We start from the raw sequence: 236,559 nt of genomic DNA on the forward strand, positions 1-236,559 counted from the left end.
GTAAAATAAATAATCTTCAGTAAGTTAAAAGGATCTCAAGAAATAATTATGATAATAATAATTCATTTGTGCATGGTTCAGTGAATGTAGGGGGTTTGCGAATTGATTTACATTCAACAGAAAGTCAAAATAGACCATTTTTGGATTACCTTTTAAATAGTCGTTCTAATCTGGTACTGCTGCAAAAGTGAAGTATGTGTGTAAAACAGCCCCTATGGCTAATTGTTTAAAAAGAAATCGAATGCCCGTCAGAAAATTCAAGGTTGTTTGGGACAAGTTAACACTCTGTACTGGAACACAGCTGAGGACACCAAGCTCTTTAACAAGTGATAGCTCAAATCCAATTCAAGAATAGCATGATACTATGTCTAATGATGACTCAGAGGGGAGAGTTCAGCAAACTGCAGACGAGCTGCAAGGCACTGTAAGGCCAAATGCATTTTGAATCTGCTTTTGTGTTACTTGCAAGTGTTTGTTTGGTAAAGTCATTTATTTGCACAGCTCTTTTCTTCGGTGTCATAACCCTATAGAGCTTTATTAGATGCATGTTTTGTTACTGTTTTACCAGTGGTCTTACCATTTTGCAATGTTAAAAGTTTTCCCAAGACCTGTTTAAGGCCATTTCCTCCAAAACTTGTATAGCAGCACCTCTTGCGTCATCTCCAGGTCAACCACAAGCTTCAATTGCACGTGTAGAAAACAATACAAATGAACAGTGCTGTTTCATCAAAGCTCATTTTTGATAATAGAACTCACATAGTTTTGCCATTGTTTTAGATCATCTAGGTTGACAAGGATTTTTAAGGGAAGGTAAAATCATATCTTTTTTTTTTTTTTTTTTTAGCCAGAAGACACAAGTCTCGTTTATATGAGATTTATAACTAGAATGTCCTTCCCAAAGTGGTGGTAAAAAAAAGTGAAGTGTTTACACAGGTTTCAACCAAGTGGAGAGAGGGAGAAAGAGAGAGTTCGAACAAGGAATCTGTTTCTGGTGAGAACGGACCTTTGCAAACTTCCCTTTTGTTTGCACATTCATCTCACAGTAGGTACATTTTTTTATTTATTTTGGAAACAGGGATTAAGTAACAATGTGCCATTCTTAAATAATCTCACCCAGCATGTGACTCGGAGAAGCCTGGGCTTTCTTGATGTTCTGATTGTTTAGTTTTTAAAAGGGGCAGTTATATGGCGCAACATGAATAAGAATACAAAGGGACACATTGTACAGTTTACTTAAAAGTTTGTTTTATCAGCAAGCCGACCATAAATTGTACATAATACTTCTCATTAGCACAGGAACTTCAGTCTGTTATCAATATGGTGTTGGGGGTTTAGTCAGGCTTTTCCTGTTGCAACACTGTACTTTTCCACTTCATGGGACAGTCCTACACGGTTAGTGAAGGGGGGTGGAATGGTCTTAATACATGCTGCACAGGAAGTGACAAGGGTGTAGCCAGCACTAACGACGTGCAGCTGCTCACCAGGGAGTCCCCTGATGTGGATTGAGAGGTATAACAGGACACCTAAAACCATTTACCACAATTAACATCTTACATTAATGGAAACCCTAATTGGGTTATTTGTCAGTCAAATACAATAGGACATTGCTGAAAAACAAGATGCTACATCTCAATGAATCGATCAGGTGCATTACCACATGTAACCTCATGTCACCGCATGTTACCGCATGTTACAGAATGTGGAATTTCCACTTCCAGCATTAAAGTAACTGTGTAGTCAGTCATGTGACAATGTTAACAAGTTCCACTTTTCCGCACTTGATACTTGCAGCTTAATGATTGATGCTTGCAATTTGAATGGCATGTTCCAGCATGTTTTACGAAGATGTTATCCAGTCACAGTTTTTGAATGGAATCAAGTGGTCAGTGAATGAAGTAGCCAGTTTTCAGTACAGAATTTCTTGCATACACACACACACACACACACCGTAGGGCTGGCTGGCAGCCTATGCCAAATTAATCACGTGCAGTTTTATCTGAGCTGATCCAGCCTTGAACATTGACATCTGTTCCAAGACATCTGCTTGGTAAGGAAAACAATAAATTATAAGCCTAACATAATGGGTTTATTATTGTGTGTGTGTGTGTGTGTGTGTGTGTGTGTGTGTTATAGTCCAAGTTACTTTATACCTACTCTTTTTGTGAAACGTTTAACTTAAAATATTTAGTTTATCCGTAACATTTTTGAAATGTGGTGATCCAAGACCAGGTGAATTTTTTAAATAGTAAATCTAAACCAATCAATCGCTAGAAGATATGGGCTGAAAAATATGTGTGTGTGGGTGTGTGTGGGCATGTTTAACACCCATGCTGTGGTCTCCAGGATCTCTGTCTCATAGTAACGGAGTAACCAAAATAGCCTGTTGCAGAATTTTGGTTAAAGATCGACAATTGCATTGTTGTGACAGATAATCCTTTAATTTTGCAAGAAAAGTGGTTTACTTTTACAATGTCAGGCACTGGTCACAGGCAGTTGGAAGAATGAGTTGCACTGTTTTTAAACTGGTCATGCTAGTTCATGAGTCTGTAACACTGGCAGAGGAGCTGAATGTGCTGTTCAAGAAAAGACAATGAAATGCTCCTCCCTTTTACTGCAACTCTGTAAGTTCAGTCAGCTGCTGTCTAAACTTAAATTAATCTATTTGTTGTAACCCTGTATTGGGGTTGTGTACACCAGCTACATACCCAGTAAATAAGTGTTCAAATTCCCAACTCCAGCTCTCAGGCTAATTCAAAGACGATTTTATCTTTAAGTATACATAACTAACCTGCAATAGATATGCACACACATTCTCTCTCTCTCTCTCTCTCTCTCTCGCTCTCTCTATTTATTTCTGACAAGTCAGTTAAATCTCCACAGTGTAGCACAGTCGTTTTGGGGGAATGGGCTGGGTTAGGTCACCTCATTGCATTTCTATGACCCCTGCTAGTCAAGCGCCCAACAAGTCCAGATGGAGGTTTCTAAGGCTGGGACCTTGCCTCTGGGGTTCACTAGCTTTTTATATTCCGTTCTCTTTTGGTCTGGTAAGTTAAAGTAATTCTGCACAAAAATGCCATTTTCCTCTTTGGCTCCAGATCACACTTTTTACAACATGGTACAGCCTTCGACTTGACATTTTGCAGCATTTCATGGAATTACTGTATCACACATCACAAACATCATACTATATTCATGGAATTACTGTATCACACATCACAAACATCATACTATATTCATGGAATTACTGTATCACACATCACAAACATCATACTATATATCACTGTACTACTAATTTTATATTATAATATTGCAAGGGAGAGGACCAGATAAATACCAGTACACTAGTTTAAAAACTGTAAATAGCAGCAATTACATTGGCTACTCCAATTACAAGTATGTGGCTGTTGGCACTAAGCAGAATTCATCAAAACAAACACAGGTGGTATGAACAGCCCCTGCATTGTTTTCCCTAAGGATCTTGCTCCATGATTATAAATCATTGTCATACTTGTCCAGCTAAGTATCTGAAGTATCGGTTTAATGCATTTTTAGATAATTATATTAACTGTGTAGAAAAGTTAGGCAGAAGTACACTATTGCACAAGTACTTGGAATACATCAAGGACATTTTGGACTCATCAATTTAAATAATGACTTATGATTAATGCATGCTAGGCCAACACATGATAAAGAACAACAACTACTTTGAAAAAGAGATTTAAAGATGTACAGTATTTGGTCAAACTTAGGTTTTAGATTTAGAAGCTTTAGATTTGGCACATTATTTCTGATTGAGTCTGATTGAGCAATAATGGTATTCTTTTATCTCATCACTGTTTTGTCACTCAGTGTAAACTGTGTGGTTGCAATGCTAATATTTAGGTTATGGGATGGAAGTGCACTGCTGGTAATTCTGTGCTGTCCATACGTCAAGTTTATTAAGGAATGGTTTAGTCTAGTGTTTACAGCCTAACCCTAAAGTTACTGCTAAAAACAAAATGAGAATAATTTGATATTTTACAGTAGTGGCTTCAACTAACTGTATGCCACAGTCATTTTTCAGTTTACTCTTCTTTTATTTCAGTTTCAAATTAAAATAAGTTACTATGCATTCATACATCTTAAAAGTAACACAAGAGTTGAGGAAGCCAATCAGCATTCTCTGTGATTAGAATGGGGTGCTCTTCCAGTTAAACAGAACAAAACACTATTTATTTATTTATTTATTTTTACAAACAATATACTGATCCACATTAAAACGTAATTTATTTTCAAGTATGCTATAGACATATTGCAGTGACAGTAAGATCTTTCAACGTAATTTAGTAATAAATACATTAAAATAACTATTTAAAAAGTACTATTAATTAAATACAACACATTTAACTCAATATAACCTTGACTACTGCAACTTTGAAACTGATCTTACACAATATAGCTTTATATTTAATTATTTAGTATCACGTATATAAAAAGGCAATATCATAAGAATACATACAGTATATCATTTAAAATCAATACAATGCATTTATGTCTATATACAGTGCCTATAGAAAGTCTACATACCTTTGAGCTTTTTTCACATTTGGTTGTGTCAGTGCCTCAGAGTTTCATGCATTTAAATGAGGATTTTTTCCACTTATCTATACATCATACTCCACACTGTTAAGGGGAAAAAAAGGTTTTATTGAGAAAAAAATAATATATTAAAATTACAAAACTGAAAGATCATAATTGGATAAATCTCCACCCCCCTGAATTAATACTTGGTGGAATTGACAACAGAACTGATAGAAGGCACAGGTGTCGTTGTCCATCCATCAACAGTCCAAAGCACCTTTGACCACTGTTCCATAGTCCAATATCTGTGTTCTTGTACATATTTTAGCCTTTTAGTCTTATTTTTTACTTTACTTCTTAACAGAAGTATTCTTACTGCAACACATCCTTTAAGTCCTGATTTCAAGAGTGACCTTCATACTGTTGATTTGATGGACAACGACACCCGTGCCTTCTGCCAGTTCTGTTGTCAATTCAATGCTTGTCTTCTTTCTATCCCTTAAGGATATTATCTTCAAGTATTGCTCATCCTTGTTAGACAGCTTTTTGGCTGGACTGCAAATTATTAGACCAGACTAAATAAAGGACGTTGAAGTATTATGTTACCCAGGGAGGGAGATTGTCACTTTGATGTCGGATAATTGATACGGCGAGGGTGCTCTGAGATTATGATAAAAAAAAAAAAACTAAAATAATCTCAGAGTTTTATTTGTAATGTGCATTTTCCTTACATTACAGATAACACAACAACAGTGAAGGTGTGCTTTTGTATTAGTTTGTTCTTTTCCCTTCATGGGGGGTATGATACAAATCTGTAAAGACATTTCAAATATTCATATTAGGTTTTAAATATGTACGCCTGGAGAAAAATAAATCAGTCTAATAATGATAGCTAAAACCAGCATAAAACACCAAACTGGAGACGGACAATTTGGTAGGTAAAAGCAGCATTCAAAATAAGTACCAGGAATAATAAATTCAATATTAACCTTACTGACACAAAAGGTTCTAACAGGTGAGACAGTTGAATTTGCACATCCACTCCAATGCAATTCAGTACAAGAACAGGTTAAAACATATTATTACACAGCAACGCAATCTTCATAATATGACATTGCCTTCTCCGTCTTGGACAGAAACTCAACTCTCCAATTCCAGTCCTTCTGTAGCGAGTGTCCTTAAAGAGAGCCACAGACGGTTATGTTTCTGTAGCATCCCAGGGGCTGATGCTTAAACTGTTTTCATAGAGTCTTACTTCCAGGGCTCATGCAGTACCCTTTTAACATGCTGACTGAAGCCTGCAGTAGTACGGTCACTGTGGAGTACAGTACAGAGTGCAAGCAGAAATAAATACATACCTTAAATCTACAGAGTCACACAATTATAATAAAATGAATAAAGGAATAAATAGGATCTAGTGGTGACTGCTGTTTACTACATCTTCCATAGTTTAGCCGTATGTGCTCCCTACTTCATCAAAATACAGATTGCTGGCTGTCCAGTTTGTTTACATTTCCTAAAGGCATTTTAAGTTGCAGGGACAAAATCGCCTTCCCACCTTCAGACCTGTCACTTTGTTGCTCTGTGTACTTAATAACTACCTGTAGATTATATATATATATATATATATATATATATATATATATATATATATATATATATATATATATATATATATATATATATATATATATATATATATATAGACACACACACACACACCTGAGAGCAGCATTTAACACGGAGTGATTACATTACGTTAATTGGGTTTGCATACACATACCCATAACAATGCATTACTTCATATTTACGTTTTTAGACATTTTTGACAGCATGATTTTGCTCATCTTTATGACACACCTACCGCGCCAAAAGTGAAAAAAGAGATATGACCGGAGAAATTAATTCAGTCTCTACTCTCACTGTACTAGGTACTATTGATCTGTGAGGTGCTGAAGGATCAAACACAATTTCTAGCGGCTTGCTATGCGAGGCGATGGAAGAGAGAGAGCTACAGCTGCCAGTATATTCACTCGGACTGTCGCAAAGTCCAGTGAAGTAGCATCCAATTCAAGATTTCTGTACTTTGTTAACTGATACATACATGCTGCGGGTCTGGAGTTACATCAACGCACATTGTCCAAGCGACTTGGCACCACAGTGGGAGGTCGTGAGCAAATGACAAAGGAGATCACATCACCCATGTACATTTAGGGAACATCATCCAGCAGGGGGTCTTGGTTATTAGAGCAACTGAGGCTGAAAGGCAAAACGTGCTGCTGTCCCCTTGACTGTAAGAGCCAATGCAGCACTAATGAGCGAATATGGAGAAACAGGCTCTAATAACGGCAATCAGCTTGTCAATGAGCCTCTGTTCTTTGATATTGCTGAGTACCTCTATATTCACTGACCACTGGTATGAGACCGACACCAGGAAGCACAAGGAGAACTGTCAGCACCACGGGAGCGAATCCAACGATCAAAAGAGCCGGGTGATGCCCATGTATCACCTGCCTCTCAGGGACAGCAATAACCCGCAGAGGAATGTGGGCTTCCTAAACCCACTGCCCGCAGGGAGCATGGAGGACGATCTGCTGGAAAACTGGAGGTCACTGTTAGGACTGGGAGTTCTGGAATCTGAATGTGGACGTCCATTGTTCTCAACCTATGCTGGACTGTGGAGGAAATGTTATTATCTTGGCATTGACCGTGATATCGATAATCTAATTTCGAAAGGTAAGAAGGCTATTCATTTGTATTCGGCTGTACATGGGGAGAAAAATAAAATAAACTCTACTGGCAACAGATCTGTATGTGTAGGTATGTTTCAGTTTGAGAATACTGATGGAGTAACTCCATATCTCGAGTTTGTCGGTATAGGCTATAAATCTCAATAATATTAATTCACGGATTGAGGTTTCCGATTCAGACTTTATCACGGAGGGGTCTTAATCAAAAATGCCTGATCAATCTCGGTTTTTCTAGCATTTTATGTTGTCAGAATTGCACTGCTCATTTATTTGAACTAAAACTACTGGACTCTAACATATTACACCCGATTGACAATTTGTGTTAGTTTTGTTTATTAGAACCAGAGCTGTTTCACACATGCGATGCTGTAAACAGCAATTTGCTGTGTTAGCTACCGATTTGTAAAATGTTCCCTTCCAACACTGTTATCGCCTGCCGGTTATATGAAATCAGCTAGTTCTGTATGACAGCAAATTAGAAAAGCATACCACACTTACCATCATATATCTGGATTCTTACACGTATGTAATGTCAAGAATTATTGCACTTCGTGATGTCATTGTGTATTTGCTTATACAGTAAACGAAACAATCCTGCTTTTTTTTTTCAGGTGCAACAACTATCCGTCATCATTCATTTTTATTATTCTAATGACTGATCAATAAAGCAACTCAAAAACGGTCCTTTCTTTTAAAGTTAACCTCTTGCAGGAGGAAGTTAGATATTGAAATGAAAGGACAGCGACTCTTTTGCTACTGCACAGTGTTCTAATAGGTAAACTGTACTTTACTGATTGGTCACTAATTAGATAAATATTATACTTTAAATATAGGTTTGCATGAAACAAACAAGAATATACTATATTATATATTTTCGATACATTAACACCTTAAGTTAAATGTCACCTTAACTTTTCTCTTAAGTGTTTAAGGATGTTGCAGAAAGCAACTTATCACATTTATTGCCCTATATAAGACCATGGATACCACTCTGGGATCCATAGACAGTGATACTAGGAATTGGTCAGTTTCATTTTTTGCCATTTCAGCCCCATTCATGTATTATAGTAGCCGTCGTGGCCACAAAGTGGAGTCAGAATTGTATTACCTTAGATCTGTGAAATGTGGATTAAGCAAAACTTCTACTTAAAACAAGAAAACATTTCACAATGCCAAAATTGCTTTGCTGTCTTTTCAGCTCAGCTTTAAGACTATGTGAATCTTTGATTCAAGATGACGCAGCGCCCACATCTTGCTGTACAGTGGCAGCATCGATCAGACATTGACACAGCTGCCGTCGCACTCCATACCTTATTAATGGAACTCAGTGGTTTTCTATTGAACTTGACAAATGAAAGGAGTGATAACCAAGGTTTTAAAATAATTTTTCTTCTCTCTTATTTGTTCAATAGAAATTGTATATTAAATTACAAATATTTTGTACAAGATGGGATGACACAGGCAGTGAAAGAGTGCTCATACATATTGCTCTTCTTCTAGAAGCAACATCACCACATCGTATAAGGTTAAGCTTCTGTTAATCGTTTAGACCTGCCCCCCCACCTCCCCCCCCCCCCAAAAAATATATTTCCCTAGATACGTGTTCCACAAGAAATCTAGATTAAAGTATTTGATTGTAACTGTCTGAATGTGTGCCATCTTGTGGCCATTTGTTATACTGCAGTTGTTGGAATAAATTTAGATACTGTATTACAACAGTAAAGAAAACAATTCCCGGATTTAGATGTCAGAAACCCTGCGTGATATTAAGCCTTTTGTTTCCCCATAATACTAATTTATGAATGTCTTTTGGGGAATTAAGAAATTGCATCACTATGTTTCCTCATTTTACCTAGGTACTGCGCAGCAATGCACATCCGTGAAGTACCATTTCTCACAACCTCTTCGCTTAAGAAACATTCCCTTTAATTTGACCAGAATTATTCAACAGGATGAGTGGCACCTCTTGCGTAAGTACATTCTAAAACCAGTTCTATGATATCTGTATAATGTTTATCTATGTATTGTATTTATACACAGTACTAGCAGCAAGTTTAATAATGATCCAGTACAGTGGTTCCCAAGCCGGTCCCGAGGATCCACTGTATCTGCTGGTTTTCATTCCAACTGAGCTCTTAATTTCTTAAGGACCCTTAATTGAACTGATAATTTGCGTAATTAGACATTTATAATTATTTTGAGCGCTTAACAGTTGCATATTTCAAGTTAGATATACCATTTTATAAGTAAAATTTTGCAACTGTTTAAGGTGTTTAAACAAACTTCCATTTCAATTAAAAGCTATGTCGGAATAAGACAACAGACACACAGTGTTCACGAAGACCAGACTGTAAATCACTAGCGTAATCCATCATAATTTGCTCAGCTCTCGTTACACATTTCACACAGAACAACAAATCGAAAGAATAAACACACCTTACACAAAACAACTGCTTTTAAATCTATTTTCACAAGCATAGGAAGCCCCGCGTTACACAGGGAATCAAAAAATTAGTTGAAACTCATAAATGTTCCTCTCCACGGAAATCTTTAGTAAAAGGCGAAAGATTTATACGATTTGAAGAGAAACCAGAGTATACCCTCCACGCCGCTCAACTGCGATCCCTATGCCACTAGTCACTTACAAAAGTTGTGGTGACTAAGAAAAACACATCAAAAGCAGTTCACCCTGCGTACGATTTTCTTTGTCGATTTTCATTTACACGGTACTGCATTCAGTAAAAACAACTTTCTGATTTAAACTGTCGTATTTGGTAAAGAACTACGACCATGTTTTGCAGAGCATTGTGGGTATGCAAATTTCGTAGGGCGCATGTATCCAGGAAGTTGAACTTTGTGACAGGAATGACGCGGAAAGCTTTGGGGTAGTGAAGTGCGTTTGAGCAGATTTTTGGAATCGGTTCCGAACCGGGTATTTCGATTCCGATTCCGATTCCGGACGGAGTGTCGGTACATATAAAATATAAAATCGTCCTGTATAATTAAAGTTAACAAAATAATCAATACTCTCCAATTTGCACAATGACAGTCTTAACAGTGAACCATTGTGTGCTTTTATATGAGCTGCCTTTATTGCAAATTCCACAAAACTTACAATTAAAACATATTTAAAGACATAGTATGTTGAAACAGGTCAGTGTTCATGTTAGCATCCCAAACAGAAAGACCACATCGGCTTGGGGTTAAATTACATTACATAGACGAAATCTTGTTGTTTGGCTGGTGTTGTTTTGCGAATGATCCCATCCAGGTGCAGAGAATTCACTTTACCCGATCTGAAGATCTGATTATCCCTTCATGTCAAAGAGAGACTAGTTTGAATTACCTGTCTGAGTGTTCATCCCTTCATATACAAGAGAGACTGAACTATTCTCAAGGGAAATAATAATAATAATAATAAAATAATAATAATAATAATAATAATAATAATAAGTAAATATTCCTTAAAAAACTTTGAAATTACGACAATATTATGTAACGCTCCTTTTCTGGGCGAAAGTGTCAATTACAGTTATTAAATTTAGTTTTTTGACAGAAATGTATTTTTTTTTTAATAATCAGTTTTATTAAAAACATAAGAGTACACATTGGAACCAGATCCCTGATTTGTATCCGGTTCCTCAGTTCCAAAGCAGGAACCGGTTTGCACATCTTAACTTTAGTGCAAGATCTCTCATTGACCCCATCCTAGAAGTCATAGATTTGTTTGTTTTAGTTTTTTTTTTTCACTCTGGAAAGCATCTAACCCTGTATGTGCTATTTATTTATTTTTGGCCAAAGGCATCTATTCCAAGATTAATACAAATTAAAAACACATGTTTACACAACTAAATACATAATGAGCAGCCCTGAAACATTTGCCGCACACAACAATGTGATGCAACCCAAAACCATGTAGAATGCGAAGATCAGGAAACCCTGTGTGCTCCTTCGAGTCCCCAGACATAGCTGTCTACTGTTCATTCTACCTTTAAACACTCCCACAACTTTACAAGTTAGGAATCAAATTGATTGAAACCCAAACGTTCTTCTGCATGCAAATCTTTAAGAAAATGCAATAGATTTTTATGAATTTAAGAAAAAAATATAACATCATGTCTTTAAAAAAATGCCTAAGCATACAAATCCGTTGATCTTTGAAGTAAACCCTACATATGCAGGACACACAAAAAAATGAGTGAAAACACTGGAATGGACCCAGATAAATAAACAAACCAAAACATTTTGAACGATGCAGACTATTTTTAACACTCACAAAATTACTAGAATGACATTATTTTACACAGCAATCCCCTCTTTAGACAGCATGTTATTTCCCATGGTTCAAAGGTGGCATCTTTTAAATTCTCTGTGTGGAAATATTGCAAAGACAGCCAGGGACCTAATGCTCTACATTGCAGTTTACACCAGAATGTTATACTACTGACATTGTTCAATTTAATCAGACACTTGTACATTAGGTTTTCAATGAAGCATGAATTCCTCAGCAGGCGTCATTACTAAAGTAAAATATTCAACATTATTTTAAAATGCCTTATACATTTAACCCTTAAGTGGCTATCCTTTTTAATATGTCGTTGCCATTAATATGACGTCCACTGCTGCACCACATTTAGATTAATAATGAAAAATAAATGTTTTAAAATGACTTCCGTAACGGCATGCAGTACAGGATATAAATGAATTCTCCTGTTGTGAAATGGGGAATGACTGTGGATCCCGTAAACAGAAAGACTATAAATAGATACCTTATACTACATCTCATTCTTATACAGATGAAGTGATCACTGATCTAGACTTATTCACCTGCAAACAAGGGCAAGTCATCACTCATAATAGCATTTGAAAGTCATAAATAATGGCAGTTGATAACTATGCAATAACACGTTAAAGGAATTCCCACTACAGTGTCAGTACAGTATTTCCATGTTGCGCCCCAGATCTGCGAAGAATCACTGCTGGGTTTCTTGGCATGGCTGCTGCTGTATTGCTCTGCGGGTGCATCGTGGCAATTGTCAGCTTCTTCTGGGAAGAAAGCCTCACCCAGCACGTGTCTGGGCTCCTCTTCCTCATGGCAGGTTGGTACCTTTGATGTGCTACTACAGGAACTAGCAGACCTACTCTCATATTCTAGAGCAGGGCTACTCAACCCCGGTCCTGGAGGGCTGCTGTCCCTTCTGGTTTTTGTTCTAACTGTACACTAAATTGATTAATTGGACCAATTACGCTTCTACGAAGCATTTAATTGGTCCAGTTAAGTAATTTAGGGTACAGTTGGAATAAAAGCCAAGACTGACAGCGGTCCTCCGGGACCAGGTTTGAGTAGTCTTGTTCTAGGGCAGGGCTTCTCAAACTCGATCCTGGGGACCCCCTGTGGCTGCTGGTTTTCGTTTCAACCAAGTTCTCAATTACTTAACTATATCCTTAATTGAACTGATAATTTGCTTAATTAGACCTTTTTACTTGTTTCCAGCTCTTAACAGTTGCAGTTCAAGTTACTTATCAAATGTTATAGCTACCATGAAATATGCAATTGTTCAAGTGCTGAAAACAAGTAAAAAGGTCTAATGAAGCAAATTATCAGTTCAATTAAGGGTATAGTTAAGCAATTGAGAGCTCGGTTGGAACGAAAAGCAGCAGCCACAGGGGGTCCCCAGGACCAAGTTTGAGAAGCCCTGTTCTAGGGGGAACATTTGTGATTTATAAAATGGGTCTTTTAAATACTCTATCCTGATTGATCAAAACAGGTCACAGGGGTGTGTGAATATTACAGCATATTTACATGGGTTGAAACATTTTTTTCAAAAAGGGGTGGATCACTTTTAAGATATCCATACGCCACATCAATTTTGAAAACAAAAAACGTAGCCATGTTTAAATTCACAATAAAGATGACTGACGAGTGAGGAATATCAATTTTGATCTTTCGGGAAACCAAACTCTAGATGAGATTTTGGATGAGTCTGTGAATCAGACACCAACACTTGTTAAAGTACAAGCTACTGTACATAATCAGATATTAAAAATCCACCAAGGAGTTCCGTGACATCACAGGATGAGACCACACGCCGAGTCCTCATGTCACAGAACTTTGAGACAGGATGGCGAGATCGGAGATGGTTTTCCTTATAGTGTTGGTATTTTGCTGCTGTGCTACAAAGTTCTACCTTTCTGACACAATGGTAAATCGTATTTATTTATTTTTTAAAAAAAACAAAAAAGCTTTCTATTTGAAAGTTGCCTACTTGAACTTTCAAAGCACTTTGAAACTGTTAGATAATTTAAAAAAGTTTTTAAAAAATGTTCATTCCATTTACGTCAGATATGTCGCCATAATAAGGATTACAGGATACTACTGACAAGCTTGTAATCAGAGAATTGAGAATAGGGTTTTATAGGGAAATATCAGTTACACTTGTATAATAAGAATCTTCCCCGACTCTGTCACCTGACACTACCGCAGGTCATGTGAGAGAGGTTTGTTTTGATGGGCAACTAAATATGACCAAAGGTGACAAAGAAGGTCTGCGTGATTGTCCAGCTGCACTTCCTCAGAAAACGACAGCAATGAATGAATGAAATGTTGCTCGAAATCGCTTGCTGCAGCGCCACCTACTGTTCAGAATGAACATCTAAGAAAAGGGCATGTAAATCTTCAAAGCTGCAATTTCAATGGCAGTGTTCAATTTAACATATATTAAACAGTGCTTCTTGTTTTTAATAAGTTCAATGTTTATTACAAGAAAATTATAATAATATATTTTTTTTAATGAATACTATTTTTTAGGTTAGAGGTGGAAGGATATTTAATAAAAATATTTTAATTTTTTAAGTATTATTATTTATTTAGTTACCCCATTTTATAAGCGCAATAAGGCACTTCAGGGTGTGAGATATACTCTAATATCCACACACCCCGGGCGGTTAAAACCACTTGGCTTCACCTCGTGATTTATCACATCTTTCTGACAAGCAGTGTCAGGTGACAGTGTTGGGGAAGATTAGTATTATTAATTTTTTGTAATCGTCCTGTGTTCCAGGAGTAGTGACTGGAGGTATCCATGCCAGATATGCGGTACCTTTTCCAGTGGCATCAAAGATTTTGTTTGTATTTTGAAATAGTCGGACAGTGCCATAAAAAGGACACCTGATGCCCAGGCAATGGATTCTGTATATTTTTGTCCTTTTCTTTTTCTATGTCTAGAAGCTGTGCTTTGAAAGCCATGCTTTGGTAAGTTCGACGCCCTATTTGCAATATTTTTTGGTTAATCTCTCTGGGTTCCAGGGAAGTAGTGAATAAGTAGAGCTTGTTTGCTGTCACAATTCAGACTCATCCAAAATCCCATCTAGAGTTTGGTTTCCCAAAATCATCAAAATGGACCCTTTTCTAATTTTAACAGTCAAACAGTCATTGCGAATTTAAAACGTTGCAAAATAGTCTAATGTTTATTTTTCTTTCAAAATGATATATTAAATGTGGTTAGCGCCCAGTCATGCTTATTCAACTAACAGAAGCTGTCTGTGGGTTACGAGCTACAGGGCTTAGTCAGTTTTTCTTCCAAATTCTAGTGGTGTATGGATATCTACAAGCAATTCACCCCTTTTTGAAAAAAGTTTCAACCCGTGGGAATATGCTGTAATAGTCACACCCCCATGTGACCTGTTTAGACCAATCAGGATAGAATATTTAAAAGACCAATTTTATAATAGAGTATACGTCTCATTACATACAAACCACATGACTTGTCAGACAGACTAACAGTATTAGTTTATCTTGAACATAACTGGTAATTATGCAGGTTTTAAAGGTGTCATGCATGTTCAACAGACTCCAATTGTTGGATAAACGCCGTCAATGTATTAATGATATTTGTAAGAAAACCAGCTAGGTATCCCATAACAAAGGCATTAAAAGCACCAGACTCCAATCCATAGGGGATGTCGGTTCCGTAAATTTCGTGGCAATTAGGTTTCAGGAGACAATGTATTATACATCACACCCCCATGTGACCTTTGTCCGATCAGGAGAGTATTAGTTGTATCGTTGAACAGACAATTTTCAATATCAGAAGTATAACGTCTCAGTATCCACATTACAAAGAGTCCAATTATTTGATGACTCAATGCAATGACTTGTCGATGCACAGGATTAGGTATCCCATAACAAAGTGCCATTTTTAAAAGCACCTAATCCATTTATATATATATAATATCATATATTATATATATATATAAAATATATATATATCCGTATATATTTTCCTCAGGTATATTTAGCACAATTTCGTTGTGCACCTACGCAGCAAGCATCTCATACAACCTGTCCAGAAGCCCTTCTTTTATCTACGGTCTTCCCAGCAACGTGAAGCACGGCTACAGCTGGTCAATGTTCAGCGCCTGGTGCAGCCTGGGCCTGACTGTGACCTCGGGGTGCCTTTGTACCACGTACCCCTTCATCAGCAGGACCAAGCTTATACACTTGAAGACTGCCAGGGACTCTTCTGTGTGAAGGTTTATCAGGAGGACGGAATACAACAATATTCTGTTGTTTTTTTTAAGCAGTTATTTTCCAAAGCTATTTTTCTTTTTTTATGCTTTACCTAATGGACTTAAGTTCTACTTGAGCAGTCATCCCTGGGTCTGTTTTCAGCTTTATTTTTTCCAGGTATTCCATACTGCCATCTGTTGGTAAGAAGGAGTATTGTAAGTGCAACGGAAATGCATTGAATGGAAGATCCTCAAGGTTGGGCAGTTCTCAGTTGTACCTCCAGGTGGCACTCGATTGTGACCTTATTACTGTGTGTGACTAACAGACAACAAAACTGGCAGGCAGGCCTTACAAGTGACTGGGAATTACAGTTATGTTTCTCTAATTTTGGAGTTGAGCATAACAACCCTCCAGACTCCTGTTGGAGTATTATTTAACATTGTACTGAATAAAACAGAACAGAAATCTAAATGTGTTATTATCTAAGCAAATGTAATAAAAAATGTATTGTATTTCCTATTGGAAACAATGAAGACATACCCTACTGCTGTACAGCTTGTGTGGAAAGTGTGATATGTGTCTGATCTCTTGAATGCCTTATTGTTCTTGTGATCTGATCCAGTATTCCTTCAGTATGTGTACAGAATGAAACCTGTTGACGTTATGTTACTAAATAAAGTAACGTGACAAAATTGACATTTGTTTCTTGTACTTTATTCTACATTCCAGATGGGCTCAAGTAAACTAGTAATGTAGTATAACATATTAATGCAAACGTACTTACATGTATGTAATGGATTTAATTGGAAATAATCCAAGATGTTCTTTTTTATAAACATATAATAAACTTTACAGGACAATAGCTCAAACGGGTACAGTACATTCCTTCAGATTTGTTTTTGTTGAAGACACAAGGATATAAAATGCATCAAATGAGCACAGTGATTGGTGTTCACTTGTGCATAATGAAACCAAATATAATTGTATACTATATGTAATGCACCCTTTGGCATTAGCTGGGGCGAGCTACAGTATGATAATGGTTATAAGGGCAAAAGGACATTTCAATTGAAAAAGAAGCCCAGCAGTTCAATTTGGACCATATTTGCCTTTTTACATTTTAATACCGAGGTTTTCAATGTACAAGCGTTTGGTATTGATCTAAATACCCCGGTGCTTTAATGTGCTCTGTAGTTACTTCCTTTATCTGAATGAAAGGATCCTTCTGGGTTTTCCTTTTTTACCTCGAGATTCCAAACCAAGGTTTTAAAATACTTTTTTACCTTTTATTTGCACTTGTAATATTCTTATATTTTCCTATTTTACGAAGAATAATGAAACACTATGCATACAGAACCATTGTATTATCTATTTTTGACAAATAATATTCAATTTAAAACTATTGCATTTATTAAAAAAAAGGCTTTGTTTGAAAAATGTATAATATTTGGTAAAAATAACCATGTTTTGCACAAATACAGTAAGCGAGTAAAATACTGTAAAAAAAAATTACAAAAAACATAAATTGATAGTAAAATACTATAAAAAAAACACACATGATTAATAAAGTTTAGCAAATTAACTCTTAACAAAAATAGTTGATATGCATTTTAGCGGTGCTGCTCTTAGAGCAAGTTTCAACCGTCAATAATCGCGCCTCGTATTTACCGGATGGGCACTACCAGCCTTTAAATCAACAAACAATAGCGATGCGAAAAGAGAGGTAGCCCACTCCAAGATCTCATCTACCACAAGATGATAACCACACAATGAGCATAACATAAAATTGTGAGGGAATACAAAGGACATGTAAATTTACATATAATTGTGCAGCCGCACAACACATTTAACACACAATAACACAAATAACACACTTAAAACAATACTGTTTTCAATCAGCCCTGCAATGGATTCTGGGATTCCATTTTTAACGTAATTAGATGTAATTATCTACAGTATTTAACCGTCAAAAGATGTGGTCTGTTAAAACAACGGAAAATGTCTATTTTTTAACGAAATGTTTTTAGTATGAAGGTAAATTGTCATTTTATAAGAGAAGGCAATTAACCTTCACTGTTTACTGTAATTTTACTGTTGAATTTACGGACATTGTAACCTGGAAGTTGAACTTTTGCGACAGGCATGTGAACGCAATGCTTTGGTGTAAAGATCTCCCATTGACTCCAATCTAGAAGTTCGACAGCAAACTGTTTAAGGTCTGATTAAACAATTTTGCATTTCAATTAATAGCTCTGTTAGAATGAAAGCCACCAGGCACAGCTATTTCGTAAACCAGACGGCAAATCAGTTGCGTAATCCATTACATTAAACATAACAAAACAACTACCCATTTAATACTCCGTACATACTACACTATATTTAAATCTATTTTCACTAGCATAGGAAGCCCCGCGTTACACAGGGCATCAAAAAATTAGTTGAAACTCATAAATGTTCCTCTCCACGGAAATCTTTAGTAAAAGGCGAAAGATTTATACGATTTGAAGAGAAACCAGAGTATACCTTTCACGCCGCTCAACTGCGATCCCTATGCCACTAGTCACTTACACAAGTTGTGGTGACTAAGAAAAACACATCAAAAGCAGTTCACCCTGCGTACGATTTTCTTTGTCGATTTTCATTTACACGGTACTGCATTCAGTAAAAACAACTTTCTGATTTAAACTGTCGTATTTGGTAAAGAATTACGACCATGTTTTCAGAGCATTGTGGGTATGCAAATTTCGTAGGGCGCATGTATCCAGGAAGTTGAACTTTGTGATGGGAATGACGCGGAAAGCTCTGGGGTAGTGAAGTGCGTTTGAGCAGATTTTTTGAATCGGTTCCGAACCGGGTATCTGTCATTGGATCCGGATATTTCGATTCCGATTCCGGTTCGAAAACTATTTTAAAAAACCAAAAAAAAAAAAAGCGGGCGGTAAATAATAGTCTGCGAAAACTGGAGGAGGCAGGAAAGATGTTATGCAAAGGAAAGATGTTTGACAAAAACTGTACACATAAGATATGATACATAAGCGATGCAGACTGTTGTCACTACAGCAGTGTTAATAGCACTCTCACCCGTTGTATTTCCCATCACTTGAGTAGTTAATTTTACAATAAAGGAGTTAGTTATACACTGAAATACACGTAACTTTAACTCTCATAGTGTTACATGGTTTCTTTGTTTGTTGAAAAAGATACACTGGCCAATTTGCTGTGAATGATGGTAAGTAAGCCCCACATAAGCAGGATATTAAAAAAAAAAAAAAAAAAAAAAATGAAACTCGTTGCCGACGTATAATAATAATGTAAAGGCAAAACATTTATACGATCTGAAACAAGTCTGAATATTCCTATCATCAATGATAGGAATATACTAGAAACTTGATACTTGTTTGTGTCTGTTTTTCACAAGTATTTGGAGGTCCCGCTAACACTAGGGCATGAAAACAATTGTTAAAACTCATAAATAATGGATTATTTGTTTAATCATTCTTATGTGTTTGTCCTATGCTGTGGTAATAATAATAGCTGATCTCTTTAAAAAAGGCTTTTTGTACATTTAATATGTTTTGAGATAACAAGACACCTTGATGTCTTCAGTATCTTCCACGACAGCAGGTATTTTGACAAGCGTTTTCTTTGATTTAAGTGGCCCAGTGATAGGTGGTTAGCACAGGTGCAATGATTTGCCTTTGTTCCTAAGTAGTTCCTAATTGTGACATTGTGCTGGATAGTGTAACGGCTTGGAACCCCTATAGACCAATCAGCATGCAGCATCCTGTCAATTTTATAATGTTATTTTTGACGCCTTCAGAGTTGGTACGGGCGTCAGTGACTTGAAGAAAAAAATATATATATATATATATATATATATATAATATATATATATATATAGTATCTTTGGTCAGGGCTGCAAACAAACCCGATACCTGATTAAATATTGGATTTTTTCTTTATGTTTTTTTTCTTTATGGCTATCAATTTTGTTCTATAAGACAAAAATGTCTTAATTCATTGGTCTGTAGTTTTGTTAATGACTTTGAGTCTTTACAAGGACAGGGGTATTTAGATATTGTTTGCTTTGTATACATTTGCTAGACTAGCTTTGGATGCTATTCCTGTATTCTTTCAAAATTTACTTTCTTCCGGTCAGCCAGGTAGAACGAGCAAAAGCAACAATCATCGAATTAACTAAAGGTGTGTAACCCTATACCGTTTAGAGAGAGAGGAGAGAGAGACAGAGCAAACAAAAGTGTAATGGAGTTGCAAGTGTATTGCACACAGAACATACAGGAAAACTAAACAACTTTACTCCATGCTGTTTTACAAAGAGAAATGATCGACTTTCCATAAATTGGCTAAACACGTAACTGGGAAGAAAAGTATGCTATATATATATATATATATATATATATATATATATATATATATATATATATATATATTACACTAAGAAGCCACATTTTTCTAATCGGTAACAGCTTGACGTCGTCAGCGCCAGTTCTGCTCTGTTGCATTGAATCACAGACAACTGCGCATGTGTCTATTCGGGAAGTTTTTGGGAACCCAAATACAGATAAAAAGGATTACGTGGGGGAAGAAATCGAGTTAAACCCGAAAATCAAACGCCCTACCACTAATACTAAATATCAAGCACATCCTGCTGAATACTATACAGAACAAGCAATTGATACGAATGTATATCCATTCTTTCACAAATATTAGGAAGCCGCGCTTACACAGGGCATCAAAACATTAGTTAAAACTCATAAATGTTCCTCTCCCCGGAAATCTTTAGTAAAATGCCGCCCAACGTGGGGCTCGAACCCACGACCCTGAGATTAAGAGTCTCATGCTCTACCGACTGAGCTAGCCGGGCTGAGTGGGGGCTGGTCTTTCACTCTAACCAAATGGGCTATGCGCTTGACTGCAGCAGGTTTGGCGCAGTACAGTGGTTCCCAAGCCGGTTCTGAGGATCCACTGTATCTACTGTTTTTCGTTCCAACTAAGCTCTTAATTTCTTATGGACCCTTAATTGAACTAATAATTTGCGTAATTAGACCTTTATAATTATTTTGAGTGCCCAACATGTGCATATTTCAAGTTAGATAGACCATTTTATAAGTGAATTGAACACTGCAACAGTTTAAGGTCTGATTAAACAATTTTTCGTTCCAATTAAAGATCCTGTTGGAATGAAAGCCAGCAGACACAACTGTTCCGGAAAACAGACTAAAAATAAGTGGTGTTTATACTTTACATTTAATGTAACTAACAACTAATTATTTAATATATTGAACATATAATAACACAACGATATAACACAAACAACCTCACCATGCACACAGATATTTATCTATTTTCACAAGCATAGGAAGCCCCGCGTTACACAGGGCATCAAAAAATTAGTTGAAACTCATAAATGTTCCTCTCCACGGAAATCTTTAGTAAAAGGCGAAAGATTTATACGATTTGAAGAGAAACCAGAGTATACCCTCCACGCCGCTCAACTGCGATCCCTATGCCACTAGTCACTTACACAGATTGTGGTGACTAAGAAAACCACATCAAAAGCAGTTCACCCTGCATACGATTTTATTTCTCGATTTTCATTTACACGGTACTGCATTCAGTAAAAACAACTTTCTGATAAAAAATATCGTATTTGGTAAAGAACTACGTCCATTTTTGCAGAGCACTGTGGGTATGCAAATTTCGTAGGGTAAACAACGCATGACCAGATGTTGTTGCTGAATGTATCCAGGAAGTTGAACTTTGTGACAGGAATGTCTATGGAGTAAGAGCGGTAAAAAAGTCAAGTTTTTCACTTTACAAATCTGGTAACCCTAATTACATGGACAGTGCGAAAAACTAAAGCTCTCATATAAATTTGAGGCGTGAACAATTATACAGTACCTGTAAGAAATGAAAGTTACTTTCACCTGTGTTCCTACTGCTAGACCTAGCCATGGGGGTGGCCTACATATTTGTTGTTGAGTATTGTTTATCTAAATTCTGCGTGCTTTTCCTGTTCACCAGGTTTTATGACTTTCACGTGAGCACCAACAAGACTCCATTTGGTAGTTTTGTCTACAAAGCCAGGAAATGTGAGACCCCCTGTCCCACATAGCCATTAGCAGTAAGATCTCAGACAAGATTGATGTTTCTTGTTTGATTTAGTAGGACTTAGCTATCTGGCTTTATTATCATTTAGATCTCTGGAACTCCCCTGCAAAATAAAAAAAAGACACACAAGTCAATAGTGCATTCCTAGGAGAAATAAAAATAACTTCATAATGTATGTATCAACCAAGCAAAGGTAAGAATGCTGAGGCACTAATCTTGACACACTATACTGTATATATGTCCATTTTATTAGGACTGGTCTACCCAATTGGATTTGGCCTTGCTCTAGTGTGGGGCCTGCTCTACAGGTATACCCTGGTTCCATTGATTACAGTGGAAGACCAAATGATTGAAATACTTAAGCATTGTTGCAGTTGCAGATCAGGTACATTCAACAATTCTGCATTTGTATCTTAATGGCGATGGCTACTTTTAAGATGATAAAGGCACCCATCCACCTACGCCTGTTGTGTTACATGGGCAAGCTTCCAGAAAAACTAGACAAAGCTAGTAAAGTGTAAAACAACAACATCCTAGGCTGTACCTACCTTTATGGGTGCTGAATGTATACATGATTACATGATACACTTTTCCATTTACTGATTTAAAAAGGTTGGCATCACTATAGCTGTATTGCTGTACTGTATAATAAATACACACTGCATTTGAAATTCTGGTATAGTCTCTGTGTGTGTGTGTGTGTGTGTATATATATATATATATATATATATATATATATATATATATATATATACACACACACACACACACACACACACACACACACACACACAGTACACTGGATCACAGGGAACGATACCATAGCTATAGAAGTAGTTATAGTGACCTCATCAGTTTATCAGGCTATTTCTACAATGGCATCTGAAGAAGCCGCAGCATTGTAGCTAATTATTAAAATATTAAGTTTTCAGTTTATTTTTCTTCTTCATTAAGTATTTCTAGTGATTGATTAGTATCTGTTAGATCCTGCTGTTTTTGAATTCATTCATATTAATTCATTCATTCTCATTCTCATTCTCTCATTCTCTCTCTCTCTCTCTCTCTCTCTCTCTCTCTCTCTCTCTCTCTCTGTATATAGTTGTCCATATAACCCCCAGGCATTATGTGTGGTGATATTTTTGCCGGTTTGCTCCCTGCCGCTGTACTGTTACAGCTGCACATAGGAAAGGCCTCAACCAAGTTTAGTGTGAACTTTGTTTAAAAAAAATGACTACACATACAGTGCATGTCCTCATGTATTGACACTTGCAATTTGTTATTGTCCCATATATATTTCTTTTAAAGAAAATGTAAGATTCATTTTCTTCTCAAAAATAATAAACCAGCCTTCTTCAGGTAGTTTCAATCAAAATAGTTTTATTCAGCAAATCAGAGGTAATACAACCGTGATCACAGGTCTCAGTTGATGGTATTCTGAGCTGCCCTGGTACAGAGATGGTATTCTGAGGTGCCCTGGTACAGAGATGGTATTCTGAGGTGCCCTGGTACAGAGATGGTATTCTGAGCTGCCCTGGTACAGAGATGGTATGTCTGAGCTGGTGTCAGTGTAGATGTTAGTTGAGCTTTCATGGCATCAGAGATGTTAATTTTCTTTTTCTAAGCCAGCAGCACAGAGATGCATGTTGTGAGACAAAGCATATTAACATTTAACATCTGCATTTCTTCTTCACTTCACCATGGTCAGCAGAAACCCAGATAACAAGAAGTTCCATTTAAGAACAATGCTATGAGTTTCAATTCTCACAGGCAGCAAAGAGCTATACCCATGCATCACAAGGTTGAACAACAGGGCTGGTGATTGCAAACTGCTGATGTACACCAGCTATGCAAAGCTTAATTTTAAGAGTTTATTAACACTGCATTGATTCAGACAGTCAGACAGTTACAATGATTTCTTTACCATTTAAAGGGGCAACATAAGCAAAGGGTTGCATTTTAACTGGAACAGAACAATATGTACATTGCCCCATACAGGGTGCTTGTTTATCAGAAAAAAATCTACATGTTCCATTTGTATAATGCGTTATTAGACATTCTGTAATGCTTACCTAAATATACAGCATGCTACGTTTAACAAAGGTAAGTGGTTTTAGAACCAGTTTTAATTGGTTTGATTATGGTTTGTACACAAGCTCAAAACAGCAGAAACAATTTATGTGAAAACAAAAGCATTATCGTCCTTCCAGAGGTCACAGCTGCACAGCTGGGTGTATTTTGGACCACGTGCCAAGCTACAGAGCTACAAAGTCAGGGCAATACATATGCAGGAGTTTCAAATGAATGTTCTGGATTAATTTGGTTTTGTTTTGGTCACCATACATTATTTGAATAAAAACATGGTACTGTTTCACCCTAATTGTTTATAAAAAGTTCTCACCACCTTTTTGCACCTATTTTCTGTCATCTGAACTAATAACAGCACTTTTTCACTTTGACATGTCATGAAGGTGGTGCCAGCAGTAGCTCCTGGGCAGACCCACTTTATCCACGTCTCTGAAAAGTCATTCTGTCTAAATAGGTCACGTTTGATATTCATCTTCGCTTGGCGTCTGCTGTGTTGTTTGGCAAGCTTCCATTAACAGAAAAAAGTAGACAAATGTATTAAAGTGTCAAAAAAAATCACGCCAGGCTGTAATTCTCTTTATGTGGGCAGAACTTTATCATGCTAAACAGCCTTTTAGTCTCTATTTACTGATTTAAAAAGGCTGGCATCACTATGGTTGCACTGCTGGTATGTTTTATTTATTTATCACTTTCAATGTACAAGCAATCCCTAACACCTTCAGATTACAGAACAGTCATGGCTACTTGCAGTACAGTTATAGTACTGTAATTTAGCTAAACATTTTAAGAACGTGACAACCAAAACATTTTGCCAGACATTACCAGCAATGGCAACACAATGGATTTGCTAGAAATATTATAGAGCCTTGATGCTGTAGCACATTGGCACTGAAATGTGTATTAGTTGTAGCACTGGAATATTAAAATATGAAGCTGCTCTTGTGCTACCCTGAGTACAACACCACTTATTTTCCAGGGTGAGTGCATTGCCATTGAAGATGATTTTCTAAAGAACATTGCACTGCATTATAAGACAGTACTGAAGCTTTACACTTATAGATATCTTCAAATATACTGCAACCAATATTTTCCCATATCGGATCTATTACTTGTTGATGCACATAGGGCTTGATTTATGCTGGATTTTAGAAGCATGCTACATTTTTTAAGGATTTTATTTTTTTTGCAACTAGACCAAATGGTGACTATATCTGAATATATCTCTTGATTAAAGATGCATGTCTTATCTGCTTTGCAGCAAAGTACTGCACTGCATGGATTGCTTTCACCCTCCATATTAGGTAAGTATGCAAGCTGAAGCTGTCAAGGTTTACGATGACAATTAAGGATTATACGCCTTGAAGCAGACAATGGAAGCCTCTTGCTCTTTGTCTATAGAGCCAAGTTGTTTTCATATTATTAATATGGATGGAACATATTGGTAAAGATCTGGCTCAATCCCTGAAGCTCTATTTAGATAATATGTAAAAGGGACTGAAAAAAGAGTTTCCCTGTAACCTCAGACCAAAATGTGAATAACAATATCATGGTCAAAATGTTCTTATTCATCTAAATGCAATCTTTGCTAATTGTTTCAGAACAGTGTGTTTTGCCACTTCTCCGATGTTCTAACCATTAGAACCTGCACTCTATGACACAAGGCACATACCAGTGTCATTATAAAAACATAACGTTGTTGTGGTGATTCACAACCACTATAAATGCTATAATACAAAACACAGCTAAAATGAATCATTGTTGCTGTATTTTTCAAGCTGTAATTCCAGCCAGAGCCTAAGTGACAAATGCCATTAGACTTAATTTCCATTCTTAGAATGTACATGTTGTTGTTTTTTCAAACATACAAGTTATTAGTTGGTATAGTTCAATTTTTCATATTGCTCTATATACCCACAGGCTTTCTTTTTGAATGCTAATCACCTTGATTCAATTCATCCGCCTGTAATATTGAATGTGTCCATGCAGAAACCGAACACCAATACACCTATGAGATCTGCCATTTGAAATGATAATCTGGTAGCATGAGACGGAACGTGCCTTTGTTTAAGAATAACTCGTTACCAATAAGGCAAGGCCTATTGATTTTTTTTTTCGTTTGCATTCAGAGAAGTACAATGTGCGGTAGTAAGGGTTGAAAGATAAAACCCCTTGAAGCATTTCTGTAATAACTATGAAAAGAAACAGTTTCCTCATTTGTAACCTGCTGACTGAAAACACTGCTCTTAATAGCCAGAAATACTTTAAATTATATGTAGTCATTTCTGCCTTTACCAGGCAAACCACTCGGACCTCTATTGGCTCTTTTAAACATGTAAACAGTCTATATAGGACCTCAGAATAATGACCAAAAGCAGCCCTGTGTTTCCACAAAAACATGCTCTTACAGTGTACCAGTTTCTGAACCCCTATAATATGTTACTGACTATTTATGCTTTTTTTAAATCATTCTTGTTCCATTAGAGGGCAGTAATTTCACACAGAAGCATCTGTTTGCAGCACTCTGACAAGCAGTGCATTCTGATTTAAATACTTGCACAGTTCAAATCCCCTTTCTTCATGATATATTCAGGAAGCTGCCGTGCAATGCACTTGGTAAGCTAGGATGCCATGTGGGAAGCAAGTTTGTCATCCACATATGGGAAAAAATACAGGGCTTAAGTTACATTATTGCAATGCAGTGCCTTTTTAAAGCATCCTTTCCTTACTTTCCGTCTGCTTTATAATGATAATAATGTTTAAGTTCATGATGTTTTATTCACCGTAATGATATACAGGGCTTGGGAAAAAAAGTAAAAACATCTATAATACTGTTAAGACCTGTATACTGGCCAAGGAAAAGTGGCTTTAATAAGATCCACAACTGTTTAGATAATTAAATTAGACCCAAAATGCATTACATATTCGCCTGAAATGACCTGGGATAAATTTAATAGCTCAGAGACCTCGGCAGTTGGCTTGTTTTGTGAATGGTTACCAGCACAGCTTTGTCTTTGCAATGAACAGGATGCAGCTTTTTAAAGAAGTGTAAAACCCTCTTAAAGAAGAAGAAGAAGAAGAAGAAGAAGAAGAAGAAGAAGAAGAAGAAGAAGAAGAAGAAGAAGAAGAAGAAGAAGAGCAAACTCTGGACATGATGAGTTATAGGAAAACAAAAATCCAATTCTGTGTGTGTGTGTGTTGGCTCGAAATATATTCAAATATGTATTGCGCATTCACGATAGTGTGAAATGTTTTACATTTGTGCACTCATCAGTGTGTTTTCTTTCTTGAAATGGTGTTAGTCTTGGTTCTGTGGCAAAATTTATCTGACTGCTCTTTTGTTACTTTTGACAGCAGCTTTTTTAATTATCAAAACATTTGAGCAGTTGAGTTTACAGAACTGTTTAGAAACCGACTTGAGCTGTTGCATAATGCATTCAGAAATGTGAAAATAAAAAGAGAAACCAAAGATCTGACACATTGGTTTTGAATCTTATTTTTGTTGTAATATACTAGCAATATATCTTTATGAATGCAGTGGAGATGCAATTCTACAAATACCTAATATTCGTGGTGCTTCATTATTGGCATGCTGATCGCCTAGCAAATCCTTGTTTCTCTTTGCCAGTCACCCCTGACCAAAAAAGTATTTTAAAGAACAATGTAATTTTGTATAATGACATTTTTTAATCATACAGTAATTGCTATTGTTCTTCTACACTTTTCCTGTGGGATTAGAGAGGCTTAACCTGCAGGGAGTGCTTCTCCTCTTCGCACTTAAGTTCAGCTGACCCTACTGGCCAGGCTTTGTGAGCTCAAGAGGAAGCCTACCCCACTCTTATGATCTGACCCGTCAACCAAACACACCACTTAAAACCAGAAACAGGGATCCTGGCTACTTTAAAAGACAGAAGATGCTATGCGATGCTGGAAATGTTACCAGTTAAACACATCTACCCTCCTGGCTTATTTTTATTATTACTCCTTATGCAAAAGATTTAGGCCCAGATATTCAAAACGATGCGCAATACCCTCACAAAATGTGTGCCTTGCAAAAATTAGTGTTTTTACACAAAAATGTATATTTTCCAACACGGCACAAAACAGTTGCACGAAGTAAACATGCACACATTTGAATCTAATGTTTATCATTATCACAGGAATTAGCATGGCTAATAAGCTAAATATTTAAAGGGCCATCACAGATTCTATGGAATTTAAACAGATGTACAGTGTCTATGCTGTACTGTTTGCAGGGAAGTGAGTTTATGATTTCTCTACTTCTGTCTCCATAACTTTGAGAGGTGCCACACAAATATGAGTGCATGTTATCTATTCTAATTAATTTACATTTTTTGACTTTCTTGTTTTCTGTTACAGTAGTGTCGTCGTCCTCCCCACACAGTTTTAGCCGCTATTGCTCCGTGTCTGGACTGATTGCATTTTTGTAATGTGTTTTTCTATAAGAACTGTTAAAGTTGCCCTGTTATAAAAAATACATACATTAACAACAACAACAACAACAACAACAACAACAAACAACAATAATTAATAATATTAATAATCCAGCTGGAATCATCTGTTTTGTTTTATAGCCATAAATCCAGATCTGGATCATATGTTTTGTTATCTACATAGCCTAGATATATATATATATATATATATATATATAACTTGCTTGACAAAGTTGGGGGCGCAATTAATTCAACTTAAATAAAACAGGCTAAACAGGCACTGGAATAAGGAAGGAGCACCTTTTGTAATTTTACATTATAAACGCCAACAACATTTACCAATACAGTAATCAGAAGCCTAACATACTACTGTATATGTCTTTGATATTGAAATCTATGCATAATTTCGAACATGGCAGAATCTCGCAAATTGTCGGCCACTTACACCAAATTGTGCTCTGCATGCTTTATATTTGTGCATAGGGCAAAACGAATTGTGGCACGCAAAAAGAAGTTTCGAACATGGTACATTTTGTGCATTCGCGCATAACGGCCATTTTCGATGTGCATAATCCTCTACGCAAACCTTTCAAATATCTAGTCCTTAGACTTTTTATTACAGTATTATGTTTTTATGACTTAGGCCCTAGGGGGTCTGCTGTACTCAGTGTTGCTAGGTCCGCAGTTTTCCTGCAGAATTGGGCTACTTTAAAAACACAGGCGCGGGAAATATTAAGGAACCACGGGTTGATAATGTAATTAGATTGGTGGTATAACTTGAAATAAAATGAAACTGTTTTCATGTTTGCAATATTGTTTGGGATACAGTACCAGCATTAGTATTTCAATAAAGGGATCATGCTGTAATTCGGTTGCTGGTCTGGTATGAATGATGATGTTGATTTGTCCCTTCAGAGCATCCGTACAAATTTGTTGATAGTGACGTGTGGATGAACTGTACTGGGGCTTGTAGTATTTATCAAATTTATACTAGGTATCTTTTCTTACAAAAGCTTTTGATTGTTTTTTTTTTTTTTTTATGCATAGGCCTGCGTGTTAATAATAAGCTTGCTTTTAGTTCAAACAAATAATTGGGCTATTTTTGGGCTATTTTAAAGTGACTTTTGGCTATAAACCCATGAGAAATCTGGCAACCCTGACTGTACTTTAATTACCAAATAAATGTTTTTTATTGAATGTAATTTTGAGCAGGTGGTCTATTATTTTTCAAGCTTGAATGCTTGCTAAGAAACATTAATTCTCCTTGATATGAGTATTTTCCTTTGGGTTTGCCATTCAGCATATGTTTTCACTGGGGGGTTGCACTTGTACTGATACCATGGCAAGCCAGACAAGAGATAGGAGAACTACATGAAAGGGTGGTGTATACATCTCTTGTAAATACAGCATATACTGTATTATTACTAACGTTGCCAAAATTAACATGTCATATCCCAAAAGTAAAATGAGTTTGTTGGTCTCCGCTTCCCTTGCAGGCATTACTCAACATCACAAAAGCACTACGTAGTTCAGAAAACAACAATGCAATTGTGTGTCTCTGTTAGGCCAAGGACTGGCTGGCAGAGATCAAGCAGCTACAGGGGGAAGGTCTAAGGAGGCTGCTACAGTGTTATGGTGCTCAATTTCCATAGAAACAGTACGTTACCACTTTTATAAAGTGCACTGATGATTCTATATGACTACTGTTTTATCCCTGTGGAGGATTGCTCCTGTATGGAATAAGACTTAGTAGGGAGCCCAGTCAAATGCAATCAAGGTCTGAGCGATGATAGCTGTTACTGATTTGTTGATTGTTTTTTCAGCATATAACAAACAAACAAACAAACAAAAAACTATCCCAAATTGTTGTCTTTTAACTTGTATCAACTGTTTATTAATGGATAATGATATTTCCTGAGCAAAGATGCTAATATATACTGTAGTGATGCACAGCAAGAGCCATTGCCCTGACAGAATATAGCATAATAATGTATGTCTCTCAGAGAAATTATTTAGACAGGTACTTACAGACTAGCAATTATCCGATTCTATTAAAAACAAAAGTCTACAGAAGTTGCAAGAGACAAGGTACTAAGCATGTTTTTTGGCATACAAACGCTTTATTAATGCAAGGTTTCTAATAAGTGTAAATAAGCAATTGTTAACAGGAATTGCATTACTGCTGTATTTAATGGCCAGGGGTTGACTGGCAAATATGTGAATGGGAAGGTGTTTCCATCCATAAGAGATGGAAATAAGACTCCCATTGCAGAGCAGTTTGACCTATACATTATGGCTAATCAAGCCCATAGTAAAACCTGGAATGGGTGAAACTGCGACATATTAGGAGTCTTATTACCGTCCCTGCATACTGAAGCTGACATACCAGTTCAAGTAATGCTCAGAGATTAGGAGCTGCAGAATATATTGAAAAGAACAATTAAAACCTGATGTTCAGAGCTTTATGAGTTTCACAAATTTCCAGCTGGGTGATCCAGATGTTTTTAGGAAATTGGAAATAGAATTATAAAAATGTTAGTGGAAACAAATTTGGAGACAGCAGTCATTACATTACGTAGGTAGACCAATACTAAGTACACTGTAGTTTAACACTCCAAATGGTAAGTGAAGTTCAATTACTGTAACAGCCCAGCAGATCTACAGTTGAGAAGCACTCTTTTATAAAGGAAACAGCAGTAAATAAGTGAGTCAGTGAAAGCTGGAGTTAATTGGTGGTGTGTTTTATCTTGCCCATGTTAAATGCAAAATGGTTCTTGGTACAGAATACACTGCCATTGCAGAGATGCATGGTTTCCTGAGGTGTCAGCCTTGAACTCATTCAGCACACCTGAGTGCCTATCAGTGCCAATGCAGTCCTTGACTGTGCTAAATGTATCAAAGCCACAGATATGAAAAGTAAAAAAGCATGACAGTATAATCAACAATTCATACCATGGTTTATTGTGCTCAAAAGAGTTCTGTCAGTTACATAAACACAGTAGTTAAACAACATGTGTAATATTATTTTAATTATTATAAACCATGTTGTGATGCTGATAATTTGGTACTGTTGTGACGCTAGCCTGTGTTGATATATTCTTCTGTATGATTTGCAGAAGGCAGCCTCTTTGCATTTAAGGAGTCTTCACTGCAATAAGTCAGATACACCATGTTGTCAGCATGATTTAACACAAAATATAACCAGAACTATTGGGTGTAATTCATATGTTTTATAATTTGTGTCGCCTAATTCTACCAAATCAAAGTCAAATGCAGTGGTCCCCAAACGACTTACCTGGTAAAAGCACAAAGGACATTCAGTCAGGGGAGCGCAGGCTTGCTAAGTTTCTGATTTCCGTTTACGATCCAGAGGAAGTATAGGCTCAGGTCCCTCCTATTTCTCCTCACTGTCTCTCTTTACCAGGCCACAGCAGATCAGGGCTGGTCTTTGTCTGCCAGTGGGCGATAGCTCATTGACATCCAGCATAGAGGCAATGTTCATGGCTGTCGCATTGGAGAACCCCACTGATCTTATTGTTGTTGGGAATACTGCGGTAAAAACTATAATTGAACATTCTAAATTGGGAGAGAAACAGGAGCAAACAATTGGGCATGTTTAAGTTTAGAAAACGAATCTTGAAAGCTATAAAAACTATCAATTGCGACCTTGACCTTGTATCCAATATGGCTGTCTGGGAACCATCTACAGATGAATTTTCACTGTCATTCCTTACTTAATATGTTCTTTAAATAAACATAGTTCTTTAAAGTGAGAGTGAGTCACTTTGGCTGCTTGTGCATAATGATGGGAAAGATGATTTTATAAGGCAACATATGGTATGACTTGTCAAGTCAGGTCAGTTGTTTGATTTTATAAGGCAGAATATGATCTTTGGAGCGAGCAATTGGTTTTAAAGTACTTTGCTCACCTGAATGCATTTTATTTTACCTTTTCATCTGATCATGTTGTGTCAGGTGACCTAGTTGTAAACTGTGACTGCAAATTTCATTTTTTTTTTTTTTTTTTTTTTAAGCATTATTTTGCAAGCACTGCAAATTCACAAGCTGGGTTACAATTTGCTTCATTTGTTTACACTCCCAAAAGATTGAATTACTGTTAACTGCCCTGTATTGCTATAGCTCACTAATCTGGGTATTGTCTGTCATGCTTTTCTATGTGGGTGTGAATAAGGGCATACTGCAGCTGCGCTATCCCATTTGAAATCCATATCACTTAACCTTTAGGCTACCAATCTGTTTATGTCTACTCTTGCAAGCATACAGTTTGGGCAAAAAATGGGAAATACCTGAGGTATGTATTACACAATGGTATGTTACTGCCCAGTCGCTGACATTATTGATTTAATTATTATACAAACAGCATCAATGCCTATTCTGTAATGTTTACAGAACCTTCAAATGTAATTTTATTTATTTTTTGCAATAATGTTGAGTGGTTCGGGTCATCCCATAACAAGTTATTAGACTTTTCCTAACTTCCTCATTTAATTCAAATCACGTAACAAAATGGCCTTTTTTCTTTTAAAGTAGAGCAGTAGGTTGAGCCAGCAGAGCTCTGCCATAATTATAAACTCCACTTATTTCACTGAAGGAATTAAAAAAGATAACCATCAGGTCATAGTCACACAGAAATATATACACAGTACAGAAGTAGGAGTTAAAATTGAAATATCTGGACTGGGCTTTGGTGTCTTGCCAATTTGCCTCAGGAAACAGAACAATTATACACTTTGAGTAAATGTAGAATATGAAGTTTTTCACATTTGATTGTTTTCACACATTTGAGTGATTGATCGCTGTTTCAACGTGAGAAAGTGGTTATTTTCTTAGCCTGTATGTGTTATGGATAAGCCAGTAACACTGTTACCAGCAGGAGTGCTCGGGATTTTCCATTTTGACACATTATCTTAGGGAATCAAGGTCAAAAGGGCAAAATGATATTCCTAGAACTTTCCAAGCTTTGCCAATAGCCATGGCATTCAAAAAAGTCTCCTCTACAAAATAACTAAAGTCAATTTTCTAAAAAGCAATAACAGTAACACAGTAATAATATGACATATAAAATGCCTGGGGTCTTGAAAGCACAAATTAACAATCTTTGATAGGTGGAAGATCAGCTGAGCGAAATACTAATTCACTGTAATATAAATAGAGATATACTCTGCCTGCTCATGTTGTTAGGATTTGAACCTAATATTGGGTTGGGACAACATTTGCCCTGATCACAGCCTTGACATGATGTGGAATATAATCTACAAGGTGTTGGGAGGTGTCTCAAGGGATGTTAATCCATTCAGTCATTCTAGCGTGCATTATCACTTTAAAGTATCCATCGCCATCAGGAAACTAGTAGAGCATTGCTTGGGGTACTTGTTCACAATAATGGCTACATTCGTTCACCCTTTCAGAGTAATCAAGTGCTCTAGGGTATACCAGGACAAGATGCCAAATCATAAAGTGGCAAGGCGGTGTATGTTATTACCAATGTATTCTTACAGTATTTTGTTATGTAGACAATAAGACAGTTCTGAACTGTGGAATCTGTCATGCCTGAGTGCACCCTCTTAACTACATGAAAAGAAGCCACTGTCAGAATTGCTTGGAAATACATATGACCTAGGTGAGGTTACTAAATTAATCACCAAAATATTAAAATAAGAACACATTGGCTGCTTTCTGATGTTCACCAACAAGTTACATTTATTTATTTATTTTTAAGGGAATTGTATTTATCCAACCATATGAACAACCTGCAAGTAGATGACAGATAATATCCAGGAGGAATTGAATTATATTCTCAAAGGAAGCAATCTCTGTGATTACAAATTGTTTTTACTTGAGATGATCACTACTAATGATATAAAACTTGATTTAGTGATACTACAGTAAAAGCAGTAAAGTGAAACATCAGGGAATTCACAAATTAACATTATAAACCACTGTGTATATATACCCAAGCATCTTGTTGGCCTTTTTTTTATAGCTTCCCCATTGTCTATATGAAGACATTTCTAAGTCAACATAAACTCCTAGGTCTTTTTCATAGATTCCTTTTTCAATTTTATTTCAATGAAGAACACCATGCTAGAGGTAATATCATGTTTGTTTTGGTGGGTAAGAGCATTACATCTGTTTGTAATGTCAAGACTCTGAGACACAGGAGCTGAAACCTTAATCTTCGATCCACTTCTGACAGCTACCCAACAATCTCCACCGACTGGGAGCAGGGGAGCTGACCATGTCATAAACAGGAGCCACCAAATCCAACATAATCTGCTGAAGCAATCCCCCTTTGCCCTTTCAACAGTGGCATTAGAGGGCTCTATAGATGTAATGTTATTACCAATGAATTTCTCAGACTTCGTAATATCTCTGAGGGTGGATATGCATTCTTCCAGTGACTTTATTTTCTTGATTGGGTAATCCAGACACAGATTTGCTGTTTCAAATCTTCACAGACTCCAAACACAGTAACCAATTAGGAAGGGGGCAGTTGGAGCAGCAATTTATTTTCCAATATCAGATTCAAATCAAAATTCAGCAGGTGTGTATGACGATCGGTGAAGCGAGGGGAGCAGCCACAAATCAGAGATTCAGGGTTTTCCATTCTCTCAGGATGCTATTATAGAAACATAACCAAACAGTAATATTCCTTATGTTGTATTATTTAGTTGAGGAACTTGCAATGTGCTGCTAGAGCACAGATATGAACCTATGAGACTTGGTTGCCCTCTTAAGCATTTTAAGTTAAACATCCAGCACTAACATTGAAAGAAACATCAGATAACATCAGATAAACAGATTTTAGATTTTTCCCATCTGGGGTGGTGTCATCATTGTCTGTAGACACAGAGGATACTTTGATTCTTTAAGTAATAATTCTGAACAAATGTAACTAATTTCATTCTATAATTGGACGTGGAGCTTTCTTGCAGCAACAGTGGTACTGATGTTTTCAGGGAAGGTTCTGGATAAAGAGCCTGATAAATGGAACAGTTGTCATTCTGTCATTTACTAAGCACAAGTGCTCTGCCTAAGGCTGTCACTGCATCTCTGTTTTTACTAACCACTAAAAGTAATTCAAACTCTTATCACGATGTCTGAAGCAGAGCCACTTAAATTCGAAATCCGTATGTCAAAGCATACCACAAAAAATATATAAAATATTAAAAGTGATGAATTGGCTCTCAGAATAATGTAGATATGAATGGCCCCACTTTTTATGGGTTGGTGGAAATTTGGGATGAGATCCAAGGCTTCTAGGTGACACATAATAAAACAAAGAGATGTGCTTCGAAACATAATTAAATCAGTTTATGATAAAAAAGCACTTCCACCAGAATGAATTTCATGCTTTTTAATCTTCACGAGTAGCATTTTCAAGCTTGTTTTTTTTTAAACGTGACAAACACAGACTCAGCAAAGCACTCAGTGAGGAACTGACTTTAAAATGACACCAGCAGAGGGCTTCCCAATCTCTTAATGGCTTTCGTCTATCCTGTATTCAGTTGTTTGGTAGGGTGCCACTAAAGGGGATGTGGGTAATGAACTAATCCAATAAATCTCACGACTGATGCATTGCCATTGATTACTTAAACAGCGAAGGGGAAAAAAGAAAGGAGAAACAATTGTAAGAATATTATTTATTTGCTTGCCTGTTTTTCTCAAGGTGTTTGAGACGATACTTTAGAATACCACTGCAATACTAATGCATTAACCTTAAGAAACCTTCCCATACGAAAAGAAAATATATATTTAAAATATTTTTTTTACGAATAATATATTTATAACCTTACCATATTTTCAACATATAAAATAACTATATGGCTCACAGATTACAGTTGTCATACATTTTAAAAACATTATTTATGGATGCTGTTTAAAAAGGGGTGGGGCACAATTGGCCAAGCATCGCCCTGGGTGGGGAGGGCTTAGGTCAGCCAGGGTGTCCTCAGCTCCCAGCACACCAGTGACCCCTGTAGACTGGCCTCACCTGCATTGTCTTCCAACACTGTAGCTCTGAGGTAGCTGCATGGCAGGCCTGCAGAGTGAAAAAAAAAAGCAGTTAATTGCTTGCAAAGGATGCTGGGGGTTGGCTTTTTTTTGTAGAAACTGCTATTATTTGTTGTAAATATTTCTGTGATTTGTTATGAGTCAGTGAAAATCACCCTGTGTGCGTTGGTAAGAGTGGGGAGGTGCCTGTGCCTGTGTTTGTGAGGAATGAGTTGTTGCTGTTGGTAAAGTCTGCCAAATAACATGTTATAGAAAGAGATGAGTTGCTTCTTTTATTAATCAATACAGGTGATTTTAAGTGTCCTGTTTGTTTGTTTTTTATTATGTGCTGTACATACTGTATATTAAATGTCATCATTCAAATGTATAGATAATAAATTTTTCTCATGAATTTTATATTTCTCAATATACTGCATCAACAATATATTTAACATATATACACATTTATATGTTTTAAATACATAAAACATATATTTACCATCCTCGTGTACAGTCAAACCAATTTACAACGTACCTGGGATATAACGTACACACTGATATAAAGAACCAGTATCATGGAACCGAATAAAATCGTATAAGTACGTACTCTGATAGTGCATACTTCCAGTTATTAAGTACGCACCGCGATGGCACGCAGTGGTCTGTGCTGCGCATATTGCGTACTCGTAGGCCTATTTGTTGCTGTTTGAACTTGACCTCGCTCTCTGTTACTCAAATTTATGCAGTATTATCATGGCCAGCGCTAAACGATTGTCAATTTCAATTAAGGCCAAACTGTACATTATTGGATAAATCTTAAAGGGACGAAAGCAGTCAGAAATATGTTGTCAAAGAGCTCAAGTTTAAAAAGCAGCAGTCACCGAGGCAGTCGTCTAGGGCCCTGCCACAGTAGAGCAAAAAAATCGACAACCGAGTTCAAAACCGATTTACCTGAACCCTAGCCCAACAGTGTCTGAGCGTACAGACTGCCATAATGAAACTGGGTTAGTTTACCAGCTGTTCTTGAGAAGAAAAAAAAAAACATCACTTCTCTGGATGACTGTATCCCAGAAACCACTGTAATCTATACACGTTCTTCTTTCTTTTTTTCCCCCTGGTAAATGTTGTTTATTTTCATTGAACACGGGAGCAAGATCTAGCTCCAGTGACTGACCGTTTGTATGGTAATGTTTATTGACTTATTATTATTATTATTATTATTATTATTATTATTATTATTATTATTACCGTACTGTATTTTTTTATTAGTTCGTTTATTTTACTAATTACAGTACAGTATTATTCAGTACATTAATGACATGTTTTTTGTTATTTTTTATAATTCATTTAACTGACGACCTTTATCCAAGGCAACATAGAGTTACTGTAGCAAATAATTAAAATACAGAATGTTACATACTGTATAGTAATGTACAGTACTAGTTACATGTTACATTGTTTTATATTGTTTCTTCTGCAATAAACCATTATACTACATACATTGTATATTAATCAATTAGTACTGTACTAGGTTTAGATTTTTGTGCTGATTTGGCAGGTATGTGCATGTAACTGGTTATTACCTACCTCGGTTATAACATACTGTTTTTACAGTCCCAAGGCAGTACGTTGTATCAGAGTTTTACTGCATCTTTCATATCTAGAAAAGGGGTCAATTTGGTGTATTAAAAATGTATCAGATATGTTGATAATATATTATTTATTATAGTCTATTTAATTCAAGAATGATGTTGGGGAAAAAAGGAATCATACATTTCTCATTATATATTAAAATATATATTTTTGTTCTGTATGGGTGATGCCACGATAGCTTTAGAACCTTGAACCTCTCTCTGTATCAGCCACTTACATTATGCACAAAGGAAGAAAACATTTGGGTTGCAGTGTGTCTCCTGCAAGTTGTTTCTTGATAGTTTTATACAGTTACAAATGTTGTATTTCTCTCAACCTTACTTTTGCCAACTGTTGACGGGAGTTCCCAGGGGGCGATGCACAATTGCCCGAGCACCGTCCTGGGGGTAGGAGAGGAGGGGCTTAGGTTGGTAGAAAATAACAAAATAAAATTAAATAAAAAAACAAAGGTTATAAATATATTATTCAGTATTTAGCATGTTTCCCATTCATTAAAATTAATATATATATATTATAATATATATATATATATATATCTATATTATATATATATCTATAGCTATATATATATAAATTTAGAATATGGGCTATCACAGGATAATGGTCACTCCTCTCAGAACCTGAGTGGCTGAGGCAATCTGTGAAGTTTATAATAACAGTTTTAAAGCTGGACAGCTAGCCTTAAACACGACAGATGGAGGATTTATGTAATTTAGGGCAGCACTGTATTAAACACAGGGCAGTATTAGAAGCTAGATGGCTAATACGTCTCCATCCTTTCTGTGTGCTTCTGTGATAAGAAAACAGGCCAATCCCTAGATGCACTGTGTTAAAATATTCTGGACCAGATTCTCTTCATGACTGTTAATGTTAATGCTTAGCTGCTTTTAAGTTGCTTATACTCAAGAGATAATAATCTAGTTGCCTTATAAGACTCAGTCATAACTTCATTTAAACCCTATATCTGCTGATTTTAAAGAAGCACAAACTATATTTTATAAGCAGCACATCTTCAAAATTGTAACATTTCTACTGTAGACATTTTTTAACACTACATGCATTGACAATTTAATTATTCTTTCCTTTTGTTCTAAAAATAACATTCTTTCACAGTACTAGGAAAGTAAACACCAAGGCAAATATAACTAGGAAAATACTTACTTTAATGTAACCTATTGCAAAAAACTGTGCGACTTTACACAAAAGCTGACATTTAAAAAAATGTCAATCAATTCTACAAATAACCTTTTAGGAAGAAAAAGTTTGATAAATGTGCTGATGGGAACCACCTCCACTCTTTGTTTGACATAATAAAGTTCCTGAAACACTTGTGGTTCTTAGCATAAGATTTCACATCAGCATAAATGAAAAGTATTTAATTGCCACTGTTGTATCTGTAAGCTAATCCATTCAAAATAGATTCTTATTTATCTAATTTATTTAATTAGAGTTGGGTGGGGTGTTAATTATAAACAGTCTTCCAACCTTCTCTGCAAGATGGCACACAACAATTTTTCAAGGTGTCAATTTTTGTCAGTTTTTCGCTATGTATATGGAAAACTATAAGGTGGTATATAGCAACATTATTCAGCAGGTTTCATTCAACTTTAGAAGCAAAATGAGTTCATTACATAGGGTGGTGCAAAACCTTTGGCCATAGCTGAGTTATTTAAGTCTGTCTTTTACGATGGAATAAATAATGTTTCAATTGCACAAAAGGTTTCTTGTTGTCAAAGAAACCACCTTTATACTGTAAAAGTTTACCACAGTAATTTTGCTTTTTCTATGATTACAACCTTTAAAGGCTTCAAACTGGTTGCATTTTTGTGAATCCAGGTTTCCATAATTTCACAGTGAGGATGAACCTGCTGTGAAATGCTGGGTTTGAGACACTTAGATTTAGATGTCTAATAAGACTGACCGCCAGAATAATGCTCTACAGAGCTGCTCCCTTGAGTCACACGACTACAACGGTGACCACAGTTTTAGGTTGAATGTCTACTGTATTAGTCAAATTACAATCTTGTAAGAGCAAATTCCTTGTAAAAAATTGAAATCAACTGCTATCTCCAATTTAAGTGATACAATTCATTTAATTTACTAGGACTGACAAATGAACAGCCCTGGAGCACCATGCTAGAGAATGGATGAAATATCAAGAAAATTAGCCTGTGGGATAGAAGGGAATTCAGGGGAAAAGAAACTTCACCTATCACCTGTCTGTCAAAACATTCATCACACAGGCCTCCTGTGTGCGTGTGTGTGTGTGTGTGTGTTAAGCTCCAATTCATTTTGGTGTTCTGCCCTGTTAGTTTCCAGGCTTTACATTAAAATGAAATAGCTTTCAAATACTTTTTTTTTTTTTAATTAAAAATGTATGTTAAAAGATTTATTGAAAATATTTCACATTATGTTAAGGCTGCTACTGTTCCAGGTTGGTAAATTGCATTTACTCCACTACATTAATAAAGTCAATGGTACAAGCAGCAAGGGCTCAGATCATTCTTTATGATTCCTTCCTTTTTTATATTTCAATTTGTCCTTTTAATAGAAAAGTAGCCTTGGAACAGACGAATTGGCAACTGAAAAGTGGAACATTAACGTTTGGCGCAATTCATTTTAAGGACTTTAACCCTATTACATTTTTAATTGTAGCTCTGCTATCCTTGTTGCAGCTTTCAAAAAGTACCAAACTATGTAATGATAACACTGCATAAAATGCCAACTTTTTTTTTTAAATTGATTTTCTTTACCATTTTTTTGTTTTGTTACTTTTTTATAAGCCTTTTTTTGGATAATGGTGCCATAATTCATATTTCATCCTTGCATAAATTCAATTTTAAATGGAAAGATTGGACAACATGACTGATACACCATCAGCCAGCGATGTCTGTCTCGGGACGGGTGAACCACTTGGGCATTGAACCACACCTGCAAGGGGTGCATATGGAGGACAAAGAGAGGGAAGACAGAGGAGGCTGTGGCCAACAAGCCTAGCAACTGTTGCCACAGCACCACCTGCACTGACTGTCTGAGATGGAATAGGGACAGACAGGCTGCTTGCCCTCTTGCGTGGAACCCTGATAGGTAGGCTATTGCCAGGGCAAGGCTCGTGGCTGCTTTTGCTCACTGTAACATCTTGGGTATACATTTCCCAACTCGTAATGGTTGACATTAGGTTACAAATTGTAACCCCCCAGTTCCCTGAAAAACAAATCCGACCCATTCATTTTGTGAGGTCGCTGGATAGTCTTCATTGCCATTTCGGAATCAAAAGGCAAAGGTTGCTGTGTGATGTACTGTCTTGTTCAAAAATGCAACAGACACGTGGTCACAGCGGGCCTATCGGGGAGCTTTTTGAATATGTGCTCAGGTCATGTGACACGAGGGTCATTTCCCAACTCGTAATGATTGACATTTCTTTTTCAGGAAACCAGGGTTACAATTCGTAACCTAACGGTTTAGAGGTTTTTACAAACCTTTAACAGTTTAGATAGTTAGAGGCTCATTACAACTTTCAGGTCCCCCTTTCAGCTTGTTCTACACTAACAATTGGATGTCTCATTTCATTCCATTTAAAAGATCAACTCTACTGGGGGTAAAAATGTACAGCAATAGCTGGTATTTCTTTTATATTTGGGATCAACCTAAGATGCAACCATCTGTAAATTATGTGTTTCTCCTGACTTGACAACCACACTGCTTTATTTAATGGCATTTCTTGGAATTGCATCCCACGCTTCAAGATTAAATGCAAACTGGTGCATTCAATGTCTAGAATCAATTTGCCCGAGTGCATTCCAGGAATTTGTCAGGGTCTGGCAGATGGAAATTATTCACTGATCAATACACTTGAAAAGCAGTCACTTAGGCATCCATAACACTGTAATCAAAGCCTATCTCCTTTAGATATGTCTGTTAGCTTGACCTCCTCAGCTGGTGGGCACCATATTTATTCATAAAAACAAATCAAATAAATAATCTTTTGAAACTTGAAAATACTTAATTTTGCTCAAGTTAAAAAATTTCAAGTGTATTCGGTTGCATGAATTCAGGATTATAAAAATATCAACCCGACTGTCAGACACTTGAGAATTTTTAATTTCTGATGTGTGACACTTTTCTAATCCTGTATTAATGTTATTAGCATTATCTCAATCTGTGTATTTACTATATGCATTCAAATGTAGCATTTAAAGAAAGCAAACATTCTATTCTAAAATCCATTTATTATCTGTAATTACAAATATGTCCTCATTTTTCTTTTTGGTTCCAGGAACCTAATCCATCTAAAACTCTGAAGGGCCCTGTCAACGAGAGCTACAACCCTGCAACGCACTGTTAGATTGCAAAGATTGCTGGCTTTGGGAGAAAAAAAAAAAAAAAAAAAAACATTTGGGGGACTTTTAGCAGTCCTTGACCTTTTGTAATAGTTTCAATTATTCTGTGTGCAATTTTAGGAAAAAAAAAAAAAAAAAAAACCTTTTACGTTGTCCTTTGCGCACAGACCGATGAGGGCACTTGCTGCTGAATGTTACATTTTCATGCAATTTTGGTTTAGTTTAAACTTATTATATATTTCACCTTGTAAAATGTATGACTGAGGGGATTATAAGTTGTGTGTAGGGTGTCTCTTATTGTATTTTTATTTGGAAGAAAGGTAGAACTGTTTCCAATCTGAAAATTAAACATTTGTCGAATTCAGAAAAAAAAAAGAAAGTTAGCTAATAAAACTCCTACTGTAGAACGGCTGCACACATCATGGACAGTATTAGATTACACTGTTAAAATTTGCCAAATATTACTTTGTGCTGCTGTACCTGTACAGTACTTTCTGTTACAACCATAAAACAAGGAACCATTTCCCTGGTCAAAGACATACAAAATGAGACACAATGAATGGGGAAATTTACAAACACCTAGAATTTAATGTTAGGAAAAAACGGCAATCCAGGAAAAAAATAGTAGGTTCAAAACACTGATTTTTACACAGCCAAATAATTCAGGCAATGACAGAAACACATCACAGCTTAACAAGACCTAGAGGCTGCCTTGAAGATACAGGTATGACAGACAACTAAGCTCAACACGAAACAGTATCAAATACACACATACTGCGATGAAACATTATCAGAGTAATTCGGCTTGCTTTGAGTTATCCAACCTCATTTGCGAAAGGCATTTCATTGAATACTTCAGGCAGCATGCAGGAAAAAAAAGAGGTCTATTCTGTACATTTTATGACACACATTGTAACATCTGCCCCTTTTCTAAATTCATGTCAAATTAATTATAAAATATTATTTATTTATGTATGCATTTATTTATTTAAGTTAATATTTATATTTACATATCATGTTTATGGAACATCATTCTAGTAAATGAAAACAATATTTCATTACTATATATTAACAAAATGCACAGCAATGTTGATTTTCTATTTTGATATGATATAAAGATTGAGTGAAACACCAGCCACGACATTACAGTAATGCAGTTGCTTTTACAAAATCTAGATTTAAACTAAAGCAAAGGTATCAAAATGATTTAAAAGGTTGAAGATCATGATTCACTTCCCAAAGTTGCCTCTGTGTGTGCCGGCATCAATGAACCAATGCCTTCTTCCTTACAGTTTACCCACAGTTTATGCAGTTTATGTTTCATAAACAACAAAAAAATATTTGCTGTGGTAGTTTGGTACAAATTAAATAATAATTAAAAAAAAAAAAAATGACTTGTCTCTGCAACCACCATCTGCAACTAATTCTAACTGATTGTTTGACAAATGATTGTAAAACCGTCTATTTCTTTGGACAATTTTACACATGTGAATGTTTCTAATGATAACTGAGCTTTAAATGATCAAAAATGGTAGATTTATAGTAAAACAGCAGAAAGATTTTGTTATTTTTTTTTATCAAAGAAAGAAGTGTTCCATGGCATGTTTAAACTTTGATTTAGCCACAATGATGAGAACGGTGATATTTAATCAAACAGACCATCCCTGGATCAACACAAATAGAATAATTACGATGCTGAATGAATCTATTTGCATATGTGCTAGGACTGTGAATGAACCTTCATATGTATTAGACACAAACGATTATGTAGGTACACTGCAACCAGTTTCTATGGATAACCATGATAACTAAAAATGTATATAGACTTAAAGAGTGAAATTCAGTTTCCATTTCCCTATATAGGAAAGGTGACAAGACAGTAGGTGGGGTCAGCAGAGTTGTAAGGTCACATTGTCACATGATTTGAATGGATGAGGCAGTCTGTTTAGTGCTGGCACTTAGGATTCTAATGCAAGGTTGAATCCAGCTGAAAGCCAGTAAAGACAAACAGGGAAAAATGGTAATATTGGAGCAACAGAACACACATTCACTCAGAATGAATTCAAATCTGATGATAAAAGTAAGGGAAATGGAAACACATATATTAAAAGTGAGACTTGAATATGCAAACTCTAATTTTGTGTTTCCTAAATAATTACTGATAACTCATAGCGCTTGTTCAATGTAAACAGTATGGGAGTATACCGATTGTTATTTATCGTGAAAACAGTTGAACCCTTACTCTCTAATTAACCCGATGCTAGTGTTTAATGTTAATTACATCTATTTGAAAATCACTAATGCAAAATGGCTTTACTTTTAAGTTGTTATTATTTTACCTTAGAAGTATTATAGTATGCCATTTTACTGTGGACCTTAACCTCTCTGGTATCTTGTGTGAAGAGGCCAACTTATTAAATGCTAATTTTACATCTCCACTAATACACAATATGGAAGACATATAGTGACAACGACTGACAATTTTAGATCACATTACTACAGTTTGAACTGAATTTGTCCCTAGAGTGATGTCACATTATTAATTTTTGGTTATTAATTCTACATTTATAATTATGTTGCAAACATGCTATTAATGATTTATGTTGCCATTAACAATAACAAACTATAACAATACAGCTATGGCTATGACAGAGGATTCATAATACATATTTACGGTAATTACTTGATACAATGACATGCACCCTTTTTGTAGTTAAAATTATAGTAATAAATATGTTTTGCTTATTACAAATCTTCAGAACTTTGAATAACCTTCATGTATTCTTAAAGTTAAGCGTGACCAAGTATTGGAAATATTTATCTACCAATGATGCTTTGTCAATCAGTTTTGACTTAGCCTTCGCTGGCTCATAAACTATATAATCACCCATTAGGGGAATGTTTCATAAAAACTGCTACGGCTACTATGACTACTACTACTAAAAATAATTCAAGAAGAGACACTAAGACAAAACAAATATATGCTGTACTGGCGCTCCCAACTTTTAAAAAGTTCACAATCTTTCCTGCATAAGCCAGATGAAAGCAAGTCACCAGTTCAACCTTTCAACTCTGAAGTAGAACATCTGCTGAGTAAAAACAAACAGAAAAGCATGCAAGAGTAAACGGAAATGATTTTGCACTACAAATCATTTTAATCTGATCCTTGGGGACTAATTCTTGGGGATTATATCTTAAAAGTTAATTACTGCAGCTGTCCTGTTCAACTAATAGACACGGCTGATGAAAGGAAATGAAAATGAGATCCTGAAGCTTTGTGAAAAACGAGCAGGGCATTAGGAAGTAACACACACAGAATTTTGTCCTAATGTAATGAAAGTTTAAACAGGACATGTGCTGCCTACTGCTTACTTCCGTCCCACTCCTTCAGGACACCTATTGACTCTGCGTACTGGGAAACAACTGTGCAGCAAATCAATTCTGTTAAAGATCAAAGTGAATATGGCATTGTTTTGTATTACAAATATTTCTTCCTTGCAGACTTACTCAAGTTGTTCAAAAGTTGCTGTTACTGGCAAAAATGTGCTTTGGGGTAAGCTACTTTCAATACAGATCTTCACTTTCTGTCTGTTAAAAATCTTCCTCTGACAATAACCAGTTGGTCTAACTGCTGAACTTGACTTTGCCATTGGCTCAGACACTTACCTTTACAATTTCAGAACAGTGAAAAAAGGTAAACTAGGGCGAGCCACCACACAATTCTATTTTCTGTTTCAACAAAGTCTTTGGATTCTTTGAGAAATGTCATGAAGAAACATATTTTTAAGTAATTTATAATGGGCATTTACTTAACTGTAAGGGCTCCTTCGTTGTTTTACTGGTTTCGTATCGTACATCATTTGTATTCTACTCACTTAAAAAAAAAAGTTGGGAAAGAAGAAATTATGTGGTGAAAAGAAATTAGTTTAAACTAACATAATGTCCAATCTGACCTTTTATGCACATGTGTCAGACACTGAGGAAGTTTCTCCAGCTACACAAATGGCATTAATATGCCCGGTTTATCCTAATCTAAATTCCTCAGCCCACAGTATGCACACAATTGTGGATCTATATTTTTGACATATACCAGCTGCACACCAATCTGAGAAGTGCAGATTGGTACTGCTTTACTACAATTACTCTTCTTACGAGGCAAGTGTTCCATGACTCCCAATTTCACAGCTGACTCGGTTAACAGTCCTGTAATAGTGGCAAGCCAAATTTCCAGCTCCCAACAGAATTGAAGCTAAACAAACCACTGCTCAAACAACCCTAAAATCAAATTAGAAATGGACTCAAAACTGTGATACCGGGCAGAAATAATGTACACTTTGCAGTAGGATTACACTATGTAACACAATTGTTGTTCCTGGGTAGTAAGTGTTATTTCCTAATTGCTTATGCCTCAAAAGTACATAAAATGGCTATTATTCCCCACAAACTTTGCTTTTGTGACCAGGACAGTGATATTTCAAAATATCACTATTTACAATGTGAAAATGGGCAAATGTGTGTCTTTTCATTCACATAAAGTCAGAAAAAAACCAACATATGAATCCAAATTAACATGTATTTATACTAAAGTAATACAAAGATGACTACAAAAGATTTAGAAGTGAGTAGTTTTTTGAGATTTACAATTATACTGTATTAATACTACTCTGTATTTACAGTATAATTGTAATTTTCCCATTTTCCCATTGGAAATAGTGATATTTTGAAATATCACTGTCCTGGTCACAAAAGCAAAGTTTGTGGGGAATAATAGCCATTTTCTATACTTTTGAGGCATAAGCAATTAGGAAATAACGCTTACTACCCAGGAACAAAAAAAACAAAACAAAAAATTGTTACACGCGATTTACGCATTGCTAAAACCAAGACAGCAAAGTCCTCCCTTGCATTTGAAATGGACAGATAAGCTCCAGCTTTGGTAATAATGTACATTACATTAAAACTCACTGATTTAAACCTTGCAGTATCAGTGAAATGTATTAAATACACTATCCTGATTCAGCATGCAACAAAGGTGTGATGAAATGCAATGAATATGTTTTTACGACATTTCTTTTAGTTTGCTTTGATTCCTAAACACTCTGCTGTAAAATGTATATTAATGGTGTCATTCAGAATGATATAATCAGATTAACTGTGGAAACATTCTACATATAGGATTGTTCAAACTCATCTATCAAAAAGCACAAACTGAAATGATTTGAGGTTATTTAAAACTTATTTACAGCTGCTGTAAATACAGTGATGCCGTAATTAATATTTAACCCAAGTAACAATACAAAAATAATTAATATTAAGTTAACTAATTAAATTTATTTTCAGTTTCTTACACTGCAGTATGAGTTTCGTTCCCTAGACCTTTATACTAATCTGCAGTGCTGAAAGAGTTACAGAGATATAAGACAATGTAATGCAGAAGTCAGTGCCAACAAATGAAAAAGGAAGTCATAGATGCATTCACCATTCCCAGTCAGCATATGGAAGTTGAACGGTACTGTATGTGTTCTATTTTCTTAACTATTGTGGAATTGTTTTTCTGTCAACTGGAGTATTAAAACTGGTGAAAGAACACAATGTTTTTTCACATAAATTTACATTTTCATACATTTTAAAGCCAAAATGGCAATTAATAACTCTTTACAATTACAATTGTTTTTCTCCCCAATGTAGATGTAATACTTAGTTTTTTTTTTTTTTTTTCCCAGAGCTAAGATGTGTAGGAAAAGTACTGTTTGATTCAAACTTCACTTCAGAGAGGAGACACATTTCTTTATTTCTGCTTTGTGGTTTGAGTGAGTAAAGAAAAAATTCCACTCAAAACATTGGCAGTGCTTTAATCATATTTTGGCTTCCCCTGCAATTGATACAGTTTATTTATTTTTATTCTGTAAAGCAAAAATGCAAAATCAAACTACCCCTGTCTTCAGAATAAAAATAAATGTATAAAGGTAGCTTTATTTCCCAAAACTGTCATGGGAATTTTTTATCCAGACAACGCTAACATGGTGGAGACCTCTGAATGGTGATGTTGGGATGCAATGTAGTGAATTGAAATCGGTAGCATATATTTATATAACACTGCCAAGTCAGAGATGGGTGAAATGAGCAAAGCATTTGTGACTTTGCCATTATGCTTAGGTCCAATGTGCTCACATTAAATCAGAGATGGATCTGAACAATATTAGATCCACTTTCAGACTGTAGTACAGACTGGGAAAGGAGATTCAACCACTGCAGAAATCAACAAAGGGAGAAGCTAATGGAGCACTGCAATATCTATGAAAATATTAATATTATAAACATTGCTCTTTAAAACAGCATATACCAAACTTTATTTTTCTGTGCCAAGAAGTATACCATATATAATTATCACAGTTTGTGTAATTCCTTCCTATTTTTGTGTGCAACACAAAAACAAAATTAAATAAACCCAGAACAAAGACAGAACATAAAATCAAATCATAATAATAAAACATTAGAAAAAAAACTAAATCTACAGCGTAACCCTGAACATGATGTAACAGAACAGCTGCAGATGGTGCTGTCATGAACATGGATATATATGAATTAGTCACTTCTAGTGACGTAGAAGTCCGCTAGCATAAAAAGTACTAGATTTAGTGACAAAATTAACCAGTTTTTGTTACATTGATAAAAGTTGTACCTATTTTTTTTTTAAATCTGTGGACAAAGTCATAAAACACCCATATATGGTTTAAATAATAATAAGTAGTGTGATACAACTTGAAACACTGGTTACAAAAGCATCTATTTGGACTTGTCTTGTCCTGTGTGTTTTAAAAAAAATGGGAATGTGTTATTTTATTATATTTTGTTTGCATTCTAAGCTCCTCTTTTTAAAGAATACTTCTAACAAGGCAGAGCCAGATGGGTCCGAAATTGTTATATGAGGCGTTGTAAATACATACTAATACTGAGACTTGTCATCTCAAACAACACTACCTCAGTAGATCTATTCTTGAATAATTAAATTGTCCAACACAAAGTAAACTAGACCTTGCAGCAACCAGTGGGATAAAAGGCAATATTTCATATCAGTTGCATATTGAGGGATTCAAGTTAAATATAATAAATGTAGATTTAATATTTAGCTTTTAACATCACTAGAGTCAGCACTGTACATTATACACTATATACACACAAACTGGTTAAATTCTTGAGTCACAAGAAAAATATCTTTGTTGTATATTCTTCTTTTTGACTGTCATATTGCAGCTGAATCACTTAGTCTGAAGCAAAGCAGTGTTTGTACAAGTATCCATGCAACTTTTTTTTTTTTTAATTTCTAAATACATGATTTATTTGATCCCAATATACAAGAGATTCAGATATTGCCTTTTTAATATAATGTGCATGTTTCAAAAGAGGACCCCCCCCCCCCAAAAAAAAAATCTATACATATAATTCAACTCTCCCTCAACAGACATTAATGAATAGGATACTGCTTACTATATACAGACGTGTTTTCATCCATGCACAGTGTTTACATGTACCACATTAACATGCCCAAATATGGACAGATGAGGAAAAGAAGATATGTACAGACTAACTAACTGCACAGCTGCTATGCAGAAGACATGACAGTTTAAAATGCAACCGAGCAGCAAAATTTTAGGTAATTCGTACGACATAATATATATATATAGCTATATATATATATGATATATAATATATGTAGATCGATATATATATATATATCTTAATATATATATACGTTATCTGACGTGTCCTACGTTATACATACCGACGTGAAGTGTGCACTTTCCAAAAAAGAAAAGATAACGATTTTATCTATGTTTCCAAGTACAGTTACCACCATCCTTTTCAGTCTTTCATTTTTGTATGCTAACAGGAACAACACACCTTCATGGTTTTCTTTCATGTTGTTGGTGACGACTCACCAGCTGAACTTCTTTACTCAGTGCTAGTGCAATGTTTTCCCTTTTTAAGCCAGACTGTTGCTAAATACTTACTCTAAAACAAGCATGGCTGGCCAAACAGAGTTACAGATTATTCTACAGAATAAAGCATTAATTCAGTTAAAGCAGAATATCTGTTTTCCCTTCCTTTACACCCGATCAGACCCGATTTAAAGCTATACCAAAAATAAATAAAAAAGATTTAGATTCAAATAGAGCTGAGGGATCTTGGTAATGCACTTATCCTCCACCTTGAAGTAACTAGTATTTTCTGAGAAGATTTTTTTAAAACAGACACTGTACTTTAAAGCAGGACTTCTCAACCTTTTTGCTTTTAAGCCCCCCACTCCCCGCTATAAAAATTCCACGTCCCACCATATACATTATATATAGATACACACACCTCAGGGATGGAAATAAGACTCCTAATGCATAGCAGTTTCACACATTCCAGGTTTTACAACAAGCTTGATTAGCCGCAGTGCAAACAAGTTTAGGTTTGTCTTATTAAACTTATACTACTAAAACCAAGAACGGATCAAACTGCTACACAATGGAAGTCTTTTTTCCACCCCCTGATTCCCCTATATATATATATATATATATATATATATATATATATATATATATATATATAGGGGGTTAAAATCCTCCCTGCTGCAAACACTCGTGCAAATGCATGCTTATTTAATTTGTTAATTGTTTTTATTGTTTTGGCAGTTGGCTCGTCATTGTAAATTACAGCCAACTGCCAATATTTAAGAGCAGCAATCAGTCTGCTCAAAGCTGCACAGTGAAGAAACCCAAGTTAGTGTGTGTGTGTGTGTGTGTGTGTGTGTGTGTGTGTGTGTGTGTGTGCGTGCGTGAGTGCATGAGTGCATGAGTGTGTGCGCGTGTCTGTACAGCCGTATTGAAAAAAAGTACTAGCTGTCCGGCTCATAGTATCGATAATGTCCGGCTCAGGCTATACAAATCATTCGCGAGGCGCGAATTATTATATATAATATATATATATATATATATATATATATATATATATATATATATATATATAATTATATATAGGGGCTTGCAACGAACAGACTTGAGAGCGGTCCATTTTACAATACACATATAATTATTTTTGTTTTATTTACTCAATGTGAAATTGCTGGTGCCGAGCAACAATTCTATCAAGACGTGGAGGTATCTTCATGAAGCACACACGCATGTCATGGTCAATGTTCATTCTGGCTCTTTCAGTGCTGCATTCATCGGAGCACTCACACCAAAATGTCTCCAGTGGCATTTCACTAAACTCGGTTCTGAGGGAGCTGTGTGATGAAATGTCTATCAGCTCTTCTCACAGCTTTGATGGGAAAAAGGGTGGCAGTTTAACTTCAATATTCTCACTAATGCTGAGGTTTGTAGCCCACAGCTGTGTAGCGGCTTGTTTCGTTGTGAGTTCAGTTTTGCCAGCCACACGTCATCTTTTAGCACTTCAGCAAGTTCGGGTTTCTTATCAGCTAAGACAGTACGTAACTCTTCCTTGAAATCAAATATATGGGTAAGCATTCTACCTCGAGATAGCCATCTCACCTCTGTATGCATGATCAAGGAATTGTGCTCTGCACCCACTTCCTCACAAAGTGCAGCAAAACACCTGAAGTTTGTTGCTCTGGATTTAATAAAATTAACGAATGTTACCGCTGAGTTGAGAACACTGTGAAGCGCCTCTTGGTACAAAAAGCAATGTGTCCAAATAGCTCTAGGTGCAACGGCTTTTATTTTTTGCGCACCAGCTGAATGTTCGGCTCCATCAGTGAAGACTCCAATGCAACTGATGTTATAAAATCAGCCACCAGTTTGAAAATATCGTCTGACTTTGTTGTTGTCTTAAGCTCCTTGCAAAACAAAGTCTTTCTTTGTTCCCTTATTTCAAACATACCGAACATAGAAGAGTAAATGGGACATTTTAGAAACGTCTGTGTATTCATGAAGTTGTACAGCAAAGTCAGTCACACAGTCGATCAATGCACTATGAAACTGTGTCTTCTGACAAAAAAACGATCCGTCGTTTGACAGTTTCATTTGTCAATTGGTATTTTTGTCAATTCCTTTGTCTTCTGCTCTCCTGACATTTCCTTTACAATTTCAATGACACACGGCATTATCAGCTCCTCAGCAATCGTATGCGATTTTTTTTCCTTTAGCTATTTTCTGCACCATTATGTACAATGACACCACAAGCTTTTGATCTGCGGTCATTGTGGACTTCATTACAGCTTTAGTACCAAGCAGTACCTCAGCCATTTGCTCAAAAATTTCATGCTTAGTAATTAAATGTCACTGTAATTTGGAGGGTTTCAAGATGATTTCCATTACATGAGAGTAGATGTTAAAACTTTATGCTGATTTGAACGCGTCTTTCACCATAAAGCACCAACTAAGATGTAGCTTTACAGTAAACTAACGTGATCCACCTGTATGTCTATCCATTTGCGTTTCTTTCCATCTGATGATGTAGATATCCTTCTGTCTGGTGTTGATGGCTGAAGTGTAATGCTGGCTCCAGGGATCAGCTTATTTTGCCTTCCCATTACTTGCAACAGCACCTGTTCTTCAGCCCTTCCAGTTGAACTTGTTGAAGGAAGTTCTGTATCATCATTCTGTGGGTTTTGTTGTTTTGATGCTAGTGGTCGAATTGCTTTGTAATCTGTTACGCTCCCACTGATATAGCTCTATTACACCATACCTAACATGAGAACATGTTACATAACCTGAGAACATGTTCTGTAACCTGATAATGCGTTCATTTCTGTGCATGCTTATGACATGCTGAAGCTAATAGGTTTCAGAGTGTCATAAGCATGCAGGGAAAATAACACATTCTCTGGTTTAATTTTGGAGGACCCCTTGAAACCTACCTAAGGCTCGCTAGGGGGCTGCAGAGCCCTGGTTGAGAAGAGTTTGTAACTTGTAATACAAGAATGTGGTTTGTGACTTGTTGTTCGCCCTTTTTGCAAAATAGAGTAGATACAAGTCCTTATTATGCACCATTTGAAAATCATGCTGTCAGTATATGTAGACATTTGCAGTGGGAAGGCTAATAATAAATACAATTTGATAGTACCTCTGTGTACTCTTGTGCACAATATTTGCCCAATCCTTATTAAATGCACCATATCTCATGTGCTAAACTTACTTTCTAATCACCCTGTGTGTATATATATATATATATATATATATATATATATATATTATATATATATATAACTTCTATATATGTATTAAAGGTGTTGTATCAGTGGCAGGCTATGGGGAATCCTGCTGCATCTTGGCTATATTAAGCAGGAGGTAAGGGTGTAATGGGAAGCATTGGAATAACACATTTGGGTTACACATTTTTATCACGTACCTCCGTGTGTTGGGGGAAACTGCTTACAGTGAAAACAGTTTGTATGTATTTTCTTTTGTTACTACTCAATGTTTCTCCATTTAGAAAATTCAACAATTTCCATTTAGAAATACTAAAACAAACGTATTAGTGGTCTTTTAGTTTTTATAAACTTAGCATTATTAAAGGTTTAATAATTCTGGATACCATTTCTCCATTGTAACACTCACCTATCTATAAAGGGAAGCTTATGTATATATTTTGTATGTCTTTTTTTGTGATGCTGTAAAATTGAATGCCCTAAAATTAAGGTTCAATAAATTGGCTGCCGTACTTCACGGCGGAGGATGAGAAAGACCAAGTTTGTCATGGAAATAAATGCAGAAATGCAACAAGAAAATAAAAAAACTTGATGTACATCAATTCATTGATTTTTTTTTTTTTTTGACCAATGGTGGAACAGCATTTTCTTGTTTTTGTTTCTTCTTGTTCTTAAACAACTGATCTAGAAAAGCTGTTTTGGTTGACTGTAACTAAACCATGAAGCAATGTATTCAAAACCGCAGGGTTGTCAGCAGAATTGGTGGTTCTTAGTGGGTTTTCCATCCACTTACACAGTAAGTACCACATGTATCACTGTGGCATACTTAAAGCAAGAAAGCCTAAAGGTGAGAGTGTTTAATTCAGCATTTCTATGCAAAAACTCAGTGGTGGCTTGGGCATTCATGCTTTTATATGCAATACCCTGTGGGCAGGGAATCAAACAACCCTGTTTCCTTCTGTGAATTTGTTACCATAATACGTCAACAGACATGCTAAATAAATTACTTTTTTTTAACTTGTCCTTATTTGTGAAACAAATAATAATTATATTTCAAGTGGTTTTCTAGTCTTCTAGTTTTCTTGGCTTCTTCTCAAAGTGATCATTCTATAAAACACATTCTTTCTATAGGGATTTGATGAAGATACGTTTATTTGAACTTTTACCCATGGGTGACATCCTTTTGAGGTCTTTCTGAATCAAGTAAAGAGAATTCCCCTTTTAAAAGTTGCATTCCATAGGCAAATGGAAAAAACAAAACAAAACAAAAAAACATGTTACTGTTTTGCTGTTGTTGTTTCTGCTCCCCACCGAAGCTTCTACTGTACTTTAGAAGCCCTTTACGTGGCAGTAAGCCTCCAGAGATGAGAAGAGAATGTACAAGAGCCAAAGGCTGATAAAAAGTAATGAGGTGAGGATCTTAGGAGTCCGAGGGCCACCGAGCTCCCCCCCGATCTCAGGTCTCCGTCGGTACATCAGCACCCCGACACAAATGAAAGCAAAAATGGTGAAGAGGGTGACGGAGAAAGCCAGGGTGCCAGGGTCCACCCTAAAGTCCCTTCCTTGGGAGTTATGGTAGATGGCAGCGATGGACCAGGCGACGCCAATCCCCAGGAACACATTCACAGCATTGCTGCCGGTGACGTTGCCGATGGAGGCATCAGCGTACTGGTCTTGAGTGGCAGCTACTTTACTGGCAAAAGTATCTGAGGAAACAAAAGTAAGCAAAGTCAATACAATAAACATAAAACTGACCCGGAGGTCATCTGCAAATCTGTGCTGAACTGGTCTAAGGTTGAGTTAGTCCAGACACTCACATTTGGTCTCAGTTTGTTTTTTTGAAAGTTCCAGACTAGGAAACCTTCATTATAAAACACCTTTCAAGACAGAGCTGTAGCACAGGTTCATACTGTACAGCACATAATTCAACGATCATTTGACTTTTTAGTAAGCGCTCTACTTAATTTGGTCTATGTGGCTAAATATTACCATAGATTATAAAAAATATTTTACAGGTATGACTAGATAAACTACTTTTAATGGTCTTAATGTTTGCCTATTCTCTTGTAATAAGTGTTCCCCTTTTTTAAGGGTTCTGTTTAAAGAACAGTTATCTGAGCATCAGCTTTGGCCTTTTCAGTACAGGTTGGAACCATCCTAAAAAGGCAAGCCAATATGATGTCCCCAAAACCCTGAAGTGTCTAATTAAAGACACTGAAATATCCTCTCAGAGACAAGCATAGAGGGTTATTCGGCTGAGCAATAAACAAGTTAAAAAGGAGAAGATTCTTACACTTTATGAAATCAGAGAATGGCTGCGCTATATGGAATTATTGACAAGAAAAGGGTATCCAGGGGTTGAATTCGGTTGAATGGCTTGTTTTGAGATGTGGTTGCATGAATAAACGCATTACAAATGAATGCATCTATTTTTATCAGACTTTTGGAACATTGACAGTGACAGGTCCCTCAGAAATGGGCAGATATTACGAGAGGTACCAATGAGTACCTTTGCTGAGCATTGTGTGTATATAGCTTACAGCATTGGTGTTCACTTAAATCTATTTTGTTTTCCAGTGCCTATTCATGGCATCACTCCTTGCCTGTGTGCCTTTTGATTAAGGGTGGCCAAAGAGCTTTTCTCAACAGTCTCTAAGGGGTTTTATTGGATTTTTGGAGCAGTTTACAGTACCAGGGAATCCACCTGGATTGCATCAACCACTTATCTTTACGGATAATCCTGGGATAACCAAGAGCGGGTGAATTAATCCAGGGTGATTCCCCAGTGCCAAAAAAAGCTCTAAAAAGATTGACTGTGGTTTATCCTGGTAGTGAATAGTTTGATCAAATTAACCCTTTACTGTTTCAGCACACACATTTGTGACCAACTGCAATTACATGGCAGCTTAAAGGGGTTCATTAATTAATCTTCCTTAAACATTGAGTAGACTGACTTTGTGAAAGACTTCTAGTCGAAGCGTTTGGTATTGAAATTTACAAGTTTCTTTTATTATTACTACATAATTCATTTTCTACCTAAGACACATTAAGCTTTTGTAAGACAGAATAAAAGCATTGCCACAGTAATGCTTATGAATAAAGTCAAAAGACAGAAACTATAGACCGTATTTGTACCGGATCTTATAATTAATTATTTTTGTTTTTTAGTATTGACCTTTAATTTCAGTCGTTCTCATCTATGCTTCAGGTTCTCATCTGCTTGGGGATTGGGGTTTCGTGCCTTACTGTTTGAACAATACCAGTGGCGGCCGACTAATCCGAGGAACAGGAGTGCTAGTTTATTGGCCTTTTGCCATTTGAGGTGTAAAAAAACAAAGTCATTTTCTTACTCGTAGATGTTGCATCCTAAAATACATTGTTACAGTACACTTTTTTTATTGCATGTAATGTATATCCCCCTGTAGAGTCCCCCCCCCCCCCCCCCCCCCCCCCCCCCCCCCCCCATACGGTTCATCACTTGCAAACTGTGTAGTTCTTGCCTGTCAGACAAAAAGGGATCAGATTTGAGATCTGGTGTGATCCAGCGCAAATGAACCCCTGGTGATAGAGTTTATTCATGATGACCCAATCATAACATCATCCTACTGACTGACATTGAAAGATCTTTCAAAGCCACCTCATTCTCCCCAACATTCTGGCTTCATTGGGTCAGTCTGTATTTGTAATTTGCATCAGATAACCACACAATATTTGAATTAATTAACAAAGAATACTTGTCAGTAGCTTGCAGTCTCAGCCTTTTTTTTAAGTTATAGAAAAATATGTATATACCTCCTTGTTCTTCGAAACAGTGCCTGTCTTTTTGTTTTTTTTAAAACTAACCGAATCCATTGAAATCCACTCATAGACCAATCCCATCAGTTTCATTTCTATCAGATCTTTTTGGGTTTCTCAGGCTAAAAGGTATGAAAGCATTGGGGCTCTGGCAATGAATCCTCCCAGCACTGTTCAGTGCAATCCACATTATACGGAGATCAGCACCAGATCTAGATCATACATTATACCCTTGCATAGTGTATCCACTCCATACATGGCTTAGGAAATTCTATACATTTTTGTAGCCTTGAAGTATGAACTGTAAAACTGTATTGCGTAGCATATACTACTTGTGCTAGCAGCCATTAATGATAGCGATTAAATACTTACACTCAAGCCCAACACAATTAATTTACTTTGCATGCAAACCATTTTAATAATAATAAAAATATAAGGTATCGGATACACTTCAAAATATGGGTACTACATTGCACAGCTACTCTGTACATTATTTAACACATGTACTTACAGCAAAATGCTGTGATTGAGAAAATAATTTCATGTTAAACGCATGTTGGTAATGTATGGCGATCCCTTTTTACCTGTGTGGTGAGTGCATGCAGTGCATTACTAGTGACTTATAAAGACAGTGTAACTAGGCGTAGTTAATGCACTTGTAATTTTACTTGGATCCATGTTATCCTTAGTATTGGATGCATCCAAATGTACTAGTGGCAAATACAATAACAAAAAGGAGCCCTCATCCTAAATCCAGCACTTATCATGACACTATCCTTCTGGCACTATTCAGGTATTCACAATCCCCAGGATATGTCTGTGGCAACCTGCTCCCGTTAACTATTAAAAACGAGGAATTGACTGCACACTTTCTGTGAAATGTTATTTAAAGCTATTGTTGCCACCGTGAAAGACTCCAGCATTTGATTCCTGCGTACTCCCGGGCCTTTATTAGATTGCAGGTACAGTACAGAATCAGCCTAACGATATTACCAAAGCACTGGCATACTTATTCTTTGTCAGGCTCAAAACAATAATCTGAGCCTGAACGCCAGTCTCATCAAACAGCACTTTTCATAGAAAGGCATGCAATTGCAAATATTTATTTAAAAAATGATATCTGAATCCTTACTAGGAAAGCACTCCGACTGCATGACTTCAGACAGATAAATTTGCACTTCCAGCTCAACATTTTTTTTGGGGGGGGCTTCTAACACAACAGTTCAATTCAATGCTCTTTAGTGACAATTATATTGCTCTTGGTATTATGCCAGTCAAACAATCAAACTCTTCACCCCATAAAAGGTAAGCTCAGCTCTATCTCAAAATGTAACTGGTTTCAAAATGGGATAACAAAGATGGAATTTGAGGCTCAATTATATTCTCTTCTTCTCAACGTGAATAGATCAGTCCCACTGGACAGAGTGCTTATTCCACACTCATATCTAGGCGGAACACTCTCCCTAATGCTTCCCAATCCATAAGCACACTTGGCAATTTGATTGGTTCTCGCAATCAGTTCAGCTTCTTACATACGCTAGCGGTTCCCTTCCTGCTTTTTATTTTTATTTGGTGTGTTTTATCATTTTCTCCTGCATAGTAGTTATTTTTATTCTTGGTGGGACACATTTGGTTACATTTTTGACTGGGGAAAAAAAGCAAACATCTTGTTTTAAGCATTAAACTAGTGAATGTGGAGGATTCTTCATTTTGGCAAGGTTGATAAAACCTAGATGATTGTAATATTTCTCAGTAAATTCTTCTAAGTAAATATCGCTCTGCATTCACCACTAACCAATCGTATACTAGCTTCTGAAATCCGTGAACCGAACACTCCAATTCCACAACACAGGGTGTCACTGGAGGTTCAGTACTTCAGTACAGCCACCACTGGTGCCATATCTAATCTAAGAATAAACAGGGAACAAAAAACAAAAAATAAAAAAATAAAAAGCAAACTCAGATAATAGGGCAACTCAGATTATTAGATGTATTTCAGGTTTGAAAATGAAAACCGACTCCCTGTGGTTCCCAGGTGAAGTCTCATTAACATCTGTACCTTTTCATTATGCCAGCTGGCTGGTTTTATGATTTAGCCATTTATGGTGTTACAGTTTGTAAATAGCTAGACTAGTCTTTTAGTGAACACTCATTTAACATACTGTAGGAGTGGGAATAGTCACATTAAGGTAAATTTTTTACCTTTATTAATGCCTTCTCTCCCTTTCACTTGTAAAGTCGAATTTAACAAAATATGGATGCATAATATTGAGGCCCCAATATACTTATATAAACTGTACATATTGCACAGACGGCCGCTTTTCACATATATTACTGCTGAAAATCCGTTTGGGTTGGATTTGCACATGAAACTGGCTTGTGTCGATTACTCATGTTAGGCCTCTATGATACAATAGTATAATACTATTTTAGAGAAATTTCAGAAAAATATTAAGTTGGATGGAAACAAAAGAGTGCTTATTGTGTCTGTACCTGTCAACCACTGCAATATATAGTACTGTTTTTAGCTTTTAAGAACAAACTACAGTATTCATGGAATTTGTGCTCGACAAAACAGACTAGGCCAAGGGAAAATGAATAATACATTGGCACTTTTTTCTTAAGTACTTCAACATGTTCTTCTATCATTTGTTCTCCAGACAGCTTAGACTGTTTTTTGGTTTACAATGCAGTGCTTTTGAAGCATATACAATTTGTTTTCACTTTGCATGTGTGGAGGCGGTCAGCACTAAGTAATGGAATTTGTGTGAAACATTGTGGCGCTCATTGCCTAAACATAAGCTCAGTAAATTTGTTTTTAGGTTATTTATCATCGGCTGCAAGGGATGAACAATTAATCTAATTTGGGACTGACTGACGTAGCAGAAAGGAGGGTGTGTTATTTAGTATAATTAGTCTAGGAAGTTAGAAAGCAGCAATCTAATCCATCAAGCAGCCAGCAAGTGCACATTTTATTGCTACAAAATAGACATCCTCTCTGTGCACTATTGAATTGCTCAAATTTATAGTAATCACGAAACAATACATAGTACACATGGATCATTTACAATTTAAATAAAGAACAAATATTGGTATTGGTCAGCACTCAATGTATGATATTATATTAATAGGAAAGGTACAATTGCTTGGCAAACTAGGACGTGCAAGTGTGCCATATTTCCTGGCAGGCAATGAAAGCAGGACTTTCTTTTTACATATTTTGCAATGCAATGTTTCTTTAATAACTGCAATCTCAGATCTATATAGTGAATGGAAGGGCATGACAGCTAAGATTTATGAAAGTATTTTGTGAGCTACAATCATTTAAAAAGTTTATTCCAGAAAAATAAAAAACTAAACTCTAATGAAGCGATAGTGCCGTTGATGAAGGCTCTACCATGTGTTAGTTGATCGCCAATGGAGTTATGCATCCCAAGCCTATTTGTTGTTGTTGAAAGATGCTGAGCTCCAGTAGAACGGACAGATTCTGACTGGCTGATTCGGCAGACTGGTTGCTTTCGTTGGTACAAAGTATTGATTGGCTGTTTTTGGTGGGTATGAAGATAAATTTGGACCAGTTGTGTCGTTGTTTAGTATTTGCTGTCCAATAGACCTGAACTGAGCTTTCAATAAAGCAAGCCAAAATAAAAAAGCCGGCACTTGCGTGGATTCATTTTAAGTTTGGTTCACAGTTTATGATGTGACGTTCCAGCAGGCTTCTACCGTCTGATAGACGCCTGCTAGACGCCTGCTAGATCTGGAAGCTGATTGGCTGATGATAATGAATCGTTTTCTAATACGACTTACTGTCTGGCTGAGCACAAAGTAGAAAAAAAGAACACTGCTAAAAGTTAAGCTGTATGCACACAGGTAACCCCAGTTAAAAATGACAGGTCAAATAACAATGTGTACTACTGGAAAGTAAACAGAGGACTTCTTGTGGATCTTTTCTCTCATTGGCAGGGAGCAGTGATAACAATAAGGCTTGAAGGCTCACTCATGACCAAAACACATCTCATTACCTAAAAAAAAAAAAAGGGCCCTCTTCACAAAACTTAAAAATAACTGTCCATAATAAAACATTCTTTAAAATGTGTGGCTCAATAATTCAAATTATGTATAACATCCTAAAGCATGCTATACAGTTCTGTGTATGTGTTTTTTTAATATAATAGCAACATTTGCAGTAATCAAAAATTATTTTAAAAAGTTTCTACCTGGTACAGATGTTCCCAGCGCAACAAACACAACTGCAGTTACAGAATCCTTCAGACCAATGGTGCAGCCAAAATGTGAGGCCAGATCCCCAATAAAAGCTGTCAGGAGACCGATCATGCAGATGGACACAATGAAGCAGGCCCAGCCATTCCAGTACTCTGTCGGGGGGACGAACGCAAACAGAACTTTCCAGAACACAGTCAGGAAGTGCATGACGTAATCAAAGCAGGAAGGGAGCTTCTCCTCGCCACATTCATCGTCGTCATCATCCTCACCTGCGAAGCAATCCCAGAAAAAAACAAAAACAAGAAGTAAACAAAAACAAAAAAAACAAACAAACACAAATGACACTGTTCTACACATGCTTTTATTTTAAATACTGTATTAGTATTGGGGTGTTTATTTTAAAATCCACAGTAAATTCAGTCAAATATTTTATCAGCCTTTTAAAACAATTGCCATGTTAATTATTAATATGTAAGCATCTATAAAACATGAGTGAAGCAGTTTACATATTGAAAGCTTTGGGTTGTTGGAGAGTTTTGAGTGATGGGTTGACGTCTAGAAATGCCACTGTTTAAAACTTAATTGAACAATCAAACAGACATACAACGATATAGGTTGAACTTTAATGAAAGATATGCGCTCTCAAAGTCTGTAAAAGGTTGACTCCAGTGCACAGGTTATTGAAAGGAGTCAAATCCATGTTAATGTTGCAAAATGGGAAACAAACAACTTGATTGGCTAAGAGACTTTACGACAGATTCTCAAAGTTTTGGATAATACATTTTTCCTCAAAGGAAAAAAACAACATTTCCAGTTCCATTTTTAAAAATAACCAAATCAAATGCCTGAGCTCTTTATTTATAGCTTGGTATAGTTTGTCATTCCTAAAAAAAAGTCATGCTTATGACAATTTGGAGTAAAGAGACATTTAATGTTATATTAATTATTTGTTTGGTTCTAGTTTATTTTTAAATTAGAAAATGCTTTTTTTTTTTTAAATAGTACATAATACTTACAAATATGGCCATTGTTCTGTAACACTTGAAATGCAAAACAGAACAATTTATTTTCTACCTTTTTCTTTAAAAAATATTTTTATCAAGGGCAATAGTAACACTCACATCAAAGCTAAAATTACCCTTAAAACAAGCACATTTTCTCGGTTGTACTGAAAATACTACACAACTGTCACTCTATCTATCAATTACGAGACAATCACATTAGGCTTCTAAAACAGTTCTCTCTCTTTTTTTTCTTTTTTTACCAGTTATTCATTAGTGAATTGTCAATTTCAGTCAATTAAACAATCAATGAATTGCATTTGTATTTGTGACAATCATGTCCCCAATAGTGGTCCTGCCCTTGTGAGCATCACACTAACCATTTTCCTCTTACAGGTTAGTTTACCCCCTTTGGGACTACACAGAGAACACTGGAGAGCTGATACATTTTAAAATTTGAATGGTAAACTGAAGGAGGGTAACTGGGAGTGATGGAATGCATGTCTACCTGGACAGTACTTAAATGTACCTCATGAAAGTCAGCAGATGAGTAAAAATAGAATCTCTGTTCAGGTTTTGATCATAAACGGCTTGGCAGCTTTACTCACTTTTGAAATGTAATTTGCATGGTGCTGATGATGGGACCGTGATTTAACAGAATTCCACAGATATTTTTGATGGTTTTCGTCTGCCTGGTACATTTTTTACAACAGCATACAGCTGTAAAATTAAAATAATAAATCTACTAGCGTTTTAGTACATTTTTTTAAAATGGCGTTTCCACAGTTAAAAGGTTCAGAACTTGGATGTTATGACTACAGTTCAGTAAGTGGGCCTCGAAAATACCTCAAATATAATTTCAAGTCTTCTTTTGTGACTTTATGGTCTTCCTGCTTTTTCCACTAAGAATTACTAATTTATCCTCTGTCTAAATTGACTGGCATTACGGTCGTAAAGATGAAATCTCATCTACAAAAAACAACAACGACAAAACCCCAAAGATTAAATAACTAACCCCAAGAAAGTGTTATATAGCCTTAAACAACTGAAGGCACATATAGTAGACAGAATCAGTATTCTGACTGAGAAATGATTCGAAATAGACAAAAGTGGGAAAATGAATGTGCTTCATATTTAACCTGGATAAACCATACCAGTAAAATACAAAAATAAAACAAAAAAACAACTTGCATACTGTATACCAGTGCATGTTATGAGGCATTTTTAATCATGAAAAAAGCAACAAACAATGCTCTTACACTCATAAATTAGATGCAACTGTGGATCCTAATTGCTGCTAATAAAAGACTTTGTACACGCGTCCCTTGAATACATAAAAGTGAAAATCTCCTGGAACTCAGATACTGCCATCAGGCTCTGTCTTGCAGGTAACATTGAGGAGTAAATATATTACCCAGTGCCAAGAGCTCAGTTAACCTATAATAGGCTGCCTTTGCAGTAATTTGCACAGCTTTGATTCGTTTACCATCATGTAAACATAAACAGTTACAGTTCCTGTACACATACTGTCTTTGTTTGAGACAACTAATCATACACAATCCTCAAGTACACACAATTTAATAACTGTGGTCTAGACCAGTGGTGCACAAACTTTTTATATGCCGCCCCCCTTTTTTAGCATACATTTTGCTGTGCCCCCCCCCCCCCCCCCCCCTCCCCACACACATATTAATATGTTAGACCTTAACTTTATATTTTAATAGGTGTTTATTTTCCCGATTTATTGTATATCGCATATTTTTTCCTTCACCACAAAAACTCCAGATTTAGTCAAATACATAAGCCTATCACAAATTAATCATTTAAAATCAGTCTATAAATCTTTTTTTTGTTTGTTTTTTACACTTAACATTTAACTGACATGTTAAATTTGGGTTTCTACCAAATAAAGCCATGAATTTAAATATTTGTTTTACGCTTGGCAAGTCAACATTTAGCTAATATTTCTAACAAATAAATCAGTGAAAAAATACATGTAACTTAAATCTTTTTTCTTTTTTTTATTAAACGGGGAGATTCAATATTTACCTAACAGATGAATCTGAAGAATATTGTCGTTCAGAAATTTTCACAAATCTGTATGCATACGGGAAGTGAAGTGAACGATGCGAATACAGAACAAGTACAAAAAAAAGAGACAACTGTAGCTAATCATGAAAAAAATGACAATGTCTCCTTTTGATCCTTTTTGTGGAGATGAAATAAAATTTAAAAAAAAAAAAAAAAAAACACAAAGAAATACAGTATGGGTATACCACACACTAAAACAAAGGAAACAGTTAGGGGAATACCTCTGGCTTGTTAAAGAACTGATATGATTATTGTTGTTGGTCAACATTATTAAAACAAAGAAGCGTCATTTTACAGAAACACGAAACCAGTGTGTGGTGCTCCCAGTCACTTTGACTAAAATGAAGGTGAAATAAAAGAGAGATAGCATACCATCAATTTCCAATTGTTCTGCTATTTCTTGCCACGTGGCGTCCTTCTTTTTACTGTCTTTCTAACCATGGACACTGGTATCAGAAAGAACATTATATTTTTTGACTTTAATAATTAAATTCTCATTGATGTCGATTTTTAAATATTATTTATGTGGTAATTTCTGTGTGAGCGAGACAGCGATGACATGACAGCCACTACCTTTGACCTTATTTCTGATTGGTCCATTGCCACGCGAACAGCGCCGAACGCAAATACAAATGAAACAAATGTATTTCTATATTTGCTCGTTTTATTCACATCGCTCTCTTAGCTGTGGTGTGCATTACTCCATTTAAATCAATAGTTTAATTATTTTTTATTCGCTCGCTCATGTTGTTTGCATCCAGTATGCAAAGCCCTTTAACATGGAAGCCTGAACCCTTTGACGTGTTTGATTTGGCTTTGTGTGCTGCAGAGTTGTGCTTGCACTCCCACTTTTAAAGAATGTATTTGTTAACATTTATGTATTTAGCTAAATCTGGACTTTTTTTGCACCACTGGTCTAGACTTCAGAGTCAGACAATTCCAAATGTTTGGAGGGGGGTATTAAATATTCTCTTTTCGATGACGTGGGTTTGCCTGCTTTATATGAAACCACTTGTACAGTATCAACTCTTCTCAACTTACTTTTGAAGAATCCTCCTTAAAATCTTAGGTTTCTTCTTTGTCCTAGATTTCATAGTGGATTATTACACCAAAAAACAAAATAACTGTGTTTGAAAATTAAGATTATCCCTTAATCATTTTAACAGTTCAGTGTGGCCTGTAAAATGACCCATCTCTAGTTAATTGTGTGTAGCTCTGTTTTTTTTTTTTTGACATATTGGGTTGTCTTCCTTCAAGTATTTGGCTGTGTGTACTGTACTGTAAGTAAACAATAACACAAGACACAAGGCACAGCTGAGTGGATTCCACCCCCTGAGAAGTGAGTCATACCAATTCCAATTTTCCTGGTTGGAATGAAATGGGAGCTGAACCATTTTAAGCAACAAGTTATAACCTCATAGGTTCTAATGAGTTCTAACAAGTTTGCTGCATTCTAAGAGAGTTTACAATTTTTATCTCAGCATTCCTGTCGCCAGGTTACTAAACACAGTGGGAGTTCTGGGATGTCAGTGTCACTGCAATCTATAGGGTCATTCTTCTCAGTGGTGGGGTGAATGGCTCCCTCCCAGGGGAAATCCGCAAATTACTGGAGATACTTCTGCATCAGTAACATGCTGTTGAGCAGTAACAGAGCACTAACAGCCAACTGAACAGCAGGTATCAAAGCGGAGCAGAGGACAAAACGTCAAACTAGGGACTGGTACCCTTCTGAAAGTTTCACAGTATTTTTTGCAATTTTACCATGCTTTTCACATGTGCTTTTACTGAGGGGACATTTATATAAGGGTTAGTTTACCAAGGGTAAGTTTACCATGGCTTGTTTTCTAATATGCTTTATCATACCTATTTGTGCTTTACAATGCTTACCTATGCTTCAACATGCTTTCACTGTGCTTTAATACACTTTAGATACTGTTCAGACTTCATTGAAAGTGCTAGCAACTGCTTTCATGAACCAAAAGATATATGTGTTTGATGATTTCTTCTGTATATACTTTATCGAGTGTTAGGGATTGTGGGACTCATCTATAAGGTGATAACATTGAATTGAAATTGGAGCTCTGATTAGCAGTACCTGGTTGCCAAATATTAAAAAAAGAAATGAAAGTGTCTCTTGAAGGCTAAGTCAAAAGCGAAATTGTCTTCTATTCCATATTAAAAATGGGTGATCTTTAATCAGCTACACAGATGTTTCCTTTCTCTCAAAAAGAGTACTAGCATCCATCGCATTAAAAAAGTGACAGGAAAATGTATGTGAAAATTCACAGGAGATGTATCTTCTTAAATAGATAGCAAACACTGTCCAATCCAACACACTGGCACAGTGGAGAACACAGGTGTATCAAACTCTGACATTGCAGATTGACAGACTAGATCTATGTCTAATGTCGGCAGCTAGTCTACTAAGATATTTAATTCCTAGTCAGCAGGTAATCAGCCAGAACGCTGTCCACCACAGTCAAATCTTGCAAATACGTCTGCTTTGACTCTCTGTCATGTCAAAACTTTATGAAATTAGATTGTGCGCACCGAGGTGCTATGCACTGAGCACCATGCGTACTGAGTGCACTAAGCACTGTGAGCACCGAGTACCGTGTGCACCGGGGTAACGTAAGCACGAGGCGTTATGTGCACCGAGGCAACATGTGCACTGAGAGCATCGTGGGCAACGAGTGCAGTAAGCGCACCGTGTGCACACAGCACCGCCTGCAACAAGCACCACGTGCACCTAGTGCACTGGGGTAACGTATGCACAGAGGCGCTATGTGCACCTAGTGCACCGGGGTAACGTATGCACAGAGGCGCTATGTGCACCTAGTGCACCGGGGTAACGTATGCACAGAGGCGCTATGTGCACCTAGTGCACCGGGGTAACGTATGCACAGAGGCGCTATGTGCACCTAGTGCACCGGGGTAACGTATGCACAGAGGCGCTATGTGCACCAAGGGCACCGAGCTCCGTGCGCAGCAAGTGCACTAAGCGCCGAGTGGGTTTGCCTGCCTTATATGAAACCACTTGTACAGTATCAACTCTTCTCAACTTAGTTTTGAAGAATCACTCTCAAAAACAGTTCAGTGTGGCCTGTGAAATGACCCATCTCTATTTAATTGTGGGTAGCTCTTTGTTTTTTTTATTGCTGTTTCTACTGTGGTCAAAATGATATGGGATTAGATAAATTTTTTTCTACTGGGGTGTCAATTAATGAAAGGTTAGGACCTATTCAAGCAGACTGGCACTATTCTGGAATTATATACAACGTCTAAAACTTTTCCTTTCTTCAGTATTTCATGCCCTTTCCAATTAGCACACCTTTTAAAATAGATCTGATGCCAGTGTACTTTTTAAAGGGTCATACAATACTGGTAATTATCATGAAGACAACATTTCCAGTGGAAATGAGCAAGGGAAGTCACATATTGTTCTCAATGTCCTTTAACAACAGTGTATGGCAGGGGCTAGTAATATATATACACTGTATATAATATATATACACTGTATATAATAGCCTTTCCTTGTGATCAGCTTTTAGACCAGGGGAGTGGATGATGGTAATGATGCAAAGAAAGCATATTAAATCACAATTAGGCTTTTCAAATAATTTAGTTTCTGTTGGGTTAAGACACTTGCACTTTACAGAAACAATGGTTTCAATTTACATGCTCAATAACAAGAAGCGTTAAGTAATTGCCCCCAAATGACAATTCCTTCTTGAAACCCAAGTACCTCTAGTACATTTTTTTCCTACTTGTAATTAGCCTCTTGGGGCATGGGATTGTTAATGTATTTCGTAGCTCCTAGCCTTTTGAACTGATGAGGCTTAAAGTTTTATTAAATACATCTGCACTGACAACTGGGAGTGGACCTGCATAGCAAGTGTCAGAAAAGCGAGAGACCAAATCTTCCCCAAAGTTTAGAAAGACTTGCAGCTGTAGAACACAACTCTATCACAGATATAATACATATACAATACGCCCAATCCCAGAATTGTTTCACAGTTCTGATAAAAAAAAAAAAAAAAAACATTATTCCTTCCTGTGATAAGCACACACATTTATTTTAGTTTTTTAGTCCTTTCAGTTCAGTTTTTTGTAAAAATATTTCCTAATTATCCAAAAAGGGGACAATTACCTCTTATCAGTAAAAAACACAAGCCAGAAATCATTGCTTCTGTTAATTGACAGATTCATTAAGTAATCTCTTTTCCAGGCTTAGTAGCAAGTGGAGTGATTCATTTTCATGAGAACGCAGAGTGGCAGAAATGATTCAAGGCTTTCCCATTGTTGTACTTGTTTAATAAGCCAGAAAGCACATTTTTTGATATAATTGCACCAAATATGGTTCCATGTCTCTGGGATATTCTATTGTTCCCCAATTTGCAACATTGATTAATTGAAATTGAATCATTTTAGAATGTTTTATTTGGGATATATACAACATTTTTTAACTCAGTGACAGCCTTCTAATTTCAGCTACAAGCACAGCTGATAAAGTTTGTCATTGCCTTTCAAAATCTGTCATTGCCTTCAGCAATCTATAATAGGCTCCCTGGCCATCCTGATAGAAATGCAATTTCTTACTTTGCCATCAATGTGTGTATAGAGCTAAGGCTCACACCTCTGGTATTATTCTGAAGACCACTATTAATCTATTATACAACAAGCACAATAAATATATTTTTACTTTGTTAAATTAATGTTTTGAATTCAATATGATTTTCTGACGATACTGCAAAACACATTTAGCATAGAATGCAATTCATGCAAGTCAAGAAGACAAATGGCATAGCATGATTTAGTTTTAATTTGAATCACTTCACACTGTCACGGAACTTCAATACCAGTGATTCTGACATCATGATTATTCCTGGTTCTATTTAAAAAAAAACAAAAAAAACGTTTTCATTGTTTGCTGTATTCCATGAGTATAACATTCTGGCTCTCTCTCAGGTTTTAGTTTTCATATGAAATAAAAACATATCAGTTGATTTAGATTTTACTCCGATTTTTCATCTTTAAATAACTCATGAGTGACAATTTTGGGTAACAGCTTGGTTTTAGTATCCTATTAAGGAGCTGTTATTCCGCCATTCTCTTTATGTCATGTCACCAAAAAAACCTAAGCAACAATAAAAATACACAACGGTGCTATTACAAATTCCGACTTAATTACACTGGGAGTTAACTCCAGAGGACAATTAACATTTCATATTACACACGGGTATACATTTTAAAAAAGTTAATGAGTCCAGATCTTTAACATCAACTCTTGACAACCCACTAGTTTACATGTGGTAAAAACATTTGGAATCTTTCCCAATGCTTACTGGGTGAACTATTAGGAGAACATATTCCACAAATTCAAATAAATAATAGCTTGAAGGAGGGTAAATCCATTCTGTAAGCAGAATTTGTTTGGCGGAATCATGGCTTTAGATAACACAATGGGAAGTAATCTAGGTAAACATGTCATGGCTTTAGCACAAACAAACAAAGCATTCAATCCCATTTTTTTATTTTTATAAATACATTGCTTGCATATGTGTAGCCTTTAGAAATGAATAGTGGCTGAGGGAAGGTCCTGGTCATACATTAATAGTCTATACTCTGAGACGGATTAGCCATTCAGACACAGGGAACAGTTAATAGTACCCATTGCTCTTCCATTTTTACACCCTGCAAGGATTTGCATTAGGATTAAGCCCCAGTGTTCTGACAAACACCTCATCTTGACAGAAAGTAAAGCGTATTGATCAATCCAAGAATCTTACATGTTATTTATGATCAATCAGTTTTATTTCTCAGCTGCAGCCCCTCATGCTGACTCTCTGTTACTGTTTTACAGGGTAACAAAGAAATGCAAGGTTTCCCTGGCCATTCCTTGTTTGTATTGCGGCCATATTTTTTAAATTCAATTAAAAAAAAATTAAAAAAATAAATAAGAATTAAACAATAGCAAGGAAAAAAATATCTTATTTTGGGAAATATTCTTTTTTTCGGAAAACATACACAGTTCCTGCAATTTCAGTGCTAAGGTAATTGGAGCCAGAAAATGTATAACTGCCCATGCTGAATATCCTCCCTGAACAAAAAGCCAGTTAACTAAAGTGAATCACACAAAAGCCAATTTTCTAGAGAAAAGCGATTAACTTAGCCTACATCAGACTTAGAGCATTACAATTTTATAGTGATCTGTACCAGTAATAAGTGTCAGTACAAAGGCAGAATTCTACAGACACGTAAAGAGATAATCACAGTTAAAGAACAGTGAACTAGGACAAACCCTCTCCGCATCTGTTCATTAACGTTTATAAAGTGAGCCTGTGACATCTGATGTCTGTTTAAAAGATACCTGCATGGCTTATTCACCATGACCATTTCATAGAGACGGATTTTAGTTTTTAATTAAAAGTAAAAACCTTGAAGCAAGAGTATTGCATATGGAGCATCCTCCCTTTACCGTTGTCTCCAAGGAATCAGTAATTAAATCAAACTTGCTATGATAAGGAAAAGACAAAAGCTTTTTTTACTGCCTGAATAGAGCAGTAATAAAGGTTTGACCTGCTGACTATAACTGGTATTGTAACCAATATCAGAAAGAATTCTGCTCTCCAGGATGTCCAAGATAATAAGAGCACAGTGATTCCAGACAGGAAGTGCACAATTTGAACATCACAGCAAAATATCAACCTTTTAAAAGTGTTTTCCTTCAATTTAAATATATTCACACTTAAAGCATTCATAGGCCACAAGATGTTTTTTAAGAGAGAATTGTACATGATATGTCAATAAACTGAGATCTGATCATGTGAACACACCCCCTGCCAAGCAGTGCAACGCATGAGGGTCAGAAGCCCAGAGAGAGAGAGAGAGAGAGAGAGAGAGAGAGAGAGAGAGAGAGAGAGAGAGATAGAGAGAGGAAAAAAGTACAGGTGAATGCCCTAGAGCTGTGGAAAATTTCCATGGATAATTATCAAGACTTTCCAGCTACGCATCGGGACATTTAAATATCCCCTCCCTTAAATGACGACTATGAATTGAGTAATCTGCATTGGTACAGATTATTTTTTTTCATAAATCAGCACTGCATAGCAACAAATTTCCTGAAAAGTATGGCAAACAGGTCATGAAGAAAATTACCATGACTTGTGCATGTAAACGCCGCCATTGTGTGATTTTTCTTTGTTTAATGTAAGGCTTTTCAACTCTGTGCATAGACATTCCACACCTATGCTGATTCAATAAGATCAAGATGAACTGGTATAACCTTGGGTCCCGTCTTTGTTTATCACAAGATATTATTACTTCAGCGGCAGTTTCCTCATTTCTATTGTAAAACCGCAAGCCTGTCAGGTAAACCCAGGCATGTAACAATTTACTTCTGCTTAAATGATGCAATATAAACCATAGAAGTCCACCTCTTATCAGAGTGGGGGAGGCTTTGCTATTGGTAAGAATTATTAGGTTACACCTCTTTTGGGTGTAAGTATATTAATATCTGTAACTATTGTTCCGAGGCTCAAGATTTCATCTGCTGAGACCTGTAAGTTTGCTTACAGTATTGCTTTGCTTTGTTCCTGAATAAAACTCTTTTGATTGAAATTACCTGAAGACTGACTGTGACAGAAATCGAATGATTCTTGGTGTTAGATCTCCCTCTAGACCTGCGAGGACAAGCTGCACAAAGGCAACAGAATACCCTGGACTAAATGGCACGACAGTTTATTCCCAGGGTTAGGTGGAAGTCGGCCATCTAGAAAGGGGGCAAAGCTACGATATATGAACTGAATGACTTGGACAGAAAATGGCATGGCACCTGCAGATTGGAGGAGCAGATGTGTTCGTTGAACAAGTGGTCATGGGTGACGTTATAAAAAGGGGACACAGTGATGTGATCTGTTCTTTTATGAATGGTTAAAATAAATGACCAGGAGGAGAACCTGTGTTGTGAAACGTGAGTGTTTTGTTTGTTTTTTTTTTTTGGTCGTTAATAATACTGTTTGTAATTATTGGGATGGATAACACGGTCCGGAGCTGTTGCCAAAGGCCAGCACTAAACCCGGACCAACAACATTGCACTTTGTTTTTGCTAAAGAACTGTATTCATCCGAGCACTAGGGGGTTTGTTATGTGTTACGTGTGGGTGAATTAAAAATGGGACTGTTATTTTGGGGCCAACCCGTGGATTACAAATAAGCAATACAGGCCGCTGTATTGCTTCATCACCATTGTTATTATTTACTGTTGTTTTGCCATGAGACCATTGGATTTAAAAACCATTAAACAACATTGCACCAGGATTGTAATTGTCTGACTGTTCACTGATCACCTGCACCTGCACAATGTTTAACACTTTGCCACGCTGCCTTATTAGTTTTAAGAAGAAATCAAACCTTACAACCTGGCTTCACTCAAGTGGGCCGAACATGATTTATTAGGTTTTGGAATTGTGCGCCCTTTTAAAAGAAAAGGCTGTTGTTACCCACATTTAATTATTTCTATACCTACTGAATCTTACCCTAATAGTCTCTGTCGGTTCCTTTTGAAAGACCCTTTCATAACATACTTTATACTTTTCTATTTTCTATGTCATTATGACAACATGCGTACCAATTTAGCAATGATTAGTCTCAGGAGGCTACCAAATAGTGGAACAGACACACATTTTGGTAATTATTTTGTACACTTCACTTTATTTATACAGTAGTTTCTGCAACAGTTATGAGTTACAATCTTGATAGCTCGTAAAGCTTGGATTTTAGTCCCAATGAGCTAGCGATAGCAGATGCTCTGCACACAGTACTTCACTGGCAAGACAGAAGATGTATGTACTGAAACAGAAATATCACCCCAAGCATGAAACCCGGACAAGGTCACGCCAGGGTTTTATTTGTGAAAAGCCATCTTTTTCTGTGAACCTACATGAATTACCTATAATTTGCTGATGGCATTCTCATATTTACAACATGCCCAGAAGAATTACAAACAAGAATACAAGAACTACATGAGGCTAGCATCAAAGCGGGTTTGAAAATGAAACTGAAGAAGACTCAAGTCATGTTCAATAAATATACCACTCCACAGGCAATTGAAGTCAATGGGATCAAATTTGAAGAAGTCAATAACTACATATACTTAGGACAGTTAGTTTCAGCAACGGAGGACTAAATGTGCGAAATCAACAGAAGAGCAAAAATGGGCTGGAGTGCCTTTGGAAGGTTAAGCATGGTTCTGAAAGGGAAACTACCCTTATGCCTCAAGAGGAAAGTGTGCTGCCAGTGCTAAATTACAGATGCAAGACCTGGACCCTCAATGCAAAAATGACTCAAAAATGACAAACGATTCAATGGAGTATGGAAAGATGCATGCTGGGAATAACAAGAAGGGACAGGAAAAGGAAGGAATGGATAAGTCTGCAAACAAAAGTATGTAATGGCAGTGGGCCAGACATGTAGCAAGAAGACCAAACCACCGCTGGACCAAGGAGATACTAGACTGGATCCCAAGAGATATAAAGTGACCAAGGAGATACTCGACTGGATCCCAAGAGATATAAAGCGACCAAGAAGACCTTCAGGAAATTAGGAAACATGCTGAAGCAACGTGGATGAGGGATGCAGCAGACAGGCTTTTGTGGAAGAATGTTGGGGAGGACTTCATCCAGAAGTGGATTGAAAAAGGCTGAAGATGATGATGATATATATATATATATATATATATATATATATATATATATATATATATATATATATATATATATATATATATATAACAAATTAACTACACTAAGACAGCCCTGTAGTATCAGAACACAGGAGCATAGGCTATACGTAATAATAATTATTAATAAGAATAATAATAATAATAATAATAATAATAATAATAATAATAATAATAATAATACAAACTTCTAAATGTTTTTAAAAATTAACAATAAAAGCAATAAGTATCATTATCAAAAATAATGTATTGTTTAATCTCAAACTTGTACATTGTTAATACAACAAAACATGTTAAAATACAACAAGAGGTTTGTATCTGGCCTACTTTCAGCGAACTTAAAATGATCACAAATTTTAATAACGCATTAACTGCATTAAACAAATATGCATTACATTTAGGCCTACCATTAAATTACGCTTTCTATTATTATTATTTATAAATCCTGAGAGTCACTCGCTGTCATAACGATGCTGATGTCACTAGCAGTTCATTACCCTCAAGCTCCTCCTCATCGTCCTCAGCTTCACTGGCATTGACAGAGACCCGGCGTTTAATAGAGACCTGGCATTTAATTACAATATTTGCCAACAGACCCGGCACATATTTGAGACAGGCGATTATTTGAGACCCGGCAATTATTTTTTTATAAGTTATAAGTTTTACGGTAATTTCAACAGGCTGTTCCTGTGTTGAATAATAATGCCAACATACCATAATGTATGTAAAATCAACATCCAGTAGTTCAACAAACACAAGATCCCATGTTCCATGTGATTAACAGGAGACTTGACTCCATAAGCGTCACTGAAATAGGGTCCCGTGCACCAAGACATTCAAAGCTTTACTTCAGTCTACTGCCATTTATATCAGTGCATAACTAAGTGTCATTTAATACTAAGGGTCTAGCCTGTCCAGCAATGGAAGCATGGGAGACCCTAATAGGGACCAACAAGAGGGAGCTGATTGTTGGTGTTACAGTTCAGATACCATTATGAATGTATATTTGGAATGAAAAGTGCAACTACATAATGATAAGGGAAGCAGTGAAAATAGTTCAAAAGCTAATAAAGGATAGGCATAGGATAACAAAACCCCCAGGTAGAACATTGAAAATCACCACACACTACACACAGTTTTGGATGGTTATTTGAGTGACCTTCAATTGCAGCTGCCATACAAATAAACTGTAGTTTGTGTGTACTTACTGCAGCCTGTATACTATCTATACTCTAATAACATTAGTAACGAACAACAAATTAGATTAATTGTATTATAACTTGTGCCTCTGCAACCTACTCGGAACACTCATGGGGCAGACATTCTGGAATAAGAACAATATGAGAATCTCTGCAGATGCAGCCATCTACGAGAATTCTTATGAGTGCTTATGAACACACCCACATACTGCAGTTCTGGCCCAAAAAAGGCATGGCGATGCTATGCCAGCCATAACCACCAGAGGATGTCTTAGATGCACTGTCTTGAAGAGATTGTGGCATGTAATGCCTTCAAAACCTGAGGTGAAATGGATTTAAGCATGGAAGGGTCTAAAAGAATGTTCCACATTCCAGCAGTGGCTTCTCACACATCTAGCTAAAGTAATCAGCCTAACGAAACACAATCCCTCCAATAAAATCTTACCTGCACTGACTGTGATAGCTTCAATAAACTGGTCTCTCCAGCTGTTAGTCTTCACCAGCAGGGCAAGGTTAGTCTTCTTGATCAGTTTATCCACAGTATTCTATAAAGAGATAGAACATATAAACCACATGTCATTTCACAACTTAATATGCTTTTGTGGAAAATAATGTTTGTATTGCAAAATAGGCAGTTGATTTGAACTTGGAAATTATCCAAAGCACGAGAACTTTTCTATACAGTAGAAATTAACACTACAGCCATACAGAACAGCCAGCTTTATAATTGATCTGAATAGAGACAGTCCTCACACCCCGTAATTCAAAGAAACTCCCACTAAAACTGCCTGGGACTAAAGCGGTCACACATATTCTTACTGTTACCTCTTGCCAGTGTCTGTTATATGGTCTTATTAGAAAAATCAGATACCAACACTCATACATTTTTATGACTCTAATGTTTCTTATCCCACTGTATAAACAATGTGCCTGACAAGTACAACACATTTCACAAAAGACTAACAACTATCTTCTCAGTATATTATGTATAAATCATAAGAAATGTCTTAATCTATCAAAGAAGGCCAGCTACGACTGTATTATTACTTGAAGGAACAATATGATAACTGTTCCCCTATATACATATCTTCAGTTTACTAGCACAGCTTGTTATGCCATACCTCTTTAACCTGCCTAACCATGTGGTCCCTCTGGTTTGTACCACGTCCTTATTATTTTACTAAGGTAATCCTTTTATAAGGATGTAACTTTATGGTAGTCATCATTTCTCATCAGGTGATTACTTTCAAATCTGGCCCCAAAGCACACAGTTCAAAAGCACAAAGCATTCATGCTTGCTAAGCCAGAATCAAACTGGCCTTAAAGCAACCCCAATGAATAAATTAAACAAAAGACAACAACAACAAAGCAGCTTTCAAATTTGATATTTTGGGTACTTTGAAGCAGAAATCCATGAATCAATCAGCCTTCCAAACCTTACAGATTCTTCAGAAGGGAACACCAAAACCCTTCAGTGGCTTAAATATACAATACTAATGAAGAACCCATTAGTTGCTCACAAACAATACTGTCTGCAAAAAAAATGCCTCAGTTCTGTTCCACGCTTCTAGGCGCTATGGCTTAAAAACAGTAAAATCACTGAAAAGACTTTATCTGTGGCGCCCAAAACAATTAAAATTGCGAGCCAAGCTTGAGAACTGACATGAACTTTTTGAAAGGCCAACCTCAACTGAACATTATTAGTCTGTAACGGAAGTTTTGTTACTGTGTGTGTATCCGCAAAGAGACGAGAGAGACACAGAGGGTTTGTAGTTGCCACGCTGCTCAGGCATCCAGATTTTATTTATTTACAGGCAGTTGTTGCAGTTATTGGTCATTGCCACAAGGGTACCAGCAATGGGAGAAAATCAGCTAATAAAACAAAAGGCAGCCAAACTCTGGCTGAGTGCTGCTCCCACTAAAAGGGAAGTCCCGTTTCAGGAAACATCCCAGTTAAACACGCAGTGACAGTGTTGCAGCTGACCCTGGTTCCACACACAGTGGTGAGGGTTCTTCTCCTTCAAGCTTGTAGACGAAAACACCAACCAAACGAAGAACTAAAAAAACTGGCTTTGCAGCCTCTTTCTAAAGAGAGGTGACCAGGGTTAATTGATTATCAATTCCTCAATTGACACCTGGCTGCCTGCTGCAAATTCCTTTCAATTGTTTAAGCAATTACAAACAAAACCATCATCAAAATGCATTAATTTACAGGGGCCTGTCACAGGGTCCTTTAATTAAACTACACATAGTTAACAACCAAATGAGTTCAAGCCTGCAGGAGAGTGAAATGAAGTTAAAATAGAAAATGCATTTCTGTGTGTCGGTACCTTGAATTCATATGATTCTTCAATGATAATTTCTAGTTTGACATGCTCCCCCAGTGTTGGCCGTCCCATCTCTGCTATGCGACGCTCGTCTTCATCTTTGCTTTTCAGGGGCTCCAATTCATCCTCCTCTGTAAGAAAGAACAGCTGGGTACATTAGCAATATACTGTACATTTCGACAGAATTCCTCAATAGAAATACTGTGAACCATCACCAAAAATGTAATAATGGGGACAGGGATGGGAACCTTACAATAAAGGGCATTATATTTCATTTTTTTCCCCTTTTAATTCTGTAATTATCAATACATTATCAATCTCCAACTAACTCATAAAACAACGTTATTTCAACATTTATATAAACTACCACTTACTGTAAAGTGTTGATTTGGCTTGCATAAAATCATTACTGTCATTCTAAATAGATGACCACAAGGGAGTAGATGATATGCAACATGATGTAGAAGGAATTGGACCATACAAACCTACTGTAACCAAGTTTCATTGGAATTGGAAAGCCTATATGACAGCTTCATTAACCTATCCCCACAGAGATCAAGACCCTCAACTAAACTAATCAAACATTTTGAGTAATATCATTTATAAGCTTGATATGATGTTGACAGGCTAATTTACAGATGTTGGCAAAGATATCCACTCATAACATGTAAACCACCGTAAAAAACAGTGTATAAGTCGCGCTACCACCTCCCCCCTTTTTTGAGGTAACAATTTCAGGAAAAAGCCTATAGGTCATACTGGTGTATAAGTCGCTCCCCCTTTTTAGAACAACCTAAAAACATCTAGATATCTAGAAAAAAGACTTATACAAAGGTTTTTACAGTACTTGAAAACTAACAAACAGAATGGGGAAAGGTACTATATTAATATAGACTGACAGACCTTATAATTAAAATAGACACCCCATTAATTTTTGGTTTTAGTGTTTTATGAAAATCAGTAAAAATATTTTAATTTGAACAACTCCTGTAAAAACTTGCTGTGAATACAACACTGGAAAATCTTGAAGAATAGAATGGGCTGCCAGTTCACAGAAGTGCTAGTTTAGACAAAACGACTGTACTTAATTAGTAGGATCCTGTGATGACACACTTGATGATCACAGCAGGTACATGCCGTTCAATATGAGGATAACCTTTAATTGCATAGCTTTGTGAAGTTGGTTTTCTGAACCCTAGTTCACCCAACGTTTATATATTAGTAAAAATCCCCAGCTGAAGTGTTTCTTCTCCGGATGGTTTCAAAGATTCTGATTGGAACGGATCTATGTACTGCTGTTTGGGGGGTGGATCCTTAAAGTACAAAAATTCAAGCATCAGAACTTCTCACTTTTCATTGTGCGATAAAGCCAGATACTGAAACTTACTGTGCCTCAAAATGTTTTAAAGGCTAATCAATAAATGCTGTTTTCAGGATTCTTTTTTTTTTTTTTATCATCCCTTAGAAATGTCCCAGTGAAGTACAAAAGCATGTTTACTCCTGTTCTAGCTTTTTGATATGTGTTTGAATGAGTTGCAAACTAATTTCTATACAGTGCATATTTAAACTCTGTATAACTGTATTGTTATACGCATATTAAAAATCCAATTAGATTTATTGGCAACAGGCTTGATTACTAAATTTTCAGAAAAAATTGCATGTTGTAGTTACAGCAAACAGGCCAATAGTGACAGGTTACAGCACAAACTGTTTTATCACGATTTCCATTACATGAGATCAGATATTAAAACTTCATGCTGATTTGAACTTGGCTCTTGCCAAGACAAGTACCAAGATGTAGCTTTACAGTAAACTAATATGATCCGTCTGCGTCTCCATCCATTTGCGTTTCTTTCCAGCTGATGATGTAGATATCCTTCTGCTTGATGTTGATGGCTGAAGTGTAATGCTGGCTCCAGGGATTAGATTATTTTGCTTCCCCAGAGCATAAGCACGGTGGGATCAACCACAGTGTGGTCTCCCCAGCGCATCAACATGACAACCGTCTGGATTAAGCTAAGTAGGGTACATCTCTGGGGTCTTCAGGTGGGCACCTTCCATCCTCTGTGTTTCATTGACTACCCCACGACACCTCAAGAGGGCTTGATGGTGATTCTGGCATCCCTGCATCAACCCCCTCCGTCCCCCACTCAACTCAACTCAGCTTACTTACCCGTACATTAGCGTTTCTTTCTTTCTGTTGTGCTTGAGATCTCCAACCAGAATCTTTCTGTCTTAACCACAGCCAGTTGCTGCTCCTCTCTGCTGCTTCAGATGAGTTCTTCACTGTGCAATGCAACTCTTGGCTACTGAATCCAACATCTCTGAGAAACCGGGTTGTAGAGTGTACCACAAATCCTCGACAACCCACCTCCACTGGGTAAACCTGAACTCTCCATCCTCGATGTTCTGCTTCAGCGGCTAGTTGAGCATACTGCAGTTTCTTCCTCTCTTACGCCTCATCTACAGCATCCTTCCGTGGCACTGTTAACTCTACCACGTGAACAACGCATGCTAATCCAGACCACAAGACAATATCTGATTGAAGGTTAATGGTGGCAATCTCAGGTGGAAAAATAAGCCATCCAGTTGTCCTGGGTGAGGCCTGGTTTTAACACTTTCTTGGCAGTTGTTCTCCTGGGTGGAGGAATGTTGTCTTTTGTGTGTAATGTTTTGATGGAACTGGTGGCAACTTATTGGTCATGTTACACTTGTCTGCCAATGCTAAGGCCAAACATCGCAACACCTGGTCATGGTGCCAAGTAAACTGTCCTTGGCTAAGACCCACCTTACATCCTGTCAAAATGGGCCTTAAAATGTTGCAGGTGATGAACATAAAGGACATGAGGAATCCTCTCCTACCCAGATGTTTAGGATATGTGGTTTTGGGAGAACATCATATGTTGACCTGATGAGGAAACTGATCCTACTCTGTTCTGCTGTCCATAGGTCTTGCATTGTTCCACACTCTCCCTGCTTGGCCTGGGAAATGGCCATTATGCAACTCATCCTCTCCTTCTGCTTTTCACCACGTTGACTAACAGCTTCCTCCATTAAGCTGGGGCTGCCTTGTGCCATGTAGTTGAACTGAGAACAAGACCCCCTCTTCCATGCCCCATGACATCACCTATTCGAAGCGCAGCCTTTGCATCTTCCACTGCTTTTTTTTGCAGGCCCACTTTCTTCCAGTTTTCAACACAGGTGCTGCCTCCCTTACACATTTGTTGCATAGCTCTACTAATGCCATTCCCAGTCAGACCTTGGCGCACTTAAACTCCTCGGTTAGAGCGGAGACTGGTAGCTGCAGTATTCCTTTACCATAAAGTCCCTCTCTGCTGAGGCAGCGTGGAACTCCCACCCATTTCCTGACTTATGAATGGATTAAAGCTTCCAGCTTCTCTACTGTTGTCAAAGAACCCTCGTACACAGTCAGTGGCCACAGCAGCCTCGGCTAGACCAAACTGAAAGCACCAGAGTTTCAGTTTGCCTGGTAAAGCGCTGCTGACTTCATTCCCCACTGAATCGTACTTTACAGATCCAGGTCTGTTTTATAACAACAGGGTGGAAAGCTGGCAGGAAAAACATTATTTAAAAATACAATTCCGAAAAGCTGCTGCCACAAATTAAGCTGAGTCTTCACAGTCTATGGCCAATTTAAAAAAAATAAATAATAATTTGCATTACATGGGCCCATTTTGCTTCATTTGGTTTTTGTTTTAAATTTGGTACCAATACTTTTTGAACTATATTGACTTATTTTTTAGAATAACTAGTACTACAGATAACATTACATATATCATGAGTAACAAACCTAGGTCCACGGTAACATATTCAGTTTCTAAAATCTGAATATAACTTGCTTTGTTTCTGATTACAATGTATATTTTAAGTCAGACAGGTGATTAGTTGGTTTAGGTCTGGACAATGATATAACGTGCTAAATAGAGGATGTCAATACTTTGGTGCTTAAACTAGTGCAGTGTAGATATCAGGATGCTACATTGAGTTGTGCTCATTAACCAGTATACCACTTGAATCTAGTTTGCATGCATTTAAATTGTGTTTTTATCTTTAAGAGATTGTGGCTGTGGCTGTGACATGTGAGTGAAAATATCATTATTGAAAAAATAAAATTGGATTTATTCAGTGTTAATTAAAGTGCAGTCACCAGTAGGTTATGAGAAAGAAAAATTATACCTGCAATGCGGACTATTGTAGATGGGATTGGACGGTCTCTGCTGTGAATTTTCCTGTAGACACGCTTGCCTAATGGAGCGATCATCATAAAATTAATTTATTGAACAGTTCTCAAAAGGAAAGGGGAGGAGGGTTATTTTTTCGTGGCTCAACTGAGTAAACCACAAATATTGTTTTCTAAAGGGAGGCAAACCGTGGAAGAAGTCAATTATGGCAGCATGTCTGTTTTACAAGTCTCAGCATCAAACTTTTTCTAAGTGGCTTAAGGTAGCCTGCGCTTAGAAAAGCTTGGCTTGAACATTGTTTTGTTAATGTGGTGCACTCTTTGAATCATCAATCACTGGGTATGTTCCAGTTAAAAATCCAGCTGTTTGCTAGTGCCAAGAATCACCCCGAACGCAAGCTTGTTGTGTCATGCTGGCTCTTTCTTCCAGTTACCAGTGAAAGTGTTTTCCATTTTATGTGCTCAGCACATAAAGGCATTTAAGAGTTATTAAATGTATTCGTTTACAGACCTGCCAACTCAAATTTGCCCAGTCAGAAAATGTATTTAATTTCTAATTTCTTCACATCTGTTTCAGCCAACATCATTTAATGTTCTGCAATTCACTGGGCGTCTACGAGGGTTTGATAGTAAAGAAAGAAGTGAGGCGCAGCAAGCTTGAAGCATGTCAGTACTTGAGTGATGATGGCGTTAGACATAGGACAGGCTGGACAGATCTCTGTACTCAAAGGACCGGGTCAGGCAGCATCCTCTGGCTGCTGGGTGACTTCCGATGAGTAAGGGCCAGGACAAGACATACAAACAAACAAGAAACTCTGAACTTCCAATGTGGAGGATGAGAGACAGAACATACGAAAGATGAAATTCTCAAGTCCAGGTCAGGTCAGGCAGCATCCTCTGGCTGCTGGGCAACAAGGAGAATGAGACATTCTCAAAGGAGGACAAAAGGACAGATACTGCCACTGCTCAGGCAGCATGCTTAGACAGCATCGGCTGGCAGCTGGGTGGCATGGAGAGTTAGGGTAAAGTGTCTTGGGTCCGTATAGGAGAGACGAAGGAAGAGAACCCCCCCCCACCCCCCGGGCAGGGCTCAACTCGGCGAGTGAGGACTCGGTCTGTCTGAGAAGGGGCAATAAAGGTGCTCAGACCTAGAAAAGATACTAGGGAGAGTGATAGCAGGCTGTGGGCTCCATGAGGCTAGCACATAAGTTGCAAAAATATAGATGTGGCCAGGGGTCTGCTCTGACTGGCGAGGAACCACCGGAGACGGCAGTGACTTGGGCAGGAGGCTGACCCGGTTGGTCGGGGGAGTGAGACTCACTTCCCCCCCAAAAGAAGGACACCTGGCTCCCTATAGAACCACATTGTGTAGATAGGAAAGATGACTGCAGAGCCCACATAGAAAAGTCTGGAAAGAGAAGCAAAACAAAGAGAAGTTAGTATGACGTGCTATGGATTGGATGCTGTCCGTGCTGTGGAGAGGAAACCCTTCCCCCCATTGCTGGACCCAGAGAGGAGGGCGCCCCCACTCCGGGAATACTAACGAGGGACTGGTGAGCTGCTGCAATGTCCGTGGGAGATGACCTGATAATATGCCTCCACTGCTGAAGAGGGCCAGCGCCCCATGGTTTTAATCAGGTGCTGGTTGATTCCGGTGCGTGCTGCAGAAGTGGCTGCTCCAATTTGGAAGGAGTGGGGAGAATAAAACTGAGGGACCTGGACAGAATGGTGTTCAGATGGGAAGCAAACCAATGTCTTGTCGATTCTTGAAGAGCTGATGAAGAGAGGATCAGAAGGAAGAGGTGGTGGCGAGGTGCTTTGTTAGGGCAGAGAGGAGAATCCATTTTTGAAAACTGAACGCACTGACCTTGATGTAACTGGTCTGTTTTTGAAGTCCTGATGAATAGGATGAAGTGATTTCCGGGGACTTGAGGGGGGGGGGGGGGGGGGTAATGAAGGGATGGACTGGAGACGGAACTGATGCTGGATAGGGAGGACTGGAGGCGGAAATGGTGCTGGATACCTGAGAGGTAATTCCTGATGGAGGAAGGGGCCAGGTTAAGGGACAGCCAGAGGTATGTGACAAAGACAAGGAGGTGCTGAAGGTTATAGGTGGTGAGAGAGATCCGATTCTGGGCACAGAATGCGGTGAAGGAAGACCAGGCAGTAGAATAAGAAGAGCGAGTGGAAGGGCAAGATTTCAGTGTTGTGGAGTCTGATGAGGGCTGAGGTGGTAGCTGGAGTAGAATAAATCTATGAAATCGACCGCTGAGTAGATTCTGGAAACAAAGGAAGAGAGATGAAATGCTGACCATCCTATGTGTTAGTTAATACGGGATCGATCAGTGGTTTGCTACCGTCATGTCTGCTTAGAATGGAAAAGGTGAACACACATTCACAGATTTGGGTTTCACAACTCCAGTCATTCTCCTAATAGTGGAACTCCTTAATTCATAAATCAAAACAGACCTCTTGTACCATGTCTCACACCATGTATTAATGCTTGTAGTATCTGAGCGGATGAGCAGACATTTGACTAAATTGTTGAGGTGCCCCGTATATATATATATATATATATATATATATATATATATATATATATATATAATATATCGATTAAAATATTTGATCGGTTAATCTATGTGCATTAGTTGATTAAATCGGTAGATTAATCGGTGCACATTTTAAAATAAAGGTAACGGTCTTAAAAAAAAAAAGATGCTAGACATAAGTAGAACACAGACGTTACATTGTGCACTTACATTAATGTGTTGGAGCACTTTGTTGTTCAGATCCGAAGAAACTGTCCGCATCCAATGCAAACTTTGCTTATATACAGTATATGGATGGAGTGACATTCAGTACAGATATCACTGTATACTATCTCGGGACTTTTTATTTATATTTTTGATTTTTAACCAGATTTTTTTTTAACAGATACGCGCTGCAGAAGTGGCTGCTCCAATTTGGAAGGAGTGGGGAGAATAAAACTGAGGGACCTGGACAGAATGGTGTTCAGATGGGAAGCAAACCAATGTCTTGTAATGACGATTCTTGGAGTCTGGAGAGGATTATAAGGACCATGAGTGACATCACTGGACGACCTTCGAGCACCTCTATCTCGTCAAACGTCTAAATTTGCCATTTGACTTTCGACCGGACGACATTCTTGGTAGGGAGGCTAGACATTATCATACCTGAGAGGTCTGCCATTTCACGCCCCAGGTAGCCAGCCATCTTAGACCGATCCTTTACGCTGCACCACGGCTCTAGTCCTCTCAATTCCGTCGTATGTGATCTGAGGCCGCTGCAGAACCTGAGAGGATGAAAAGGCGTTGCTCTGAGGCTGCTCCAAAACCTATTGATTTGATCAGGAGCAGTCTATGAGTGTATTGTCTATTGCGGTGTAGGAGGACGCTTTGACGGAAACACTGATAATCACAGGACGTGGTTTCCGTATCTGACTGGCAGCTCATATTGAATAAAATTGTGACTTTGAAAATATATAAAGTGCCTTGATAAAGTTGGGAGCAAATGAGAAAGTGTGAATCCGGGAACAAGAAGGTTGCAGGAATGGCCCAATGCAGGGCAGCTGGAAATTAATGTGACATGGATTCTTAGTATCTACGAAAGCCGAGAAGCTTGGCTTCATGACCAGGTCCTCGAGGGGAGGGGAGAGGGGGGTTGGATTTGAAGAATAAAAGTTAATATAGGTAGCAAAAAGGTTGAGGCAGAAGGGGACTGAGAGTCCCTCGGAGTGACAACTAACTGCAGGAACAGATAGAAAATTTAGAGTGTCCGATATTCGCAGTGATGGCAAACCAGATTAAAATTATGCAGAGTTTGTGGTGTTATGCTGCTGTCTAGAGGTTGTGATTGGAATTGAAACTACTGGCTTCAGTAAAGCAGGGTAGAATATATTTGTTTATTGCGATTAAAATCCTTGTCTATGTATAAAACATTTGCCTTAGAACAGTTAGTGATGTATATAAATAAGTTAACGTAGGTCTACAAGAGGAGCCTATAGTATTTAGATGTCACAATTCGGCAAGTTGAACTCGCTCTCACGATGCAAAAGCGCAGCAGCAGGAGCCAAAAGATTGCACTAGTGAGACAAAGGCTCACAGTGCCTGTTAAAGCTGTCTGGTCGCCACGGTAACTTATCACTCCCAGTAGTCACCCCATGAGGCGTTGCTGTGGTAACCATGGTCTCTGAGGCGCCGGTGGAAAAGAGTTGCAGTACAGCAGTGTTGTTGGATCCAGTCTTTCTGATGAAAATGCGGACTGAATTGAGTAATGGAGCTGCGCTTTGAACAGCGCTGTTGCTGGGATGGAGACTGGATGGAGCAGGAAAGACTAACGTTGGCGCTCCTGCAGCCGAATAGAGAAGCTGAATGATGGGAAAAATTATCTGAGCAGGTAGAAAAATATGATACTATCTTGACAGCGCTGTGCAGAGAAATGACCTGCATTGAAAGGAGCGAGGTTTTAAATATTAACAAAAATGTTAAGCTGAAACATGAATGACGGAGTCTGCGGGTTTGCTACAAAACAAACACAAGACCCAAAAAAACAAACACAAGACAAAGAGAGAAAGTAGTGGTAGGTTAATATAGGAAAAAGGGGAAGACTGACAGGCGGAACTGCCAAACGGAACTCCTGGCGCTACTCTGGCCACGCCCCTTTACTGACGTATGAGCGAGTAGAAATAAGTTCCCCGCCCCTCCCCCTCCTCCTGGATGCAATTGAGACGGCTGATCACTTCCCCCAGACAGAGTGTGGCTGAGGAAAGGTAGAGTAGACGGCATAGAGAAATAAGGTAAACAGGGAAATGCAGTGAGAGGCACTCTCTACAGTGTCCCCTCCTCCTGAAATACACATAAAGGTTAACATATAAAAAAAAATGAGTAGGAAGTCAATTTGCTCTCTGCTTATTCACAGAGGGGATGCACAATATGTGGCAAATGAGCCTTCCTCAAGTCTACCACTGAGGGACAATACTGTTCTGGGTCTGATCAATAGAACCCCCCCCCCCCCCCCCCCCCCAAAAAAAAAAAAAAAAAAAAACCCAATACATCTGCAGACAAAAAAATCAAATAATGCTGGCCTTAAACTGTTCATTCAGAACTTGAGGTTTAAATGATATTAAAGATAACATTGTTTGTTGCAGGCTTTTGCAATATTATTCTCACTAGAGGGACCAAGAATGATAAAGTGCAATTTCCAGTAATACCTGCTATAACCACATCAAGGAAGATGTGATTGTTTTGCCATATAGACTAGACAGGGACTTACTCTGCAAAATACCCTTCAGAGTCAGTCACCATGACAATTACTGGTCTTTGATACTGAGAATCTGTACAGTATTTACTCACAACTGAATAAGAATTTAGATTTTGGGCAAAACATTATCTAATAGTATATATATATATATATATATAATGCAGGCTTAAAAGAAACACTGCATTGCAATTTGTTCTTTAGGAATTAAGCACGCGTTTCTCCTTGTGACACCCAGCCCAGCAAAGTCAGCTGCATACCATAAGCTTTTAATCCATATGAAAACCAGGCTAAACTGGGTAGCTAAGCGAAACATGCTAAACTTGCTGTATGTTTGACTGAACTATCGAAATTGCTCCAATACCAGTTGATTACTCTTTTATGTATGTTTTTAATCTTAATCTTCAGCCTGGTTTTCTTGCAAAGTCACACATGTAAAAGCTGTAGATATTTTGAAATTTAATCAATGTGTTATTGCATTTGCAGTCCAAACTGAAGTCATTTTGCTGTTGGTTCTGAACAGGTTGCCTACCATAGTGCAGAGTGCTTCTAAATTAATGAAACTATTTGTTATACTTCCTTCTTAACAATACCACTGAAATTAAACAAATCAAACAAAGTGACTACAGTTGGATTGCAGTTTTGTACGTTTCATTTCTAAATTAGTGTACTACGTTTGGATTAGGTGTTAAAAAAAAGATGGATTCTTACCGTACTGAATATCCCCTTTAAAAAATAGAATTAGTTCCCATTAATACAAAATACATTCTGCATTAAATAGAAAGTTCAATTTGAAATATTTTAGAGATCTGTCATTTCTAATGAAAATGTCATACCTGTTTTTATAAAGTCACCTAAAATGGGATACAGAAAAAAAAGAAACATATTGAGAAATTCTGACTCGAATTATTCAATCAATGAAATCCGTTGCACTAAATGTGTACTATGAAAAGCTGTTGATAAATTATACATTTTTAATGAAGAAGTAATTAAAAAAAAAAACTTTCAATCCTATATTTTGTTTATGTGCCTGGAATAACTGAACAGTTCACTAATTGTTTTCCCTATATAACAAAACAAAAACTTCCAAAACCATTAATATATATATATATTTTTATGAGTGGAAAACCAGTTGTAAATGTACACACCTATGAAGAAACAACTTATTTGCAGAAAGAAGCAGTTAAATGGTATGTCTTAGTAGTTTCTTGCTAGTGTATACATTTGCTTCAAAGCAGGACCCTTCTGAGCTAATAGAAATGTCAGCACTAAAATTAGCTGTCTCTCAATATATTAAAACCTTGATGACTTCTGAGAGAATCATATTACAATTGTAATTTTGTATATATAGTTTGATATATTTCAAAGAATGCAATGAAGACATTGAGAAATAATATCACTCAAAACATTTGTCTTTAAGTACTGTATTTTGAAATTTGTATGTATACTGTTTATGAGTTAATGAAACAACACGACAGATTTGTAAGTTTGGTACACTGTAAATGTAATCACACGAATGATAATATACTAGTACTATAGATAAAGTACATAGGTATTTAAAATAGTGTTAACACATTTTGTTGAACGTTAATACATCTTTACATTTTGGTATAAAAAACAGATGAGTTGAAGATGTAAATGGAAAAGAATGACAAAACCAAATATTGAATGAATTGAGAAAAAACAAGACACAAGAAGCTTACCGAACTCATGCAGTAAAAAAGCTGTCAAGAAAACCAACATACAGAGAACATAAATAGAGAGCATTAGAAATCAAAGCAGAAAAAACAGATATGGGGAAAATAAATCATGTCAGAGTTCAACATGCATTTAAATCAATTAGAAATGTATGTTGAGCCAGTTATTTGACATTAAAATATATGAACATATAGAATATTTTTTAGTCTGCTTCACAAGGAACTACTGAATGACAATTATATAGCCTACATTGTATATTCTGTTTATTAAAGGGTGTCTATCTTTATGCCGCAGTTCGTCACAATAACTACAATACATTTGCATGTAATAATAACTTGTTTTTAAGAAGAAATCAACATGAAAGAGCACAGACCCAAATAAACAAACAACTGTGATGTGTTGTTATTAAAAAACGTAATGGGAAGTTTGTGAACATGTTTATCACGTAAAAAATAGACTGTGCTTACTGTTAGTACTGTTACTGTTTAATATTAGTTGAATGGACACGTCTGGAGATGAATGAGCTTTTATTAAATTTACAGCTGGGGGTTAGGCCTCCCACACATTCTTTTATAGTCTACAGAGCACTGGATACACCTGCATCTTGAATGCTAAAAAGAGCAGTGGGGAACACTGGAGAACACAGCATCTCTCTTCTTGTCTGCATAATTCTGCTTAATCAGCCATGTTTACCCATGCCTTGTTTTCTACTGTTTATTTAATTTTCTTAATTGTTTTTAACAAAATCCAAAGTGGTGCGAGTTATAGAGACAACATGGAGAGATTTGTCATGGTCTTTATAATAAATGCAATGCAATTAGCATTCGTGAAAGAAAAATAAAACTGTAATGTTAAATAACTAGTAACAGACACCCTAGACATGTTAAACTAGCTGTTTGTGACTTATCTTCTAAGATTAACAGTTTGAGTATTTTCCAGCTAATTGGAGTAAATTGGATTACGGTGTAAAGATATTGATTAATGTGGCCCAATATGTTAATTGGGAAGTATTTCCGTGAGAAAAAAACAAAAAATGTATCTATGATTTTTTTTTTATGTGTGTATGTTTTAAATTTTTTTTATCGGACTTAGTCAGAAAGGTACAGTAAAACATAAATATGCTCTGAAGAAGGATAATCTGAATTTTATAGCTGCCGCAAACGGTTCACTTCAGGGCTGTTTTAATACAGTGGTTATATACTTTTTGTTAACATTTCCTGTGTACTCTTTGTGTAACATATTGAGTATGTCTGTAGAATAGCCATCTGTGGCATTAGTGTCCAATGTAAGTATCTGATTATTCAAAGCCTCTCTGGTTTTAAATTCAATTTACATTAAACCTGCTAACTGGAAAATTTGGAATTGATCCAGCTCTATGCTGTGGTAACACAAGGATTAACTACCTCATCTGTAACCTTTCTTGTTAGAGACAAAATAATAATCTAATAATTACTCAACAAATATGTGCTGTAATTATTTTCCAGAAAGCAGTCTTTTTTTTCTAAAAGACTGGAGAAATAGTAGTGAATAACATGTTATTTGTATACTAACAAATATTTGGAACTTTTTGGAACTATTCCATGTTTGAAGTTGTTCAGAACTGCTATCCTGCAGAGAGACTGTTGCAATGGGATTGGAAAAATAACACAAACATCTCATCCCTTATAAAAAGTATTTTTGCAATTTTACCTTGCTTTTCCCATGATTATACTATTCATTTACAATAGTTTACCCTGGTTTGCCTTGCTTATTAATATGATTTACAATACCTTGTTATTCTTTGGCTTTCACTATGCTTTATTACACTATGCTTTTACCGTGGTAACCTTTTATAAGGGATACTTCACAAACTAAGCTGGCTCAATCCGTGAACAAATAAATGTGACAGTGACATAAACATCTGTACTACTGGCTTCTCTCAAACAGCTAAAATGGATTCACGTGTTGAAATAGATATGTATGAACATTCATTGCTGAGGCAAATGACTAAACAAACAACTTACAGGTAAACTAAGCCCTGTGCCTCTTGCATTTAAATATTTGCTGCAGCACATCATTGGAATAATGCCATCTAGAGATGTGTTGTAGATGATTAATTACCTTCACGGCTTAGTGCCGGAATACACAAAGACAGTTAATAGACATTAAATAAGCATTTTTTGAACTTGATGTCACGTGGGGGTCTAAAAACAGTTATTGATCAAAATTCACAAATTGTCATGAAATGTCATGAAGCTTTTTATAATAATTTTTTTATTATTAACCTTCTGATCTCGATTTAGGTAATTTTTAAAAAAATTAATCTTCTCAAATGCTCTAAGCTTCTTAATTAAACTTTCATTGAGGAGGCTCACAACATAGCTACTGTATTCTAATGTGTAAACATTAAAAAAAAAACATCTGCTTTAATGTTGCTGACCTATGTTTATAATCAGAACATAAGTACATAAGAAAGGTTACAAATGAGAGGAGGCCATTCGGCCCATCATGTTTCGTTTGGTATTTAGAAGCTTACTGATCCCAGAATCCCATCAAGCAGCTTCTTGAAGGTTCCCAGGGTGTCAGCTTCAACAACATTACTGGGGAGTTGGTTCCAGAATCCCTCAATTCTCTGTGTAAAAAAGTGCTTCCTATTTTTCTGTTCTGAATGCTCCTTTATCTAACCTCCACTTGTGACCCCTGGTCCTTATTTCTTTTTTCAGGTCGAAAACATCCCCTGGGTCGACATCTTTTAGAATTTTGAATGCTTGAATCAGATCGCTGCATAGTCTTCTTTGTTCAAGATGGAATAGATTCAATTATTTTAGCCGCCTGTCTGCATATGACATGCCTTTTAAACCCAGAATAATTCTGGTTGCTCGTCTTTGCCCTCTTTCTAAAGCAGCAATATCCTTTTTGTAGAGAGGTGGCCAGAACTGAACACAATATTCTAGATGAGGTCTTACTAATGCCTTGTAAAGTTTTAACATTACTTCCCTTGATTTAAATTCAACACTTTTCACTATATATCCAAGGAAGACATATCTGAGTCAACATAAACTCCTAGATATTTTTCATGATTCCTTCTTCTATTTCAGTATTTCCCATATGGTATTTACAATAGACATTTTTATTGCCTGCGTGCAGTACCTTACACTTGTAGGGGTTTTGCACTGAAAATGTCTGCCTGGTGGTTTCACAGACCCTGAGTACTATTTTACCTAAAGTAACGTTAGTCCTAATCAGGTAACATTAAGACAAGTGCTAATCAGGGTCTGTAAAACCAGGTGTTATTACTGTCATACAACACATTAATGATGTAAATCTAAACGGATGAACTGTTTATCGTAACATGTTTAAGCCGGTTTTGCTCCTGACATAAGATTGTTTTGATTGTATAGCGAGAATACACTGTAAGAATGAGCAGAGTAAGCCAGAGGAGAAAGGCAGGGTGAGAGTAGAAACACAAACAAGAGAGAAGAAAAGCTCTCCAGAGGTTAATTTTTTGTCCTTATTACTGATTTGTCTTATTGTACTCTCACACCTGTCCATCCTCGTCTTTTCCATATCGGCTCTGCAAGCTCAACGTAGAAATAGGACTGTTTTTCATACTCCTCGCGGTCAAGAATTTTAATGGTAATGGTCTTCCTGTGGGGACACAAGACAAGTTCAAACAATGGGTTGGAATCGCACATACATACACACACATGCATTAGATTCAACCGTGTCGATGGTTAATGAGATGTCATGATGGGAAGCAGCCTGTCCCACATCCATTCACATCATCTTGGTGTTTAAACAAGGGGATGAACCTTTTACCAAGTTTAAATGTGCCATCTTGCGTGTAAAAGATTTATAGCTCACTGTATTTCTCAATATAGCTATCACAAATTATATAAGTATATATATATATATATATATATATATATATATATATATATATATATATATATATATATATATATATATATTGTACTGTGTCTGGAACAACAGTTTTATGGTAGGGAGCTTTTAGAAACATTTATTACAGAAAAACATTAAATTTGGAGCTTTTTGGAATTATGTGAAAGGATATCAAGTACCTTTTATTCTAAATAAGATCTTACAAGCACATAATAAATTTTATAAAAGGCTCTATGTTCTAGCAGTTGTTATATAGCACACAAGCACAATGGTTCAGCCAATGTGAAGCTGTTGGTTTTCCCGCCTTGTGTGATGTCACCAAGACGTGTGAATGCTGTGGGTCAGGCCAGGTGAGGCTGGGTGAGACAGGTCAGGCAGTGAGACCTAGGCCTCAGTGCAGATCCCCCACCTTTCTTCTCACTCATCTCCACCAGACGGGGCTCCCCAACCTCGATGAAGAAGTTCTTGTTTTTCTCATACTCCTCATCATCAATTACTTTGATCTTTATTATTTTGCTGAAATAGAAAGAAAGAACAGATTGCAGGAACAAAGTGAGGAAAAACAGACAGAAAATAAGACAAGAAGGAGAAGTGCTCCTGTGCTGCTCCCAAAAAGTCAGAAAAATCAGTTTAAAAAAAATGAGGCTGGAGTTAAGGTTGGAAGGAAGGGGAGGGGGTTGAAGAATATAAAAAAACTTGAAATAAAAAATAAATGGGCACGTCTAATACTGCTCTGATAGAATATAGGTGTGTCTGTCAGAAGCGTTTTTGCTCAGTACATACTACATAACAGTACTAATGTGACATGTTATTGAATTAGGAAGATGAGTTATTATACTAAAAATGAGTTTGCTCGTGACATGAGCACCTATTAACACTTGTGCTACCTGCTCATGGCTTTCTGCTGTGGTAGGAAGTTTATTTTCCATAATTTTAAAGATGCAGAAAAGAACTGCAATCTTTTTCTCAGTTTAAAGATACACTGACCCGGAGAGTGAAGCAGCATAGTCTGTAAACCTTTCCTCTTATCTAGATGTTTGCATGATTAAAGTTGCATTATACTGCTACCAGTTATTGAGGCATCAATTTGTGATATATTAAGAATTGTTATTTTGTCTTCTTGCATTGAGCTTCAAGTTATAATTCTTCATAAGGCTGTCATGTAGCCAAAGAATATTAGCTTGGACAACACTTCTATTTACACATCTAACAAACTGATGGAGTCGGAATATGTCATTATGTCATTGGGTATATGACTGTCTCTGCACGAGATTCAAGGTATCAAACAGGGTGTATTTACAATGCTCCCTAGCTGATATCAAACATGTACTGTACATGGCAGGAATACCGTACAAGAAAGTATTACTTTCCTGACTGTTTTTTGTACTTCCTGGAAAGATGAGTGCTGCCTGTGTCAGATCTAAATGGTTGCATCAACCAGCTAAACAAAAGGGTTGAATCCATAGCAGGGTCTTATTTGGGGTTTAAGTTTATTTCAATGTTACCTTCCAGTTCCATTCAAAGGGAAATTGATCTGAAGAGCCAAAGGCTGCCAGTATTCATCTATACCTACATCTATACCTGCTTACAGAAGACCACTGTTCACTAAACTGCCTCCAAGCCAAGCACTAATCAAAGAGCTTCTAAAACAAATGCCAGAGGCAGCACTTCACTGATGTTATTTCAGATACAGGAGAAAAGCAGAAATACATTATTCATGCTCAAGTGAGCCCCCCTGGACCCCTCATACATCTCTGTAATGTCTTTATTGAGCCTTTAGTCTTTGGACACTGCCCAATTAGTTTTTCACAGATGTGCTGAGTAGGTGCTTATGTAAGGCTCCGCAGTCCTGTCTCTTAATGACTTTTAAATCATTTTTAAAGGCAGTCACATTTATTACTTCACAAGTTTCCTGAAGTGTCAACCATGCTGTTGTCTAACGTACCTCCTTTCATGCTTTCTCTTGTTGGACTGAATGAAAATATATGCTAATACCCTTAACAACTACAAAGTAATGGTTCTGAACCCTTCTGCAACTCCTAAATGTAACCATCAACAAGAATGATAGTTTGTATGATTGCTGGATAGGTTATATAGAAAATTGAAAACAATATTGGTAGAATACAATTTGGGACAGTATTCTGGTGGCAATCTCACAAAATACTCCTGCTGCTACTGTTTGGCACTGATGCATGTATTGCGTTGGCAGTCAAGCCTCTAATTGAAGGAATAGCTGAAATGTGTGTGTAACACAATGTGTACTTTTATCCAGCTGAGAAATCAACTTACTTTGTCTCTGTGTGGTTCAAAGAACAAGCAGTATAACAATGGACTGTATATTGTATGACTCATATAACTCCAGCGCTACCTGAAACTCTTCCTGCCTGCCACTGGAAAAACAGAGTGTCACTGCTTTAGACTGCTCTAGAATTGATCTTGATGAACAGGACCCCCTTTATCTAGGTCTATTATTTACCCCAAGACATCACAGAATGAGTCACACTTTCAACCTTTTGGTAATACTGTATGTAACTCCTCCTTCTAGACATCCACCTTTTTTCATTAGACAATTGTATTACCACCCAACCCTATTTGTACAGTAAAGGGAGGAAAAGACAATCACCTGCATTTTCCCTTCCACCTACACACAAATGTGTCTCTCGTTTTTACTATCCTGTTATTTGCAAAGCAGCTGTCAGCGTAGCACAGATTAATAGCTGTATAATACTGCTTTTGTAACACAACCAGACAAAAGACGGAAGACATAATAAAAATGATAAATTTGCGAAATAACTGAAGTTCCATTGCTTTTATAAATAATTATCAACTGGCAGAAACCAAAACTGTCACTGTGCGTCCCAATTAAGCGCCTTCTGTGGGCCTTGAACCATTTTAGTGGCTCCCTAACTCAAAAACTCAAGGATTATAACATCATATTTCACTCACTTGTGCTGGAACAACATTTAATAAACACCCTTTACCACCCAAAGTGCTACAATATTCAAAATGATCCAGACACAGTGTTTAATGTTAGAATGCATCATTCTCATAACAACTTGTCATTGAATGGAAACAAGTATATCTTCTTGGTTAAATCAAATTTACAGGGAGTGCAGCTAATGTCTAAAGTTTCAGAATAAGAGGCATGTTTGGTTTGGCAGACAGTGTCAAGTTGTAGCCTCTGGCTGAATTTTCAGTACTGTTCAACATTCTCAGAAATGTATGGACAGTGCGCCTCACTAAACCGCAACACTAGTTGAAAGATTATACTCAAAAGACGTAGAGCTATCATTCCACTGTGGCTGCCATCACTAATTTGCTAGGGTAGATAAAAGATTACTGTACAGTAGTATACATAGACACACTCTGGGGAAGTATTTTCCAAGGAAACAGTAGCAACAAAAAGCCTTTACTTTGCTGCAGCGGTTTGTAAAAGCTCAGTCAGAGTTAAACGCCATTCTACCATTTTGACACGGGAGGCCAGGTCACCTATCCTTGTACAAACAAGCACTGCTGTGGGCTGGCAAGGTACATAGTAGGAATTGTCAGGAGTGTGAGCAGATGCATTAGTTCTGGAGGACAGCAGTGATTTAACGGATGATGCAATTTCTTTCAGACATAACAGCAGCTGTTCAACATATACTGAGCTCTGATTTCTTTCTTCCCCTTCCAGGCTTCAGCAAATAAAAGCAATCATGAAATCTTGAGATTAAGAATCATTTTCTAAATTACATATAATGGCTACAATTCAAAAAAAGTAAAGAAAAGAAAAACTAAAAAAAAAGAAACCACAGCTATACTATTACTATTTAACACAATGCAGGTACAGGAGCAGGCATTGCAACCTGGAGCTTGCAGGTAACAGCTTTCCTTATGCTAATGTCTACAATAATAACACTTAGCGTTAACCATTCTTTCATTTCTTAGGCATTCTGCAGTGATCACATCACTGTGTCATATTTTACATGTTGCAAATGCAAATAACCGTTTGAATGACTTGAGCTATTAGTGATTGATATGAACCTTTGTTAAATATAAACCTCTTTCAGGTATTGTATTTGCAGCTAACGCTACTGTCTCACGTCCTAATAAATTGTAACTTGTGCAGGCATCAAGAGTGGTACCAAAACGGAAAAGCTGCAAAAGGATGACTTAATGACTCTGATAGTAGTTTTAAGATGAGCTATACTTCTTTATGTCCAGTTTTCTTTTAAAATTAAACTAGTCAGGCATAATCCAAATTCTGATGCCCAACCTGAAATTCCTATAATGCAGAACTTTAATTAATTATCAAACCTTTCAGGAATAAGCATTCTAAAGCATATTCTGTAGGTTTGACCATCAGGCTAAATAGTGAAAGAGCAAGTATGTGCACATACAGTAAAAAGTAAAATGCTAAATACATTTTCATTTTTAGCAAGAGTTAATTTGAGTGAAGTTGGTTTATAACTTTGAAGGGGAAAAAAAGCAGTACAAAAATATATGACAAAAACAGCTGTGCCGGATCCAATTCAGACAGCCTGACATTGGGACAGCATCTTTTTTTGGGAGGAATTAAGGTCAACTTGAGGCATCATTCCCCAGATGTATTTTTTTCCAATGAAATGAGAAGTGCCACACTTAATATCCATAACACTATACTGCCAGAGGTCTTGCTGGAAACAACAATCATAACTGTGACAACCACACATCTCTCCCAATCTTATTGTTGTGGATTTATTTTTTTAATATAACCTTGCCATGGGGTTATTTAACAGCTGTGCCTTAGCAAAGCAACACTTAGTGACTCCATTAGACACAGTATTTTCAGTATGATTATTGTCAGAGGACTTGTGTAACACACCCTCTCCAAATAAAATTATTATTATTATTATTTTTCTAATTGCATTGTTTACCTCTGTTTCAAGAGTCACATTGGTGCATATAATAGCTAGATGATGGAACAGACCACACGAAAACATGACCTGTTAGGTGGTTTAAGAAAGATGGTTGTGTAAAACTAAACTGAATACCCTGGCCTGAATTTTAAGTGAAACGTTCCCTTTGTGCAGAGTTTAATCTTCAGAAAACTTGTCAAATATAATGTCTGAGAGACTCATAATGACGGTTGACTGTAGATGATTGAAAAGTTGCATACATTTAGATTTTGAATTGAGCTAACTGAAATTCAAAAAGCCATCACAATCTGTCTAAATGTAAAGCTTATACTGTATGTTTTGTGGTGGCGCTGAGGCGTGGCTGTCAACATTTACATATAGTATTCCAAACCAGAAGCCTGGGGGAACCACTTAGGTTTGAATTGTGCCGTCAGTTTCACATATAACAACAAACAGGCAATATATTTAGTAAAATCAACAAATTAAGTTTTTAATTCTAATTGACGACAACAGCCTAAAGTATTAAGCCATCCTGGGTAGTTGCTGTAACTGTAACTGAATTTTACTAACTGTAGTTCAGGAAGAGGGGCTTTACATAACATATGCCATTGTGCTAGGCATCAAGGAATGTATAGTAAGGGGCAATCTCTAAAGCCGGGTTCACACCTGAGCGATCAGTTGCGCAACCCAATTGCTCCCGAAATTACACAACTCAGTTGCGAGCAATTACTGTGTCCACATCTGAGCGACTACTTGTGCAACAAGGTTCCCCTCTATAAGTTTCATTTTTTTTTATGATAACTGAGGTGACAGTTTTTTTTTTTTTTTTTTACAAGGTGAATTAATATTTTTTGGTTGCATGCAAATAAATTGTGCAACTGATCGCTCAGGTATGGACCCAGCTTAACACACAACATTGGTTGGCAGGTTAGGTATATACAATATCTTTTCAGTGTGTTTGAAATTGTTCACATCCCTCCATCTCCCACGACCTTCTTCTCTGGCTGCGATCACTTATTTTCTTAGCTTACATTCTCAGCTGCCTCCTCCCTCACGCATTTGAGACAAATTTTGTAAGGGCTTCTTTTGGACACCAAGAGTTAGCATTACTTTGTACTTGTATTATTTAAACTGAATCACATTCATACATAATGTAAATAACCTTCTATTATACACTCTCAACCTAAACTAAAGGCCACAGGTCTCAGTTGTGCACAGTTTCAGAGTCCTGGATAGTAAGAAGCTCTTATATTTCCATAGCAAACTATTCTGTTTGTTTTCAGAGTTCCGTCATACCTATGGCGGAATGTGCAACAAGACACTGGGTTACTGAAGAACACAAGCAATTTACTTAGTAACCCTCTGTGCCACGCACAACTTCAAAAAGACAACCTAAACTCTTGAACAAGTACTCTCATTATACAATTCTAACAAATGGAGTTTCACTTCTCCCTACAATCCTTGGACAATAGTGATTGTTCAGTACATACAGCATCAGGGTACGAGGCAGTGAGGTATACTAGAAACACTATTTCGAGTTAAAGGTTAGACACTGATTGGTCCAGACAACCACTATACTCTTCTGTGCAGTTTAAAAAAATGACCCACAAATTCCATTCCTGTGTTTGCTGACATAAAACACTTAAATAGCGATACATCTTCTTTTTGTTTAATTTCTAATGAAGTGAATTTTAACAAGAGGGTGATGTGTTTACTTGTAAGAGTACTTTACCTCACACGATAGAGGTACAACAGAGCGAGAGCAGACTGACAGTCCATTCAGGATTTCTTATGTGTATTGCAGGCTTGAGGCTTTGCTAGCACAAAAGCATCTGTAATTATGTTCTTCTCCCTCTGACACCATGGTCCATATATGGTGCTTAACAACTTAAGCAAAACTGTACTGTTAAAGCAGAGTCTGTTTTTTAGTTACTTTCTATTTTGTGGGCTGCACACTATGGATATCAAGTTCACAATGCAGACTGATTAAATACTAATTAGGGTGCATTCAATTCATCTAAAATGAAGCAGATCTAAATACTGATATGTTTACAATCACTACAAAAGTCCCTCCATGCTATTTTCTGTATTTTTGCAGACAGCGGTATTCAATGTTGTTTAAATCAATTGAATACCCCACCCTCTTAATTGTGTGTGTATATATATATTATATATATATATATATATATATATATATATATATATATATATATATATATACACACGCACACACGCACACACACACACACACACAATGAATATGAATATTTTTTCTGAACCATCAGATGCAAACGTTGTTCTTGCTAAGGAAAGGGAAAACTTGTGCCCTATAATTCCAATACAACCAACCTACCTTACTTTCTTTATCTCAGTTCACATACTTTTTTTCAAACATTAACTTGTTATGTGAATCCTTTTATAAACCAATGACTTACTGATGGGATGACATGTCCTCGCCTGAGCTTTTGTTCGATCCTTTTATCATGACATGAACCAAGGATACGTTTGATTTTAATACTGTATAAGCCCTTGTATAATTGTGGTTGAAACTGGCCAAGCACATATGATCTGAACAAACCCTCTAGCTTTGAGCCTGAATCCAAGGATCCAGACTCAGAAGACAGTTAAGCTAACTGAAAGGGTACCTAAGAGGGGTGTTCATTCTTTTAAATTCTCTTTACAGAACTTGCATCTGTACACCAGCAACAAAATAAGACTATCACACATGCTTTTGCTGTGCTCTTATATAGAAAATAAACAGGTCAGTCATTTACTGTAGCATCCAACTAGCTTTTTTGTTTGCATTGCACCACATTTAGAGAATGTTTGCTAATATAAAGACATTTCAGGGGTGGGCAACTCCACTCTAGAATTATAATTATACAATTATAATTTATTAAACACCTCGATTGAGATTTGAATTCAATTAAACTGTTTAGGACAGACTGGAGTCACACCTGGATTATCAGAATACTTAATATATTACATTTGGATTACTCAAGTAAAGTTATCAATAAATGTTAGACAAAAGTTAAATATGCTATTCTGGATACATCAGAACATAATGATATACAGTAGAAAAATAAATTATACTCTGCTTCACAGAGAACGGTAGAGCATGGTTTCTAAAATATCATTAACAATTGAAACTCCATTTTAGTAGAAAAAACAGACATTTGGAAGTCAATCTTTGGAGGCTTTTTAACTTTCCAGGCAGGTACTGGTTTCTTTTCTGCTGAATTAAGCAGGGAAAATGTTATAGGTTGTTTGAAGGGATACATTCATGAATCAAAATGGGCAGTTCTAGAGTAGGATGAATGACCTTGTAATACAGTTACATTCTAACTGAGATGCAACACTAAATTAGAACTACTACTGGTAAAATGGCTCTTAAAACACTTAAAATATAGTGGACTGCAACATAGAAAAGTGCTAGATCATTCACCATAAGTTTTCTAGGAGCACACTGCATTAATTCAATAATGCTGGAGGTCTGAGTTAGTGTTTAAGACTAAAAATGAACAGATTCATGTATTGCATTGATTGCAGTGTTACTCTCTAAGCAAATTATTACAGTAATAACTTACAGTAATAGTTGAATACAACATGATGTTTCTAATGAACAGTGTCAGAGGTGATTCCTTGTTACTGGAATCCCGGAAAAGCCACACAATCATATAACTCATAGAAGCACTGGGCAAAATGAAAACGGTTCCTTATATGAAGCAGTCCATTATTAATACTTTTCCATGAAGCACAGCAAATCAAGTTTCTACATTAATACATTTTAAGATTTTGGTATTTTAAAATTGGTATTTTTTTCTCTCGTTCGTCGGGAATAAATAAATAAAAATTTATATGCCTGGGACTTGTATTCATATGGCAAAAACATAATGCAACAAACGTGAATTGTGCAAAGCAGATGGGATCATTGATTAAATAGCCAAATGAAATAGAAGATCAAACGGTGGTGCAGTAAAACCTGACTCTGTCTAACTGAATCTACCTTGAGCATGGCCAGACTCGTTATAAGTTAGTGATACAGTCCAGTCTTTAAAAATGACAGAGTGCAATGGCCACTTTGAAAGTGAAACACAGTTCTTGGAAAGCGCTATTAGGAGCTTGAAGCACATTCTCAAAAAACACGTGGCATTTCATTTAACAGTGTTTTGTACTGAACATGGAATGCTTTTCCAATGCAATTATTTTCAGCTTAAAAAAAAAAAGATAAAAATGGTAGATTGACCCCATTCACACTTGTGATTTAAGGTGGCCCGGGGTCACTTCAGGGCCACATTTTCTCATATGTGAACGCTCCAAAGAAGAAAAACGAACCCTGGGCCACCTTAAATTGCAAGCGTGAATGGGGTCAATGTACTTATTTTTTCTTTTTTTTTTTTTTTTTTTTTTGCAATCCCAGACCAGGGCCAACCTTTACATATATATATAAACGCAAAGCCCGCTTAGCCGCCTTTTCCTATCGCACTACCAAATAGATTTTCTATAATAACCTGGAAAAACGTGGGGTTTCTATGATGTCAGAGATTTGTTTGTTTCACATTTGGGGAGGGGTAAAAAACATGTAAGCTTTTTTTGTTTGTTTGATAATAACCAAATCAATACACGTACCATATATAAACATTAATACAGACAACTGTGTCGTGCAAATTTACGTACAGCTTCCCGTATTCAAGTTCAATGTTAAATGAAACTTCAGTCAGTATCCAGAGCTGTTCAAAGATGCCGAAAACAATAACAATCAACGAGTTTGTCAAGGACAAATTTCACGTCAACGGTAATGTTCTGTTTTGCACTTCAAGCAGCAAGGCTATAGATTACACTTGTAGACATACCATTGTAGAACACATGGGAAGCGCTACACATAAATTGAATGAAAGGAAACGTAAACAAACAGTACACTAGGATTTCTTTTCTTTGATCAACGCCTGCATCTCACAACAATCTGGCTGGCGAATGCTGCAGTTCTATTTTACAACAATCATCCGGATGACGAAGACTAACTGAGAAGACTAACATAACATACATATATATATATATAAACAGGGAACTATTTGTAACATTTGAAGTAAAAAAAGATTGCTTGTTTTCTTGATTAATGGCACTGGTAAGCTTACAATATGAAAGTGTAAAAAATTGTATTTTCACTGTAATATTTCAATGCCTGTTATTGTGATTATTATTGTTAATGTTATTCTACTGGTGAGCAGTGCTTTATTATGTATGTTGCATGTTGTTGAACAAAGTGTATTTGACATATGATGGTGTGTTGCTGAATTGAGATTAGGGTGCTTCCCTTACTGAAGTTGCCATAACTACATGTGGAACAAGGGTTTTGTTATAGCCATATGTTAGGTAAGCTTATGTAAGTTTGGATCAGCAAATGAATAAAGCAGCCAGATTTGTATGAGGGTGTCATCCTCAGACTCATCACTGTCAGTTAGTTACACCCTTAAAGTGGATTTCATTATATTGCAGAAAACAGCTTCACTGGATACTATTGGTGTGTAAAACTGTAATAGGCTTGTCATCAGGATATCTAGGTTTTAGTCATTTACAATCTGAGTGAAGTAAAATGTATACTTATGCCTGTGAACACTAGCAAGTTGCTGTTTCCCATGTTCTAAATACCTCAGTGTTCTTGAGAGAATAATGTGATTGTGGGCAGGGGGTAAACTCGGACCATCACCCCGTTACACACCATAACAGTAAGTCAAACTAGACAATAATATATGTTTTTTAAAATATATACCATAAAATTCCTACTGTGCTGCATTACAAAATATATATTAATAAGAAACATCTGCTATAAATCAAGGATTGGTGTATATCCTGGTAGCTCTTCCATTCTGAGTGCAGGCTGTCGTTCCATAAAAAAAAAAGCAATTTGCCACATTTTTGGCCTGCTTTTCAGTCACATATGTGAACACCCAAAGGCACCTTAAACTGCAAATGCAGACCTAAGTATGCCGTGGCCCTGAGGCCTCCACAGCAGTGTGAACGGGGGCATTGTTTTACTGCCAAAATTGAAACATTTAGCAATACTTTAACACATCACAACACAAATAATATAGTATGTATAAAGGATATAATTCTCTGTATGTTTTTCTTCACATTTTCATTGAATTCAATGTATTTTAAAATAATGCATCTCTCAGGGGCTTGAGAACAGCACTGCAAAAATTAAATAATAATCTTCCTATAAGGAATGTAAAAGACTGCTATCTGATCTTATTGGAGGCATTGATTTATTTTTCTTCAGATCAAATTAAAATCTGACAAAAGAAGCCTGTTTACAAGGACTCTCCATTAATTAACCAAGAGCCTAACTGCTGAATAAATTCTACACTGCTTGACTGTCACTTATATTGTGGTTATAAAACTTCAATGAATAATAATACTTTGGAAAATGTAACGCGGCGGTACTTCAATTAAATGTACGTGAGGAACATGTTTTCTGGATCCTGCACAGAAATCCTAAGATCGATTGGAAGAAAATTAACATACTGTAGACATACTTTGACAAATAAGTAATCTTGATTTTTACCACCACATAAAAAAAATGACTATTGTTTGGGATTTTACAAATATCCGTGGTTTTCCAATATGAAACAAACCTCTTGGCAATCTTGAATGATCGATTCCCATACATTCAGTAAGTTAATGGCTCCAGGCTTTTCTGTACCCTACAATTATTATTTTTTTGACTGGATTGATACCTATAGTATGTCCGGTAACAGGCTGAACTGACAAATATGAATAAAGTTGGATACACTGTACTGTGTGGTGTAAACAGTATATTTTTTTTTAAAACTCTGAGCCCGTATCAGTGTAACATTACAGAGATTTAGAATGCCATATTGGATTTTTGTTTAATGAAACACAAATTTTGGGATAGCTCACAGCATTTGTTTCAGCTTCAGTCGCTTCCATCTAAGCCTACTTGTAAAGACCACAAAAATGGTAAAAGAAAAAAAAAGTAAAAATGACCCAAAATACATCATTATGAAACCAAGGGCTGATATGGTGATACACAAATTACCAATGCACTGTTTTTATTACCAGAATAAATATACCATCACAACATAAAATAGAACTGGATGATAGAATCCCTTCAACAACCTTTCATCCAACAAGAAATGTTCAGTGCAGATGTTCCTTTGACGTGGTTTAAACTGTGGGTGTTTGTGGTTGGAAAAGGCAGAGCAATACCAATAAAAGCACTTGACAGGTTTAACACCTTTACAGTCTGGACAAAGTAAGAAGGCTTATGAATGTTGTGTTATATTTGTATATTTGTTTGTTGGGCACTCAAGACTGTACAGCACGGTCCAAGTGAAACCTATTAATGGTTAGATTTAGAGGCAATTATTTACAGTGCAACAGTACATAATGATGAAAAAATGTTATTACAAACACTAAGCTACTGTAGATGATGCGGGACATTGCTGTCCTTGTCTAAGTGAACTTGACTGCCACGGTTCTCAAAAAATATAACAGACATCAGTTTAAATTTAGAATGATGGCAACTCTACATCAACGAGCCACAAAAAAACACGCTCTGCTCATCTTAAAAGACATGAGGCGCAGAGGACTGCAAGACTGAATTTTATACTTAAATGTTTAGTTCTTGGAAGCAGGATTCCGGCATATAAAACAGCTCTTCAGATTAATGTGGTGACAGCCTATATGTGCTTAGTTCATGATTTCAGTGTTACAAAGTGTTCATTCAAAATACAAAATAAGGGAGGACAAACATTCTCTGGCTTTTTCAGCTACTTGGCTGAACTAAACAAGTCCATCTGCTAAATTTCAGCTCATAACACTGTGTGCAATTACTTCAAACACAGGCTAATTGTGGCTGTTTTCTCCACCACTTTCTTAGTGCTGGGACCATCTGTCCTTACAGAGCATAGCCTGCATTTTCTTTCAATTGACAAACTGTCTAAATGATCTCATGATCTAAAGCCAAGATCTAAGCCTTTCGCAGACATCAGAAGTAAGTACTAGTCTGTACTTGTTGATCAGGTTTGCTTAAGGGTTAATTTAAGGTTGCATCCATAGGAAAAGTCAATTAGGAAAACCTTTTTCTCTGACAACAGAATATAAATGTCCAACGGCTACAGATATACTGTACATGTTGGGTACCTGATAAATTAATCTACTAAAACAACTAAAATAACCAGGATCAGGTGTATAGAAAAGCACCAGTACAATATGATTTGAAACATGAACATGTACAAGAAGACTGGAAAAAAAGAAAGCAAAAAATTCCAATGATATCAAGTTTTTAACAGTTTGTAGGCTATTGTAAAACAAAAAAACCAAAAATAAATGGGAAAGTGATGCAACAAAAAAAAGCCATACATTTCAGTAAAAATGCATATCAGTAGCATAAGAAAAGAATTGTAACCTGAAGAATAAATCTAAGAATCAATAGCAAAAGCAAACCTGTATTACAGTCATCACTGCATCACAGCAGAAGCTGTGGTGCCAGTAGCCCAAATATTCAACATTTATAGTATACTGGCCTGGCCAAAAAAAAAAATTACTTAATCTGTGTTGCAGATACACCTGTTCACCAGCAGGCGTCACTGTGTGTGTAAAAAAACAAAAAAAAAAAACACAAAACAAAAAAAAAAACAAAAAAAAAAAAAAAAAAACATGTTAGTCATAACATTCAGGATTTTTGGGCATCCCATTGATTTAATCAAAGAAAGTTATTGTTGAAAATGTTTCTAATATCTCTTTTCCATGTACTACAGAATTAGAGGGATCATAAAAGGGATCATAAAACACGTTCTATATTTAATTAGCTTTAACTCTAACACAGAAATGTACAAAAGCCGATCTACCGGTATTTTAATAAAGAAGACACCAGACAATATCACTTGAAGGTCAGTCACTAAAGTCAAAATCAATTTCACACATGGCAGACTTTGTAACTGCTGATTGGAGACAATAACCAAAATTAGAATTACTTTAAAAAAAAAAAAAAAAAAAAATAAATAAATACTGGTACTCAATTTTAAAATGGTCAGGCTTACTGTTCCGTTCAAGCGAACCTATCACTGAAAATGAAATAAGTGGAACACCCACAGGCTGAGCAGAAGCTGTGGCAGCTGCACTTCTGCTTGAATGTGGTACCTGTGGGATACTCATGTCTGTTCCCCTATAGTTAAAGCTCTATAGCTGACCTCAGGTAGGTGTGCTTGCTTGAGTGTGTGTGTGTGCGTGTGCGCGCACGTGCGTGTGTTTGTGTGTGTTTTTGTATTAACTGTTCCACCAAGGAGACACATTTAAGGTGAAGATTAATAATATACCGTACTTTATTTAGTATTTTGACCTGTTTTTTAGTGTTAGAGATTTGGGCCATTTTTAATCATATACAGTGGAACTACAGATTGGTATCTATGGCAGGTCCTCACTGATAGTGAGCTGGTGCTGGTTTCAGAAACAAAACAGAAACTGGTTTTGTTTGAATGATTGTAAGTACAGGATACAAAATTAGCAATTATGCATTGATCTAAGGTCTTGCAGAGTATTGTGCTGGTAACAAAATGGTTACTTATTATTAATAATAAATACATGATTCTGTAAAAAAAAGCAAAAAAAAAAAAAAAAAGCAAAATGCATGTAACTCATTCAACATTTTTAAGGGGTTAGGTTACAGTGTTTTTTTCATGTTTTAAGGGCTGAAGAGTAACTTGTTTGTAGGCATGTTCTACATGAAACTGACTGTTGGCTTTTCTAACAACATATATCAATATATTTAAATGCGCTGTGGAATTTCAATGGTGAACTGAACAGCAGCCTCCTGTACAGTAGGAGTTAATGAGCCATTACAATAATTACAATGCACAGCAAAGAGAGGACTAAAAGGACCACATGACGAGATCTTCCTAGACTTATAGTCCTCTTCAGAAAATTTGAAAATGAATACATAAATAAAGACACACCCAAAGCACTGCATAATGTGTGACTCCTACAAAATACTATGAGGGAATCTGAACAAAGCTGTTCTTTTTTAAGTGAAGTACTTCTTTTGTTTGTATATTTTACAAATGGTACAATCACTCTTTTTATGTATTTATAATTTGAAACATGTGATTAATAGACAATCAGTATGCAGAATATTGTTAGACAGATAAAAACACTAGAAATACTGTATATATATTTATGGAAGCATAGTATCTTAAGTGGAATGTGTAAAGTATTTCTCATTTGAACCAAAAGCAAACAAGAACACCCTTGAAATTATTTAAATAATTATTATTAATATTAATATTATTATAACTGCTGTGTGATTTATTTTAAACATCATTAAAAACAGCCTCATATTGGGTCCTGTAGTATCAAACAGAGAACTCTACAGCAGTAATGACTCAGTGAGCTGTCTTCATTTCTCTACAAATACGATAATATCTCACATAGAATTGCTCTAAAGTCCTTGTTTGAAGTGATTACCGATTTAAACAATTTTAGCAGCATCTACACTGAAGAAATTAATTCAAGGCTGCTCAGCCTGCTCTCACCGCTCAGCCTTCCTTTTGTAAATTTACACTGACAGCTATGGAAGGTGCTAAAATATAGAGAAGGCCAGCTCAAATAAACCACACCAATGTTCCAATGTTAAACATCATGTATTCACAAGGAGATATTTACTAGTAAAAGCACCTAGGTTCTAATGTTTCTCGGTTTCAACAATCTACTGAAGAGACTGACTAGGCGCTATAATAGCCAAGTTCTTGTATAACAATGCACCCACACGCACTGAGTAATGGACCTTTCGCTATGTGTTTTGTTTATGTTTGTTCTCCCTCATTAAGCTGCATTTGCTAAAACCTCTTCAGAGGAAAAAAAAAAAGATTCATGTTTTTCGAAGCAGTTTATAATGTTTTTTTCTGATTCTTTCAATTTTCATTCCACTCTTAAGAAAACCAGTTAAACTAGTTTAAATACCATGGGAATACTGGTACCAGAGAGTATGTGCTTGCTAGAGAGGAGGTTAGGTTGGAGCAACCACTAAATGATACCTCACATTTTCAAGGTAGCCCTAACCCTTCAACATAACATTGATGCTTACTGCTAAATTTGGAAGTAAATGTGCATTTAATAGAACTGAATGCCTCAGCTTACTTCATCTTTTACCACTGTTTTTTTTTTTTTACCCTCCACCTCAGAACCATCAATATTACATTAATTTCAGAGGGTTTTCCATACAGTGTAGATAATGACAGAGAGGTCTCAATAATAGAAGATTGGTACTGCAATAAAATTGGTGCTTAAGAGTATAACACTTTGTTTTAATAGTACTGAACTAACTGACTTTAGCATTGAGGTTTATGAGCTTCTTATGTTTATCACCTCACGCACTGTAAAACGAATTATTGGCTAATGATAAATTGGCAGATATGTTTGATTGCCATCAAGACTGAGCTAAGCTTATTAAGCCTCTTGAGCTTATTGATCAGATAAAAAGACAAACTTTCACTGATGATTTCTTAATGTTGACACAGGCACAGTTTTGCATCACCCTGTAGAATTAATTCATTTTGCTTCATAAAATCGAATGAAACCTGCTGAATATGTTAGCGTATTGAATTACATACCACTTTATAGTTTTCCCATATACTTCATGAGAAACTGCCAAAAATGGAAAAATCTGACATTTCAAAATCTAACGTGAAATACTGTACTACTTTTATGGCTTTTACGATATCGTTGTGTAGTGTCTTTGATTACATGATGTTAAATAAAAGATCTTAATTATGTCTTATATATATTATATATATATATATATATATATATATATATATATATATATATATATATATATATATATATATATATATATATAAAATTAATTTTTTTATTAATTATGTGAAAATTAGCAGGGGGTGAGCATTAGGCTGAGACAAGCTACTGCGGTGACCCCCTGAAGCTGTTATGTACTGAAAACACACAATACAAAGAGTTCACTGAAAAATCAACACAGCTTTATTTTGCTCTCTCTCACTCAGATAAACAGACTGCCTTAACTTCTAGCAATCTGTATCCTAGCAACCAATCACACAGTCATGCTGCCCAATACGGCAGCTGTAAACATAACAAACCTAAACAGTGTCTGCTCTCAGATGTAAGTCACCTCAAAACTGCAAAACGTAAACATAACTCAAGCCATCTCGCCTCCATGTAGTTGTAGCAGTAGGCGTGTAGTTCTAAGCGCATTTGTTTACATATGTTCATTACAATTATGTTTGGCTGCAGTGCAGGGGTCTCTAACTCGTGGCCCGCACAACGCTACAATCTGGCCTGCTAAATAATTACACAAAAGTAATTAAATCTGGCCCACATGGAGCTGCATAAAACTCGAGTAAGCAGATACAAAACATGTGTCTATGCGATGTTGTGCATAGTTTATGATTAGTTCTGTTGTAATACTACGGTTCCTACCACTTTAAGAACTGTCGCATTAGCTACCGTCAATTCACACAGTCCTGGTTTACAGCAGAGATAAGAAACAATACAGACAGACATGTGTTCAGGAGGAGCAACTGAACTGACGGCTTGGTAAGAGTGAAAGTCCAACATTTTGTGCCATAACAACTGACAAAAGAAAACTGATCACATCCAGTTTCCTTTGTTGAGTCAGTATCAGTACAAAAAAATAAGAGTGGCGCTGAGACTATATAAACTACTCATCGTAGCAGCCACTCAAAAAGATATCGTACAGGGATCCCCAACAAACGTAAATGAGCAAAGAAATGGCTCAGTCTAAAAGAAACATTGATCAGGAACACAGGCAATTTCTATAAAAGTGGACAGTTGATTATTTTCTTGTGGGGTACAAACAGAGTGCGACATGTTTGATTTGCAAGAGAGAGAAGACAGCTTTGAAGCAGTTGAAGAAAGGATTAGTGTTGCAGCAAGTGTCAGAGGCAGCAGCTTTGGCAAGTTATGTGATGAGTGAAATGGTTGCTAAGTCTGGGAAGCCGTTCACTGGTGGTGAATTTATTAAAGACTGTATAATCGAAGTGTCTGAGACCGTATGTCCCGACAGGAGAACCGTCTTTAGCAATATCGTGTTGTTGAGCTTTCTAAAGATCTTGAGGAGCAGCTCATTCTTTAGCAGGCTTAACAACAGATGGAGCCCCAGCAATGATTTGGAAAAAGAACGGGTTGGTAGCGCTTGTGCAAAAAAGATGGAAGAACAAAATCCAGAGCAACCAGTAGCATTACACTTCATCATTCACCAGCAGACACTGTGCAGTAAATCTCTGACGTTTGACAATGTCACGTCCATTGTTGTGAAATGTGTGAACTACATTTGCTCTAGGGGCTTGCAGCACAGACAGTTTCATGCTTTCTTGGAGGAAACTGAATTCAAATATAGTGACTTGCTGTACTTCGCAGAGGTGCGTTGGCTAAGCAGAGGCCCTGTTTTAAAGAGATTATTTAAGTTAAAAACAGAGGTGAAAAGGTTAATGGAGGTGATTAATATGCCCCTGTTTCAAGTTTGAAGACACAAAATGGATGATGGATCTTGTTTTCTTTGTTGATATCACCCAAGAGTTGAATAACCTAAACCTGAAGCTACGAGGTCCTGGTTAACTTGTGACAACAGTGTTTGATGATGTGAAAGCATTCACAACTAAACCAAAAGTGTGGAAAAATCAGATTTGTCATTGTAATCTCACTCATTTCCCATTATGTTAGTCACTTCTGAAAGAGCTGGACATTGAAATGCAGTTCAGTGATGCTGAATTCGTTGCTAAACTTGACCAGCTTTTGGAAGAATTTGATCAGTAGTTGCAGATTTCAGAAAACAAAGAGCAAGCTTCCAGTTGTTTGCTAATCCATTTTCAGTTGATGTGGAAACAGCATCAAGTGATTTACAGATGGAGCGCATTGATCTTCAAGGAAACCCAAGGAGATGTTCTTGAAGCAGCTGCCACCATCTTTCCACCAGCTTTGCAAAAGCTTCAGAAAAAACATGGCTCTGTTCGGCAGCACATACATTTGTGATAAACTTTTCTCCACTATGAATATAAACAAGTCAAAGTACAGAACATAATTATCTGATGCACACCCTGCTGCAATCCTGAAGGTTTCAACTGCTCAGTCAGTGAGGCCAAACATCAACAGACTTACAGAACTGAAGCGATGCCAGTTGTCTGGCAACAGCTACAGACTCTCTGGCAAACCAAAATTGTAAAAAAGTTCTATGACAGTTCAGTTTAATACTTCATGAAAGTTTAAATTTTTTTTTTTTAATGAGAGTTTAGTACTTTTTTTTCTTTTTTTTTTTTAACCAATACCATCTTCCGTGATGTCATTGGCCCTCCAGGAGGATTTCAGGATTGACATTGGCTCTTATGTAAACTGAGTTTGAGACCCCTGCTGTAGTGTTAGGGACCTCCAACTCAACGTGAGCTGCCCTTGTTTTCCTGTATCCTGTACTGCATCATTCGGGTTCCGATTTTTCGTTATATATCACCCAGGAGACTGCTATCCCAATAGAAATAGCCCAGCAAGCCTGGGGTCACGACCCATAGGTTGAGAACCACTGCCCTAGACTGAGAGTGTATCATTTTCTCTATTCTTAGTTTAGGTACATTTTAAAGAAAAAAAAAGAAGCTTTCTGGCTCAGTCTTCAATTACTCCCTTAAAAGAGATGTTTTTTAGAACAACTCAATCATCTTTGGACCCTCATTCAGCCGATTCCTTCAAATGTGGGCCTGCCGTGTAGCAATTCTCTGGTACAGTGGTTATTTGTCAGGGAAGTATCAAGGTTGTACATAAAAGCTTTATTTTCTCTAGCAGTTGTCATTACTGGCGCTGACTGTGGATGATTGAATGTCCTTGTCCAATATCCTCCACTGTAATAATGCTGTCCTTCTACCTGGAGACCAACCTTCACCTTTGTTAACCCAATAAAGCTTTCTGGGCTCCAGCAGCAGAGAAAAGTCTTGATTTCCTATATTACTATATCATGTGTTGACTATTGGAACATAATTTTGAAAGACATGACTGCCTGTGATCATGTTTGTATCACACACACAAGTGCCCAATACAAATTTAAGAAATAATTCTGTATCAATGTGTAGATTGTTGTAGTGTATAACATGTTTTCCATTTCATGCTGCTGGCACGATTTCAGTTTTGTGAATTGTACCATCAGTAAAACGGTACATGTACTTATATACTAAAGACCTTAGAAACAGATTCTGTAAAAGTATAGTTCTCTAAAGGGATACAATTCTGTATTCTGGTATTCAACCTAATTGATTACAATTAACGCTCGGGTACGTGTCTAGTGACATACCAAACTGTTTTTCACCAAGGTGTATGATGACTATTTTATAAGTAATTTCAGTTGAAAGCTTCAGTTGCCACTTCAACTTCTCAGTATTAGTTTGCACTATCTGTACTACTTCGTGAAGCAATATAAAACAACAGTGGGTGGTTGACCTCTTTCACAGGTATAAAAATAAACTTGTATAAAAAAGGATAAATAAAGCAGAAGGGAGTAAATACTGTTGAATCAATTACTTCAGTGTATATAAACATCTAGTGTAATACAGATACATTAAGACTTAAAAAATCTAAATTCACTAATTCACAGATGAATTGGGGTAGGCTATTTATTATGAATCTCACCCAATTTCCTTGCTCACTAAACATCTTGGTATGCCTGAGTAGATAATTTTCTTCAAATACATCCCAAAGATGTTAATGAGGAATTTCTCACAAGTGCAGCAATACCCCAAACATTATTAAATTTAGTATTAATTCAGAAAGACTGAGTGGGACATTTGTTTGTCATTTTATACCCGAAAAAAAAGGTTTCTACAATATTGACTTCCAATGCTGGTGTGACATTCACAGCTTAATTACTGACAATATTAACACTACTCTTAGACTACCTTACCTAACATAACATTCCAAATTAAGTACTAATTGGAGACAGATGAACCCAATCAAACGCATGGAGAAAAGGGCAAAATTATATTAATATCAGATATTAATAGGGTTCAACAATGGCCTTCCAAAATGCAGTTAACATACAACAATCCTTAATCGTAAAATTCACATCCACCCTGCCTCAGTGTTCACCCTCCACTAGACCTTCAACATCTTGTACACAGTTACTCCTGCCTGCCCCTATATTGATACAAGTTCTTTGCTACGAGACTGTAGATCAATACATCAAAAACATCACTAATAAATGCTAGCTGCACCTTTGACGATTACTGGCGTGTCTATTAAATGGCTTTCCCCTGCAGCAGAGAGATGGGGATTCTTCTCTCTCAATACTGGTAATCTGACATAATGGAGTTCCATTAATCATTCTGTAGTGTATGGAATAACAACAGCCTTTGAGACGCAAAGTCAAATACTGGTTGGATGCACAAGCACTTGTGACCAGCTTGAAAAACTAAATTGGTTGTAGCATAAAGCATGCACCATTATTTCCAGCTCATGTGTTGCAATCACCCCTGTACACATCACTAACTGAAAAAAGGACAAATGTACAATATCTTAATGAATATATTTAGTGTCATATATAGCAAATTTCCTCCAAAAGTGGTCTGCTGGGTTGAGTGGAATGCTTTTTTCCTAGAATACACCACGTGAGAATACTTAAATAAGAAGAGGTGAAATCTTCTCATTTATAGCTTGAGATTGAACACGGCTTATACTGAGATGCAATATATTGACTGTGGAGAGTGGTGACAAGCTGCCATCAATGTCAACCTTCAGCCTCAAGGTGATACTTTATCCTGAAAGGTCAGTACAGGGCCAAGTCAGCCCCATGTGTAAGAGGCTGTATGGATCTAAGATCTACAGCACCAACACATTTCAAAAGTCTGGGGATACCTTAAAGCTAGCTCTTTTTATTTTTTGTCAGTGAAGCTAAAAGAGGCAGATCTGTCATCTGGGCCAACAGAAATGCTGACACATCACCACCATTTACCACTTGAGAGAGTTTGTCACCAAGAAAAACACCAAAGCTGAATTCTACGAGAACTTAAATGTTGACAGATTTACCTTTGGAAAACTGTTTGGGAATGTGCGGGTTTATGTCCCATCTCAAATCATTTATCAGTGAACACAGATATGTTAAACTAAGGGTTTACCCTTTCCACTATGGGTCCTATGTATTTTGTATTTTACAGTACATTGAAAGGGGGGCACATGGGGGAAGGGGGTGGGTGGAGAGTTTTAAAAGGATATTAAAGCTCCCATGGCCCTCTTTCAACTAACAAAAGAGGTGGTACATTTACACTACCCCCCAATTAACAAGTCTCCATTGCCCTAGTTAACCACTGCCTGTAAAGTAAACAATACTCTCTTCTCAGTTGGTTCTAAAAGTATAGATTTGATATGATATTTCCTTTTATTTACCTATATGTACATATTTAATTTGAAAAATCATCCAATGTCCACAGGTACAATCCTGTAACAGTATCATAAGTGCCTTCTTGTGCGTTTCTGAGGGGAAACAGAGGACACCATTGAATACCACTCTTAAACATTTCTGAACAGCACGATAAACAGCTTGGCCCACTTCTCTGCCAAGAAATGTGTGTGAAAGTCCTCTGGGGACAAAGATGGATTTATGAATTTCTGAAAGATTGTTGCAGTGCCATTCAGATGTCAGCTTACCGTCTGGACCAGATAATTAAATACCAGCAATATTTCACAGTTTGGAGCTACGATAACTTTCCTTTCCGTCAGTCACTGCAAACTTAAATTTGTGCACTCTCTGTTAGTCCTTCAAGTATGTCTCTCGAGCATTTCACATGGCGAAGACTGTCCTAAACCTGAACGGTTGAAACTGATGACTTTGAAGTACAGTGAAATGTCGCAGATGCGAACGCCTGGGGGGACATACTTTTAGTTTGGAACTGTGGTCCTTTGGATTATGATTTTTTGTTATTGTTCTGTATCTAGTTTTTACTCCACTAAGCACTGTATATTGGCATTTTCTACACAATGTACTTATTCAAGAAAGAATCTGAACATTTAAACACTATTATAAACAACAATACAATTGACTACATAGTACAGAAAAAAACCTGTACTGTAGTTTCAGAGTTTATAGTAGCAGGCTACAGCAATCTCAAAAGAAAGAAAAAGACTGCAAAAAAGCCTAATATACAGTATGCTAGAAAAAACAACACTACAGCACATTAAGTTTTTCACAGAAAGAATCAATTCCAGACGTGTCAGCAGACAGTTGCCCACCTTCGATGTCTAGCTCCCTAATACCGTGACGTTCTTTAAAATGCTTTAGCCAGCCAGTGCTTCCAGTAATAGTCAACATCAAAATTGGGTTTGTTTCCATTTAGCTTTTCATAAAAACCTTTGCTTGTTCACAAAGAATTACACCAGACAGTGGAGTGACACGGGATCATTCTTGCACAAACAGGACCACATGTCACCATGATCACTTTGTTCAAAAATTGTCAGTTTTTCTTTCAGTGTTCACTGAATTCTCTTTTGTTTCGATGCAGCCATTGTAATTTAAACCTTGCATTTATATGTTTACTGGCACTGAACTACAGTAGCTTTACTTTTCATAAGTTAATACAGGTTTTGCGCATTTACACTACGTTTCCCAGGTAATCTCTGCTACGTATAGGGCCTACAGTACTACAAAATCTTGGGGGACATTGTTCATTTTACAGTACATTGAAGAGTAAAACACACCAATTATGGAACCTACACCAGTCCATTCAACACATATTTTCAGCTCAATGTCAATGTTTTAAGATTAAGATCCCACAAGAAAATGAAAGCCTTAGATGTACAGTATAAGGAAATAAACCAGCATTGATGGTGACTGTATGAGTAAACTCGCTATCCTATATCCTCCCCTGCTCCGTAAACACCCCGTCTATAAAGAAACCCTGAAACTGATACCCTTAACATACCTTCAGATAAGAGGGAAGCTTAGAAACAAACGTGAGGAAAGGGCACTCTCTTCTGTGGTCCAGGGGAAACCCCTTAAAAAAATTAGAGCTGATGGCCAGGAAAATAAGACCCAGTTAACCTTGTTAAAAAAAAAAAAGACAACAGAGTGGCATTTGTTCTCATGAAGCTCCTTTTTCATTTTCCATTTTCCTAATGATACTGTCTACCTGGCTTTCAGAGTGGGAGGGCAAACGTTGACAAATGATCCAACAAGGGAAAGTACTAAAGATCATGGAGGCGGGAATAACACCTCTGGAACGTACGTTTTAATAACCATTACAAGTTGGTTCATGAGAACAAAACAGGGTTTTTCTAAAAGTTGGCAGTGGATTCTCCGTCAGTTCATTTTAAACCACATCAGTCCAACTCTCAAAGTAAGATATTCTAAAAAAAAGCACACACGCCCAAAAGTGTTTACCACTGACATTCCAATATGAAGCCTACTGTGTACACTATACCATGGTGAAAATAAACCAGTATACCAGCGTATGAAATCATGGTAAAGGATTGTGAAAACATGGTAGAACATATGCAAACATGTCAGTAAACAGCAAGATCTGGGGACTTTTAAACTTTACTTATAATGGAAAAGACCTTTTAAGCTGACACTTACATAATTCATTGTGTTAAACAGTAAGAAATGGTGATGAGGGCAGAAGAAATTAGCTGCATGACAGGTTGAAAAATGTACCCAATTTACAGACTTAATGTGTTATACATGAAATAGTCAAGCGTTATTATGTGCAGGCCTTAACAATGTCTATTTACTTAACTCATTTATGGAAATTCGGACTTTGGGTGTTTTCCAGGCGTTGAGAACAAGAATAAAATATTTACTGGAACCATGTTTTTTCCAGTCGTCAACAGCCTGGATTAAATTAAATGACTTACTCTCGGAAGTTCTGGTAGTTACTGTATATGGTCAAATACATTGGTGAAATCACGAACATCAACGACCAACATGTGCTGTTTGTAAAACGCCATCTGGAGACCAAACATCCTATCTTCAAAGATAAGCCACAAGAACTTTTTGAATGAAAGCTCTTTCAATGTAAAGAAAGCAGTGCTACACCTGCCAAGCACTTGAAGCATCATACGCTGTCTCCTACCAAATAGCAAAAAGTGGAAAGCCTCATACGATTGGTGCAGATCTTGTGCTGCCAGCAGCGATTTAAATGGCAGACAGTATGTGGAAAGAAATTTTCTGATCAGTTAAGTCTCATTTCACTATCTGACAAGATGGTTAGCTGCAGAATTGCTGATATTGCATAAGACATTGAGCAGCGGCTTGTTGAAGTATTGAAACAAAGCCCCTTTTTCGCACTACAAATCGACGAGAGTACTGACACAGTGCCAATGCAGCCAAAACAATGGTTTATGTTCGATACATCAGCTCATCTGAAATTAAAGAGGACTTTTTATTTTGATGCTCTGCGCCAACAAGAACTACTTCTGAGGAGCTGTTCAAAATTTTAGATGGTTACATGACGGATAAAAACATTGAGAGGAATTGTTGCGTCAGGATTTGTACGGATGGGGCAAAAGCCATGACAGGATGCAAAAGTGGACTTGCAGCTCGCATAACAGCTGTTGCACCATGCTGTGTATGGCAACACTGTTGCATTCACAGGGAAGAGCTTGCTATAAAAGCGATGCCAAAAGAGCTGTCAGATGTATTAACCTCTGCAGTAAAAAGTGTTAACTTCATAAAAGCTTGACCACTGAACCCACAACTTTTCTCAGTGCTATGTGAAGAGGTGGGATATTTGCACTAGAAACTTCTGCTTCATACAGAAGTTTGATGGCTGTCATGGTAAAGTTTTGGCAAGAGTCTGCAAATTCAGGGAGGAGTGTCGCATGTTTTTGATGAACTCTCACTCCCCACCTCAACAACACTTACATCAGCTAGCGCTTTCTAGTTTTAATGGGCTATTTGGCTGACATATTTGACAAGCTGAATGAACTTAACCTTTCTTTGCAAGGTAAGAACTGTAACATGTTCAATGCACAGGATAAAAGTAGAGAGCGTTTCCCTTGGAGTAGCTGTGTGATGCAAGACGATATAACTATGTTCCCAACACTGTCTTTTGTTATTATGGATTTTGGAATGTTGGTCCTGGCACTTAAATATGTGATAGTGGAGCATTTGTTTTAGCTTTGCATGCAATTCGGAGTATATTTTCCCGAAAGTGAGGTAAATGAATTGCAGTATTCGAAATCCGTTTTCAGAGAACTCTGTTGCAAAGGCCAAGATTGCTGTGTGAAGAGTTCACTGACTTGTCACAGAGAGCCATTGAAATACCTGTTCACTTTGCCTTTGAAATAGGTTTTCTTCAATCATTTACATCAAGAACAAGTACAGAAATCGCTTGAACGTAGAGAAAGATCTGAGGTTGAAACTATCCAAAGTCAAGCCAAAACAACACAAACTGCATTAGCAAGCAGGCAAATCCTACTCACTGAGGTAAATTAAGTTTATTAAGTATTCGAATGGTGGTACTGTGTTTATTAAATGGAGGAAGTGCATATGGGGCATGCATCTCAGAAGAGGGGAGCAACAAAAAAAAAGTTCTGTGAAGGGGGGGGTGCAGCAAAAAAAGTTCAGGAACCTTTGCTCTAAACTGATCCAGTCTGAACACAGCCTTAATTATATCTAAAAACAGGGACACAGAGAGTAATGTGTCCAGTATAAATCATGAATTTAGCTAGATTTTTAAAGTCTGTATACAAAAGCCAGATAAAGTTGGTCCTCAAGTATTTGGAATAATATCAAGTTATATAAATATAGTAATTTTCTCTTCAGTTCAATGGAAAATAATTATAAGCAGGGATCCTAGGAATCCATTTGCTGTGGAATAACATGGAAAAATGCAGATTTCTATGCTGGTGTTTAATTTTTAGTTTTAAGGTCTTTTCACACTGAGCGTGTCGTGTCAAAGTCCAGCGTAAACTTCATTTTTTAGAATATTATAATCCTATGGAGGCATTCACACAGGACATGTCGCGTAAAACCGACGGCGTCAAAAGTAGACCTTGTCTATTTTTCTGTGCGCGTCAGGTGTAAATTTGTCTCTCTAACCAATCACACTCCAGCTCACGCCCCCAACAAACATCAATAACGTAGCTAACCAAACAGACAAATTTCTCATTGATCTGGTGCCAAAGTATGATGAACTGTACAACAAAGCAAACAACAGTACAAAGATATATTTCTATATATATTATACTTATATATAATATATATCGATCTAATATATATATATATTATATAATATATATTAATATATATATTGCTGCAGCTGCCCCAAAATGAATACCTTATTGGTAAATATTTGTTTTACAAATAGTTGGCGTCAACACTAACAAATTGCTTGTCTCCCGCACCTATGTAAAGTTGCACCATGTAAAAACATTGCAAAATTCTTTAAAGCACCATGTCTTATAAATCCAAATGAATAATAATAGCGGCTCCTGACTTTGATAAGTAGGAGTCTAAACAACCAAACCCTTTACAGCCCCTACTGTATTTGATTAACACAAACAGAGATTGGCCCAATGAAAAACGCTTTCTTTCAAGGATTTTTAACAGCAACTCTAAATGAGACCTGACAAAAAAATACCTCCATCTGAATTAAATACATACATGTATAAATATAATTTATATAATCTTTGTTTATGCATATTTTACATTATTTAATTTTTTAGGACAGACAATAAATACATAAATGTCCAATCATTAAAATGCTTAATACTTATTTGAGGAGAACAGCATGAGTATAAGCCCTGTGTTTCAAACACAAACTGTATCTTTAAACTACATAGTTGTATAAAGTTTTGTTTTTTATGATTAAGAATTTCAACCGTAGCCTACATATTAAAGATATGCAACACATTAATGGTTCTGTTCTGGTTAAAGTGCTTTAGCGAACCACAAGTACTATACTGTTGCTTGTTTTACTTATTTTGCACGTCTTGTGACTTTCAGATGTAATTAAAAACCAATGGAAGAGCTTGCAGGACCAGTTTTCTCGAAAAAAAAGGACAGGCAGTACGAAATATAAAACCTTGGAAATACAGGCTGCAAATGCAGTTACTTGCATTCTAATTATTGGAACGCCTTTGGTGTGAAAGCAACTTGACGGTGTCAAAATATGCTGGATGCTGACGCTTTGACGTGACGCACTCAGTGTGAAAAGACCATTACATTTGGGGCTGGGCAAAAAACATGCAATGCTTTTTGTTTTATTTGTTTGATAACCAAATCAATACACTTATCACATATAAGCATGAACACAGACAATTGTACTTAACATTTACATAAACATGCTTGTTCAATAAAACTGCTTCCGGTGTACAGAGGTCAAGGTTGAACGAGGTGCATTGTCACATTCATGTTGATCAGTGGCTTTGCGGTTTACTTCAGTATCCAGTGCATTGTTACTACTGAACAAGCTGTTTAAAGATGCCAAAAAGGATAAAAATCGCCCCTAAAGATCAGGTCCATGAGTTTGGCAACAGCCATCCAGATGACAAAGACTCGGAGATACTAATAGGAATACTATTTTTTGTTTTTATTATTAAGCCCTACTACACAGAAATATTTGTAATGATTAAAGTAAATTGGCAAGTTTTTTTTATATCACTGACTGATGGCACTGGTGACCTGTAACTGCCTTAGAATTTGAAAGTATACCAATAAATACTTTGTGTTAACTGTTGTTCAGTAGTACTGTTTTGCGTGTCTTATAATGTGACGGGGGTGGAACGGGACTCAATTTTATTATTTAAATTTGCGGAATAATTCTGATTTTTATTGCTTTTTATTAGAAAATGTCTGATTATAAGGAACTCAGAAAGTAGGCAAATTGTAATCAGCATGAAATGTTTTATACAATGGGCATATAAATCAGCCCTATCAAGGTAAATCACAACATACTTTTAAGACAACCCACATGCTGCATTTACTGATTACAGCAAATTACAATTTCCTTCTTAAAAGCCTGTACCTTCACGATTAGAAAACAGTTTGAAATGCAGTGCTCTAATGAAATTAGCTAGAAGAAAAAAAAGGCTGGTTAGCTCTTTAAAGGAGAAACATTCTTTATTTCCTGTCATTACACTTCCTGTCAAGCTGAACCCATTATAGGAACAGTCAGTGTAATTCACCACTCAGCCTCACAAACAATCTTTATAAAGTCAGACATACTGAAAAGTATAACACTGCAATCTCAACAACAGAAAATGAGTTGATCATTTTTTAATGGTCCCCTGTCGGCAGGTATAACAGCTATACAGGAGATTGGCTTAACCTTTGAGTCTGCTGTTTCTCGAGAAGCAAAAACCTTTCCACTAAGATGCACTCCAAGCAGAGCTATATATTTTTAACATAACTTTATCTGCCGGTTTCGGTTTGAATTTGCATTTCTACTAAAAGCACTGCGGGGGAAGAAATGGTAAAATGGAGCAAGAAAAGAATAAAACAAATGTAACAGCTATCGGTAAAAGGAGGCTCATTTTTCATTATCCATCCCGAAATGTGTATGTTGCCTTTGAAAGATGAAGTAAACACCGTGCTTACTGATAAACCACACATCAGCATAAACACTTGTTTACTTGGCTTTCTTGTGAGTTTCACCTGCAAAGAAACAGCCACACTGTTCAATATACAGTTTTAGTTATTTACTGTTATATTTATTTACCTAAAAATAACATTTTGATGTTTGCATAACCTGAAAAAGACAATTCAGATGAGATGCAGATCAAACTCCTTTACTCACATTGCACAATTGAACATATGGACTTCCTTATATCAAAACAGAAATCCAACATAAATGGGGTATTCTTTCAAAAACACTATTTCCCCCACTATTGTCTATTAACACTGCACAGAACACACTGATTCTAAAGTAGTCCAAGGAAAGAAATAGATACATTGCCTCCACTGTCCTTGTTAGTATGTCACACTATACAAATTTGAAAACAGACCAATATAAACAACAAAAAATGTACTTCTAAATTCCTGTTGCAAACAAAAATCTCCCAGGGAGTTTTGTGCCGTGTTTGGTTTATGGTCGGGTCCAGCAGTAGGACAATTGCTAAATATAGGCATCTGTGACATACAGGAGCCTGGAAGATATTTGGTGCTGTGCCAAACACGTAATAAAATACTTTCTCTTTAAGACCCTTTATCATACAGCTATGTGCTGCAACACTACATTTTGGTTGGGAGTTTAATTAAAGGACATAATATAAATTCTGAGCAGCAATGTGTGAGCTAACAAAGCAGTCAAGCTGTAAATTGTACATTCAAGATTTCCTCACACCTTGTACATTTAAACTGATATCAGCTGACATTGTGAATACAATTTACTGTTACAGTAACATTGTATTTCATCTAGCTTTATTTGGACAATATTTGCAAATATCACCTTTTATCCCTGATATGCACAAAGTAAAGAGTACATCAGTGTTAGTTGGTATAGCAACAGCTCCCTACCAAAGAAACCAATGAGGCAAAGGTGGGATTGGCATAGCCTTAGAAACATAAAGACATATAAAGAATGAAGGTTGCAATTCTGAGATAACAATAACATATGGGAACAAAAAAGAGCATCATAAATTTAGGAAACAGTAAAAAAAGCTATTCTATCCTAGTGAATGGCCAGCATGGTGATCAATGCATCACTGTCAAAACACTGAAGTCATTGTTCTTCTCGTGAGGCTTGGATTGGAAATCATAATGCAACGTTTTCAAATGGGAGTCAATGATCTGGATTTTTCAATTCCCCTTATTAGTTGTGTTGAAAATGTGCCTTTGTTTAACTTAAATATCCAAGGACAAAGGATGTGCACTATGAAAACAAACTGAATTTAAAAGTTAAAGGAAAATCTGAAACACATATTTGTTACAGTGGAAAATAGGGCTGCGGTCCTAGGCTGAAAGTTTTATATTGACAATATAGTCTCTGACTTTCCCTTCAAGTAAGTCACTGCTTTCCTCCTGAGAATTCAGCTCTGAAACTGGGCCAAATTAGGATACTGCTGGGTACAAGATGCAGTTACTAAACCAAGAGATTTAGACAATCTGTTTTCCAAATACTTCCACTGCCTACCAGGTTCATTTGAGACACTACTAGTCTTTGGGCTTCATAACATTCTTTTTCCGTTGGTCAAGTGCTAGAGACCCATCTTCAAAATGTTTTAAATTGCCAGAGTACATTAAGGAAATGTGGCATGTTAACTGTTCTATCACGGTTGCCAGGTCTGATTTAAGCCCAGATAGTATTTACAGGGATAGCTACTGTAGTGAATGTCTTCCTTTCTAAAGAGGTTCCAAGGAGGTGGTGGAACCTCCACCAAGAGATCTTGATACCCATCTCAGATCCAAGGTGAAATCATTGTTTTATGTTGTGATCCTATTTTCAGTTACGTGGAATGTACAGTAATTTATTTTATTTTAAGAATTTATTGAACTTTGACCTTTTTCACTTGCTTGTTTAGATAATAAATGCTATTTATGAAAATGTGTCTTTTGCCACTTTGTTTATTGCAAAGAATAACAAAGGGATTTAGAAAAAAGGTGATGTCTACTTTATGTACTGTTTTTGCCTGAAATACACACAAGAAGAAAATGTTTAACTTAATCTACCCTATTACATGTATCGAAGTTCAGGTATGTTTTGCATCACCTAGAAAATTAGGACTGAGACATTATTAAAAAAAAATATATATATATATATATATATATATATATATATATATGATATGAACAAAATTGATATTTTATTTAAGGTCATGTAATTAAACAAACAAAATTATGTTGCAAAAGTCTACCGGAAGCCATAAAAGTAGTACAGTATTTCATGTTAGATTTTGAAGTGCCAAATGCTGTCAGTTTTTTGTTAAGTATATGGAAACTACAAAGCGATTGCAATTCAATATGTTAATATAACATTATTCAACAGGTTTCATTTGACTTTATGAAGAAAAACTTGTTAATTCTATTGGGTGATGCTAAAGTTTTTGCCATAGCTGTAGGTTATACTAGGAAATCAATCTAAAGTTGTGTCTTTTGCAATTCTAGCAATTATGACAGTATTACGTTTCTTTAATGCCACAGCTAATGTCTGAGACAAATATCACTAGTAAATGATCTTTTACAGCAATGTTTCACACTCTCTTGGCTCAAAGCCCCCAATTGCATTAGACAACCTAACCAGTTAACCTTTTTTTAAAAAAAAAAAAAAAAAAAAGGTTTTTGACTTTTGGTTGAAACTCAAAACTGAACGTTCACGGCAATCAGAAATTATAGTTGAAAACCAGCAGTTCAAACTTTGAAGTCATGTTTTCAACAGATCGACAATGTTGATAGGAAAATCTATAGGAGGAACCTTCAACATGGCAGGTTGAAAAAATACAGGGAGACAAAAAAAATACTTTCTTGTTCTATTTTCCATAAACACACCACAGCCCAAGTGTAATGACGGCTGGAACTTGACCAATGCTTTAAAATCCTTAGAGTGGGTGTTCTGTTGCTAAGGCAGAATCTGCTTCAATTGACATTCACTGTTAAAACCACTTGCATAGATCTAACCACAGTATAGCATTTCAACCCACAGCTTTACAGTTCTGTAGATTATAATTAAGATAGCCAACATCTGACTGGTACAATGCTGTACATTTAATTGCATTCATATTTCATTTTCTGTTTAACCACAATTCATTTTTTACATTAACTTTATATACTCAGTGTGTATTTAGCTTAATCTCTTTGGGCATCTTGCACTGCAATATCAATTCCAAAAGCATGCTATTTTATTGAAGCACCTCTGCTAAAATTGTACCAGATGGAGGCAACTGGTAAGCTTGGACAACTTATTACTGAGTGACCAAATGATCCAATACTGACCTCATTTTCATTACCAGGCCCCATTCTTATGCAAAGACTCACCAATGGGACATGTTCAGTTTAGCAGGAAGGAGAGGCTTATAATTTAACATTATCACACTGCTGCCAGCAGGCTTGATGTCTAAAGGCTGATGTCAGTGCCATTACAGCCCTGCGGTTACGGTACTAGAATGAGTTCATAACACATGGCTGTTACAAACAACCCCAGATGTACTGCAAGGCTAATAAATCAAGAACAGTCCAGCTCGTAGCTGGAGTTTAATAAAGACAGGGATGAGGCTGTCTGCTTTATCAGGTTGTTTTTGAGGCTCCACTTAGCAAACTTAACTCCCCTTCCCAAGCCTCAACCTCTTAATGTTTAGATGTGTTTTTGGTTTGCAACATACCACATGCATATTCATACCATACAGACACAGGTTAAACAGGGGTGCAAGGCTATTCATGTGAATTATTTCTTAAAACAGCCAACAACTTCCGGAACTGGTCATAATGACTGCAGTAGTTACACCAATATACTGCTGCCTCTCTAGTAAGTAAATACAATAAGTCATATAAAGCAGGCCCCAAACATCCACATTACTATATTTTTAACTGGGTATAATATTATGCTATCAAATGCATGACCCTTGGCTGTCCTTCATTTAGCAGCTAGCTGTTGGAAGGCGATATTGCAGGAATAACTACATTAAATACTATCCTTTCCCCACCAATGAAAGAGCCCCAGCCAAGGTGCGAGTATTGGCAGGCACTGCCATGGGGGAGTCTGTGGCTAGCCTGGCTCACTCTCTCCCAGCGTGAAATCAAGACTGCTCAGCTGGGGATACTGAGAAGAAATTGGATAAATATAAGTAAGAAAATATACTCTGAGATTTCAGTGAAGAACTACAACGACGCTATACACAAACTCTTATTCAGGCTGATTTCTCCACTGAAGATCTCACTTTGTTTAACTTGGTCTCCACTGAATGCAGAAGCCAGTGTTGAAGTATTCTTCTTCTGCTAGAACAGAATAAGAAACAATGACAACTGTACTTAAACTGGTCAGTTCTCATTTGCCCTTCAAAGATGTAAACTCAAACAATTCATTATACAACACTATTTATAAGAGATACACACTTTTCAATTTTTTTAACTAAGCTCTGTTAGATATCTACAGTTCTTTTGCACTGGACTAAATTATTCTTATACATTTTATATATTTTAAACCAGACAGAAACAATTATTTAATGCAAACCCAAAGACTGCCGTTCATTGCATCTGAACTGATCCCCACTCTCATGCTCATTTTTCATTTGTAGCGAGATTGTGACAATGTGGTGGCCAGCAAGATACATTCCAATGACAATGCCTCCAGCCCCAGCAACAACCTGAATTCACCAGGAACCATAAGGCTGGTCCAGATGCTTGAAAAGATTCATCACAACCATACCATCACAAGCATCTACTAAAGACTAATGATTAAGGATTAATTGGTTTCATCTGGAGTTAATCACTCAAATTAAATTCAAATAAAGCGCTAATTAACATTGCATGAATTTCCTGGAATAAAATGGGGAACAAGATCCATTTTCTTTACTACTAAGTTTAGCTTGAGAACACAACAAACTAAAGGATATTGCACTTTACCTAAAATGGGTAGCAGAGGATTTAATAACTGAACAGTCTTTCCATTAGCATCCCACAGAATTCAGTACCTGGGAGGCTGAGGGCTGGTAGTGTAGAGTCAGCCTGTTCTATACTTGGCACACAGAAGCCATTATACTATTGTGTTAAAGGGTACACACTGAACTAAATCAGGGACTGAGTATCTGTGAGAGATTACGGTCTTACCTGACGGGAACTCTGCGGGAAACAGATATGTTTGTACCACAGGGTTAAAAGGGCTTTGTTGTCACGATGTTACAGCAGAAATTGACATTTGCTTCAAAGGGGTATCACTATTGCAATTCAACTTCAAACACTGCCAAATTCAGAGAATAGTTATTATCCACAAAGAATAAGCAATAGACCAACCGGTTCTGGGGAACAGATGCTCTGTGTAGTCTGAATCATTTATGAATGTTCACAGCATTTTCACATTTTGCTGGCATACGTTAAAAAAAAAAAAAAAAGACAAAAAAAAGTGACAGGTGAAAGTACACAAAATCAGAGCAACCCCCTATCTACAGGAGTGCATTGTCATTTCCCCCCCAAAATTAGTTTTTACTTTAATAATAATTTATGTTCTACGTCCATATTGCATAGTCACCACCACATACAGTAAATTTATGATGAGCCCAGTTCACTGGAATAATGACCTGCTTTCTTTCTGAATGGACTGTATGTCTTGTCAATGTCAGTGGTAAATTCTGAATGGAAATCAACCCCTCCCCCCACTCACAGGAGCCCTTTTCTGATGGATATGCCCCGAGAATTGATCTCACCAAGCAAGTTTAAGGGTATGTGTTGATTTGTATGTACACAAGGAAACTGATTTAACAAACATTCTAACTGATAAAATTTTGAAGAATAAAAAAATCCTAAAATGCACTGCTCAAATTCCCAGAGCACAGTTCAAAACTAGAACTGTGGAACAAAACAACCAATTTTTAGTCCAGAATTTTTTTTGTTTTTTTTTGTCTGAATCTGGAGTCGTCTGTGGTCTGCACTTGTATAACTTGTGATTTCACAACAGTCGTAACTAAAATTTGATTCAGTTTCACTGATTTCTGAAATGAGGCAAGTACTAATAAAAAAAAATGTTAATGGAAAAAACACATTTTAGCCACAGGCAAATTAACAGATCCCCCAACTGTATCATGCATTTACTACTTAACAACATTTAACATTGTTGTATTAAAACATGAGACGCTTGAATAGGGTCTCAAGATTGGATGTTGGATATACTTGAAATGGTCTGGAAATATTCCCTGTAACCCTTTTATTTAAAGATCATTTGAAGGTCAGTTCAATGTTAAATCAATTGGGTTGTTTCTCCAGCAGTCATTTTTGTTTTAACAAGTGGAAGAACAGTGGGTACGTCATTGATCTTATGAGCAGCCAGACGGATAATATGTATTGTTTTACACAAACTGTCATTATGTCATTATATATATATATATATATATATAGTATATATATATAGATTATATATATTATATATATATACTAGGGATATATATATATATCTACCATTAAATATTAGTAAGCATAGATTTTGTGGCCTTCAGGGAGCTTTTCTTGCCAGCTCCTGAACTTCTGGCCTCCCTTTGCTATTAACATTATACAAGCACTGGATTTCTAAAGCTTGAGTACAAATCATGTGTATGATAGATAGAGGACACACCAGCACTACAGATCGGTCTTAATTAGTCTTTAATTCCTGATGGACGTGTATGCCAGGTTCAAAATCCCATTCAAAAGAACCACAACGTATTCTATGAAAAATCTTCAGCCATAATAATATCAACATTTCTGCACAATCCCAAAGGCTAAGCTTTCCTTATTCTAAACTATCCTAGCAGACGCCGGTTACGCACATTGAACATTCACCTTCAACAAATTCAAAACAACATTTAATGCCAAACAACTTTTGAGAATGAAAGTGCGCTTGAATGTGTAAGCATGTATTAATATAAATGAGTATGTACAGCATGCCCCAGTCGAGCATCAAAAACACAATTCAAAAAGTGGGAGACGACACCTTAATACCCCTCTCTGTATCAGCAGGCTCCACTAGCACACTAACCCAGGGTGCAAAACACTGCAGTGGATTCACGTCTATAAAAAGCTAAATAGCAAAGCTGCTGGCTGGCGCAACCTCTTTTGAAAACCTAACCTGTAGCTCTGTCACATAATTAGTCCCTTAAGTGTGATCCTGCAGTCCGTCACAGCATTTGCCATTCAAAAGCCTTTTGATACAGTAGATGTTTAATAAACACTGAAACAGTTAGTGGCCAATGGACACACACCAAGCTGGTGGTATGAATTTAGTTTAGTAGAACTAAATTACAGAAGCTGTTAAATGTGCTGTCAAACAGGAAACATGCAGCACCCTCTCCAGTGTTATATATATATATATATATATATATATATATATATATATAGTAAAAGATCCATCTCTCTCTCGTGATTTGTTGCCCCTTTAAGACCAGACCCAGGACACAGAAATTGATTTTTATCAGCGCTGACGCACACTTTTAATAAACACAAATCAAAATTTAAACAAAACAAACCAACCTAGCTCCTTCTTGGAGCACTAACTATACAGTCAGGATTCCCCTAACTAACACCCCGGACAGCTAAGCTGTTTACCGGTAACCCAAAAACCAGAAAAATCACAGAGTTTATCCCAGTACCTCACTCTGACTGCTCAGAATCAGAGCACACTTTCTGTTCCTCCCTCAGCAGCCCTGGCTGCATTCTTTAAATACCCTGCACCTGGCTCTAATTTGCAATTACCACCAGGTGCAGGGGATTAACTAAACAATAAACCAATTAGCCCATTCACCCAAATGTGCATTCTCACATGTTTTCCGCAGGGAAGGATTTAACCCCCTCCCTGCTATCTTACTATATATATATATATGTTTGTACTGTTTCTCATATAGCCGAACTATACTCATTTAACATTTAAATAAGCAGATTTATGGTTATAATAGGTGAGCTAGCAGGCATGGGTTTCAACTGCTGGTGGAGGACAGTGGTATGGAAATCAAGTATTGTGCCATAAAATAAAATTCTACTTGGCTAGAATTCTGTACAAGAAGAAAAATAGGAGCCAGTAGCAATACCAATTCATTATCTGAGCATGCAGTTCTGCCTAAACTGTCGTTAAGCCACTTATAAAAAAAACTGAACAACATCCAACAAAACTGGAAAAGTTAACAAGTTGACCCCTTCAGATTTATTTGGTATCTGACTTCCAGTTTTAGTCACTTTAACTTTTTAGGACCCATTTTGTTTGATCCGTCATGAACATTTTGTCTTAAATTATTAAAAATGGGTTAAAACATATTTAAAAAAACAGCTTGACTGAACTATTTAAAGAACACCACACAGCATATATTTTAACAGATGTTTTAAATGAGAAAAGCAAACAAAAAACAACACAAAACACTGTTACACATTTCTATAAGAAGGACATTGGATATTTCTCCACTTGACAACATTGACGCCAAACCTGCCTCTCAAATGATATAAAAATGACAACCTCTGCTTTTTGCGGGTACTTCATCGTTATGGTAACGAAACAAGCAGCCCCAAACAAAGCAAAATAAATAAATAAATAAATCTGTTTGGTCAATGATTTATGTGGAAAACTACTTCAGTGAATGTTTCTCTTTAACAGATGTACAATGTGAAGTGCAGGCTGGAAAAGACTAATTACATTTCCTTACTCTTTCAATGACTTATAGGGGAGGCCTTTGTTTTACATAACAGAACTGGATGGCTATGTGAAGCTGTGCATTTAAGTAATGTTGCCTTCATGCACTGACTTTTCACTTGCAAAACCATAGTTATTAGTATGCCCTAACCATGAAGAAGATTTAGATTGAATAGCTGCACTGGTCAAAAGGGCTCGTAACCCAAATCAAGCTGTTTGGCAGCCAGCGGATACCCTCTAAAAAGCCTTTATTAAGGCTTGGAGCAAAATATGAGTCCAGCATGGGACAGAATTTATGGGACAGCTTGCATAATGACAGATGCTGAGCCAAACCTCTTTACTGAAAACCTAAAAGGAACAGAGCATAAAACATGCAGCCCTCTCTTTTTGTATTTCTAACTCCATTAACTTCACATCTACTCCTCGGGGTACTGCAGAGAAAGTTCTGGTAATAGTGGTCAGGGTAGTGAGGTGGCACAATATGTCATTTGTTCAGGATGTGCATTAATCAAGAGAGCCAATCACTTTTTTGTTGTAGTTCCTATAAATTATTGTGCCATTCAGCTCAATTTGATACATGTAATTGCCCCTCCCAAAATAAATCCCATCTGTTCACTTCACATTAGTCACACTCTAACACATTGGTTGGTAAAAAATGTGGGTCCCAAAGTTTCCACAGAACAACTTAAATGTCAAACTAAGTGTTGTAAAGTATTGATTGCAGCTGTTAACTTGGCTTTATGTATAAACGTATATAAATCTGGTTTCACATAAAACTATGCAACTTGCAATGCATTTACGCTACCGTAAACTGTGCCATTACACCGACTATAACCAGCTCCTTATGTGCTGATGAATGTGTCCAGTTAAAGCGCTATGATGTTTCATTAATCCAATGGTAAAAAAACAAAAAACGCAATAAGCAAAATGATTAACACAGGTAAGTATACAGTTACCAAGTATCTACACAACTGCTGTACAGACTGGCAACTATCATATAGACACGGCTGAAACAGTATTTTCAGTTGTCTGGTTTTGTAAAAAGGATGCATTCTGTTCATTTTATTATAAAACTAGGAATGCTATGCTAGTTGTAGCTTATTTACAAACTTCATTCTCATGCAAAAATATTATGATTTACACCATAACAAAATGTTTTACACTTTACTATAGAGGTGTATTGCCTCGCCTGTGACAAAACTGCATTTTCATTTTCAGCTGGGTAATGGCATGGATATAACAGGATCCTGCACGCGAGGTCAAACCTTTTATGATAATAGAACAACGAGGATGTGCTTCGGAAGATCACTCAGTGTCAGCCTGCAGGACATGAACTAGAGGACTGTGGTCACAAATCACCCAGCATACAGAAACACTATGCAAGGAACTGCTCCAAATGACCCTAAGAAAGACTTGCGAGGCAGTGAATTGAAATTTATGTGTGAAAAAATAACAACTCACACAATCAGAAAGCAGATATTGTAAAAGCATCAACATATTTCTAAGCACTTGAATTTGTATTGTTAGGATTAGCAGTATATATATATATATATATATATATATAAGGTTCTTTAATACCAGTATATAGTTTATATGTGCCTCTTGTGAACAAACCTGCAGTGAGCAGAGAAGGGAGGAGCAGCATACTAGGAGCTAGAACAGCAGCAATTCTCTGTGGAGGAGCTGCAATATTTTCCCTGCAACCGGGAAACCCTGTCTATCTGAGTTCATGAAAAATTCAAGGCACAGCCTCTTTATAGCTGTATAAGTATAACCATTTTAGTTTCCCTTCAGATCCTATTTACACATTGTTTTACCTGGTGCAGGGAGGACATCGTGGGGAATATCTGACATGACAGTTATAAACAAATGCTACAACAGCGTTCACGTATCAATCACACAATGTCACTCTTTCTTCGTTTAAAGGCATGTTTACTCCTTACATTCATGTAGTAATTGTGAAGTATACCAGCTGTAGTTTAAATGCACTCCCTGTGATTTATGTTTGCCATATTTGTTCTTGTTGTTTACAGCATTTACTCTGTGCATTTGATCTCTGTGAAAAATCAAAATAAAAAATTATGATGTAAACAAAGGCCAAAACAGAAAAATCGTTCAGTTTTGACTTCCACAGATGTCACAGCCTGTTAGCTGTATCAGAAATCCTGGTTCTTACCAGAAATCCTTCTGTCATTCTCATTAAGTCATCTAAATCATTAAGTATACAATAATTGACATGACTAGATGGAATAGTGGTTTAAAATCCATTGCTATAACTTATAAGGTATTGTATATTAATTTTTCTGCTGGCCTGAGGTGGTATACTGTACTCTCTTTCACTTTCGTTTGGTAGTGAATGGAGGTGGTTATGAGGTGACGATAAAGTGCTGCCTTGGCCTACTTTCAAATCCTGGTAAGTTTTTCTTTAACAAGTTAGAATTTCCCCTAGGTTGTTTCAAGTTCTAAACAAGCTTCATTATGAAAAAACTGAATTCCCTATTCTACCTGTAAACCTTATGAGCGTGTTAAAACGGGATTACAGGAGTACAAGGCATCCTCTATTTTAACTACTTAAACAGCACATTAGAAATTAGCATTACTCTACTGTGTCCATCAGTCAGTAAGACAGCATGTCATTGTTAGAAAAGTATGAGATTAGATAAAGGTACATACAACAGAGAAGGTATACCTGGTAAATCACCTGCTACTCAACCCATGTATAATGAAAGACAGTGAGAATAGTTTTTCTTGAAGGGTCTCACACTTCAAACACTGCGACTACTAGTGTTTTTCCTGCATGCACTAAAACGAAGTGATTTTAAAAAGTTAAATAGTTTTCAAAGTTGGCTTTCTGACTCAGATAATTGTACCACGATCTTGAATAATTCTTACAATTTCAGTGATTACCTTATTTTCCTGTATGTTTTTTTCTTTCTTTTTCTCATTGAATATATGTCTCTGTAACTCTAAGACTGCTTACCACCGAAAGAACACTTTAATGTAATTCTGGGCGTTCCTGCAGAAATTCGCAAAAATGAGGGATCAAAAATATTGCAATGAGTTGTACTAAAGCTGCCAGAAATTGCAATACTTACAATTACATCAATGTGTTAAGAACTTTTGAAAGCATGTTTTAAACAGTCTCAATTGTTGCTGGCATTTTTCTTATGTGTTGCCAGTTGTGCTCAATGAATTAAGTACCTAATTTTCAATAAAGTCAGGGTGTACTTACAAGCCTTGAAAGCAAATTTCTATGAAATTTCTGGTTTGCCCAGCGTGTTGGGTCCAATAGACTGCACACATGTGCCATTTGTATAGTACTGTTGTGTATTAATTGTCTAGGCTACTAAGTAGATCGAGTTAATAATAATTATAATTAAAATAAAAAAAACAAAACAAAAAAAACAACCCAAAATCACTTAGTTTAAATTTAACATAATCTGTTATTCACATTGTAAATCAATGCATACAAAGCAGCAGCGTGATTTATTTTGTGTTACCAGCAGGCTAAAGAACAAAAACGTGTGCTAGATATTCATTTGCTTTTATTACTGTACTGTATACTGTATAGGTCTACTGCACAGATTTATACTTGTACATAATGTAACGCGTAGCGTACCCAAAACACATTAGGGTTATTTCAACACAATGATTTAAAATACATCGAGAGCTGTAAATGTACGTGTGTGCGATTTTATTGTATTGTTTTTAAACCCGACACCTCCTTATGTCGGACAAAAGTGCTACTGTATGATTATTGCTGAAATCACTCCATATCCAGTGTCCAATCAACTGACTCACTAATTAGGTGATTAAGTGCATATGCTTCAGTCATAGTCACTCAAGTGTGTCATGGTCAAGGATGAATGATCAAGTGATTAAAAAGAAACCAAAAACAATTTGTTAATGTCCATCAGTTATATACTATTTTATTTTTATAATAGTGATAAGTTTCTTTTGATGCTCTGTATATTTCTTATTTCTGTTTATGCCCTTAAATATTGTAAATATTGTTGTTAATGTTTTGGGGGAAACAATTATAGAAGAGGTGGAAGACCTTTAAAACAACATTTACCTCTCATCAGTATACAATGTTCTCTCAAGAAAATCCTCTAACATCACAATATTTCATCTTTTGTATTTGCTGCTTGTGATTAATCACCTCATAAAAAGAGACACAGCACCTTGCCTCTTGTATGAATACCATTAGATGTATAAATTAAATCAAAACCATCACCATTATTGCAAATACCTCATATTGGGCATATTACGCAAGATCTGTCATTTAGATCCGATTTCTCCCTGGTTGATATGCAGTTCAGTCTTCTATATTGTAGTGGCATATTAGGGCAGAGATCTCTTTAGAATTCCAAGCAGACTTTTCATATACAGTACAGGCTGCTCACAGAATTCTAGAACAGTACTTGTACAAGTGCTGTCTGCCACACACATTAATTAATTAATTAACTACACCGCTGATCCACAGGCAATTCTTCCACTGATAGAACCATTTACTCACACTTATTGACTATTTAAAGTACTGTATACAGTAAATCCCTCACACTATAATTAAATCAAGAGGTCCACTAGGACTAACAACTCTCCACTAAGCCAATTAGAATGCTTAGTGTGTTGCAAGCACAGGTCATTAGTTCGCATAAACAAATATGCTACACCCACTATGAAAGGACCTTCACTGTCAAAGCTAACGCATCATATATGTTCAAAAGAGAAGCTCTGTGTTACAGTGCATTGAAAACCATGGCACTTAATAGAGCATTATTTGGTCTTAGAAGGAATACTGTAATTAGCTCTTTATCAGCATTCACAAGCATTCTAGGTGCTTTTATCCTCTTCGTAATGAGGAAGCACTTCTCAAAATCCCTGTACCAAAAGGGAGCAGAATTACATTTCCATTAATTTAGAAACAAAAAGGACCTAGACCTGGACATTGTTCTTTACACAATTTTAATATATTTAAGAGTAACCTATGCTTTTTTTTTTTAAATCGATTATGCACCAGATATCCTTTATATTTAAGACTAGAAATTATCATAGAAGTTAATTAGTTTTAGAAACACACTGTACCATTTAATCAAGTAGCCCATTAAAAGTTTCCTTAAACAAACCATTAAACAAATATTGTGGCATAGTACATATAAAAAAGTTAATTATATATGGGCCAGGTACCCTATTAGAATTCTAAACAATTTCTGGCCTGTTAACTATTTGGAAGTGTCGATCCTTTCTTTCTCTGAGAATCCCCTTATAGTAACAGTAAATAAACGAATATATAATAATTAAAAAATCTACTCAATATTCGTGACAACCTAGAAAATATTAGTTGACTTCTAATGCAGACAGTTCAAATCACTAAATACAAACTAAAAAATGCCATTGCTGAACAGAATGCCTATCAACATTTCTCGCTTGACTAGAGCCATTATACTTATTTAAAGTCCACTATGATAGCCAATATCTGCAGTTCTTTAATAACCTTGGCACTGAAAATTATGGGCAGTCAAGGAAGATAAAGTATATAGTGTACAGAAGAAGCCAAATTAATTGATAAACAAGTAATTTCCTCTTGTCTGCTATCAATCCTTCCTATTCAATAAAAAAGCATACTATCTGTCGATATTGACGCAATCCAGCAAAATTAAAACGTCAAGCCATATTCTAACATAAACATAAAACTGTTTACCAGACTGTGACAAAGGCGGCTGTAGTGGGGACGTCAGACCAGAAGAAACAGACAGTACTGCGAGATGAAATGATAAATGGATGCGCTGCTGCGCGGTTTATTATTATAAAATAAAACAGGACAAAAAAACAGGACACGGCACCGGCAGCCAAAACAAAGAGACAAACAAAACAGACTAACACTTAAACCAACAGTGCACTAACAAACAAACACGGTGGGTCAAAACAACAGTTATATATTTACGTTTAGTTATCGTTTTACTTTCTCCTTCTCCACACCCATTCGCCACTCGCCCGAACACACAAAACATGCTGAGTGAAAACACGCTGCTTTTATGCAGCTGTACCGAGACTCGATTGCTAATGATTCAATTGGAGTCGCTGTACAACTGCACGTGAATTAATAAAGTGCAATTCCCCATGCTCACATATTACTACATTTTACTTGCAAGTGAAGTGCTGTGCAAATCTTGTGCCTAAATACAAATATACATTTTAAACACTTGTGTTACACAGACCTGTTTATATCCTGTGTACCAATGACTATACACCAACATTAACACACAACATACAACACAAAATACACACGGGGGCTGGGCACTTTGCCACACAGACCTTCTGGGGGCGATTTCTGATCTGCATAGACATGCTCCAGCGCTAGGTTGCCGAATTGCTCTTGTGACAAAGACCAAACCATTTAACTGATATAGTCCTACAACAATAACTAGCTCCTGCCCAACATGAAAGACAGGCTGCAGCTTCTATCCCCGATTACATTGCAAATCCAATGAAAAAGGGCACTGTACTTAGCCACGAAGATCTCTAAATTAACCAGACATCAGCAGATGGAACCACAGGTGCTTGCATCTACTTTTATATTAAATTCATTCCAAGGGAAATCTGCACACAAGACATAAATGTTGCTGAGCACAGAAATGTTTTCCTTTGTCGGCACTTCCTTAAATCACCCAGTAAGCTCACACTTTATAGACAATGGTATATTCAGTAATATTTTAAACCATTGACAAGGGAGGCACAATTGCATGCTAAAGAGTCTAATGATGCTATCTAAAACTCATACAAAAATAATATATTTGTTTAGAAAAATCTAACTTCATTTTTAAGAAATTGATTTTTCTCTAAACTCGCAGAATCACAATTTGAAATTGATTAACTACCGCTCCGTAATAAAAAAAAAAAACAACCAAAATCCATCAACTTAAAATTACCAGTCAATCAGAACTGCTCAAGAAAAGAAACATAATGGATTTTTGCATTTCTGCTGAATAATGGAGCCATATTATTTCATATTATTTCATATTTCCAGGCTGGTTTATTCACTTGGATACCAAAAGTAAAATCTCAGTATTCTGTAAGAAATGACTTGACATCTGTTACATTTTTTATAGAACATATGGGTATGAATAAATAAAAAAACAAATCCATGTTTGTATAGTTTGTGAATGTCTTGTTTTAAGTGGAATACAGGTAATATAGAGCACTTACAGTATATCTAGTATACATGTGTATTATACACAGTGTATATCATACAGTAGATCAGAAAATGTGCTCTTCAGTATGTATTATGGAACATTAGCATTATTGCATCATCAGGGAAAAGAAAAATTGGCAGAACCCTCTCCACTGTGAAAGCCTGAGACGTCCACACCACCTGCCCCACATGATTCATATTGCTAGAACCTCCTGTACTAATAATGGCTTGGCAAAGTATAGATTGCATCAAACATCCGACCGCATCGATTCAACTACCCTTGAGGACCAGCTTGATCAGGGTTGTTAATTTACACCTCAAATGCACTTTGAGTAAAACAAATCATTTATAGTAATTGTTGTTGGCACTTATTATAGAATGTGACATAAACTTGTTATTTAGCATTTCACTTTAGTTTCATTTTGGTGTAGGGACATAATAAATGTGGCACATCTTTTAAAAAATAAAACAGAATATTGTATTAAGTGAAGAGTTTATTGTACACTTCTATATATTCATACCATTTACATGCTTAACCATTTATTGCATGGAAGGCAGATAGCAATCCTATAGTTTGAATGGAAGTTGGCATATGACCTGTACTACATATAATAACATCACACACATTTGTTATAGTTTGATATTCCGGCACTGTGCTATTTTTAAAACTTTTGTTAAAAGCCATTACAAGCATTGACAATTTAATCCATGTCACAAAAATGAGTCACTTATTGGAATTACACTCTTGTTCCGGGTCGCCAGAAGTAATAATTCTACTTACACAACAAAGGAAATGCTCCAATAAGACATGTCTAGTAACTCCCTCATTCAACAGAAAAGGGGCCCTTAGAAACAAATCTACACACCGCTCCCTAAAACCCGAGCAGAGGGATATTATGCAAACCGTTTGACAATAAAGATGCTGTTACCTCCCAGCTAGTGTAACAATATTTTTTGAAATGCCTACCTGGAAGTTATACGAAAAACTTGGTTTATAAAAAAATTAAATAAAAATAAACCTCTATTTTTCTGCTTCAGAGGGATACAAACTTCAATAGCTGCTATCACAGAACATGACAGTCTCAGAAGAGACAGATGGCTTATCTGAGACAGTTATTTTCCCGATCCTCACTTTTTTATGTAATTATGAAGGACACCATAATCTCTGTCTTGAGCAGTTTACAAAAAAAACTGTAATATAAATTATAATTAAAATAGACTTACTATGTCCTTTCAGGTTAGCTTAATCCTACAGGATAAATATCTGGCTGCAGACACATTAGGTGATGGTTCTTTAGTAAAACTGTTAACCCTGCAGAAGCACAGACTGTAACATACAAATGACAGGGTTACATCACAGTTTTGTAGATTTAAAAGGGGGGAAAAATCATAAAAACTCAAAGACAACCCGGTATGGTAGTGCTCCCACATCGCAGACAAAGGAAAACATCTCTGCAAAATTAATAAAACAGTAAAACAATTCCAATTGCAGCAATTTCCTGTCTCTAAAATAATGGAGCACTTACCTGCATAAATCGAATTTTCATAAGTCAGTTTGGGCCCTTTTTTGTCTTCTGGCTGGCGGAATTAAGTCCATGTGAATACATCAGTACTGTCTCTACTAAAAGCCTGCTTAATGGAATATGTACTTCCAAAATGAACTTGCAGTAATACCCAAATCTTTGAAGACCTTCTGAATTATAATATTGCAGACATACATCATACTTGTGTTGCCACTGAGTTTTGCCATTAAGAATTTATTTCTACATCAATGAGCAGTGCAGCCCTGGATAACGGTAATAATCATTATGCATGAAGGTGATTTAAAACAAATTTTAAGGACTGCTCCACTCCCAAAAGGCAAGGACATGTTAAAGACAATTTAAAGATAAAACCACAGTAATATAGAGCATTTACCATATTTCTTTGAATTTAAGGCACACTTTTTAAACCATTTTTTTCTTCTCAAAATTATCCTGTGTCTTAAATCATCAGACCCCGGCAATCATGACTGGAAATGAGAAGCTGTATATTTGCAAATCTCCACAAATTGAGGGTGGGGAATTTGGGCTGTGACTTAAATCCAATGGCATCTTAAATTCAAAGGAATATGGTACTCTTTGTCAAGTGTATATAGTTATTTAACCACAGGTTATAGATTTGTATTCATTTTCTTAGACAGGAGACAGAAGACAAGTGCCTCATCCTCAGATAAAATAAACTAAAATACTAGATTTTGCTAACACAACTGAACTATTGCTATCATAGCTAACCCTGGTCCAACCCTTCAAAGACATTATCCCACCTTTGAGAGTGATGACTGACTTCTTAGCAGGACCTTCAGAGATTGCATGCTGTTTTCAATTTTGTTCAGTTCTATCCATTAAAAATATGGTATAAATAAATCACTTACGATAAAGTGCAGCTCAGCTATGTGCTCTAAATGGAGTGACGGTTGTGAGTAACTCAAACATTAATTTAATAATGCAAAAGCAGTGCATAACAAATCAAACCTGTCAACTCTCCCATATTTTGGAACCTTCTCCCGGACATCTCCCGGGACAGATCTTCTCTCATATTTTACTGTTAAACCCCCTTATGTCAGCAAACCTTCAATGTCTACAAAAGTCATGGCCGGTGTGTGTTTACTGCAGTCCCTGTCTGTACCTAGCTGGGTTTAGGACCCAGAGGAGTCCTGTGGCAGGCATGCCTTCAGTCCTCTCAATTTTGTATTTTCAAAAGTTGACAGGTATGGAATTTCAGTTTACAGAAGATCTAGTATTTTGAAAACTCAATGTTGACGGGTATGTTTAATGCCAAGTTTGCCTTTCTATTATGTGTTAAATTGTCTGTTTCAAAATTAAATGAATTAAACCAACCACTTTAAGTGTATTTGTATGTTTATTTTTGTTTTCCAACCAGATTACAGTGGGCTATTGACTTTGTCATGTCTCGAGTTTTCCTCTGTGCTTCTTATGCTTCAGATCACACTGCTAAAAACACTTTTACAACGGTTAAAATACATCTATACAGATATATACAGCATATAAATAATGATAAGTCACTATTCCCATGCAGCCTCTTCATTTTGTTTTAAAATGGGTTGTATGTTTGTATTTAATGACAAACCAGTAAGTATTTATTGTATAGGCCTCCACCTCCCCCTGCACACTTTTCCCACCAATTGGGGTCCCTGCTTCTACTTTTTTGTCTTTTGGGGTCGGGACACACAAAAGGTTGAAAACCCCTGGCCTAACATATGTGATCATGCAGTGGGCTGAATGAAAATGTGTATTGATTTACTGCAGTAACACTATTATGTGTTATTCAAAACTGAATGTGTGTTGTTTTTTTTATTTTTCAACAAAACCAGGCATTCTGATTTCCACAAACTGACTGACACCACTGCAAACCAATTTTTTCACACTGCAGGCTATTTTAATTTCTCCTAAAATAGCGCAATAATTATTGCGAAATAACACAGTGTGATCTTGTACTAATGCAATAAATATGCTTTTATTTGTGCCACTATTGAGCTTCCATAGTTCACATCAGTCTTGTTATATCAGTGTAATATCTGGCTGACATTCCTTGGTTAAGACAAAGTAATTGCTGTAAAGTGTTTCCTGACAAAACCTTACCCAGCTACGTGATCCATTTCAACCAAGCAAGATAAATCCTAGTATTTATGGATGCTGCAACTGAATTTTTTTTAATGATAAACATTCAAACACTTCAAAGTTGAAGTCACATCACAGTGTGTGTTTTAATGTATAGATATTTGTTAAATTAATACCAGTAGTAACTGTAATTTACCAAGACGTTACTTTATTTGCATTTTGTTGACATTGTTTAAGCCTTTTAAACATAATAATAATAATAATAATAATAATAATAATAATAATAATAATAATAATAATAATAATAATAATAATAATAACAACAACCTGTTTGCCCTTTGTATGTTCTATATTTTATTCAATTAAAAAACTAATTGAAGGCAAAGATGATAGCTAATTCATTTTTTTTTTGACAGGGAAACAGAAGGACATCTTTCGGACGTGGCTTATGCCTTTTATGTTAGACAAAACTCTTGTGAGAAATAAGTCCCCTGAACCTCTAATTACAACAATAATTTTACAAGTCCCGCCTCCAAATGAGTTCAGGCGAATGTAATATTTTAGCAGTCATTCCTACTACTTTGATGAGAAAACGGTTTAGGAAAACATTCACATGCCCTTTGGGAAGACTAAACTGAAGGACACCATGATGTTATAGTGCTTAAATTAGCTCAACAGACATTACAAAAACAACTATCCTCCACTGTATATTAATACAATCCCCTGTAGAACCATTTGTTTTAAAGAAAAGACTTCCACAAACAGATAATGGCGTAGCACAGAGCATTTTTCCTATCGTGAAATCCATGGCACAGTACTGTAGAACTTTAGACTGCAGCAGCATTCCTTTGTAGGATGACAGAAAAACACATCCGCTGCTTTACTTTCAAACCAGTAAAAGACCTTGCAGATTCCAGATAACACAAATAATAATGCTGACCTATGACAATCTTTGTTACATCTATATTAGCTTCCAGGTTCTTCAGGTTATGTTTTCTATAGTGTACTGTCTAGTTAATTAGTGTATTATTTATCTATTTCTCTGTCCAATGCCAACTGTTACAATTCAGTTTGGTCAATATGGTATAAAATAGCTTGAAGTGACTACAAGCAATCTTAATAGGTGTCTGCTCTCTGTAAATTAATATGAAGGCCTTAAGTAGAGCTTCAGATCTTCCACTGTCTTTTTATTTATTTTCTTCAACTTTATGGGATTAAAGAAAATCTATTGTTTGCTTTCCCAGACATGACACAGTTTTCCCTTTGACTTAGTCTGAAGGCCAGCAGCACAGTTCCCTCTCATATTCTGCTGTTATTGCACCTGAACGATGCCTGTTAGCTGTGATCATGAGCTAAAGGAAGATGCCACTTCCTTTAGAATTTTATGATTGACAAATAATAAAAAAAAAAAAAAAACAACAACAAAACTATATGAATATAATGTAGATCAGTTATTTAATATCATGTATTCAAAAAAACTTCAAAATGTAACGTAAAACTGTCTACCAGAAGCCATTAATACATTGTTTTGATGTTAGATTTAAAAATGTCATTAAAAAAAAAAAAATCTAAATTTTACGTTAAGTATATGTGTCTCGCCCCTATGTATATTTGTGCACTACTTTGTGATTTATTTGTATTATGATTTATGTAAATAAATATGATGGCAAAAAGCTGTGTTATTGGTATTTTATTATTGTTTGGCCGGACGAGCGAGATTCCGTACGCCATGGTAGTGTTTTGTATTATTTACTGTTTTCCTCTTGAGAAAGTGTGACTGTCAGCTACTAATTATTTAACTGTCTGACAGTCACGCAGATTTAATTAAACTTGTGCAGAATGTGGCCGAAGGGTAATAAGATAATTACTAGCTAGTTAACCCCTCAGCCATAATATAAAAGATCTGCAGTTTGCCAGTGCAAGTTGCAGAGTATTTGGAAGGAGGGTCGTAAACGAGAGAGAGAGAGAGAGAGAGAGAGAGAGAGAGAGAGAGAGAGAGAGAGAGAGAGAGAGAGAGAGAGAAATAATAACAATTGTTAGACTTGCTGGCTCCAAAACCCAGCACAATAGATGTTATTTATGTATGTCTATTTGTTTGGCCAACGTGCCCTTTTGTTCGTATCAGTGCTTTTGTTTTGTAAAACTGTTTCTTTTGTTTTGTTTAATAAAAGCTAAGCGCAGTAGCGTCTCAGTTTCACCTGCCAGTACTGCCTTGTTTTGGATTCATTTTCTGGTCTGACGTCACCCTTGCAGCCATCTCTTTCACAGTATATTGAAAACTACAAAGCGGTATGTAATTCAATATGTATTCAGCAGGTTTCATTCGACTTTACAAAGCAAAATGAATTAATTCAACAGGATGATGCAAAACAGCTGTACATTCCAGTGGAATCTATCTATATTTATAAGTGTGCAATAAAAAAAACAAAAAAAAAACATGCGTGTTCGTGGATTAATCAACATTAAAATACAAAGAGAAAAAGCCATCACAGGCCATATGGAAATGCTTGCTCATGACTCTGCTCCCTTGCATCTCTTTCTATATGAATTGGAAACATAATACTTTGTTATGCACTTGTCTCCTCTCGACTCAACTACTGCAACTCTCTATATGGTGCTCCCGGCATGCACCATAAACTGGCTGCAGCTAGTTCAGAATGCTGCTGCCAGGATCCTTACCAGATGTAAAAAAAGTGATCACCTCCCCCCCACCCCCGCGCCCCGTTGTCTTGCCCAGCTGCACTGGCTCTACCTGTAAAGTTCAGGATTATGTTCAAAACTCTCCTGCTCACCTACAATGCCCTTCATCACACAGGTCCCGAGTACCTCCTCAACCTGCTGACTCGCTATGTCCCTGCCCGCAAGCTGAGGTCCTCTGACTCTCACCTGCTTGTTATCCCCAATCAAAAGTGCACCACACTTGGACAAGGCTCAATTAACTTCGTGGCTTCGACTCTTTGGAACTCTCTCCCAGCTTTGGTTCATGATGCTCCGACCGTAGCTTGCTTTAATTCAACTCTCAAAACCCACCTGTTCTCTCTTGCTTTCCATGCTCCATAAGCCTGACACATGTTATTAGTTGCTGCTACTCTTTCATGTATTGTTACTATCATGTATTCTGCACTGTGTTTATTGTACTATTTCATGTATTATGCACTTTCCACTGTATTTAGTGTACTATTTCATATATTATGCTACTATCATGTATTATGTACTTTCCACTGTATACCATGTTTTATGCGTTTCTCTATCATTAGTATTATGGATTTTCTTGTACTTACTGCAACTTGTAAAGCACTTTTTGATGGTGTTCCACTATGAAAGGCACTATATAAAAAAAAGACTGATTGATTGATAATGGAACACTGGACACTGCCTTAACCAATGATGACGCAGCATTGCCAGTCAATGGTAAAGACAAAAAGCTGCTTCACTTTGATTGCAGTAGTCTGCCAAAGCTGTGTTTGAAACACAAAATAAGGACGTTTGTTTTGAGACAATACATAAGCGATGAGGTTTAGAACGGCGCTAAATCTGCAGGTCATCAACTGCACAGGGAGGCCATAAAAGGTAAATGATGATTCAGAAATCGCGCAAAACATGGACAATACAACCCTGTGGTGTTCTTGGTTTTTGGAATAAATATGAACTTTTATTTTAATATGAACTGTTACATACAATATTTCCTAAAATACAAGAATTCTGATTCATAATTTCATATGGAATGCTGATTCTGACCCTGGAAACCAACATGTTAAGTAGCCAGGTGTTTAATGCAATGTCTTCATCAGTGTATTGCAAAGGTCATTAAAAATGGAATTAAATAAAAAATGACTGTAAAGAAACAAATGAAGGAAAATTACTCATTCACCAATCACAGACATTAACCACTGTGCAACTTTAATCAAACTGAAGTATTGCTTCAATGCAGAGATCTTGCAGAAAACAGAAAGCAATCAGCTTAAAACAAACTCTGCAAATATACGACCCAACTGACACATTATAACAATCAAATGACAATTGTGCAGGAGCTATTGCATAGCTAAGAAATGAGCAGATTTTGTGCCTGTGGGAAACATCTGATGTGGCACGTATCCGCTATGCATGTGTGCTCTGCTGCCCTGCTCGTGGCCATTCCTTTAGAGAATCCTTTCAGGTAATTTGCACATATCTAATGTAATCCTTACTGAAGCAATGCATCTGCTGTCACAACACTAAAAGAAGCCAGGCAAATCAGGCAGAAACAAAATGTCAAAACATCTTAACCAGATTACAGCATATTTCGCACCAAATATGAACCTAAAGTCTATGTCCGTAAAATAAAAGGTGCACTTATCAAATTAAAAATTAATGTTATTACTTTATGAAAACATGTCTATGGCCACTTTGTTTATTGCGAAGACACAACAATGTCAGGGATTATAAATCAAATGTGTCGTCTACTTTAACTGTAACTACTGCATTGCATTATTTGTTTTGTAGTTAATTCACAAGTAAGGCCTTTCTTTCTTCTGTGAAATTTTTTGACTTTAATCCAGTGTTACATAGAATGGCTTTGATAACATTTTGTAAATTAACAAATATCAAAATCTAAATCATGAAAATTCCTTGTTCGTCCCAGCACTCATTTTAAATGTCAATATGAACATGCATTAAAGTAAAAGAGTAGTTTCACAAAATTGATGTCAGTCAGTTTACCTCAGTGTTGTTTCTGGCAGACGGCAAGCACTTGGTGTTTATTTTCTATGTCAAACGGGGTGTGATTAACCTACAGCAGTTTCAATTGCTATTTTTGTCTTGTGGGATAAAGGCTTGTTTAGACAGATCTTTGTTTTTGGTTGCTTCTGGAGTAGAGATAGGTCAGGGATAGCTATGCTAAGAGCCAACAGAATCAACTACTATGTAAGTAAACAAACCTTCATAGAGGTGACTGTGGTGGCCGTTACTTTGTTGAGAAAGCCCGTATTAATCTATATAACAAAAAAAAACTCCTCCATTGAAGACACCTCATTACTTTCCCAAACTGGATTATGACATAGGGTCTGTATTATTATTGACTGATTAGTAGACTATGCTGACAGAGATTTGTATAATTATTAGACTAGTGATAAGGGATCATGTCATACAATCGCCTTATTACATGTGAAAACTGTACCTACAGAGAGTGTGTGAAAACTCAAGGGCAAAATGGATTTTTAGGTGCACTTTGTATTCAACAGTATCTAACAGGCTTTAATGTGTAGTTGTACTTCAAAGTCATAAAATAATTTTATGTTATAAAAATAGCACAGTTACATGGAATATTTTGATAGAAAGGTACTACTCTGTGTGTGTGTGTGTGTGTGTGTGAAGCTACCGTTTATTTACCGAACTATACTCTTAATGTTGTTGTTCAATCTGTAAAATGTACTGAAACAGTGACAGATCCGCAAGCGGTTCTTCAATAGAGGTATGTTTTTGGACAGTTATGCAGATGAATATCCGTAAGTGGTTTCTTATATGTTATACTGCCAATACTATGACTACTACAAACAGCAATAATAATAATAATAATAATAATAATAATAATAATAATAATAATAATAATAATAATAATCATTTGGAAAAATCTTCCATTAGGGTATATAAAAAAAAAAACACATTTGCAAAAAAACAACCCTTTGAATATGCTGCTACAAAGCAGAACAGATTATTACATTGAGAGTTTAGTGTTTAGTAAATGACAATTATTTTAACAGTCCTTATTCTTCTGTCAGTCTTTGAATAACCACAATCACATTTTACAAACACATATTCCTTTGAAAAATGTTATTGGGTTGCCCAGCTAAACTTAATTTTTTTCCATACCCTTTGGAGAATGTTTCTTATCTGGCTGCTAGACTAGTGGCCGCTAAGCAAAGCAGTGTGCTGCGTCTTAAGTAATGGAAAAAGTGCTGGAGTTTATGCAGCTTTTCAAAACAAGGACTGGTGCCAGGACAAGAACAAAAAAGAGAGAGAGGGACTGAGAAAAGAAGCAAATGGAAACAGTCCAGTTTTTTTTCTTTTTTTCTTTTTTTTTTTTTTTTTTTTTTATTGGATGGGTATTTCCATGGCTCAAAAAACAAATAAACTGAGCTTAAAAAGAGCAACATTTACGTTAGTCAGCAAACATTACATTGTAAAATGCTTGAAGGTGTATATCAAGTTTCTGTCTGACAATGTCATCACGTTAGAAGGAAATGCTTAAGTCAGTAACAGTCAACCTAATTGACATAGAGGAAGCTTATAATTAAAGGTCTTATTTGTAGATTTGTCAGGTTCACAAACTAATTTGAAAGGTCATCAAACTGCTTGTTAGATTTCACTACTGCATAAATAAAAGCTTTTAAAAACAATTCTATAGCATTTTTTCAGCTTGAAACTACACATCACTAAATATTTAATCAAAAATCCACATCATACCGCAAATAGTCTTGCTTTAATGATGTTGGCTAAACTCCCAGGAAGTGTACATAGCATCACTTCAAAACTGCTGTTCAGAACTTCAGAACTGGTGTTCCGCTATACTGGAGTGCAAATAAAAAGAAATAAAATAAACAATAAAGAAACACAACAAAAATATAACAACTTGAAAATGAATGAAATAAATGAATTGCTTTAAAAAATCAATTGTGAAAATGTCAATATGATACAGAAAACAGACATAAAGACAAATTTGTAGGCAAAATCTGAACTGTTTCCAGCTCTTCAAGAAAGTAAGAAACTGCAGGCTAAAAGATGTGCAGATGGGGGAAAAGTCATTGTTTTCCAAGAACTTTGAGGCTATGGCACCTGCAAAAATAAATCAGTACATTTCTTCCAAGCAAAACATACCTGGGGTAAAGGTTCCTGCTTACCCTAGGGTATCCCAGACTGTAACCACTGTTATTATAAAGGACACTCTTGATGCGTTTGCACTGGCCGTTTTTAGGAAGGCTTTGGGCCGTCTCAGGTCTTTTTTCTGCAGTGCAAACGCACACGGCCGACTCTCATCTGTCCTAAAAACTAAAGATGTGGCTCAGCGTCAACTTAGGTCTGTCCGAAAGGCAGTGTAAAGTCACCCGAATTTAGGACAGCTCACGCACGACGTGTGTCACTCGGCTCCTCCCACATGGAATCTAAACAGGAAGGAACTACAGTGCCAACGCAGTGTCACAAAAAGAGAAGAACGACTTGAGACACAAGCGTCCTGAATATTTGAATTTATTAACTGTTTATATTGGAGAATATTTGTAAATAACTACGTTTGATTATTCTATTGTCATCAAAAATGAACATATCCATACATTGGGCTATGTTAACTTTTGACAACAACTTTTTTGCTTTGTAAACCGGTGCAGACGCCAGTGGACGTCAAAGAAACAAAAGTGTAATATTTGAGAACCGGTCTATCGGTGAGCATTATTTTAAAAAATGCTATCAAAAATAATTTTATACAAAGACTATCCTGCATTGTGTTTTTCACAGTTAACCACTTAGTTATTGGTTTAGTTTCAAACACTGTCTTTTTGTTGTTAGTTTTTATGTTATTTAAATAAAGATTTTGAGTGTACCAATGATTAGCTTAGAAACACGGAACAGTAGGGTTTTTTTTTTGTTTGTTTCTGACAACCACGGCATGAATCCAGAGTACATCAAATCAGGTTTGTGGCCGAAAAAACGGCTAAAGAGAGGGACAGGGTAAATCTAATTTACCCATGTAAATGATGAAAACATGGGAAAATCCATGCCCAGTTTCGCATGGAAACCTGCATTTCACGTGTAAATGTGAATAAGCTTGTTAACCCTTAAGTGACATCATTATAAATATTGCAAGGGAGCAGGTCAGTTGTTTACTATGCAATTCAAGATGGCAGAAAGTAAGTGGCTGATGGGCGGTTTTATGATTAGCAGTGGTGTAGTTCACCTTAATGATACTGCAGGCGGCTTTTTTATTATTGTTTTTTGCTGTGACTGGTCTGTCATGTTGTATGTCTCTTGTGGATTTACAGTTCTGTATAAAACCACTTACCATGAACTGCGGTGTATACTTGTTATAGTATTAAAGCAGCTGTTTGAGAATATTTGCTGTAAAAACTATGTTAAAGTTAAACACAAAGAGCAAGTGAGCTGCTTAAATGTCTAACTGAATTAACTCCCGTCCCTTTTTTGATCCCAGCTATGTATGAAGACAACAAGTGTCTGCCCTCCACGTTATTAAATACATTTGGTGAACTGGATGTCATGAGCCAGGAAACCCAAAAAAGCATTTTACACGAGATTTTTCAAATAGCAAATGTCTCGAGCTAAAAAAAAAAAGAAAAATGCATGGAAACTCCACCAATGATAACATTTGAGACTTCCGGCACATATTATCAGATTTAAGTCACTCTATTGCACTTTGAAGTCTGCTACCATTTTGCAAGCTAGAACCGGTCTTTATTAAATGTCATTGATTTCAGCAAAAAATTAATAAATAAAAATACCTGCTGACTCAGGACTTCTTCAAAAAGTCTCCATCCTGATACAATCTTTATTCTTCCTCAATAATAACAATATTTCCCACACTTTTATCAAGCAATTCTCCTCGTTTACAATTTGTGTTACTGAAATAGAATTCAGAAAGCGATACACTCACTGACATAGCCCATCAAACAATAATACAAAAAAACCTCAACAATACTGCAGAGAAATGAAAAATAAGTAAAAAAAGATTGCTGGTGAGACAAATTACCTGTCAAAACCTTTTTTCCTCTACTTATCTGTACATGAAGTAAAATCTAATGAGTGTAGAAACTAAAACCAAAAACCTTGAACCAAATCTTTCTCCTGTGAATTATATTCATCTCCTCATAGTCAAACGATTTGCACTGCTTGGGTCACTAGACAAATCTATAATCCTAAAAAATATTCCCTTTGAGAGACACCCTAGGAGACTGTGTGGAGCGCACATGTAGATACAGTATAATCTGTGTTGTGTGTTTATATATAAACTAGAAGGACTTACAAGTTCAAATAAGGCAAGCAATTTAAATTGTTACACTCCAGCCTGACTTACTGGCTTTTATCATGTACCATCTTATCTAAATCAACAAATAAGTCTTAAAAACAATTTTATCTTGTAGAGTTTACAATCCCTTGAAAATGACAACAGCTTTAGATAATGATTTAAAGCATCCTTTGTCTTGCTTTGTTTTATTATATTTTTATAACCTAGTCTAAATGACATCATCTTTATATAATCCACCTTTAGACAAGTCCACCTTTTATTATGTATTTTTTTTTTTTTTTTTTTTGCCTAGAAGAAGTTATCATTTTTTTAAAAGATATTAGAGGGAAATACAAACAAAATTAGCTAGTTAACTCCTGGCGCACAGTGAAAATACACAGCATGAAATATCCAGAGGATAAACATCACACACACACACACACACACACACACACACACACACACACACACACACACACACACACACACAAACAACAATTTATAGCTGACTAACTTTCAAAAACTTGCAGAGTTATCTTTTATGCTTTAATCAACTAGAAAATCAATCATACATTTTTAAAGTGATGCTTCAAATATTATTCTACAGTGTTCTTCTAAATTATATATATATATTTTTAAATTTAGACCAACAGTTCCCCTCTCTTCTGAACCCCTGCCTCATGATGTCAATACTGTCCTAGTTTCAACAAAGGCGTCCGCTTCACCTCCCTTCAGTGGCTGTACACACAAGCCAAAACCACACAGGGTGGGTCTATTTTAATAATCTCAACAGTAGCAGACCTGGTTTCAGCATTTTTTTTTAAATCATAACATATATTGTCAGCATGACAACTATTTCAAAAGAAATCTAAAGAATGGTACATTTACCATCTTAAAATGTCTTATTTCACAGTAGAAGGGGCCGCATATTCAAAAGAGATACAAGTTTCACAAGGGTAGTTTACAGGGATGTTGTCCCTGTGAATGAAATTTAAAACAGGAGTTGCAGGAGGGAAAAAAAAAAGAAAAACCTTGCTAATTTTTTTTTAATCGCAAGTGTTTTTTGCCTCGGCTCGGGAGGAGTCATGACTATTTATGCAAGTATATATGTTAATATATAACATATATTTTCTGCAAATCACAAAATGTGTAAAAATGTGTTGCATGTTGATTAGCAAACAAGCTAAAATAATATTTATTCCTATCAAGAGTAAAAAATTAAATTCACTTTATCTCTAGTTGTTCAGAGCAATGCAAGAACTGAAGCATGACTTATGACAACGATGCTATATTATATATATATATATATATATATATATATATATATATATATATATTATTTTCAATATTAAATATGTATCAAAAAATAAATACCTGTGTCTATGATGTCTGCAGCTCCTACTATGCCAATAGAGAATGTCCCAGGTAAGTTCTGTTTCATCACTGGTACAGTAAAAACATGTCGGTGGCACTTTTGGTTTAGCTGTGTCTGGAACACTCCTGACCTTTATGGGAATTATTTGGGGCACCTTTTCTCTGTTAAAGTGATTGGGTCTGAGGCAGGTCTTCCACCAGTGGATTTGGCAGATTTTCAAATCTGAGAAGTTTTTTATTTAGCTCAAATTTCAAATCATAATCTCTCTTTTTCTAATATTATCTATATCACGCAGAACAGAAAGAGCATTCCCATTATCTTTGGAGTGGGTGCTAGCCAGACAAAGACAAAAATGCCAGGACAGGGTACTAAAACAGTGTGAAACATCTTGAAAACTTTCCCATACGATCACCATCCTCTATATAGTAAAAAGCTTTGTTATTATATGAGTTCATACTTCTTTAATTTAATTGTGTTGTATAATTAGATGTTTCTCATTCAGTGCCCTGTCCGGATAGGTTTGTCTTGGTCTAGAAGTATTTTACTGTATTAAGCTATGAAAAATCATACAATAATTGTTTTAATATGTAGACTACAGGGACGGAGTAATCACCTGGTAGTTTTTTAAAATAACTTTTTACATTGTTTAGTATCAAACTTGATGCTGTATGTTAGCTCTAATTATAATCTGCTCTTCAGTAAATATGTTTCTAAGCTTTTGAACACTTTCAGTTATTGTCTCATGTTGTACACAAATCCACCTGCATAAGCTGAGTGTCGTGTGAGTTGCGATTCATTTCCTGTTTAGATTCATTTAAATGTATTCTGTGCCTGAAGCACTCCGAACCTCTAAGGGAAATGTTTAGGACACCCTTTCTCTGTTAAAGTGATCGGTTCTGAGGCAGGTCAGAGCCTTGCGATATTAACAATTTCTCTGCAAGTCTTGATTTCACAGGTTTGTGAATGTATGCAATCAGAGTTGCATAAAATGTGAATACAATGTGAATACAAACCGCTTCCAAACTGTACCTTTGTAGGGCAACTTACAGGGGACAAAATATAAACTTTTAAATTGGAGATGTTATGTTGCTTTCTTCATCCACTGACGATTGTTGCTCTTTGTACTCTCCCCAAATAAATGAATGTGCTACAATATTGCTACCGGCCTTCAATGACTATACATAATGTGTAACACAGCAATAAATAAAGTGGTAACCATCATGAATACAACAGCTTGTTTTTGTAATTATAATAAAATATTCACAGGTTTTGTAGTATGCATCATCTAAATTTGGCTGAAATACTACAGACACAGGTCTAGACCTTTATATTCAAGCCTATAAATGCAAACATATGTATTGTAATTAAAAAAGGCTTCTGTACCTTATATAAAAAATACAGTCTAAAAATACTGCAGTAACATCTAGTTTAGTGCAGTCATAAAATATATTTTTTTTGTAAGGATCATGTTTGTACGAGTCATACTGCTTTATTCAATACACCCTTAAAGACAACAATTGTAACAGCATGGTTAAGAATGACCTAAAAGAAAATGCTGCAATATCCACCCACTTTAAGTCTGGGGTGGGTGCAATTGGAGTGACCCAGTCAATCTGGGATTCTGTCAGAGGCCTGAACATCCCCAGTTGCATTATAATGCACTCTTGGTCTTTCCATTACTTTGAAGCAATGCCTGCAGGCTGAAGGCCTGATCCGCTTGATCCTCTCCTGTCTGGCATGTTAAAGAAGTACTTCTCATACTCCTCAGTGCTGCATATTTAACTGGAGTCGCTCTATTGTCATGCTGGGAATGTAATGCTGTTGCCTCACCTGACATCTGAGCTGGCAGTCGAGTCAGTGAGGGTTGTAAATTGACAACGCCAATAAATAAAGCTTGCGTGACAGGCATAGCGAACACAATAACCTTCTTCAGCTTCCCCATGTTCACGCCAGTGCTCATGTCTACCCTCAGCATTGCACGGTAAGCACACCAATGTCTTGGTCACTAGATGGCTTTGGAATGCGGATATACTGGCTTTCCTTTCTTGTACATGTATTAGTACAGGTACAGTGCAGCTACAGTTAATGTACAGTGACTGCATTTTGAAGAGTATCCTAGTTTACTGTATTGTTGAATACCATGGCACAAGCCTATGAGCATGACAGCACAGTAAAACATGGTAAAGAACAGGTAGGCACGAAGAAACACAAATAAAAATTGTAAAGCATTGAAAGATATATACCGTATGTAAAATTACAGTAAATGTTAAAATTGAATAGATGGTATGACTTTAGAAACCGTAACATAGCCGTAATAAAACATCAAGAGTTTACATTTATAATAAAACCTCTATTTACTGCCACCTGAAAATGTGTGAATGGGAGTGGCACCTTGTTATGCATCCACAAATGTGTGGTCTATTAGTACGCTGTTAATTAAGGCTTAACAGTATATATCCATACTACAGTAACTGTGAGATGGAACACGAGTCGGCATACTGCAAGAGTTTCAGTGTACAGTCAACATGTGTCATGCAGTTATTTTCTTTTTGAATTCAGTTAAGTAGTTTCTTGCTTCCATAACCCTTCCCACCCATATACAAAAGAGCTGAAATGCATTTTGCATATAATTACAAATGGATGATAAGCAGTCTTTCTTTGTGTTAATAGGGATGTTACAAAAAAAAGGATACTTAATTCATTTACACATTTGATTTCTCATCCGGTAAGTTTTACATAAAAATGCATAAATAAATACAGCAGTGGTGTGAATATCTTTCACTGTACTACATTTAAGTTATTTCAGTTGTGCCTCTTGTGAATAAAAACAACATCTCCTTGGAAATGGTATAACCAAATACTGAGAATTAGCTACACCACACATTGGTTGAGGCATAATATGATTCTATAAATGTAACAGATTGTCATACACTGTTATAAAAAAAATAATAATATCTCTGTAGCTCTGTATTAAATTGACACTACTTCCTCTTTTTCTGGTTTATATAATCTATATAAGCTTGAAGTATTAACATTTTAAAAGATGAGTCATTTCTAATAACAAATCCTGCTCTTAGGAGTTTTGAATTATTTCATTTTACACAATTAAACTTAAGCTAAGCTGAGATAACAGCCCATACTATATTTACAGAAATGGCACAACATTTGGAATTCTGGAAAGTCTCATACTGTACCTAAGGTTTTATGGACCCTGATTAGGGTTAACTTTGGACTACCTTGGATAAGGTACTGTAGTCTAAGATCAGTGTTTGCGAAAAACCTCCCCGTAATCTTTATCTGTATATAAAATGCAGGTTGCCCCTCCTACTTTATATCTATGTATTCCAGATCCCCCCCCCCCAGAAAAAACCAAAAAAACCAAAAAACAATACAGAGGACTGTATTTCTTTGCAAAACATGTTCCTAATTACAGTATAATCTAAGAGACTACAAAGGCATTCTGTTTCTTTTTAAAGATTATTTTTCTCAAAGCAAACCAAAAAATAAGACTGTCCTCTTGCTCTCTATAAATCCCATCCCTGTAATGGCATTCTAGTGAAGTGGTAAGGAATTCAGAGATGCATCAAACCTCCATCAGTCAAGTCTCCCTATTCTATGACTTTGATGTATGTTCCTTCACACAGCCAGAAGACAATCTCAGCTAGGTTTAGCTAGCTTATATCTTACAGCCTGTCAAGCCTGCCTACCTTTGGATTGCTTACTGCTTCTAATACTAGCATGCTCCCTGAATGATACCCACAGTTTCAAAACCAGTGGAGACATAACTAGTTTGTTAGGGGTTTGAAGGCATTGCTTCTCATCTTGCAAACATCAAGAGCAGAGTGGCAATCCTAGAAAATAAGCAGCATCTGAAAGAAAACATGACAATGCAACTTCTAAAACAGATTGATCCAAGCAAGTGCATTTCACCTGCCCTTGCAAAGCTAAATGAAATGACAGCTAGCTGTCTCATTAAAAAAAACAAAACAAAAAAAAAAAAAACAACTATGCCCTATAATAGCTGGATTTAAAAAAACAAAACAATTATGGTTACAGTAATCAATTATATCCACAGTATATACACTATTCATGACACCTTTACCTATGTATGATGCCTTAAAAAGAACGAAAAGTGTACACACGCACTGAGAGAGAACTCGGCCTCTCTGGCCTGCCATGCAACCTGCAGAAAGTAAATACGAAGCGCTCAGCACTCAGGTAAGAAAACCCCCCCTACTTGCTGGTAGGAGGAAACCTTAGGGAATCTAAGGCTGAGGGTAACCCTTCCTCCAGGCTCTAAAGATAGCCATGTCCATCTTTGGCCTCACTGTGCGTGACTGAGAGGGCAAACAAAAAGAAGAGACATGAATACAAGCCACACAGAGTTTTTTATGGCGCTTGGATATGACGTGTCGATTAGTGGGAGGATTCTCCTTCCACAAATACAACCCAAGTTTTTCCAGGAACACCTGCAGGATCTTCTGGGGGTTATGAACTTCTAGGGAACCCCAATAAATTAAACTTATTTAATTTTATGTTTACATGTTAGGGTGGAAAATCAATAGTCTTTATCAAAGTGCAGTTTTGCATTTCATGACAATGCCGAGATGAATCATCCACTCCAGCATTAGATGTTTAGTTCTGACCTACTATATGACCTCTCAAGGCTCTCTGTGCTCCAGCTTCAGTCTCTTAAATCAGTGTGGCTCGCAATTCCTCAGAGAGCCTTTACAATGGGTGTTAAAAACCACTGCCACTTAACTGCTGATGGAAATATTGACTAAGATACTGGATGAATTCAGTGTGGGGTAGTTATATTGATATTCTTTTTCAATTTATTAAATGTGTATTGGTTGCTATGTATAATGTATATCCTTACACTTTTTGACTTGAATATGATTACATTTTATTTTAATACCTAGACTATGGGATCAATTCCATTATCTTTTAGCTGGACCATTTTTCCATGCTATAAGTTAAGCTGTAGCCATTATAATTATTATAATGGCCTTAGAGGATAAATAGATATGTGATAAACCACAACTTTTTAATGAGTGCAAGGAGCAAGTATAACACCACATTGTAATTAACACTTGGTTCCTATTATTATATCTTAGAATAAAAAACCCATGAGCTACACTTCCACCCCAAAGCAACGAAGGCCTCTGGCTTGTACTATACAGCATGGATTCTCTATTGCTACGGGCAGAAAAAGTGTTTAATGGTTGTCAACAGAAGAAGTCAAGACACATTGATTTTCCTTTTTTCAATGTGTCGTCTAATTTCCATTAATATTACCAGTATATATAAAAATGCTAATAGAACAATCTCTTTGTTGACCAATCAATCACATACAGTACCTAATACCACAATATATATATATATATATATATATATATATATATATATATATATATATATATATATATATATATATATATATATATAAACACATGCACCCTATATTCACAGATATACTGTATAATTAGTACATCTGGGTTTTCTTTTTTTTTTAAACATTTTTGTATTTTCTGTATTGGAATTTGACAATTCTTTTCAACTGGGTAGGAATAATGAATCACCCAATCACAATATGAGAAACTTATAGGTGCACACATCAGGCAGCATTCTAGTGCTAATATCACATAGAGTTGACGAAATAGACTGTGTTGTAACCCCATTGTCATTACCTAAGTCTGAATAGGTTATAGGCTCTGCTAATACAGCAGGGGTATCAGTTAAGTTAGTAGAAAAGGCAGCATTTTAGGACAACTAAAAATTGAGCAATATAATCCTCTAAGAAAGAAAATTATTAATGTTTTGTGAAGTATAATATATAAGCAGAATGGTAGCTGTTCCCATATTGTTTCTGTTTTTTTACAGTCTGCATTCTATTACATTACTTTTGCATGCATACAATTTTATAGACAGTAGCACTGGCTGCAATTCACATGTGTAGTAGGTGGTAACTGCTGCTGGTGAGTAGCAAAAGGTAATCAAGGCATGTGTTCTACCCTAAGCAAAGGCTTGATCAGCAAAACTCAGCAGCAGAAATGTACTACTCTTTATTTATTTATTTTTATTTGTTTTATTTATTTATTTAATTATTTTAAGAGTTTATTGGAAAGAAATCTTAGAAAAGAAAAAAACAAACAATACTGAGTCAGAGTTAATTGCGCCCAGTTGTTCATGGTACAAAACATTTAATAAAACACTTTTAAAAATCATGTACTCAAGGGGGTTCCTTTAATATAATGTATTCGAGCAATGTACACAAAATCACACAAACAGAGCAAAACACACGCACACACATATGCTCTATCTACCTCCAGGGATGTAAAAGATTATTCAGAGAAATGATACAAAATGATGCAAAAGCAAATGTACCTTTGCTAAACATGGCTGCTCTTCCCATCCTTTACTGAAGGTCACTTTGATAGCTCTCTCTGGCAAAGTCTAATGCAGAGATTAATAATAATAATAATAATAATAATAATAATAATAATAATAATAATTTTTATATAGTGCCTTTTCTAGTGGACCACCACCACAAAGCGCTTTACAAGATACAAGACTAGGGTGTGTGAACTATCCATCAGCTACAGAGTCACTTACAACAACCTCTCACCTGAAAGACGGAGCACAAGAAGGTTGAGTGACTCAGGGTCACACAGTGAGTCAGTGGCTGAGCTGAGATCTGAACCGGATTATAAACCTGTTTCTTTAACCACTAGAATACACACCCTCCTACAGGTTGACACACTACTGTCTCCTTGTCTTCTTACTAGTTTCCTTCTTATCCACTGGGTTTTCTATAACATAATATAAAAAGTGTTGACATAAAAAAAGTTAAAAACAGATGCAAAGCAGGAAGAACTAAAAGAAAGGCCACCAAATATGTGGTTACCAGCCCTCACGCAGCTGGTCTTATAAAATGGAAAGACTGAAGCGTTATTACTGAACACTCAATACTTGTTGCCAGACGCCTCTGACAATCAAATTAATCCCACTCTGCACTGGATAGTTTTTACAGTATACACTATACTCATTGGTATCTAAATATGTTCTTCCCCCATATATATACACAATTACACATTATTCTTCAAAATCGACCAATTGTGGTTGTCTGGTACTGGTCAAAAAACAAATCGAAATAGTTTAATATCCCATGATACCTTAATTGAGACCTGAATCCAGATGGGCCTAATACAGAACAGCTGTAAATGTAAGTGTTGAAAAAGACAGACAGAACAAGGTCACTCTGAAAGAGTCACTCTGTATATTTACTTATTTAAGCAGTTACAGAGCTATACCTTAAGCATAGTCTTGATATTTCTCACTCCACATCTTTTCGATCCTCCTGTTCCCAAACATATATCCACACAAGCATACACACATGCATACACAACAACCTTGTGCCATCTTAGAATCCTTGAAGGCAGTGTGACAGGAACGCACATTAGTTATTGATTATCCTTCTTTTCTTAAGAACAATAGATGGATGGAGTTGTTACATAGTAATGGAAAATGTCTATTTTTTCCTTGGAAGGTACTGGACCAATTGCCAGGGTCAAAATGTTTCACAGCCTAATAACAAGTGGCATACCTGAAGAATGTAAACTGATATTTACAGTACGTGGTATGATGACTGTGTAGGGAACTCTGTTGTACCTCTGTTGTATTTTCAATCATGGCCTGTGTAAACCCATTATTTACAGTTGACGTGAAGTGATGCTTTTCATAATACATTTGCGCATTATAAATGTACATGGAAGTACATTTGAAGCAAAACCTTAATGATAGGGATCTTAATCAGATGCATGACACTTAGTGTTCTGTATTTTCAGCTTCTATCTTTAAAAAAAATGTCCCTGTAATTTTAGTTTATTTTACAAATATTAAAATTGGGATAACATCAATAAAAGATTGTTTTTAACTGAGGAAAAAAATCAAGAAAAAAATGTTTAATATCCCTGAGATTTATGATGAAGCAGAATCTGTGCAAGTCGAAGCCATATCCCAAGTTAGCTGGTACTTTGCGAACGTTTGGACAATTGCTGTGCTGACGGAAATAGTATCTGCAGAAGGTGTGAACATAACATCAACACAAAACAAGCCAAGTTTAGTCACCTTGAAATCATAAAAAGATGAGAAAAAGGACAGAACTGAGCGGTGCAAGCCATCGGGAGATGCATCAAAAATCACCCTGGACATTTCCACCAGTGCGCTCCATAAGTTTACCAACTAAAACATCACCATTTTCTGTCAAATATTAAGATTGTCGGTGTTTAGCAGTGTTTTAGCTGATGGACAGTTCTGTCGTACGAAGTCACCAATAGACACAATAAACAGTGGCTATCCAGCAAAACACAGAGCTCTGACTAACCCATTAACTGTCATTCTGCACTCTCTTTTATTAAAGCTGCATAGATGGATTGCTTATCTCTCAGTTCACTTTCTTGTTTTAGTTTAATGTGTCACTTTTTTTTCAGTATGTTCTTTTATTCTGTCAGCGTGAACATGTACCTCAATGCAGCAGTATTTGCAACACTATGCATCCTCCACCTCATCTGACCCACTTCTGCTATTTGGCTTTTGTATACTCTGAAATAATTGTTTTCTTTTGAATATTCATGACCTCATTTACGTTCTCCCCATTCCTCATCCACTAAAAATATTATATTTTTGTGTAAGTATTTCAGTGTAGTTTTTGATCAAGCTAACTACTATGCCCAGCAATTGCCACAATAAAATCAGACTTTGATTGGCCAACAAAATCAGGTGATACTGTGTTTTGAACAGAGAACCAAAGTGTGACATTTGAACATCATTTGATCCTCTGACGTCTAAACATACCTGCAGTATCCTAGGATGCAATGTAGGGCTGCTTATTACAATGTCAAAATAAAACAGCATTTTAATAAAAATATTGTGTATTTCCTAGAAAATACTACCAGGAAAATATAGAATAGCAGACAAAAAAATTGGGTATAAATCAGTAAAAGCCGAGGTTCAGCTAAAAAAAAAAAAAGAATCATGTAATTTTTCGGTAAAATTCGGAATAATCCAGAAATGTGGAACACAAATGATACTGTGGCAAGCAGGTGGGTTGACAGGTAAACTATTCAGTATTTCTGACTGTGTTCTCAAAAAAACCACTTTTAATTAGAGCTTGCTTACTTTACACCCATGTAAACTAGGGAGTGGATTATCAATAACTTCTGGAGGAAGGAGTGAAGTGCAGAACAACAGTACATTTATTATTATAATTCTAGCAACCAATTTAACCATGCTAACTTGTTACTATACATTTTATATATATATATATATATATATATATATATATATATATATATATATATATATATATATATATATATATATTTCAAGCAGGGGTGTCATTTCAGAAATTGTTTTGACATTGCATTGAATGACATTTTGCATTGAATGGCTTGCTGCAATGCCTCTCAAAAGTACCGAGCAAAAGAGAGGCCTTGCTGGCATGAAGAGGAATGAGGAATATTATGGAAGGTTCATCATAGACACAGGCAGAGCCAAATGAGTATTCTCATATTTTATATTTCTGTATAGGCCTAATATTTAATCTCCAACCCCCACCAGTGTAAGTAATTAGTGTGTGGTCCCTTATGATTGTAAATGTCAATATAGTGTGCCATTAACCTTGTACTGCAGAAACTGTAGAATCCCTTCCTTTTGCCACTGCTGGTAACTCCTTTGCATAGCCATGTATGACTTATTTATCCATGTGATTTATAATGATAACAAGATTTCAGGAGGGTGTTAGTAAGATAGAAATTATTGATGATCATCCCCTAAGTATTAACATTACTGTCTTATTTCCTCAGCTAGCAGGCAAAGAAGTCTAGGGGAGAAGTACACAGACCTCACTGAAGCTAGAAAGAAAAGGAGGAGGGATAGTCAGAGGAAATAAAAAAGAAAGACGTTGTCCAGAACCTAGGTAGGAAACCAGTATTTGCCTCACAATGCCCCATGAGTTCCTGCCACTGAGAACCAGGTGACACATCTCTGTGGAAAAATAAGTACGTTTGACGGCTTCAAAAGACATAAATGTCTTCAGAGCAGCTAGCATCTCCTTAGCTATACTTGTGTGGTTTGCTCATGAAAGTAAAAAAAAAAAAACAGCACAGTATATCCTGACACTGTCAGCTTGTAGTCTGACTATATTTGGTGTTCAACTTTCAACATGCAAGCAAGAATTGTATACATTATATATCAATAACCCTGGTTAAAATTTGTGAATGTTGTGTCATTAATCAGCTTGCATAATGGCTTCTAGTTTAAGAGGGCTGAGATCCCACAGGAGGGCCCAGGCACAGTTTATCTGTTTTGTATATTTTTCTTTTTAAAAGAGCTTGGTCAATTCTCTGGCAATTAATTCAACTGTACTGCTGCCCCATTAACTGAAATGAAAGGACTGGAATTCAGAAAAGCACTTGGAATTCCACACAACACATTCATCTTGGTTGTTGCTTATAAATGTTGGATACCAGGCTTTGTTCATAATGTCATCTATATGTCACAATGGGATTACAAAAGCATTTCAAATAAATTTCATTTTTTTTTTTTTTTTTTTAAACTTGCAATTGTTGTTCCACTTTTTCAGTTTTACGATACCAAGCTTCCTTCCATGTAACATGTTTAAAATAATCAGAAGCCAACAACCTACAAAAAAGAAATTAGTCTAGTGTAGGACAATTCCCTAGAGTGACTCTTTTTTATGAAAAATGTCAATTCACTTTGCTGTATACTATAATGTTAATATAGCATTGTCTTATATGTTATTATACTATGCAGACTTCTAGTAAAGATCTACCAAGTTTTCCTCATTTAGAGTTTCTTTTGGCATCAGTTTTAGTCTTGTTCATAGTAAGACTTACCAGAATGCACATTAAGCTACAAATTCCTGCAAAGGGTTTCATACCTAAAGCAACAGGAGCAAGGAAGCAATTCTAAACTATTTACAGAAGACAAACCATATAGTCTTATTCAATTTTACTTATAAAACTAGCACCCCACTGATGCGTTCTAAAGGTGCTGTACTGGCGATTTTTATCAGGCTGCATAAGTCCCAGATTGAGAGCCTATAGCACAGTGCTTTTCAAACTTTTCAGGCTCTGTACCCCTTTCCAAATAGTCTACCGTGTACCCCCATCTGAGATAGGGTCATAATATACCGATGAAAACAGGAACAAATAGGGTCTTTTTTAATTACAAGATTAAGTATGTAAATGGAAAACTGCTGTTAAAAAGTGATAAAATAAAATAATTAACCACCGTGCAAATGCGCCAACAAAAAATGCTATGTAAAATTATTTCAAAATCCAATAAGTATGCCGAAACGAGCCCAAATTAAGAGTCCAAAAACAGGTTATGTGCCTGAAAAACAAAACTAAGGTTCCAATTTAAAACCAAATTAAAAAGCAATTCTCAACAAAAGACACACCTTTCTTCCAACAAATGCAAAAGTGTAGAGAGAAAACAGATTTTTATTAAAGTTATAAATATACGCTTTTTCTAATTTTATTGCTATGTGTGTCTTGTGCGGTCTCGAATCCAGCCAGAATAAGCACATTGTTTTGAAGTGAATACAGTGTAACATAGCATATCCGGCCATCACATAACCACCCTGATCAATTAACCACCTCGCTAAATAAATAAATAAATATTAAAAGTAGGCTATGAGAGTAATGGCAGAAGAAAGAAAGCATTATAGCAGTCAGCCTCTTGGTGCGTTCCCCTTTAAGACAGGCGGGCTATGTGCGAGTGTCAGTCACTTGCGTGTAGCAGTGATGTTTCAATACATACAAAGCTTTTTTTGTGCAATGTGTTTACATGATGGAGCGCACGGGTGCAGATATTGACAGCGTGTTGTTGTAGCTTTTATATGCATTTGAATTCAACAAAGCAAGCTTTATAAATACAATGCTTACTGGCCGTTTGTTTAAAATAGCCGAAGCAATATTCAAACCAAACTGCTTATCGGCTGTTGGCAATATCAAGAAAGAGCACAAAGTACCGTGACAGAGATATTAAGAAAGCAGAACCAGGGAGGCAGGGACTTCTAGTGTTAAGAAAGAAGCCACCAGTTGCAGGTTATTGTACATTTACCTTTTTTTTTTTTTTTTTTTAAATGCTTTGCATGGAGATGGCTTATACCAAACTGCAAGCAACATTGTGTATTTGTAGCCTAATTAATCTCGTTTATGTTTGCTTACTTTTAAAGCAAAAAAATGTCCCCATGTTTGAAGCAGCTGCATGTTGTTTTTGTTCACTAACCTATTTATGGATGTGTAAATGCTTTTTCTATAGATACCCGCCTGTACTGCAGTCCACAGGGGGTCAAACAACGCAGCAGTTCTCAAACAGCATACTATACCAAAAAGAGCCACGCAGCCACGAGGAAAGAATAATTAGTGCACCTGTGATGCCACTTTATCCAGCATGTTCCTATTCAACCGAACGGCCAGGCAGGCAAGGGCCCCATGAGGCCACCACTATTCTGACAGAAAGGCTTTACAGTTTGCTTTCTTTGAACAACAAAAAAAAAGTACATTGAACAAATGCAATTCTTCAAGGATCTCTCTGCATGGTTCCTAGCTGTCCTATGATACAGTATGTAGCTTACCTTTGATGTCAGAATTGTCCTTCTCTCACAACGTGTCAGGTGTTATATTGTACTGTATTGTAGAGTGGGCTGGCAACCACCACGGTAATTTCCAGTATTTTCTACAACATTTTAATAATGGGCTAATTTATTTGAGAACAAACATCACCACTGGTCAAACATAATCACTGTGTCATCAGCAGAGCTCATAAAGTCTATTCTACAGTAGGAATATCTTGGTATATAATCCTGTTCTGAAAATAGCCGGAGTGCATCTAAGTTTTTTGGGAAATCTTCAAAGCAAAAACATTGATTAATGCTTTAAGAAATGAAAACCTCTTGAAAAGCTTAATGAATTCAAGTAGTCCTCATGTATGCTGGATGTTTCTGTGTTCCCAGAAACCCGAAAACATGTTTCCCAGAGTACACCACGGTTCTGCTTTGAGAACATTTTTGCCTTTAGCCAATCATGTGACTATGCAAGATGATGACTTCTACAGAAGATGACATGGTTTGGAATCCTGCTACAATCAATCATTTTCTTGATACGTACACTGATGCATTGTAGTGTCTTTTTGGGTTATTTGTGGTCCTACAAGCCTCAGTGTCCTCAAAAGTGTCTGGATCCTTACGTACAAAACTGCGATAACTTAGGCATCGCTCACTTAAAACGATAACTTAAGGGATAACTTAAGCGTCGCTCATTTAAAAGATGGTCTGCTCCTCTCCTCATGATTTGGAATCCACTCCCATGTACACACAACTCTGTTAATTTGTTTTTTTATTTTTTATTTTAAAGAAACATGTTTCCTTGTGTAGGCAGGGCTTAACACCATAATGTATCCTCTGTGCTGCTTTAGGACTGGCACTAGATTTACATTTTTTTTATGTTAGTCAAAAAGAAAAAAAATACTATTATTTAGTCTGGAACATTTGTTCTCATTGTTGGAGCTTCTGATTCTTTGCATTTTCTTTGCTGTGTCTGGGATGATGCCTTTTAACAACAACTGGAACTCTTACATGACTCTGTCTTTTATGTATGTGTGCTGCCATTTGTATCACCACTATTTATTCAAATAGCTAAAATCCTCTTACCAGGATCATCCATACAACAGAGAACAAATACTCAGGTTTAAACGTACAGAAGTGGATATAAAAGGGTGCATGCACATAATCAGTAGTTAAGAGGTTAAAAATAAAGGTGCAGGTACTGCAGAACAATGTACGCAGAACAATAACATATATATATATATATATATATATATATATATATATATATATATATATATATATATATATATACATACACACACACACACACACACACACACACACACACACACACACAGAGTACCGGTCAAAAGTGTTAGAACACCTCCATTTTTCCAGTTTTTATTGAAATTTACGCAGTTTAATGTCTCAATGTACTCTGAAATTAAAGCATAGAACAAATAAGCAATTGGAGATAAAAAAGAAACAATGGAATAATTTTGTTTAACATAATTTAATCTAAATTTTTGACACATCAAATTAGCCACCTTTTGCAGATATAACAGCCAAACACACTTGTGGCATTTTTTCTACAATGGAAATCAAATATTGTTTGTAAAGTTCTTCCCAACACTGTTGCAGAAGTTCCCACAAATGTGTTGCACTTGTAGGTTGATTTGCTTTCACCCTTCTGTCCAGTTCATCCCAAACCAGCTCGATGGGGTTTAAGTCTGGAGACTGTGCTGGCCATTCCATGATTTGAAGCCTACCGTCTTGTTCTTTTCTTCTAAAATAGTTCTGACATAGCCTGGAGGTATGTTTTGGGTCATTATCTTGCTGTAGGATGAACCCCTGACCAACTAGGCGTGTACCGGAGGGTATTGCATGGCGCTGCAAAATGCTGTGGTAACCATTTTGGTTCAGGGTGCCACTCACTCTGTGCAAGTTGTCGAGTCTGGATCCAGCAAAAGAGCCCCAGACCATCACGCTTCCTCCTCCATGTTTGACAGTTGGTGTTACACACCGAGGAACCAACCTTTCGCCTACTCAACGGCGTACAAAAACCCTGCATGATGAACCGAAGATTTCAAATTTTGATTCATCGGTCCAAAAGACCTTCTTCCAGCCTTCAGTAGTCCACTGGCGTTGCTTCATGGCCCAGGCAAGTCTCTTTTTCTTATTTTGCCATCTTAGCAATGGCTTTCTTACTGCCACTCGACCTGTCCAACCTGCAGCTCGAAGTCTTCTCTTCACAGTTGAAACTGAGACTTGCTTACTTTGACCAGTGTTAAGCTGTGCTTGAAGCTGTTGTCCTGTGAGCCGCCTATCACGCAAGCTGTTGACTCTCAGAAACTTGTCTTCTGATTCTGTTGTGGCTTTGGGTCTGCCAGACCTCTTCCTGTCAGAGTTTCCTCCAGTTTCCAAGTGCCTTTTGATGGTGTAGGAAACTGTACTCACTGACACCTTGGCTTTCTTTGCAATTTCCTAAAAGGAAAGACCTACACTTTTAAGGGTTATAATGATCTGGCTGTCTTCCTTTGTTAATTGCCTTTTTCTTGCCATTATAATAGCAATATACTATTTCCTGCAGTACAATACTGTCCAAATAATGCTTAAGAGGGTGTAGTAACACAGTCTGTTCCAACACTGCTTTTATACAGACAGAGGGTTTGTAAGTAATCAACAAAAGTTGGGACACCTATAGGAATTGTTAGCATCAACTTTTGAGGCTTAATTTACTTCCATTGCTGCAGAACAGCTGTAAGTTGTTAACCCATGACTTCTTCCCTGAAAAAGGCCTTTTTGTATAACTCTGAAATGTACATTATTTTCAGTTTTTGTTAACCTAAACTTTGGCAGTTTACTACTTACTTTGTACCATTTCAGATTATTCACTGGACTTGAACTGCTTAAATTTCAATAAAAACTGGAAAAATGGGGGTGTTCTAAAACTTTTCACTGGTAGTGTATATGAGTATCACCTTGCTAGAGTTTTAATTAATATTTAAGCATACACAAGCCTTTGAAGTACAGAGTGTGAGTGTGCTTTCTACAAAATGTAGGAATCATGCGTAACTGGCAAAACATTCACTTTAGAGGAATGGAAAAAGAAGGATAACTGCTCATGTCTGGGAAGAGAAAACATCTCTTGCTATGACTGTACTGTAACTGTAACTTACTTTCTACTGATTAGTATATAAACATTCCTACGTCCAGCTATTAAAACAATTCCAGACAAATATTTCAACTATGAAACTGCAACCCAGAAGTCATAAACAGGCAGGCTCACAAATGGCTTGCAATGTAAACTTTTTAGAGACTAGCGAACCTCACCAAGTTTGTCATACAGTAAAGACAAGGGGTGAATGCATGAGATCACTCTCACAGAATGCCTTAAAAAGTTTGTTCATCACTGGGGAAGCAATTCTGTTTGGTACGTATCATGTTTCTGTGTCCATTGTCTCTTCAAGTCCTCTAAGCCTCCTTCACTGTCTCAGATATTTTCAATAGAGACACATCACAGGGCAGTGGTAGCCATTGTTATTGCACCAGCTTATATTCCACAGCCATTTTTGTTTCACAGTTTGTTTCTGTGAGCAAGGTTATTTTAAAATAGGAGTTTTAAAGAACAGTTCTAGTTTTACTTTTCATTAACACAAATTTACAGAGAGAGGAAAAAATAGACAGTTTTTTTTTTTAAATTGATAATTACAGCAGAAATGAATTTATGTGAATTAATAATCTGTGAAGTTACAATACACCCATGAGGTGGCACAGTCTGAGCTACGAATGTCCAGCTACAATCAAAAAAAAAAAAAAACACACACAAAGATTTAACAAGTCAACAACTTAATGAAATCGAAGAAACACAAATGTTCGGGCAGCTGGTATTTTTATTGATTTGATGAAACATAAAGAAATGGTAATTGACTTAAAAACAGTGTCTTGAACAATCTAACTACATCTGCTATGATAATTCTGCTTCAGTGTGTAATTCGGCTGGTCAAGAGTACTCAGTTTTGTTATGTTAGCCTCCATGCTGGTCTCAATCGCTCCGTAAACAGTCCTGACATAAAACGCAATGATAGCCTGAGTCTTAATGACCAAGCACTTAAACATGCCAATAACATATTTTTCTATTAGCTTATCCAGGTCAGTGGTAGTAATATGTGGATAGTGAACTTTGTCTTTGCCTCCTTTTCTGTTTCTTTTCATTATCAACAAAAATACGTTTTTAAATGCTGGGTCACTAACAAGGCTAACATTGCCGGTTATGTCAGCTCTGTTTATGAAGTGACTGAGACCAGCACAGAGGCTTCATTCATTTTTGATTAATTACAATAAATGGAAATGTTGAAAACCTGTTTAATGTTTACAATACTGCTTCACTTCAATTCAGTATTATTTTAAAATTACGCTTTACGAGTTTCATCACACAGATATTAACTTATGTATATGGTACATTCTGTAGATAGACAGCTACATGTTTTTTATTGACAATGTCTTGACAGACAGCTGTCAAAATGACAAATGTTCCAAAAGCTGAAGCCGCTGTATAAAAAGCTGTATGCATAATTGTGACAGAGATTGAATGGTTATTGGTGTTAGATCTCCCTCCTGACCTGTGAGGCAGCGGCATAAAGGGAACAGAATACAGTGGACTAAATGGCACGATAGTTTATTCTCAGGGTTAGGTGGAAGTCGGCCATCTAGAAAGGGGGCAGAGCTACGGTACACGAAACCAATGACCTGGATGGGAAACGGTGTGGCATCCACAGATTGGAGGAGCGGATGTGCTCACTGACCAAGGGGTCATGGGTGACGTCATAAAAAGGGGATGTAGTAATGTGATTTGTTCCTTTGTGAATGGTTACGTTGAATGACCAGAAGGAGAACCTGTGCTGTGAAATATAAGTGTTTTGTTTGTTTTTGTTTGTCGTTAATAATACTGTTTGTAATTATTTGGATGGATAGCATGATCCAAAGCTGTTGCCAAAGGCCAGCACTAAACCCGGATCAACAACACTGCACTTTTTTTGTCACTAAAGAACTATTCACTAAGAGCACTAGGGCAAGCACTGTGGACTGGTGTTTGTGTTAGTGTATGTGTTACGTGTGGGTGAACTGAAGCGGGACAGTTATTATTTCGGGGCAAACCCGTGGAATAAATAAGCAATACACGTCACTGTACTGCTTCATTAACATTGTTATTGTTTACTGCTGTTAGCCACCAGGCATTGGATTATACAATGAAACCTTCATTGCACCTGGATTATCGTTGTTTGCCTGATTATTGATCACCTGCACCTGCGCACTGTTAACTACTTTGCCACAATAATACAAAAGGTGAAGTATTGGGTATCAAATGCAAATGACTTCTAGTCCTGTAATTGGATAAGCACAGTACTGTTTATATACCTATTATGGATGTCCTAAATAACTGAAAATGTAAGTTTAGGTTTTACAGTTACTGTAACTCTCCTTGGGTCACATGGCGACCAAAGGAGGTGTTTTCGAACATTGCTGTGTAGACTCTTGAAATTCGAATGTGAGAAAGAAATGAGCAATTTCACTTTTGATGTTTTGTTTTGTTCAGCTCAGAAAGTTAAACTATTTCTTCATTTTTGGAAAAAAGGGCCCATAGTCATTGTAGCAGTTTGTCTCGGTTATTATATTCTACTTATTATATTGTATACCTCTTCCTAATATACGCCTATTATGGGTGTTCTGTGTGATTCCCTATTTCACCATTTCTGCTATAAAACACACTTAATAGGATATGCATGAGGTAGTACGTTCAATATTATGAAACTAGATGATATGAAGTGTCTGGGCAGACTGATGTTTATTCACATCCCATAACAAATTGAAGATCAAAAGCATTCATTATAGCCATTCTTCCTCACACAGGCACAAACACAGACTTGTATGCATCTCGATGTAGGCTTTTTCCAAGCTATGTTAACCTCAAAGGCCTGGCCTAATGAACACATGCAATACACAGTCTAATTAGCAGCAGACAGTGATAAGTGATTGACTTTCAGTATGCATCCCCACTGTGTTTAAACTCATCCACAGCATTAATGAAGGTGAATGAAGAAACTGGCTGACTTGAATATTTAAAATGCTACTTCTTCTTCCTTATTAACAGCAATTCACTTGTCTGACTGTTGTTTAGCTGCATACTGAATGAACTTAGAAAGCTGCAGATTCAGGATAGCATTATTATCATGGATGAGGATAGTAATGATGCTCATTGCTATGGTGAAGCATCCATTATTCAGTTAACTACTCAGTAAAGTACCCCATTTTACTGGGCAGAACAAAATGGTAAATCTGTCTTAAATTAAAATGTTGAAAACAAATGTATTATGTAAAGTGAATAGAAAACACAATTTTCTTGGCTTATTCATGGAGAATGGTGTGACACTGTGGCAGGGTGCCCTGCCCCTGTGCGTATGTTGTGTTATATGTTGCGTGTGGTGTGTTAATGTTGGTGTATAAATAGACTGGTGCACGGGATATAATGGGGCTGTGGAGCATGAGTGATTTAAAACATACAGTTGTATTTAGGCACGGGGATTGCACAATCACTTCACGTGCAGATAAAATGTGTATTAATATGTGAGCACGGGGAGCACAATTAGTTCACATGCAGCTGCATAAAAGAGCAGTGTTTCACTCACTCGAGGTTGTGTGTTCGGTGAGTGGAAAGCGGTTGGGGAGAATTAATTAAAATGGGAAAATAACAACTGCTAACATGCTGGAGGGCCGCATAATACTTTTTGTTCAAACACTGTGTTTGTCTATTTGTTTTGACAACCCCGCCTTTTTGTTTGTTCTGTGTTCTTTATTTTGATTTATTAAAAGCTGAGCGCCGTAACGTCTCAGTTTCAACCCCAGTACTTCTTGTTGTGTGTTTCTGTTCCGGGTCTGATGTCACCTCTCAAGCCATCCTATTCACAAACCCCTTTGCTGGACTGTAGCACATAAACTGCAGAACCCAATCTATTCCCAGACCTAAACGAATACAATTCTGTGTAATAGAATTAAAAACTCTAAATCAATCGCATAGTCATTAAGGGTTAGCGGGGGTCAGTTACACTCAGACAAAAGCACAGCCCAGTGAATTCGGAGAAGCAGACAAAAACAATGTCACTGCAGTCAGTTCATTCTCCCGCTTCTCTTTTGGCCATGATTAAAATCACTAGATTCACCCTTGAAAAATGATCTTCAGAAATTGATCTTATGTCTCTGTCTCTCAGGTTATTTCTTTTACACTAAAAAGGAAAGATTCCTTTGTGAATTCAATAACCTACAAAAAAAACGGAAGACCCCTTTTCTTAGTTTAAATACTGTAACAGACAGGTCTTCTTATACACGGAAGCCTGTAGAATAATGTAAATCCTTTGTTTCAAAAGATACCACATGTTCCTTCCTCCATCAAACAACTTGAGAATCAATGAAGCTGTAGATGTCCATATTAAGCATTACTTTCTCCATGTGGTGTTGTGCTCACTTGTGATATACAATGCTTGTATTCCCTTTTTCCCCCTGGATATTATCCAGGGAAGCCCAGCAGGATCCCCAGCTGTTATATCTGTATAATGTAGCACTGCAAGACCCGATTCCGTTTGTGCAATCACAATGGCATTAAAAAGAAAAATGCTACTACTTGCGTATATGTTAGGGAAAACATCTGGTTTTATAATTAATCAACATGTTTGATGCAAACTTGGCATCTGTAAGAGTTTTGGGAATATATGGTTCTCTGCCACACTGATAATGTGCCATCATGCTCACAGGCCCTGGAGTAAACAGGAATCAATTCAGTCCTTAATAACACCTTCCAAACTGAAGTACAGCAATACCCACTGCCACCTTCTATATGACTAAAGTACTGTATATGGCTTAAATATAAAACAAAAAACAAACATAAGACAGGCGAGTGAGTCATGGGCTAAAACTACACCCCCTATAGTATCCTACTAATGATGTAACTGTTTGTCAGTAATTAGCTCAGAAACCATGCAAAATAAAATCAATTGAAATAATTTATTTCTTATTTTTTACTTTTTTATATCTATAATCAGTTTGAATTATGTGGTGTCTGTCAAATCTTTATTCACAGAAATGAACAATAGGGATTTCCCTACTGCCTTCCCACTGCCTGCTTTCTCTAATTGTGCACAGAAGCACGCATGCGATCTTACATGCAAACGCATTCAACCACCCCTCCCCACTTGTAAATACATATGCCTTCTCATAGTAAAACTTTATTTAAAAAATGTGACTGAACATAACATTGTACGATTGCTTTAAAACTTCTGAGCCTGTTATCAAAGTTTCAGACTGCACTGTAACAGCAGGACATGCAACAGCTCTAACTATAAACAGAAATGTTATAGCTAAAGCTAGCAGACTACATTGTTAAACATATCATGTTAGGCCTATTGTCTAAGTTTACATAATTATTATCATTATTTTGTGGCATGTGTTGCTATTTACAGCACTGCGGGAATGTAATAATGCCCTTCTGTATTTGACTATAGTTAAAGACAATAATACCGTAAATCCTGTCTGTCATGCACTTCCATTGTGAAGTTTTGAAAATAACATTTTAATAGCTTACTTTCAAAGAAACACCAAGATCAGAATATCTAAAGAAGTGAGCTTTGAGATTCCTTTCTTCTGGAGTAAGACTGTGTAAACAGACACCAGAAAAGTTACTCAGGTACTTTCAGGTAGTCTGCAACACTGGGTATGTCACTATCTGCAAAGAGTGTCAGTCATTGGGGAAAGCAGATGTTTTTTTAATAATGGGAAAGAAAATACTGAATGGATGTAGAGAATTTCACACTCCAGGTTGACTGACCTTCTCTTGGGCATGCAGATAAGGCATGCAAACTGAGAGCTTTCTTTGGCTCAGTATGATATTGGGGTCTATTCAAATGATAACAGTGATGGGTGGTAATACTGCTGTCATTCTCAACACAGGAACAGTCCTTGGTATATATTTTGACAGATAGAAATAAAGAGACTCAGGTGGACTGTTACATGTTTGATTTGCATCTTTTACCAAAAGCTAAAACAACAAAACTGCAAAGAAATCTGTCTTAATGGTGATATACTGGTAGGACTTTGACCTTTGTTCCAATTTTAAATGAAAGTGGTAAAAAGAGTTCATAAATCTCTTTAAGATTAACATCTGACCAAAACACCATTAACATACAAATAAATCCTGACTACACTTCTAATCAGATTTAATTATATGTAGTTTTCATTTGCTTAATGAATATCACACATACAGTAATTACAAGGAATAGGCTAATGTGACCTAGAAATTAACTGGTACAAATTAGAGAATCACTCAGATTTCAGACTGAAGAGAGGTTGTGCCCGTTTACTTGTTTTCACGGTGTTTTGACTTTCAAACTAGATAATGAGACACATTTGAATTAAAAAGAGGCTGATATAAATGCCACCCTAAAATGCTTCTTCATGGTTCTCTCTCCAATTAAAAAAAAAAAACTGTTTTAAATGCACCAATCATGATGTCACTGTTACGGGGTATGGAATACACACTTGCATTTATGATTGAACTTGAAATTATTTTCCAGACTGTATTTTCTTTTATTATTTAGACTTTTCTCACAAGGCATTTTTGATATTTGACGAACAAGATATTAAAAAACATCAATGTCAGTACAGTTTTCAATATTGCTTGTGTTTTTTCATGCAGCTCACATTGTATTTCCCATGTATTTTGTATACAGTAATTTAGGTTTTCCATTTATCTTTATTACAGTTTTACAGATGCTCAACCTATTTTATACACTTCCCATTGTTTTTACCTCTTAGCCCATCAACCATACTGTGCGCATGCATGTAGTGTATGCTGAAACCAAATCTCTGCACCAATCATGAAATGCAGAGTTAGCATAGGGTCCATCAACTGTGTAACAGAAAATCTATGCTCATGAGCACAGAGCAGGAGTACAATAGCACAGAACACAACTATTAAACACAGGATATTAAACCTGCAGCACATGTGCAGTATTGACACTGCAATTTCATACTGGGCTATTTCATAAAGTGAAAACATTAAGTCACAGTGTATGCGATCAGTCATAGAACTATTTCATACCAATAGTCTTCATAGCTACCCCTGCTGGGAAGAACAGCTGAGGCTCTCTGGCATCGTTTCCTCCTAAACTAATAAAAAACAATACAACTCATTGTATTCAGCATTATTATATGCAGTGGATTTGTGCTCTGTGATGTGGGAATGTGCACTGCAGCTCCTTTAGTGTTTTCCCTTGAATACCCTTAGAAAATGTAATATATTCATCTCATAGGGTTTACCCAAGTACAAATATTGTTAAACAAATTACCCAGCCCTCAACAACAAATCAATTCCCTTAGAAACCAAGCAAAACTGCCCTAAGCCAATGATCAAGATCCAGAAGCTTATTACCTCTTGATCAGCAGAATAAACCCAGAATCTGATTTGGCATGTCAGAGTAGCAAGGATGATGCACCGGTAGAGAGCAGCAAACATTTTAAAACTCAGTGATAGTTCGTTTCAGCACGGAGAACCAAATGTGTGGAATCAACATAAGAGCAAAAATGGGCTGGAGTGCCTTTGGAACATTAAGCACGGTTCTGTCAGGGAAACTACCCTTATGCCTCAAGAGGAAAGTCATCAACCAATGAGTGCTGCCAGTGCTAACTTACGGATGCGAGACCTGGACTCTCAATGCAAAAATGACTCAAAAATGACAAACGACTCAATGGAGTATGGAAAGATGCATGCTGGGAATAATGAGAGGTGACAGGAAAAGGAAGGAATGGATAAGAGCGCAAACTAAAGTATGCAATGTTATTATAAGAGCAAAAAAACTGAAATGCAGTCGGCCGGACATGTACCAAGAAGAAAAGACCATCGCTGGACCAAGGAGATACTAGACTGGATCCCAAGAGATATAAAGAGACCAAGAAAAAGACCTCCAGGAAGATGGCAAAATGAAATTAGGAAACATGCTGCAGCAACATGGATGAGGGACGCAGCAGACAGGCTTTTGTGGAAGAATCTTGGAGACGCCTTCATCCAGCAGTGGATTGAAAAAGGCTGAAAATGATGATGATGATATCAGTTGTAGTAAAAAAATGTACCCCAATGGAAATGTAGAATTTCTAGAAATGTCTTGAAAACAAACAATTTCAGGAATAATATTTTGTAGCAAAAGTTTTGCTTTTATGGATGAGGAAAAAAGTTACATGAAGTAGATGTCTACAATTATTTATTTCACCAATTTTTTTGCAAAACTCAAAAAATGCTAATTCAGAAGTATTCATACCCTCTGATACTACGGTAGTATTGTCTACAAATTTCAATATGATAATGCAGAAACTAATTCTAGAAAAGTCTAGAAAATGCTGGATTGTAGGGGAACATTCCTGGAGAGTATAAAAGGGTTAGGCATAGGATGATTGCTGTCATTACCAATAAGTTAATATGGGAGAGAAAGTATTGCCATAAAACTGGAGAAGGATACAAAAAAACTTCTAAATTTTCAATGGGGTATGTACACTTTTGACTATAACTGTGTGTGTATGTACATAATACACACACACACGTCCCCCCCGGAATCTGAATTCCCAAAAAAAAAAAAAACAATAGTTTTATAGTTTTACAGTGTCTTTCATGAAAATTTATAGACCGATCTTTAGATCTGTGTTGCAGGCAGAGAGTACGAACGTACAGGTATGTTCTGCAACTTTAAACTTAAAAAAAAAAAAATGTACACAAAAACCAAAGAGGTATGTCTTTACTTAAGTTTACAAAACTAAATTTAATGTACAGTCATCTTTTTCAGACAAAAAAAATTGGTTAAGAACAAATACGTAAATAAATATTGGTCTTGTTAAAATGCGTTACCCTGAAATTTGGCCTCTTTTTTGGTCCCAGAATGCATATAAAATGACCCAGTCTTAATTAATTGGTAGTATTTTACACATCTTAAATAATAAATAGTGAGAAAACAAACCAAAAAAAAACATTATCTGTTAGTTATTTTTAATCCCTTCCCCTAGCCCTAACTTAACCCTCAGTTTGAGGTATGCAGTAATACAGGGAGTCATCTATTTGGATGATGATATCATGTTTTTGAAAACTGTAGGAAGGCACACTATGCTGATCGTCAAGAGATTCTTGGGCAGGACATTTTTTTTTTTTTTTTTTTGCTGCCGGGAAATAACTTGTGCGTTCAGTGTGCAGAGTACAGGGAGAGAAAGGCAGCGCGACGTTAAAGAACTCACACATTCAAACAACCAGGAGCAAAAAGAAACCCGGACCAATAAGGTACCTCATTGCTAATTAGATTAAATCATTTTACTCTGTATTTGACGTTTGTTAGTCAGGATTTGGTAATTGGAGTCAATATGAAGGCTAAGGTTACCACTGTTCATTGCTGTTTGGGTATGAGTTACTTTCTCAAAGCTCCACTGTGCAAAGCATTTATTTATTTATTTATTTTTGTAATTTACTTCTTCGCAGGATATGATTTCTAAGCATCTATATTTAAATAAAATTATGAACAGAACCATCCCTGGGCAACCCTAATGGAGGACCATTTACAGCATTGGTTTTGATTGGATTTTAGCTTAAGTCTGAGTTGTTAATGTAAACAAGGCTTAGAAGAATTATTATGCAATACAAAACCACGTTGTATTTTTAAACACCTTGCCCCCCTCCCTAGATATATAGATGCATAGTGTGTTGGCCCACTTTAGAGTGAAAATGATCTTTGTTTAGTTTCTTGAGTCCTGGACTTAGTAACTGGGCTTTTTAGGGTTCTGTATATTTTCCTTATGTTTCAATTAATGTCATGTGTTGCACACTTTCCAAGGCCTTGATAGCTATGATACAGACAGATTTTTCACTCTGTCACTGTACATCTGCCACTTAGTTCATCAATACTTTTAATGAATGCCTGTCTTTGATTTCTGGAATGCCTAAGGATACACTACTTAAAAAAGAATACACAGTTACTGCATTTGTTTTAAAGGTTTTTTTTTTACATAAAGAAAATGAAAAAAGGTTGAAATAAAAGATAAAGTGTAGCTTTATTTACTGTAAGGACATTATGTGTGTGTGTGTGTATATATCTATATATATATCTATATATATATATCTATATATATATATATATCTTCTATATATAGATATATATATATATAGATATATATATATATATATATATATATATATATATATATATATATATATATATATATATATATATATATATATATATATATATAAGGCTGGCCCATTCTATCAGGTAATATTGCTGTTTTTAACATTAAACCTTTATTTATTTATTTGTTTAATGAGTGGTTTGAATGTAAATCATTGGGTAAGCATGTTAGAATGAGGGATTGCTGCTGGATGACTGGGGGCATAGGGTTTCTTTCAAGCACTAAGCAGCTTTGATTCATTTTCTGAACATACATTACCAAAATAGAAAGCACATTTCCAGTTCTTAAGGAGCCTTAATCTTGTTCCAAAAGGCCTGTAATTCTGACGAATGCAAAATACTAGACTGTTACCAAAATGTCATGTTGTACAAAGAAAAAGGGAAGCCTTATTACTGAGACATTGACGGTATCTACATGTATGCCAGTTACACAGCCGCAACTAAATAGCCTTAGTCATTCTGCATTTGTTGTGCTGGAACTGAAATTAACTTTTCAGCCAAAAAGGAATCAATTTAAAATGTGTAATTTTGCAACTGTAAAATTCTTCCAAACATCTTTGTAGGTTAAACTAAAAAATATATGTAAATGTATCAGTAAAAGAGGTTTACAAATTAGCTTCTGGCATAAAAAAAGAATACGTATTTCTGAGACATGTTAGCTAAACCATTTGTTAAATATATTTCACATTAAATATGCTTCTAGTATGGACAAACAGTGCTCCCTCGCTATAAGGCTCTTAGTTATAACACGCTTTGGAGATAACGCTCCTTCAGCGTGTCCCCCAATTCCCTATACTAGTGATTCATTCAATATTTCTACATTAAATACAGTATCGGTGTTGTTCAAACTATAAACAACTTCTCAGTCTAACTTCCATTTCTGTTTCTCCCTTTCGATACAGTATCTGACATGAAGAAGAGCTTAACACAGACATCTTATTCAGCACTCGTTTTATAACTACATAAATATTAGGCCTATTACGTGGTTATCTTTCCTAATGTATTTACCTTTTTGCTGCGAGAGGAGCTGCGGCTATCTCCAGGAGACGAGATGCTTCAGCTTTGCTTCAGCCCCGCTCTGGCAGCCGAACTTGGGGCAAGCCCATTCCCTCTTCCCCGCTCCCAACCTGCTCTCCTTCTTGCACTTGGTTTGCCTGTCTGTCGCTTCAAAATGAACTCCTGACCACTGTTTAGCCAGGCTATTTATAGTTTAAAAACTGCTAATCAAAATGATCCACAAGTGGGAATGTTACCTTTTTTTTTTTTTTTTTCGTAAAAAATCTAGCGTTGATTACATGGTGCTTTATGCATGGTTAATTCATGGAAAGTTACATTTTTGCTTTACTATATGTGCACTAAAGAGAGTGAGTTGTAGTTTAGTCAGATGTATGTTATTATGTGCCCCGCGTCACCCCCCCACCCCTCGCCCGGTTTATAACGCTCTTAGGTTACAACATTCATATTGTGTGTACCCTGAGATGCGGATTATAGAAAGGGAGCACTGTACTTAATTGTCTCTAAAAAACAGTGTAATTAAAAAACAGAGGAATTAAATAGCGGCTTTTTTCATAGGAAACAAATTTAATTACATGCGTACAAATCATTAACTCTAGTATCACACTCTCTATGTTTGACGTCTGTGGTAAGGCCTTGTATGGAGTAAATGATATCAGTCTGAAATCACTACTAGATGTAAAATGTCTTGTGTTTTCTTCTGTAAAAAAACAAGTCCATGTGATTTCTTGCTTATACAGTACTCTTTGGCCAGGATGTAAGGTCTTCCTTCTCCTAACTAGTTGTTTTTGTTTGTTTCGTCATTTAGTTATAATATTTCTAAAGGAAATGTTGGCTCAATTACCATGTTGCATGCCCAGCAGAAAAATGGGTTCTACTTGCAAACCCTATGATGTAATATAATAATGGACTTCAAAGAGCCTGTTTACGTGCACTACTTCCTGTTGCCATGACTCTGACCTTCTATTTTAGGGTTATGATTACTAGACTGTTCTGCATGTTGGTAAGATTATTTTGTGATTGCTCTTTAGCATCTCTAACGTCTTTTTTTAATAGTACAGAGAATGTGTTTTGCTAACATTTCAATGGCTATGATTGATTATGTGTTCTCTGGTAATGTCTACCATATTTAAAGGGTTGCACTTAAGAAAATAGCTTTTGACTGACTGTGTCTCCAAGTAAAATCAAATCAATGCCAGTCTCTACATAATCAAGATACCAAGTTAGATTTTTCAAAACCCTTTCAGTACACTCATGTGTAATGATATGCATTACATATCTCTGATTACCAATGTGTTCTCATATACTTTAATCTTAATAGCAGCAGCAGCAGATACAGCTAGTTGCCACTTTTATTTGGAAAGGCATTATCCGTATTAACCATGAGGATAACTTTTTGTCTGAATCCAAGCATAAGGCAGCTCATTTATCATTTCCTGGCCAAGGAACCTTGGCCATGTGTTATTTGTTCCACAGACAAACACACTGTTTTAAGAAATGAAATTTACATTTCACAGGAAATGGCAACTTTTCAGGCAACATAGATACTTAGTGTTCTTGAGAACCTCTGAGATGCACATTGGCACTGCAGCCTAGAGGGTCATATGTATCCTTTCATCGGATACAATGGGCTTATGCTGGCTTTTTTTGGGATTAGAAGCCAAGTTTATGAAATGTTAACTGTAACTCTTTTCAATATTACAGTAACCAAGGCAACCAAGCAACTGGAAGTTCCATCCTCTTTGTACAGTATGTCTATTGACCTGTCTGTCCAGTGTCTGCATTTTTGCTACCGAGTTTAAAAAATGGATAAAAGAGAAAGCTCTGAAAAAAATTCTTAGGGGTGGGGGGGGGAGGGAAATCTGTGAACACATTCTTAATACACACTATTGCTGCGGCTGTGTCCTGCAAGTTATGCTATCTCAGACTTTAAAATAAGTAAGGCAATATTATAAAAAAAAAATGTACTGATCTGAGGTGGAGCAAATACAGAAAACACATATATTGATCCATGTCAAGTAATATAAGGTAATATACTATCAATAGCAGGAGATTGTGGTACTAATAGGGAGCAGGAATACTGTATCTAGAACTTACATCTACGACTGTCAAAAAGCAAATGGCAAGGAGTTCTGTACTGACAGTATAAGAGGTTGTTCTCCTGGAGGACAGGGACTCAGCTAGGCATTGTTGTTTGGTGTTACTAAGTGCGTACAGTATAAACATCCACTGTTTGACAGGTTTGTGTGTAGACAATAGGCAGATACTTGCAGTACTCTTACCTCTCTCTCTCATATATATATATATATATATATATATATATATATATATATATATATATATATATATACACACACACATATACAGTTTGCAGTTTACATAAACCAATCCCATGGAAATTTAGTAGCAAAAGTTATGCTTTTCTGGATGAGGAAAAAGTTACAAGACAAAATTGAGAGTTTAACCAATAGGAAAGTCAAAAATATGCTCTGGTTTCACAGCTGTCCAATCATTAGTGACCAGAGGTGGGACATAAATATGTTAAGGTAGGGTGTAAGCATAGGTACATTTCACGTAATATTGCTTATTATAGAGACAGTTATTGAGAATTATATTGAGAAGTTCAAAGTAATATTTATTTTTATAAATAAAAAAAAAAGAGCTGTCATAAGACAACAGGGACATTGTAGTCGATTTGGTTACGAATCAATTTTCAAGAACTTTCTCAGAAAAAAATGGTGGGGTACACTAGAAAAAGCTGAACTGATGAAGGCACCAATTCTTCAAATAGTGCGTTTCAAATCAGCACGTCCCTAAATAGCAGCCTGCATTTCTCTCTTTACCCAGAATGTACTTTTGATGCACGATTAAATTGTAGAAAAAATGAATCTGTGATCGATTCTTTAGTTAGTTGGAACAGCCCTAACAATATATACACACACACATTGGCTTAATATTACCCATCCATGTCTTCTGTGTTACCAATTCCCTGGGCTGTGTTGAAACATATAAAGTCTGAACATGACCAACAAGCACAATCAGTCACAAGCAGTCACAAATAACTGAATATGTAAGAGCTAATTGCCAGCCAGTCTTGTATAACAACAGCCATCCTAACAAATACAAGTCTTTTTTTTTATTATTATTGTTTTTATTACCAATCCCTGGTTGTTTTATATCATCTTTTTCCTCAAATGATTGTGCCAAAAATAACCTATAAACATTTAACTGTAAAAATAGTAACTGCACAAAGTCATACAAAGTATAGTCATACAAAATCACGATTTACACAGGGCCTTAGCTTTACCCATTTATTACGCATTCACATATCAGTCAATGGGCTCTATTCAAATGACCTAAGCAGTGAAAGATCAGTTGAAATATTTAAATATTCTGGCATTTCACACACACACACACACACACACACACACACACACACACACAAACACACACACACTGTTAGAAGCATTTGTTTCGTCAGCGTGGCCTTTTGATTTAAATGACAAAGGTTTTCAGATCTAGTGTACTGCTGTTTAGCTCAAGACCGGATAATTTAAACATTTTACAGATCTAAATGCCAGGGCCGCAACCAGGAATTTTGGGGCCTTGGACAAATACTTTGAAAAGTCCCCCCTTTTAATTCAGTGACTGCACATTGACAGGATTTGTCCTGTAAACATCCTTCTAGTTTGTTTTCCATGTTAAGAAAACCTCAACTGAAGAAAATATAGGTTCAGCTTGGTTAAAATGCAGCAAACGAATTTGAATCATACATTCACTAATGATTTATACTGTAAATACACATTATATGTTCCATTATATACAGCTGTGGCCAAAAGTTCTGCATCATTATAATTTTAGGATTCAGACATAATTAAAATAAAGCTTACAAGGCTTTCAGGCAGGAAATATATAGTACAAGTGCCTGGGACGTTAACTGGTTAATCTATAAGCCTATTATTACCAGCAAGTTCCAGTGCACCTATAAGGTATATAACCCTATTTCGCAAACTCCTTGCTTTCGAATTGCCACCTCACTCCCAGCGTTGTCCGGAGGCGGACACGAGACGAGGTGGGGCGGGGCAAGGCGTGGGGAGGAGTATACGATGATCCTCTGACGAACATTTTTTGTTCACCGGGATGAACACGTCGCATGGATTTTTACTTGTACTGTTTGTTTTTTAACAGGCAGCAATGGGATGCTCCAGGGATGAGGCTTTGCTCCAACCGTTTGTCCATTGGAAAATGTTCCCAAAAACTAAAATGCATGGTTTTCTTCTGCATATATACAGTATCAGAAGCCTAAATGTTTGCTGTTATTCTAACAAACACATACACAAATCCTGATGTCACTGAAAAGTTGTGCATTGTTTATTAATCTTAGCATGCACATGTGTTTTTTTTTTTTTTTTTTTTTTTTTTTTAACCTTCAATGAATCTCTTACGGTTAGAGTTACCCAGAAACTACTCGAGAATTCAAGTCAAGTTGAAGAACTTCACGGCAGCTGGATAGTTTTTGTTAAGAACACGATGCTGTTATGTTAGTTGGGTTAAAAATTATTTTTGAATACGGCCCCACTAGATGACGGTTTTATATACAAATGTGACACCTGTATGAATATCCTATAAGCATGGCGCTAAAGGGCTACAGTTGTTAGGCAACATTTGATGATATTTTTGCTCTCAAAATCTGTTATTTTCAGTGGCCACATACCTGTGTCATCACTCGTAACATTTTGGAGATGGACTGTCACTGAGTTGTCTTCTTTTTCCCTGCGGTGAGTGACTGTCAGGTTTCAACAGAGAGATAAAGCTGCATCTTTGTCCAAGCTGTTAGACCTGCTGTTAAATTCTCCTGGTGAAACGACATCATTTATGGCTTGATTAAACAATACCGAAGAAGCTGCCAGTTCTGATTCCTTTTTTTCTGTCTACGTTGCCGAACCCGATTCCGAGAACGTGAGGGTCTTTTGCGCGTTTGCAAAACTGATAGGCAAACCTCTGTGTTCTTGCGAAAAAAAAGTATAAAAAGAAATAAGTATTTAACTATTAAACCCCATTATCACCGGTTCTCATTCTGATTTTGAGAGCCAGGTTTATGGTAGTATATTTTTGAAAAGCCGATAGCTTCCAATAATACCTGAGCGTTTGTTCACTGCATACGTGACGACCCGAACGTGAGGTCTGTTGCGCGTGCAAACTGTAGCAAACCTGTTCTGCGAAAAGTATTTAACTTAAACCCATTATCACTGTTCAGCCAAAACGAAAAAAAAAAGTTTTGAAGTTTAGGATTTTAAAGAAGATAAAATCATACGTAGTTAGAAATTATTGAACAAATATTGTCAGAACTTGAAAGGACGGTTGTGCCTCGCTGGTGGCGTGCTAAAATACTACCGATTAGAAAAATACAATAAGGATTGTGAGTCCTTTAAATTTACTTTTAGTCTATAACCACATTTAAAAATGCTACTGAGGGCCCTATTTTAACCACAGTGCTCTTTAGATCAACCGATTAGACCCAATACTCTTATCTTCTGCATAAAAAGGACATTTCCTTTTAATAACTAACTATCAACAGACAGCTGCAAGATCACTTAGTGCTTTGTAGAATCTTTAGTTGTGGTATTGGTGGGATGTTATCTGCCTATAATGAAACTGATTCAGGGTAATATCTAAAGAAACCTAGTATCTATTTTTTTTTTTAAAGGAATGACTGGGATATTACAGTGTAGCCACTAACATGACTAACCTGCTCCAGGTTACATTACAGTATAAGACTGGAAACTCAGTGAATTGAGACTGCAGAGACTGGACCCAAGCATGCTGGCAAGCTCAGCAGGATACCCCCTGCTCATTACCTTACTTTTCCATTAACACCTGTAGCTTTTGAAAAAAAAAAAAAAAGAATAAACAGCAACTAAAATACGAAAAATCTCTGTTATTAAAATAAATACTGTCTGAATTGATGAAACAATGACAGTGGTAATAAGTTAGGCGTTATTTATAGGGTTATAGATAATAATTAAAATACTGAAAGGATGCAAATAATTTAACAAATGTAAATATTAAATGAGGGCTTATTAAATTTTTAACATGTAAAGTTATCTTGGTCACATACACTCTAAAATCCAATATTTGTGACCTAAAATTAAATCCTAACATTTTAAGCCATGCAAACAAGACTTCTGAAAACATACAAGGCAAAGGCAGCTAACAAATATATCTTCTGATTGCTGTACTCTGGTATGTCACCCTAATCAGACTGCCCATATTTTAGCTTCCTACATTACAAAACAGGAATCCTGTCAGGTTTCATACAGTACAGGTGGGCAGACAATCCTACAGGGATTATCACAAAGATGTACACAAACTTTCCCTCCTTGTTTAAAAAGCGTTTTGCAAAACCCAAGTAATTTCTGTTATTCCTGTTTATGTCATTGACAGTTTAATTGTTTAATTGAAACTAGTTGTTCAATCAAGTAATTAAAATTTGGAATGAAGTGAAAAGGCCACAAGTGAATGTCTACGCAGGGGTGGCCAAAGTTAACCCTTTCAGTCCTGGTATTTATTCCAAGCCTGTTTTAAATTGTTTAATTGGGCCAATTAAAGCTCTAAACAGACCCCAAAGTAGTAAATTACTTAATTTACCCGCAGTGGGATGGCCCTCCAAGACCGTGATAGATTACCCCAGTTCTAATGGAACAAAGCCATGGTACTGTGCTTCCTTTAAACATAAAGGCAAATAATGAAAGCATTGCAAGATTACCACTTCAAAAGCCAGTTGAGTAAATGAGGAGAGGGATAATTTTGTGCTGTTGAAATCCATTTTCTTCAATCGTAAATATTTACTTTGGCTGTCAACACAGAGACACATTTGCCTGGTAAATTAAATCACTGGCCCCACCATTTACACTCCACCATTATGAATGTTTCAAGCAAACACAGTTTTGTTTTTAATTCTCTGAATTAATTAACTTCATCATATAGAGAATAAGTGTATCTAGTCTATACAAGATTAGCAGCTAAATATAACAAGTATGTTAGCAACATAAATCCCTGACATGGCTCTAAATACAAAACTCAAGCTGTCAGTATCATGATGATTAAGTAGTTCAGTATTACATTAATTGTACATACATGTTTAAATGTAAGTGTGAAATAGGGATAGCTGGATATGGATAGCAGGACAGCTTCCCCCATATGTTTTCTGATTCTAATACTCCATAACTTGTGATACAAGTTTAATTTAAATAGGGTGAGCGGTAGATACAAATGTAAATGTGACGAACGTGGGATAGTTAGAGCCTCAGGACATTTTAAAATAGTATTTTAAACATCCCTTCAGTCCTGCTTAGGTGAAAAAAAGCACAGTACACAAGTTCACATACATTCTGAACATTTCCACACAGAACATGGTGCAGTTTCAAACAGAATGTCACAGTTAAACAAGCATGTAATAATTTTATATCATTTTTTACTATCCAATAAATAGATATTAATTTGTCCAAACATTAATAGATATTGATATATTATTTATCTATATTTTATAAATATATATATATATATATATATATATATATATATATATATATATATATTATATATATATATATATATATATATATATATATATTTTTATATTATTTTTTAATCCAGGTTTAAACAATGTTATTATTTTGCCCCCCAAGCATTTCGTATAACACAACTACAAACATGTATAAAAGTATGCATTTGCTTCTATAGTGCTGTTTCAATGTTTTGAAATACCAATTGTATTAAAACTGCACTAGATTAGATTTATTTAACAGCTGTGTTCTCTGTCTTTCTGTTTTCCTCAAAAAAAAAGTTTTTTATTGGCTGAACTACAATACCATTTTAACAGCAAATATATAACTTGGTAGGCCTAACTAAAGACATGTTTGACATCAAGTCTTTAATCAGGTTCTTTTGACATAATTGTAATTCACCAAAGTCATATCTGCCTGTTTGCAGGTGCCTTTAAAAATATACAAAAAAACAAAGATTTTCCAAAGAGGCTGCAGATGCACTAATAAGTCTCCAATGTAAGAACACTAATGAGAATAGAATCCAAACCTAGCTGACATTTGGATAATCTATTACCGTTGTCACATAAGAAAAAAAGAACATTACCCAGAGTTATGAAACAATTTTTATAACCAAATTAACTACAAAGCTGAATTTAAAGTAACATCATTATTTAAAATCTTGAGGCTATTTTGCACACATAGTGCCATAACATATTGTATGTACATAATGCCAAAATCATGCACTGCAATATTCATGCTTTCCAAGGCTACCAGAAAACAAATGTTTTTTTATAAGATCCCTTATTAATGGTTTCAGCTAAACCTGGCGTTTACCCAGAGCATCACGTTAAAAGTTAAAAGTTAGCTGGCTGCTTTTCTCAGAAATATATCTGTGCTAGGTCTTTTGCAAATGTGTGCCCAAATATTTAACACTGCAATACAACTCATCACCAACATGCAGATGTGCGTCTGTTTTTTTGTTTTTTAATTTTTATACAACATACATACCCAATTAGTTAAAAAAACAAAAACAAAAAACTATGGCTATAGTTTCAAGTATAATTTGTTGAGGAAATGTACCGCTATACTTTGTGCATAAATTAATAAATATACCACAACTGTTGTTGCAATAGGGCTTCCCTTGCTGTAAAAATGTATAAGCACTTGGCTTCGAAGAATGTATAACTCACAAGAGGGGCTTTCCTCATCGAGTTCATTATAAAACAAAATATGCTTAATATTACTATGTGATTAGGGAAATGTGGCGGGGGGGGGGGGTCATTAGTTCCAGGCAAAGTGATTAAGGCTCAAACCTCCCTAAAGTCAAGCCCAGACATGCCCCTTTTAATAAAAACCATACAGAACAATTATTTGACCGTTAACCTTATTCTGTTCTTTGTCCTTTTATAAAATAATTAATTGAAAAAAAACATATAAGCCACAATTCTAAATTCATAAGTACACTTTAACAGTACGGTGAAATAAGTATAGTGCATTTATGTTATGCTGATAGAAATCACTCAAGAAAAATAAATATGAAAAAACCCAGTTGGAAAAACAGGCACCAGAGACACGCAGGTTGACATGACTTTCTTAGTGTCTTGATATATCCGCAACTGCATTTTGAAATGTTTTCAATATTAATTGTGTTTGATAATGTGGCTAGTTCTTTATGTTATGATCTAGGTGTCTTACTGTTTTACACTGTAGTGCCTGTTTATGATCCACATAAAAGAACAGTATACTGCTGTGTTTTTTCAGAATGGTATGCTTTAGTAAATTTTCTTATTTGACTGCCCACTCCAAAAAATTCATTACTTATTGCAGGCAAAATAACCTCATCATTTCCTGTTAATTCAGCGATATGAACAACTAAACTCTTAAAGAGTGAGTAGCGGGGTTGCGAAAAATGTAGTTGTGGGGTTTGAGATCTGTCCTCTAAATAACAGTTGCTTGTTGGAAAAAAAGCCATTTGTGGTCAGATGTCAGAAACACCAACAACTGTTTCTGTGGCTCAATCCAGCTGTTAAGCAGAACAAGTGCTCTGGCTTTTCTGTTCCACATCACATCATGGATCGTTATTGTTGTGTTACCTGTTTGACAATGTGGGCAATAATTCTTGTTAATGGCACATGTGCAATACACAAACCTTAAGTGTTATTTCAATTTTAGTTTTTCACTGTTCTTGTTCTACATTTCTTAAATGTAACTGTTAATTTTAAGTTACATTTTTACACAACTGTACTCACACAGTCACCGTCACAACTGTTGCAAGAAACTGGGGTTCTAGTATTCTGCCAGTGTTAATACAGTACGTCTCTGCACTTACAATTATTTGTATTCGATCAAATTGTTACCGCCCTTCAGTTTATTCAAGCATGTGATATGTGCTTGTTTGGTTTTTTTTTGTATAATATGGACTGGCGTCATGCTGCATTCATAAATATTAACATATGCTTTTAAAGGGAGGCAGCATTTTTGTGCCTAACCCCGAAAAAAAAACGTTTTTGTTGTCGCATTTGCAGTCTGGAGCCTGTATCATAATTTCTCATTTCCCTGTGATTCAGTGGTACAAATAGACTGACACATTACGATAGCGAGATTAAAGGAGTATTGTGGTTGAGGAATCATACTCTCATAAAGAACTGCCGCTGTGTACCAGTTGCAAGCCTGCCACGTGCCAGTACTGGTACGTTTACCATAGGTTGAAAACCACTGATATAGACTACAGAGAGGGAGTAATAACGTATACATAGTGCTCCCCCTTTATAGCACTATAATCGGGAGTCATAGTTAAGAGACCGTGCTATTTGTGTTTCGCCTTATAACTACAATACTAGTGTTAGCGTAATGGCATTATGGGGCAAATGGCAGCCATGACCGTACTGCTCCGCAGTATAATGGGCCATCATATAAAGGGGGAGCACTGTAGTTTTCAAGACGTTTCACATTGTTTTAGTTTTGCTTTGGTCAGGCTTTCACCCACTCCCTCCTGTAAATGAACATGTCCAACTGCTGTCCTCAATTAATAAAGTTTCTGTGGCCACTTGGTTCTCATAATCGTAAAAGTTAGAACGTAAAAGAGTGCATGTATTTGTTATGAAATTTGTGTAAATATATAAAATTATAGCCAAAACAGTTTGAAATATCTACATGAGGCAGAAAGTGTATAATAAAAGTCTGGTGAAGAGTTGTGCAAAATTAAGGCAGAGACGGATGGACAGATAGAAACAATTAGGCAAAATCATGAAAGAGAAAGGCTGATGTGACATTGCCAGTACAGGTTTGTATAAGTCAAAAGGCACCGTGAATCGTGTAGGAACCGTCAACAATCAAATCAAATCAAAGTTTAGCCATGTTTCAATAAAGCTTTATTTTAGCTTTCTTCCCTTGTTTACCCACTTTTTTGTTGTTTATGCATTTACTTATTAATTTTTTTATGGTGTGGTACTCTATATACCCAGGCCATTCTGTGTTTTTTTTCCATTACAACTATTGCCAAGTGATGGTATTTCTTGAGCAGCTGGTTTTATTTATTTTTTAAATTTTCAACCCCCAAGTATCTCATCCTATAAGCTGACCTGCTCTGCTCCAAATCCTCTGAGAGTTTACGTTACATACAATGCTTAAGCAACATGAAATGCACAGTACCTGCGCAAACCTCAGTCTCTGAAATGCAGATGGTTACTAGAAAGTCTATATATACAGTTGTAGTCAAAAGTTTACATACCCCAATGGAAATTTATAATTTCCAGAAATTTCTCGAAAACAGCCAGAAAAAATCTTCTGTAGCAAAAGTTTTGCTTTTTGACAAGGAAAAGGAAATTAATAGCTAATTGAGGCACCTTTAGCAATAATAACCTCTTTTAAATGATTAGGATATTTGTCAATGAGCTTTTGGAATGATGATTTTTGACCATTCTTCAACAGAAAATTGTTCCAGTTCATTCAAATTCCAAGGACTTCTCTTGTGCACAGCCTTCTTCAACTCATATCAAAGACAGTAGGTATGGTGTTCTTTTCCTTGTACGTCTCACCAGACTTTCTCCAAATGTAACGACTATCAGCATGACCAAATAGCTCAATTTTTGTTTCATCACTCCGCAAAACCTTTGAGCAGAACTCATTTCCATCATTCAAATGCCGTTTTGCAAACTTTAAGTGATTGTCCTTGTGACGTTTTCCTAAGAGTGGCTTTTATGAATACTTTTGAATTAGCATTTTTTGAGTTTTGGACTAATTCTAACACCACCATGGACAACCAAGCATTTTGTCTAATATAATGAGATTAGCATGTAAATTTAGTTTTGTGAGTTTTTTTAAGTTAAATTAATTATTGTGAGTAAAGTTGTAGTGCAGTGAACCCTATGTCTGCTCCTTAAATATTATAATTATGCATAAAGATTATCTTAATAAGTTATCATGAGAAAAGCTGTAAAGGAGAAATGTATTTATCTACATATGAAACAATATATTGATAAAGAGTTCAAAGGCCTGAATGTATCCTCATACCATAATATTTTGTATTTTATAGGCCATTTTATAAGCACAACAACAGGCTTGTCTAAATATAAATGTATATATTAAACTGTGTGGGTTTTTACGATGTATATATATGCTAATGACAAGTTATTACTATATAAAATTTACATCAACTCTCAACATCTTCATACCAATATGAATAACTATGGATAGTTTTATTTTCCAACATTCAAAATTCCTATTATTAAACTGGCTTTACCTAAAGCAGCATGACTGTATCATGTTGTCCCTTTGTATTAAAAAAGTGACCTGCCATGTAAAACTATATTGGTATTTTGTTTGGTATCACAAGGCCATGAAACTTAAGGTAATGCCACTCTTTAGTTAGGCCTTTATGTAACGTGTGATATCTAACTCAAGACCATCATGCTGCCTCTACATAACTGGATAAAAAGGGTCTGATAAACAGAAAATCCATTCTAATAATGTAATGATAAAACAATAACTATAACATTAGCAGGTGCCATGCACCTACTAATGCTATTACTTTACTGTTATTCTAATACGGTTTACAAAAATTATTGAACCTGTCTCACAACTGCTACACGCCATCAATTTAACCCTGATAAATCCCTGCACTCTCCTGTCAGCAATCTGTTAGTTTGATACAAGTGACTTTGTGTGCATGTATCCTGTAGCTCCTGAAACATTACCTGTAGTTTACAGTACATGTGACAGTCAAACATGTTTCGCTATGGGCATGAAATATACCCTAGGTTGGCTACAGGAAGCATTTACAACCCACGTATTATTACTTAAATTAAGCAATAAATATTCCCATAGCTCAGAATATAGCACTGTAGAATTCAGTCTGTATTGTAAGAGAGGATTCGTGAAATATGTTTGTATAATCCCAGGTATTGGATAGTTAAGATGTTATATTAAATCAACCTCCACCTTTTTATTGTTTTTATATGAACAAAATAGCAATATAATAGCAATCAATACATTGTTGCTAGCAGTCATTAGGACCCACGATAGACTTCTCCGTGTGACAGTTCCTTAATGTTTTCTCCCACTATGAACCCCAAATACTTTTTAAAATCAAGTTAAGGGAGCCAGCACAGTATGCGCATATATTATTCAAGGCAGCATCAAATAAATAAATAAATAAATAAAAAATCTACAGTATTTTCATCATTTCTAAAAAAATTGTTTGACTTTGGAAAAAACACATTTTTTTTTAATAAAGGATTTATGATCTAAAGTAGAAATAAAAGTATATGTGTCCATGCAGGGAAGAAGCGTTGTTTACTCTCGTATTGCACAGGGGAAGATGTTTTAAGGTCTGTTGAAAAAACTTGCTCAAGCTCGTGATTTACCAGACTGGAACTTTTTTTTTCCTTGCATTACAGTAAAAAACTTTTGTACAAACATTCAGAGTGACTGGCAAGGCCTTTCCATTTTCAAGATTAGTTTACCTTTGCCTCCATAAGAATAGATACAATAGAAAAGGTCAATCAAAATTGTATGCGATTTGACTATTTCTGTTGGATGAAGTACTGTTTGAATTTGAATTGCCATACAATGGCCTTCAGGCTCAACATGCAGCCTGCCTGTGTCTTCTTCATTTTATACAGGGGTTGTTCCAAACTGCCACTTCGACTCATTATGTAATCTGGAGTTAGGGTTTGCACTGCTAATACTATCTGGTTATCAAACACACAACTTTCTTTGCTTTGACATCTGCAATTTTGAAAAAAAAAAACTGCAATTCTTATTACTTCAACCCTATGTCACATCAAATACTGCATAAAGGATGCACTTATTTTGAGCAATATATTGGCATCTGACCATGGGCACTTATTAACATATATATTGTTTCACACATGTGGGCAATACCGTATCCGAACCCAATATCTAAACTCAGGAGGTGCTGTTCAAATACGCTCAAATGTTCAAATGTTTAACAGTTCTTGACATCTGGAAGGATATTAAAACCTTGTGTCTACTTGAAAAATTTGGGTGTTATTGTTGGGATTAATGAAACTCAAGCATGTGAAATTTAAATACCACATAAACTATTAATTTTTTTTAAAAAAACAGGTTGCTATATCTGAACTTTATTTCTTTGTTCAATGATCTATACATTAACAGGGATGTCAGTTCCTCGATCATTATAAGTGTTTCTGATGCCACTACAGCCCTGTAGCGGTAACAAGACACATGAGTGCACTGCACTGTACAGCACTTCCATTGCCTGACAGGACCAGATTGTCTCTGCATGAAACAGCTTTGTTGAGTCCAGATTCAACAGCAAACACAATAACTGAAACATGAAGGAAGACTGAAGCTCATTCCGGTGCAGTGTGCGTTTCTCCCACACTTTTAACTCTGTCTGGCCTCAGTATAAGCAAACAAAACCTCCCACACTAGTAGAGCAAAACAAGGCTCACCAAGTTTGTTTTTTTGTGAATACACAACAAAACAAATCCATTTCAATTAGGCACTGGAATTAAAAATGTAAATAATAAAGAGTTTTATTTATTTAGCTTCAATAAAGATGTGTTGAACCCCCTACTGTAAGTCTATACCTCATGCCAATAAACAATTACAATGTAATTCAGGAACCAATAATGTATCCATGCACGGCAATCAAACTCCACTGCACAAGGGTCTTGGATATCCAGAGTGATACTGTGTTTTTAATAGCATGCTGCACAGTTTCCTCCATGCTATTATAGCACCTTTTTTTTTCTTTTAAGTCTATCAAACAATGCTAAGAGCACGGCATTTTGGAAACTACGTAAGACTCTCCAAAATAATGCAGAGTGTGATGGAAAGTTCTTTTTACAAGACCTTTCATCTATTGAAAAACAGAGCTACTTTTTAATTGAAAAAACGAAGTCACTGAGAAAGCTAACACAACATAAGTGAGTAGTTTTGAGATTTATGGTTATACTGTAAATTTACAGTATAATCGTAAATCTCAAAAAACTACTCACTTCTAAATCTTTAGTAGTCATTTTTGTATTACTTTAATAAAAATACATGTTAATTTGGATTCATATGTTGTTTTTTTCTGACTTTATGTGAATGAAAAGACACAAAAGCTCCCGTTCTCTCATTGGAAATAGTGATATTTCAAAATGTCACTGTCCTGGTCACAAAAGCAAAGTTTGTGGGGAATAATAGACATTTTCTATACTTTTGAGGCATAAGCAATTAGGAAATAACACTTACTACCCAGGAACAAAAAAAAAAAATAATTTGTTACACGGTGTAATCATTTCCCATGCATGAAGCAATGCTTGTATTACATATCCAGTGCGCTACGTTATAAAGTACAATTCTGTAACCTGTTTAATAAATGCATCTGTCATTGGCAATAATGCTGATTGGTTAGAATAGCCCATTGTAATCCTGCTGTCAGTACATACAGTACAAAATCAGCTTGTTTCCCCTGATATGATCAGTTTGAAATTAACAATCACAAAACTGGGGAGCCAACTTAAATCCTAGACTCTCAAGAAGCACCTTGATTTTTACTGGTTGAAACTATTATGTATTAGTTCTTCCTCTTAACACTATATTAAGTCTTCAGACTATATGCAGAAGTAAAAGATTCAATACTGGAAGTTACGCACAAGACCCTGCCAACATGTGGTTAATGTAATAACAGTGCCATTAGAAGAAGGGATTTAACCCTTTGTTTTATCACCCACTCAAACCCCTCAGTTGTCCCAGGAGTGCAAGGGTACCAAAATAAAAATACAGAGACATTTGCCCTCCAAGGATGAGTAAGGGTATTACCCATTCAGATACCTAGAATTTTAACAAAGGGACAGTAAGTGGCAGAGATGGGATTTGAACCAGTGACCTTCTGATTACAAGTGCTAGACTTCAACCACTGGACCACACTGCCTGATAGCTTATACTTTTAACCATAACATGGTAGATTTTTATTAATGTGATATATTTTACATAAAACCCTATACCCCAAGGGCAATCTAATCCTTGTCCAATGCCATCACTGAAATTTGTATAGCTGTTTCATGAGTACAGCAAAAGCACATTGACTGTATGTTTAATTAAAAAAAATTTCTACACAACAGTGACAAATCACTTCTTGCCTTCTCCAGGCTCAGGTGCTTTCTTATTGATTGGATTATGATTTACAGTTGGGACCTAAACTAGTTTGCACCCCCCCATGTATCATTTAATTATTCTGTTATAAATGTATTTCTACTGCAACTTAATTTTTACATTTATTATGATGTTGCTAAAAAAACCTACAGTATATAGAATGCATAACCTTGCATTATTCAAAACTAATGTATGTATGAAGAATAAAATAGCTGAATTGTTACCTGAACAAAAAATCACAACAGATGGTGTGGGCTGACAAACAAATATTTTTTGGCAGCTAGGGTATAAAATTTGAATAATAAAAAAAAAAAAAATGCTGTTTTTAATTGTGTCAACCCTGATTATACGTCAGTGTAACAACACATTGAACTTGGTGTTTTTAACTGTTTTATTATATATGCAGTGCCTAGCTGTATGACTAAACCTTAAATCAGAGCAGAACTAAACAAGGAGAAGAATGAAAATAAGAGAAAAAAATAGGGGGGGGGGGATTAAAAGATACAAAAAGAAATAATGTAGGTTTTGTTATCATCTTGCAAAGCACCAATGCTTTAGTCACACTTAGCACAAAAGTAAAATAAAAAATAAATGAAAATAAGCATTGGCAGAAAATTGTTAAACAAACACAAAACCAAAATCTATTAAAAACATGCAGGTTTGCTTGAGGACACTAATTCCTAATAACTGGCAACTTTGATTCACAACTAACACTTAAAATGGTTTGCATATACTGACAGTACCGGCATGTTTTTAATGGCCATTCGGCTGGATAAATGAAAGTGAAATGTACTTACAATATCTCATCATTCTGGAACTCCAGCTCTCCGTGGGTATCTTCAAAATCCTCTCCACCACCTCTGGCTGTACCTTCTATGGTCTTGTAGGGGACAACAACTACCCCACGAGCTCCAGAGGTCCGCAGAACCTTCACCTCCATGGTACCTACGCTCTCACTCACATGCATCACGGGGTCCTCGAATGTAAAGATGCCAGCGTGGTCGTCATCAAAGATGGTCACAGTTGCCGTTGAAGGTATGCCCAAGCATGCAATTGTTTCAACATGATTTGTGTCTGGATTGTTTTCAGCTGCATTATCCAAATGCACCTTGACATTGCTAAGGTGCACCAAGAAGTTCTCGTCCTCTTCAAAAATGTCATCGTCGATGATTCCCACTTTAATTTCCTTCTGTGTCTCACCTGGTTTGAAGACGAGGGTCCCCTCAGTGAACTCATAATCTGAACCAGCATTGGCGGAACCATCCTCCGTTCGGAATTCCACAGAAACAGTGTTGGTCAAATCACCTCCTCGCCTAACAACATTTAGAGACACAGTCCCACAGTTTTCAAGACACTGGTACACACTTGGATCAAAGAATATCTTAGTTACAGGATCATTTTCTGCTACTTCTGGTCGAACTTCTTGCATACTGACAGCTTTTCTTGCTTGATCTGCAGCATGCTTCTTCAGGATATTCCCAGCACCGGTCATCAGCCTTGTGGCCTGAATACGATAAAAGGCACGGCTTTTCTGCTGTTGGCTTAGAACCTGGTAGTTGGCTAGCTCTATCAGTTGCTCCACTTCCTTTTCTGGGTGCTTTTGCTTGAGCTCTTTTAGGATTCTTGCCATATCTCTCCTGGTTTCCTCTTCATCCAGGTCTCTGTCATCTACTTCCAGAACTAGGGTCCCATCTATGAAGTCCACGGCATGGGAGTTCAACATTTTGCCATCCATCTCAATGTCTACCTTAGACGGCAGTGGCCGGTCACCTTCGGTTTCAATTATCACCCCCCTCTGTTTCCCTGCTCTGTACCGCTTATAGACATACTTGTAGAACAAGAGCCTCCGGTCTGCAACCCAGGCAAACAAAACACAAATGGGGAAGAAAAACAAAGTAAGCAGGCCTTCCCAGACTTGGACGATGCCGGGAGAAATCACATCCAGGATCAGATACAGCCAGGTGTAGGCAAAGATGCTCCAGGCTGCTGTGACAAAGAACACCCTCAAATGTTTAACCTTCCTATGTTCTCCATCTGGGACTACATAGACACAGAGACCTATAATTACAAACATATTGAAGGCAGCACTGCCTACAATTGTGCTCGGCCCAAGATCTCCTGCTTCAAAATTGTGGCCACACACTTCAATGACTGACAGTAGAATTTCAGGAGCTGAAGAACCCAATGCCATTAGGGTTAAATTGGACACAGTCTCATTCCAAATCCGTACTGTTGTGGTGGAGGTCTCCCCATTGGGTTTCTTAATAGTTATCTCCTTTTCCTGAGAAGTGATGACCTCAATAGATGCCATGAAACGATCAGCTATGATGGAGACCCCTAGGAACATATAAACCATAGCCACAAAGTAGACAGTAGCTCTTGCAACTTTGTCCCCAATAGATGGGTTCTGGGGTTCCCACACTGGCAAGATCACGCCTTCTTTACAATCATATGTTCCAGTGCATGATCTTGTTTCATTATGCACATAAGTATTTTCACCATTATTGCTTTCTGCGGTCACATGGTGAATCTTGAGGAGCAAAACTGTCATCACAATTCCTAGTTGAAAGCTAAAGGAAAACAGGGACGATCCCTTTGGACGATGCATGATGTCTGTTAATGATCAGCTTCCAGATCTTCCCAAGCCTGCGTACAAAAAAATAAAAAGAATAAATATTATTTGTGGTAGATAATTAATTAATTAGATGCCCTAAAGCCAGTGTTGTTAGTTTTCACAGTAACCTTTTGAACCCCAAACCAAATGTAGTCAAATATTAGTTAATACGGCTTTTTTAAACTAAGCTAGACCACTGCGTAAATTTGCTTATAGCATTTGTTAATTCTATCATGTATAAAAGGTACAGTAATCTAATGACATAGGCAACCTTTGATGATAAGGCTGCCTATTAGTAACTGTAATAAAAACGTAACAACGTTCTTTTACACTGCAATGTAAGTGTTAATATAACGAGCTATTACTATCTGGCATTTTGCCTTTTGTAAACTGCCTTGATTTTTGCATCTTCCTGCAGATATTGGATTTCATCAATTAAGATTATATCTAACTTAATATGGTTGTTTACATTTTCTACAGGGTGCTGTTGTACAACATGGAAGATTTTTTAATAGGGAAGAGATAAAGCATATTATGTCCTGGGTAATCTTACTGTGAGAATCCGTCTTGAAACGGAGCCTCTTAGAACCCCTCTATCTATAAAGTTTATATGTACGGACTACATTTACAGTACAGTATAAGTACATACAGTATTCATACATTTATCTTTGTAGAATGTTTTAAATACAGTGGTATAATGACTTTATGCAGTGGTTCTTGGATTGCATTTGAAAAAGCTATTGAATCTACAAATTTCATAACATCCGAGCTGTTAAACATGTGACGCTACACCTGCTGCAGTACATCATCGAGCATTCTCTTATCCTCCAATAGCAAATCATAGTACTATTCATGTATTCTGAAAACGTGAATACAAATATTATTGGAAAAAAAATCAGTCTCTGCTAAATGTAACCATATGCTTCCATTTGTAATTCTACCTTTGCTGAAGGGAAACGTTTGTAGCAGTTTTAAAGAATGGAACATTCAACCACATCTACAGTACTGGTAGTTGTTGTATACATACAGTAAGTAGATGGGAACAACACAAGGTGGTCCCCATCTTGAAAATGGTGTACATTTAATAGTTTGTTTTTTTAAGGACATGTGCATGTATTTGACATGATTGTGTGTGTGTGTGTGTGTGTGTGTGTGTATATATATATAGATATGGATTTGGTGTGGCATTACCTAATGGACACACATAAGCCTGTAAATTGTATGAATTAAAACACCATGCCTGTACAGAATTCTTGACATTTAATTTTATTGACCTTTCTTACGTTTTGGCATCTGGTGCATTGAAAGATGCATTCTTCTCCGATCATGGTAAATTACAAAAAATATTTAGAATATATATTCTTTAACACTAAATTCCTGAACTAAATGAACTAACTCATTCATTCATTCATTCATTCATTCATTCATTCATACTACTAGTATGTATTCAAATTGTGTGTACATGTAGTTAGGTGTACATTATTATTATTATTATTATTATTATTATTATTATTAATAATAATAATAATAATAATTGATCTAATAGCATTTAAGGGTGACTCTGTCCCATCTCTAATAACACAGACTGTGGTCTTACACCTGGCTGTTAAACTTTTAATTAAAAAAAAAAGATTACCATATCAAAGCGATCACCTGAAGCACACACTGCAGATACTAAGACAGTGTTAAATATGGGTTATGCTGAAATACCCTGTCTTCGGTTTTAGGCTCGAAGGAAAAACAGGGTTACCGCGTGTGCTACACCGAAAGAACACAATTTTAAACATTTTTTTTTTTTTTTTATCACACTCAAATAATACATTTCAATAATTAAATTGTAACTACTGTATACCAGAAAGGTATCTCCGGTAAGCTATCTGCAAGTCACGTTATAATGGATTTCCGTAGAAACCAAAGCCTGACAGCGATTAGGTGCTTGGCCAAATAATGGCTCTTAGTTTGAAAGAGGAATTAATATAAATGATGATCCGTTCAGGTATTTGTTACATGCAGCAACGCGTCTTGAACCGATTACAAAAATAAATAAGTGCATACATAAAAATAAAAGAACAAATGAACACAACTGAATGTCCAAACTAGTCCACCTGAAGTGATCCTGTCAGTTCACACGCTGTTGTGTCTAAAGTCTTATTGCAATTATTTTCTGAAACATGAATCGAGCCGATCTGACATACACAATGCAAACAGTATTAGAAAAGATTAAAACGCATCATCGTCAATTCAAATAGAAACCTTACAGAACAAAAACAAAACAAAACAAAACAAATCAAAGTTCAAAAGGTAAGTAAAAGCTAAATTTTAACATTACATTAAGACATTAAATATCGTGACTGATTTGTGCTAAAGCAGTCTATTGAAATTAAAATAAATACATACATAAATAGATAAATAGATTCATAAACAAATACAATACTGGTTAAGTTTCGAGAACCTGCACAGAGCTCAGTATGTTACTTGAACATGTGTGTGAAATGTAACTGAAACTCAGTACAAGGTCAGATATATTTCCAAATATCCATGTAAAACCATGTACTACTTGAAATTTAAAAAGCATCATACCTTATTTTCCAATGTGTTAGCGAGTTTCAGCTAGAATCAGCAGTGGCAGTACTTTCCTATCGCTCTCGCTTTCGTCTTGCCTTTTATAGGTTGCAATCAGGAAGAACTCGCCTTCACAATGTCAAAAGAAACGAAGCTGCTGAGATTCCCATGCAGATTAGCGTTTCCACGACCAGCATGTCAAACGCGCAAAACGCAGACAACTGATAGTATCTGTGAAAGTGCAATTCTGAGGTCAAGATGGAATGGTGAGAATATTATTTCATATTCTTTTCCTTACAACTGCTCAATGCTGGACCCTGCTGCTGGAGATCCAGTAAGAGAGTTGAGCGACACTGAGTGTGTGTAGTGCGATAGACTATTAGTTAGTACCCGGCTCCCTCAGTCTACTAGCTGTCTTCTCTCTAGAATATTTTCCGATTGCCGTTGGTTTCACAGGCACTGAGAAGGACAGAGACCACATTTGCAATGCATCATGGCTCCTTGCCAGCGCTCTTATCAACATCCAGACCCTCCCACCTAAAATGATCTCAGAATAAAAAGGTTTAACTTTTTTTCCCCTCTCGAATACTATAGCTGCATAGCTCCATATTTTACTCGACTTCTCTCTAGAAGAAAATACGTATTCCCTTGCTGTAACAATTTAGGCTATTCCACGCCCAGTACTTTTTAGACAGACCAGGCTTAAGTAGCTTTGGTTTTGATGGGTAATTAGCACTTAATTCCATGTGCTGCACTGTTTTTTTATTTTTTGTTCTTGTCTTTTTTTCTTAAACTATTGCAGTATATCTACGGCAGGTGACAGACCAGTATATACAGTGTAGGGCATTGGGCATTGTCCTCGTTGCGTCCTAGTGCTTTTTGAAAGGATGTTAGATAGATACGTTATCAGCATCAAGAATTCCAGGTAAAATAAGTAAATACATACATAAATAAACAAATAAATAAATAAATAAAAAATAAATAAATAAACAGCAATGAATTTTATAGATCGTTCAAAGGATGCACCTGTAGCAGTACTAGTCAGCTCATATGAACGTTATATTTGTCTACACGTCAGTCCATAGTAAATGTGAACATTGAAGATCAAGGTGGTGTTTACAGAAACATGAAACTATTGTTCTGTTCCAAACATCTCAATTTTTTCAGGTTTTTCAAGGCAAATGAAGGCTCCAAAGAAGCTTTGCTTGACATGCACCACCGTTTCTTAACTTCATTTTTGGTGGATTTCTTAAAAAATTCAGTCTATTTATTAAATATTTCACTAAAAAAGGTCATATTGAACTCACATAACCTGGCATATAGATAAACCAAGAATCCAACTACATCTTGTGCATTTATCTGTACATTTCTTCATGAAATGTTGATTTTATTTGGTGAAATAATTGTATTTATAAAAATGTCTAATCAAATTTTAAACAATTGATCATAGTTATATTATATATAAGTTATGTTTAAAATATTAAATGTTACACTAGATTTTTATAACAATTATAAAAGTCATATGACATCATCAATCCTCATTACATTGGTCTTTTAAAGTTTATGGTCAGATTTGAAGCCGGCAATACAATCTGATGCACAAAGATAAAGAAACAAAAAAAGATAGGAAAATAATTCATAGCCAGCATATGTCATCCAGATTGCAACCAACCAGAAAATTGTATCAGCAAAGATCTGCAAATTCGGCAACTACGCGCTTGTAAACACAATGGAAACTATTCTTGAGAAAGTTTTCCATCAGGTGCTTTATATATGACCTTATCTTCTGCAACAGAAGCATTACTTCAACTCTAGATGAAAGCAGGAACCCTCCTGGGAGGGGGGGGGGAGGGGTGGAAGGGTCCACACCCTTCGTGCTCCTGCCCCACCGCGTGGGCGGTGGGGGTAGCATCAGCCTCAGCCTGCAATGCAACCTACAATGCACTTTTGTGGTTGTCTGGCATGCAAGTTTCCATATGCAAGTTATGCACACTTAACCTAAACTGCCTTGTTTTAAGTTCAAGTATTTCATGACACTATCACACGCTCTGGCAAGTTTGTATGTAAGAACAGTCAGAATCTAAAAGAATACTGAAATTAGTCAAATCCATTGATTGCTTGTAAAGAAATGTGTATTATAATACCTGTTGGTAATGGTATAACTTAATAAAGTATATTAGATCTTTTTTTTTTCCTGTGCAGTCTGGTCTTACTTGTCTGATGCAGTGGTTTCCACACGGGCACCAGTGTGATTTTCCTATGAACCAGCATCAACATGAAAGCAAAAACAACCCTATTAATACTACAATCTATAGGGGTCCCAGTGCTTCACATCTCGAGACCTTTCACGCATACTAAATACATATTTAAACAGCAGCATTAATTTTTGTTATGGCAATAACAAATAAGAATCATTAATGCAAGGCAATTAGATCGGAACCATAAATAATTCTAAAATGAGAAATATACTCATATTCATGGACTACAAAAAGACTGCTGAACATTAGGTAAGCCCCACTGTATACAACACAGTTTCTGCTTTTAATATGTGTGGTGATTACACTTTATTTACTATGTACTAATCTCAACAGTGCTGAATTATAATTTCATGTATATTAATGCAGTGTAATACTGTTTATTTGAAATCAAACACTATGTTATATAATTATAATTATATAATAGACAGGTAGAACAGACTGTGGTAGCAGAGTACAAACAATTAGTCACTTTTTTCTTATTTTGTATTTACTTATTTTACTTTCAGTTCTTAGAAGTGTGGTTGCAGGAAAATGGAATAAATATGTCCCAATGGAATATTCTTGTATATTTATATATGGAGTGTTCATATTTCAAGTCAGACTTTTATTCCCACATTCATTTTCTGCTGAGCTTTTTTTAAGGGAAGAGATTAAGAAACTCTGGCCAACTGCCAGTTTGTCAGCTTCTGCATTACATATAAAATACAGTTCTGAGCGTACAGGTGGGCCAGTTACACTGTTCTGTGTTACTTCTGCAAAGGTAGGCTATTCATAGCATCCTAAAATGAACACCCATCCTATTAGTGTATGCTAAGTAATTTTAAAAGAAGGCTGTTGTGAAAGTAAATAAGTAGCAGCTCAGCATAACACCACCACCTCATCAGTCCTGATTGAAATAAATAATAATAAAATAAACAAATAAAAAAGAAAACACTGTCAAGCCAAACTGAGCAAAGGTGCCTCTTCAAGAGGGTAATATATAAAAAAAGATCAATACTATGCAGTTTCCCAGAAAGAGACATACTGTACTTCATGCTGCATTCCACTCTAGGTCTTCTCTATCCTTAAAATATTCAAACACAAATCTAAATAATTGTACCAGTGGTGGTGGGTGGGTAATTGGGAGAAATACTTTTAAATTTTAAAGCAGTCAAACATCAGTCATTAAGAAGAATGTGTTTTTGAATAGTCTGACACAAACTCTTCCATTAGAAAAAAAGATTCAGCATTTTTTTTTTTTTATTTCTCACTGGTTAAATTTCATCTTAATCTATATGTTACTGTTAAGGTTAGAAGCAGCTTAGTGCTAGAATTATTCTAGCACTAGTTAGTGTAATCTGCTGGATAATTTTGGCATTAACCCACGTTGGGTTCGATAATCTTAGAATTAATGCCAATTAATTAATGCCCATTTCTGCCTCTTAACTGTAACATGTAACCATATTTATGCAGTGTTATTCTTCTCTGAATACACCTGTCCCCAAACCCTCCAGTCTGACCTTTCCCATCCAGAATGATTTGTTTTACCAAAACAGCATTCTGCTCACTTTAAGAGTGACTAATGTTCTAAATCATTAACCAATTCATAAAAGAGCTCTAAAAAAAGATAAAGTTACACATAAAAAATACAAAACATGGGGAAATTTAGTTTTTGTGTGTTAATATTGGTTAACAATGCTTCTGGGCTCTGCATAGGGGGTGCAAAGCAAATATACAGTACTGGGACTTCTGTTTATGCTGCAATATTGATTTGCTTCAAGACATCCAAACTCAAGAATCCCAGAGTGCAATTACCATTATACTGAATTCACTTTTAGGACAATATGCACCAATAAACACAATTTCATAAATAAACACATCAAAAAGTAAATAAACAAACGCTAAAAAAAAACAGCAGTCATATTATAAAATTGTAGTTCTTGATTTTTTAGCTAGTTGCAATAAATGCAACTCAGCTGTTTTTTTGTTTTTTGTTTTTTAAAGTTTTGTCACTTTCACCGCAGCTTACCAATTTCAATTAGTTTGAATTAGTGACAGAAACTGAACACTGCAGAAGAGCTCCATTTACTGTACGTGTTTTCGGTCTGTTTTGTATGCCACATGCCTCAAAACGACAAATTATTTGAGAATTGGCTGAGATGACATCAGAACCATTGATAATGTTATTCTGAGCAAGGCTAAAGGAAGCCCCCTGCTGTTGCAGATGGCAGCTATACTCAGCTTTGGCTTGCCTTGCATTTTATTTTGTACCTTTCACAAAATAGCAACTCAAATTATTGTCATCCCAGCAAGAACATGGCCAATATTTTATTCTTCCGATTTGTAAGGTAGTGGAGCAGTGGTGTGATAATGCTAAACCAGTGACCAATAACAATCTAAGTAATCCTTTAGTTTGAACTATTGCAAATTCTATAAATGATAGCAACCACTGTTATGTAAAATGTATCACTTGTTATGTTTATTAGCAGTTGCTGAGATTCTCTGCCAACCCTCTGGGCCTCTCTGATCACTATTTCATGTCTTTTTCTCTGTCTCTCTCCTCTCTCCCTACTCCACTTACCCCCACTGTCACCTCCCGCCGTAATCTCCGCTCTCTCTCCCTCTCTATCCTTGCCTCCACTGCTCTCTCTCTCTCTCGCCTCCCTCCTATTGAGTCCTTCTCCAAACTCTCTATAGTCTGTGCTACCTCCATGTTCTTCTCCTCCCTCAGCTCCCTCTTTCCCCTCACCTCCCTCCCCTCTCCTCCCCCACCCTGGCTCTCCTCTGTGCTCCGCTCAGCAAGAGCAAAATGCGATCTCTTTTGATGGCTTTGCCTCTTTCTTCTCCTCTAAAATCTCTAAATCTCTAAGTACTCTTTAACACCTCTTCCTCCCACACCCCCTCCCGCTCCAACCCCAACACCCTGTATCTCCCCTACTAACTCTGCTTCTCCTCCTTCTCTCCCCTCTCAGACTCTGACCTCTGTTCTCTCCTCCAGGGCCACAAACCCACCATGTGTGCACTGGACCCCCTCCTCACTCACCTCTTTCAAGCTGCTGCTCCTGCTCTACTCCCCTTCATCTCCTCCCTTCTCAACACCTCTCTCCTCTCTTGCCTCTTTCCCTCGGCCTTCAAACAAGCCTCTATCACCCCCCTCCTGAAAAAACCTACCCTCAACCCCACCTCCCTCCAGAACTACCGTCCTGTCTCCCTGCTACCCTTCCTCTCTAAAACCCTTGAGCAGGCAGTACACCGCCAGCTCTCTGCTTTCCTGTCTAACCACTCTCTGCTTGATTTTCTCCAATTGGGTTTCCACTCTGCTCACTCCACTGAAATTGTTCTCCTGTCTGTCACTATCTTTCTAAACTCTACCCGTGCTGCCTCTCTCTCCTCTGTCCTACCTCTCCTCGATCTCGCTGCTGTTTTTGACACTGTTGATCACTTTATTCTCCTATCCTCACTTGCTGACCTGAGTATCTCCGGTACTGTTCTGACCTGGTTCTCCTCCTACCTCCCTGACCTCACCTATCTGGTAACCTGGTGCGGCTCAACCTCCACACAAAATGCTCTCTCAACAGGAGTCCCAAGGGTCAGTCTTCGGTCCTCTGTTCTCTCTGTACAATCGCTCCCTTGGCCCCTGCATTGCATCCTATGGCTTCTCATACCATTTCTATGCTGATGATGCTCAGATCTTCCTCTCCTTCCTCCCTTCTGACCCTACCATCCCCTCCCGTATCTCTACCTGTCTGTCTGCTATCTGCTCCTGGATGCACTCACATGTCTCAAAGTCAACCTCTCTAAATCTGACCTCCTTTTCTTCCCCTTCTCATCTTCCCACTCCTCTGATCTCTCTATCTACATTTCTCTGGAATCTACCATGCTCTCTCCCTCCTCCTCAGCCAAGAACCTTGGAGTAACCCTGGATCCCTGTCTCTCTTACTCCCAGCACATCTCCACTCTAGCACACACCTACCGTTTCTTCCTGAGCAACACAAAGAATCTGACCCTTCCTCACCAACTACAACAAGCAACTCCTCGTCCAGACCATGGTACTCTCCCGCCTAGACTACTGCAACTTTCTCCTGGCTGGCCTCCCTGCGTCCGCCGCCCATCCGCTCCAGCTCATCCAGAACTGTGCTGCTCGCCTGGTGTCCTTTCAGCCTCGTTTCTCCTACACTACTCGACTGCTCCACTCACTCCACTGGCTCCCAATCACCGCTCGCATCCAGTTCAAGACTTTTGTACTCATCTACCAATGCCTTGACCAGACTGCACCCAGCTACATCAAGACCCTCATCTCAACCTACACCCCCACCGACCTCTCCACTCTGCCTGCACTAGAAGACTGGCTGTACCTCCTCTATGCTCCCCTGCCTCCAGAGCCCGCTCCTTCTCCACACTCGCCCCGCAGTGATGGAATGACCTTCTTACGGATGTCAGGACTGCCAAGTCCCTGACCACCTTTTGGTGCCTCCTCAAGACACACCTCTTCAGAACACCTGTAAAACTCTCCCCTTCTGGACAATATAGCACTCTGCCTTAATGCACTTCAACTTGTACTTATCTGCTCCCTATTTTTCTGTATTTAATTCTGCACTTAACCCAATCTGTAGCATTTTGTATCACCTGCACTCGTATCTAACCCTGATGTAACTATCAACACTGTTACCTGCTCTTGAACTGCCCAGATATTAAACCATTCCATGTTTTGTATTTGCTCTTATTAGGACTAAAGTCATTGTATTTTGTATCTTGATTCTATTTGTACTGTAATTCTTGATATGTATTTTCTGTATACAACTGTAAGTCACCCTGGGTAAAAGTAATATGTTGTGTGTCTCTTATTGTAGAAGAGATGTCTTGTTGAACAGCTTGAGCAGCCAGACCACTCAGCTTTGCAGGTCGCTCGCCCAAACTGTACAAGATAACATCTCTTATAATATAAGAGACATCCTACACATACTGAGTATTACAAATAATGTTATTTCAATGGTAATTTATAACCATGATACAGCAAACGTATCGAGCCCCATTAATCTTTAAACTTTAAACAATATTTTGGTGGACTAAATACAGCTATGTATTCATGAGACTATGGTTCTGTTAAGCTTTGTGAATGTGGCCTTTATTGTATCCTTATCTACTGAAAATTAACTTTTTAAAATTCACATTAAATGCACTCTGTGCTTGCAGAATGCCTGTCACACTGTATACTTTACATGCTGATCATGTAATACATTCCCGGCGGTCAGAGTGAAACCTGAGATAGAGATACTTTCCAATGGAAATGATGACTCTAGATTTTTCATATAATTAATGAGTATGACCCAAATTTAGAGTTAGCCAAAAGGTCTTGTAGCTGTTCAATGCGAATTCAGACTTTAGAATTCAACCCAGCCGAAGAGTGAAATCAGACCAGAGAATCCCACCCAAACTGGTAACCAACTCGAGTAATTTAAAAACATGGAAACGAAGGTGGTGGTGGTGGTGGTGGTGGTGGTGGTGGTGGTGGGGGGGGGGGGGGGGGGGGGACAACTCGAGCACGTACCCGAGTTCTGTGGTTCATGGAAATGTGGCATAAGACTTTTTGATGTTCAGACTTTGTTGTGTTAAAATAGATTAATCATCACCACAACAAAAATATGGGGCTTGCTATTACTAAGACACAAATGATTTATCAGAACAACAAACTTTTCCATTTGCAGGGAATGACTGTGACTGCTGGCGCAACTATTTGAATCTGACCGTTTTGACTGGTCACTTTTGAAGGCTCAGTCTAATTAACATTCAGTTGCTGGTTTTCTGGAACGCAGTGGGTGTATTTGGAGACAATCTTCTCCCTCGCTAGTGTAAACACCTTGACCACCTTGGATTTTATTCTCTCAGACTGGTATCTTATCATGCACTTGATGTTCCCTGTAGTTATTACTTAAATATCCAATGGGCAAGGCATATAAAATGTAACTAATGCATGTAGAACTACTTGATAGGCATTGCATATGGTACACACTAAATCAAGTAAGTCTAGTTCCTAGGACAGTAAAATATTCAACTTAATATATCCTTTCTTTCTTGTTTAGATTAAACTGTCATTCGGTGCATGAGACTATTAGAATGATTTTTGAAATCTTCTTTTTTCGTTTTTAATATCTCATACACATTTAAAAAGAAACCCAACATAATCCTGTGGCTCAGATACATCAAACGGCTTGTCTTCAATACGTGGGTCCATTTCTCTGGATAGATGAAACTCTCTGGAGTCTCCAAATCAGTTAACTTGGCACTTGGTGTAAAGAATAATGCATTGAAGAGAGGCTCCAGTGTTTATTCAGAATAGAACAGCTTTTCTGTCTTTCCCAGGATGACAGGAGACTCCAGGGATCATTTGTACCGTATGTTGTTATGTTACTAAAGCTGAGGCATTTGTTTGAGTGCAGGTGTTTGATTTTGTGTATTAGCACAGGATGCTTCACTTCATAATGTAGTCATGGAAAAAGTCCCTAAATGACTGGCACCATGCCCCTAGGACAGCTGAGGTCCACAAGACCAAAGCACAGCTATGGCCCAAAGTTTTGCATCACCGTATAGAATTAACACTCAAATGAAACCTGCTGAATAATGCTACATTAACATATTGAATTGCATACTGCTTTGTAGTTTTGCATAAACAAAAAACTGGATACTCCAAACTAAAATATCATGATTTGACAACTCCTGTACAGTATCTTAAACATGTAACCAGAAAGCAGTAATTAAACGAGATTACTATTTAACACTGTGATACAGTGCAGCATAAATCATGAAAGCAGAAAAAACTGTTCAACGATTTGTAATGTTTCTGCTCTTTGTGTTATGTATTTTTAAAATAGTTTTCAATTAAAGATTACATAGTGCATCAAATTCTGTTATTTTATAATATTATTAATTTACTACTATAACTATATTTTGCATACACAATCCTAACTATCCTCAGACTAATGTATTGTCCCGTTTAATATAATGCAGAGGAGAAAATGTGAGAACAACCCTACCAAGAAACTTTAAAACAGGGATGTTCAATCAGCAATTACAGTCCTCTGGACGAAGGTTTAATTGGTTCAATTAAACAGTTTAGAACAGGTTTGGAATAAAGACCAGGACTGGAAGGGCCAATGTTGGCCACCTGGCAACTAAAGGTTGTTGTTTTGTTTCTAATAGAAAATGAGATAGCAGACCAGGTGCTGTGCCCCCTGTGGGCATGTCAAGTTAGTACAGTAAGAAATAAATTATCCTCTTATCCCTATCACAGATAATGTCATCTGGTCTTCAACTGGTTAGTGTGTAGATAGCTGAACAATTATTTTGGTAACTTCTCTTGAGTTAGCAGAATGTTTAATTTATTTAAGGTTATCTGTCGCCTCCAGAAATTAAAAAAAAAATGTCTTCAATCGTGCTCGGTTGGTCAACCCAGAAACTGATCGTAATATGCACTGAGGTGCCTACAAATATCAGTGACAAAATGATATGTCAGATCTGCTGAACTTTTTTAGCTGTAGAATCGTTGCTGGTTTATAGCAGTAAGTTAGTATGGATTGCTCATGCATTTATACTGATCATAATCAAATCGATGATGCAAATGATCTTATAAGCAGCCAATGCGAATGATGTGAGAGGTAGTTTTTAAAACAATAGCTTAAGGGTGTAACCCTATTTCCCTGAAAGAGAAGATGACCAACAATTATATTTACTGAACATTTTATGTCAAAGCTGCCGATAGTCCCCTCTGGGGAGTGACGTCATCGGTCCCACCCACCGAGGGAATACGTAGTCTCTCTGCGGAGATCACATTCTCTTTTGCATTAAACCTGTGAACACAAGTGATGTGACCTCGTAAGGTGTGTTGGTCATCTTCTCTTTCAATTCAAAGACCACCAACAACCGTACTTTTGGGAAACTATATCAAAGCCACAGCAAGGGATCGTGAGCGGAGATGGCAGATGAGGGACGTCTTGCTACCTCCAAACTAATGTTGGTGGTTCAAGCGTGCAACCTCAAGGACCCTTGTGCCTAGTGAAGGCATAGAGGGATCTACCACATAAAATGGGTAGAACCTGGTGAATGTATGTGGAGTAGCCCAGCTAGTTGCAGTACAAATATCTGTCAATGAAGCTCCTCCAAAGAAGTCCCATCATGTCGCCACTCCTCTGGTAGAGCGCACGGCCACCATCCCAGGTCGGGGTATGCCGGCATTAGTATATGCAGTCGAGATTGTGTCCACAATCCAGCGGGACAGTGGCTGTTTCAAGAGGGCTTGACCTAGGGTCCTTTTACCATGACAGACTAAGAGCTGGTCAGACTGACGCAGCGCTCCCACATAACCTCTCAATGCCCTAACTGAGAAGAGGGAATTTCATCTCTGATCCTCCTCCGAAGCAAAAGGAGGAGGATGGAAAGTCTCCAGTTCCACTAACTGATTCAAGTGGAAAGCCGTAACCATCTAAGGAATGAAAGCGGGGTTCATATGCAACAACACCCTCTTTCCATCATCCTAAACATGCTTACAGGAGCTGTGTACCGAACCTGTCACTCACAAACCCTCTTTGTGGAGGTAATGGCTAATACCAATGCTCTCTTTATAGAGCCAAGCGCCTTTCAGAAAACAGGTCGCTAAACTATGAGCGCCTGGGTACACATGGCATGCAGATATGGCTGCTAGGTACACTTTCAGCATAGAGGGGGATCTACCCGCCTCTAGCAGATCTTGCAAAAACTGCAAAATAATTGCTATGGGCAATAGATGGGGTCATGACCTCTGGTCATAAACCAATTTTGAAAATGTTTCCACTTATAGACATACAATGCCCTTGTGTAGGAGGCCATAGCGTTCCACAGTGTACTAACGACTGCATCTGAGAGCCATAAAGCAGACAGATGGTCCTGTTCAGGGGCCAGACCCACAGTTGGAGTTGGAGAGCCTGGTTCTGGGTGCCAGAAGGTGCCTCTTGTCTGACTGAGGAGATCCATGCATAGTGGGATCTCCTGGGCTGGCCCTGAAGCAGCTACCAAAAGTTTGAAAACCAGATTCTCCTTGGCCATCTGGAGGCCACCAGGAGAGCTGTTGCCTTTTCTCTCTGTACTTTCTCTAGGAAGGCCGAGAGCAACTGCTTTGGCAGGAATGCATACAACAGCATACTGAGCCACTTGTGGACTAGGGTGTTGGCCCCTAGTGGACTGCAGCAGTGGAGGGAGAACCATAGGGGGCAATGAGTAGTCTCTGCCATGGCAAAGAGATTGACTCGGACTTCTCCAAAACAACCCCAAATGCTGTTCTGACGAATGAGGACCCTCCCTCGAGAGGAAGTCACTGTCCAATTCACCAGTCCCGGGAGATGAACAACCCGAAGGGATAACAAGTATTTCTATGCCCAGATCAGCAGCTGCGGTTAATCCTGGGGTCTGAAGTCCTCCCTGCTGGTTCACGTACACTACTAATGACATGTTGTCCCTGCAGACAAGGACATGTCTGCTCTGGAGTTGGATGTGTGTGTTGTCACTACCTGACGGTTGTGGATCACTCCCATGCTAACACCATCGCATAGGTGAGAGGCTTGCCTCCACCAACATAGGGCTTCCCAGCATACACGAGACATGGTCAGCTGACAGTATCTGTCACATTTGGGATGTAGCCGGAAGGTATTGAGCCGAGCTTGAATCTGGCGCATATGGAGTAACCCCAGCTGCGGCCATCAGACTCAGTAACCTCTGACACAAAACCAATTGTACCTTCTAACCCTGTTGGAACAGGGTTAGACATTTCTGAATGGGGGCCACTCTGACTGTTAGGCTTGCATGGTAAGGGAGTCCAGCCGGAGTCTCAAGTAAACCGTACTCTGCACCGGTAATAATTGGCTTTTGGCATCGTTGAGGGTGAGACTCAGCCTCGACAGATGCTTTGTCACAATTGCCGTGTGGGCCACTGCTCCTTCCTGCGATGAAACAGATCAACCAGTCATCACCAGTATTGTAGCTGGTGTTGTGCAAAAGGGTGATTCTTCAGGGGCTATGCTGGGGCTGCTGAGAGTAGGGTGGAGCCTGCTTTGGAGGATGTTTAGGGTGGCATTGGAACTGCCTTCCATAGTGCTGCTGCACTGGGGCCCTATGTCCGGCATTCCCTCATCCTTGCGGACAGCTCCAGTTATTAGCTGCCACGGAAGCGTGAAGGTAATGCCTAAACACGCCGTGTTTTCCAGACGGATGACTTGTGCCTCAGCTGCATAGGCATTTTTAAGATGGACCTCTGTTATCCTGCATGGGCCATTAGGGCATATAGAGTCCTTACCAGAAGGCTTGCACTAGGGCCGTGATGCACAGAGGCGTTGGGGCTCTAGGGCACTAAGGGTGCCGAAGTTCTGAGGCACTGAGGTTCTGGAGCACTGAGGCACCGAGGCTCTGGAGCACTGAGGCACCGAGTCTCTGGAGCACCGAGGCACTTTTGCAGGGAGCTAGTGAGCAAGGAGGGCGCCAAAGCACGGAGGCATCAAGGCTATGAGGTACAGATGACACCGAGGCACAGAGGCTGAGACACCGAGGGCGCCAAAGCACCGAGGCACGGAATCATGTTGGATTTCAAAATTTTACATTTTTAAATGTCACAGTTTTTGGTATTGAAAACTACTAAGTGGTATTTAATTTGGTACATTATTCCACAGGCTTCATTCGTGAAGAAAGAATGATTTATTTATATAGGGAGATGCAAAACTTTTGGCCATAGCTGTACTGCTAATTAACTGTATTCTAATAGATAAACTACAAATGTACATGCAATACTGGCAAAATACAAATGTAGCCTCGACTTAGGATGGTCTATACTGTGTAGTGAGATGTTTTTATGTATTTGTATATTTATATATCTGTAAGGAGGGGCCTATTTAACTCCCTTTCTACCCCATAAGTCTGATTGACTTTTCCCCGGCTCGGGGTGTTTCTATAGAGGGTGGCCCCAATGCTGGCAGTGGTGCTGGGCCCTCCGGCAGTGGAGGCTACACTGGACCCTCCGGCGGTGGAGAAGCTGGCAGCGGCCTGTGGCCTTCTGGCAGTGGTGATGCTGTCAGCTGTGGTGACGCTGCCAGCGGTGCAGAGTATTCTGGCAGTGGTGATGCTGTCAGCTGTGGTGACGCTGCCAGCGGTGCAGGGTATTCTGGCAGTGGTGACGCTGTCAGCTGTGGTGACGCTGCCAGCGGTGCAGGGTATTCTGGCAGTGGTGACGCTGTCAGCTGTGGTGACGCTGCCAGCGGTGCAGGGTATTCTGGCAGTGGTGATGCTGTCAGCTGTGGTGACGCTGCCAGCGGTGCAGGGTATTCTGGCAGTGGTGATGCTGTCAGCTGTGGTGACGCTGCCAGTGGTGCAGGGTATTCTGGCAGTGGCAACACTGGGCACTCCGGCAGTGGCAAGGAAGTGGGCGCTGAGCCCTCTGGATGCGGACGTGAGGCTGGCTTTTTCTGTGCTCCCCTCTCTGGCACTCGGGCTCCTTTCCTTGCCTCCAGGAATGGCCTCTCCTACCCTTCTTTTGTTTTGGGGCAGGCAGTTTGGTCTTTTTCAACCTTCGGGCAGGCAGCTCTTCCTCTTTCTCTTGGAGGGGGCAACATACCACCTTGTGCCCAAACTCCCTTCATGTAAGGCACCAACCTTGGTCCTCAAGGCCACCGAAGAGGTCCTCCAGTCCGCCATCCCACTAGGTTTGGGAGGCATTGGGGTTCCAGCAGATCCAATTATCTATTTTCAATTTTTTTTTGTTTTAAACTGCAGTCTAGCTCTGGGTCACAAGGAGCACTATCCAACTACCACATGTGATAGGGTAGTGTCACACCCAGAGATAGAAATGTGGTTTGGTTTCATTGTGCAGATAGGAATGTGGCATAAATTTACCGCAGTGGAACACAAGTGATGGAGCTTAAAATGTGTGAAAAATTCAGATTCCACAACACATAGATGCGAGAACAACATCACACTTTGTTCAGCATGCAAACAGCAAGCACTTGCAACTGACACAATTGAAAATTACCCTTAAACAAACCTAATTGGATGTAAAAATAAGTAAAAACTATACATATAATGCAAACTGGGGAAAAACAACTTGGTCAACTGTTGTTTTCCTTCATCCTTTTCACTTTGTAAACTATAAAGCAGTCTTTTATAATCAGGTCATCTCAGGACATATAGCTGTTTGGTACATAATGATATCAGGCATTGTTTTGGGACCATTAGTCAAATGTAAAAATGAGTAGAGGGCAAGTATCATGTCGATGAACCAACAGGTTCAATTAGTAATTCAAAATGTATATGTGAGGGAGGCATACTTGGAGGATAATGCGAGTTTCCAATCAGGTGTCTGCCTGATGTTATGATTGTTGATGAAAGTAAAGGATAGAGTTGGGGCAGACTGTATATTCTATACTGTATATTCATTCCCATGAGCTGCAAGAATCACTTGCTAAAAAAAACATCACTGATGAAATGTATGTAACTAGTTATTATGTACGTTTTGCATAACTCCACATGTTGCACAGAAAGTCCCAGCATACTGTACTGTACAATATCCCCTTAAAAAACATACAACTTTTATGCACTCCAAGACAGGCTTGAACAAAGCCTTCCTTATTAGAAAAGCTCTATCTATCCATAGCATTTTAGTACTTGGGCAATACTTCATCCATCCATATATATCCATCCATATATATCTCTATCTATCTATCTATCTATCTATCTATCTATCTATCTATCTATCTATATATATATATATATATATATATATATATATATATATATATATATATATATATATATATATATATATAATGTTTTTTAATTAGATACAGTATTACATTGATTTATGGTTTGCCTAAGGTAAAATGTTTCAGCTTAGCCTAGCAAGCTAAATATAACATACGTGGGTTAAGTACATTTAATATAACGACAAACAGGGTAATGTGAGAAGAGACATGAGTATTTTGTTTTTCCCTGATGTTGGATGTTATGAGACCGAGACTAAGAGGATGACTTTAGCTCTTCACCAGGGGGAGCACAATGCTGTTTTTTAAGTACTGCAGAAGTCCTTGAAAACAGAAAATGACCTTCATACCGATTTCTCTGCTCTCTTTAAACACTGAGATAGCTTTTGTAGTGTAGTAAATTGCTTTTCTTGCGATTTCTTTTCTTGTTCTGATAACAACTGACACAGCATAAGATTTGTTTTTAAGAACCCTCTGTTTGCTAATACCTGTGGTCTGCTGACAGCCCCTACCTATAGCTGCAGATTTTCTGTGAGATAACAAATGTATAGCATTGTGCTTTTGGAGGGACATTTGCCAAGTAAAAGACTTTTTGAAGACAGTAGTAAAACGCTTTTTTGCAGGACGTTCTACTAATAATTAAGGATTTGTAGTAGTATTAGATATATATATATATATATATATATATATATATATATATATATATATATATATATATATATATATATATATATATATATATAAATAATTTTTAAAATGTCTTAGTAATTTAAAAAAAAATGTCTTAGTAGTGCCCCGTGCCCACGACATCATGGTTCTTTTTAATTAGTCTTATCTAAGCTTTAAAACCAATATTGTGAGATATTCAATTTGATTTATTGTGTTTTCATGATGTCTTTATTGAGAACAACAAATAAGGAACATGGTGAAACAAACTGATGTACATTTACTGATCATAATTTTGAAATAAAATGCACAGACTGTATATAACGCTTATCCCGTGTGACAGAACTCGAATGACAGAACTGCCTTGGGTTATATCTTGTAGAACACCATCTCTTCTGCAATGCACACTTCATATAGACGACATTGTCAAACGCACCATACTGCTGTATACTGTATAGTGTGATGATTGTTTGCCAATTTGGGTGCCAGGCTGGTAACTTAAGCCTACCGAAATTAAAACTTAAAACAAATTATAACTTTAATAAATAAAACATAAATGCTAAACAAAATACCCCAGCAAAACATAGACTTTCACAGGGGAACATAAGAAAGAAAGGCAGCACATGTAATAAACACTTGCACTAATGTTTAGTTATATATAGACATACAAAAAAGGTAGCTGAAGTGGAACAAAAAAACCCCAAAGGAAAACAACACACTTAAAAAAAATACAAAAACTTTACGTGGACTGACACTCAGTTTGGTTGAAAGTAAAGTATGTAATCATGGCAAAATATCTAGTGTCCAGAAAAACGTTTAAAGTACAGTGTTCAACCTAAATACAACATGTAGAAATTCTCCTAAAATGTGTAAAGGATTGAGGGTGCATGCTACGCTCAGGTGATTACAGTTGCTGTTAATGTCCCGAGTTCTTCCATTTAATACTAAACTACATTTTCATATCATTTCATATATTGTTTCATATAATCTATTAAAACAGATCCAGCACACCTCATTCCCAACACTGAAACCAGTTACTGTACAATAGTACAACTAATACTTAACAAGTATTATGCACAATGCATGTAGTTGAAATATTTACATTTGACATTTGTTATGTTGATATACGTAACATATTTGTCATGTAATGTCGTATGTGGCGTAATGTTTCGTTTAGTTTCAGCATAGCACTATTAGTATTATATGTGCATTAGTGATGATTCTAACTGCAAATTAGTCGATCATTGAATTATATTATGAGCAAAATGCAAGAAGCCTATTCGAAATTGAAACAAAGTGCTTTAGGACTGTTTGTAAGGTGTTTGTTCATTATGAACCTTACAAGCAAAAGAAGTATTTCTTTAGTGGCAGCAGAAAATTACAGTCAGGATTCATGACAGCAGTGAATCTGACACCAATCAACATGTTTAAAATGTAAAGCTTATGAAAAACATGTTGTTTTTATATCCATGCAGGCATACACGACTTTCCACTGAAGTATTTTGCTAGAGAGACATATACATTTTGTAATAAACAGCTTTTCAAAAGGTTTTTTTTCAAGCCTATACTTTGCTCTAATTTTGTGAAAGGGAAAAACCAATACAGCTTTTGTAAAACCAAAAAAATAAAATAAAAAAACAACAACATTGTACTTAAAAAAAATATCTGTGGCAGCATAGCAGGGCAGTGATTATGTGTATTCCTTCTACAATATAATGCTTAGTCTTCAAAACTGCAACATTAAATCACAGCTTTTCACTTTTGAATCAACCTGAGCAATGGAATGAAACCCCCTGAAGAACTTGTTACAGCAGATGATAAATATTGGGCTTAAACACAGTATAAAAAGGTACTGTAATAAGAAATGGTCCTACTCACCTCTTTGCAGTCCTGGCAACTCTGTGGAACTGGAGAGGGAAAAGGACTTCATACGATAGCTTCTCTAAATTTAACAGAAAGACATGATTTGAGATTCTTGTCCTTTAAGTGTCTCTAAACATGGTTTGCATAGCTGGTGTCCGCTTATCTACCCTTTTCTGTGCTTGCTTCCATACATGGATCTGTTCCCAACCGCTCTGCCAAGCTGTCAGAAAATATCTCTCTGGCAGCTCCTGGCCACATCTAACACATGCAAGATAAAAAGCTCTTTCCAGCTGGTAACTTTTTTGCCTACAAATCCAATGCATGGCTCTAAAGAGGAGCAGTTATTTAGTTGTTTTATATTGTTCCCTGTGTCCTGTCAATTGATTATTCCACTTGGTACTGTACAGCTAAAGTCGAAAGTTGTGCATCACCAAGAATTTTAGGATTGAGACATATTAAAAATAAATAAATAAATACATACAAACAATATGAACATAATTTAGATATTTTATTTAACATCATGTAATCAAAGAAACTACAAAATGATAGAGCAAAAATCTATGGCAGCCATGATAGCAGTGCAGTATTTCATGTTAGATTTCAAAATATAACATTGTTCAATTTATTGTAATTTAATATGTTAACAAAACATTATTCAGCAGGTTTAATTCAACTTTATTAAGCAAAAACGATACATTTTAAAGGGTGATGAAAAATCTTTGGCTTCAGCAAATGACAGAAATATCCCTAAATCAACAAAAATATAATATATAGATTAGTTTTGAATTAGTCTAACCCATATGTAAGAGGATGAAATGTTACCTGGACGGGTCGTCACTGAACAATACTGAGTCAGACACAAAGCAGTGGGTGTTTACGCGCCGCACAGGAGAGCAGATTTAATAACAACATCAATGCTGACACTAGGATACCAGCAATGGCAGCCCTCGTGTCACATTTAAAAAAGAAAACAAAGTTTAAAATAAAAGTTTGCCACACTAATAGCGAGTGCTAGTGTCACTATAAGGAACATCCCGCTCCAGGAACCTACTACTCTACGCAAACCCTCTCTACACTGTTTGGGATCAACATCCCCTAAACTAAACTACTTCTGGGCTTCCGGAGTCCCGGCATTTTCACGGGACTCCTGCCTCTTCAAACAGCCCTTTCACATGGCCTTGGTTTAGCAATGCCTTTGAGCACCGTCTTTGAGCGGAAGGGTTTCGTATAATAGTTCCTGCAGAGCGGACGCTCTCTACCTCAATGTAAACAAACACAAGCTTACGCTCAACAGCCGTCTGTGTATCAATGGCTGTGCAGTAGACTCAAGCTGTGGAGAACATGCTTTTTGAGCTCCATGCAGCCTCCCTGACAATCAAAACCTTCCAATCAACTCAGCACCGGTCGAGCCTACCTGCTCAATTAGTTCCTTAGCAACGAGTGTCCTGTTGCACGTCCCAGCTTCCATAAAAGCATATGCACTCCAGAACCACCAACATGGTCTCCCTGTCAGAATATAATACTGATGTCTGTTCATATAAGCTTTACCAATGTATTAATAAAGATAAATACTATTAGATACATAGATGGAAATGTCTAAACAAAACTGAAATCATGAAATAGCATTAATAATAATGCAGAAGACATATAATTCCTATTCTATCACACTCCATACTTCCGTGTTAGTGTGGCAAAATATGTTAATTTGTGTACTGTAAATTTGTGTGTTTTAAATTATTGAATATACATTTAAGAATAGGGTTAAGGTTAATTGGTTGATGAATTGCCCATTTACATTAACCAGATATAAAAGAGGAGCTGGGAGACAGTTGAGCACACAAGAGCAGATGGTTGTGCTCTTAATGTTCTTAAGACCATGATACAATATGCAATTTCGGTGCCCATGATTGCATTGTTATCGCATCATTATCGCACCGTGCAATCAGGCTCGATCGGATTGCATCCTATCGCAAGCTATTGAGCGGGGCTCTATTTTCATGCAATCGGATACAATCGCCCTGGACAAGTATTCAATTAGTGAGCAAGGAGGAGTCACATGACAACATCTACGCTGACAGGAAAGAACTTGAACTTGACAGGAGAGAGCCGGCAAATTTCCCGCTCTGCTCCTGTACTCATAGTCATACACATGAAACTGTGGTAAACTGGGAAAAGTTTTAAAAGTTTTCTATGAACTTACAAGTTTACAAGCACCTGGTCAATTTAAACATTTTAATAAAAATAATGGAAGGGGAAATAAAACTACAAAGTAATCAATCAATTTAAGTAGCTAACCAAGAAAATGTTAGCAAATTTGTCCAACTGAAGTACAAAAGGTGAGTTATTTGTGGTGTTTAATTAAGTGTATACATGTTGAGTGTTTAAAAATTAAACCCCCACAAATATTTCACCTTTTGAACTTCGGTAATGTATAAAATAACAATGAAAATAATACGCCCATCAATTAATGAAATAATTACTCCTGTTTAGTAAGAATAATAGCCTGCATATGTATATATATATATATATATATATATCTGTTACAAAAAAATGTCCAAAAGTAATACTGCAAGTGTGCCAAAATAGGACGTTACCAATAGGGTCATAACTACTTGCAGTAGCCTATATTACTTTTTTGTAAGGGATATACCGAAACAGTCCTAAACTGAAAGCACGAGTGCTCTGGATGATGAAATTTATGCAAAGATATATTTTTTTTTAGATAATTAATTATTTTTTTTTTTTAATGTTTTTATTAAAAACAAAAAAATTAATCCTTAATACGTTCTGTAAAATAAACACATTGACATGTTTACAAACACAAAAGTACACATGCTGTATGTTTCGTGAGCATAGCAACATCACCCAAACAATCTCTATATAGAGTGCATCACAGCCAAGCGCACTCTACTGACCCCGGACCGATCAGCCGCGACTGCATACGATCGATCATGCAATTGCACAGTGTATCGTGGCCTAGTCTCATTGCTATTCCCTTTGCTAGACTGCCTGACCACAATGCTACCCTTCCACAGGTACCATTTACCGAAAATACTGTATTTTAAAGATATGGTTTTATGCAATGACTTGGCTGCACCAAGTAACTAGCCAACTATGTTTTTTTTTTCATTCCAATTTGTAGTATGTTGGTCTAATTATTTGGCAGTCATTCAGAAGCCTTCCAGCAAAGACTGTATTGTTGAACAATGTCCACTGTATTATCACAGGCTTGAGTTGTGGGGCACAGGGTGATCACTGCCTTGGTAGATAGTAGAAACCAATAATTTTTTCTGTTATTATACAGTATGTGGATGGTTTCGTCACCAGCACCTATTGCGGCCTACGTCTTGTATCCAAAGTGTCTGACTACTAAAATGAACTTTCAGTCAATTATAAATTGCCTCAGTAGATTAATATGTTTTCAAGGACAACGCTAATTCTGTACTTGCATTAGGATCTGTTTATTACTTTGATAACCTGCAGAGCAGAGATAAACAAAAAAATGTAAGCTGGACAAGATGAATTATAAACAGGATTTCCAAGGAGAAAAAAAAAAACTAAATTTCATATTATGTTCCTTTTGTAATTCCTATGCAGAGCACTCCAGTATTTACAACAAAAATCAAGGGGTCGTCTTTTCTAGCATGTCATGTTTATTATACATTCCTATTTTTCTGATGTTCAGTATTTTTTTTAAAAAAGTGTATTTCTTAAAGACCCAATGTCTTGATAACAATTGGGGGGTGGGGGGTAGATTAAAAAGACTTTCAAACAAAGTTTCATTTGCAAAAGAGTGGTATTGATTTTATTCCTGGTTTATACATCTCAAGCCTACTCAATTAGGTCGAAATGCAACAGCAGCATAGAGGTCAACACCATTAATGTCCCAAACATGCATTGCCACAGTCATTTTGTTCAAAGTGTCACCCTTGCTGTCTAAAAAAAGTACCACTATCAGCAAAGTTTCTGGAGCTGCATCAGGGTGGAAGATGACAGAATGTGAGGTGTCAAAGACTTGGCAGACATGTCATACAAGAGACAGAGCTAACAAGATATGCCTACTCTTCAGGGAGCAAAGCCACAGGTCATGAGATTAAGGGCGATGGCTTTACCAGCATGTTCCTGTTTTATAGAGAAAATGCCAAATGAGAATGCATCATAGCCCACTACTTTTGTTTTGGATTGCACTGGAGTATACGCCCATAAACTGTTGATTTTTTTATACTCCTATTTCTAACCTTTGCATTCATTCTTGGTGTTTCCACTGACACTACAGTTTTGCTGCAGCTCAACTAATTCTGTAAAACTTACAATAGTTGCCAAAGAAAAAAAAAACACTCCTCAATAATCTCCATGGTGATTTAACTGAAATAATGAAATTGAGGTGGCAACATCCAACATTCAAATTAGATTTGTTTTGTCTTTTAATGTGGTGTCTGGCATTCAGAAGTCCTTGAGCAGATTGAATTCTTCTCTGTTGATAGAAACAGTGGCAGTCCGACACATTAAGATGACATTAAACTGTTGTCAGAAAAGTGTATAAATAATAATACAAGCATGACACTTATCCAAAAAATAAAGCAGAAAACATTTGCATTATTTTCTAATATGTTTCTTTTTAGTACGAAGAGAGAGACCTCCAACACTATCGAGTAACAGCAGCTTTTTACCTCAGTGCCCTGGTTGGAACACATTTGCCCTCATAGATTAATGCTGTTCAATAGTCCTATTGAAGATTTATAATATCACTAGACTAATCTGTCTATTTTTAAAGTAAAACGGGTATTTATTTAGAGGGATATTGCTGTAACTTTAAAAAGAAAATGTTAGATTGAACCTAGAACTCTGAAACTAGATTATAACTCACAGGGGAACACAAAAAGCAATAAAAAGACAGCCGGTGCTTGAGGCAGATTATAAACGACCTGGGAAATAAGAAAGATTGTATGTAACTTCTTACAAGAAGCCAGTTCTATACATTCTACATATTCACCACAAACTGCACTGAATTATTAAATATGTCAAGGCAGCAGTGTTTTAAAATTGTTGTGTATGGCATCCGACACCAAAGGTAGGCTAGGAGGTATCACATAGGAACATACTGCACACATTGTTTTCTAATGGCTGGGTGTTATAAAATGGTAGTGTTGCAAGGTGAAGACTTTGCATCATGGCTTTCATTCCCGACTCAACACTTTACATGGCAGGCAGACCATTGGTTCCTATTGACTTCAAAGGTGCAATATTGTGGTGATTCACTACTCACACTACTCACAAACAGTAACTGATTTGATAAATACTATTTGATCCCTAAAGCACAGCTGCCATTCCTACATCACTGATACTTGAAATCATTACGGGAAAGGCTGCAGACCTACCTTGTCAATCTGTTGTAGTGGTAAAATGAGGGTAATTACCATTCCCCAAATCGCTTCAGCTGCAGGTTAATGATTCGTCTGATAAAAGCATCCTAAAAGAAGTTATTTGACCACACCTCCTATTGTGCAATGCTGCTTGTGAAGACATTGGTTGCCTGCTTTACCTCAACCAGCTAAATATTCGCTTTGAATATATTCAAACCTTTGAATAAGATAGCCATCTTACAATAGCAGTAGTACCCGAAAATGTTAGCATGACAATTACTGTGGGGGTTGTACCAACCTTGGCAGTTACCATTAAATATTAATTTTTGGGGTTAAAATGAAGGACTGATATGTAGGTCTGTGCAGAACTTCTGAATAATTCACTTTAAGATTGATCAATATTAAAAGAAACCAGATTCTGTATTAAGTCACACTGTCAGAGTGTTATTGATTGGTACTCCGATTTGTTTTATGTTGAGTAATTAACATACTTTATTCTGTTAAATGAATGCCTACCAACTTTAAACTTTGTAAATGAAATTACTAGGAAAACCTGAGTATCTCCACAGCCCTTGCTAGTTAATGGTAAACAAGATCACTGTCAAATAACGTTAAACCAGTATCTGAATACCACAGTATGCCATCTAAAAGATTTTGGTTTCATTTAATTTCAGTAGCACATGCTGATGATGTCATTTTTATGGACTTTTGCAACAATACAGCATGCACATGTTGACTGCTTTACTCACAGGTTTGTAAACGTTTTTTTTTTTTCTTCTTGATTTTAAAGTATGTTAATTGTCATGAAACGAGCTTACACCTTTGTTGGGACTGTAGGACGTTTTGTTAATACAGACTATTTTGCAGACATTTTTTTATTTTTCAGTTGTCTGCAGAAACTAACTAAGCATCTGGTCATACCCATTATTTTTCTTGATAAGGGTGAGAGTAAAAACTGTAAAGAATGCTTCCTTGTTACTATCATCAACCGCTGCCATTATACTCAAATGCTTTAAAATCAGAAAACATACTTCTGTCCTTCAGTATTATAAAAACTAACAAATGCTTCTTGAAGTTTAGATTGATTAAAAATGTGGTACTCACTCACTAAGCTATTGTGACAAAAAAAAACCCTGAGATCCTAAATTCACCGATCAAGAGATCTAAATTGGTTATAGTTGCTGGTTGAACACAACTCACCGGCCATATATATATATGTTTATGTCACACACCAAATTGTTTTCTCAGTAGCCTTTGCAACTATTCCAATTATATGTCTTCTGATTGTTTGACTCATAAGGTTCCCTCATGGCAGAAAAAAAAAAAAAAGAAAAACATTTTTAAAACAACTTTTCCATGGTTGCTTTTATAACCAATAATTTGACACAAGCACTGTGAAAAGTAAGGAATTCAGGGCCACGTGTTTTCAATTAATTTGATAGCTTTATGTGCTTAAAAATGCATTATGTGCAAGCTGGCTTCAAAATAGAAAAGGTTATTTCAAAGTAATATATATATTGGTCTTTCTCTGGAGGCCATATTCTCAAAATGGGCTCTCAGGGGGAGGGGGCGGTAATCACATAATTAGGGGGGGGGGGTTGGTGCCATGTGCTTTTTTGCAAATAAGTCCAATGTATTGGCTTGGGGGAATGCCCTCTGAAAGATTATCCTGGGCGGATTTTTGTTGAGTTGAGCAGCCTTTATTAAAACACCTCAGGTGCCTTAAAATGGGAATAATGCCTTGTGATTTTTTTTGCACAATTAACACTCTACAGTATTAGGGATTACTTACAGTGGATGGATCACAAAATATTTTTGGTGGATCTCAGGAAAAATCAGAACAAGCACTAACATATAAGCATACAATAGTTTTAGTTACTGCTGATGAAATTAGCCAGACAGTTTCTGCATATGAGACTAAAAAAATGCTCATGCAAACGTACATTTTAATTTAGGCGCACATGCGCGACTAGAAATTCCTAAAGGTTGGCTATAAAAAATAAATTTGATTTTTTTTTTCAACTGAAAGTATACCAAAAAAAAAAAAAAAAATGTCACAGTCAGATCTAAACTCTCATAGCGCAATGCTAATGTGCTCTGGGAATGTAGTTTATTGATGTTCACTGTCCACTGTTAATCCCATTTTAAAAAACTAGAAATCCCATACCTGCCAATTTCTCTGATTTATCAGTGCGATGACTACTCGTCTCTAGACAGTTTGAAAAATTGTCAATGTGAATTTCATATGATTAGAGAAGTTTCAAAAGAAAACCACGAGGAACAGTGAATTTTAATGACTCAAGTGATTACTAGTGTCCTTTTGATTGCTGTATTTGTATGGAATGGATGACACAGGGAATTGGCCTCTCATTGTTAAATTCCAGACTATACAGCAGGCTGGCTTTAATCAGTTACAAAGCTTAAATGTAAACCAAACCAGACACTTTAGTTCTAGTCATGTATTTAATGAATTAAACACATGCTAGCTGTCAATGCCTTTCCTGGCTGTGTTCTAGCAATGGTATGTCTTTAGATGCATGGTTTGGTGTGTTGCTATCAACAGCGATGGTTGGTATGTATACAAAATACAGCATTCAAGTCCCTTGATTAGGACAATTGTGCAACTAAAAAAACTGCCAGAATGTAAATATTAAAACAAATAATGACATAAATGCATTTTGTCTCTTGAAATATTACATTGCTGTAATTACAAATCATGTAATTATTATATTAAAATAATTTAGATACATTTATATATTTATAATATATATATATATATATATATATATATATATATATACCCTTATATATATATTATATATATATATATCACTGGTCCTCAGTCGAGGCGAGTCACGTGGGAAACACCTTTAAAATACTGACCCAGAGACCAGACCTGCAGGTTTAAGCACTTTTGTGCAATTTTATTATTCACAAAAACAAAATAAACAAACATAAACCTAACTACCCTCAGAGTACTAACTCAACTTTTGGTTTCGCTAACTAAAGGGTTGGGATGGCTAAACTGTTTTCCCCATCAAAACCACTCTGTTTTAATTTAACCAGGCTGGGCAAAGCCTTCATTGGTTTTCCTCTGTGGTTTTACTTACAGCACTTCCTTTTTCCAGCTCCCTGGTGGTCCTCTCTCTAATGGAGCTTCAAGTTCTCATTTTATTCTGAGTGGCTATTCCCAACCAACAACAATTACATGGTTTGAGACCTGCAGGACTTGATTTTTCCAAAAAGCCAATTATTGTTGCACAATAAGCTGCCAATAGCTGATTCTTCCTGAAAATTCTAAGTCATTTCTTAAAGATATCCACAAACACTGTTATTCTTCACTGTTCTATAACAAACTAATGTTGAATGCTCAATGGGGTTGTAGCAGGGGGAGATCTGTGCTGACTCTGCTGGCTTGTTCACGGTGCTGCAGGAAGAGGGCGGCAGTCGTCCAACAACCGCCGTGAGTCATGGCAGTGACACGGGGAGGTGGGAAAGTGGGTGTGTGGACTTTCCCCCTCTCTGAATGGCTGAGAGGCGGGTCTTGGGGAGATTGTTAGCCCTATAAGTTAACGCTCTGTTGTTTCCTCAGGTCTGCCCACTTAGACGCGCCGAGAGTGTGGAAGCTCTGGTCCAGGACCGAGAATCAGCTGGGAGAAAAAGAAACAGAGTTTCACAGCGAGATAGTGAGAGCGGGGAACCCTTGGGCAGACCCCGGAGTATTGTAACGGGGCAGGCTAGTTAGCCGGCAGTGTAGGATGGTGATCCGGGTTGCACGGGTAGCGGCGACTGGGATATAGCTGTCAAGTGCAGCACCTTTTCTTTGTAGTTTTGTTACTGTTTTGTTTTCCCTGTTTCTTTGTGCCTTCTGTTTTGAATTATTGTTTCGAAGCACCTGCAAGTGCGCCGGTATTGTGTACCATCGCTTGGTATTCCCGTGGTTCTGTTTACCATCGTTGGTAAGCAGACCACGGACCAACAGCGCCATCTGCGGGCGAAAAGGAAAACAGCACCCCAAAATAAAACTGGGCACCTGTGCGGTGTTGCCAAATCCACCTGTCTGTCTCCTTTGTCAGTGAATTATCCACCACCCTTCCACAGGGGTATTTTCATATTACTAACAAATATGAACCTATCTGTCTTTTCATATACCTTCCCCTGTGATATCTTGACATAGCTGCTCAAGTCAAGGACTAGTCAAATCTTCTATAAGGTACTGTACAAGTGGGTCTTGTTGGTTGTAATTCAGTTTATTTTTTGTTATAAATAATTGTATTTGTATTCTACTGCATGACCTCAGCATAATGTCTCAATGGTAATAAATGCTCCAAAAAACAGATGATGAACATATTTAAAATGTGGCATTTTTAGTCATCTCTTAGAACTTCATGACACATTATTGTGTTCCAGCTTTATTTTTGTTCTCAGTTTTTGTGGAGAGGAACTAAAGAATGTATTTTAAAACATTTAATGTTTAATTAAATGAAGTTATAAACTCTAATATGACTCTATTCTTAGAGTTTGCATGAATAGTAATAAGGTTTCTATTAATTTTGTGAAGAGGAATAATTAATATTTAAAAACAATCATTGAAGATTAAATGTCCTTTTGAAGAAGTAGAAGCTAATAAATCAATTTTGTAACTCTAAATGCTAGGCTATTCAGTTACTTGGATATGAAAAGATACAGTTATTATGGAATTCATTAGAAAATAAAACTCTTATGTGTTTTAAACTTGGGTTTTTAGCTTGTAGCTACAAGTCTTGGTTGCTTGGAATCATACAGTAATTATATAATCAACTGAATCATAAAAGACACATGGATACAAAGCTGAAAATCTTCTTGGAGATGGAGTTGCTGGGACTCTATCCCCTAACAGCCTTGTATTAACTGTGTTTGCCTGCTAATGAAAGGCATCTACAGGGCAATAAAACAAAGAGCTAGTCCTACCATATCTTTTTTAATAACTGTGAGATGAGCTAATCAACTTTACCATTCCATTTGGAAAAGTTGTACTGAGTTGTACTCGGAATCTTCGCGTTAAGAACTATTCTTTTCCATAAACTTCTTGCTTTTGTTATATATATATATATATATATATATATATATATATATATATATATATATATATATATATATATATTATGATTATAACATAATATGTCTGATATACAGATTTACTGTAAGATAACTCAATTATTTGGAGGTGATTACTTTTTCTGCTGTCTCTTATATACAGTACACAAAAAAGATAATCGTTGAGGGTATTCTTTTGTGGTGTGTTTTTCTGAATGTAATGAGCAATGGATTTTGCTACTCAGTTTCTGGAAAAGAAATAAGCACCCTGGATAGAATGCCTACCCTGGATATAATAAGCATCACTGAGCAGCCTTGGGTAGTATCCCTGTAATTTCACCACTTGGGTATCGCACAGTTCTTGTATACAACCCTGTCAAAAACATTATAGAATACTATACAGCACACTGTTACAGGATCCTGCACTTTGTATATGAAGCAAAATATTAAAAAAAAAAAAAGTAATTTCCCATTTAAAGAAAATTGATTTGCATTTTTCGTGAATCTGACACATGAGTCACTGCCGCAAAAGACTCAGACCCGAATTGGACTCGAGGTTTGACGACTCCTTTACAAGTCTGCTGGATATGTTGGGCTATTGTGATATATCTTGAAATACCTATTTTTAGACCATAAAATGTATAAGCCATTTGCTTACCGTAAAAACAAAAATACAGCCTAACCATGGATAATTTAACAAAATATGAATGTAGTTGTTAATACTGCAGGATTTATTTTACTGTCACTGACTCAAGGAGATTTAATTTAAGCAGTTACATTTGGGTATTTCTATTTGTTTCTACTTGATAAACAACCTCAGAAATGGTATTAGCATAGTTTTAAATACTTTACTCACATGTACTCTAATACATGTATATGTTTTCATTGTACAATTTTTAAATTAAAAAGTTTGAAAGGGGGGACATTCTTTACAGATTTTTTAATCATTTGAGCTTAACAGCCAGACTTATTTTAATCTTTTAAGAGCCCTCTCAATCACCCCATGATAGAAATAGTTTTGAATTTGGTACTTGGCCAGGCTTTATGGGTTCTTTTCATTAAAGCCATCCAGTCTCTCAGGCATAATCACACAAAGCCGTGACTAACTGGTTGAAAATGTTCACAGATAATAGAAGACGTCAGACATTATGTAAATAACTGGTACAGAATTAACATAAATAATTATTCAAGAAGGTTTGTCTTTGATGTACAGTACATATCCACAAAATGAAAGTACAGTATCATGCTCATGCTTCAGGTAGGCTGTAATGTTGGTCACATATAATCCTGTACAGCCCTAGTTGGGGCCATTTGCATCATTAAACCTTGGAAATGGTCAAAAGTGGATGGGACCAAAAAGCATGGTCAGAAACATACTTTACACAGTTCAATTTGTTAACTATGTCCACTTTCAGTGAGAGAATTGTAAATGACCCCAAGTCCATTTGGAAATCTTTAAATAGCACTGTCTAAACAAAAGCAAAGGGTCGGTGTGGTACGGTAACTGCACCACACAGTTATGTCAGGATGAGTCTGTAAACCAAGAGCACTTCTCCTAGAGATAGTGGGTGTCAATTGGAGAAATTATCAAAGTTCTGCTGTCAGAGAGAAAACTGTACTGGGTGCAAGAAAGCCAGTGGCCATTTCATCATTGTCTTCAGCAAAAGAGCTTACTGGGGATCTGTGACGGGGAACCGCCCCATCTATATGAATGTGTTTGGAACTGGCAGGGAGGGGGTTAAATTCCTCACTGCCAGGAAAACATGTGAGAATGTGGCTGGAGCTCTAATTGAATTAGAGCAGTTTCGAAGCAGTTTGAAAGCAGGTTGACGGCTGCAGAAGAAACTAAACTTCAAAAAAAAAAACCTCAACATGGTCTTCAAGCCAATAATCTGTGACACCTGCTTGATGTGGGAAATCCGAGAAAACCCAGCGGAGCTAAACCAAGTGTGCCTAAAGTGCAGCGCGATCCAGGATTTGCATAAACTAGTAAGTATGCTAGAAATGGAGCTGGAAGAAGTGAGACAGCAACAGGATCTTGAGGAACTGGCACACCCACAATTCATGGAAGTCTGCATCACCCCTAACAGACTGAAAGCCACCAGGGAGATAGAAGGTCAGAACAGCTGGGTTCAGGTAGGCAGAAGCAGGGAAAAAAAGAAACTTCGTCAAACACAACCACCAGAAATCAAAACAACCAACAGATTTGAGTCACTTCAGAATTTTGATGAGCAGAACCAACAACAAGAGAATGAAAGGAACAACATCCAGGACCCTATTGACAGTGGTGACCAGACAGTAAAAAGAAGGGAGGTCATGATTGTTGGGGACTCCATATTGAGAAACACAGCAAGTTCAATTCGCAGTTTGGACCACCTTACTACAACAGGGTGCTGCCTTCCGGGAGCCTCGGTCAAGCACATCACTGAAAACGTGGACAGGCTCCTAGAACGAACAGGAGACGACCCGGTAGTAGTCGTCCACATCGGTACAAACAACATTGGAAGAGACAGACCAAAATCCCTGCAAAACAAATTCAGAGAGCAAATTCAAAACGAATGGCTGAAGACGTGGTGCACACGGGAAGGCTTCACCTATCTTGATCATTGGACCACATTCTACAACGAGGACTATCTGTATAGACGGGATGGACTGCATTTAAATAACAAGGGAACTAGTCTACTCGGAGAAAAGATCCTCGAGCAGGTTCGGAAGCATTTAAACTAGAAAGGAAAGGGGGAGAAATCAACAAAAAAACAGAAGGGAGACCGCATCAAAACAAGAACAACAACTCAGGTAAGACAACCATTAAATGTATTTATCTAAATGCTAGAAGTATCAGAAACAAAATTCTAGAACTTGAAGCTACTGCACTAACAGGTAACTATGATGTGATAGGTGTTACAGAAACGTGGTTATCTGAGAGTGATGGGGACGAATATAATATTTGTGGGTATACACTGTATAGGAAAGACAGGCAGGACAGAAGAGGAGGAGGGGTAGCGCTATACATAAGAAACAGTCTTGAAGCCCAGGTGTTAAACCTGGACAAAGAAAATAAAACCGAATCAATATGGGTCAGAATAACAGACAAAAATTCAAAAGGCATAATAATAGGAGCATGCTATAGACCGCCAGATTCAGACGGTGAGCACAATAATCTGTTATACAATGACATTAGAAATGTGTGTAGCAAAGGAGAAGCCATACTAATGGGGGATTTCAACTTCCCCCAAATAAAATGGGAAAACCCGGTGGGTAGCGCGAAGGATGAAATAGAAATGGTGGAAATGACAAATGACTGCTTCCTAACACAATTTGTGAAGGCACCCACTAGAGGGGAGGCATGCCTTGATTTAGTCTTTTCAAATAACGAAGATAGAATAACTAAAACAGAGGTCAGAGAACCACTGGCAAACTCAGACCACAACATGGTCTCATTTGAAGTGTTTTTTAAAACCCCAAAAGTAATGACTAAAGCTAAGGTTTACAATTTTAGAAAAGCAAACTATGAAGGAATGAAACAGAGACTAACAGAAGTAGATTGGAGTAAAATAGAGAAAACACCCACAGAAGAAGGATGGTTGTTCTTCAAAAATGTAGTACTAGAGGCGCAAAACAATTATATCCCTAAAGTAGACAAATCTAAATGTAAAACTAAATTGCCAAAATGGTTTAATAGATCAATTAAAAAAAATATTCAGCGAAAAAAGGCACTTTACAGAGCATTAAAAAAGGACCAAAAAGAAAGTACGCAGAAAGAGTACACAGAACTGCAAACGCAAGTCAAAAAGGAAGTTAGAAAGGCCAAGAGAGAAATAGAAATAAACATTGCTAAGGGAGCTAAAACCAATTCCAAAATGTTTTTCCAATATTACAACAGCAAGAGAACATTCAAAGAGGAGATTAAATGTTTAAGAGATACAAATGGCAAAATCGTAGAGGAAGAAAAAAAAATAGCAAATATGTTAAATGATTACTTTTCACAAGTTTTTACAAAGGAAGATACTGACAACATGCCCCACATGTCATCCAGTTCCTATCCAGTTTTAAATAACTTTAGCATAACTGAGGCAGAAGTGTTAAAGGGACTAGGAGCTCTTAAAATAAACAAATCCCCTGGGCCGGATGAGATCCTCCCAGTAGTACTCAAAGAAATGAAAGAAGTAATTTACAAACCGCTAACCAAGATCATGCAGCAGTCTCTTGACACAGGGGTGGTACCGACAGACTGGAAAATTGCAAACGTAATACCGATCCACAAAAAGGGAAACAAAACTGAACCAGGTAACTACAGACCAGTAAGCCTGACTTCTATTATATGCAAACTTATGGAAACTATAATAAGATCCAAAATGGAAAATTACCTATATGGTAACAGGGTACTGGGAGACAGTCAACATGGTTTTAGGAAAGGGAGATCGTGTCTAACTAACTTGCTTGATTTTTTTGAGGATGCAACATCGATAATGGATAATTACAAAGCATATGACATGGTTTATTTAGATTTCCAGAAAGCTTTTGACAAAGTCCCGCACAAAAGATTAATTCTCAAACTGAACGCAGTTGGGATTCAAGGAAACACATGTACATGGATTAGGGAGTGGTTAACATGTAGAAAACAGAAAGTACTGATTAGAGGAAAAACCTCAGAATGGAGTGTGGTAACCAGCGGTGTACCACAGGGATCAATATTAGGTCCTCTGCTATTCCTAATCTACATTAATGATTTAGATTCTGGTATAGTAAGCAAACTTGTTAAATTTGCAGACGACACAAAAGTAGGAGGAGTGGCAAACACTGTTGCAGCAGCAAAGGTCATTCAAAATGATCTAGACAAGATTCAGAACTGGGCAGACACATGGCAAATGACATTTAATAGAGAAAAGTGTAAGGTACTGCACGCAGGAAATAAAAATGTACATTATAAATATCATATGGGAGATATTGAAATGGGAGAAGGAATCTATGAAAAAGACCTAGGAGTTTTTGTTGACTCAGAAATGTCTTCATCTAGACAATGTGGGGAAGCTATAAAAAAGGCTAACAAGATGCTCGGATACATTGTGAAAAGTGTTGAATTTAAATCAAGGGAAGTAATGTTAAAACTGTACTGTGGCAGAGCAAAGCTCTGCCCTTTTAAATTGGCAGGGATGGGGTTAACTTCCCCTGCCTGCCTGGGTTTATTATGTTCAGGTGGCTGGGGTTGATTAGTTGATTAGGTTGATTAACGATCAATCAGCGCCCAGCCACCTGATATAAAAGGAGGCCTCAGCTTCTCATTTGGGAGAAGGGAGCTGAGGAAGCAGGTTGGTGTTTGTTCCTCCCACTGTTCCCACCTCTCCCCATCTCGACGCCACAGCGTGTTGATAACTATGGGGAGATCGTGGACGAGGTCTGCCTCAGGGTGCATCAACCAGTCCCAGATCTCCTGGGACGGTGGTGAAGGTGGTGGTGCTAGAGGTAGTGGGGTGGCCCCTGATGCCCGGGGTGAACAAGGCACCTCTTCCTGGGCCTGGTTGTAGGGGCATCCTGCCCAGTTGTGGCCGTCCTCCTCACACCGGCCACACCAGTTTGCCGGTGGCACGTCTGGGCAGGACCGCCAACGATGGTCTTCCTTCCCGCACCAGGAACACCAGGGGAAGAGGCTGGCCGGGTCCTCCAGCGGTGGCTGCAGCAGCTTACATTTCTTCAGCTGCTTTTCCTGCCTTTGCCGCTGTCTGCTCTTCTTTCCCATTTTTTTTTTTTTTTTTTTTTTTTTTTTTTTCAAAAAAAAAAAAAAAAAAATTATCCCAAAAATTCCACCAAACAAAACAAAAATACTGCTCTGAGCCTCTAGGTGGCGCTATCCCACTTCTGACACCAAATGTGGCAGGCTGGCGAGTGGATAGAGGCCCAGAGACAGACTGCAGTTCAAAAAAATAACTGTTTTATTATAAATAAACAAAAATAAAGTGCACAAGGGCAAAATAACAGATACTCAAACACAAATAAAGCAAAAATAAAACTCACAAAAATAAAGTTTCCAGGCTGGGCAATGCCTTCACTGGATTTAGAAAATTAAAAAAACCACAAAACAAACACCAACCTGCTTCCTCAGCTCCCTTCTCCCAAATGAGAAGCTGAGGCCTCCTTTTATATCAGGTGGCTGGGCGCTGATTGATCGTTAATCAACCTAATCAACTAATCAACCCCAGCCACCTGAACATAATAAACCCAGGCAGGCAGGGGAAGTTAACCCCATCCCTGCCAATTTAAAAGGGCAGAGCTTTGCTCTGCCACATGTACAATGCACTAGTAAGACCTCATCTTGAATATTGTGTTCAGTTCTGGTCACCTCGCTATAAAAAAGATATTGGTGCTCTAGAAAGAGTGCAAAGAAGAGCGACCAGAATTATTCCGGGCTTAAAAGGCATGTCATATGCAGACAGGCTAAAAGAATTGAATCTGTTCAGTCTTGAACAAAGAAGACTACGTGGCGACCTAATTCAAGCATTCAAAATTCTAAAAGGTATTGACAGTGTCGACCCAAGGGACTTTTTCAGCCTGAAAAAAGAAACAAGGACCAGGGGTCACAAATGGAGTTTAGAAAAAGGGGCATTCAGAACAGAAAATAAGAGACACTTTTTTACACAGAGAATTGTGAGGGTCTGGAATCAACTCCCCAGTAATGTTGTTGAAGCTGACACCCTGGGATCCTTCAAGAAGCTGCTTGATGAGATTTTGGGATCAATAAGCTACTAACAACCAAACGAGCAAGATGGGCCGAATGGCCTCCTCTCGTTTGTAAACTTTCTTATGTTCTTATGTTCTTATGTTCTTATGAATGATTAGTAATTATTGATTAATTGGGCTCCAGCCACAGGGGATAAAAGCCAGGGGAGAGGCCCTGGCTGTAGGAGGCTGTAGGAGGCTGTAGGAGGCTGAGAGTGTCTTGTTTTAAAAGCCTTGGAACCTGACCATTTACTTTTGTAAGTTCACTTATTATTTTTGTTTAAACTTCTTTTTGTTGGCCCTTGTGCCTGTTTATTTGATTATTTTGTCTTTACTTTGTCTTTACTTTGACTTTACATTGTCTCTGAGCCTCAGCCCTCTGTTATCCTATCACAGGATCAAAGTAAGATTCTTTAAAAAGCATAGAAAGGCATTACAGAGGATAGGCCAGTTCAGTAACACAATACTAAATTACTAAACTCTAAATGGAAGCATTTCCAAACAGCAAGTTGTGCATCTTGCAAACATCCTTGCACAAACCACACGTACCATACACTAGGATAAAAAAAATCCAGCAACAAAAGCAGCAACTTGTATAAAAATGCAAGGTAGCTTAAAGAATTCCCACTCTTTGGTATCACTTCCTGTGTTATAAACTAAAACTGCTTAAAGAACGCTGCACTCACTCGAGACTTTAGAGCATCACAATGTGAACAAATAATGAATAAAAACACTTAACAGAAAGGCTTTCAAGTGAAGGGTCCTGTCAGAAGTGAACTCCCACTGAATCATTCAATCAAGTACTTCAGACAACACACTAATAGAACAGTTCAGTGGCCCTGGGATCCTAAGCGGTCTGAAGCTGTCAGAGTTGTCAAAAATGCAGTTTGGTCAAATTGAAATCCTTTGACAGTCATTTTTAGATTTTTTTTTTTACTGGTAAAATATAATGCAGTATAACATGTTTTGTTTTAAGTAATAATGGTTCTGTGTCAGTACAATTTTAACAATGGTTGTTAAAAGTCTGTTGTTTTTGTTTCTTACATCTGTTGACAGCATGATGATGATGATGATGATGGTGCCTGGTCTGCGCTATATCCTACTAGAATATACAGTATAATTATTATCTGCTAATTTTATATAGAACTTTGACTTGAAAGCAGAGTTTGCTCTGGCCTGTTTTCCTGAATGTGAACA

The 236,559-nt window shown here is 36.8% G+C and overlaps 2 protein-coding genes and 4 non-coding genes across 13 annotated transcripts; 1 reads left to right on the forward strand and 5 right to left on the reverse strand.

Moving 5' to 3' along the window:
- Positions 1 to 6,481: 6,481 nt before the first annotated feature.
- LOC121316888 (transmembrane protein 178A-like) lies at positions 6,482 to 16,515 on the forward strand. 3 transcript variants are annotated; one of them, XM_041252185.1, is made up of 5 exons: positions 7,214 to 7,296; positions 8,509 to 8,682; positions 9,167 to 9,280; positions 12,272 to 12,409; positions 15,599 to 16,515. In XM_041252185.1, the coding sequence occupies exons 2-5, from the start codon at positions 8,544 to 8,546 to the stop codon at positions 15,838 to 15,840; spliced, it is 633 nt and encodes a 210-aa protein (XP_041108119.1). In that variant the 5' UTR covers positions 7,214 to 7,296; positions 8,509 to 8,543; the 3' UTR covers positions 15,841 to 16,515. The 3 variants fall into 3 exon arrangements, with proteins under 3 accessions (XP_041108118.1, XP_041108119.1, XP_041108120.1); XM_041252186.1 differs by lacking the exon at positions 7,214 to 7,296 and adding an exon at positions 7,365 to 8,085; XM_041252184.1 differs by lacking the exon at positions 8,509 to 8,682 and having other exon boundaries at positions 6,482 to 7,296.
- Positions 9,793 to 9,908, reverse strand: LOC121317756. The gene has a single exon (XR_005950522.1). It is a non-coding gene; the product is annotated as a U5 spliceosomal RNA (small nuclear RNA).
- Positions 16,516 to 18,224: 1,709 nt separating the features above from the next.
- LOC121317754 lies at positions 18,225 to 18,340 on the reverse strand. The gene has a single exon (XR_005950520.1). It is a non-coding gene; the product is annotated as a U5 spliceosomal RNA (small nuclear RNA).
- Positions 18,341 to 20,631: 2,291 nt separating this feature from the next.
- On the reverse strand, positions 20,632 to 20,704 carry trnak-cuu. The gene has a single exon. It is a non-coding gene; the product is annotated as a tRNA-Lys (tRNA).
- Positions 20,705 to 21,201: 497 nt separating this feature from the next.
- Positions 21,202 to 21,317, reverse strand: LOC121317755. Its single transcript, XR_005950521.1, has one exon. It is a non-coding gene; the product is annotated as a U5 spliceosomal RNA (small nuclear RNA).
- A 33,479-nt stretch (positions 21,318 to 54,796) lies between these two features.
- LOC121316889 (sodium/calcium exchanger 1-like) lies at positions 54,797 to 218,272 on the reverse strand. Of its 6 annotated transcripts, none has more exons than XM_041252188.1 (11): positions 218,225 to 218,272; positions 196,298 to 198,146; positions 93,494 to 93,600; positions 89,208 to 89,228; positions 88,341 to 88,358; positions 88,216 to 88,230; positions 82,221 to 82,289; positions 78,027 to 78,154; positions 76,142 to 76,241; positions 61,661 to 61,936; positions 54,797 to 55,354 (listed from the first exon to the last, which is right to left on the reverse strand). In XM_041252188.1, the coding sequence occupies exons 2-11, from the start codon at positions 198,106 to 198,108 to the stop codon at positions 54,978 to 54,980; spliced, it is 2,922 nt and encodes a 973-aa protein (XP_041108122.1). In that variant the 5' UTR covers positions 198,109 to 198,146; positions 218,225 to 218,272; the 3' UTR covers positions 54,797 to 54,977. The 6 variants fall into 6 exon arrangements, with proteins under 6 accessions (XP_041108122.1, XP_041108121.1, XP_041108123.1 ...); XM_041252187.1 differs by lacking the exon at positions 218,225 to 218,272 and adding an exon at positions 200,695 to 200,928; XM_041252189.1 differs by lacking the exons at positions 89,208 to 89,228; positions 93,494 to 93,600; positions 218,225 to 218,272 and adding exons at positions 92,726 to 92,829; positions 200,695 to 200,930.
- Positions 218,273 to 236,559: the final 18,287 nt, after the last annotated feature.

The sequence above is a fragment of the Polyodon spathula genome, chromosome 6, assembly GCF_017654505.1.
Source record: "Polyodon spathula isolate WHYD16114869_AA chromosome 6, ASM1765450v1, whole genome shotgun sequence".
Taxonomy (NCBI): Eukaryota; Metazoa; Chordata; class Actinopteri; order Acipenseriformes; family Polyodontidae; genus Polyodon; species Polyodon spathula.

Coding starts and splice junctions, on each gene's coding strand:
- LOC121316889 (XM_041252188.1), bottom strand. CDS start 198,108: ATGCATCGTCCAAAGGGATCGTCCCTGTTTTCCTTTAGCTTTCAACTA. Junction 93,601..196,297: donor TTCCAGAATGATGAGATATT/GTAAGTACATTT, acceptor TTTCTATTTCAG/CAAAATAATAAAGATCAAAG. Junction 76,242..78,026: donor AAGAATCATATGAATTCAAG/GTACCGACACAC, acceptor ATCTCTTTATAG/AATACTGTGGATAAACTGAT.
- LOC121316888 (XM_041252184.1), top strand. CDS start 6,885: ATGGAGAAACAGGCTCTAATAACGGCAATCAGCTTGTCAATGAGCCTC. Junction 7,297..9,166: donor CGATAATCTAATTTCGAAAG/GTAAGAAGGCTA, acceptor CATTTTACCTAG/GTACTGCGCAGCAATGCACA. Junction 9,281..12,271: donor GGATGAGTGGCACCTCTTGC/GTAAGTACATTC, acceptor GTTGCGCCCCAG/ATCTGCGAAGAATCACTGCT.